Source organism: Podarcis gaigeae, assembly GCF_964106915.1.
Source record: "Podarcis gaigeae genome assembly, chromosome: 2".
Classification (NCBI taxonomy): Eukaryota; Metazoa; Chordata; class Lepidosauria; order Squamata; family Lacertidae; genus Podarcis; species Podarcis gaigeae.
This window is the reverse complement of record NC_139679.1, coordinates 108,647,049-108,866,410: the sequence shown is the minus strand read 5'-3', so window position 1 is coordinate 108,866,410 and position 219,362 is coordinate 108,647,049. Positions and strand designations below refer to the sequence as shown.

At 44.1% G+C, this 219,362-nt stretch overlaps 16 protein-coding genes and 2 long non-coding RNA genes across 22 annotated transcripts in view; 6 read left to right on the top strand and 12 right to left on the bottom strand.

Moving 5' to 3' along the window:
• The first annotated feature begins 5,672 nt into the window (after positions 1-5,672).
• On the top strand, positions 5,673-17,366 carry LOC310837652 (L-amino-acid oxidase-like). Its single transcript, XM_083724577.1, has 7 exons — positions 5,673-5,687; positions 8,015-8,238; positions 10,134-10,240; positions 11,093-11,294; positions 12,391-12,444; positions 13,475-13,611; positions 15,666-17,366. Exons 1-7 carry the CDS (start codon positions 5,675-5,677, stop codon positions 16,429-16,431), a joined length of 1,503 nt encoding a protein of 500 aa, XP_083580703.1. The 5' UTR covers positions 5,673-5,674; the 3' UTR covers positions 16,432-17,366.
• A 5,512-nt stretch (positions 17,367-22,878) lies between these two features.
• Positions 22,879-23,823, bottom strand: LOC310835728 (olfactory receptor 2T2-like; the record flags this gene model as incomplete). The annotated part of the gene is made up of 1 exon (XM_083720669.1): positions 22,879-23,823. The coding sequence occupies one exon, from the start codon at positions 23,821-23,823 to the stop codon at positions 22,879-22,881; it is 945 nt and encodes a 314-aa protein (XP_083576795.1).
• Positions 23,824-35,187: 11,364 nt separating this feature from the next.
• LOC310835720 (olfactory receptor 2V1-like) lies at positions 35,188-134,581 on the bottom strand (the record flags this gene model as incomplete). Its single annotated transcript, XM_083720658.1, has 3 exons — positions 134,309-134,581; positions 132,810-133,201; positions 35,188-35,776 (listed from the first exon to the last, which is right to left on the bottom strand). Exons 1-3 carry the CDS (start codon positions 134,477-134,479, stop codon positions 35,188-35,190), a joined length of 1,152 nt encoding a protein of 383 aa, XP_083576784.1. The 5' UTR covers positions 134,480-134,581.
• Positions 40,030-41,513, bottom strand: LOC310837907 (olfactory receptor 2D3-like; the record flags this gene model as incomplete). The annotated part of the gene is made up of 1 exon (XM_083725134.1): positions 40,030-41,513. The coding sequence occupies one exon, from the start codon at positions 41,511-41,513 to the stop codon at positions 40,575-40,577; it is 939 nt and encodes a 312-aa protein (XP_083581260.1). The 3' UTR covers positions 40,030-40,574.
• On the top strand, positions 60,438-61,370 carry LOC310839491 (olfactory receptor 2Z1-like; the record flags this gene model as incomplete). Its single annotated transcript, XM_083728131.1, has 1 exon — positions 60,438-61,370. One exon carries the CDS (start codon positions 60,438-60,440, stop codon positions 61,368-61,370), a length of 933 nt encoding a protein of 310 aa, XP_083584257.1.
• Positions 69,150-70,085, top strand: LOC310839490 (olfactory receptor 2AK2-like; the record flags this gene model as incomplete). The annotated part of the gene is made up of 1 exon (XM_083728130.1): positions 69,150-70,085. The coding sequence occupies one exon, from the start codon at positions 69,150-69,152 to the stop codon at positions 70,083-70,085; it is 936 nt and encodes a 311-aa protein (XP_083584256.1).
• LOC310839489 (olfactory receptor 2AK2-like) lies at positions 75,642-76,397 on the top strand (the record flags this gene model as incomplete). Its single annotated transcript, XM_083728129.1, has 1 exon — positions 75,642-76,397. One exon carries the CDS (start codon positions 75,642-75,644, stop codon positions 76,395-76,397), a length of 756 nt encoding a protein of 251 aa, XP_083584255.1.
• Positions 79,326-80,052, bottom strand: LOC310838011 (olfactory receptor 2T11-like; the record flags this gene model as incomplete). Its single annotated transcript, XM_083725332.1, has 1 exon — positions 79,326-80,052. One exon carries the CDS (start codon positions 80,050-80,052, stop codon positions 79,426-79,428), a length of 627 nt encoding a protein of 208 aa, XP_083581458.1. The 3' UTR covers positions 79,326-79,425.
• Positions 85,119-86,090, bottom strand: LOC310837930 (olfactory receptor 2AK2-like). The gene has a single exon (XM_083725175.1). It carries the CDS (start codon positions 86,057-86,059, stop codon positions 85,193-85,195), a length of 867 nt encoding a protein of 288 aa, XP_083581301.1. The 5' UTR covers positions 86,060-86,090; the 3' UTR covers positions 85,119-85,192.
• On the bottom strand, positions 95,240-95,914 carry LOC310838010 (olfactory receptor 2T27-like). Its single transcript, XM_083725331.1, has one exon. The coding sequence runs from the start codon at positions 95,882-95,884 to the stop codon at positions 95,258-95,260; it is 627 nt and encodes a 208-aa protein (XP_083581457.1). The 5' UTR covers positions 95,885-95,914; the 3' UTR covers positions 95,240-95,257.
• LOC310839488 (olfactory receptor 2AK2-like) lies at positions 102,254-103,237 on the bottom strand (the record flags this gene model as incomplete). Its single annotated transcript, XM_083728128.1, has 1 exon — positions 102,254-103,237. The coding sequence occupies one exon, from the start codon at positions 103,235-103,237 to the stop codon at positions 102,371-102,373; it is 867 nt and encodes a 288-aa protein (XP_083584254.1). The 3' UTR covers positions 102,254-102,370.
• LOC310839487 (olfactory receptor 2V1-like) lies at positions 109,543-110,458 on the bottom strand (the record flags this gene model as incomplete). The annotated part of the gene is made up of 1 exon (XM_083728127.1): positions 109,543-110,458. The coding sequence occupies exon 1, from the start codon at positions 110,398-110,400 to the stop codon at positions 109,543-109,545; it is 858 nt and encodes a 285-aa protein (XP_083584253.1). The 5' UTR covers positions 110,401-110,458.
• LOC310837844 (olfactory receptor 2AG2-like) lies at positions 124,474-132,179 on the bottom strand. Of its 5 annotated transcripts, none has more exons than XM_083725019.1 (3): positions 131,490-132,179; positions 128,966-129,111; positions 124,474-126,080 (listed from the first exon to the last, which is right to left on the bottom strand). In XM_083725019.1, the coding sequence occupies exons 2-3, from the start codon at positions 128,969-128,971 to the stop codon at positions 125,133-125,135; spliced, it is 954 nt and encodes a 317-aa protein (XP_083581145.1). In that variant the 5' UTR covers positions 128,972-129,111; positions 131,490-132,179; the 3' UTR covers positions 124,474-125,132. The 5 variants fall into 5 exon arrangements, with proteins under 5 accessions (XP_083581145.1, XP_083581144.1, XP_083581146.1 ...); XM_083725018.1 differs by lacking the exon at positions 131,490-132,179 and adding an exon at positions 131,063-131,483; XM_083725020.1 differs by lacking the exon at positions 131,490-132,179 and adding an exon at positions 130,005-130,240.
• Positions 134,582-145,000: 10,419 nt separating the features above from the next.
• On the top strand, positions 145,001-173,445 carry LOC310837560 (L-amino-acid oxidase-like). The gene is made up of 7 exons (XM_083724348.1): positions 145,001-145,139; positions 164,465-164,682; positions 165,779-165,891; positions 167,187-167,388; positions 168,620-168,688; positions 169,857-169,993; positions 172,522-173,445. Exons 1-7 carry the CDS (start codon positions 145,082-145,084, stop codon positions 173,420-173,422), a joined length of 1,698 nt encoding a protein of 565 aa, XP_083580474.1. The 5' UTR covers positions 145,001-145,081; the 3' UTR covers positions 173,423-173,445.
• A 2,341-nt stretch (positions 173,446-175,786) lies between these two features.
• On the top strand, positions 175,787-176,683 carry LOC310838282. The gene is made up of 2 exons (XR_014560887.1): positions 175,787-175,912; positions 176,271-176,683. It is a non-coding gene; the product is annotated as an uncharacterized lncRNA (long non-coding RNA).
• A 5,387-nt stretch (positions 176,684-182,070) lies between these two features.
• LOC310837562 (L-amino-acid oxidase-like) lies at positions 182,071-199,166 on the bottom strand. Its single transcript, XM_083724350.1, has 7 exons — positions 198,905-199,166; positions 191,673-191,890; positions 190,010-190,122; positions 187,851-188,052; positions 186,940-187,008; positions 184,966-185,102; positions 182,071-183,340 (listed from the first exon to the last, which is right to left on the bottom strand). Exons 1-7 carry the CDS (start codon positions 199,053-199,055, stop codon positions 182,533-182,535), a joined length of 1,698 nt encoding a protein of 565 aa, XP_083580476.1. The 5' UTR covers positions 199,056-199,166; the 3' UTR covers positions 182,071-182,532.
• A 4,688-nt stretch (positions 199,167-203,854) lies between these two features.
• On the bottom strand, positions 203,855-213,070 carry LOC310838048 (uncharacterized protein). Its single transcript, XM_083725430.1, has 2 exons — positions 212,493-213,070; positions 203,855-204,084 (listed from the first exon to the last, which is right to left on the bottom strand). The coding sequence occupies exon 1, from the start codon at positions 213,012-213,014 to the stop codon at positions 212,544-212,546; it is 471 nt and encodes a 156-aa protein (XP_083581556.1). The 5' UTR covers positions 213,015-213,070; the 3' UTR covers positions 203,855-204,084; positions 212,493-212,543.
• LOC310838105 overlaps positions 203,855-219,362 on the bottom strand; it is a 17,869-nt gene continuing 2,361 nt past the window's right edge. The window contains exon 2 of the long non-coding RNA XR_014560671.1: positions 203,855-204,973. This is a non-coding gene — a long non-coding RNA (uncharacterized lncRNA). The remainder of the gene's footprint in view (positions 204,974-219,362) is intronic.

Sequence of the window (219,362 nt, the reverse complement as noted above, 5' to 3'; positions counted from 1 at the left end):
TCCCCCAGACATCAACTCAAGGAGGCTTACAGGTAAAAGAGAAACAGCTAAAAACATAGAAAAAACAATGATTAAAGAGCAATCCAACAGTAATAGAATTAAAACAATCTCACAGCACCAGCCTTTCCCTTACAATTTGGAGACATATGGTGTAAACAAAATCTGCCCTTTTCCCCTTATGGGGTATCCAAGAGCCAGTATAGAGTCCTTACATAGGTTCCCTATTGGTAGGAGAAAATAACAGAGGCCAACCAGAGAATATTGAGAAGCAAAGCAGCTAGTAAGCCTGATCTTTATTGATCTGTTGCAACAGGGTGCTCCCGTCACATGTAGGAAAGAAGGAGGACACCGAACAAAGGTGTGCCTGCCCTTATATAGACATTTTAAATTCCCTGCCCTGGAGCTCTATACATCATATACCTCTATACATCATATATACATCACAGAAGGGGGCGTAACCCAAGAGCACCCCCTACAAACATCATACCTACATCACAGAAAAGGCAGTCTACAACAGAAATTTGATTGTTGTTGTTTTTCCTGGCTGGCAGGTTTTCTGATAATGCCTTATCTGATTGCCTTTCCCGGTAGTCTGCCCACTCCTTTGAAATGGTGATTACAATTACCCACTTCCTGAGACAATGGGAAAGTTCCCTCACCTCCTCCCTCCTTGCAGAAAAAACATTTGGTCAGTTTGGGAGTCAAAATGGTTTCAGGGAGTCAAAATCAAATCAAATTTTATTAAACGGTCACAGACCAGATTGACTCGTACAGCTAGTCAGCGAAACATAACACCGGAAAAAACAAAGGACAATTTCAATACAAATTAGGCCATAACAACAATTTAAAATTGGACAACATGAATAAAATTAAGTATTTGTCTTCACCTGCATGTTGACATTGGAAAGCTCTTGTTTTCTGCGCCTGATAGCGGCTGCACAGAATTTAGCAACATTGATCGTGATTACAGGAACCTTATCTTCTACCAAGGCTCTCATACATTGAAGTTCTGATTCATTTTTAAACTTTCGTAGAACTGGGGCAATAAAGGTCAGGCGTAGATCCTCGTAATAACTACAGTGCAGCAATACATGCAAACTTGTTTCCACTTCCGATGAGTCACATGGGCAAACACGTGACTCATATGGTTTGCCCTCATATCTGCCTAGCAGCAGGGCAGAGGGCAGAACGTTGAATCTGGCCAGGGTAAAGGAATGTCTGTACTTAGGTATTTGTAAATCAGCCAGATAGTTTGCGGGTGAGAACCCTCTCCCAGAGTCTCTAATTGTGGCGTGTTTATCCATTTTGCCCATATGACATTGCAGCTCTATGTCCCTAATGCGCTGGAGCACTTGACTTCTGGCTCTCTCATATCCTGCCGCTATCAAGATCTGCGGGGAGAAACCCAAGCTTCTTATCTTTTCAAACAGGGAAGCTTTCCAGGTAGAATGAAAGGTGTCTAAGAGTGTTAAGGGAGCCAAACCGGCCGGGAAAAAAATAAGTTTTAACCAGTAGTGTATCTTTAGAATCCACAAACGCGCGTTAACAGGTAGTTGTCCAACTTCTAAGCGGACAGCTATATTAGGGAGTCAAAATGGTTTCAGGAAACTGAGGCACAGAAAACAAACTTTGCTATATATCAGGATGGGACTGTTTGGGAAAGAACGGAAAGCTTACAGGGAGAAGGATTTGGAGGGTCCTGTGAAGGAAGTAGAAGGCAGCCTGAACAAATATTGCAAAACTCAATCTACGTCTAAGAGACAGAACTTACAAAAGAGTGAAGGCAGTATGAACTTGTTGACATTTTGTCACTTCAATACTTAATCACCCCACCCCCAAAACACTGTTTCTTTTTTTTTCTTTTTGAAATATATTTTTATTAAAGATTTATTGGTTTACAAAAGCATGTGCAATGTCTCTTTTTTTTCAAGTTACATTTTCTACAGATCAGTTTCATTTGTTGAGACATTAGTGTTACATTAGGAAGAAAAGGGGGAAAGAGGTGGAGGGGGGAATGGTGAGTGGGGCTGGTCAGGTGGCAATGCTCTTCTGCTTGGTGTATGTGTGGGGTTTTGTGTCAGCGTCACTTGTGTGAGTTCTCCTTAATATTCACTTGTTTTCCTTTGGTTTTGAGGGAGGTTGGGGTTGGCCTTGGGTGTGGTTGGTTGTCTTTGCTGGGCTGTGGTGAGCTTTGTTTTTGTGTGTGAGTGGGGTGCACGTGTGTTTTTGGATCAGGTTAGCCAGATTGATTCAAATGCTGTTGGTGGGTTCTTCTTGTTGTCTTGTTGGGTTGTGCACGTGATAAAGGGTAACCATATCGGGGTGAAGCTGTCTTCTTCAATTTGTTCCCGTTTCAGTTTGTTGGTTAGTTTTTTGAATAAGGCTGTTTACCACTCTCCCCTGCCCACGAGCCAGATCACTGATTGGACCCGGATACCTTGTGGCTGCAATGGCACACACCACAAAAGGTGAGTGGTCTTCTCATACTGCCTAGATCTCTTACGCTGAAAGTGAGTATGGAGATGTCTATCACCTTGCCAACAAAGGTCCGTATAGTTAAAGCTATGGTTTTCCCGGTAGTGATGTATGGAAGTGAGAGCTGGACCATAAAGAAGGCTGATCGCTGAAGAATGGATGCTTTTGAATTATGGTGCTGGAGGAGACTCTTGAGAGTCCCATGGACTGCAAGAAGATCAAACCTCTCCATTCTTAGGGAAATCAGCCCTGAGTGCTCACTGGAAGGACAGATCCTGAAGCTGAGGCTCCAATACTTTGGCCACCTCATGAGAAGACTCCCAGGAAAAGACCCTGATGTTGGGAAAGATGGAGGGCACAAGGAGAAGAGGACAACAGAGGACGAGATGGTTGGACAGTGTTCTCGAAGCCAACAGCATGAGTTTGAGCAAACTGCGGGAGGCAGTGGAAGACAGGAGTGCCTGGCGTGCTCTGGTCCATGGGGTCACAAAGAGTCGGACACGACTAAACGACTAAACAACAACAACACTTTCATTACTGAGCTCCTGGGCTCACATTTTCTAAGAACTTTGCAACTCCCATGGCAACCCACATTGCTAACGTTCAGGTGTTTCACCTGCATTATTTCCACTCAACAGAGTGTGCCTAAGCCATAACAGACAACTCCCCAACTTTCCCCAAACGCAAGCGGGCTGAGGGACTGAAACAATTTTCTGCTGCTGCCAGGCGATTGGTTGTCTTCTTGCAGCCCGGTGTGGGTTAGATGCTACCAAGGACATGCTTTGCTCTCACCTCAAATGTCCTCTTATGTGCAGTCGTTGCTGTTTTGAATTTCGTCATGTTATTGAAAAGTTTGGGAACTGCTGTATTAGCTGGACACCACTCGTTTTGTAAAACACACTTGTAAGGACATGGAAGAGCCTTTTCCCATCTTCAGGGTGCCATGCGGAAACAGACCCCGTCATCCTAAAGGCACAGCAAATCACCCGAGTGGTGCAATTCGTGATGCGTAGAGGCTGAATGAGTGTCAGAGCGAAATTCCTAGCGATTTTCCAATGGCCTAGCGGAGTCAAGAATTTCAGCTAAGAGGAACTAGCAAATTCAGTGTTGGCTTCTTTCCCTGGAAAGGCAGGTTGTTCCTTATAGGAACGGGCCTGGGTTCTAGGAACTGGCCTCCTTCAACTTCCCTCAGTCCATTTGTCATCTTTCTTGCCCACTCATTCCAGTAAGTTTACTTAATGTTGCCAGTAGTTGTGACACCTGTTCACAATTTGGTGTCCTATTCTTTCCTTTAGTCACTATGTAGGTCACAGCAGCAGCTGATAAACTTTGGGGTGTGTGTGTGTGAGAGAGAGAGAATCGCGTTTATCTATCCATCTCTCTTGTTTCTGCCCTTCCTCCTTCTATCTGACTGCTGTTCCATGCCCCCAGGACGCGCACCAGCTCTGCCCCCACCTGCTCTCCGCCCCCCCCCCCCGGTGCCGGAGCATGAAGCTCTGACACTGTGCAGTGTGCATAGGAATTCATATGTTTTTCAAACTATAGTCCGGCCCCCAACAGTGTCTGAGGGACAGTGAACTGGCCCCCTGTTTAAAAAGTATGAGGACCCCTGCTCTAGTGCCTGAACTACTTTAGCCCACCCTTCTGTTGATGCTCTTTTTGTTGTTCTTGGGTTTTGCAAGCGCTGAGTCCTGCTTCTTAAAATGCTGCCTTTGCCCCTACTTTCTTTACCGTCAGCAGCCTTTTATGTGGATACCATGGTATCGCTTTCTTTTTTTCTTTTGCCTCGAGGCACTAGGCCTCAAGTCCCAACGGTGCAGTCCCAATGGCACAATCGCCTTGAAATATGCTTGCTTCTTCTTCCTGATTGGGAGCCTTGCGACACCACTGGCACTTTTCTTGCATCGGGCTTGGCCAAAGAATTTGCTTAGGGCTAGCCATATTTGGGATGTGGGTGGCGCTGGGGGTTAAACCACAGAGCCTAGGACTTGCCGATCAGAAGGTCGGCGGTTCGAATCCCCACGATGGGGTGAGCTCCCGTTGCTCGGTCCCTGCTATACGCCGGCTCCCTCGGCCAATAAACCGAGATGAGTGCCGCAACCCCAGAGTCGTCTGTGACTGGACCTAATGGTCAGGGGTCCCTTTACCTTTACCTTTTTAGCCATATTTGACCTTAGAGGCAAGGAGCTCTTGGATTAGGTGGTTATTTACTTAATTAACGTATTTATATCTCAACTTCTTCTCCAAAGAGCTCAAGGCGGCCTACATGGTTCTCCCCCTCCTCATTTAACCCCCACAACAACCCTGCGAGGTAAGCTAGGCTGAGAGGCAGTGTCTGACCCAAAGACAGATATTAAGCTTCATAGCCAAGTGGAGATTTGAACCCTGGTCTCCCAGGTCCTAGTCCAACACTATCTTGGTTTATTACCATCCTTGGTTTATTACACTGCTCCTTGTCTTCACTGTAAGATATTTTAATTTAATATATTTTATTGTGTGTGTGTTTGTTAAGGCTACCAGATTTTTTTCAATGAATCCGGGGACACTTTTCAACTTCCTCCTAAATAGATGGATTTTGTCAGGGGACTGATTTGTAAATCTGGGGGCTGTCCCCGGGAAATGGGGACATCTGGTAACCTTAGTGTGTGTGTGTGTAAAATATTTTATAACCTGACCTGAGTCCAGTCTAATCTGACCTAATGTCTTCTAATCAGTCATTAAATATCGGGGTTGCTAGATAGCTGCTAGGGAGCAAATTATGCTGTAATCTCTGACATTTTCCTTCCTGTATTTGTAGAAATATTGACTATATCGAACTTTGCTTGCTTTCCACGCATTCAAGTTTTATTAGACCCTTAAAAATCTTACAGGATATCCTATAAAACCCATTGGGCAAAAGGTGAGATCTTCTTGGCCTCACTTTTAAGTATTCCAGATCAAGCTTTGTGTGTCTTTCCCGCACCCCTAAGGTGTTTTTTAAAGGTACTTTCTTAGAAGATATGCAACTATATTGTGCCATCCGTCTCGGTTGCGTGTACTGTGCTTCAGGTGACCTTTACCAGATAGGTGTGTTTGGGAATTGCCCTTTGAGAGGTTGGTCACCAAAGAGGTTTCTGAATCACTATTGGCTCATAGCCTGCCACATTCTGGCTATAAAATAAGAGCATTCACTTGCCATCCTTACACTACCTATCAGAACATGGACCAATTCTGTAAGTCTTTCATTTTCTCATAGAAATTTTAGGATGCAAGTGTCCTCTGGGAAATCAAGTTATGGCTATGCTCTAATTCTGATTTGTTTTAAACTTTATAATGTCTTCTTCTTCATCATCATCTTCTCCTCCTCCTCCTCCTCCTCTTCTCTTGCTGATATATATATAATGTCCAGTAGCACCTTAGAGACCAACTAAGTTTGTTCTGGGTACGAGGTTTCATATACATGAAAGCTTATACCAAGAACAAACTTTTTAAAAAATATATTTTTATTAGTGTTTTTTTAAACGTATCATTTCCAACAATCGTTTAACATAACTTCTTATCTTATACAATATTTTAGACTTCCGTCGACAACCTCTGAAGATTTTCCGTTCTTTATCACTTGTTCGGCATTTCTTAATTTCTCTATTACTTTTAATTATCTTTAACTAGTAATTCTCTTCATAGTCTTTCTTGCAATATTTCAAGTAGTCCTCCTTACAGAACTTCTTGCAGTCCTACTAGCGTAATCTGTTCATTACAATTGCTTTTCATATGCCAAGAACAAACTTAGTTGGTCTCTAAGGTGCTACTGGACATTTTATTTATTTTTTATATATTTCGACTGCGTCAGACCAACACAGCTACCTACTTTCTGTTGCTGTTACTGTAGTAACTTCATAGCAACAGAGTCAGCTGGCTACAGCCATATGTTGACTATCCCTTATCGAAACCTTGGACAAACCTCTGTTGGGGAAGATTAAGGTATATGACATTCTTTTCCAATCTGGTGCCCTCTAGATATTGTTGGACTACAACTGAGCATTGGCCATGCTGGTGGGGGATGATGGGTGTTGGAGTCCAATAGCGTTGAGTGGGCACCAAGGCTGGTATCTGATGCCCGATGTGAGAAGGACAAGGAGATGGATCCACCATCTCTTCCTTGACCCCTTGCTTAATAATAATAATAATTTATTATTTATACCCTGCCCATCTGGCTGGGCTTCCCCAGCCACTCTGGCCGGCTTCCAAAAAAATAATAAAATACTGTAATACATCAAACATTAAAAGCTTCCCTAAACAGGGCTACCTTCAGATGTCCTCTAAAAGTCTGGTAGTTCTTGTTCTCTTTGACATCTGGTGGGAGGGCGTTCCACAGGGCGGGCGCCACTACCGAGAAGGCCCTCTGCCCAGTTCCCTGTAACTTGGCTTCTCGCAGTGAGGGAACCGCCAGAAGGCCCTCGGTGCTGGACCTCAGTGTCCGGGTAGAACGATGGGGGTGGAGACGCTCCTTCAGGTATACTGCTTACAAAGTTCTTCTTTGAATTCATTTTCTTTGGTAACTGTTGTCTTAATTGTAACGATGCCTTTGTCTTCATCTTTTTAATACCTTTCTTCATCATCTTTGTGAAAAGGAATGCTTTCTGACATGGGAGGGCTATAAGTCAAAGCAGGCAGGGAAACAGGGAAGTTCGGAGGAGACTTGGAGCTTTCGCACATGGTAGCAGCTGCGGTAAAGCGAAGAAGAACTATTGGGAGGCAATATCTAGTTCTGTGTCTTCATTTTGGCCAAGGACAGCTATACAGTTAATCAGTACTGTTTTTCTAGAAAAAGAGGTGCTGGAACTCACACTGAACACCTCCCTTGTTCTCTTATAATGGCAATGGCACCCACCTGAGAGGTGCCGGAACTGAGTTCCGGATGAAAAAAAGTCCTGTAGTTACTACATCTGATTCTGTTGTGAGAAGAGACTACAGTAATATTTCTCTGGCCCTATTTGTAACATAGACAATTTAAAAGAAAATAGGGACCAGGTTTCCACCCAGTTGGGGGGTCAAGCACTAAGTGGTTATTTCAGGGATTTCTAGAGAATTCAAAATTGGAAGGTGCCAAAATGCATGACTCAAACAAATCAACCAAAATTTGCATTTTTCATACATTATTATTATTATTATTATTTATTATTATCATCTGTATACTGCCCTATACTCACAGACAGTGCTTTTTTTTCTAAAAAAATGTTTAGGGGTACTCTTATTTTTGACTCAACCCCCTCCACCATTTTATAGTTCAAATCGGGAAAAATAAATACAGTTAATGGACAAAAGTACAAAGATTCACAAAATGTTTAGGGGTATGCGTACCCCCAGAAAAAAAAGCACTGCTCACAGGTCTCAGGGTGGTTCACAACATAAATTCACAATATAAAAACACAAAATACATAATAAAAACAAAAGCAACCCAATTAAAAGAACACATTTTAAAAGGGCGTTAGATGTCATTTCTGAATTCACTCTCCTTTTTATATATATAGTTCCTGTTCAATCATTTCTTGTTTTCTAGCACTTTTCCCGTTCCTGCTGCTCGTGATAGCCTTGGTTTCCCCAAATCATGCTGAGGACCACGAGGAATGGATGAAGTGTTTTGAGGATCCCGACTATGAGGAGCTGTTAAATGTTGCCAGAAATGGGCTGGGAAAGGCTTCAAATCCAAAGACCATTGTGATTGTTGGGGCAGGAATAAGCGGGCTCACTGCTGCCAAATTGCTGAAAGATGCAGGACATCAGGTAATTGTACTAACAAAGGCTGGAATCCTGTGTACACTTTCCTTGGAGTCAAGTGGATTTACTTATTAGTAGCCATGCATAGGGGCGCGGGTGGCGCTGTGGGTTAAACCACAGAGCCTAGGACTTGCTGATCAGAAGGTCGGCGGTTTGAATCCCCGCGACAAGGTGAGCTCCCGTTGCTCGGTCCCTGCTCCTGCCAACCTAGCAGTTTGAAAGCACGTCAAAGTGCAAGTAGATAAATAGGTGCCACTCCAGCGGGAAGGTAAATGGCATTTCCGTGCGCTGCTCTGGTTCGCCAGAAGCGGTTTAGTCATGCTGGCCACATGACCCGGAAGCTGTACGCCAGCTCCCTCGGCCAATAAAGCGAGATGAGCGCTGCAACCCCAGAGTTGGCCACAACTGGACCTAATGGTCAGGGGTCCCTTTACCTTTACCTTTAGCCATGCATAGGTCTGCAATCTGAGAAACACAGGTCTTTAATCTTGACAAAAAGGAGGAAGAAGGGGGGTGGGTCTAAAATGAGTGGTTCTGCAGAACATGGGCTCTTTCACCTGCCATTTGAGACCCTTAATTGTGCCAAGGTTTGAACTGCGCATCTTGCCCCATATAATGAAGCTATTGCCCCTCCTATGTGCATAGTTATGTTTCTCGCATCCATGCTTGCAGGGGCCGATCTACTATGAATCTAATGAAGGTTAAGCTTTGGGGCTCTTAATCTCAGAGGGGTCCCAGATGTGACTTTAGCCCACTATGGATATTTTTTTGGGGTCATCTAGGTAAAAAGGTAAAGAACCCCTGGACGGTTAGGTCCAGTCAAAAATGACTATGGGGTGCAGGGCTCATCTTGCTTTCAGGCCGAGGGAGCCGGCATTTGTCCACAGACATCTTTCCAGGTCACATGGCCAGCATGACTAAACCACTTCTGGCGCAACGGGACACCGTGATGGAAACCAGAGCACACAGAAACACCGTTTACCTTCCCGCCGCAGCAGTACCTGTTTATCTACTTGCACTGGTGTGCTTTTGAACTGCTAAGTTGGCCTTTCAGAATATTTAGAATTAGCCAAATAGACAGATATAATAAGACAAAAACCAAAAAGTGAAGTGAAAAAGGAATGGGAGTGTCTAAATGAATACCTTAAAAGCCAAGGTTCGAGGACAGAAATCTGGCTGAGTCGGGAATAACCTTGTGAAGTGAAAGGGTAAGAAAGAGGGATTTATATCTAGATGCTAGGATAGAGATGATAAGGAAACAGGAAAACACAATGAGAGGTAAAAGAGGTGCTGTGGGATTGATGGAAGCCAATGTTTGTTTTTCTTTTTAGTGTTTATATTATTAACTTGTAAGATATGGATTTGTGGGGTTTTTTTGAATGTCGGTTTTTGTGTTTTGTGTATTGTTATTTTTCGATATTTTTCGTGTTGTGTGAAAAATACTAATAAAATTTATAATTAAAAAAAATGAACTGCTAGGTTGGCAGGAGCTGGGACAAAGCAACGGGAGCTCACTCTGTTGTGCGGATTCAAACTGCCAACCTTCTGATCGGAAAGCCCAAGAAGTTCAGTGGTTTAGACGACAGCGCTACCTGCATCCCTTTTGGGTCTACTAGACCCCATTTGAGTTGGACAACTCAAATTCATTATTTTTGTTGTATGTATTTCAACAATCCCAAAGTTTGGGAGTCCGTAGCACAAATCTTTATAAGGTGTGGTGATCTGTCATGGAACAACCCAACTGAAGAAAGTGGTTGCCCCAACCTTGTTTCTGGTTGTGAAGGGGCCCCCATGACAGTCCAAGCTTCAGGATCCCCAAAATGTAGGTGTGCTTGTTTGTTTCTGGAGCAGCAATCGGTAAGGAAGTGAAGCATAAACAGCGACAATGCATTTGTTCCTAGGTTCAGATTCTGGAAGCCAGTGACCGCATTGGGGGTCGGATAAAGACCTATCGTGAGAAAGACTGGTACATGGATATGGGACCGATGCGTCTGCCCAAGGCACAGAAGTAAGGCAAAAAGCTTGTTGCCAATCATGCACAAAACTCATTCTGTTTTAGAAACATCTGCGGATGAAGTACTTCATTTTACCTGGTACCCTCCTTCCCATTTCCTGGAATTAGCAGTTGGTGTGATTTTTTTTTAGTTTTGAGTAGGCATCTGCCTAGAGAGCAGACTTGGGAAGGGGAAGTGTTAAGTCTATCAGGTGGTTGCTCGAGAGCAATCGGGCAAGATGCCTCACTAGTCTGTTCTAAAGCTTTATTATTGGTGCTAAAAACCTTTACAATGCAGAGCGCCTCTATTCCATGTCTTGCTCATTCACTGGCAGAATCTGAGAGTGGGCGGTCCTTAAATCTTCCCCAGCAGTCTCTTGACCCCCAGTCAACGCCTCCCCTCTCTGCGCGAAAGCCTACTGCGCAAGGAAGGCTTGGGTAACGGGGGACCTCCCTCCTCCCTGCTTTGCTCAGGCAAGGTGTCCTGGCACCGCCTTGCCTCCTCCGAGCCCTGCATCTCCCCCCCACTAGAGGCGTGGCTTCCTTCCTCCGCTGAGGAAGTGCTGCCTCCCACAATCTTTGGGGGCTCTCTGTAATCCATCCGCCCTTTCCCCTCTCGCCCCTGAGCCGATGGCAGTTCCCTGACAGGAAGTGACCCTACAAGACCTGCTGCATTCTTGGCCATAACAAAATATGTTCAGCCTTTCGTTCCTATCGGGCATTATCCTCCCTTCTGAACTGTGGGTGTGTAATGAATGCTTCGCAGCCTTGCTAACATCCCTGAATATGAAAGCACCATGTCCTGTTATATTATTTTACACATATACTTTATTTAAAAAAGGCCTTTCTTACTCCTTTCCCCTGCAGAATTGTTCGTGAATATATTAAGAAATTCAACCTCACGTTAAACCCGTTTGTTCAGACGGATAAGAATGCCTGGTACTTCATTAGAAATAGAAAGGAAAAAGTGTCTGCGGTGGAGGAAAACGCCAAGCTGTTCGGATATGAAGTGGCTCCCAATGAGAGAGGAAAATCTGCCTCTAAACTCTTCCATGAGTCACTGGATCGGGTAGGTGTTTTGTAAAGAGGCTGTGTGTTCATGAACCAGCTTGCCTGCATCTTAAGGTCTTCTGGTAAGGCCTGGCTCCAAGTACCCTCTTCCGATCACATAGGACTATAAAGGCCCGCCCAGTCTAGCATCCTGTTTCTAGCCAACCAGATGCCTAGGCAAATCCAGCAGCAGGGCCTGCGTTCAGCAGCCATTTTCCCAAGTAGTGGTCAGCAAACTGGCTTCGCTCGCCCGGCTTCCCAATGCCGAGCACTGCTGCTGGTTACAAAGAGGGAGAAGGACAAGATTGGTGGGGTCCAGGACAGAGCCAATGCACTCCACTGCACCCACATTACAAGGAGTTAGTTCCACAACACTTTGGCCCTCCCAACATTGGGAAGCCAGGTAACCACTGCCACGCTGCCCTGCTGACTGACGCTGCCTCTCCCTGCTTGTGGTTACCTGCAGCAGGTATTCAGTTCGGCAGTGGAACTGGTTACACCCTTTAGCAGATACACACTATGCTTCTACAAAGGCCTTCCCATAGTGGTGCTACAATTTTTTATTGGGGGGAGGGAATGCCCTTCACAAGGGAGGCTGGCTGGCCTGGCTGTGACCATACAACCTTGGGGGGGGGGGGAATGAAGGCCTTCCTATTAGCAAAGGCATGTCAAACTATGAATGATTTCTGGAGTTGCTTTCTAGTCTGCTCTTCCCATCTTTTCTTTCTTTTCTCTTCACGTTTTTCGCAAAGCTTCTTTTTCGTTTCGCACTGTGTTCCTCTGTTGCGTGGATTCATTTTGCTCACCCGTTGTTGCACAAGCCTTGCGTCTTTTGACGAGGGTGGTGACTTTTAATTGTCAAGGCTTTATGATGAAGGGCTTAAAACAAACAAACAAATAAAGCAACACATGCCCTCCACATCGCACATAAGACAACTCCCACAATATAATATCGTCAGAGCATATCAGTTAACATAAGAATCACTTAATAAATCTTCAAATGTGACCAGAGTGTATTTTCTTAACCGAATACTGAATGAATGTTTTAAGGCTGGTGAGGAAGGTTTCAAATGGGCATTTCTGATCCAGTAACAATATTTATGTTTACCATGCAGGTAACAAAAAACTGCACGATTTTGAAGGAAAAATATGACTCATATTCCGTCAAGGTAGGCAAAGTGGGCCTTTGCTTGTCTGCAGTATTTTTACTTTGATCTGAATTGTCGCCCTTGTATAAAACTTTTGTATGAATTACCAGTGCGGACAGTTGATGGCTGAACTTCGCCTGCTTGTTCTCTGTCTTAATGGTTCATTAACGTTAAACAGAACTTGAACTATACAGCCTTTTGAATCAAAGACTGTCCTCTGTAAAGTGGGCCACCTGGCAGCACATTCAGGTACATGCACGCCACACTAAATCCATGGAGCTATCCTCTTAGCACGTTAGTGGACATGGGCGGGCTCTGGCAGCCTGTGCATTTGCACTAACAGTGAAAATACAGTGGTACCTCGGGTTAAGTACTTAATTCGTTCCGGAGGTCCGTACTTAACCTGAAACTGTTCTTAACCTGAAGCACCACTACTGCTGCCACGCCGCCGGATTACAATTTCTGTTCTCATCCTGAAGCAAAGTTCTTAACCTGAAGCACTATTTCTGGGTTAGCGGAGTCTGTAACCTGAAGCATATGTAACCTGAAGTGTATGTAACCCGAGGTACCACTGTACAGCCGTTCTGTTTGCTAAAATTATCATTAGGCCCATAGAATCTTTGGCTGGTTGGGAAATTGGATGCAGAAGACAAAACAGGAATGGGGAATCTGTGACCATGCTGTTGGACTATGTTTGCGGATAAATTAGCTACAGTGGACGCTCAGGTTGCGAACGTGATCCGTGCGGGATGCACGTTCGCAACCCGCAGCGTTCGCAACCTGCCTTTGCGTGTCTGCGCACGTGCGGATTGCGCTTCGGTGCTTCTGCGCATGCGCAAAGCGTGATTTAGTGCTTCTGCACATGCATGACTGCTGAAACCCGGAAGTAACCCGTTCCGGTACTTCCGGATTTCGGTAGTCCGCAACCCGAAAAAACACAACCTGAAGTGGCTGTAACCCGAGGTATGACTGTCTAGCTCAAATAAGGAAGCATGTGTACTTTTAACTAGCCTTTCTCTAGCTAATCCCCACCCCCATTTCCTCCAAACAGGAATATTTAATTAAAGAAGGAAATCTGAGCAAAGGAGCAGTAGATATGATTGGTGACCTCTTGAACGAAGAAGGTGGATTCTACACTTCATTTATTGATTCTGCTATGGACTATGTGACCTTCTATGACGATGACAGGTAAAAGGGAGGGGATATTGTATCAGCTTCATTAATACTGTAACTGAGGTGGATGGTGTTTTGGTTTCTCGTTATTCCAACCTGAAGGAGCGTCTCCACCCCCATCGTTCAGCCCGGACACTGAGGTCCAGCTCCGAGGGCCTTCTGGTGGTTCCCTCACTGTGAGAAGTGAGGTTACAGGGAATCAGGCAGAGGGCCTTCTCGGTAGTGGCACCCACCCTGTGGAATTCCCTCCCCTCAGAGGTTAAGGAGATGAGTACTTATATAGCATCCGAAGGCAGCTCTGTAAAAGGAAGATTTTAAAGGCTTAATGTTCTATTATGTTTTCATATATGCCGAAAGCCGCCCAGAGGGGCCTGGGGCAACCCAGTTGGATGGGTGGGGTACAAAGAATAAATTATTATTATATTATAAATTTGGTTGTCCACATCTCCACTTCAGTTTGCAGATTTATTTATTTATTAAGTCCTTGTGAAAATTTAACTGCGCTTTTCTCCTAATATATGCATTTGGAAGAAGATCTGTAGATTATTATTATCATTTACTTATTTATTTATTTATACCCTGCCCATCTGGCTGGGTTTCCCCATCCACTCTGGGCGGCTCCCAACAGAATATTAATAATAATAATAAAGTCAAAAAATAAACAAATCAAACATTAAAAACTTCCCTAAGCAGGGCTGCCTTCAGATGTCTTCTAAAAGTCAGATAGTTGTTTATTTCCTTGACATCTGATGGGAGGGTGTTCTACAGGGCAGGTGCCACTACAGTGGTAACTTGGTTTTCGAACATAATCCATTCCGGAAGACCATTCAAGTTCTGAAACTTTTGAAAACTGAAAACTCAATACGAAAGCCTCAATACGGAAAACTCAATACGGAAGCCCTGTGGCATGTTCTCCATCTGAAAAGTGTTCAAAAACAGAAGCATTTACTTCCGGGTTCACAGCCTTCGAAAACTGAAATGTTGATCAATGGAGATGTTCGAAAACCGAGGTACCACTGTACCACCGGCCCTATTGCTAGGCAAAGTGAGGTGGCTGCCTTAGGTGGCAGATGCAAGCTGTTGGAGGACAGAGTTGTGCATCTCACACAGCCTGCACTATGGCTTCTAAGCCAGTTTGCTTCCTTCAGGTGTAGGGGTTTGTCCACTGCCAGTTCAGTCAGCTTCCAAGCACAGAATGGTAGTAGACACGATCTTGGAATAGCATTGGAGGGGCAACGTCTTGCCCTTTGCCTCAGGTGGCAAAATGTCTTGGTCCTGTTGGAAGTTTGGTAAATATATACAGTGGTACCTTGGGTTACATACGATTCAGGTTACAGACTCCGCTAACCCTTAAATAGTACCTTGGGTTAAGAACTTTATCTCAGGATGAGAACAGAAATTGTGTGGCAGGAGAATCCGTTAGCTAAAGTGGTGCTTCAGGTTAAGAACAGTTTCAAGTTAAGAACGGACCTCTGGAACGAATTAAGTTCTTAACCCGAGGTACCACTGTACTGCAGGGGTGTGCAGAAAGAAGTAGCCGGAAAGTATAACGAAAACTTAAGGTTATTACTCATGGCGCACAAAGTCATTCTTAGGCTTTACATGGAGCCAAGATGGAGCCAAGAAGTTAACTCTAGGACATGCTAACTCAACTTGGAAAAGAAGCAGGAAGGAAGTAAAACCTGAGATGAAATAAGCTGCTAAATGAGAAGGAATCAGGGAGGAAGGGAAGAATAGGTTGCCTTTTGGTCTACCGTGTACCTCTTACTGGGTCAACCATTGCAACTTGAAGTAAAAAGGCTGGAGGTGTCACAAAGGAGGGCCAGAGAAACACATAAAAATAAGAAGCGGCACAGCGAGGGGAAAATCAGCAGTGAAATGTGATGGCTGTGATGCTCTGGATACCATCATGATATGCCTGTAGGAACCAGAGAATAATAATATGCCATTTGCTCTTGGGAAATATAAATGTTGCAGGGAGCATATTTTGCTTGGGTTGCTCACCCTGTTCAATGACTTTTCCTTTCCTTTCTTTTTCTGCTCCTGTTTCCTCCTTCTACCTCCCCAAGTTTTGAGGAAATCACAGGAGGATTTGACCAGCTCCCCAACGGCTTCTCCCGGGAAATGCCCGGGACAATCCGTCTAAGCTGCAGCGTCGAGAAAATACTTAGCACCGGCAAGAAAGTGAGGGTGTTTTACCGCAAGCGGGGCAAAGGAACCTTGTCGAGTCTGACCGCCGACTACGTCATCGTCACGGCGACGGCGAAAGCTGCTCGGCTCATCAAATACCAGCCTCTTCTTTCCCACCCCAAGGCTCGCGCTCTGCGTTCTTTTCATTACGCAAGCTCTACCAAAATCGCCTTGGCCTGCACAGACAGGTTTTGGGAGAAAGACGGGATCCGAGGTGGGAAGTCGATCACGGACCGCCCATCCCGAATGATCTATTACCCGAACCATGTCTTCCCTAGTGGCCTCGGGGTACTCCTGGCCTCTTACACGTTCAATGATGACGCCGACTTCTTCGTTCCCCTCAGCGAGGAAAAGTGCATTGACGTGGTGATGGATGACCTGTCGGAAATCCACAACGTCTCCAAGTCTTATCTCAGATCTGTCTGCAACCGGCACGTTGTACAGAAGTGGGCCCTAGACAAGTTTTCCATGGGGGCCTTTGCTCAACCCACTCCATACCAGTTCACCCAGCTTTTCGAGGCTTTGAAACAGAATGAAGGGAGAGTGTACTTCGCCGGAGAGTACACAGCCCACCCGCATGCTTGGATCGACTCAGCCATGAAGACTGCTATAAGGGCAGCAAGTGGGATTCATCTCAGTGCCTGATCTGTCTTGTAGGAGCTGCAAAACAGACATTGGTTATGTTTATCCTTCGTGAAAAGGAAAGACCAGTTACTTGATCCTAGCTGATGATTATTTGCGTACTGCCAGTTTTCTTTGACAGGCACTGTAACCTTTCAACTGTTTGAATTCATCTGCAAAGGCGTGTTCTGCCATTGTCTCCCAAGGCAGATGGATGCCAACCAGCTAATGTTTTCTATTATTCCTTTTTGGAGGGTGTTTTGATTTTGTCTTCCCAATATGTTGTATGGCATATTGATGTGTTATCTGATTCCCTCCCCCTTTCTATGGCATAATGTATATACAGTGGTACCTCGGGTTAAGTACTTAATTCGTTCCGGAGGTCCGTTCTTAACCTGAAACTGTTCTTAACCTGAAGCACCGCTTTAGCTAATGGGGCCTCCTGCTGCCGCCGTGCCACCGGAACCTGATTTCTGTTCTCATCCTGGAGCAAAGTTCTTAACCTGAAGCACTATTTCTGGGTTAGCGGAGTCTGTAACCTGAAGCGTATGTAACCCGAGGTACCACTGTATGCATATTTTCTTTTCAATGGAAGTCGTTTGGAGACCCTTTGGATGACAAACAACTAATCAGATAAGCAAACAAACAAACAAAGGGATTTTCTCTCAACCTGCTGTGTGTTTGTGGCAGTGGATGATGTGATGGAGCAAAAATAATTTCCTTATTTGATTCCTGCATTGCAGGGGGTTGGACTAGATGACCCTCAGGGTCCCTTCCAACTCTATGATTATTCATCTACTCCCCCTTCTCAATCAGTTTATGGTATTGTTGTTTTTTAAGTGATGCACAATATTAAAGAAGATCCATATTGAATAGGACAAATCATATTTTTTAACTGCATTGCAAGGCACAATCTGTTTGCCTTTTCTGGCTGCCAGGCTAATGGTCTTAAATGAAATAAACGCAATTTTGCATTGCAGTTCTCCAGCTATGTATGTGTACAAATATTCTGAGATACAGTGGAACCTCGGTTTTTGACCATAATCCATTCCTGAAGAAGACCGTCCGACTTCCGAAACATTTGAAAACTGAAAACTGAAAGCGGAAGCCTTAATACAATAGGGAAACTCAAAATGGAAGCTGCGTGGCATGTTCGGCTCTGAAAAGTGTTCGAAAACCGAAGCAGTTACTTCTGGGTTTTCAGCATTTGAAAGCTGAAATGTTCAATTTCTGAGATGCTCAAAAACTGAGGTTCCACTGTATTAACGAAAATAGAATGCTAATGTGCATCTATTAGGGGAAACTGCTTGGCAGAATGTGGAGGCAAAGCAAAATTGCTTGTAAACATGTGCAGAGAATCACACTAAAATTACTGTTGAAGTTTCACGAGGACTTTAAACAAAATGATTGCAAAATAGAGAGAAGCCGAAAGCCGGAAATTTCCCCATCTGTAGCCTCGATGATCTGTTGCATAACTGGCTGAGATACTGGTGCATAGGCACACTGCATTTCCCCCTTTTAAAAATACTTTGACTATGGTTTAAACAATGTGACATGTGAACCAGGACTCATGTTCTGGTTGTGGTCCACCCTTTGCTTGAGTCCCAGCGCAGTTCACACCTATTGTATAACATGTAATAAACCAGTTTTCTTGGAATTCTGAGCCTTTGGCTCTCGGGGCCAGTTGCTCTCTATAAAACGAGAGAGCTCTGTAGACAAATAAAACTAGATGAACCCATAATCTGAGGAAAAAATGAGTGAACAAACTGGATTTGGTGTAATTTACATTACTTTCAATTATATATGGGTAAAGAAGTGTGTTTTTCAGAAGAAAGCTAAAGATCAGGGAAGGGAGATTTGGTTTAAAAAACCCCAGAATTAACATAAATAAATGGATATTTGCAGGGCCTTTGAAGCGGCTGAAGGAAGAATCACTCTGCTGAGAGACATGGTTTTTGCAAATGAAGAAGGAGACTTGTAAAATCTCTGAGTTTAAAAAAGGAGACAAATTTGGTTTTAAAGGCTTTCTTATTTTATTTTATTGTTCTACTCTTTTCTTTTGTAGCCTGGGAAGCTTTGCAAATAAGTTGTAGTGAAAGAGGGAAAACAGGAAAACAAATATCAAAATATTAGATTAAAGTACACCATGGAGTTTTCTATTTAATGATCAAGAAATATTAGAAAGGGGGGTATATTAAAAGATTATTTTGAAATTAATTTGAATCAGGAGACAAATTTGAAAGTGGTATGGGATGCGAGCAAGGCAGCGATGCGGGCATTTTTTACTCAGCAAAGTGCATACCAAAAAAAGAAAAGAGTTGAAAAAGCAATAAATTTTATAAGAAAGCAATAAATTTTATAAGAAAGAAAGAAAGAGGAAAGAAAAAGAATTGATCAATTCCCCTCAAAAAGAGATAGTTAAACAGGATATTAAAATACCGTATTTTTTGCTCTATAAGACTCACTTTTTCCCTCCTAAAAGTAAGGGGAAATGTGTGTGCATCTTATGGAGCGGATGCAGGCTGCGCTGCTATCCCAGAAGCCAGGACAGCAAGAGGGATTGCTGCTTTCACTGCGCAGTGATCCCTCTTGCTGTTCTGGCTTCTGAGATTCAGAATATTTTTTTTCTTGTTTTCCTCCTCCAAAAACTAGGTGCGTCTTGTGGTCTGGTGCATCTTATAGAGTGAAAAATACGGTATTGCAAAAACAGTTTTCAATGATAATAAGTCAAGAAATAGAGTGGAAAATTAAATATTTAAAACAGAAACAATTTGCACAGGCTAATAAACCAAGGAAATTATTAGCATGGCAAATAAAAAAAAGGCAAGAGAAAGCTTGTATAAACAAAATTAATATAGGAGGTAGAGTTGTGGAAAGTCCTAAAGAAATAAGAGCTCAATTTGTGAATTTTTATAAAGAATTATATTGAGGGATATGGGATAATTTGGATGAAATGCAAAAATATCTAGAGGACAGTGGAATATCTAAAATACCAACAGATAAAATGCCAATTTTGAATGCACAGGTGACAACGATGGAATTACAACAAGCAATTTCACAGGCAAAACTTTTGAAAGCACCAGGACCTGATGGTCTTTCAGCAATATATTATAAGAACTTGCAGGATTATCTAATAGAACCATTATTATTATTATTTTTTAAAAAATATTTTTATTGCTTTTAAGAAATACAGAAAAAAGAATAAAGAATAGTTATAAGAAAATAGAATAGAAGAATAACAAATTTCCATGTTCTTTTTCCATCCAATCTAAAGGACTTCCCCACATCCTCCTGACCCTACGTTCCCTGTCTTATAAAGCATCAGCAATTTGTTAACTTATTTCAAAACTTATTGTATCTTCCATTTTATCATGTTCCCTAATTTCAATTTTACTGTAACCCAATTCTTATATGCTTTGTATTAAACACAATAAAGTTGTTTCATTATTTTACCTCTAAATTCTTGTGTCTTAATTTTCATTTCATTAACTTACATTTGCTGAAGCTAGAATTTCCTGAAAGGTGCATTTTTTTAACATTCATACAGCTTATAGTGTTTTTTCAAATAGTCCTTAAACTTTTCCCAGTCCTCCTCAATTGTTTCTTCTCCCACGTCTCGGATTCTGCCAGTCATTTCAGCCAATTCCATATAGTCCATCAACTGCGATTGCCATTCCTCCAGCGTGGGTAAATCTTGTGTCTTCCAATATTTTGCAATCAGGATCCTTGCTGCTGTGGTAGCATACATGAAAAAGGTTCTGTCCTTCTTAAGCACTCTCTGGTCCACCATGCCCAGAAGGAAGGCCTCTGGTTTCTTAGGTAAGGTAAATCTCAGTACCTTTTTTAGTTCATTATGGATCATTTCCCAGAAGGCCTTCACTTTCGGGCAAGTCCACCAGAGATGAAAAAATGTCCCTTCCGCCTCTCCACATTTCCAACATTTATTGTCAGACAGATGGTATATCTTAGCTAGCTTGAGTGGAAATAAAAAAAATTAAAAAAGTATCTAATAGAACCATTAAAGGACATTATGAATATGATTTTAAATACGGGTGAGTTGCCAGAATCCTGGAAGAATGCTTATATGAGTTTGATTTCTTAACAAGACAGTGATCCTGAGCAGCTAAAAAATTATCGACCTATATCTTTGTTAAACAATGATTATAAACTTTTTGCAAACATGTTAGCAAATAGGTTGAAACTGGTATTAAAAGAGGTAATCCACCATGGCCAGGCTGGATTTTTGCCAAGAAGACAAATGAAAGGTAATATTAGAAATGTATTTGCTATATTAGAACACTTACAAGTGAGAAATGAAAAACAAGCAGCTTTAATGTTTTTAGACACCAAGAAAGCATTTGATAATGTCTCCTGGGATTTTTTGTTTAAAGTTTTAGAATATATGAGTTGTGGAGACATTTTTATAAAAGGAGTCAAGGCAATATATACTAAGTTGATAGTAAATAATCTCCTGACTGAGAATTGTATAATAACTAAAGGAACAAGACAAGGCTGCCCTTAGTTGTTTATAATAGTTTTAGAAGTACTGGCACAAAGAATAAGATGTAATCAAGATATTAAAGGCATAAGAGTGGGACAGAGACAATATAAATTAAAAGCATTTGCAGACAACATGGTGATGTCCATAGAAGAACCAATAGAGTCAATCCCCAAAGTATTACAAGAGATAAAAAATAAGGTAGCAGGTCTTAAGATTAATAAAGATAAAACCAAACTCTTGGTTAAAAATATGAAGGAGGAGAGTAAGAATAAATTACAAGATGTAACTGGTTTGAAGATTGAAAGAAAGGTTAAATATTTAGGTGTATGGGTAACAGCAAATAATATATATTTATATAAAGATAATTATTTAAAAACCCGGGAAGATATTAAAAGAAATTTGCAAATTTGGAACAGAATGAATCTTTCATTATTAGGCAGAGTGTCAACCATAAAGATGAATGTGTTGCCAGTGATATTATTTCTGTTTCAATCAATTCCGGTGATTGGCAAGACAGATTGTTTCAAGGAAAGGTAAAAAGTTATTTCTAAATATATCTGGCACGGGAAAATACCAAGAATAAAATATAAAATATTTATAGATGGAAAAGAAAGAGGAGGTTTTCCTATTCCAGATATGAAATTATATTATGAGGCATCCTATTTATGTTGGTTGAAGGAATGGATGACATTAGCGAATTCACATATATTAGACTTAGAATGTCATGATCATATTTTTGGTTGGCACACTTATTTATGGTATGCAAAGCTGAAAGTTCAGAAAGGATTCACAAACCATATAATTAGGAAAAACTTATATGGAGTATGGGATAAATATAATAATTTATTAGAGGTAAGAACACCATTATGGCTCTCACTGCTGGAAGCTATAGCGGCAAAGTAAAAGAATATGATAGAAGCTTGAACAACATAGAAATTTATTAAAACAAGAGGGAGGAGAATATCAATTGAAAAAAATTAAGGAATTATCAGGAAAATTATGACATATTTAAGAAAGATGGGATACGAGGGTTTGGGGAACAAATCTCACAACTGGAGAGAGACCTGTTGGAATGTAATGTAAAAGTGTTGTCTAAAATGTATAAAATATTATTGGAATAGGAGACAAAGGATGAGCAAGTGAAATCCTCAATGATACACTGGGCATATCGGTCATAACATAGATATGAAAGCATGGGAACTATTTGAATGGTCCACCCCCACTACTTAATGGATCCAAATGGCTTCCGGAGAGTTGTAGTGGCACACATAATACCATGTTGATGGCCTCTCAGCTGATTCCCTGGTGGCCTACTGGAATGCAGAGTTAACCAGGGCCATCGACTATCTGGCTCCAAAGGGCTGGCTCCGATTGCATGGAGCTCGCAAGAAGACACAGTCAGCCTAAGAGAAAAAAATATCCACTGCAGGGTCCTAAAAGTGTCACATACACACAAACACACACGCTCCTCCTCTTCCACGGCCCTTCTGTTAAATCTCCCTCAGTCATTTTACCACATATGTGATCTCCACCAGAACCTCCCTCTCTCCCACCTACATCCCCTTCTCTCTTCCTAATCCATGCTCATCCATAGCACGTCCCCATTTTACACCAACCACTTCCAAGCACTTCTCTGAGATATCCCTGTTCCCTGCATCAAAGTTGCATGGCTTTGAATCTTACACAATACTCCTGTTATCTTTGACGTCTGTTACAATTGCAAGGACATTGACCTTCTCCAATACAAAGTGGTCAAAAGGCCAGACTATGCTTGTTAGATACATAGCATGGAGTTATATAGTATTGCTCTTAATTAAAGGGGGTGGTGGGTGGGAGTCCTTATCAGGAGGGCAGCATAGGGTGTCTGAAGGATTGCCTCTGTCAACATGCAACTTTGGTCTCTCCTCAGCCACCCCCTGCCCCATACAGATTACACCCAGAGATTGCCTCTGGGGTGGCCGTGGCCAGCCTCAGAATTTACTCAACGGTATATTCAGAGTACATTTTTCAATCTGTTTCCTCAGTGCAGCCAGCACATCTCGGTTCCTCAGGCTGTATATCAAGGGATTCAGCATCGGGGTCATAATGTCACAAAACACAGAGATAACTTTATCCTGTTGTGCCGTTCTGTAGGACCTGGGTCTCATATACTTAAAACTGGCTGCTCCAAAGAAGATGCTAACGACGCAGAGGTGGGACAGGCAGGTGCCAAAAGCCTTGCGCATCTCTTCCAGCGACTGCATTTGTAGGACGGTCATGAGAATGGCCATATAAGAGGCCAGGATGATGGAAAGGGGACCGAGAAAAAATATTATGACGGAAAGGTATTTCCCAAGTTCATAAATGGATGTATCAGAACAGGACAATTTCAGCAGAGCTCGGACTGCGCAGAGGAACTGATCGATCCTATTTGACTCACAGAAGGTCTGTTGGAACACAACAATGGCGTATATCAAGGCATGAAGAGAAGCACTGACCCAGACGCCGGCCGACATGGCCAGGCAGATCCTTTTGCTCATGAGAATGGGATACTGCAGAGGCTTGCAGATTGCCACATACCTGTCATATGACATGACACTCAGTAGGAGGCATTCTGCTCCTGCCATGGTCAGCGTGAAAAATATCTGAGTCACACACCCAGCCAACTCAATTGTGTTGTCCTTCCCTAAGTAATCCACGGTCATTTTGGGGACAACAGTAGAAATTAGACAGATGTCCATGACGGACAACTGGCTGAGGAAGAAGTACATGGGGGTCTGAAGATCAGGACCAGTTTGGATCACAAATAGGAAGAGGCAGTTTCCAGACAAGGCAATGAGGTAGGCAAGTGGGATGGCAGCAAAGAAAACAGTGTGCATCACGGTGTGGTTGAGAAGACCGAGAAGAATGAACTCAGTCCAGGACGTCCCATTCATCCTTCGTGTCAGAGGGGCACCTAAAAAGATGGAGGCATGAGAACTGGAGCAGAGCAAAGGTGTGATGAGAAGAGATGAAAGAAGCAGAATTTCAAAAAATCAGCAAAATGTCTGGGTTTTTGTAAAAAGCTCAACAACTTTTTGTGTCTGGGTTTTTCCTTCTTTGCATATGTCAACCCTAGAATTTGAATGCAAAAGTTTAGTGTCTTTCAGAAATCCATAGGGGTGCAGCTGTGTCATCCCAGACCTGGGACTTTATTGTCCCACAGTCTTTGGGTGCTTCAGTTGTGAGGCACACAGTTCTATTTGTGAAGCACACAGTTATTAGGAATCTAAAAATTGATTTATAAATATTCCTCTTCTCTCCTCCTCTCACAATCCCCTGCTTTCTATCTCTTTCTACATTCCTGATAGGCAAGCTGGAGCAAGAGGAACAAACAACAGTCTGCCAAGTCTTATTAAAATAACAGAACCTTTGAACATTTTAAACCCAAGTAAACCAGAGCACCATCATGCTGAGGAATAAAATGCTCTTTGCTTTTGCTGCCCTGACACTAAGCACATTCCCTTGGGAATAGAGTGTTGGGGAGACATTAATTTTGCATTAAAAGACTAATCTGTCAAATCCACACTTTCCAAAACAAGGTGAGAACTAAAACGGAGCCCTCCTTTGCAAGCCACACCTACCTGAATTTTCCAGCCAACCAGTGTTAACAAACATGTATAGAAAAGTGCACATAAACAAAACAGATAACTGAAAATGGGAAAGGAAAATGAGCAGCTGGCCAGTCCCCCTAGACTATAACATCTTTCAAAAAAGAGAGAGCAGAAAGGACTTGGTGGGGGCCGTCGTCAGATCTGTTCATAGCCTCAGCACACCCAACAATTCTGGGGGCTGATAGTGGTCATTTGCCGGGGAGAACTGGGCTGAGTCATGGCATCTTGAACTTCAACCCCCAACCCCCGCCCTGGCTGCCCCACTGGAAATCCAAATGCCCTTTAAATGCCCTGCCCCCATCTTCTTCTTACCTGCAATCTACACCCCACAAAAGGTTGCTATGCTTTCCTCTGATGTTTCACTGTCCATCTGCATTCCTCCGTGAAATGCTTCTTATAGCCCAAGGAATCCTTACCAGTGGGATATGGTGCTGGAACAACCTATTTTATTTTGCAACTATGGCTATTCCTTTGCATCATTCAGGCAACTTAAAATGGTCTCCCTGGGAGAGAAAAGCCTCCTAAATCCCACAGCTTTAATTAAAGTTGGGCTGGATAAGCTTCAGCAATTGCCTATGGGATGTGGAGGAACCCAGAGACATTGAGCGAAACAGAGGCATAATAACTTTATCGAATGGAGCAGAGAATAGCCACATTCAGTATACCAGTATTTTCCAAACAGTCACACTCGCAACTGAATTCTGCATATCAGGTGCAAAGATACAGAAATGCAACCAACTGGAGCTTAAAAGAGGCTGTGCAGTTACTGATTTGAAAAGGAACCATATATTGCTTTGAACCAATGGAGCAATTAAAGACCACCTCTTATGTCAGAGATGGGGAAACATGTAGCCCTCTGAAACCTGTCAAGCCATGTCAAGGAGCGGTGCTCCTGCTATAGTATGCTCCCTGGAGTCAAGCCATCATGCATTGCCTTAACAATAAATCCAAACCCAGGCTGGTGATCACCTCTCACTCTCAACAAACCACAAGAGGTCAACCAAGAACAACCCTTGGGTACAGCTCCTGGTTTGTTTTGAGAGAAGCAGAAAAAACTAAGAGCCTATGTTTGGATAGTGGATGAAATCAATTAAGTTCACATTTGAAAATGAGCTCTCATAATCCACACTTTCCAAAAGAATATGGGGGCTGAAATTTCCTTTGAAATTTGGACTTCTCCAAATTTTGCAATGCAGTTCTTCAGATATGTATGTGTACAAATATTCTGAGGTACAGTGGCACCTTGGTTTTCGAACGTAATCCATTCCTGAAGACTGTTTGACTTCCAAAACGTTTGAAAATCAAAAACTGAAAGCAGAAGCCTCAATACAATAGGGAAACTCAAAACGGAAGCCACGTGGTACGTTCGGCTTCTGAAAATTGTTTGAAAACCGAAGCAGTTACTTCCGGGTTTTCAGTATTCGAAAGCCGAAACATTCGACTTCTGAGACGCTCAAAAACCGAGGTTCCACTGTATTAACAAAAATAACATGGTAACATGCATTCTGTTAGGGGAAACTGCTTGGCAAAAATGTATAGACGAAGCAGAATGGCCTGCAAACATGTGCAGAGAGTCACACTAAAATTACTGTTGAATTTTCACGAGGACTTTAAACAAAACGATTGCAAAAAAGAGAGAAGCCGAAAGCAGGAAATTTCCCCATCTGTAGCCTCAATGATCTGTTGCATAACTGGCTGAGATACTGGCGCATACGCACACTGCATACTTTAGCTATGGTTTAAACAATGTGACATGTGAACCAGGACTCATGTTCTGGTTGTGGTCCACCCTTCGCTTGAGTCCCAGCGCAGTTCACACCTATTGTATAACATGCATCATGTCACTTCCGAGGAACGCCTGTGGGAACGGAAATGCATTTGACCAAATGTCAGTCAGAAGTTTGGAGGGAACTGTAATGGTTATATGGGGTTGCTCGTGCGTAAGTTGCCGCCACTCCTGGCTAGGTAGCCTGGTTAAACCTTTCCAGGCTGGACAGCCCCTTCACTTCATGGTTGTTCAGTTGCTAGCAGAATCCGTCAGTGGGCGTTTCTTGAACTTCTTCCAGCAAAGAAGTTCTTTGACACCAAGTCTACGCCTACTTTCCCTGCACGGAAGTCTTCTGTGCAGGGTGGGTGTGGGTAGCGGAGGACCTGTGCTCTCCCCGCTGGTCTCCGGCGAAGAGTCCTGGAGCCCCCTCTCCGATTCCCCCATCCGCCCCCCTTTATCCCTGGTGTTACGCTGATTTTCTTCCCCAGCCGATGAGTTCCCTCTCTCCCTGCTTGGCCCTTCTCTGGCATCGCTTGGGAGCCCTGCCTCCACTTCTGGCTCCGATGTCAGTTCCCTGACAGGAACAAACCAGTTTTCTTGGAATTCTGAGCCTTTGACTCTTGTTGTCAGTTGCTCTCTATAAAACAAGAGAGCTCTGTAGACAAATTAAATCAGATGAACCCATAATCTGAGGGGGAAACGAGTGAACAAACTGGAGTTGTAATTTACATTGCTTTCATTTATATATGGGTTAAGAGGTGGGCTTTTTGGAAGAAAGCTGAAGAACAGGGAAGAGAGATTTGGTTTTTAAAAAAATCCATTTATTTATTTTTTTGCATGGAGCTCAGAAGAAGACACAGTCAGCTTAAGTGAAAAATCTCCACTGCAGGGTCCTAAAAGTGCCACGTACACACACACACACACACACACACACACACACACACACACCTTCTCTTCCACAGCCCTTCTGTTAAATCTCCCTCAGCAATTTACCACAAATCTGATCTACACCAGAACCTCCCTCTCTCCCACCCATATCCCCTTCTCTCTTCCCAATCCATGCTCATCCACAGCACTGTTAGGATATTCCGTTCCAGCACAGCTTGCTGGGAACTTCCGTTTGTGTATAGCTTTTGCTTATGCTGCTTGCTTGGACACGAAGGAGAGAAGACATGTTTTCCTCTTGTCCTGATGTATGCTGAATAGACTGCTTATAAATAGGCTCATCACAGCCTCTCCCTGCCACTTCTGTTTTGCAGCGTTTTTTACTCTGCTGAGTGTGCATGCCCAGCTTCTGAAGGTTTCTGAAGCTAGGGTTGCAGTTTCATGCTGATCCAAGGACTTGAGATCGCCCAGCACACCAGGCTGGGGCCTGATGGGGGGCTGCCAATTGCCCCCAATTCCTTGGCTGCATCCCAACAAGCACTGCACATGGCCCCATTTTACCCCAACCACTTCCAAGCACTTCTCTGAGATATCCCTGTACCCTGCATCAAAGTTGCATGGCTTTGAATCTTACACAAACATTTTACACAAGATTACCAGCCTCTTTGCCTTCTGTTATCTTTGACGTCTGTTACAATTGCAAGGACATTGAGCTTCTCCAATACAAAGTGGTCAAAAGGCCAGACTATGCTTGTTAGATACATAGCATGGAGTCATATACCATATTTTTCGCTCTATAAGACACACTTTTTCCCTTTCAAAAATTAAGGGGAAATGTGTGAGCGTCTTATGGAGCGAAGTTCCCGCTGCGCTCTGGAGGCTCCAGGCAGCTATCCACAAGCCTTCAGAGCGCAGCGGGAATTCCGAAGGCTTGCGGATAGCTGCCTGAAGCCTGGAAAGTGAGAGGGGTCAGTGCACTGTGGGAGTCATAAAGCCAAGGCAGGTAGACTTCCGGAGGCGGCGCAAAACAGCAATGGCGGTCCTCTTTACTTTGTGAAGAGGGGCTCCGCGAAAAAGGGTCGTCCGCTGCGGCAAAGCGGAGACCTATTAAGAAAAACCGCAGGCAGGGCGAGCCTGCGGCCGTGGGACTCGGCGGGCGCCTTGAGCCCCCCCAGAAACGGAGAAGGAACCCCGTAAGAGGCTCCGGAACGTGAAAGGGGGAGCGGCGCTGTGAGTTCATCGCTCTTTTCGTGGAAGCAAAGCCACGCTGCTGCTGCTGCTGAGCGCTGACCTTTCTTCTTGAAAATATCGGAATTGGAGCAACATACCCGTGAGTAAGGGGCTTAAATTTTTAACTAAATTGGAGAAATTCGGCTGAAAACGGGAGGCGAGTAACAGGAAGTCCGCCTCCCGACCCTGCTAATCAGATCAAAGCAAGGGCTCTGAAGCGAGCTGAAGTGCTTAAAAGGGATTGTAAAAGTGGAAGAAAGAGTGCATTGATAGACTTTGCATTTTGAGGATAAAAAGGGAAAGAATTGTGAAATTTATGGACTTTTGCCCTCTGGAACTTTCCCCCTATTTTTGAGCTAAACGGAGTTAGAAGGGGTAACCCTGTCGTCGGGCTGCCAGCGTATAAAAGAGAACTGTCAAACTGCTGTCAAATTGACGACATTGTAGCAGAGACTTAAACTGTTGCACAGACTGAGATACTAACGTTTAACATTGTTGCTGGCACCTCTCTTGACACCTTGTGGCTTGATTATAAGAAACTGGAAGCTTTGGAAACCTTCCTTTTGTGTTCTGGAACTACAAAAATCTAAACATGGGGAATATAGGAACTTCAATGGCGGAAAATAGTTCTTTCCTTCTTTGAAACTTTGAAATACCCCCCTAGAGGATTGTGGAAATATAGTGGCCTGGGAATTGAACTTTATTGAAACTTTTTGTGGTTTAATTGTTTATACTCTGGACTTGTCTTTCTCATGGGACAAAAGATCATTTGACCTTGAATAGAGGCAGGTGTGGAATGAGCGGCTCAGGGAGAACAAGAGCAGCTAAAGCCAAAGATAAAGAAAAAGAGAAAAAATCTGGGCAACTTTTGCAAACAACTTTAACTCATCAACGCAGATCATCTGTCCCAACTGTGCTGACAGCACAGGAGGTGGAAATTGTACAGCCTGCTGCAGAAGATATGGCAACTGGAGGATCTGAAACAGTCTTGAAACAAATTTTGGAACAACTGGCAGTTTTAAATCAAAAAGTGGATAATCAAACATCAAAAATCGACCAAGCTACATCCTCTATTGGCAAATTAACTGAACAGGTTTCGCAGCACACCCAGGCAATCGAGAAACTGCAGGGAGCTACGGCTGAAAATTACAAATTAGCTGTGGAAGCCAATCAAAAAGCAGAACAGGCGAACATAAAGGTTGATGAGATTAAAGGGGAAGTAAGGCCTCTGAAAAGACAGGTAGGGGAACAACAAGCCTACCTGTCACTGGTTGAATTGAAAAGTAAAGAAAATAATCTCAGGATAAGGGCCATCCCGGAACTGGAGAAAGACAACCTAGAGGGGTTTCTGACACTTTTGTTCTCCAAATTCTGGGGAATTGAGGAAGATAAGGACTTTAAAATTGTGACAGCCTTTAGACTGGGAAGATCTGTAAAGAAAGACAAGTCCAGAGACTGTTTAGTTATTCTGAGATCAAGAGAAGAGAGGGATAAGATATTAGGCCTACATTTCAAGAAATCTTTGGAGATAGAAGGTAAAAAGGCTGAAATTTACAGAGATATACCCAAATATCTCTTGGATCTCAGGACTACCTATATAGACTTGACCAAATTGTTGAGACACAACGGAATTCCTAATAGGTGGGAGTTTCCACAAGGACTATCATTCACTTACAAAGGAAGGAAAATAAAAATTAAATCACCTGAAGACCAGCAGAAGTTCCTATACGACCACGAGGAGGACCAGCAAAAAGGAGCCGCAGCTTCTTGGCCACCACCACCACCGGGACCACCTTCAAAAGCTACACCGTCTGGATCTGGACCAGCACTACCACCTCCGGGATCGGAGGGAAACCTAGATACCCCATTGTAGGACCCGCTAATTGAACCAGGATGTCTCTGCAGCTTCTCAGCTGGAACATAAATGGCGGAAATTCCCCGGAAAAAAGAAGAAAGGTTTTCCACATTTTGAAAAAAGAACAATTGGACGTTATTTGCCTACAAGAAACACATGTGACAAGGCTCCACAGAAAAGTGCTAATTAATAAAAGACTAGGCCAAGAATTTATTTCTTCGGATAAAGTAAAGAAAAGAGGAGTGGTGATATATGCAAAGGAGAGCCTGTCACCGAAATTTTTATTCAAAGATGAACATGGCCGAATTTTGGCGATTGAAATACAGACACAAGGAGAAAAATTTTTGATATTAGGAATATATGCTCCAAATGAGGGAAAATCGGAATTTTTCAGGAAGCTGCATGAGACTATGCTGGATTACTTGGACTACAATAACATCATTATGTTGGGTGATATGAATGGGGTTGTGTCTGTAAACATGGATAAGTCACAAAGTGTCAACATATCGAAAGATGGCAGACTACCTAAAACTTTTTTTGAAATGACTGACAATATGGACTTAATTGACATATGGAGGGTTAAGAACCCTCTAGGGAAAGAAGGAACTTTCTTTTCTGAAGCTCATCTGACATGGACACGAATCGACCAAATATGGACAACTAGAGGACTGGTACCTAAGACTAGAAAAGTGGAAATCTGCCCAAAAACTTGCTCCGACCATAATGCTTTGAAAGTGGAACTGAGACTAAATACAACCGGATCCTTTAGATGGAAAATGAATGACACCATATTAAGAGATCAGGAGATTGTCAAGAAGGCCCAAAAAACCTTAAAGGACTATTTTGAGATAAACTTGAATACCACTGTGGAAAAAAGAATAATCTGGGACGCAAGTAAAGCAGTCATGAGAGGGTTTCTAATACAACAAAACACGATTAAGAAAAGGCTCTGGAATGAAAAGAAGGAGAAGATATTGGAGAAAATAAGAGAAGGAGAGAAAAAATTAAGATCTAGGCCTAAGTCGAAGGATGTGCTAAGAGAAGTGAAATTTTTCCAGGCGCAATATTCGAAATTGATAAATCAAGAGGTGGAATGGAAAATTAAACAAATGAAACAAAGATCCTTTGAATCAGCGAATAAGTGTGGGAAACTGCTAGCATGGCAGTTGAAAAAGAGACAAAAACTTAATACAGTTACAAATCTAGAGATTGAAGGGAGAATGGTTCAGAAACCTGAGGAAATTAGAAAGTGTTTCCAGAGATATTTCAAAGAACTCTACTCACAAGGGCCGCAAAAAGCTTCCGAGGTGGATCAATTTCTTAAAACTAATGGATTACAAAAAATACCCCAGGAAATGAGAACAACCCTGAATTGTAACATCACACAGCAAGAAATTGAAAGTGCCATTCAGAATCTCCAATTGGGCAAGTCTCCAGGCCCTGATGGACTAACCTCCAAATACTACAAGGTTTTAAAGGATTATTTGATACAACCTTTGATGGAGGTTTGTAACCAGATCATGGAGGGGAGGAAGGCACCGGAAACGTGGAAAGAAGCTTTCATCACATTGATACCTAAACTAGAAACTGAAAAGACTCAGCTTAAGAACTACCGCCCCATCTCACTCCTAAATGTGGATTACAAAATTTTTGCGGATATCCTGGCAAGTAGATTTAAAAAAGTATTAAATGAAGTGATCCATAAGGACCAGGCTGGCTTTCTCCCTGGTAGGCATTTGTTTGACAATACAAGAAACATTATTGATATTTTGGAACTTCTACAAACAAATCTTAACACTAGAGCGGTCTTAATCTTTATTGAGGCAGAGAAGGCCTTTGATAATATTTCTTGGATGTTTATGAGGAAAAATTTGGAAGGGATGGGAGTGGGGCGGGGGTTTGAAAATGGTATAGAAGCAATCTATTCAGAACAAAAAGCTAAATTGATAGTAAACAATGTGGTGACAGAGGAGTTTAAAATTGAAAAAGGGACACGGCAGGGGTGCCCCCTATCCCCCCTATTGTTCATCTCAGTTCTGGAGGTGTTGCTAAACATGATTAGAAAGGACCGGCTGGTCCAAGGAATTCAGGTCGGAGTGAAACAATATAAATTGAAAGCATTTGCAGATGACCTGGTATTAACATTACAGGAACCAGTCTCTAGCACTAAAAGAGTGTTAGAATTAATTTCTGACTTTGGTCGGGTGGCGGGGTTCAAGTTAAATAAGCAAAAAACCAAATTTTTGGCAAAAAATTTGACAGTTACAGAAACAGATGAGTTCTTTAAAGAAACAGAACTAAATGTGGTTAAAAAAGTAAAATACCTAGGGGTGCATCTGACCTCCAAAAATTTGAATTTGTTTAAAGATAACTACGAGAAATGTTGGTCAGAAATCAAAAGAGATTTGGAAACATGGTCAAGATTGAAACTTTCCTTGTTAGGCCGAATAGCTGCCGTAAAGATGAATGTATTGCCGAAAATGTTATTCTTGTTTCAGGCCCTACAGATCGTGGACAAGGTGGAATGTTTTGGAAAGTGGCAGAAGGATATTTCCAAGTTTGTTTGGCAGGGCAAAAAGCCCCGAATAAAGTTTAAAATATTAACTGATGCGAAAGAAAGAGGGGGATTTGCCCTGCCAGACTTGAGGTTATATTATGAATCTGCAGCCTTCTGCTGGTTGAAAGATTGGATCTTATTGGAGAACACTGATGTCCTAGATCTGGAAGGGTTTGACAATGCTTTTGGGTGGCATGCATATTTGTGGTATGACAAGGTTAAAGTGCACAAATTGTTTAAAAACCATATTGTCAGAAGAGCAATTTTGATGGTCTGGACAAAATATAAAGACTTATTGGAGAGTAAGACTCTGAGGTGGCTCTCACCGGTGGAGGCCAAGGCACGTAAGAGACTTAACATGGAGGCCCATTGGCCTAAATATTGGGAAATAATTGAAAAAATTGGAGACAATTGGAGGTTGCTGAGCTTGGAAAAACTGAAAAACAAGGTGCGAGATTGGTTGCACTATGCTCAAATTCAGGAGGTCTTTAAAATAGATAAAAAGGTTGGATTCCAGGTGGAAAAATCGAAACTAGAGACAGAACTGTTAGAGCCAAAAAATAAACTACTTTCGAGAATGTATAACTTGCTGCTTAAGTGGAACACACAGGATGAGACAGTCAAATCTGCCATGATAAAATGGGCGCAGGATGTGGGGCACAACATCATGTTTGTAGACTGGGAAAGGTTATGGAACACCGGTTTGAAATTCACGGCATGTACTGCCTTGAAGGAAAATGTTATGAAAATGGTATACCGGTGGTACATGACCCCAGTCAAGCTAGCTAAGATATACCACCTGTCTGACAATAAATGTTGGAAATGCAGAGAGGCAGAAGGGACATTCTTTCATCTCTGGTGGACTTGCCCGAAAGTGAAGGCCTTTTGGGAGATGATTCATAATGAACTAAAAAAGGTACTTAGATTTACCTTACCTAAGAAACCGGAGGCCTTTCTTTTGGGCATCGTGGACCAGAGAGTACTTAAGAAAGATAGAATTTTTTTTATGTATGCTACCACAGCAGCTAGGATCTTGATTGCAAGGCATTGGAAGACACAAGACCTACCCACGCTGGAGGAATGGCAATCGCAGTTGATGGACTACATGGAACTGGCCGAAATGACTGGCAGAATCCGAGACTTGGGAGAAGAAACAATCGAGGAGGACTGGAAAAAGTTTAAGGACTATTTGAAAAAACACTATAAGCTGTATGAATGTTAAAAAAATGCACCTTTTAGGAAATTCTAGCTTCAGCAAATGTAAGTTAATGAAATGGAAATTAAGACACAAGAATTTAGAGGTAAAATAATGAAACAACTTTATTGTGTTTAATATAAAACGTACAAGAATTGAGTTACAGTATATTTGAAATTAGGTAACATGATAAAATGGAAGATAAGCTTCGAAATAAGTTAACAAATTGCTGATGCTTTATATTACAGAGAATGCAGGGTTTGGAGGATGCGGGGAAGTCCTTTAGATTTGATGGAAAAAAGAATATGGAAATTTGTTATTCTTCTATTCTATTTTCTTATATCTATCCTTTATTCTTTTTTTCTGTATTTCATAAACTCAATAAAAAATATTATAAAAAAAAAAATAAAGCCAAGGCAGAGGCTTGTAAATACTGCAGGGTGCCCCCTGACCTCGGCTGACCAGCACTCTGAGCTTTACAACCATATTGACTTAAATGGAGTTGTGTTTCCTCTGGGCAATGATTACCTTATATGGTAAGGGGAGTGTCAAACCTTGACCAGGCATGTAACGTGAGATTTTGCCAAATGGCCATGCGGCTGGGAGGACAAAAGAAGAATAAAAGTTACCGGGGAAGGGAGAGGTTCGAAGGAGCTGCCCTCCATTATTATGAAAATACTCGCTGCCTCATTGTGTCTTTTTTCTATGCTATGCTAAGCACCAATTTAATGACGGCTGGCTTCCGTCAGTGCACACCGATTCCTCTTGCTCTCCAGGCTTCGCTTCGCTGGAGAGGCGCTGCACAGTTTTCCCTCTCTGCGCAGAGCCCCTTCAGCGAAGTGGGAGGAGAAAAGGAAGGGGCTCCGTTTCTCCTGCCGCTTCGCTGAAGGGGCGCTGCGCAGAGAGGGGGAGAATTTTTTCCCCTGTTCTTCCCCTGTAAAACAAGGTGCGTCCTATGGTCGGGTGCGTCCTATAGAGTGAAAAATACAGTAGTTTTGCTCTTAATTAAAGGGGGTGGTAGATGGGAATCCTTATCAGAAGGGCAGCATAGGGTGTCTGAAGGGTTGCCTCTGTCCACATGCAACTTTGGTCTCTCCTTACCAACCCCCCTGCCCCATACAGATTACACCCATAGATTGCCTCTGCGGTGGCCAGCCTCAGAATTTACTCAATGGTATATTCAGAGTACATTTTTCAATCCGTTTCCTCAGTGCAGCCAGCACATCTCGGTTCCTCAGGCTGTATATCAAGGGATTCAGCATTGGGGTCATAATGTCACAAAACACAGAGATAACCTTATCCTGTTGTGCCGTTCTGTAGGACCTGGGTCTCATATACTTAAAACTGGCTGCTCCGTAGAAGATGCCAACCACACAGAGGTGGGACAGGCAGGTGCCAAAAGCCTTGCGCATCCCTTCCAATGAGTGCATTTGTAGGACGGTCATGAGAATGGCCATGTAAGAAGCCAGGATGATGGAAAGGGGACCGAGAAGCAATATTATGCCGGTAAGGTATATCCCATGTTCATAAGTGGATGTATCAGAACAGGACAATTTCAGCAGAGCTTGGACTGTGCAGAAGAACTGATCTATCCTATTTGATTCACAGAAGGGCTGTTGGAACACAGAAATGGTGTGTATCAAGGCATGAAGAGAAGCACCGACCCAGACGCCGGCCGACATGGCCAAGCAGATCCTCTTGCTCATGAGAATGGGATACTGCAGAGGCTTGCAGATTGCCACATACCTGTCATATGACATGACACTCAGTAGGAGGCATTCTGCTCCTGCCATGGTCAGTGTGAAAAACATCTGTGTCGCACACCCAGCCAACTCAATTGTGTTCTCCTTCCCTGAGTAATCCACAGTCATCCTGGGGACAATAGTAGAGATTAGACAGATGTCCATGACGGACAACTGGCTGAGGAAGAAGTACATGGGGGTCTGAAGATCAGGACCAGTTTGGATCACAAATAGGAAGAGGCAGTTTCCAGACAAGGCAATGAGGTAGGCAAGTTGGATGGCAGCAAAGAAAACAGTGTGCATCACGGTGTGGTTGAGAAGACCGAGAAGAATGAACTCAGTCCAGGACGTCCCATTCATCCTTCGTGTCAGAGGGGCACCTGAAAAGATGGAGGCATGAGAACTGGAGCAGAGCAAGGGCGAGATGAGAAGTGATGAAAGAAGCAGTCCAGGGGAAGGAGACAGATAGGAGCAAAGGAACACCTTAGCTGCCAGAACTTCATTTTAAAACATTCTCTACAGTAGCTCCATCTTATGTATTCAGTGGTCAGTGAGATTACATATGTCATGCTGAAATGAGGATGGTTGGGGGAAAAGCTCAGGCTTGTATGCTTTAATTAGAGCTGCCACATGTCTGTTTCCCCCTGGAAATGTCCGGGATACCAATGTTGAAATTACAATCTAGGGGGATTGTCAGCAAAATGTCTGGGTTTTTGCAAAAAGCTCAACAACTTTTTGTCTCTGGGTTTTTCCTTCTTTGCATATGTCAACCCTAGAACTTGAATGCAAACGTTTAGTGGCTTTCAGAAATCCATAGGGGTGCAGCTGGGTCATCCCAGACCTGGGACTTTATTGTCCCACAGTCTTTGGGTGCTTCAGTTGTGACGCACACAGTTCTATTTGTGAAGCACAGTTATTAGGGATCTAAAAATCAATTTAGAAATATTCCCCTCCTCTCCTCTCGAATCCCCTGCTTTCTATCTCTCTCTGCTTTCCTGATAGGCAAGCTGGAGCAAGAGGAACAAACAACAGTCTGCCAAGTCTTATTAAAATAACAGAACCTTTGGACATTTTAAACCCAAGTAAACCAGAGCACCATCATGCTGAGGAATAAAATGCTCTTTGCTTTTGCTGCCCTGACACTAAACACATTCCCTTGGGAATAGAGTGTTGGGGAGACATTAATTTTGCATTAAAAGACTAATCTGTCAAATCCACACTTTCCAAAACAAGGTGAGAACTAAAACGGAGCCCTCCTTTGCAAGCCACACCTACCTGAATTTTCCAGCCAACCAGTGTTAACAAACATGTATAGAAAAGTGCACATAAACAAAACAGATAACTGAAAATGGGAAAGGAAAATGAGCAGCTGGCCAACACCCAGTCCCCCTAGACTATAACATCTTTCAAAAAAGAGAGAGCAGAAAGGACTTGGTGGGGGCCGTCGTCAGATCTGTTCATAGCCTCAGCACACCCAACAATTCTGGGGGCTGATAGTGGTCATTTGCTGGGGAGAACTGGGCTGAGTCATGGCATCTTGAACTTCAACCCCCAACCCCAGCCCTGGCTGCCCCACTGGAAATCCAAATGCCCTGCCCCCATCTTCTTCTTACCTGCAATCTACACCCCACAAAAGGTTGCTATGCTTTCCTCTAATGTTTCACTGTCCATCTGCATTCCTCAGTGAAATGCTTCTTATAGCCCAAGGAATCCTTACCAGTGGGATATGGTGCTGGAACAATCTATTTTATTTTGCAACTATGGCTGTTCCTTTGCATCATTCAGGCAAATTAAAATGGTCTCCCTGGGAGAGAAAAGCCTTTCTGGGTTTACACGCCACCTAAATCCCACAGCTTTAATTAAAGTTTGGGCTGGAGAAGCTGCAGCAATTGCCTATGGGATGTGGAGGGACCCAGAGACATTGAGCGAAACAGAGGCATAATAACTTTATCGAATGGAGCAGAGAATAGCCACATTCAGTATACCAGTATTTTCCAAACTGTCACACTCGAAACTGAATTCTGCATATCAGGTGCAAAGGCACAGAAATGCAACCAATTGGAGCTTAAAAGAGGCTGTGCAGTTATTGATTTGAAAAGGAACCATATATTGATTTGAACCAATGGAACAATTAAAGACCACCTCTTATGTCAGAGATGGGGAAACATGTAGCCCTCTGAAACCTGTGGTGGAAAGCCATGGCCAGGGGCAGTGTGTCCCATTTTGCTGCCTGAGGAGAAACAGGAAGATGCCGCCATGCCACGCCACAGTGTTTCTTACGTGGGTTCTCTAGTAGCACCCATGAAGCAGACAGCAGGTTCCCATTCATAGCTCCACGGCAGAGCGTCTGTTTGGCATGCACAAAATCCCCAGTCCCTGGCATCTCAAGGGACAACTGGGAATGTCCCTTACATTAAACCCTACGAAGCCAACCGTGAGCTGGTTTCCCTTTTACAATCAGCCTTATCTTTAGCAGCTCGTAAATCAATGAGGCCTACTTGCTCTCCTCCAGCCTAATTAGTTGGCTCGCACATCAAAAACTCTGCTGCGGCACAGAAAAGTCTTGCTTTTCTCCACATACCTCTCGCAGTCTTCCGCAGTCTTACTCTCCTGTAAGTGCCTTGAATCTGGGCCCATAACCTGTTGTTGGGATACTGCCAGGGAGACGAAGCCATCAGGCAGGCCTCCAGGTCGTCTCCGGACAATCTCCCGGTCTCCCGTTGGAACAGTATCAGTCAATTAGCAACATGAGCCTCAGGCACATTTCAAGACTCGTGCACACCCTTTCAGCAGAGTTTCCACAATGGAAGATTCAGCCAGGAGAGTGTATTTACAGCTTTATTCAGCATAGATCAGAACAAAGGAAAAACATGACTGCTTGCATCCGTGTTCAGGAAAACAGCCAGAACAAAAGCTATATACAAAACGAAAACTCCCAGTGAGCAGGAAGTAAACAGGCATGTGACACACAACAATCATGCCTGACCATTTAAGGTGGAACGGAACTATATCCTAACACTCCCAGTGTCATCTCTACTGAGTTGGGTGGACTCAATCTAAGGCAGTTTCCCATGCTTCTAGATGTAGCTGGGTGCCATCACCTACCAGTGTCAACCATTTGCTCTGATGTCTGGGGCAGGTGGTAGAAGGAGTTGAACATCTGAAGAGCCATAGGCGCTGCCCACAGCTCCTGTAGATAACAGCGCATCCATCATAGAGTCAGAGACGCAACTACAATACTATTTTATTGTCATTATCCAGTCGAATGTCACCATGATTCATCTTCTGTGGTCTGAGCATGGAAGCGTTCTTCTGTGCTCTGACACAGTTTCCAGCTTCCCTCTCTTGGTCATCCTGGACCTTGCTGTAGAGTCACCAACTCTCCCCTCTTCTTTCTATCTTGTCTGCTTTCAAATAGCACAATGGTGTTTTGAGACCCCACTTTAACTGTCCTGAATTCTGCTGCTTTATTGTCCCTCAGATCAGAAATGTGAGTGTTAACCATGGCATCTCCAGTCTTTCCCTTTTCACTATTAACAACAAGAGAGAACAAGCCTGCTGGATAGGCTTTACCTCCATGTATTTGTCTTTCAAAGCCCTCCAAATTGGTGAACACCACAGCCTCTGGTGGGAGTGACTTCCATAGTTTTAACTCTGCACCGTATGGAGAAGCACATTTTCTTATCTGTCCCGAATCTTCCAATGTCCAGTTTCATTGGATGTGCATGAATTCTAGTGAGAGGGAGAAATATTTCTCTCCCCACAGTGTTTGAAGTGGCAAAAGAGTGCTTTAGATGTACTGTGTGAATATGACCTCTAATCCAACCATAGAGAAGTCAATAGGCTGCATTACACACACACACACACACACACACACACACACACACACACACACACCTCTCTTTATACAAGAGGGATTGCCAAAGACATATTCCAGCCAGGCAAAAGAAGGGTGTGGAGCTGGATCAGTGAGGGGCAAGACCTGGGAAGATTCCTGAGGGCTGGACACGGAGACCTGAGCTTCCCCACCCCTGTAGCACCCTCAGAGATTCTATCTGGGTGGGTGTCAGAAGCAGACCAGTAATAACTCACAGGGCATCAGTGAAGTTAACGCTCTTTATTCAAAGAAACAAAACAGCTCAGGCCTAGAGAGCACAGCAATTATTCCCAGTAGATCTTGCCCCAGTGAGGCAGTTGCGAGGACTGAAGGTCCCCATCTTTGCTCAGCTGCCTAAGTCTCCTCTTCCCCCAGGACTTCTCAAGTAATTAGAGACTCTGGCACCTTATCTGCCTCTGCTTCGCTCTCTTCATACCTCAGTGGGTTCTGAGAGACCAAGGAGGAGGGGAACAGGTCACAGCAGGCATAGGAGACCCGTGGCTTCTTCATCTGTTTGCCTCATCTCTGCCTTTTGCCCCCCTCCTCTCCAGCCTCTGCTTCTGCCTCTGAGTCTGGGCTGCTCTCTGCCACAGACGCTTCCTGCTCACTAAACCTTGTTGCCCCTTCAGCTTCCAACACCTCCTCCCGGTCTGCTCCCTCTTCTCCCTCTGGCCACTCATCGTAGTCCCACCACCAATTCCCTGGCTTTCAGCTTTCTTCTCTAGGAGGTTTCTACTGCCCTTTGACATCCAGCCAGTCCCTGGCAGATGCCTGATGTATCTTAGCAAGATGCAGAAACCTTCTTGCCTCACCACCACTCTTGAACAGTGTATGAGTCATGCAGTGACAATAGGATGGGCTACTATGGTTTTTCCTTGTTTTCGTTTTTACTTTGCTTCTGCCTGTGAACATTAGGCACTACAGCTTACTGTTTGAAAACCAGTTTGACCAGGGCTCCTTTGACATCATTGTTCCTTAGGCTATAGATAAATGGATTCAAAAGAGCAGTCACCACATTGTAAAACAGAGAGAACTTCTTGTCCCTCTCTGGCTCATAGCTGGATGCTGGGCGCATGTATATGAACATGGCAGCCCCGTAGAAAAGCGTCACCACAGTGATGTGCGAGGTGCAGGTGGAAAAGGCTTTGAACTTTCCTTCAGCTGAACGGATGCTCAAGATGGCTGCTAAGACAAAAGCATATGATACCATTATGAAAGAAAGTGGGATCATGAGGACAATCACCCCCACCACAAAGTCCACCAGCTCATTGACCCGGGTGTCTGCACAGGCCAATTCCAAGATGGCTGGCACCTCACAGAAAAAGTGGTTGATCTCATTAGGGCCACAATAAGGCAGCTGCATGGTGAAGCCAGTATGCATCATGGCAAAGAAGAAGCCACAGGCCCACGACCCGGCAGCCATCTTGAGGCAGAGAGGCCTGCTCATGATGAGGGTGTAGCGCAGCGGGTGGCAGATGGCGGCATACCTATCGTAAGCCATCACAGCGTAGAGGACACACTCAGTTATCCCCAGGGACAGGAAGACGTACATCTGGGTAGCGCAGCCAGCAAAGGAGATGGTTTTCCTCTGGGAGAGGAGGTGTATCAGCATCTGGGGTCCTATAGTGGTACTATAGCCGATGTCCAAGAAGGAGAGGTTGGCCAAGAAGAAGTACATGGGTGTGTGGAGACGGGAGTCTGTCCTGATCAGGATGATAATAAGGCTGTTCCCTAGCAGGGTCATCAGGTACATGGTCAGGAAGATCGCAAACAGCAGCTTCTGCATTTGGGGCTGGCTTGAGAACCCGAGAAGAATGAATTCAGTCACAGAACTTTGATTTGCCCCTGTAAGTTCCTTTGCCATCCTTAGCCTAAGACAAATGACAGGGAAGTTTAAAAACTGGCAATTTCACATTAAAATGCATGCCTGACAAAATCCCTTCCCCACATCCCTATGTGAAGGTGACGGGAACTGGACCTTCCCCACTCCCCTCGTATAAAAGTCTCATAGTTCATCACCCAAACTCCCTTCCCAATAGCATCTATAGCAGAAATGCACTGGGCATGGGGGGCGGCATGGGGGCAGGTAACGTTGAGGACAGGGAGGGGCAGCACCTACCTGGCCTCCCATTGCCGCCTGGTCTCCACAGCTTACTGGCAGACAGAGGGGAAGGGTCAAGGAGAGGTGGTGCAAATGCACTAGCAAGAAGGGCTGGGTTGGCTCTGCCAGTGAGTTTGCACTACACTGACCACGTCGCTGTCTTGTCTCTCCCAGTAAAAGCTGTGGTGATGCCAGTGGCAGGAGGTCTGGAAAGCACTGCCACCCTTTACCATGGTCAGGTTCTCCTTCCCTCACTCCTGTGCCCCTCTTTAAGGTCAAAACCAGATATAGAAAAGGTGATCATATTATTTGTCCAGCTAGTCCAATATACATAGTCTATTGCTCCAAACAGAAGCTCTAGAGTCAAGAGGTAAAATTTCAGGGAAGCATATTTTGGCTACAGGTCAGGAGGGACTTTCTTGCAGTAAAAACTGATTGACAATAGAAGAGACAACCTCATTCACTACGGTCATTTCAATAGACTCTGGATAAGGACGTTGCATTTGTACTGCGGATTGCAGACTTCATGATCTCCCAGGTCCCTTATGACTCTATGACTGTGTGCACTCTGCTGCAGCTGCAACCCCCGCCTGCCCCCCAACTTCATGCATGAATAGGCAGACACATTATTAAGCCACTGCCACCCCTAGTTTGACCCTAGTCTGAAAACTGAAAATGGTCTGCTGGGGTAAGAAGCCCCTCAGAAAATGGGTTTTGTTTTCAGGAACCAGATGGTCACAATATTTAGGGACAGTGAGAATTTCCTTTACCAGGGTGATGATTCTGTTTCTTTGCTCCATCAGACTTCTCCTTCATCCATATGGGCTTCTCTTTAACAAGCCTTTAGTAGTCTGGTGTCCTTCAGAGGGACTGGACTACAACTCTCGACAGCCCTGATCATTGGCTGAGATTAGAAGTCCATCACATTTGGAGAGTCTCAGCATGGGGAAGGCTGCTTTACGGGGTCTTCAGGTCTCTCCCATCCTGATGATTCCCACCACTGTCCTGTTGCAGCCAGTCAAAGATTTTACCGCTCAGCCAAAGGTCATTTCATTCCCTCTGGCAGCAGAAGCACACATAAAGCAGGAAAACTTGTTTTTCAAGAGCCAACTGTATACATAGCCACCAAAGCAAGGAAAAGCTAACTTCCTCATTGTCTTAGGTCTCAGATTCTCAGCTAACGGATCTTTCCTATACTCACACACTCATTTAGAACAGCAAGAACACCAATGACCCTTTTAAATATTTTGGAATTTTTTGGATGAAAATCTGGAAGGTTCCATTTCTTGGTGTCCATTATGTCTATGCAGATAGAATGACAGTTTTGACTATTGAAGCATTTGCTTACCCTTCATCCTTTATGGCCACAACTGGAAATAGATTCTTCTTCATGCATGAACCACTCTCTCCCAAAATTGTGCCCATACATTATTAACCTGAAAACCTGTTCAACTAGTTCTATCTCTGAAGCAGCTGTCAAGCTTCATTCTGACAGTAGAATTTGCACTTGAACCAACTGCATTTGCCATTGTTCCTCCTAGATCTACACAGAATATATATTTTGGCAATTAGGTGTCCATGTGCTACAAGGATCAGAGCTGGTCTCTGATAAAGTATGATGGATAAGTCAACAAGCCAAGGAGAAGCAAATTCAATCAAAGAAGGAAAGCAGATCATTCTGGAGAGTAACTGTTCTGCTGCTCATTCAGTGACGGATGAGAAATTAGGAGGAAACAAACAATGGTCTTATATTCTTCCAGGATGACTGTCAGTCCCAGAAGAATCCAGTTCTTGAAGAAATTCACTGAGGACTCAATAGCTTGTTATTTCTGGAGCACATAAGTTGCATTGACTGGTTTCCTTCGTGTTATCTGGAAAATCTTTGAGTCTCAAACATCTCTTTTCCTGCTTCCAGCAGCAAGCAATAAAACAGTAAAAACACATTTTTAAAAATATATATATTGAAAACAATTCCCATACAGATGCAAATGGGGACCAAATATCCTGACTTAAAAGGCTTGTTGAAAGAGGACGGTATTCAGGACTTCCGGAGGCGGCGCAAAACAGCAATGGCGGTCCTCTTTACTCAGTGAAGAGGGGCTCCGCGAAAAAGGGTCGTCCGCTACGGCAAAGCGGAGACCCATTAAGAAAAACCGCAGGCAGAGTGAGCCTGCGGCCGTGGGACTCGGCGGGCGCCCAAAGCCCCCCCGGAAACGAAGAAGGAGCTCCGTAAGGGGCTCCGGAACGCGAAAGGGGGAACGGCGCTGTGAGTTCATCGCTCTTTTCGTGGACGCAAAGCCGCGCTGCTGCTGCTGATGAGCGTCGACCTTTCTTCTTGAAAACATCAAAATTGGCTGCTACATACCCGTGAGTAAGGGGAGTTAAACATCGGAAAAACTTGGGAATTTGGTTGAAATTCGGCTGAAAACGGGAGGCGAGTAACAGGAAGTCCGTCTCCCGATCCTGCTAACCAGATTAAAGCAACTGCTCAGAAGAGCGCTGAAGCACTTAAAAGAGACTGTAAAAGTAAAACGAGGGTGTATTTGACAGACTTTGTAGTGAAAAGACAAGCAGGAAATCTTTGCAAAATTTGTGGATCTTACTTTTGGGACCTTCTTCCTAATTTTGAGCTATGTGGAGTTAAAAGGGACAACCCAGCTATCGGGCTGTCAGTGTGCAAAAGAGAACTGTCAAACTGCTGATACTGTTATTGGAGCTTAAACTGATACATAGACTGAGACACTAACGTTTAAACACTGTTGCTGGGACCTCTCTTGACACCTTGTGGCCTTTCTCCAAGAAAAAGAAAGCCTGGGGAAACTTCCTTTTGTGCTCTGGAACTACTAAAGACTTAACATAGGGAATATAAGAACTTCAATGGCGGACAAGAGCTCTCTCCTTCCTTGAAACTTTGAAATACCCCCACCTAGAGGATTGTGGAGACATAGAGGCCTGGGAACTGTATTTTATTGTGACTCTCTGTGGTTAAATTGTTTACACTCTGGACTTGTCTAACTTATGAAACAAAAGAAAATTTGACCTTGAACAGAGGCAGGTGTGGAATGAGTGGCACAGGGAGAACAAGAGCAGCTAAAGCTAAAGAAAAAGAAAAGAAACCAGGGCAACTTGTTCAAACAACTCTATCTCATCAACGAAGATCATCCGTCCCAACTGTGCTGACAGCACAGGAGGTGGAAATTGAAGAGCCTGTTGCAGAGCCTGCTGCAGAAGATATGGCAACTGGAGGATCTGAAATAGTCCTGAAACAAATTTTGGAACAACTGGCAATTTTAAATCAAAAAGTGGACAATCAATCATCAAAAATTGACCAAGCTACATCCTCTATTAGTAAATTATCCGAGCAAGTTTCTCATCATACTCAGGCAATTGAAAAATTGCAAGGGGCAACGACTGAAAATTATAAACTTGCTGTGGAAGCTAGTCAAAAAGCAGAACAGGCGAACAAAAAGGTTGATGAGATTAGGGGGGAAGTAAGGCCTCTGAATAGACAGGTAGGGGAACAACAAGCCTACCTGTCATTGGTTGAATTGAAAAGTAAGGAAAATAATCTCAGATTAAGGGCTATCCCAGAACTGGAGGAAGGAAATCTACAGGGATTTTTAACACTTTTGTTCTCCAAATTCTGGGGGATTGAGGAAGATAAGGACTTTAAAATTGTGACTGCCTTTAGACTGGGAAAACTGATAAAGAAGGACAAGTCCAGAGACTGTTTGGTTATTCTGAGATCGAGAGAGGAAAGAGACAAGATACTAGGCCTACATTTCAAAAAATCTTTGGAGATAGAAGGTAAAAAGGCTGAAATTTACAGAGATATACCTAAACACCTTTTGGATCTTAGGACCACTTATACAGATTTGACCAAACTGTTGAGATACAACACAATCCCTTATAGGTGGGAGTTTCCGCAAGGACTATCATTTACCTACAAAGGAAGGAAAGTAAGAATTAAAACACCGGAGGACCAACAGAAGTTCCTACACGACCACGAGGAGGACCTCCAGAAAGGAGCTGCAGCTTCTTGGCCTCCACCACCACCGGGACCATCTCCAAAGCCTACACCGTCTGGATCTGGACCAGCATTACCACCTCCGGGATCGGAGGGAAACCTAGACACCCCACTGTAGACCCACCAATTAGACCAGGATGTCGCTGCAGCTTCTTAGTTGGAATATAAATGGCGGAAACTCTCCGGAAAAAAGAAGAAAAGTATTTCATATTTTGAAAAAAGAACAATTGGACATTATTTGCCTGCAAGAAACGCATGTGACAAGGCTTCACAGAAAAGTGCTAATTAATAAAAGACTAGGCCAAGAATTTATCTCTTCGGACAAAGTGAAGAAAAGAGGAGTGGTGATATACGCAAAGGAGAGCCTGTCACCGAAATTCTTATTCAAAGATGAACACGGCAGAATTTTGGCGATTGAAATTCAGACACAAGGAGAAAAATTTCTTATATTAGGAATATACGCCCCAAATGAAGGAAAATCGGAATTTTTCAGGAAGCTGCATGAGACTATGCTGGATTACCTAGATTACAACAACATCATCATGATGGGTGACATGAATGGGGTTGTGTCTGTAAATATGGATAAGTCGCAAAGTGCTAACATAACGAAAGATGGCAGACTACCTAAAACTTTTTTTGAAATGACTGACAATGTGGACTTAATTGACATATGGAGGGTTAAGAACCCCCTAGGAAAAGAAGGGACTTTCTTTTCTGAAGCTCATCTGACATGGACACGAATCGACCAAATATGGATAACTAGAGGACTGGCACCCAAGACTAGAAAGGTGGAAATCTGCCCAAAAACCTGCTCCGACCATAATGCTTTGAAAATGGAATTGAGACTAAATACAACCGGATCCTTCAGATGGAAAATGAATGACACCTTATTAAGGGACGAGAAGATTGTTAAGAAGGCCCAAAAAACTTTAAAGGATTATTTTGAGATAAATTTAAATACTACTGTGGAAAAAAGAATAATCTGGGACGCAAGTAAAGCAGTTATGAGAGGGTTTCTAATACAACAAAACACGATCAAGAAAAAGCTCTGGAGTGAAAAGAAGGAGAAGATATTGGAAAAAATAAGAGATGGAGGAAAAAAACTAAGATCTAGGCCCAAGTCGAAGGAAGTGCTGAGAGAAGTGAAATTTTTCCAGGCACAATATTTGAAACTGATAAATCAAGAGGTGGAATGGAGAATTAAACAAATGAAACAAAGATCTTTTGAATCAGCAAATAAGTGTGGGAAACTGCTAGCATGGCAGTTGAAAAAGAGACAAAAACTTAATACAGTTACAAATCTAGAGATTGAAGGGAGAATGGTACAGAAACCCGAGGAAATTAGAAAGTGCTTCCAGAGATATTTCAAAGAACTTTATTCACAAGGGCCACAGAAAGATTCGGAGGTGGACCAATTTCTTAAAACCAATGGATTACAGAAAATACCTCAGGAAATGAGAACAATCCTGAATAGTAATATCACACAGCAAGAAATTGAAAGTGCCATTCAGAACCTCCAATTAGGCAAATCTCCAGGCCCTGATGGACTTACCTCCAAATATTATAAGGTTCTGAAGGACTATTTGATACAACCTTTGTTGGAGGTTTGTAACCAGATTATGGAGGGGAGGAAGGCACCGGAAACGTGGAAAGAAGCCTTCATCACATTGATACCCAAACTAGAAACTGAAAAGACCCAGCTTAAGAACTACCGCCCCATCTCACTCCTAAATGTGGATTACAAAATTTTTGCAGACATTTTGGCAAGTAGGTTTAAAAAAGTGCTTAATGAAGTGATCCATAAGGACCAGGCTGGCTTTCTCCCTGGTAGGCATTTGTTTGGCAACACAAGAAACATTATTGATATTTTGGAACTTTTACAAACAAAGCTCAACACTAGAGCGGTGCTAATCTTTATTGATGCGGAGAAAGCCTTTGACAACATTTCCTGGATGTTTATGAAGAAAAATTTGGAAGGGATGGGAGTGGGGCGGGGGTTTGAAAATGGAATAGAAGCAATATATTCAGAACAAAAAGCGAAATTGATAGTAAACAATGTGGTGACAGAGGAGTTTAAAATTGAAAAAGGGACACGGCAGGGGTGCCCCCTATCCCCCCTATTGTTTATTTCAGTTCTGGAGGTGCTATTGAACATGATTAGAAAGGACCGGTTGGTACAGGGAATTGAGGTCGGAGTGAAACAATATAAATTGAAAGCATTTGCAGATGACCTGGCATTAACATTGCAGGAGCCTGTCTTTAGTACTAAAAGAGTGTTAGAATTAATTTCGGATTTTGGTCGGGTGGCGGGATTTAAGTTGAACAAGCAAAAAACTAAGGTTCTAGCAAAAAATTTGACAACTACAGAAACAGATGAGTTCGTGAAAGAAACAGAATTAAATGTGGTTAAAAAAGTAAAATACCTAGGGGTGTATCTGACCTCCAAAAATTTGAATCTGTTTAAAGACAACTACGAGAAATGTTGGTCAGAAATCAAAAGAGATTTGGAAACGTGGTCAAGATTGAAACTTTCCTTGTTGGGCCGAATAGCAGTTATAAAGATGAACGTATTGCCAAAAATGTTATTTGTGTTTCAGACCCTACAGATCGTGGACAAGGTGGAATGTTTTGGAAGGTGGCAGAAGGATATCTCTAAGTTTGTTTGGCAGGGCAAAAAGCCCCGAATAAAGTTTAAGATATTAACTGATGCGAAAGAAAGAGGGGGATTTGCCCTGCCAGACTTGAGGTTATATTATGAATCCGCAGCCTTCTGCTGGTTGAAAGATTGGATCTTACTGGAAAACACTGATGTCCTAGATCTGGAAGGGTTCGACAATGCTTTTGGGTGGCATGCATATTTGTGGTATGACAAGGTTAAAGTGCACAAACTGTTTAAAAACCACATTGTCAGGAGAGCAATTTTAATGGTCTGGACAAAATATAAAGACTTATTGGAGAGTAAGACTCCGAGGTGGCTCTCACCGGTGGAGGCCAAGGCACGTAAGAGACCTAATATGGAAGCCAATTGGCCTAAATATGGGGAAATTATTGAAAAGATTGGAGACAATTGGAGGTTGCAGAGCTTGGAAAAACTAAAAAACAAGGTGCGAGATTGGTTGCATTATGCACAAATTCAAGAGGTCTTTAAAGTAGATAAGTAGGTTGGATTCCAGGTGGAAAAATCGAAACTAGAGACAGAATTGTTAGAACCAAGAAGTAAACTACTTTCGAGAATGTATAACCTGCTGCTTAAATGGAATACTCAGGATGAGACAGTCAAATCCGCAATGATAAAGTGGGCGCAGGACTTGGGGCATAACATTGTGTTTGAAGACTGGGAAAGGTTATGGAACACCGGAATGAAATTCACGGCATGTAGTGCCTTGAAGGAAAACATTATGAAAATGATATACCGGTGGTACATGACCCCAGTCAAGCTTGCTAAGATATATCACCTGTCTGATAATAAATGTTGGAAATGTAAGGAGGCGGAAGGGACATTCTTTCACCTCTGGTGGACCTGCCCGAGGGTGAAGGCCTTTTGGGAAATGATTCATAATGAACTAAAAAAGGTACTTAGATTTACCTTACCTAAGAAACCAGAGGCCTTCCTCTTGGGCATGGTGGACCAGAGGGTGTTTAAGAAGGATAGAACTTTTTTTATGTACGCCACCACAGCAGCAAGGATTTTGATTGCAAAATATTGGAAGTCACAAGATTTACCCACACTGGAGGAATGGCAAACACAGTTGATGGACTACATGGAATTGGCCGAAATGACTGGCAGAATCCGAGACTTGGGAGAAGAAACAATTGAGGAGGACTGGAAAAAATTTAAAGACTATTTGGAAAAACATTATAAGTTGTATGAATGTTAAAAAACGCACCTTTTAGGAAATTCTAGCTTCAGTAATGTTAAACTAAAGAAATGGAAATTAAGGTACAAGAAGTTAGAGATAGAATAATGAAACAACTTTATTGTGTTAAAATGAAAACGTACATGATTTGGGTTATAATATATTTGAAATTGGGCAACATGATAAAATGAAAGATACAACAAGTATTGAAACAAGTTAACAAATTGCTGATGTAATGTATCACAGAGAATGCAGGGTTGGGAGGACGCGGGGAAGTCCAGTAGATTTGGAAAAAAGAACAAGAAAATTTGTAACTTTCTTTCTCTACTTTTATAATATGCTCTTTATTCTTTTTTCTGTATTTCATAAAACTAATAAAAAATATTATAAAAAAAAAGAAAGAGGACGGTATTCAGTAGGCGCCAAAAAGACAACAGAGATGGTGCCTGCCTAATATTTACTGGGGGAGGGGGAATCCCAGCGGGCAGGTGCCACAACACTAAAGCCTCAATTCTTATATTGTACAGAATGGAACTCCTGATCAGGTGGCACCTTCAAGAGGCCTTGACCTCTTGAGTACCATGATCAATTGGGTGTATAAGGGGTTAGACAATTTTTCAGGTATCCTATAGTTTTATTCCTGCTTCTCCTTCCCTTAGGTGAAGTGGCTTCCCAGCAACAATTTCATGAGAGCTCCATGAGATCTCGCTGGAAGCTTCTTCTTCTTTCCCCTTCTCCAGTGGTGACAACAGGGTGGGGAGGGCACCCACAGGGTCACCACCCCACAGGATTCTGCCACCCGAAGTGCGCCACATGGGTGGGCTGGCTCTGCCCCCTCTCCTTTAGTTCACCTTTCCTGCTTCCGTCTCCTTTTGTAGTCATTTGAACATCAAGTCCATCTAAGAGAGATGAATGCACGTAGTAATGAGACAGAGCAAGGTCTTCATCAATGTCTATTTTTATGAAAATCCTCTCTCACGGAAACAAGTCGCCTCTACTATTCATAACAGTTGGAATAGAAGTGACCTAATCCTGTTGTCATCAGTAACTAACAGTTTGTAGCAGATGGAGCATCCAGATGAGACATGAACTTTCCAATAAATGGCATATTATAGCCAATAGCGGATAAGTAATTTAGTCCATTTCCAAGTTATGGGTTTCAAGTCAAGCAGCCTTTGTAGGTTCTGCCATTTAGCTGTGCACATGCAGAGATTAGCCATGTGAACCCAAAGAGAGAGGCAGAGAAGCTGGCTATTAGAAGATTCCTGTTTGATCAGTAATTAGAAACTGATAAGTGGAGATATTCATGTATATGTTAAAGGGCACTCACTGGGACAAATAGGAATGTGCACCTGATTTAGTGTCTGAATGATACATCTTATGATCTGGGATAATTTTCCTGTGGGGAAAAAATCAATACAGAATCTAATCAAAACAAATAAATTTAAATCTCTTGAGAATCCATCACGGTCTATTTCAAATAGAAACTTTTGAAGAGTTCCATATATCTCAGAGGTAGTTAGTTGTTGCAAAGAAGTGCTTCTTTGCAACAACTAACTACCTCCCAGAAGCAACTGAAACCTTTCCCCTTGAGGTTATTTTTTACAAAACAGTTTTAGTTTGTTAAAACAACAGCTCTTTAATGAACCCAATTAACATGTACCAATGGGTCTTGTTGAAGACTAAGACTATTTTCGCCCTGAGTAATGTAATTAAAGAAGTTTTAATGAGAGACTGAGTAGCACTTAGCAAATTAAAACTTGTTCAAAAGCAGAAAGACAGTTTGAACATGGAAGTTTGTTTATCTAAATTATCTTTTTTCATCTAAATTCAAATAAATTATTTTTTTTACAACGGTAATGTCAATGGTGGTGATATAGCCAGAATACAGAGCCGGAAATCACTGAAACGTCCGGAAAAATCTGAACATATGGCAACCCTACAAGAAACAAATAATAGTACTAGTTTTGATTCAGCTCCAGTTAAATGCTTCCATTGTACTTAGACTGTGGATCTGGTTTGCTTTGAACCCACCACCATTGACATTACATGCTGGAAGATTTTGGCGAATATCCTTAAAAAAATAGCTCAAAAATGTCATTCATATATATACGAAAGCATATATATATATATATATATATATATATATATATATATATATATTGCAAAAATGCTCAATCAATTTGGACAAAGCTAAGAAAACCTCAGCAACTTTGGCCAAAAGACAACAACTTCAGTGTCCGGATTTTCACCTTCTGAAATATAGCAACCCTGGTTTATTACATTTACCGTGTTGGTCTGGATATAGGCTATACTTTCAGCCCCAGACCTGGCTTCTATGAAACCTGAATGTGGCCTATAATTGCACTCTTGTGAGGCAGCAGTAAAAGGAATGGAAAGTACAATGCAACATTATGGACTGAATTTACTCTTGAGAGTTTTTTAAAGCCAAACTTGGTTGCCCACTCTCTTCTTTGCTCTGCTGGTCTTTATGTTCATCACGGTCCTCTCTGAAAACAGCGTCTTTCTCTATCTGATCCAGGCGGATTCTGCTCTTCACCCCCCAATGTATTTTTTCCTTAGCCCGTTGGCCTTCATGGACATCTGTCAAACACTTGCCACTGGCCCTAAAATGGTTGTGGATTTTGTAAGCAAGATGAATGTCATTTTTCTGGCTAGATGTTCAGCTCAGATATTTTTCACTCTGATGACAGGTACGGCAGAATGCCTCATCCTTGCAGCAATGTCCTATGGCAGGTATGGGGCCATATGCAAGCTTTTGCAACATCCGGTCCTTACTAGGAGGAATATCTGCCTTGCTCTGATAGCGGCGGTTTGGTTGGAGACCTCTCTGCAAGTCTTGGTGCCCGCTGCTTAGGAAAGAGTCAGAAAGTACTGGGCATTGCCTCTCCCACTTGGTGGTGGTGGGACTCTTCTATGGGGCAGCTAGGCTCAAGTACCTGAGACCCAAGGCATATCAGACACCATTCCAGGACAAAATAGTTTCAGTGTTTTGTACCATCATCATGTCAGTTTGCATTTCTTAGTGCAGAAAGGATTGATCTAATGTGTAGATAGCTTTCCTATTCTAATTCATTCAAGAGGGTTCTGGAAGCTACTGGAAGCTTCTCTGTGTGAGATAAGCAGAGGCAGAAAGGTTAACGATTGTTTAAACTAGGGGTAGGCAACCTAAAGTGCGGGGGCTGGATGTGGCCCAATCGCCTTCTCAGTCCAGCCTGCAGACTGTCCGGGAATCAGTGTGTGTGGTTTAGTGGTTAAGAGCGGTAGTCTCGTAATCTGGTGAACCGGGTTTGCATCTCCGCTCCTCCACATGCAGCTGCTGGGTGACCTTGGGCCAGTCTCACTTCTCTGAAGTCTCTCAGCCTCACTCACCTCACAGAGTGTTTGTTGTGGGGGAGGAAGGGAAAGGAGAAGGTTAGCCGCTTTGAAACTCCTTCGGGTAGTGATAAAGCGGGATATCAAATCCAAACTCTTCTTCTTCTTTACATGAGTAGAATGTGTCTTACCCATGCCTACCCATGGTTTAATGCTTGATGGTTTCACAGGTAAGGCACAAAGTTTAGTTCAAAACAAAACTCTTTACAGATAAACTTTTGAAGAGCACTCTCTTACAAACCAAGTCTTATGTAGGCTTTCCCCACCTAGAATAGCTATCAGAGCTCTAGCCAGAAACACCCACTCAGCGCCTTCAAGCATTTAGCTAACCTTACTCACAAAGTGAAACCTTGTGCGCCTGTATCATCCTTATATGATTGTTATGCTGTCAGCATGTAACTTAAATTCTAGTCTTTCTCTCCTGACTGGTTGATTGTCTTGCCAGCTTTCATTGGTTGCTGGGTCACCAAGAGGCAGCCCCAAGGCCTGTCTGTCACACTCCCAACTACATTCTGATCACCTGCAGAGGTCTCCTTCAATTAACTAGGAGAAACTTTGGGTTTGCTTATGTGTACATTGCGCCATGTCTCTTAGGTTATGTATAACCACTCAAAGGTTGGTTCCACACTTAGTCATACACAGAGTAGGCTCACTGAAATCAACCATTCATTTCAGAAATGAACATTTATTTCAGAAACCAATGTTTATTTCAGAGGGCGGTATTCAACTCCTCGCATGTGCCGAATGACTTCTGCTTGCATCGCAGTGTGCCAGTATTGCTTTGTTCAGAGAACAAATCTAAGCCTGATTTGTATGTAGCAGAAATGGTCTCACATTTAAGCTTTTAACTTTAGTTCCCTCTGTAACAACGGCCATGTTGGGCGCAATTCCCCTTCCTATCAGCGCACAGAAAATCTAGTGTTGAAGGTTCGTTCTTTAGGCCCATAGCAAATAAGTTTCCTTTAATTGGGAGTTAAATTCTTGGTTGAGCTTTACAGAGGAGAAATAAATTATAATAACATTGCAAAGTGAAAATGTTGATCTTTGATACAGAGCTGAGAAACCTTAATAAAATCACCTTTATATAAATCAATGGTGGGTAGATGGATAGAGAGAAAAAATATTCCTCGTTCTGGATGCTCAGAACTTTTGGGCTTCCAATGAAGCCAAATGTTGGAAGAATCAGGGCGGATTAAGAAAGTACGTCTTCACCCAGTGCGTAGCTAAACTGTGGAACTTGCTCCAACAGTGATGATCACCACCGTGGATGGCTTTAGACAAGTGTTGAACCAATTCATGGAGGAAGTTTTTGATGGTTGCCAGCCATGCTGGCTATATGCTGCCTCCACAGTTGGATTTTGAAGAAGAGGAAGAAGAAGAGTTTGGATTTGATATCCCACTTTATCACTACCCTAAGGAGTCTCAAAGAGGCTAATAATCTCCTTTCCCTTCCTCCCCCTCAACAAACACTCAGTGAGACCCTAAGGAGTCTCAAAGAGGCTAATAATCTCCTTTCCCTTCCTCCCCCACAACAAACACTGTGAGGTGAGTGAGGCTGAGAGACTTCAAAGAAGTGTGACTAGCCCACAGCAGCTGCATGTGGAGGAGCAGGGAAGTGAACCCGGTTTACCAGATTACGAGTCCATCACTCTTAACCACTACACCACACTGGCTCTCACAGTTTGAGTTTGGTGGAATAGTTGAGAAACGGCCCTTGTCAATTCAGTACAGTCCTACTCTAGAATATCGTGTGAAGAGACCCGAAAGAAAGAAAAATGGCGTTGGGAATACTGAAAATTAAGGGAATCCCAGACTGATTTAGCAAATGGACAGATTCCATGTCACTTAGAGAAGTCCCTTCATATTTCTTAACAGGTGAATGCAGAAGCATCTCAATGAACACCCATGTGCTATGCTATGGCAAGGTGCCTTAAAGTGCTAAATCCTTTCGAGATGCTTGCCACTACGGTCAACACCTCATTAATTGAAGACTGGGGATCAAATTCCCGAAAGCCAGCAATCAACCACAATGTCCTACTGGAACCTACATTGTAAACCTTGCGTGGCTTTAGTGATGCAAACGCCAGTCTCAAGGGATTTCACCCTGGTCACAATAGAACTAGAAACTATAAGTAATAAGCACCAGTTTCTACCCCAAGGACTCATGTCATCGGCAAGGGAACTCAGCTCTGTTTCGTGCAGTATTTAGATGGAATTGTGTCTAAGACCTTTCAGCCCCCCAGAGTCGCTGATGTCAGATCTCTGGCAGAAACCTTCCTACCTTTCGTTCAATAGGTTGGTGTGATGAAACAGGCAGAAGGTACATTACGAGGAGAGAGCGCCTGTCCACAGGTTAGCTCTCTGATGCTTTATGCAGGGTCTCTATAGAAGCCTGGATCTGCTTGGTCCATAGTAATCCATCTAAGCTGTGTCCTTTAAGGAGCTAATTGTGTTTGAATACTGGAAATCTAGCTCTTCAAGGATCTAAACGGTTCTCTTTCTGCTAATATAGGTACACATGAAGGTATGTGCTTTTTTTTGTTATTGCTGTTGTGAAGGGTGGATCTGAACCAACCAAGTCCTATGATGAATGGTTGAAAGCCTTGGGGCTGTTTTGCCTGGAAAGGAGAAAGTTATGGGGACAAATCATAGCTGTCTTCAGAGATGGAAGGGACCCAATGGTCATCTAGTCCAACCCCCTTTACTCCTCACAGAGTTACAGCTCTTTCCCACCCTTAACAAAGTACAGTTTCCAGGAATCGGTGGAGGAATTCATCTGCTTTAAATGTATGGTGAGCACGCAGCTTTAAGCAAGTGGCTAGCTCTTCTAGAGAAATTAATGGAACATGTGGTTTGTGTGATAGCTCAGGCAGTAGAGCATGAGAATTTAAATCCCAGAATTGCCCACATTGGGCAAAAGATTCCTGCAGAAGCCATCCTAGTTTCTGATTTGATCCTAGACTGTCCCACTTTTCCTTAGGTAAAGGTAAAGGGACCCCTGACCATTAGGACCCCTGACCATTAGGTCCAGTCCTGGCCGACTCTAGGGTTGCGGCGCTCATCTCGCTTTATTGGCCGAGGGAGCCAGCGTACAGCTTCCGGGTCATGTGGCCAGCATGACTAAGCCGCTTCTGGTGAACCAGAGCAGCGCACGGAAACACTGTTTACCTTCCTGCCGGAGTGGTGCCTATTTATCTACTTGCATTTTGATGTGCTTTCGAACTGCTAGGTTGGCAGGAGCAGGGACCGAGCAACGGAAGCTCACCTCATCGTGGGGATTCAAACCACCGAACTTCTGATCGGCAAGTCCTAGGCTCTGTGGTTTAACCCACAGAGCCACCCGCATCCCTCCCACTTTTCCTTAGGATGTCACTATTTTCATTGCAGAAATGCTGGAGGCCATGGATTTATCTGACCTCCGAGCTGTCTTTAGGCAATCCTGTATAGGGAAGGTTTTTTATGTTTATTCTGATTTTTTACATCTTGGAAGCTGCCCAGAGTGGCTGGGCAACCCAGTAAGATGTATGGAGTATAAATAGAAAAATTATCGTTACAGTGGTACCTCGGGTTACAGACGCTTCAGGTTACAGACGCTTCAGGTTACAGACGCTTCAGGTTACAGACTCTGCTAACCCAGAAATAGTAAGGTAAAGGTAAAGGTAAAGGTACCCCTGCCCGTACGGGCCAGTCTTGCCAGACTCTGGGGTTGTGCGCCCATCTCACTCAAGAGGCCAGGGGCCAGCGCTGTCCGGAGACACTTCCGGGTCACGTGGCCAGCGTGACATCGCTGCTCTGGCGAGCCAGAGCCGCACACGGAAACGGCGTTTACCTTCCCGCTGGTAAGCGGTCCCTATTTATCTACTTGCACCTGGAGGTGCTTTCGAACTGCTAGGTTGGCAGGCGCTGGGACCGAGCAGCGGGAGCGCACCCCGCCGCAGGGATTCGAACCGCCGACCTTTCGATCGGCAAGTCCTAGGCGCTGAGGCTTTAACCCACAGCGCCACCTGCGTCCCATCCCAGAAATAGTACCTCGGGTTAAGAACTTTGCTTCAGGATGAGAACAGAAATCGTGCTCCGGTGGCATGGCAGCAGCGGGAGGCCCCATTAGCTAAAGTGGTACCTCAGGTTAAGAACAGTTTCAGGTTAAGAACGGACCTCCAGAACAAATTAAGTTCTTAACCCGAGGTACCACTGCATGGAATGGGACGTCCCTATTTTCACTGGAGAAATGTTGGAGGGTATGGACTAGATTGCCCTTGTGGGTCCTTCTATGATTCTATGATAAAAATACCCAATGGCTTGATAGCACCCGTTATGATTTCTCTCCCGAAATGACAAGAAGCTTCTTAGCCCAGATCTAGAAATCCTTCACAGGCATGGTCATCTCTCCTTCCCATTCATTCCATTGACACTAAGGTTGCCATTTGACCAGGGAAAAAGCAGACGTGCCTGCTCCTGTGTCTTTCTCAGCAGTTTGATATGAAAAACTCAGCAATAATGTTGCTAATATCAGCATCTCGGTGGCCGTTAAATACCCTGGCTTTGTGAAAATGCATAATAAATATAAAAAGTATTTTTAAAACTCTCGTTGAAACCCTCCTCCATTGGATTGAATGAGGATGGGAAGGTCATGCATACAAAGCAAGGGCTGTGGACTGTGGGTTGTAACACTTCATCGGTAATATTGGGAGACTAGTTTCACACCAGTGTGGTGTAGTGGTTAAGAGCGGTAGTCTCGTAATCTGGTGAACCGTGTTCGCGTCTCCGCTCCTCCACATGCAGCTGCTGGGTGACCTTGGGCCAGTCACACTTCTCTGAAGTCTCTCAGCCCCACTCACCTCACAGAGTGTTTGTTGTAGGGGAGGAAGGGAAGGGAGAATGTTAGCCGCTTTGAGACTCCTGAAGGGGAGTGAAAGGCGGAATATCAAATCCAAACTCCTCCTCCTCCTCTCTTCTTCTTCTTCTTCTTCTTCTTCTTCTTCTTCTTCTTCTTCTTCTTCTTCTTCTTCTTCTTCATACATTTGCACTTTCTAAAAAGCGCTATACCATCACCACTGTGGAAATTCTGTATATATCTTAGAAGATAAAGGTAAAGGGACCCCTGACCATTAGGTCCAGTCGTGACCGACTCTGGGGTTACAGCGCTCATCTCACTTTATTGGCTGAGGGTGCTGGCATACAGCTGGGTCATGTGGCCAGCATGACTAAGCCACTTCTAGCGAACCAGAGCAGCGCACGGCCGGAGCAGTACCTATTTATCTACTTGCACTTTGACGTGCTTTCGAACTGCTGGGTTGGCAGGAGCAGGGACCGAGCAACAGGAGCTCACCCCATCACAGGGATTCAAACCGCCGACCTTCTGATCGGCAAGTCCTAGGCTCTGTGGTTTAACCCACAGCACCACCTGCATCCCTCATCTTAGAAGATAGGAAGCTACTTTATACCCAGTCAGACTATTGGTCCATTAAGCTCACCATTGTCCACATTGGCTGACTGTTGGAATCGGGGGATGAAAAGCCAGCTGGCTTGGCCCCAGCTGGAGCGTCTCCCCTCTCAGCCTTGCCGCTGCAGAGATCCATCAATCTCTGCTCCTCCGACGTGCGTCTGTGACTCAAGCTGCCATGCAGGCTTAAGCACACACTACTCAGCAGGGTAAACAGCACAACAGATCAGGCTTGAGGCATGGATACGATACTAAACTACGCATTTATTCTACATAAATCAGGACAAATAAAACATGGCTTCTCTCCCTGCCGTTCTTCTCAGAGAGAGAAAACAAAAGCAATACAGAGCAGAAGTTCTGCTCACGCCAGCAATCTGTGCTGGAATGTAAACAGACATGTGAAATGTAACAATCCACATATCTGCATCAAAGGGTGGAATGGAATTCCCAAAACTGACAGCAGGGCTTCAGACAGGGCAGTCTCTCCCAGCCCTACTGGAAGATGCCTGGGATTGACCCCGGAGATGCTCCACCACTGAGCTGCAGCCCTGGCCCAGCACACTTAGGAAATTTCTAAATGGAGATCTATGAACTTGCTGGAAACTACCATCAGCACCGTTCCATTGATATCCAAATACAGTAGCACCTTGGGTTAAGAACTTAATTTGTTCTGGAGGTCTGTTCTAAACCTGAAACTGTTCTTAACCTGAAGCACCGCTTTAGCTAATGGGGCCTCCTGCTGCTGCTGCTGCTGCTGCCGCTGCGCCGCCACTGCACGATTTCTGTTCTCATCCTGAAGCAAAGTTCTTAACCCGAGGTAATATTTCTGGGCTAGTGGAGTCTGTGACCTGAAGCATATGTAACCTGAAGCGTATGTAACCCGAGGTACCACTGTATCTTTAAGTTACAAGTGCTACAAGGCTGTGTTAGCATGGTTGTGTCTGACATTGGTGGGGGAGTTTTTTGGGGGGGGTCAGAGGAAGACCTTGTGCCTTTTAAAATGTTGTTGTTGTTTGAAATGTCCACATAAAAAACATTTAACCTGGGCCCCTCCAGAATTCTGATGCTTTGCTTTGCTTTGCTTTGCTTTGCTTTGCTTTGCTTTGCTTTGCTTTGCTTTGCTTTGCTTTGCTTTGCTTTGCTTTGCTTTGCTTTGTGGGTGCATTCCACAATATGCCATTGATGTGCTCATTGTGCATTTGCTCTGGTGGGTTCATTGTTCTGTCATGCTCCCCCAATGCTATTGCAATATTGCGTCTGATGGAGCGTCTCCACCCCCATCGTTGAAGCCGGACACTGAGGTCCAGCGCCAAGGGCCTTCTGGAGGTTCCCTCACTGTGAGAAGCGAGGTTACAGGGAACCAGGCAGAGGGCCTTCTTGGTAGCGGCGCCCGCCCTGTGGAACGCGCTCCCGTCAGATGTCAAGGAAATAAACAACTATCTGACATTTAGAAGACATCTGAAGGTAGCCCTGTTAAGGGAAGGTTTGAATGACCTTTGTTGGAGTCCGCCCAGAGTGGCTGGGAAAACCCAGCCAGATGGGCAGAGTATAAATAAATTATTCTTATTCTTATTCTTATTCTTATTCTTATTCTTATTCTTATTCTTATTCTTATTCTTATTCTTATTATTGCTGCCTGGAGGAGCACCCTTGCACCACTGAGCAATAAAAGTGGAACAATACCCCCCCCCCCCAAAAGCAAACCTTTGTGGTAGGCAAAATTTCAGCAGGAAGTTATTGGACGTGCACCAATTGCAAAGGATGTAGTATGGCCACCCAAAACCTTTTGCACCAACAAAGAGTATTGAAAGTGAGATAATGTCTAACTTCCCCATCACGAGCCCCCAAATCATCATTAATACACAGCCAAAAAAAAGCAAAAAGCAAAAAAACCTGGCATTCTGTGAGTTCCATCTCCTTAAATCTTATCCTTTTGTCCTCAGCTCCACCCCAAGGAAGAGGCAATGGGTCATGAAAATGCAACATCCTGGACAGAGTTTCATCTTGTGGGGCTTCTGCATCTAAAGGCCCCCACCTTATTTTTTAGCATCGTTCTGTTTATGGCTTTCGTTGCTCTGCTGGGAAACTGTCTCCTGCTCCTCCTAATCCAAATGGACTCCTCGCTTCATACTCCAATGTACTTTTTCCTTAGTCAACTGTCCTGCATGGATATGGGCCAGATCCTCATTGTGGTCCCAAAAATGTCTGTGAACTTTTTAACGCAGAGGAGCACTATTTCGCTCGGCGGTTGTGTGGCCCAGATCTTCCTCACTCTGACCATGGGGAGCTCAGAGAGCCTGGTCCTGGCCGTCATGTCTTACGACAGGTACGTGGCCATCTGCAGGCCCTTGCAGTACCCAATCCTTATGCGGAGAACCATCTGCTTCATCATGACTGTTGGGATCTGGTCTACAGCAATGCTGACCATCATGGTCATTGCGATTTACGTCCACTCTCTGCCGTACTGTGGCTCGAACGTGATCGACCATTTTGTGTGTGAGTTCCCGGCTTTGCTGAAGCTGTCCTGCGCTGACACCTCTGCCTTTGAGATCGTGGTATACCTTGACAATGTGGTCGTAATCCTCTTCCCCATCTTAGTCATTGTTTCCTCTTACGTCGCCATTCTGGTGCAAGTCTTGAGGATGCGCTCGACTGAGGGAAGGCACAAGGCTTTAGGGACTTGCCTGTCCCACTTCTGTGTCGTGGGCATATTCATTGGGGCATCTATGCTGACCTACACCGCCCCTATGAACTCTTACTCAGCGCAAAGGGCCATGATCTACTCAGTCTGCATTACTGTCGTCCCCCCAATGCTCAACCCTTTTATTTACAGCTTGCGCAACAGGGATGTCTTAGCAGCTCTGCGGAAGCTCTTTGTGAAATGCGCAGCGTATTAACGGCGCCTAGAGAGGCAACAAAATTTCACACTCGTTCAGTTTTTGAAATAAATATTCAAGGTTTTAAGGTAGAACCACGACACCATGTCAAATGCCTTTGCAACAGTGGGTGGGGAAGAACAATCAAGAATACATGTCCATACTGATATGGTACATTTGCTTACAAAATTATAGGAATCACTCAGTTTCCAAGGCAAATCTTCTTTACCTTGTTATCTCTTAGACAAAGGTGGACCTTCAGATCTTGTCAGACTAGACTGCAGCTTCCATCATCCCTGCCACTTGGCCATGGGGGGCCAGTGTGGTGTCATGGTTAGTGTGTTGGACTTTGAGGGTTGGAATCCCCACTCAGCCATGAAGCTCACTGGGTGATCTATGGTCAGCCACTGTCTCTCAGCTTAACTTACTTCATAGTGTTGCTGTGAGGATAAAATTGGTGGAGGGAGAGAATCATGTCCACTATCTTGAACTCCCTGGATAAAAGTTGGGGTATAAATGCAATAAATAAACGAAACAAACAAAATGAATGCATGTGGGCAGAAAGACAGCAAAATCTGGAAGATGGAAACATAGAAAGAGAAGGGCTGAAGCAGTAAGGTAACTCACAGGGTCTAATTTAGGTTGATTAAGGGTGTTGACTTGTATTAGAATGATGCAGCAGTTCTAGGGATCAATACAGCTATTTCACTGCAGGTAAAGTCCCTTTCTACAGCAGCCAGTCCTTCAGAAACACAAGTCTAACAGAACTCTTTTTAAATCTATAGCGTTCTCTGACTATCTGCGATGCACATCCTGCTTCTTGCTCAGAGTAAAACCAAAGCACACACAGAGATCTGGGGCATGTGCAAAGTTCCAGTTGCACTGAGCTCCAGCTCACCATTTTATCTTCTGTAACCATTTTGGCAGATTTTATCCTCTGCATAGCTGTTTTGGCATTTTGTAACACTAAACAGATTTCTACTTTGTCCAAACAGGGACTCAGCAATCATGTGCTAATTCCCCCTAGGAATTAAGGAACAATGCAACAACCCCATGTCATAGCATGACTCGGGGCACATAATCTTGAAATAACATGCCTACTTGGGGTGTGGGTGGTGCTGTGGTGTAAACCACTAAGCCTCTTGGGCTTGCTGATCGGAAGGTTGAGGGTTCGAAGCCCCATGACAGGGCGAGCTCCCATTGCTCTGTCCCAGCTTCTGCCAACCTAGCAGTTTGAAAGCACACCAGTGTGAGTAGATGATTAGGTACCACTGTGATGGGAAGGTAAACAGCATTTCCATGCACTCTGGTTTCTGTCACGGTGTTCCGTTCTGCCAGAAGCAGTCATGCTGGCCAAATGACCTGGAAAGCTGTCTGTGGACAAACGCCAGCTGCCTTGGCCTGAAAGAGAGATGAGCACTGCACCTCATAGTCACCTTTGCCTGGACTTAACCATCCAGTGGTCCTTTACCTTACCTTCTACCTTTACTTGTTAATCCAGATTTATACACATGTGGGTTAATGTGTCACTAGGGCATGTCACATTAATATGCCTAAATGCTTGTCATTTCAATTTCAATGCCTCCATGCCACCAAATGCTAGAGCTTTTGAGATCTGTGGTACAATCTCCAGTTTTCTCATCACTTCCTTACCCAAGGCATTGGTATCACCCACTAAAACTCAGCAAAAGTCTTAATTATCTAGTATCCAAGCCAGAAATGGGAAAATAATATCCAGGACATTTTTCTTCCTATTAGCAAGCGTTAGGCATAAGTGAAATAATATAGCCCTGGACTCAAGCCAGTGAAGTCCTTACAAATTGCATCAGCTGATGAGTTTGTTCTGACTTTAATCCCTAAGGTGTGAACTTTTCCAACTTCAGTAATCCCTAAGGCTGAAAGCTGAATAAAATTTACAGTTAAAGTTAACCCTTACAGTGTTATTCCCTTACAGTGCGATTCTAACTATGTAACTCAGAGAAGTTAAGTCCTATTGAATTCAGTTGAGGTATTTCTCCCAGGTAAGAAGGCTTAGGATTGCAGCCTACTGTCTGATATATTTTAGGCCTGCCTGAATATTTTGACTTGCAATGTGACGCTCAGTGACCCCGAGCATCAGCAATTGGGAGGGAAAAGCAGGACATTCCAGGGATCAAATCAGAAACAGGGATGGCTTCTGTAAATTCGGGACTGTCCCTGGAAAATAGTGAGACCTGGAGGGTCTGGGGTTTCTGGCATTGTCAGCCACTGTGAGAATAGGATGTTGGACTAGATGGGCCAGGTTCTTCTTTGATCACTGGGTCCCCTACTGGGATGTGTGCCTTTGGCATGGTGACCTTGGCCTTTTGAGTGGAGCTGACTGCATTCATAGTACGCAGGAAATTCACTCAGTTGGTTCCACCCACATAGTTCTGATATTCACTTACCTGTATTTTTCGCTCTGTAAGACGCACCCGACCACAAGACGCACCTAGTTTTTGGAGGAGGAAAGCAAGAAAAAAAAAATTCTGAATCTCAGAAGCCAGAACAGCAAGAGGGATCACTGTGCAGTGAAAGCAGCAATCCCTCTTGCTGTTCTGGCTTCTGGGATAGCTGCGCAGCCTGCATTCGCTCCATAAGACGCACACACATTTCCCCTTACTTTTTAGGAGGGAAAAAGTGAGTCTTATAGAGCAAAAAATACGGTATCTTCTCCAACAGTCCTCAATCACTCTCTGTGTGTATGTGATGTGAAGGCAATCACAGAGCATTTTAGATGCATGCAGCTAGAGATAGTGGATTATTCCCTTAAACAACAATAAATGGTCGTTGTCTTTAAAGCATCCTGACTTTTTATTTGCGACCTCCTAGTTTGTAAGATTAATACTAATAGCTTGCTGAATATTGACGCAAAATGTTCTCATTCCTTTGATGATTTTCAAATACAATTTCTTTCCTCATTAATTGCTGGCTACTACTCAGAGACGGGGAAATGGGATAAAGTTTTGGTGCAGCACTAGTCATAAAGTCTTCCCATCACTTTGTGTGGACTCAGCTATATAGCTGCAAATAAAACGTTTTGAATGGGTTGTAATATACAAATGTGATATATGTAATATACAGAGAAGTATGACTAGCCCAGGGACGCGGGTGGCGCTGTGGGTAAAACCTCAGTGCCTAGAACTTGCCGATCGTATGGTCGGCAGTTCGAATCCCCGTGGTGGGGTGAGCTCCCGCCCTTCGGTCCCAGCTCCTGCCCACCTAGCAGTTCGAAAGCACCCCTAAGTGCAAGTAGATAAATAGGTACTGCTTTATAGCGGGAAGGTAAACGGTGTTTCCGTGTGCTGCGCTGGCTCGCCAGAGCAGCTTCGTCACGCTGGCCACGTGACCCGGAAGTGTCTGCGGACAGCGCTGGCTCCCGGCCTCTTAAGTGAGATGAGTGCACAACCCTAGAGTCGGACACGACTGGCCCGTACGGGCAGGGGTCATAGCTGTCAACTTACAGATTTGAAAATAAGGGACCAGCAGCCTTGAAAATAAGGGACCATCAGCCAAAATAAGGGACCTGCAGCCTCACCTGTTCCAGGCACTCCAGTCTTCCTGTCCTCCTGCAGTCTGGTCAAACTCATGCTGGTAGCTTCGAGAACACTGTCCAACCAACTTTGTAACTAGAGGTTCAACTGAACAGAATCTGAATCACATGCACCACAAGGCCTATGCAGCCTCTACTTAAGATGGCTCCCCGGCCTGGCTTTGCACTGCAAGGTTTGCAGCAGCACATGCAACAAAATGGCGTCCAGAATTCAAAACCCCCCTCAGCTTGCATTAACTAGCCACACACAAGGCATGCAAGCTCCACCGCCCAGTCATTCTTAGACTTCTTACTGGGTGAGCAACACAGCCAAGCAACACAGTTGGAGCCTCCCTCCTCCCTGGCCGGCAGGGAGGGAGGGATAGGAGCTGCTTCCTTGGAAATTTAAGGGACATCATTTAAGGGACATTTAAGGGACATCCATCAATAAGGGACAGCAGCGGGACATGGTGCTAGAATAAGGGACTGTCCCTTCAAATAAGGGATACTTGACAGCTATGGCAGGGGTACCTTTACCCATGACTAGCCCAAGGTCACCCAGCAGTTGCATGTGGAGGAGCAGGGAAGCGAACCCGGTTCACCAGATTACATGTCCACCGCTGTTAACCACTACACCACCCTGGCTCTCATCAGTTCCCATAAAGTAAATTATGATGGAAAGGCAAACTCCCAGCTACATTCAAATATCCACAGAGGAGCATTTTCTCCACCCTCTTGAGAAATTCCTTCTAGTCCAGAGAGCTTCTGGGTTGGAATGTTGGCTACAGGTGAGAGAGTCAGCCACTCCTTCAGACTGCTCTTGCTCCCCCATGGAAAGTTTGACAGATATTTGGACAGGTAGGAGGAGACCTAGAAAGGGACAGTTACAGAGACCTAAGGTATAAAGGGAATCAAGCAGAAGAACGCCAACCTCATCAAAGAACAGGGAGAATGAGAACTGAATGGAGGCCTGTACTTCTCCCCAGAATCTTCTGCTCCCTCATTCATGTTATTTCGTGGACATTGGCTTGGAGGAACCCACGTCTGCAGAAGTAGCATATGTTGCTATCTTTAGATTCTCATTATCTAGTGGGGCGGGCAATGTACTGTTTGAAGTCTGACTTGTAGCTTCCACTTCTGAAAGTATTACTTAATAAGTTGGGGAGCCAAAATTCCCAAATATTCAGCAGTGTGATCGTTTCTCCTTGGAGCTTTTAAATACTGATTGTGAAAATGCTGGTTATAATATAGATCCAAAAAAGGCACATTTTTCTCTTACTGCTAGACCCTGTGGGACTAAGTAAAGATTTTGCAGAGATAAAGCAGGAGACGTAGATTTTAAAATGTTATTTTACAAGAAAGAGCATTATTTATAGTTCACAAGGTCTGGATTGTTTTCCTAGCTGACCTCAAATCAAGCAATTTAGGGTTTGTGATTCTGAATATTTTAAGATGTGAAAAGCAATCAAGAAAATTAAATATTGATTGTGATTTTCTCTCTCTTTTTCTTTTGGAGTTATAAAAATATTTATGGTTTTCAAAATGTAAGAAGAAAAGAAGAAGAAAAGATGCCATTCTCTCAGAGTAACAACTCTGTTCTAAAGAATGTCCTGTAAATCATTTTTTGCTTGCAACAAGAAAAAGGCTGTAACACTTTTAAACTGAATTATGGTGAATAGTTTAGGGTGGAGGACATGAGCAAGATTTAATTAAATCAATGGCTGGAGCACTGAAAGTTCACAGCAGAACATCTAAAGGCCAACAGCTTCTAAAAAATCACATCGGTTTTCTACTTACTGGCAGAAAGACAAGCGTTAGACACAGGTATGTGATGTTTAATATTTATATAGGTTGCATTTTCAACACAACTTTCTGTGGTTGGCATATCTGACGATGATAACATCAATTTCCATACACAAAATTCTTTGCAAGTGAATGTGGGACAGGCAAACACAATCCAAAGGGGGGAGACACAAGTGTGTGTGTGTGTGTGTGTGTGTGTGTGTGTGTGTGTGTAACCAGCACACCTGAAATTGTGAACCTAATTCTGGTGCCGAGAAGAGCAAATCTGTTTGGGTTGTTGTTAGAGGTGAAGGATCTTTCTTGCTTCAGTATCAGTTATATGGTTGCATCCCTATGTTTACAAAACACAAAATTCAAAGTGAGAAAAAGATCCCAGAAACAGAAATGTGTATCAACAGAGAACAGAAATCTACACGAACACAGAATTCTATGGCATATTCTACACTGACTTTGGGCAGAATATATAGTTCCCTCTGTGTGCTTATCAGAGCCTTTGAAGTAATGTGAATGTTACTTAAAAAAAAAAAAGTTTACCATTTCTCCAAAGAACTCAGGGCACTATGGGTGGTACCCAGGGCTTTTTTCTTTTCAGCCGGAACTCACCGGAAATCAGTTCCAGCACCAATAAGGTGGGTGCCATTGTCATTTATAAGAAAACAAGGGAGGTGTTCGTTGTGAGTTCCAGCACCCCTTTTTCTAGAAAAATAGCACCACTGATACCCGCTTTAGTGTCCGGTGTAAAAGTGGCAAATGATAATACAAACGTCCACTCAATCCCATGTCTTGTTCACAACAACCCTGGACATTAGGCAATGCTGAGAGGTAGCAAGTAGTCTTTTGTTGGTTGCCGTTTGGTAACCCTCCATCTTCCAGAAGATTTCCATGAGAGCTGGACCATCAAAAGGCTAATCGCAGAAAAATTGATGCTTTTGAATTATGGTGCTGGAGGAGACTCTTGAGAGTCCCATGGACTGCAAGAAGATCAAACCTATCCATTCTGAAGGAAATCAGCCCTGAGTGCTCACTGGAAGGACAGATCCTGAAGCTGAGGCTCCAATACTTTGGCCACCTCATGAGAAGAGAAGACTCCTTGGAAAAGACCCTGATGTTGGGAAAGACAAGGAGAATGGGAAGACAGAGGATGAGATGGTTGGATAGTGTTCGCGAAGATACCAGCATGAGTCTGACCAAACTGCGGGAGGCAGTGGAAGACAGGAGTGCCTGGCGTGCTCTGGTCCAGGGGGTCACGAGGAGTCGGACACGACTAAACAACAACAACAACATAGATCAATCTGGCAACTCACGCCATGGGCATCTATGCAAATTGGCCATTTCAAACTTTGGCACCATTGTAAATTGCTCACCGAAAGCGTTAGTTAGCTGGGGAGTTACCTTTGAGACACAAAGACACCCAGGGAGCCGTTCTCTTACTCACTTCTTTCCTGTGTCTCCCCTCTGGCCATGTTGTCAAGTGAAGACGAGCAACCTACTTTTAGGAAGAGCTAAGGGGAAGGGGAAAGTTGCAGTGCACAAATGATTGGGAAGAGACAGCTATCAGGCTAAAGAAATCTGTCAAATTAAAAAAAATGGCAGGATCTGTTCTTGGTCATCATTCCTCCTGATCCATGAGCCACCACGGACAATGGCTGTATTTTGGGAATGGTGAATAGGTCAGACCATCAAAACCCAAATGACCAATTTTCTCCAGCTCCCAGCTGCTAATAAGTGCTGTGAAGAGCTCCACAAGAAGCCCATCACAAAACCAAATGGCTACTTCTGGGTGGTTACAAAGCTGCTGAGACTACCCAGTACTCACTGCTGTGCCACAATACTGGACTTCCTCACTCTCTCCCTTTTAATTATTGTTAATATGACATGTTTTTATGTTGGCTAAGCCATTGTGGGAGGTCACAATATGGTAAGATAAAACAGATAAACTATTCCCCTCCCCCTTTGACTTTTAATATTCATTTTTGGGGGGCTTGTGGAGATTTGAGAACGATGTGTTTTGCACCCTTTTTTCTTCTATTTATTTATCTCTTTCCTCATCAAGATGTTCTGTGTGGTTTGTTCATACTGTACTGTTCCATTGTTCTATTTGTGTTATAAATTTTTAACAGCAAAAAATTATCGAAACAAAAACTGATAACTAATAAAATAAAAAAATTAGCATGTAACATTATGGTGGAAAACTCTTTGAAAGGGGTAGTCTGGGCTGGATCTATTTCCTCTCTTTCCAGGTTTCCTCCATTTCTCCAACAGGATTTTACCCTCAAAAACCACTTGCAACTGAAGATGGCATGTTTTATTTTTAAATGTTTCCACTCCACAGTTGTAATATTAAGGGTGCTTTACCTATGTTTTTTCACAGGGAAGCGTGACTTCCATTCCCCACATATTCTCTTCTTCTATCTTACTCAGCTGAAATCCAGACAAATGAAGATGGAATGGGGGATGAGAATAAAACATCGTGGACAGAGTTTGTTCTTGTTGGACTTCAGCATCAAAAGTCACCCACCCTTTTCCTTGGTGTCATCCTCTTCATGTCGCTTATCGCTCTCCTTGGAAACAGCCTCCTCTTGTTCTTAATTAAAATGAGCTCTGGCCTTCGGACCCCAATGTACTTTTTCCTCAGCCAACTGGCCTTCATGGACCTCTGCCAGGTTCTCTCCATCGTTCCCAAAATGACCGTGGATTTCGCAACCCACAGCTACACCATTTCACTCTACGGATGTGCCGTCCAGATTTTTGTCACGCTGGTCATGGGAGGAGCAGAGTGCCTCATCCTGGCAACCATGTCCTATGACAGGTACGTGGCTATCTGCAGGCCGCTCCAATATCCGGTCCTCATGAGGAGCAAAATCTGCAACATCATGTCAGTCGCTTCCTGGTTCTGGTCTTCTGTGCAGGCCCTGAACTGTTCCCTCTACGTGCTGCCTCTTCCCTACTGCAAGTCCAACGTGATTAGACACATCGGTTGTGATTATACAGCGCTTTTAAAGCTTTCTTGCTCCGACAATTCTGCATTTGAAAAATCAATATACCTCGGAACATTCCTAGTATTCCTCATCCCCATCTCAATCATCCTGGCTTCCTACACAGCCATCCTCCTTCAGGTTGTGAGGTCCCGCTCCTCCGGAAGTAGCCACAAGGCCCTGGGGACTTGCTTGTCCCACTTGTGTGTGGTGGGGGTCTTCTATGGTTCGGCCATTTTAACATACATGACACCCGTATCTTCCTATTCAGCAGAAAAGGCTATGATCAACTCCGTGTTCATTACCATTGTCCCAGCCATGCTGAACCCATTCATATACAGCCTGAGGAACCGAGACGTTTTAGCAGCTCTGAGGAGACTTTTGGAAAAATGCATATTGTGTAAATAGTTGAACAAGAAAAAAATATATTGGGAACTTACATACAATGCTACTACTACTGTGATTTGCTTTCTATAAGGGATCTCAGTGCTATTTTACAATACAATAAAAGCATTCATATACCCATTTCATATGTACAAACCGCTAAATAATTCCACATATAAAAATCTCTTTAAAAAACCCATTACATAACTAAAAACAATTTCAGATTCAACACCAATGCCAAGTGGGATGACTTTGAAGATTTGCTGGAAGAAAATAATGACAAAAGCAAGTTTGTCCAAACATATTTTAATCCTTTGATTGGAAATAAAAAGTATCCAAATGCTTTCATGGGAAACACACTGAGGCTGCTTTCCTTCCCTTCCTCCCCAATTCCCTGCTCCCTGAGTGTGCCGGATTGCTCCAGACAGCCCAACCCAGAGCTGTTTCTGCTTGACTCTGCCAAAGTCCAGGTCTCCCTTATTTGGTTTCGGCTTTGGCTGGGCCCAGTGCTCAGACCTAATGTACATTATCCCATCAAATGTCTGAGTCACAATCCAGAGAAAGGCTTCTTACACAAAGAGCAGCATTGCTGCAAGACATGCACGGTTGGTGGTGAGAGGTAGTTCTGCAAGCCTGGTGTCCCAGCAGCAGCACCCCTGCTATTTATGAGGAAAGTGATGGGGTGGTGAATGGCAGTGCTGAGAGCAGGGCAGTTTGAGTGAAGTGGAAGAGCCAAGCTGGTGTGCCCAAGCTGTCACAATCTTCCCACCACCATGTCCCACCCTACTAACCATCCTGGTACATGGCAGTGACGCTGGTGCTGGGAGGCTGAGTCTACAGTGCCTTCCCTCACTGCTGGCTATTCCTGCTCCAAGCACTTGTCCCTGTTTGAACTCACACAAGAGAATTTGAGCTTTGGCATAGCTCTGCTCTCAGTCATGGCCTGGCATTCAAGGAATGAGGTCTATTCCCACGGCAGAGTCCAAACTCTAAATATACCATACTTTCCCATGTATAAGACTGTTTTTTTCCCTTTTAAAATCATGCTCAAAAGTAGGGGTCGTCTTATACATGGGTGGCATAGCTGTCAACGTTTCCCTTTTTTAAAGGGAAATTCCCTTATTCTGAATAGGATTCCTCGCAAGAAAAGGGAAAAGTTGACAGCTATGATGGGTGGTCCATAGGGTGGACGTTTGATTGGTTGCTGCTGCAGCTGTCAGAAGCTATATTGCGTGTTATTGGTTGCTTTGTCAATGGGTAGTGTTGATTGGCTGATGCTCCAGCAGTTGGGTGGGCAATTTGCAGCTTCTGACAGTGATGGGACAGACGGAATGTGGATTTTGTGACACGTGCAAAAGCTCGACAACTCTGTGGCATCTCTCCCCATTTTCTTAAATCTGAGTCCCCCAAAATAGGGGTAGTCTTATACAAAGGGTGTCTTCGAGACGGAAAAGTACAGTACTTTTTGAAGTGAGGCAATGAGAACTGTATACAGTGTTCCAAATGTGATCGCACCATAAATTTCTATTGGTATCTTCAATTTTATTTTCAGTTCCTTTCCTAATGATCCCTGGCATGGAATTAACCTTTTTTCATAGCTACCACACGCTGGATACCTTACGACCCCAAGGCCTCATTCCTGGTCTGTCTTTGCCGCCTGACATAGTTCAGACCCTGTGTCAGGAGCTAGAGTCAAGCGTAGGTCAACAATAAAAATATGGCGTCAGTGACGTTAACGTTTTATTCAAAAAACTAAACAGTGCAGGTTTAGTAATCCCAGTAACTCTTCCCAATAGGTCTTGCCTCAATGAGACAGTAGCGAGGTGCGTTCGAAAACGGAAGCATTTACTTTCGGGTTCTTAGCGTTCAGGTTCGAGACGTTCTAGAACAGAGATACCACTGTACTTTTGAGATACACTCATACTCTCCAACAGTGTTAGATCGCTCTCTATGTATATGTGATGTGAAGGCAATCACAGAGCATTTTGAATGCTTGCTGGTAGAGATGGTGTGTGTGTGTGTGTGTGTGTGTGTGTGTTTGTGTGTGTGTGTGTGTGTCTTCCCTTAGGCAATAATAAATGTCAATTATCTTTCAAAATAGCCTGACATTTCTTTTTCTTGAGACCTTAGAAGACATTTATAAGATTAATACCAGAAACTTAGTGAATGCTGACACAGCAACAATTACCAAGTTACTGGCATTCATAAGATGTTTGTAGGCCACTGGTCAGGAACTACATGAGTAGATCTCTCAAGACCTGTTTTGGACATGTTGCATATTTACTGCTAAAACATGGACATAATATTGAAATTTGACCATCTCTCAAAGGTATCTAGCTGGTCAAATGTCAGAATTTGTTGACATTTCCTGCTGGCCCCTAAAATGTAAAGAATTAGCAGAAGTAATGTAGAAGTCACAATAATCACTATCACATGTTAGAAGAAGTTCTACCAATCACTATCATGACTGAGATGTGGAGAAAGACCATAATGAATGTTACTTCAAAGTTCTCTTCCCCTGTGAAAGGGGCTTCCTTTTTTCTTTTCTTTTTTTTGCCTCATTCTCTGTGCACTTTAAGGGACGTGGGTGGCGCTGTGGGTTAAACCACAGAGCCTAGGACTTGCCGATCAGAAGGTCGGCAATTCAAATCCCCGTGACGGGGTGAGCTCCCGTTGTTCGGTCCCTGCTCCTGCCAACCTAGCACTTTGAAAGCACATCAAAGTGCAAGTAGATAAATAAGTACTGCTCTGGCGGGAAGGTAAACGGCGTTTCCATGCGCTGCTCTGGTTCGCCAGAAGTGGCTTAGTCATGCTGGCAACATGACCGGTACCACATGCCGGCTCCCTCAGCCAATAAAGCGAGATGAGCGCTGCAACCCCAGAGTCGGCCACGACTGGACCTAATGGTCAGGGGTCCTTAACCTTTTACTGTGCACTTTAGAACTTCTTTAGAGTTTTGGTGGGTTTGTGGTTTACATTCCTTTCATCTAGCAAAGTGGGGGGGGGGGGGGTTGGGGGGGGAATGGACAAGAATTTCCATAAGGAAAATGTGCTTTGAAAGTATGTTTGAAGCTTGAGTTGTAGCTTCCAGTGTGCCTTAATTGAAGTCAGGGGGCCAAAATTCCCAAACGGATAGGAGAGTGATCATTTCTTCATGAAGATTTTAAATACTGTTGGTGAAAATGCTGGTTGTGATGCAGCAGATGTAGATTTTAAAAATGTCTCTATGTAAGAGAGACTATTCTTTTAATAGTTCAGAGAGTCTGAATTGTTTTCGCAACTGACAGCAAAACAAGGAATTCAGTCTTTATGATTCTGAATATTTTAATATGTGGAAAGCAATCAAGAAAACACTTAACTACCCTAAGGCACTAAATATTGATTGTGATTTCTCCCCTTCCTTTTGAAATTATAAAAATATTTCCACTTTTCAAAATGTAGGCAAAGTAAGTCAATAATTCAGATTAACAACTCTTTCAAAGAATGTACTGCAAATCATTTTTTGCCTATAACAGGAAAAACGTTGAATCCCTTTAAAGTGAATTGTGGTCAATTAGCTTAGGGGAATACTATGGAAGAGATGGGCAAGATTTAATTAAATCAGTGGATGGAGCACTGATAATTTACAGCAGAGGCCTTATATACCAGCTTCTTTTAAAACATAAGTTGTCTTTCTGCTTGCTGTTGCAAACACATGCATCAGACACAGGTATGTGACTCTTTTCTCATTGTCATTGCAATCTAATTCTTCTTTCATTTTCTGTTTCATATTGTTCTTTGGTGACAACATGAATTTTCATAAAGAAAATCCTTTGCAAGAGAATCTTAAACAGGCAAAGAAAGCAAAGGAAAAACTATATATATACATATATATCACTAAAAAGTATATATACTGATAGTGTGTGTGTGTGTCTATCTGTCTGTCTGTCTGTCTGTCTGTCTGTCTGTCTGTGAGTGACACCATAAGACACTAGAACTCAGGACGCAAGGGAGAAATCAGTCATAGCTGAGGAAAGTTGTCTTCCATGAACACGGTTTTAACAGTGAGTCCGTAAGTGACTGTGGAGGCCAATTCTGGATCCACACGTCCTTCCACAGTGGGGACATTGGTTTCCGGGCAGGAGTTGATCATGGTGAGGGTTTGCCAAGCGTTCCTTCCTCTTAGCACGTTTCTCCCTTTCGTCCTGAGTTTGAGTGTCTTCAAAGCCCATGACACCTTTGGTAAAGGCTGCTCTCCAATTGGAGCGCTTGCAGGCCAGTGTTTCCCAGTTGTTGGTGTGACAGCTACACATATACTCCATTTGGGAGTCATGTTTATGTCAGGGGCATTAGTCATTCATTTTCATAAAACTGTCTTCAAGAGTTTCTGCATGTAAGATGAAACTCTGGCTGTGTAGCTGCATTGTTTGCACTGGTGCAAATATAAGACAGTGACATCATGGACATGCACGGTGCGTTATGTGAGAGTGACTGAGATAGAGTTTCGGTTTTAATCTACTGAAAAGATGCAAGCAGATCTGCTGCTGTGGGGATCCAGAGCAGTCTCTGTAAATAGCAATCGCTAAGCTTAATGACATGCAATAAAAGTAATCTTCCTAGAACAATCGTGTGTTGCTCATCAATCAAGACTCAGGCCCGATTTCCTCACGCTTCACTAACAGACTGTATTTCAACTCTGCTAAACACGTGGTCGGAAGTGTGCTGGGCGAATCTTTCACAGCAGCTTTCACGCCATAAACAGCCACAGTTTACTCAGAAGTTAATTGGAAATCCATTCTTTATTTGAAAAAACAAAACATTCCTGTATCCCATCTAGGCACTGTGATGTGGCTCTCCTCTCTGATCTAGCAACTGGTGTTGCATGCAAAGCCCTTTTATTTTAAATTATTTTATCTGTGAGAATTAGCATCTTTTAATCTCATATATCATTCATGGCTTTCCCTCCCTCTTCTATCTACTTTTCATTTGATTTATCATTCATAAGGTATGTTTTATATTGGTTAAGGCAGAAATCTATTGCACAGGGTCTCCATTCAGCAAGATAAAATGATAACTAATAAAATAAAAAAGTAGAGGGTAATATATTAATGACATGCTTTTTGAAAGAGGGAGCCAGAGCTGGATTAATTGGCTACAAACAGGAGGATTTCAGCTCTTTTAAAAGACCTCTTTGCTTGTATATCATGAATCTCGCACACATCCAATTGGCTCATATAGCCTACCTACAAAAAACACACTTGATAGCAGAAGATGGCATAATTTATTTAGAAATCCTGGGTTCCCACCCACCACAGTTACAATATTAATGGTTGTTTACCTAAAATTCTCTCAAAGTACTATGTGACTTCTATCCCCAGCTATTCTCTTCTTCTATCTTATTCAGCTAAAATCCAGACAAATGAAAAAGGAATGGGGGGTGAGAATAAAACATCATGGACGGAGTTTGTTCTTGTTGGACTTCAGCATCAAAAGTCACCCACCCTTTTCCTTGGTGCCATCCTCTTCATGTCCCTTATCGCCCTCCTTGGAAACAGCCTCCTCCTGTTCTTAATTAAAATGAGCTCTGGTCTGCAGACCCCAATGTACTTTTTCCTCAGCCAACTGGCCTTCATGGACCTCTGCCAAGTTCTCTCCATCGTTCCCAAAATGACGGTGGATTTTGTAACCCACAGCTACACCATTTCGCTCTCTGGATGCATCACCCAGATTTCTGTCACACTGCTCTTGGGAGGGGCAGAGTGCCTCATCCTGGCAACCATGTCCTATGACAGGTATGTGGCTATCTGCAGGCCGCTGCAATATCCAGTCCTCATGAGGAGCAAAATCTGCAACATCATGTCAGTCGCTGCCTGGTTTTGGTCTGCGTTCCAGGCTCTGAGCTGTTCCCTCTATGTGCTGCCTCTTCCCTACTGCAAGTCCAATGTGATTAACCATTACCTGTGTGATTATCCAGCGCTTATACAATTGTCCTGCTCTGACAATTCTGCATTTGTGAGATCAACATACTTTGGTAATTCCATGGTCCTTCTCATCCCCATCTCAGTCATCCTGGCTTCCTACATAGCCATCCTACTTCAAGTCCTCAGAGCACGCTCCTCAGGAAGTAGCCACAAGGCTCTGGGGACCTGTTTGTCCCATTTGTGTGTGGTGGGAATCTTCTATTCAATGGCCATGTTTACGTACATGACCCCCTATACAGCGGAAAAGTCCATGATTAACTCAGTGTTTACCACCATTGTCCCTGCTATGTTGAACCCTTTCATATACAGCCTGAGGAACCGCGATGTTCTAGCAGCTTTGAGGAGACTTTGTGCAAAATGCATATTGTGTAAATAATTGGACAGGAAAAAGAAACTATCCATGATGTTATCCTCAGAACCAGCAGAACTGGAACTGGAAATAACTAACCAGGCATAGGTGAATTTGTTCATTTCAGTTTAACTCAGTTTAACTCAGTTTCTCATTTTTTCAATTTTAAGTTCAGCTCTCCACATTTCCACATCAGTTTACAACTGGGTGGCTTTTTAAAAGGCCTTGTTAAAATTCATTAGCATTCGAATCTGAATTTCTCCTAATTCTCCTGTTGTTGTATGCATTTTCCCCATACCAGTTTGCAGAGCAATTTCCCCTATTGTGATGCGTTTCTACGTGCTACTTTCTACAATATAAGCATGTTCGTGCACACCTTACCTTATCAAATGCATTTTTAAACACTTTTTGGGCTGGAGAACTGTATTGTAAAGTCTGAACAACTGCAAAATTTGAAAGCTGGATGTATATTTGTTTGTGTGCTGCTTAGGAAAGTATGAATTTGGGAGAACTGAATCAGAGTTATCTTCCACCAATAGGAAGGAGATAGGCAGAAGTGACAGAAAGCTGCTGAAACTGCTAAGTGGTTTAAAACTAACTTTATTTGTTGACAAGAAAGTATTAAAACGTAAAACTGCAAAAAAATAGAAAAAGGTAATGCAGTACTGCAACAAGACAGAAACAACAGAAACATTTAGTATATTTATTTTTCCAAAAAAACACACACATTGTAAATAATTATTGAGAAACTGAACAATAAAAAGGTCCTCCTATTAACTAGCAGTCCCTGTAATATATCAATCATAACAGTATATCATAGAATAATAGAACTGTAAAGTTGGAAGGGATCCTGAGGGTCATCTAATCAACTCCCTGCATTGCATATATTGAGAATAAAGCTCTTAAAATTCTATGCCTTGGTCTGGGAGGCTACAAAATTGGGTTGGGGGATTTCAGTGATTCCAGTGATTTTTTTGGGGGGGGCACACAGGTCATGATTTCTCCCTCACCCCAATTCCCTATTCCAAGGTGCATTTGGCAGTGGGGTGGGGAAATTATTGAGCAAGGTCTCAATATGGGGGTGGCACCGTTCCACTACCACTATTCCACAGAATTTCACTTGGAAGAATGCATTGGGGGTAGGAAGAAGGTGCCCACTGGCCAACTAGAGTCAAGAGGAAACTCCAGTGAGTGTCTTGTCCTCAGATTACAGCACCTTTCAAAAACCTGTGCGGTACAGCACTCTCCCCCTTTGCATAGGCATGCACAGCATGTTTCATTAGGGTGTGCGCCCAGGGATGTTGTAAAAAACGATTTCAGCAAAGGAAGAAGGGGCGGGGAATGACAAGACAAACAAATAGGGACAAGAGAGAGGTAAAGAGGAAAAACCACAAGAGCAGTCAAGAAGCCAAAATAGGATTTTTTTCAGCAAAGAAAAAGACTCATGCCAAGCTGACCAGATGCAGGGCACTTATGGAGGGCCAAGGGTGGAATGGCTTCTCCACTTCCTTGCTTAAAAGGTAAAGGGACCCCTGGCCGTTAGGTCCAGTCATGACGGACTCTGGGGTTCGGCGCTCATCTCGCTTTACTGGCCAAGTACAGCTTCCGGGTCATGTGGCCAGCATGACTAAGCCGCTTCTGGCGAACCAGAGCAGCGCACAGAAACGCCATTTACTTTCCCGCCAGAGCGGTACCTATTTATCTACTTGCACTTTAATGTGCTTTTGAACTGCTAGGTTGGCAGGAGCAGGGACTGAGCAATGGGAGCTCACCCCGTCGCGGGGATTCGAACCACCAACCTTCTGATTGGCAAGTCCTAGGCTCTGTGGTTTAACCCACAGCACCACCCGCATCCCTATTTCCTTGCTTACGGACCTCCAGCAGTGGGGGTACAACTTTGTGGCTGGAAGCCACTGATAGTCTAATCCTCCATGAATTTGTTGATGTTGGGATGAAAGCAGAAGAGCTAGCAGGCAAGTACTCGCAGATGTGATTATAAAGGATGGCATACAAATAATAATCATCATGGGTGGTTATTGTACATGTTGCAACCTGTTTGGTTCAAGACAGGAACCAGAGGTGACTGGTCAGAACAGAATGACAATATGATCATGTGAGCCTGTGCACTGTCAATCCATAGCAATCTGTCCCTCAATAAGCAGGAGAAACGTCACGGTGGGGGAAATCAATGTGGTTTGACCACGACTCTCTCTGCACGGTGCCCTATAAAATCATTTATACCATGTGATATTTTACAAAGAATTTTCTCAGTCCTGCTAGCACATCTCAGTTCCTCTAGACATATATGAAAGTATTTGTCATTGCAGGTGCTATAGTAATCAACACCATATATCTCCAAATAGATGCTCCATAGCAGAATACCACTACACACAAATTGGGCAAGCAGGTTCCCTAAAGCCTGGTGGATTCTCAAAATACAGCACAGCACCTAAGCTCTAAGGGATCCAGGAACAATGAAGACTTTCCTATCGCTGGAGCTGGCAGCCCAGAATATGTCTGGCCCCTTCACTGAAGTTTATTGCAAAAAAATATTTTTGTGAGACCGGGGAATGATAATACTTAGAATTCATACAACATTTTAGGGCATTCAAAACACTTCAGATTACATGTTATCCCTGTACATTATGTTATTATCATCTCCATTTAGGAGCTCAGCCCCAGCAGGGACACACTGTCTTGCTTGAAGCTGTAGTATATATTATTAAACCAAAGGAAGTAACATTCATTCAGAGACAAAGCTACAGTATGAATATTGGGGTACATTTTTTGCTGTGGTCACCAATCATACAGCAATAATGAAAGTTAGGGTGCTTCCAGATGGGGGAATTAATAAAGCAAACAGGACATTAAGGTATTGCAAATAGGTTTTGGTTTGCAGACTCTGTTCACACTTGAGTAGCATGAAAACCACAATAATCTGAAGCGCCATTAGACAAAATTTACATCTCTCACCATAAGTTCCTTCCAGCTAAATTTCAGCCCTTGCATAAATTCCAAAGAGAGAGAGTATCTGCCATTTTATATCCTGCTGAAATCATTGACACATTGTGCATCTTGCAAAGAGCTTTCTCAAGGCTGCCAAGACATCCCGGTTCCTCAGGCTGTATATGAAAGGATTCATCATGGCAGGCACAATGGTACAAAACACAGCGTTTATCATGGCCCTTTGTGCTGAATAGGAAGCGGCAGGTGTCATGTACGTCAAAATGGCCGTAACATAGAAGATCCCCACCACACACAGATGGGACAAGCAGGTCCCCAAGGCCTTGTGGCTTCTTCCAGAGGATCGTGCTCTGAAGACTTGAAGTAGGATGGCTATGTAGGAAGCCAGGATGACTGAGATGGGGATGAAAAAGATCACGAAACTACAAAAGTAGGCTGTTATATCAAATGCAAAATTGTCAGAGCAGGACAACTGAACTAGGGCTGGGTAATCGCACATGTAGTGTCTGATCACATTGGACTTGCAGTAGGGAAGTGGCAGTACATAAAGGGAACAGATCAAAGCCTGCACAGAAGACCCAAACCAGGCAGCAACTGACATGATGATGCAGTTTTTGCTACTCATGAGAACCGGATATTGCAGCGGCCTGCAGATAGCCACATACCTGTCAAATGACATGGTCACCAGAATGAAGCACTCTGCCCCTCCCATGAGCATTGTGACAGAAATCTGCACGACACAACCGTAGAGTGAAATGCTGTAGCTCTGGGTTACAAAATCCACCGTCATTTTGGGAACAATGGTGAGAACTTGGCAGAGGTCCATGAAGGCTAGTTGGCTGAGGAAAAAATACATTGGGGTCTGCAGACCAGAGTCTGTCTTCATCAGAAAAAGAAGGAGGCTGTTCCCTATCAGAGCTACTATGAACATGAAGAGGATCACACCAAGGAAAACCATAGGTGACCTTTGATGCTGAAGTCCAACCAGAAGGAACACAGTCCATGACATATTCCCTTCTCCCATTCCTCCTTCACTTGCCTGAAGACTTAAGCAGAAGACTTGTGAGAAGTGGTGTGCCACATTGTAGGGTTGAATCCACTGTACACATAATGTAAACAACCAAAAGAGAGCAGTTTTTAATAGAATGGATTGTGTCTATTGCTCCACACACTTAGTTCTGCCTGTGCAACAAGACTTCTCTTCTCTCCTCCAAGAGTCCCCAAAATATGTTTGGGGGTTCCCAACTCTCCAGCTGAGATTTTGAGGATTCAATGGGGCAGCTGGAGGGAAGAGGAAGTTCTACTGAATGCATGGAAGTCCACTTTGCAGGCAGAGCTTCAATGTTCTGCCCAATATGTTAGAAGTCTCTCTGGGTGCATCCAGACTGTCACTACAGTGGTACCTTGGTTTACAACCTTAATCTGTGCTGGAAGTCTGTTCTTAAACCAAAGCAGACTTAAACCAAGGCGTGCTTTCCCATAGAAAGTAATGGAAAACAGATTAATCCATTCCAGATGATGAGAAGCAACCTCTAAAACAGCACTATAGGAGGGAAATCTCTCAAGGCCACCTCTAACATGCAACCACCGGAAGGACCATGTTCCTGTCCCTCCAGATCCATAGCTCTACCCCTTTCTCAGCTTATCTGGAGCAGGTTTAGAGATTCTGGCCCGTTCTCAGGGATGATGCGTTCTATAGCTTCAACATCTGGATGGCGTCAGATTGGCGGCCCCTGCCTTACTCTAACCTATCCAGCAGGCTGTTATGGGTATAAAGGAAAGGGCAAACTCAATATTTAAAAAATGAATGCACAATAATGGGTCATATTTCAAAGCTTTATCATGCTTTAGAGATACACAAAACTCCGCATCCTGCCTAAACTCAGCCTAAGCATGAGAATGGAATACTCTGTTTGTAAATACTCCTGTTTAAATAAAGGACATGGATGGAAGGTGTCTATGATATATCTAAAGAATACTAGTGTTGTAGCTCAGTTGCTTTAGAGCTACAAAACCATGAGTAGTGTAGTAAATCGTTTCCAGCAGAATGGTTTATCTAACGTACATTTTGAAGTACATAGGCAGCATGTGGGAATAAATCGTATGTGTAGTGCCAAGTCTCACTTTCAAATGAAATCTGGTTTATAAAAATATCTGTTTCTCATTTTTGAATCCCTTGACCTTTCCTGGAGGGTATGGCAGGACAGAAATTATCTAAAAGGAATATTCATACACTACATAAATACATACATTTTCCGGTTCCAAATTATATTTTTATTTACCATACGCTGGCAAGGTTTTTAAGTACAAATAACTTGGTGTTATCATGAATCAGCATGAAGGACCATCATGTGGCAAAAGATTGCATCCCATTTTAGTTCTACTCAGAGTAGATCTGTTGAAATGAATGGCCAGGACTAACTGAGGTCCGTTGATTTCCAAGGGGCTACAGAGTTGGATGCAATACAGAATAACTATGATTTCTAAAAATGTTCAGAATTACGTACCTGTGTCAACCGCTTCTGTTTACAACAGAAAGAAGGGGGGGGAGTCTAGTTTCTTAAAATGAAAAATAATTCCCAAGGCTCCGTTGAAAAACTGTGATGCCTCTGTTGTGTTAATTAAGTTTTTACAATAATTACGATTGTTATAGCTCCCCAGTTTCAAAGGGGTGGCAATTCATCCTCCACCACAAAATGATTTCCCTTCCATTCTTTAAGAAAAAGAGAGATGCCTTCTTAATTAATGAGAAACGTTCAGAATCTTTTTATAATCAAAAATAGGAGTTAGGAATGCCATGCCCTATGTTCAGGGCTGCAGAATTACATGAGCCTTTGCTTCCTTTTGACATGCATGTTTTTTATAATTCCAAAACCTAAACAGACCAATTCATGCTCCCTGACAAAGCAACGTGCATATCTCTGAAAATTTCCCAACGTACATTTACAGCGAAATGTTTGCTTAGCTCCACTGACTCCCTGTTTCTAGAAGCAGGAAATATATCTCTGCCTTTTGATTCTGAAACATTCAGACCAGAACCAGGATTTATCACCTGGCACATCTCCAATCCAGCATTTCTACTCTCCATGGAGAAATGCTCCGCCAGCTCCACCCTGAGGGAATCTGGCTCCCAAACCATTATTTTAATTGTTACCAAACTTCGTTGCAGTTCAAAAGTGAAAACTTCCTACCACTCACCATCTGAAGATGCTGAAGATGCTTTCTTGGACAGTATGGATGGATGGATGGATGTATTTTTGATTTCTATACCTCTTTATATTTTAATTAAAAACTGAGAGGGGTGTTCCACATATTATCATATTTTCTGCACCGTAACACTCACTTTTTTCCTCCTAGTAAGTAAGGGGAAATGTTGGTGCGTGTTATGGAGCGAATGCCTGTGGGTGGCGGGGGGATCTGCTGCAGTCGTGAGCAGAGGATCCATGGTTCCCCTTCCTCCCCTCCTCCGTGTTTACAAAGCATGGATCCACAAGGATCCTCAGGATTTTTGCATTGGGCTACTCCAAACTCACTGTCAGATCACATGTCTGTGGCCACAGCATGAACCACAAAAATCATATATCCACTATTTCGTTTAGAATATTTCTTTTCTTGTTTTCCTCCTCTAAAAACTACACGCGTGTTATGGTCTGGTGCGTGTTATAGAGCAAAAAATATGGTAAAGTAATAAAGCAATAAAGCAAAACCGGCGATGTTCTTCTGACCTCATGAGGAGCCTCTTCGTAGGTCTGGGTGAGTGTGGGCCCCGCACCCTAAGCCAGTTGGAAAGGGCCTTGCCGGGAGCAGCATTCACGCCTCACATTCAGACATATATGATAATATTGAGGATACTGAAGATGATGACTGTTCCTACGCATCTACTGGACAACAAAGCAGCAGAAGATTCACCTGTTCTGTGCTCAGGTTCTGCTTATGGGTTCCTCACAGACATGTGGTGGTGGGCATTGTGAGAACAGGATGCTCAGCTAAAAGGGTCTTTGGGCTGATCCAGAAGGACTCTCCTTGTGGTTTTATGGTAGGGGGCGGATTAGGGAGACTTCACACACACACACACACACACACACACACACACACACACACATACAAACACCCCTCACTTGCATAGGCATGTACAGCATATTTCATTTGGGTGTGCCCCCAGGGATTTTGTAAAAATTATTTCAGCAAAGGAAAAAGGGATAGGGAATGTCAAGACAAACCAACAAGGCCATGGAAAGGGTAAAAAGACAAAAACAATAACAACAGACAAAACAGCCACAAAGGTGCTCAAGAAGCCAAAATAGGAGATATTTCTTGCAGAGAAAAAGACTCAAGCCCATCTGACCAGAGGAAGGGCACTTCAGGAGGTCCAAGGGTGGAATGGCTTCTCCTCCTTGCCTGCAGACCACAAAAAAACAGTTCCTGCCCCCCTCAGATCTCTCTCCTCAAATGGTGGCCAGCAGAATGTGGATGGAGACGAAGCTGGGAGACAAAAACTGACAGAGGCAGGAGGAAAAGGCTGGAATGGATCTGCAGGGGCCACTGCTGGAGTCAATCAGCACACTGCTGCTTCCAGAGACAAACACAGGCAGAAGCTGCAGAGCCAATCCAGATCCATTCCGGCCTTTTTCTTCTGCCTGCATCTCTCGCTGTCTGCTTTCCTTGGTCCCTGGGTTAGTGTTGGTGTATTTCATTTTAGGGACAATATGGGACAAATGTACAGTTCTGGACTTAAGCAGGAAGAACCAGATGCACAAATAAAGGATGGGGGACACCTGGCTTACAAGCAGTGCATGTGAAAAGGGTCTACAGGTCTTGGTGGACCACAGGCTTCACAAATGTCAACAGTGTGATGCAACAACAACAAAAAAGGCTAATGCTATTCTCGGCTGCATCAACAGAAGTCTAGTGTCCAGATCAAGTGAAGTAATAGAACCACTCTATTCTACCTTGGTCAGTCCACACCTGGAATACTGTGTCCAATGGTGGGCAACACAGTTTAAGAAGGATGTTGACAAGGTGGAACGTGTTTACAGGAGAGCAAACAAGATGATTAAGGCTGTGACTCAAGGCAATGACTTGACTAAACATTCAGAAAAACGTTCTGACAGTAATAGCTGTTGGTCAGTGGAACAGTCTCTCAGGAGAGGTGGTGGAGCTGGCAGCCCAGAATATGCCCAGCCCCTGCACTCAAGGTTATATATTAGACAGGAGAAAGATCCTTAGAATTTATACAATGTTTTAGGGCATTCCAAAAATTTCCTATAATACATTACTCCAATAAAAGTTACAGCAGTCATGAAATTAGGTTATTGTAATCTGTAAGAAAGCTACAGTATGAATGTTGAGATACATTTTTTGCTACCGTCACAAATCATATAGTGGCAATGATGCAGACTGGACATTCAGGTATTGCAAAGGGGTTGTTTGAAATATTACGCACACATTAACACCCCCCCCACACACACACATACATATGATTTTCCACATAGAAAATTAATGGGGAGAGTTGGCACATTTCAATGCCAAAAACACCAAATGGGCACTGTTGAAAACCTGTGTTATTCATTTACTTAGTAGTTGATTTGATTTACGAATGATGCCCCATAAAATATTTCCAAGTGGTTTTACAGTAAAACAACATGAACAATGACAACAACTAAAAACAATTTAATTAAAGCAGACTCTGGTTTCAAGACTCTGTTCACACGTGAGTAGCAAGAATCCCACAATAATACGCCCATCTGAAGCATCGTTTGACAAATTTTGTATCTCTCACTTAAGTTCCTTCCAGCTAAATTTCAGCCCTTGCATAAATTCCAAAGGGATGGTACCTGCCATTCTGTTTCCTGCTGAAATCATTGACACATTGTGCATCTTGCAAAGAGCTTTCTCAGTGCTGCTAAGACGTCCCGGTTCCTCAGGCTGTATATGAAAGGGTTCATCATGGCAGGCGCAATGGTAAAAAACAAAGTGTTTATCATGGCCCTTTGTGCTGAATAGGAAGCGGCAGGTGTCATGTACGTCAAAATGGCCGTAACGTAGAAGATCCCAACCACACACAGATGGGACAAGCAGGTCCCCAAGGCCTTGTGGCTTCTTCCAGAGGATCGTGCTCTGAAGACTTGAAGTAGGATGGCTATGTAGGAAGCCAGGATGATTGATATGGGGATGAAAAAGATCATGAAATTAGCAACGTATCCTGTTATATCATATGCCAAGTTATCAGAGCAGGACAGCTGAACAAGGGCTGGGTAATCGCACATGTAGTGTCTGATCACATTGGACTTGCAGTAGGGAAGTGGCAGTACATAAAGGGAACAGGCCAAGGCCTGCACAGAAGACCCAAACCAGGCAGCAACAGACATGATGCTGCAAATTTTACTCCTCATGAGAACTGTATATTGCAGTGGCCTGCAGATAGCCACATACCTGTCATATGACATGGTTGCCAGGATGAAGCACTCTGCCCCTCCCATGAGCATTGTGACAAAAATCTGCACAAAACAACCGTAGAGGGAAATGGTGTAGCTCTGGGTTACAAAATCCACCGTCATTTTGGGAACAATGGAGAGAACTTGGCAGAGGTCCATGAAGGCTAGTTGGCTGAGGAAAAAATACATTGGGGTCTGCAGACCAGAGTCTGTCTTGATCAGAAAAAGAAGGAGGCTGTTCCCTATCAGAGCTACTATGAACATGAAGAAGATTACACCAAGGAAAGCCATAGGTGACCTTTGATGCTGAAGTCCAACAAGAAGGAACACGGTCCATGACGTTGAATTCCCCTCTCCCATCCCTCCTTCACTTGCCCAATTTTTCCTGAAGATTCAAGGAGAGGACTTGTGAGAAGTGGTGTCCCTAATTGTAGGGTTGAATCCACTGTACACATAACATAAACAACAAAAAGAGAGCAGTTTTTAATATAATGGATTGTGTCTAATGCTCCTCACACTTAGTTCTGTCTGTGCAACAAGACCTCTCCTCTTCTCCCCTCCAAGAATCCCCCAAATATCTTTGGGTGTTCCCAACCCTCCAGTTAGGGACGCAGGTGTCGCTGTGGGTTAAGCCACAGAGCCTAGGACTTGCCGATCAAAAGGTCGGCGGTTCGAATCCCTGTGACGGGGTGAGCTCCCGTTGCTCGTTCCCTGCTCCTGCCAAGCTAGCAGTTTGAAAGCAAGTCAAAGTGCAAGTAAATAAATAGGTACCACTCCGGCGGGAAGGTAAACAGCATTTCTGTGTGCTGCTCTGGTTCACCAGAAGCGACTTAGTCATGCTGGCCACATGTCCAGGAAGCTGTACGCCAGCTCCCTCAGTCAATAAAGCGATATGACCGCCGCAACCCCAGAGTCGTCTGCGACTGGACTTAATAGTCTGGGGTCCCTTTACCTTTACCTTTAACCCTCCAGTTGATATTTTGAGGGTTCAAAGAGACAGCTGGAAAGAAGAGGAAGTTCTACTGAATGCATGGAAGTCAATTTTGCAGGCAGATCTTCAATGTTGGATACTACCCAATATGTTAGATGTCTCCCTAGGTGCATCCAGATTCTCACTACAGTGGTACCTTGGTTTACAACCTTAATCTGTTCCAGAAGTCTGATCTTAAACCAAAGTGAACTTAAACCAAGGTGTGCTTTCCAATAGAAAGTAATGGAAATCTGTTCCAGACGATGAAAAGCAACCCCTAAAACAGCATTTTGACATGAATTTTACTACTGTATTTTGCTTGTGGGATTCAATGGCATAACAGCAGCTTAGGTTTGCTCAGTTAATGTGGCTTGGGTGCTTTTGTGCTACCCCTGTCCCCCTCCCCCCACCACAAAAGGTGCAGAAAGGCTTGGGAAATGGTGGGATAATTCCTGAAAACCCAGCCAACCTTGTGTTTTAGAAGGGAAAGGGGAATAGGGTGTTTGAGGTTGATCCAGCCCCAACTTCTCCTTTCATATCACTAATTGCTGGGACTTTTCCTTCGTTCTTTTGGTGAAGCCCATTGCAGTTCTTTTTCAGTGGAAATGGTCACTTGGGATCCAGATTCACCGCTATAGGAGGGAAATCTCAAACATGCAACCACCGGAAGGACCATGTTCCTGTCCCTCCCGATCCATAGCACTACCCCTTTCTCAGCTTCTCTGGAGCAGGTTTAGAGATTCTGGCCCGTTCTCAGGGATGATGGATTCTATAGCTCCAACATCTGGATGGCGTCATGTTGGCGGCCCCTGCCGTATCCAGCAGGCTGTTAAAGGAAAGGACAAACTCAATATATAATAAATGAATGCACAATAATAGGTCATATTTCAAAGCTTTATCATGCTTTAGAGAGACACAAAACTCCCCGTCCTACCCAAACTCAGCCTAAGCATGAGAATGGAATAGTCTGTTCGTAAATATTCCTGTTTGAAATGAAAGGACATGGATGGCAGGTGTTAAGCCTGGTGTCAATGATACAGCTAAAGAATACCAATGCCAGGCTGTTGTAGTTCAGTTGCTTTACAGCTGCAAAACCATGAGTACTGTAGTAAATTGTTTCCAGCAGAATGGTTTATCTCATGTACATTTTCAAGTGCCACATAGGGAGAATGTGGGAATAAATAGTATGTGTAGTACTAAGTCTCACTTTCAAATGAAATCTGGTTTACAAAAATATCTGTTTCTCTTCTTTGAATCCCTTGATCTTTCCTGGAGGGTATGGCAGGATGCAATGATCTAAAATAAATATTCATACGCTACATAAATACATACATTTTCCTGTTTGAATATATTTTTCTATTTACTATATGCTTTCAAGTTTTTTAAGTACAAGTAAATTGGTGTTTGGTGTTCCCCTTCATGGATCACTGCCTTGCCGTGACGAAGGGGCTTGAATAACTCAGAGAAGCTATGAACTATGCCGAGCAGGGCACCCAAGGTGGACAGGTCATAGTGGAGAGTTTTGACCAAACGTGATCCACCTGGAGGAGGAACCGGCAAGCCACTCCAGTATCCCTGCCAAGAAAACTCCATGGACAAAGACAACAGGCATATAAAAGTTATGACGCTGGAAGATGAGCCCCTCAGGTCGGAAAGCGTCCAACTTGCTACTGAGGAAGAGCAGAGGACAAGTAAAAGTAGATTTAGAGCTGATGAAGCAGCTGGGCCAAAGCCGAAAGGACGCTCAGTTGCGGATATGCCTGGAAGCGAAAGGAAAGTCCAATGCTGTAAAGAAAAATATTGCATAGGAACCTGGAATGTAAGAACCATGAACCTTGGTAAGTTGGATGTGGTCAAAAATGAGATGGCAAGAATAAATATTGACATCCTGGGCATCAGTGAACTAAAATGGACGGGAATGGGCGAATTCAGTTCAGATGACCATCATATCTACTACTGTGGGCAAGAATCCCGTAAAAGAAATGGAGTGGCCCTCATAGTCAACGAAAGAGTGGCGAAAGCTGTAGTGGGATACAATCTCAAAAATGATAGAATGATCTCAATATGAATCCAAGGCAGACCTTTTAACATCACAGTAATCCAAATTTATGCACCAACTACTGGTGCTGAAGAAACTGAAACTGACCAAAACTATGAAGACTTACAACACCTTCTAGAAATGACACCAAAGAAGGATTTTCTTCTCATTATAGGGGATTGGAATGCTAAAGTAGGGAATCAAGAGATAAAAGGAACAACTGGCAAGTTTGGCCTTGGAAATCAAAACGAAGCAGGGCAAAGGCTAATAGAGTTCTGTCAAGAGAACAAGCTGGTCATCACAAACACGTTTTTTCAACTACACAAGAGACGACTCTACACATGGACATCACCAGATGGGCAGCATCGAAATCAGATTGATTATATTCTCTGCAGCCAAAGATGGAGAAGCTCTATACAGTCAGCAAAAACAAGACCTGGAGCTGACTGTGGCTCAGCTCATCAGCTTCTTATAGCAAAATTCAAGCTTAAACTGAAGAAAGTAGGAAAAACCACTGGGCCAGTAAGATAACAATCTAAATCAAATCCCTTATGAATACACAGTGGAAGTGAGGAACAGGTTTAAGGATCTAGATTTGGTGGACAGAGTGCCTGAAGAACTATGGATGGAGGCTCGCAACATTATACAGGAGGCAGCAACGAAAACCATCCCAATGAAAAGGAAATGCAAGAAAGCAAAGTGTCTGTCCAATGAGGCCTTACAAATAGTGGGGGAGAGAAGGCAATAAATGCGAGGGAGATAGTGAAAGATACAGGAAATTGAATGCAGATTTCCAAAAAATCGCAAGGAGAGACAAGAAGGCCTTCTTAAATGAGTAATGCAAAGAAATAGAGGAAAACAACAGAACGGGAAGAACCAGAGATCTGTTCAAGAAAATTGGAGATATGAAAGGAACATTTCGTACAAAGATTACCATAATAAAGGACAAAAGTGGAAAGGACCTAACAGAAGCAGAAGACATCAAGAAGAGGTGGCAAGAATACACAGAGGAATTATTCCAGAAATGTATGTACACCCCAGGTAGTGTGGTTGCTGACCTTGAGCCAGACATCCTGGAGAGTGAAGTCAAATGGGCCTTAGAAAGCACTGTTAATAACAAGGCCAGTGGAAGTGATGGTAGTCCAGCTGAACTATTTAGAAATTTAAAAGATGATGCTGTCAAGGTGCTACACTTAATATGCCAGCAAGTTTGGAAAACTCAGCAGTGGCCAGAGGATTGGAGAAGATCAGTCTACATGCCAATCCCAAAGAAGGGCAGTGCCAAAGAATGTTCCAACTACCGCACAATTGCACTCATTTCACACGCTAGCAAGGTTATGCTTAAAATTATACAAGGAAGGCTCGAGGAGTATGTGGACTGAGAACTCCTAGAAGTGCAAGCTGGATTTTGAAGGGGCAGAGGAACCAGAGACCAAATTGCAAACATGCGCTGGATTATGGAGAAAGCTAGAGAGTTCCAGAAAGACATCTACTTCTGCTTCATTGACTATGCAAAAGCCTTTGACTGTGTCGACCACAGCAAACTATGGCAATTTCTTAAAGAAATGGGAGCGCCTGATCACTTCATCTGTCTCCTGAGAAATCTCTATGTGGGACAAGAAACTACAGTTAGACCTGGATATGGAACAACTGGTTGGTTCAAAATTGGGAAAGGAGTACAACAAGGCTGTATATTGTCTCCCTGCTTATTTAACTTATATGCAGAATTCATCATACGAAAGGCTGGGCTGGACGAATCCCTAGTTGGAATTAAGATTGCCAGAAGAAATATCAACAACCTCAGATATGCAGATGACACAACCTTGATGGCAGAAAGTGAGGAGGAATTAAAGAACCTTTTAATGAGGGTGAAAGAGGAGAGTGCAAAATATGGTCTGAAGCTCAACACCTTTGCCAACAAAGGTCCGTATAGTTAAAGCTATGGTTTTCCCAGTAGTGATGTATGGAAGTGAGAGCTGGACCATAAAGAAGGACCATAAAGAAGGCCGAAGAATTGATGCTTTTGAATTATGGTGCTGGAGGAGACTCTTGAGAGTCCCATGGACTGCAAGAAAATCAAACCTCTCCATTCTTAGGGAAATCAGCCCTGAGTGCTCACTGGAAGGACAGATCATGAAGCTGAGGCTCCAATACCTTGGCCTCCGCATGAGAAGAGAAGATTCCCTGGAAAAGACCCTGATGTTGGGAAAGATGGAGGGCACAAGGAGAAGGGGACAGAGGACAAGATGGTTGGATAGTGCTCTCGAAGCTACCAGCATGAGTTTGACCAAACTGTGGGAGGCAGTGGAATATAGGAGAGCCTGGTGTGCTCTGGTCCATGGGGTCACAAGAGTCGGACACAACTAAACGACAACAACAAATTGGTGTTATCATGGATCAGCATAATGGACCATCATGTGGCAAAAGATTGCATCTCATTTTAATTCTACTCAGAGTCGATCTGCTGAATGGCCATGACTAACTGAGGTCCATTGATTTCCACGGGGCTACAGAGTTGGATGAAATACAGAATAACTATGACTTCTACAAATGTTCAGAATTACATACCTGTGTCAACTGCTTCTGTTTACAACAGCAAGAAGGGAGCAAAGTTTAGTTTCTTAAAATGAAAATTAGTTCCCAAGGCCCGGATGAAAAACTGTGATGCCTCTGTTGTGTTAATTAATTTTTTACAATAATTGCTGCTGTTATAGCTCCCCAGTTTCAAAGGGGTGGCAATTCATCCTCCACCACAAAATGATTTCCCTTCCATTCTTTAAGAAAAAGAGAAATGCCTTATTAATTAATGAGAAATGTTCACAATCCTTTTATATTCAAAAGGAGAGGGGAGGAATGCCCTGAGCTATATTCAGGGCTGCAGAATTACATGTGCCTTTGCTTCCTTTAGATATGCTTGATTTTTAAAATTCCAAAACCTAAACAAACCAGTTCATCCTCCCTGATAAAGCATATCTCTGAAAATTTCCCAACGTACATTTACAGCGAAATGTTTGCTTAGTTCCACTGACTCCCTGTTTCTAGAAGCAGGAAATATATATCTGCCTTTTGATCCTGAAACATTCAGACCAGAACCAGGATGTCTCACCTGGCACATTTCCAGTCCAGCATTTCTGCTCTCCATGGAGAAATGCTCCGCCAGCTCCACCCTGAGGGAATCTGGCTCCCAAACCATTATTTTAATTGTTACCAAACTTTATTGCAGTTCCAAAGTGAAAACTTCCTACCACTCACCATCTGAAGATGCTGAAGATGCATTCTTGGAAATTATGGATGGATGGATGTTTAATTTCTCTACCTCTTTATATTTTTAATAAAATCCTCAAAGGGGTTTAAGGTAAAGGTAAAGGTACCCCTGCCCGTACGGGCCAGTCTTGACAGACTCTGGGGTTGTGCGCCCATCTCACTCAAAAGGCCAGGGGCCAGCGCTGTCCGGAGACACTTCCGGGTCACGTGGCCAGCATGACATCGCTGCTCTGGCGAGCCAGAGCCACACACGGAAACGCCGTTTACCTTCCCGCTGGTAAGCGGTCCCTATTTATCTACTTGCACCCAGAGGTGCTTTCGAACTGCTAGGTTGGCAGGCGCTGGGACCGAGCAGCGGGAGCGCACCCCGCCGCAGGGATTCGAACCACCGACCTTTCGATCGGCAAGTCCTAGGCGCTGAGGCTTTAACCCACAGCGCCACCTGCGTCCCTGTGGTAAAGGGGTTTACCACATATTAAATCAATAAAGCAATAAAACAATAGCCGGCGATGTACCACAGGGCTCTTGAGGAGCCTCTTAGTAGGTCTGGGTGAGTGTGGGCCCCGCCCCCTAGGCCAGGTGGAAAGGGCCTTGCCGGAAGCAACCTTCACGCCTCACAGCTAGGCAAATTTAATATTAATAAAAATAAAATTTTATCTGTGCGCTGCCCTCCCTGGCCGGAGCAGGGCTCAGGGCTGCTAACAGGAAACTAAGACAGTATACAAAGAACATAAAAACATAAAAACAGGGGATAAATTAGTTAAAATACATCTTAAAATTAGTTCAGAGCAAATATTGAGGATGGTGATGATGATGAATGTTCCTATGCATCTTAGTAGGAAACAGCAGAAGATGCATCTGTTCTGTGCTCAGGTTCTGCTTATGGGCTCCTCACAGACATGTGGTGGTGGGCATTGTGAGAACAGGATGCTCAGCTAAAAGGGCCTTTGGGCTGATCCAGGAGGACTCTCCTTGTGGTTTTATGGTAGGGGGCGGACTAGGGAGACTTCTCTCTCTCTCTCTCTCACACACACACACACAAAAACACAAACACACACACACACACACACCCCTCACTTGCATAGACATGGACAGCATATTTTATTTGGGTGTGCCCCCAGGGGTTTTGTAAAAATTATTTCAACAAAGGAAGAAGGGATAGGGAATGTCAAGACAAACAAACAGGGACACAGAAAGGGTAAAGAGACAAACAACAACAAGAAGAAGAACTGACAAAACAGCCACAAAGGTGCTCAAGAAGCCAAAATAGGAGATATTTCTTGCAGAGAAAAAGACTCAAGCCCATCTGACCAGAGGAAGGGCACTTCAGGAGGTCCAAGGGTGGAATGGCTTCTCCTCCTTGTCTGCAGACCACAGCTCCTGCCTCCCTCAGATCTCTCTCCTCAAATGGTGGCCAGCAGAACATGGATGGAGACGAAGCTGGGAGACAAAAGCTGACAGAGGCAGAAGGAAAAGGCTGGAATGGATCTGCAGGAGCCACTGCTGGAGTCAATCAGCACACTGCTGCTTCCAGAGACAAACACAGGCAGAAGCTGCAGAGCCAATCCAGATCCATTCCGGCCTTTTTCTTCTGCCTGCATCTCTCGCTGTCTGCTATCCTTGGTCCCTAGGTTAGTGTTGGTGTATTTCAGTTTAGGGACAATATGGGTCAAATGAACAGTTCTGGATTAAGCAGGAAGAACCAGATGCATAATAATAATAATAATAATAATAATAATAATAATAATAATATATTTATATCCCGCCCTCCCCAGCCGAAGCCGGGCTCAGAGCAGCTAACAATAGTAAAATGAAGGATGGGGGACACCTAGCTTACTAGCAGTACATGTGAAAAGAATCTACAGGTCTTGGTGGACCACAGGCTTAACATGCATCAACAGTGTGATGCAACAGCAAAAAAAGGATAATGCTATTCTCAGCTACATTATTATTTTGAATCCCCGCAGCGGGGTGAGCGCCCGTCTTTCGGTCCCTGCTCCTGCCCACATAGCAGTTTGAAAGCACCTCTAAGTGCAAGTAGATAAATAGGTACCGCCTTATAGCGGGAAGGTAAACGGCGTTTCTGTGTGCTGCGCTTTGCTGGCTCACCAGAGCAGCTTCGTCACGCTGGCCACGTGACCCAGAAGTGTCTCCGGACAGCGCTGGCCCCCGGCCTCTTAAGTGAGATGGGCGCACAACCCTAGAGTCGGACACGACTGGCCCGTACGGGCAGGGGTACCTTTACCTTTACCTTTATTCTCAGCTGCATCAAGTCTAGTGTCCAGTGGGAAACACAATTTAAGAAGGATGTTGACAAGCTGGAATGTGTTTACAGGAGAGCAACCAAGATGATTAAGGGTCTGGAAAGCATTCCTTACGAGGAATGCTTGAAGGAGCTGCGTATGTTTAGCCTGGAAAAGAGGAGACTGTGAGGAGATATGATAGCCATCTTCAAATATATAAAGGACTGTCACATGGAAGAGGGAGCATGTTTGTTTTCTCCTGCTCTTGAGCGTAGGACTCAAGGCAATGACTTCAAGTTGCCGAAAAGCAGATTCTGATTAAACATTCAGAAAAACCTTCTGACAGTAACAGCTGTTGGTCAGTGGAACAGTCTCTCCGGAGAGGTGGTGGAGCTGGAAGCCCAGAATATGCCCAGCTCCTTCACTGAAGGTTATTGCATATATATATGTATATGTATATGTATATGTATACGTATATATACAGTATGAATGTTGGGATTAATTTTTTGCTACCATCACAAATCATATAGCGGTAATGATGCAAATAGGACATTCAGGTATTGCAAAGTAGTTGTTCGAAACATTACGCATGCGTACCACCCCCCCATACATATGACTTTCCCCAGAGAAAATAAATCTGAATTAAATGGGGAGGGTTGGGGAATACAGCCACACATTTCAATGAACAGAACACCAAATGGGCACTGTTGAAAACCTGTGTTATTCATTTACTTAATTGATTCCATTTACGAATGATGCCCCATAACATATTTCCAAGTGGTTTTACAGAAAACAATGTGAACAATGACAACAAATAAGAACAATTTAAGTAAAGCAGACTCTGTTTCCAGATTCTGTTGTCACGTGAGCACCCATCCCACAATAATACGCCCATCTGAAGCACCCTTAGATAAATTTCAGCCCTTGGATAAATTCCAAAGGGATGGTACCTGCCATTTTGTATCCTGCTGAAATCATTGACACATTGTGCATCTTGCAAAGAGCTTTCTCAGTGCTGCTAAGACGTCCCGGTTCCTCAGGCTGTATATGAAAGGGTTCATCATGGCAGGCACAATGGTAAAAAACACAGCGTTTATCATGGCCCTTTGTGCTGAATAGGAAGCGGCAGGTGTCATGTACGTCAAAATGGCCGTAACGTAGAAGATCCCCACCACACACAGATGGGACAAGCAGGTCCCCAAGGCCTTGTGGCTTCTTCCAGAGGATCGTGCTCTGAAGACTTGAAGTAGGATGGCTATGTAGGAAGCCAGGATGACTGAGATGGGGATGACAAGGAACATGGAATTACCAAAGTATGCTGTTATATTATATGCCAAGTTGTCAGAACAGGACAGCTGAACAAGGGCTGGGTAATCGCACATGTAGTGTCTGATCACATTGGACTTGCAGTAGGGAAGTGGGAGTACATAAAGGGAACTAGTGAAGGCCTGCACAGAAGACCCAAACCAAGCAGCTACTGACATGATGATGCAAATTTTCCTCCTCATGAGAACCGGATATTGCAGTGGTCTGCAGATAGCCACATACCTATCATATGACATGGTCGCCAGGATGAAGCACTCTGCTCCTGCCATGAGCATTGTGACAGAAATCTGCACAAAACAACCGTAGAGTGAAATGCTGTAGCTGTGGGTTACAAAATCAACTGTCATTTTGGGAACAATGGAGAGAACTTGGCAGAGGTCCATGAAGGCTAGTTGGCTGAGGAAAAAATACATTGGGGTCTGCAGACCAGAGTCTGTCCTCATCAGAAAAAGAAGGAGGCTGTTCCCTATCAGAGCTACTATGAACATGAAGAGGATCACACCAAGGAAAACCATAGGTGACCTTTGATGCTGAAGTCCAACCAGAAGGAACACGGTCCATGACATATTCCCTTCTCCCATTCCTCCTTCACTTGCCTGAAGACTTAAGCAGAAGACTTGTGAGAAGTGGTGTGCCACATTGTAGTCTTGAATCCACTGTACACATAACATAAACAACAAAAAGAGAGCAGTTTTTAATATAATGGATTGTGTCTGATGCTCCTCACACTTAGTTCTGCCTGTGCAACAAGACCTCTTCTCCTCTTCTCCCCTCCAAGAGTCCCCAAAATATGTTTGGGGGGTTCCCAACCCTCCAGTTGAGGTTTTGAGGGTTCAATGGGGCAGCTGGAGGGAAGAGGAAGTTGTACTGAATGCATGGAAGTCCATTTTGCAGGCAGAGCTTCAATGTTGGATACTGCCCAATATGTTAGAAATCTCTCTGGGTGCATCCAGATTCTCACTACATTTGTACCTTGGTTTACAACCTTAATCTGTTCTGGAAGTCCGGTCTTAAACCAAAGGAGACTTTAACCAAGGCGTGCTTTCTGATGGAAAGTAAAGGAAAACGGATTAATCTATTCCGGACGATGAAAGCAACCCCTAAAACAGCAATTTGACGTGAATTTTACCATTGTATTTTGCTTGTGGGATTCAATGGCATAGCCACAGCTTAGGTTTGCTCAGTTAATGTGGCTTGGGTGCTTTTGTGCTACCCCTGTCCCCCTCCCCCCCACCACAAAAGGTGCAGAAATGCTTGGGAAATGGTGGGATAATTCCTGAAAACCCAGCCAACCTTGTGTTTTAGAAGGGAAAGGGGAATAGGATGTTTGAGGTTGATCCAGCCCCAACTTCTCCTTTCATATCATTAATTCCTGGGACTTTTGCTTGGGACTTTACCATTGTTCTTTTGGTGAAGCCCATTGCAGTTCCTTTTCAATGGAAATGGGTCACCTGGTGATCCAGCCCCAACTTCTCCTTTCATATCGCTAATTGTGTGACTTTTCCATTGTTGTTTCGGTGAAGCCCATTGCAGTTCTTTTTCAGTGGAAATGGGTCACCTGGGATGCAGATTCCCCACTATAGGAGGGAAATCTCTCAAGGCCACCTCTAACATGCAACCACCGGAAGGACCATGTTCCTGTCCCTCCAGATCCATAGCACTACCCCTTTCTCATCTTATTCGGAGCAGAGTTATAGATTCTGGCCCATTCTCTGGGGTGATGGGTTCTAAACCTCCAACATCTGAACCAACCTATCCAGCAGGTTGTTATGGGTATAAAGGAAAGGGCAAACTCAATATTTAATAAATGAATGCACAATAATGGGTCATATTTCAAAGCTTTATCATACTTTAGAGAGACACAAAACTCCCCATCCTGCACAAACTCAGCTTAAGCATGAGAATGGAATACTCTGTTTGTAAATACCCCTGTTTAAATAAAGGACATGGATGGCAGGTGTCTATGATATATCTAAAGAATACTAGTGTTGTAGCTCAGTTGCTTTAGAGCTGCAAAACCATGAGTACTGTCATAAATTGTTTCCAACAGAATGGTTTGTCACATGTACATTTTGAAGCGCCACATAGGCAGCATGTGGGAATAAATAGTATGTGTAATACGAAGTCGCACTTTCAAATGAAATCTGGTTTTTAAAAATATCTGTTTCTCATTTTTTAATCCCTTGACCTTTCCTGGAGGGTATGGCAGGATAGAAATTATCTAAAAGGAATATGCATAAGGTACATATATACATACATTTTCCTGTTTGAATATATATTTTTATTTACCATACGCTTGGAAGGTTTTTAAGTACAAATAAATTGGTGTTATCATGAATCAGCATGAAGGACCATCATGTGGCAAAAGATTGCATTCCATTTTAGTTCTACTCAGAGTAGATCTGCTGAAATGAATGGCCAGGACTAACTGAGGTCCATTGATTTCCAAGGGGCTACAGAGTTGGATGCAATACAGAATAACTATGACTTCTACAAACGTTCAGAATTACATACCTGTGCCAACCGCTTCTGTTTACAACAGCAAGAAGGGAGAAAATTTTAGGTTCTTAAAATGAAAATTAATTCCCAAGACTCCGTTGAAAAATTGTGATGTCTCTGTTGTGTTAATTAATTTTTTTACAATAATTACTACTGTTATAGCTCCCCAGTTTCAAAGGGGTGGCAATTCATCCTCTACCGCAAAAATGATTTCCCTTCCATTCTTTAAGAAGAAGAGAAATGCCTTCTTTATTAATGAGGAATTTCACATTCAGGAATGCCATGCCCTATATTCAGGGCTGCAGAATTACATGTGCCTTTGCTTCCTTTAGACATGCTTGATTTTTAAAATCCCAAAACCTAAACAGACCAGTTCATGCTCCCTGACAAAGCAACGTGCATATCTCTGAAAATTTCCCAACATACATTTACAGCGAAATGTTTGCTTAGCTCCACTGACTCCCTGTTTCTAGAAGCAGGAAATATATATCTGCCTTTTGATTCTGAAACATTCAGACCAGAACCAGGATTTCTCACCTGGCACATTTCCAGTCCTGCATTTCTACTCTCCATGGAGAAATGCTCCGCCAGCTCCACCCTGAGGGAATGTGGCTCCCAAACCATTATTTTAATTGTTACCAAACTTCGTTGTAGTTCAAAAGTGAAAACTTCCTCTTTTTTAAAATAATTTTTATTAAGGTTTTTACATTACAAAAAATGAAAAAAAGGAAAAGAAAAAAGGAAAAATATCATATAAAAATTGTTAAAAACAATCAATCTTTCCATCACATTATTTTTCATTTACTTGTTTTTCGGACCTCCTCATACCACCCTTTTTTGTATTCCAAGTTAAATTATTAATTCAACAATTTCTTTCCCTCTTTTTGCTACCCAAATCTTATTCTTAAATTACTACAATCTTGAATTTTTACTTATATAAACCCATTTTTTCATATTCTTTTAACCCATTACAGCTAGAAACCACATAGTTCCAATCCAACATTATTCTAAAATTCATTAATTTTACAATATCTCTGTAAATAATCTTTAAATTTCTTCCAATCTTCTTCCACTGACTCTTCTCCCTGGTCTCGGATCCTGCCGGTCATTTCTGCCAATTCCATATAGTCCATCACCTTCATCTGCCATTCTTCCAAAGTGGGTAGATCTTGTGTCTTCCAGTATTTTGCGATAAGTATTCTTGCTGCTGTTGTGGTATACATAAAGAAAGTTCTATCCTTCTTTAACACCGATTGGTCAACTATGCCCAGGAGAAAGGCCTCTGGTTTCTTCAAAAGGGTATATTTAAATACCTTCTTCAGTTCTTTATATATCATCTCCCAGAAAGCCTTAATCCTTGGGCACGTCCACCAAAGGTGAAAGAATGTGCCTTCATTTTCTCTACATTTCCAACATTTATTGTCGGGCAAATGATATATTTTTGCAAGCTTGACTGGGGTCATGTACCACCTGTAAATCATTTTCATAATATTCTCTCTTAGGGCATTACATGCCGTGAATTTCATACCGGTGTTCCACAACTGTTCCCAGTCAGCGAACATGATATTATGTCCAACATCTTGTGCCCATTTTATCCTAGCAGATTTAACCGTTTCATCCTGAGTGTTCCATTTCAACAGCAAGTTATACATCCTTGACAAATTCTTTGTTTTAGGTTCTAACAATTCTGTTTCTAATTTAGATTTTTCCACCTGGAAGTCAATTTTCTTTTCCAAATTATATGCCTCCATTATCTGATAATAATGGAGCCAATCTCGCACTTTATTCTTTAATTTCTCAAAACTCTGCAGTTTTAGTCTATCTCCATCTTGTTCCAAAATTTCCCAATATTTCGGCCATTTAGCCTCCATATTGAGCTTTTTCTGAGCTTTCGCTTCCATCGGTGACAGCCACCTTGGGGTTTTATTTTCCAGTAAATCCTTGTGAAAACTTCCTACCACTCACCATCTGAAGATGCTGAAGATGCATTTTTGGACAGTATATATGTATTTTTAATTTCAATTTCTCTTTATATTTTAAATAAAAAGCTCAAAGAGATGTACCACATATTAAATCAATAAAACAATAAAACAATAACCGAGTGATGTTCTTCTGAACTCATGAGGAGCCTCTTAGTAGGTCTGGGTGAGTGTGAGCCCTGCCCCCTCAGCCAGTTGGAAAGGGCCTTGCCGGGAGCAGCCTTCACGCCTCACAGCTGGGCATATTTGATAATATTGAGGATCGTGAAGATGATGAATGTTCCTACGCATCTACTGGACAACAAAACAGCAGAAGATTAATCTGTTCTGTGCTTCGGTTCTGCTTATGGGCTCCTCACAGACATGTGGTGGTGGGCACTGTGAGAACAGGATGCTCAGCTAAACGGGCCTGTGGGTTGATCCAGAAGGACTCTCCTTGTGGTTTTATGGTAGGGGGCAGACTAGGGAGACTTCTCACACACACACACACACTCCCCACTTGTGTAGGCACGCACAGCATATTTCATTTGGGTGTGCCCCCAGAGATTTTGTAAAAATTATTTCAGCAAAGGAAGAAGGGATAGGGAATGTCAAGTCAAACAAACATGGACACAGAAAGGGTAAAGAGACAAATGGTGGCCAGCAGAACATGGATGGAGGCGAAGCTGGGAGACAAAAGCTGACAGAGGCAGAAGGAAAAGGCTGGAATGGATCCGCAGGAGCCACTGCTGGAGTTAATCAGCACGCTGCTGCTTCCAGAGACAAACACAGGCAGAAGCTGCAGAGCCAATCCAGATCCATTCCAGCCTTTTTCTTCTGCCTGCATCTCTCGCTGTCTGCTTTCCTTGGTCCCTGTGTTAGTGTTGGTGTTTTTCATTTTAGGGACAATATGGGACAAATGGACAGTTCTGGACTTTAGCAGGAAGAACCAGATGCACAAATAAAGGATGGGGGACACCTGGCTTACAAGCAGTGCATGTGAAAAGGTTTTACAGGTCTTAGTGGACCACAGGCTTCACAAATGTCAACAGTGTGATGCAACAACAACAAAAAAGGCTAATGCTATTCTCGGCTGCATCAACAGAAGTCTAGTGTCCAGGTCAAGTGAAGTAATAGAACCACTCTATTCTACCTTGGTCAGTCCACACCTGGAATACTGTGTCCAATTCTGGGCAACACAGTTTAAGATGGATGTTGACAAGGTGGAACGTGTTTACAGGAGAGCAACCAAAATGATTAAGGGTGTGGAAAGCATTCCTTATGAGGAATGCTTGAAGGAGCTGCGTATGTTTAGCCTGGAAAAGGGGAGACTGAGAGGCGATATGATAGCCATCTTCAAATATATAAAGGACTGTCACATGGAAGAGGGAGCATGTTTGTTTTCTCCTGCTCTTGAGCGTAGGACTCAAGGCAATGACTTCAAGTTGCAGAAAAGCAGATTCTGACTAAACATTCAGAAAAACCTTCTGACAGTAGATAGATAGATAATACTTTATTCGGCTATAAGCCCACAAGGTAAAACAAATCAATAGATAAAAATAGCATTTTACAATCTAAAATATCAACTAAAATATTTCAACGCATAATCTCCATCACACTATTCAGATGACAGTAACAGCTGTTGGTCAGTGGAACAGTCTCTCAGGAGAGTTGGTGGAGCTGGGAGCCCAGAATATGCCCAGCTCTTTCACTGTAGGTTATATATTAGAGAGGGGAAATGACCCTTAGAATTTATACAATTTTTTAGGGCATTGCAAAAATTTCCAATTATGCATAATTCCAATAAAAGTTTCAGCAGTCATGAAATCAGGTTATTAAGGGTTTGTTCGAAACATTATGCACGCATTCACACACACCCCAATCACAGACATACATATGATTTTCCCCAGAGAAATTAAATCTGAATTAAATGGGGAGGGTTGGGGAATACAGCCACACATTTCAGTGCCAAGAACACCAAATGGGCACTGTTGAAAACCTGTGTTATTCACCTGTGTTGGCTCCATTTACGAATGAAGCCCCCTAACATATTTCCAAGTGGTTTTACATTAAAACAACTTGAACAATGACAACAACTAAAAACAATGACAACAACTAACAACAAGAAGTCTCTGGTTTCCACACTCTGTTCACTCGTGAGTAGCAAGAATCCCACAATAATACGCCCATCTGAAGCATCCTTAGACAAATTTGGTATCTCTCACTTAAGTTTCCTCCAGCTAAATTTCAGCCCCTGGATAAATTCCAAAGGGATGGTACCTGCCATTCTGTTTCCTGCTGAAATCATTGACACATTGTGCATCTTGCAAAGAGCTTTCTCAGTGCTGCTAAGACGTCCCGGTTCCTCAGGCTGTATATGAAAGGATTCATCATGGCAGGCGCAATGGTAAAAAACACAGCGTTTATCATGGCCCTTTGTGCTGAATAGGAAGCGGCAGGTGTCATGTACGTCAAAATGGCCGTAACGTAGAAGATCCCAACCACACACAGATGGGACAAACAGGTCCCCAAGGCCTTGTGGCTTCTTCCAGAGGATCGTGCTCTGAAGACTTGAAGTAGGATGGCTATGTAGGAAGCCAGGATGACTGAGATGGGGATGAGAAAAACTAGGAAATCCCCAAAATATGTGACTTTATTGAAGGCAGAATTGTCAGAGCAGGACAACTGAACAAGGGCTGGATAATCACACATGTAGTGTCTGATCACATTGGACTTGCAGTAGGGAAGTGGCAGTACATAAAGGGAACAGGTCAAGGCCTGCACAGAAGACCAAAACCAGGCAGCAACTGACATGATGTTGCAGATTTTGCTCCTCATGAGAACCGGATATTGTAACGGCCTGCAGATAGCCACATACCTGTCATATGACATGGTTGCCAGGATGAGGCATTCTGCCCCACCCAAGAGCAGTATGACAGAGATCTGCACAAAACAACCGTAGAGTGAAATGCTGTAGCTCTGGGTTAAAAAATTCACTGCCATTTTGGGAACAATGGTGAGAACTTGGCAGAGGTCCATGAAGGCTAGTTGGCTGAGGAAAAAATACATTGGGGTCTGCAGGCCAGAGTCTGTCCTGATCAGAAAAAGAAGGAGGCTGTTCCCCACCAGAGCTACTATGAACATGAAGAAGATCACACCAAGGAAAACCATAGGTGACCTTTGATGCTGAAGTCCAACAAGAAGGAACACGGTCCATGACGTTGAATTCCCCTCTCCCATCCCTCCTGCATTTGCCCAAATTTCACCTGTAGACTCAAGGAGAAGACATGTGAGAAGTGATGTGCCAAATTGTAAGGTTGAATTCACTGTACACATAACATAAACAACAAAAAAGAGAGCAGTTTTTAACATAATGGATTGTGTCCAATGCTCTGCACAATTAGTTCTGCTGGTGCAACAAGACCTCCGCTTCTCTACTCCCCCCATGAGTCCCCCCAAAATGTTTAGGGGTTCCCAACCCTCCAGCTGAGATTTTGAGGGTTCAATGGGACAGCTGGAGGGAAGAGGAAGTTCTACTAAATGCATTAAAGTCCATATACTGCCCAATATGTTAGAGGTCTCTCTGGGTGCATCCAGATTTTCACTACTTTGCTTGTGGGATTCAATGGCATAGCAGCAAATTCGGGTTTCTCAGTTAATGTGGATTGGATTCTTTTGTGCAACAAACCTATTCCTCCTCCCCCCCCCCGCTGTCGCCCCCCCTCTGGGTGTGGTGTTTTTGTTTTGTTTTTGTATTGTATTGTATTGTATAATTCTTTTTCTTTTCTTTTTTAATCTTTAAACTGCTAATAAATATTATTTTTAAAGAAAGGAATGCAAATATTTCTGTTTCTACTCTTTTATTATTTATCCGGTCTGCTCCATACTTACACACTACCTGATTTCTGGTTCAACCAGGTGAATTTCTAAACTGGAGAATTTATTACTTGTCTCAACAATCATCTCCTTCAGTTTGGGTCTATCTTTTCATCCTGTCTGCATTATGAAGGTGCATGACATTGGAAACAAAACAAAAGGCACCTCATTGCAGCAAAACACTGCAAGAAACTAAAGACAAATCACCATCTTGATGCAATCATGTGTATGACTGCAAAATAGTGACAACTATCAGAGCCTTTCAGTATTTGAAGAAGACAATAATCTTCACCATTCACAGAGCCTTAAAGTGCTCAAAGAGCTGACCATGTCAGAAGTAAGTCCTATTAAATTCAATAAGGCTTACTCCCAGGGAAGTGGGGTTAGGATTGTAGCCTAACTCTGTCACCTTGGAATAGTGAGCCAGAATTAAAGATAGCACATGTACAGGAAGAATGCAATGATAATAAATGTTGCTTAATTTAATGGCTAGTAGGATGTAAGGCAAAGATGCCAAAATCTTTAGCAAAACATTCAAATGGATTTTATTACCCTGACATTAAAATGTACATTTCCAAACTTCCTAGAAAACACAGATTCTTACACATTCTAAATCTATACATTTTACATTTTATCTGATGCAAAATTCTGAAAATAGGTGTGTGGAGCTGTCACTGATATGGTCCAATCGAATCCAAATTGCTTTTTACTGATATGGTAAACAGTTATGTTTTCTCATTTTTCCAGTCTTAAATTCAGTTCTCGACATTCCCACAGCTATTTGCAATTAATAATAATTTTAAAAATACTCAGGAAATTCAGGTGCCATTTAGTGCTAATTTCTCCTAATAATACACATTTTTGCAAGCAATTGTCCTTACACATTGGTTGGGAAAAGATGAAGGACAGCGGTGTTTCAACTGGCATAGTGGTTTTGGAATTGTGAATTCATTTTAATGCAAATGAAATAAAATGAAATGAAATAAACCCATCCCTAATATGTATTTATCTTGCTCTCTTTTTAATCCCTTGGCCATTCATGGAGGGTAAGGCAGGATAGAAATTAACTAAAATACACTAAATAAATAAATAAATAAATACATTTTCTTGTTTGATTATATTCTTGCATTAACCATATGCTTGCGAGGTTTCTGAGTAAAAATAAGTGAGTGTTATCATGAATTAACATGATGGACCATCACACTTCAAAAGATTGCATCCAGAGTAGCCCCATTGAAATTAATGGCCAGGACTAACTTAGGTCCATTAAATTCCAGGGGGCTACAGACCTGGATGCAATCCAAAGTAACTATGACTTCTACAAAAGTTAAGAATTACATACCTGTGCCGACCGCTTCTGTTTACAACATCCAGAAGGGAGAAAAAGTAGTTTCTTAAAATGAAATATCCGTTGAAAAACATTCATGCTTCTGTTGTGTTAATTAAATCTTTTTCAATCATTACTACTGCCATAGCTCCCCAAATTTAAAGGGGTGACAACTCTTCTTCTACTGCAAAAATAATTTATCCTACATTCTATGTGAAAAAGAGATATGTCTTCTTCATTGATGAGAAAGGTTCACATTCATTTTATATTCAAAAGTAGCAGGGAGGAATGCCCTGACCTATATTCATGGCTGCAGAGCTATATGTGCCTTTGCTTCCCTTTAACATGCTTGATTTTAAAAATTCCAAACAATAATCAAAACCAATTCATACTCTCTTATAAAGCAACATGCATACGTCAGAAAATATCCTAAGCTATGTTTACAGCAAAATGTTTGCTTAGCCCAACTGGCTCCCTGTTTCTAGTGACAGGAAAAAAGATAAGATGCCTTTTGATTTTGAAACATTCAAACCAGAACCAGTATTTCTCACCCGCCACATATCCAATCCAGTATTTCTCATCCCAATGGAGAAATGTTCAGCCAACTCCATCTTTAGGGACTTTGGCTCCGAGTCCAAGATTTTAATTGTTACCGAACTTTAATGCAGTTCAAAAGTGAAAACTTCACATCCCAAAGTTGCTGTAACTTTCTTGCACAGTATTTTATAAGGTTGTTGTGGATGAGGATTAATGCTCCCACCCATCTACTGAACAATAAAAAAAGAAGAAGATTCAAATGTTCAGTGGTGAGGTCCTACGTATGGGCTCCTCACAGACATGGGATGCTGGGCACTGTGAAAACAGGATGCCCAACTAAAAGGGCTGAGCCAGCAGGGTACTCCTTATGGTTTTGGGATGTCGATAGCGCTGTGGTCTAAACCATGGAGCCTCTTGGGCTTGCCGATTGGAAGGTTGGTGGTTTGAATCCCCACAACAGAGTGAGCTCCCATTGCTCTGTCCCCGCTCCTGCCAACCTAGCAGTTTGAAAGCACACCAGTACAAGGAGATAAATAGGTACCACTGTGGTGGGAAGGTAAACGGCATTTCTGTGCGGTCTGGTTTCCGTCATGGTGTCCTCTTGCGCCAGAAGCGGTTGAGTCATGCTGGCCACATGACCTGCAAAGCTGTCTGTGGACAAACTCCGGCTCCCTCAGCCTGAAAGCAAGATGAGCGCCACAACTCCATAGTCATCTTTGACTGGACTTAACTGTCCAGGGGTCCTTTACCTTTTTACCTTTTACCTTTTTAGTTTTGTGGCATTGGGCAGACTTGGAAGACTTGCAACCTACCTTTTATGGGTTGCATGCCAGTGGTGGGTTGGGCCAAAACAACAGTTTGAATCATATCATTTTGAAGATGGAAGGGACCTCAAGGGTCTTCTAGTCCAACGCCCTGCAATGCGGGAATCTCAGCTAAAGCATCCATGACAGATGACCATCCAAACTCTGCTTGAAAACCTACAAGGAAGGAGAGTCCATCACCTGTTGTGGGAGCCTGTTCCACTGCCAAACAGCTCTTATTGTCAGAAAGTTCTTTCTGATGTTTAGTTGGAGTCTCCTTTTTGTTGCTTCGGATCCTACTCTCTGGAGCAAGAGGAAACAATCTGGTTCCTTCTTCCATGTGGCATCGTTTGACATATTTGAAGATGACTACCATATCTCCTCTCAGTCTCTGCTTTTCCAGACTAAACATACCCAGCTCCCCTCAACTGTTCCTCTTAAGGCTTTATTATATTGTGGGTCTACTAAGACCCCTGGATCCCTTTGGCATATACTCCTGGCAAGCTAGGTGCCAACCATCTTATATTGGTACAGCTGACTCTTCCTGCCTAAGTGCAGAACCTTGCATTTGTCTATTATGAAATTCAGTTGGGCCCGGTTCTCCAACCTATTAAGGTCATCTTGTATCCTGATTGCCACCCCTCCAAGTTTGGGGTCATCTACAAATTTGATGTGCATCCCCTCAATTCCTTCATCCAAGTCATTTACAAATATGTTGAACAACAACGGGCACAGGGAAAGCAGTGCAGCAAAGACAAAACTGCCCGGCCCCATGCCTAGAAAGCACAGGGCAAGCAGAAAACTGCTCAGACCCATGCTTTCTAGCAGTGGTGTAGCGTGGGTTGCCAGCCCTCAGGGTCTCACAGAGGGGTGGGGATGGAGACCCAGGGGGTCACAGCCACAGAGATAAGAAAAGAAGATTTGTTCTGTTGTCAGGAGAGGTCACTTCCTGGTTTGCATGGAGAAGCTGTTTTCAAAGGAGCCCAGCAATGGAAACATGCTTCCATATGGAGGCAACCCGGGGTGTTGAAATTTTGCGCCCCTAACAATTTTGCGACTGGGGCAACAGACTCTGTGTCCCCACCACAATGTTACACCACTGCTTTCTAGGGATGGGACAAGCAGATATTTGGACAAGCCCTCAAATCCTCTGTGAATTTCTGAAGTTGTCCAAGTTGATGGTCGTCACTACATGTTGTGGTAGCGATTTCCACTGTGAAGAAGGACTTTCCCCCGTCTGTCATGAATCATCCCACATTCAGTTTGGGTGGATGACCCACAGAGAGGGTTTTGCTATCCTTTCTCCCTTTGCTAATGCTAATGAATCCCCTGCTAATTGTGAATGTAGAATGACCATCCTACCCATCCAAATAAATAAGAATTACACTTACGAGGACAAGTTTTTGTGTCTCCATGTAAGCATCAATATTTACTGTTCCTACAGCATAGATGAAAAGAGAAATCTTGTCATTTCTTAGTGCTAGTTGCAGCAGACATTATGGAGAGTATGAAATTTGAGTCAAAAGTGGCTTCTGCGAAGAAGAACATGGCGCTAGAATTACACAGGCACATGCTCGCAAAAAATCTCTGAAAACTCTGGGCATTGGTAGGTGCACCTGTGTAAGGAATAAAAATGCCGCCTTTTCATAAAATCACAAGAGGTCATAAGGCCTCAAACAGTTACAGCTTCTGAGTAGATGGCTGCAACAGCTAAGAAACTGCAGACTCACTTAGAGGCTTATCTTTACTGGCTTGTGGTTAGAATGCCCCCAAAAAGGGCAGATTGCTGTTAGGCTGTGGTTTATCGGGACACCTCAGCAAGCTTGGGCAGGGCATATCTCATGCATGCCTAAGGGGTGGTTGGGATGTGGCTTTATCACTTGAGTAGATGTGTGAAAGCATAGGAACACCCTGCCTTATTTGAGTAAAAGTAATTAGGAGTAATTCCTCCATTCTTAGGGAAATCAGCCCTGAGTGCTCACTGGAAGGACAGATCCTGAAGCTGAGGCTCCAATACTTTGGCCACCTCATGAGAAGAGAAGACTCCCTGGAAAAAACCCTAATGCTGGGAAAGATGGAGGGCACAAGGAGAAGGGGACGAGAGAGGACGAGATGGTTGGACAGTGTTCTCGAAGCTACCAGCATGAGTTTGACCAAACTGTGGGAAGCAGTGGAAGACAGGAGTGCCTGGTGTCCTCTGGTCCATGGGGTCATGAAGAGTCGGACACGACTAAATGACTAAACAACAACAACAATTAGGAGTGATGGTCCCTGGATTTAGAGGGATAGGAAACATCAACAGGGGTGAGCCTCCAGCCAATGGAGGACAGGGGAGGAACTTGTGATAAACATTTGCGTTTTACTAAATGGTGGGTGTGCCTGTTTTTGGACACCCATCCTTGCCAATATGTATCTAGAAACATTTTGCTGCTTCACCAATTTTGTTCAGGTTTTATTTTAAGGGTCCCAGGACCCCAGTCTTCGGACCAGTGTTTCATTTCCAACAACATGGTAAGCAGCAAATTAGATATCATTAAATGACTGACTTCCCAACCAAGCTGAAAAAGGCTCAGAATGGTGCCTGCAAAGGCACTTCCTCACCCAAAGGTGAACCGAAAGGTCACCCAAAGTGTTCAAGTGTCAAGTGTGACCCTTATCTAGACTTCAAACACTAGCACAGCAAAGACACGGGAAACAAGGAAGGCACTGCAAATAAGGTGGGGGTGGAATAAAGAGGTGGAAACTGATCACATTGGTTTGGCTATTGCATGAAGTGGATTCTTCAGAGTAGCCAAGGAGGCAGGATGGGGGCTGAGGGGGACTAGTATGGACAATCTATAAACAGACATTGCTTCTGTCCTTCTTCATAACCTTCCATTGTATTTCCGGAAGGGGATTTCGCTGGCTCCTCCAGAACCTGCCAATATGTTTATCTAACAAATAATTTTAAGCACTGCACATTTTGCACAGAGTTTTCTCAATGCCGCCAACACGTCCCGGTTCCTCAGGCTGTATATAAAAGGGTTCGTTATGGCAGGGACCATGGTGCAAAAGGCTATGATAACCATGGACTTCTCTGGTGTGTAGGAGGACGCAGGGGTCATGTACGTCAAAATGGCCGATCCGTAGAAGATCCCCACCACACACAAATGGGACAAGCAGGTCCCCAGGGCTTTATGGCCACTTCCAGTGGTGTGTGCTCTGAGGACTTGAAGGAAAATGGCTATGTAGGAAGCCAGGATGACTGAGATGGGGATGAGAAAAACTAGGAAATCCCCAAAATATGTGACTTTATTGAAGGCAGAATTGTCAGAGCAGGACAACTGAACAAGGGCTGGATAATCACACATGTAATGCTTGATCACATTGGATTTGCAGTAGGGAAGAGGCAGAACATAAAGGGAACAGGTTAGGGCCTGCACAGAAGACCAACACCAGGCCGCTACTGACAGCAGATAGCAGATTTCCCCTCTCATGAGGATTGGATATTGCAAGGGCCTGCAAATAGCCACATACCTATCATAGGACATGATAGCCAGGATCAGGCATTCTGCTCCGCCCAGTGTCAGCGTGACAGCAATCTGGATGACACACCCACAGAGTGAAGTGTCATATCTCTGGGTTACAAAATTCACTGTCATGGAAGGAACAATCGAGAGAACCTGGCAGAGGTCCATAAAGGCTAACTGGCTGAGGAAGAAGTACATTGGCGTCTGCAGGCCAGAGTCCGTTCTCATTAGGAAAAGAAGGAGTCCGTTTCCCACCAGAGCTATTACAAACATGAAAAGCATCAGACCAAGAAAAACCCTGGGTGACCTCTGGTGCTGAAGCCCAACAAGAAGGAAAACCGTCCAGGATGTAATATTTCTTTCTCCCATTCCTCCTTCATTTTTCTCCCATTCCTCCTTCATTTGCCAGGATTTCACTTGAAAACACAAAGAAAAAGCATGTGGGAAACGCTGTTCATAATTGTAGAGTTACTGCTCATCCATTCTTTGCACAACATAAACAACAATGATAGAGCAGTTTAAAATATAGTGTGTTAGAAGAATCTCTGAGAGCTTCCAGGTGGGATTTAGTCAGCTAGTTCAGGTTGTGGAATTAAAGAGGACCAACATAGCACTGTTATGAAACAAACCCACTCTTCCCTTCACCCTAACGATGGGGAAATGCTCTTGAAAGTGCCACTTAACATTGCTCGAGGCAATGTTGTATAACCTCCCTGCAAAACAAATCAGAATGAATGCTGAGACCTGACCTGCCCATGGACTGTCTTGCCAGAGTGGTACATGCTCTGGTTATCTCCCATTTGGACTACTGCAATGCGCTCTACGTTTGGCTACATTTGAAGTGACCCTCCCATCACATGTCAAGGAGATAAACAACTATCTGACTTTTAGAAGACATCTGAAGCCAACCCTGTTTAGGGAAGTTTTTAAAGTTTGCTGTTTTGTTATGTTTTTAATATTCTGGCTGTGGAAACCCAACCAGAGGGGTGGGGTATAAATAATAAATTATTATTATTATTACTCAACAAGTAATAGATTTTGTAAAATCTCCTTGTGATCATTGTGCAAAGAAATCAGGAGAAATGCTCAATAGGCAGGACTTGGAAACTCTATTGTGCTCTTTTTGGTGCTTGCTAAAAACATTTTTGTTTTTGTTTAGACAAGCCTATCTGGAATGCTGCTGTGTCTTTAGTTTATTGCTGGGTTTAAGTTCCTCAGTGTTTTAATTGTTTTTACTAACTATTTCACTGGTTTATTCTTTTTGTAAACCTTGTTGATTTTGGGGGGGGATTTTTCTTTGCAATTAAGTAGTATATAAATTTTATGAAATAAAGTTTGGTAACTATACGATGCTACCAGTAATATTTTAATAACCGTGAGTCACTTAGAAGTCTAGTTTGGAATTAAGGGTTATAAAAGCATCACTAATAATAATATATGGGCAGGCATGTCAGTCTTATAGCTTGTTTCTGTGACTGCAGCTATATTCTTAGGCATAAGAAGATTTCTCTAATAATAATAATAATAATAATAATAATAATAATAATAATAATAATTTATTTAAACCCCACCCTTCTGGCTGGGTTTCCCCAGCTACTCTGGGCGGCTCCCAACAAATATTAAAAACAAGATAAAACATCAAACATGCTACTCCATGATTATTTTACCTGATGTGCTCCATGCTTCCTCTCCGTCTGATTTCTGGTTTAACTAGGACAATATATTAAATTAACTTCCAAACAGAAGAATACAGTACAGGTATGCATGGTAGATAAAACACACAAGCACAATTTTGATGAGATCCTCTGTATAGTTGGTTGAATATTTTTTTAATGTAGTGGTTTATTATTATACAGATCCTTACATGTGTTATACCGCTAGGAATGGGGAAATCTCTCTTCCCCACCAACCCCTACACTCTGGCCAGCTTTAAATTCACTTCTCCGCATTTCCACTAGACTTTGTAGTTTGTTTATTTTTAAAGGCCCAGTGAAATTTCAGCAGCATTCTAATGCGAATTTCTCCCAATACCCATCTTTGTGTATACAATTTTGCCTAATGCAAACATTTCTACAAGGCAATTTCTGGTAATATAATACATTCTCACTAATATATGCATTAACTCTAGTTTATGCATGTATGCAAACAGTATTTAACCAGAGAAGTGAATTGCAAAATTCAGGTGTAGTGTGAAGTCAAAGGATGGCTGTGCTTTTGGTTTCTGAAGAGTGCGGAATAGGTAGATTTGCCGTTATGTGCAAACAGAATGTAAATTCTCCCCATCCCTGCATCCTACGAGACAAAAATGGTAATGATGCAAATGAATATACAATGCCAGGACACGAACGCACACACTTTTTTTGTTTTGGCAGTGTTTTATTAATGAATACACGTGAATAGGAAAGTTGGCTGGAGTGGCAGGCAAATCTAATTCCCATTTATTCTGTTTTGGAAAGAAGACTGGGTCATTTGGAACTCCCAAATCCAGGAGGAATTTTGGAAGAGTTCCTCAAAGCCCTATCAACCCTCTGTTTTAGGGGGAGAAAGAGAGTGAAGTACATGAGATTAATCCAGCCCTAATGCCCTCTTCTGAAACAGCCAATAGTTGGGATGTAAAGGTAAAGGTAAAGGGACCCCTGACCATTAGGTCCAGTCATGGACAACTCTGGAGTTGCGGTGCTCATCTCGCTTTATTGGCCGAGGGAGCAAGCGTACAGCTTCCGGGTCATGTGACCAGCATGACTAAGCCGCTTCTGGCGAACCAGAGCAGCTCACAGAAACGCCGTTTACCTTCTAGCCAGAGCGGTACCTATTTATCTACTTGCACTTTGACGTGCTTTCAAACTGTTAGGTTGGCAGGAGCTGGGACCGAACAACGGGAGCTCACCCCGTCGCAGTGATTCAATCCGCCGACCTTCTCATCGGCAAGTCCTAGGCTCTGCGGTTTAGACCACAGCGCCACCTGCGTCCCTAGTTGAGATGTAGCCTTTCGTAAAACGGCAGTGCTCTCTCTTCCAGAGGTTGTTGTAATAATAATAAATAATAATAAAATTTTATTTATATCCTGTGCTCCCCAGCTGAAGCCGGGCTCAGAGGAGCTAACAACATTAAAATGATACAACATTCTAAAATCATTTTATTATAAAATCAATTCAAATCAGATTAATGGCAACCATTGGGCTAGAGTTCTGTGAGGATTGCCAAAGGATCAGGCTGTGCCCTGGCCAAAGGCCTGGTGGAAATGCTCTGTCTTGCAGGCCCTGCGGAAAGATGTCAAGTCCCGCAGGGCCCTAGTCTCTTGTGACAGAGCATTCCACCACATTGGAGCCACAGCCCAAAAAGCCCTGGCTCTGGTTGAGGGCAGCCTAACCTCTCTGTGGCCTGGGACCTCCAAGATGTTTTTGTTTGAAAACTGTAAGGTCCTCTGTGGGATATACCAGGAGAGGCGGTACCGTAGGTATGAGGGTCCTAGGCCGTGAAGGGCTTTAAAGGTTAAAACCAGCACCTTAAACCTGATCCTGTATTCCACCGGGAGCCAGTGCAGCTGGTATAGCACTGGGTGAATGTGATCCCGGGAACTGTACTCCAATTCCCATCATCTCTAGACAGCATGGCCAATGTTCACGGACAATGGAAGTTTGAGCCCCTACAACTTCTGGAAGCCATCATATTGGTTAACCTTAACCCTGCCTAACTCTGACCTACCTAGCAGCCTGTAGAGATAAAGGTAAAGGTAAAGGGACCCCTGACCATTAGGTCCAGTTGTGGACGACTCTGGGGTTGCGGCGCTCATCTCGCTTTATTGGCCCCCTCGGCTCACCCCGTCGCAGGGATTCGAACCGCTGACCTTCTGATCGGCAAGTCCTAGGCTCTGTGGTTTAACCCACAGCGCCACCTGCATCCCATCTAGCAGCCTGTACAGGAGTATAAATGAAAGGTTGGACGAAAGAAGTAATGAATGAATGCCCCAAATGGATCATATTTCAAAGCTTTATAATGCTTTTACAGATACACAAAGCTCTGCATTCTGCCCAAACTCAGCCCAAGCATGAGAATGGAATACACTGTTCATAAGCATTCCTGTACGTACATACATTTTCTGATTCAATTTGCCCTTCTATGATAGACTTTTTGTGTATAAGAAAGTGGATGTTATCATGAATGAACATTATGGAACATCACATTGCAAAAAATTGCATCCGATGGTAGTCCTCCTCCAAGTTGACCCATTGTAATTACTGGACATGATTAATTTAGGTGCGTTAATTTCCGTGGGCTTTCTCTGAGTAGGACTAAGTTGGATACCACCCAAATAAAGTATGGCCTCTGCAAAAGTTAAGAATTACATACCTGCGTTGGCTGGTGCTGTTGAGTAGGAGAGGAAAGTGTAGGCTTTAAAAAAGGAATTTAGTTGCAAATGCTCCTTTGAAACATTTTGTTGCTCCTGCTGAATTAATTAAATATTGTTCCTCATTTCTCTTTGGCTGATCAAACTATGCGCTGTGATCCAATTAAAATGGTTTACGAGTCAACTCTTCTTCTACTTCAAAAATGCTTTGCACTACATTCTTCGGGGGGGGGGAGAGACCTGTCATTTTAAATTAATGAGATACACTGAAAATATTTTTATATTCATCGCTATAGAGGTACTTATGCCTTTGCTTCCTTTTGACACACTTAAGTTTTTGAATTCTAAACCCTAAACAAAACCAATTCATACTCCCTGAAAAAGCAACATTTCTTAACTTACATTTACAGCGAAATGTTTGCTTAGCCCCACTGGCTCCCTGTTTCTAGAGGCAGGAAAAATATAGATGCCTTAAAATTTTGAAACATTCAAACCTGGACCTGCATTTCTTACCCGCCACATATACAATTTCTAATCTCTATGGAGAAATGTTCAGCCAACTCCATCTTTAGGGAATTTGGTTCCAAATCCAAGATTTTAATTGTTACCGAACTTTAATGCAGTTCAAAAGTGAAAACTTCTTACAACTCACATTCCAAAGTTTCTGTAACTTTACCACTCACAGTCTGAAAATGCTGTCATTTTCCTGGACTCTATTTGATAATATTTTGTTTTATTTAGTTAGTTAGTTAGTTAGTTATTGAATTTATATACTGCCCCACACCCGGGGGTCTCAGGGCGGTTCACAGAATAAAATCCAGATATAAAACCACAAAATACCGAATAAAAATAAAAACTACACTCCCCCCCAAACACACACACACACACACAAACAAATTTTAAAAGGACATAGGATGTAAATCAGATCAACCAAATGCCTGGTTAAAAAGGAACATTTTTGCCTGGTCCCTAAAGGTGTGTAGTGAAGGCGCCAGGCGAACTTCCCTGGGGAGAGCATTCCACAGATGGGGAGCCACTGCAGAGAAGGCCCTGTCTCATGTTGCCACCCTCCAGACCTCTCAAGGAGGCGGCACACAAAGAAGGGCCTCAGAAGATGATATCAGGGTCTGGGTAGGTTCATATGGAAAGAGGCAGTCCCTGAGGTATTGCGGTCCTGAGCCATTTAAGGCTTTATGGGTCAAAACCAGCACTTTGAATTGGGCCCAGAAACTAATTGGTAGCCAGTGCAGTCAGACCAGGATCAGTGTAATATGCTCAAACCGTCTTGCTCCAGTGAGCAACCTGACTACTGAATTCTGCATTAGCTCAAGTTTCTGATCCGTCTTCAGAGGCAGCCCTGCATATGACACATTGCAGTAATCTAACCTTGAGTGTAGCAGCGGCAAGACGCGTACATGTACAGTCAATTAAAAGTTGGTTTTATTCCAGAAAAAACATGCCACTTGTCCGGAGCGCTCTGCCCCCGTGACTTATGGCTATCCCAATGATGACTCAACTAAATCCTCAGCGTTGTTCCTCTTCCTCCGGAAACAACGCGTGAAAACGAATCTCTTCCGCCATTTCTGTGATGTCAATTTTCCCTTTTCTTGTACCCCTCCTCTTCTGCGTTCTTGCACGCTGAGAGGTTTGCAAACTGGTTCGGACAAGCTATGGTCTGCTAAGTCCTGTGTTTCTCTGGGCTGTGAACTCCCCCCTGTCCTTTCCTCTGATCTTCCCATGGCAAACCTCCCTTCGTCCCCTGGGCTGCCGTCCAAGTCTGGCAGCTGCTGCTGTTCGCTTGATGGCTCCAGCCTGACATTGAGGTTACCAGAGCATAGACAACAGTAGTTAGGCTATTCCTGTCCAGATAGGGGCATAATATTGAGGATGGCAGTGATAATTAATGTCCCTACCCATCTACTGAACAACAAAACAATGGAAGAGTCATATGTTCCGTGCTCAGGTGTTGGGCAGTGTGAGAATAGGTGTCACAGTCCGGTTCACGGGTGATCAAAGTCCCAGCAGGGGACGTCAGGACCAGAGGCAAGATGGCGGGGTGGGAACAGGAACAGGGGTCCAGAAGCCAGGAGTCAGGAAGCCAAGAGTCCAAGGGTCAGAGAGCCAGGAGTCAAGAAGCCAAGGGTCCGAAGATCAAGAAGCAAGGAGTCCAGAAGTCAAGGGTTTGGGGATCAAGAAGCAGGGAGTCAAGAAGCCAAGGGTTCGAGGGTCAGGAAGCAAGAAGCCAAACACAGCAAGGCAGGAAGCATGTTGCTGTGGCAAAGAGCTGAAGGGAAATGCTGACCTTATCTCCCTTCCCAGCTCTTGCCACCAGGTGCTGTGTGAGTTACCAATCGGCCTCACCTGTGCAGCCTCACCTTGCCTCTTCAGAACAAACTTAGGAAGGCCCCAGTCCTGCAAAGTCCTATTGGTCACAGGGCCTGGCTCCTTCACGCAGACCTGACAATAGGACTCCCCACCACCCCAAGGACTCCATTCAACTGGGCATGCTCAAAGTGGGGGTGGCCATAGCTGGCATTCCACAAACACACCACACACCCTACAAACTCACAGCACACTTGCAATCCATGCATGCATACATACATTTATGGACATATCCAACACACACCACACTGACTGACTCCCACCAGTAACTAGGCTTTTCTTTTCTAAGACATTTCAACTTTTTTCAAGCCTAGTTGCCTGAGTCTATGCTAACACCACTTGACAAAGTTGGAGGTCTTATCCCCCTCTTCTTCCAGGTTTGCTTTTTCCTTCTGGTGATCACCTGGCATGAAATGATTTATTACCAAACAAGGACGGGGAGCTACTTAACGAAGCTATGGATAAGTTTCCACTCCATGATCCATGGACCCTAAAGATCCCAAGAACCCTGATGGATCACACCAAAGCCCCATCTCGTCCACCATCCTGTTTTCAGTGGCCACCCCAATGCATCTTGGAATCCCACAAGCAGGATGTAAGGAGTTCTGTGAGCCATAGGCATGTTTCTCAGATGCTGTTTATTTATCACATTTTTACTGCTTTACGTAATAAAATATCTGCACGGTTTCCATAAAAGCAACAAAAATACAACAGTAAAATTTCCTAAAAACAAACTAAGAATATGATAAAGATGCCACGCCACTGTGCATCTCAGCTAAAACAAAGCAATTACAGTGGTACCTCTGGTTGTGAACAGGATCTGTTCCAGAGGCCCGTTAGCAACATGAAAAGAGCGCAACCTGAACCCCATATCTGCGCAGGTACGCGGCACGATTTGGCGCTTCTGTACATGCGTGAAGCACGATTTAGTGCTTCTGCTCATGCTTGAGTGGCGAAACCCAGAAGTAACCCTTTCTGGTACTTCCTGGTTGCAGCAGGACATAACCTGAAAGAACATAACATGGAGCAAACATAACATGAGGTATGACTGTACACAGAAAGTGAATTCTAAAAATGTACAAGTAGCTGCAACAAAAAAGCAAGCTCCGCCCCCACCCTCCTTTTTAGAAACTGACCTGCAAGTTGTTAGAAGGGCTGATGTGTAGAACTGCTGGGCACCTGCCAGTGTAAAACTTATTCAGAGCCATTTTGCTTCTCCTATCAGCCATTTAATTGAAGTCTTGGGACTGTTTTCCCTACAGAATGAGAGACTTTCCCTTGGATGATGAAAGCAGAGCCTGCTTTTTTTAACCAACAAAAGCTGTCTAGAATTGAGCAATATCTCCAAAACAGAGATTAAGCACCAAAGTGCCATCAAATAACAAAGAGCATCTCCGTTTTCAGGAGATATTGAGATGTGGGATCCTCCCATTGCCACCTTAAGGATTCACAATGATACAGGTACACCTTTTACACCTGTAATCCAGCAATAAAAATAAAACAGATGACTTGATATGGTTGTCTTATGTTCTGTGCTAATAAAATGAGTTGCGCAAATATTTTCTCATTTGTTTATCGAGGAATGTATAGCCTACGTTTCTTTTATATAAACTAGGATTGTCCCTCCAGATACTGACAGATTGTACTCCTCCTCATCCCTGGCCATTCGCTAGGAAACTGGAGGGCCACAGGTCCTTCTCCCCTGAGGTAAGTCAAGGTAGGACGGCATTTAATAGTCCTTTTCACACTTAAAATTTGTGTGTAATAGAGAATGGGGGAGGGAAGCAGGATCCTATATTTTTATTATTATTTTGTGCTTTTTACATTGTAATTTCATGTTGTGAACTGTCCTCAGATTGACGGGTATAGGGCGGTATACAAATTTAATAAATAATCATCATAATAATGTGCAAATAACTTTCACGCCTGCATTTGCAGGGCTCGCCTCTCACAGTTGGGAACCTCGCTACATTCTGTAAGATGTGAAAAGGGCTCTTGCTATTATGGCTGTAATAAATGCACCTGTCAGGGGGGCCTACATGATTCACTGGCTGTTAACTGGGATAATAGATTGCATTTCTTCTAAATCATGTTGCTTGAACACCACACGCTGGGCTCCTTTGTTTAGAATGGAATGACCAGTACCAGTTTTCTAGAAAAAGAGGTGCCAGAACTCACCACAAACGCCTCCCTCATTCTCTTAGAATGGCGATGGCAGGTGCCAGAATGGAGTTCCAGTGAGTTCCAGCTGGAAAAAAGGGCCCTGAGAATGACAGGCATTTACTTAATTCATAATTCCACTCAATGAGCTAATGCATGTGCAACGCTAAGCCAAACCATGGGTCAGCGAAAGCACTAGGGTTCCCAGAGATGAGAGTGCAACCACTTTGCTCCTTCCCCACTCCTCCTCCTGCCATGCTGCTGTGAACTAAGTCACGGTTTGGTTTAGCATGCCACTCAGACCAAAGAGAGCACAGTCTGTAGCCAAGGTTTGTTAACTGGGTTTACAGCATGAGTCTGGGTTGGGATGCTAAGCCAAACCATGGCTTAGTTCAAAGCAGCACTGCAGCAGTAGGACTGGAGGAGGAGTAAGGCGGCTGCAATCTCCTCTCTGGAACTCCCATTGAAGACTTTACTACCCCATTTCTTCTCTTAGAAAAAAGAAGGAATGACATTCAGTGAAAATAGTAAGAATAAAATGGCAGCACTCAAGGACTACCTTCCCTATCGTTGTCTCTCCTTGTCTCTTCAGATTCAAGCAAGCCAACTCAAGAGGTCCTGGAAAAGAACAATGCAACATCTTGGTCAGAATTCATTCTTATGGGTTTTTTGAGCCAATCGAAATCACCCAGTGTTATCATGACTCTGTTTGTCATGATGTTCATCATGGTCCTCTCTGAAAACAGCCTCCTCCTCTACCTGATCCACGTGGACTCTGGCCTCCATTCCCCTATGTATTTTTTCCTTGGTCAGTTGTCTGTCATGGATATTTCTCAAACTCTCGCCATCGGCCCTAAAATGCTTGTGGACTTTTTAAGGGAGAAGAACACCATTTCACTGACTGGGTGCTCAGCCCAGATATTTTTCGTACTGCTCATGGGCAACGCAGAATGCCTAATCCTTGCAGTAATGTCCTATGACAGGTACGTGGCAATCTGCAAGCCCCTCCAATATCCGGTCCTCATGAGAAGAACTGTCTGTCTCATCCTGACCACGGTGGTTTGGTTTTGTGCCTTTGGTGCCTTGGGACCCAGCATGTACATGCGGCTACTGCACTACTGTGGCTCCAATGTGGCTTTCTTCTGCTGATCCTCCCTTCAGCCATCATTCTGGCCTCCTATGTGTGCATTCTTGCTACGGTCTTGAGGGTTCACTCTTCTGAAAGGAGCCACAAGGCTCTCAGCACTTGCCTGTCTCACTTGACTGTGGTGGGGCTCTTTTATGGGGCAGCCATGTTCAAATACTTGAGACCCAGGTCCTACCAAATGCCATACCACGACGATATGGTTTCTGTGTTTTGCCTCATCGTCACTCCCATGATGAACCCTCTCATCTACAGCCTGAGGAATCGGGATGTGCTGGCGGCACTGAGGAAAACGTTCCGGAAAAACACATCTTGAATAACCTCCCAGGAAATGTCATCAGGAAGTCTTGCTGCCCCATTAAGATTAACAGATTCATTATGTTCCGAATCTTCATGGACGTATGCCTACTTTATCAGATGCTTCTTTGTCACTGTTTCTCGTTAATAGTTCCCTGCCCCAGTGCAGGTGTTAATACAATCATCTCAGCGATTATCCCTACTGTAAAAGGTGTGCCCATTTTAGCAAACTTTGAAAGTGTGATAATCACTGATGGTCATTTTTGCATTTCATTTTCATTCAAATCCCACTTTCCAGTTTTCTTCTACATACAGTGGTACCTCAGGTTAAGTACTTAATTTGTTCCGGAGGTCCATTCTTAACCTGAAACTGTTCTTAACCTGAAGCACCACTTTAGCTAATGGGGCCTCCCGCTGCTGCCGCATCGCCAGAGCACGATTTCTGTTCTCATCCTGAAGCAAAGTTCTTAACCTGAAGCACTATTTCTGGGTTAGCGGAGTCTGTAACCTGAAGCGTATGTAACCTGAGGTACCACTGTATTACGTACCGTTTCACTTCATGCATCTGACAAAGCGAGTCCAAGGAAGCTTTGTCAATCGTTATGGCACCACAGCACCCTTTGACTGTTTTTGCAGTGAGAAGCTAACACAGAGACTCCTCTGGAATTTTTTTCAATGCACTTCAGTGTATACTGTGCTTGTTGCACTAACTGAAAAATGAATAATAGTCACAATGCACAAGTTCTCAGCAGTTGCCGCACACAAATATAGAACACTCTTCACCTGTACTATGTCCTTATGCTTCTGAAGAAGAGCCTTTGATTTATTTCATATATGTCCATTACTAACAGTGCAATCCTAGACACATCTACTCAAAAAGCAATTTTGAATCTATTTGGGAGGAAGTAGAGGAAGGAAAGCTGTGGTGTGCTATGTCCTTTCTCTGGCTTCCACTGGTGAGACCAGTTAGTTCAACGTATGCACTGGCCACAAGATTCAATTTGTTATCTTAATCTGCAGCTTTGGAAAGCAGACTGACTTGGTTTGGAGCCTTTCTGTGTCGGTCAAATTTGACTCATTATTTGGGACTGGAATTAGAGTTGTTAAAAAACAAAGTTGTGTCCCCGTCTTCCCCATTCACTAAAATTATGACTTTACAAACAGCTACAACTTGTTTCTAAATTTGCAGAAATGGATGAAATTTGCAGGCAAAGGAGCAAATCCAGAGTGGATTAATGCTGAACAATTTTAGGCAGATCAAAGGGTTTTAGTGCTGGGGACCCTTAAAGTTTTTTCTTCTTAAACAGAAAAGGTATCCTTTATTTTATGCCAGAATTTTCTGCCTGCTACAGTGGCTTTCCCCCCAAGAGAGATTTACCATTTTGGGGTAGGTACAATAGGAATAATAGTGGCAGGGGCAATGAAAGGGCAGGGGGAATAGCATAGATCCCCAGTAATGTCTGGGCTGGGGAAAAGGTCAAACACACACACACACACACACACACACACACACACACACACGTATGGCTTCTCATGCTGTTGTGGTACAACTTTAGTCTGATCAAATATACAGTATTGTGTTTTACTGAGCATTATATTATTCTTGAAAGCTGTACCCTTAGTTCCTTTTTTGTGACAAGAACTCAAAATTGTCAAGAGCTGCATAAATAACAATAAAATATTTTTTAAATGTATTGATTTTATTTAAGACCGTTGTAAATGTACTCTGCGTTTTTAGAGAGGTATGAGGTTAATTGTGAAGAACAAAACTGAATAATGATGGAAATAAGTGCAATGGAAACTCACCCAATCTAATTCCTGATCACAGACCATAAAACCATAACAAAAAACTTAAGAGCCTGTTGGATCAAGCCAATGGCCCATCTAGTCTAGCATATGCCATTTGAGATATGATTCAGGTGGGGGGAAATGCACTGCAAAATTCAAAGACATGTGAATTTTGACAGATAGGTGTGCTTTGGTTTACATATTGTTTCAGAAAGTCTGAATTAGATAGTTTAAAATGCAAACAAAATCAAATTCCTCCTCTATCCGTACTCCCAGGTAAATGTGCATGGGATTACAGCTCAAATGCTGTGTTTATACCTTTCTTTGATGAACATTCACATTTATTAGGCAATTAAAGATAATATTTCCCTTCTGCCATTGTGCAAGAGAAGAAAGTATGTGATGCCAAGGGAATAAAAGACTACTGTTTGCAGAAGTTCTTAAGTCTTGATCTCTCTCTCTCAAAATGGCAGCTAGTTACTAACATGTCTACCCAGAAGTAAATTTGATTGAATTTAAAGGTGTTAGGATAGCAAGCCTAGCTTTATATCTTCTACAAAAGAAGAATGTATCAATGAGTTTCCTTTTTTAAAAAATGCCAATTAATTTTTATTGATTTTCAAAAAAATTAACAACAAATTACTTCAAATTTAAAACAAATTTAAAAGTTGGCTTCCCATCCCACTTCCAGATGTTTCTTTTCTCTCCTTCCTTTGCTGCTCACAATAACATACTTTTTCCTAATTTCTATTCATTCCCCATCTTTCTGAATTTTCACCAGCTGTGCATGTTTCAATTCCAGCTTAGACTTTTGCTTAACTACAGCATGTCCCCACTTATTCAAGTAGAGTTATTCTTCCTTTATCTATCCATATAAATTGTGAACGAGCTTTTCCTTTGAGTTTTGTAAAACTGAGCTGACTGTGAAATGTGGAACAAGCAAGCAGCCTCCTGATGGTTTGGTCAAGGCAAGGCTGGTGTTGAGGGTTGACTGGGTTGGGCCAAGGCCCCTCATCCCAGCAGAAAGGGGGTATTGATGCCTCCTGTTCATATCTGCAAACTGCTTGCTCACCTTAGAATCCTAGAATCATAGAGTTGGAAGAGACCACAAGGGCCATCGAGTCCAACCCCCTGCCAAGCAGGAAACACCATCAGAGCACTCCTGACATATGGTTGTCAAGCCTCTGCTTAAAGACCTCCAAAGAAGGAGACTCCACCACACTCCTTGGCAGCAAATTCCACTGTTAAACAGCTCTCACTGTCAGGAAGTTCTTCCTAATGTTTAGGTGGAATCTTCTTTCTTGTAGTTTGGAACCATTCTTCTTGCTCTGCCACTCCAGAAGGGATGACCACCCAAACTACAACAGAGGTGAGGAGGAGGAGAAGCTGTCACTGCCCGCTTGCTCATTGGCAACACACACAATTGTTGTTGTTTAGTCATTTAGTCGTGTCCGACTCTTTGTGACCCCATGGACCAGAGCACGCCAGGCCCCCCTGTCCTCCACTGCCTCCTGCAGTTTGGTCAAACTCATGCTGGTAGCCTTGAGAACACACACTCACACCTTAAAGAAAACATTGAAGGTGACGCGCAGCATAAATTAATAATGCAGAGTTTTTAAGTGAAAGAATAAGAGCTTTACTGAGTTAAAATAAACTTCTTCATAAACAACATGGTTCCAAACAGTTTGACTGAGATTTCATACTGACTCTGCTCACAACTGAGGCAAACTGACTCTGACTGAAATCTTACTGAGAACACAGAGAGAAAATGGCTGCTACTTATAAGGAGAATGAGTCACATGTCAGAGTGACTCAACAGTTAGCAGTTAGGCCTGAATAACATTAGTAGGCCCAGATGATTGTGCAGTCCCAACACTTCCCAGCCTGCTTTGCTGCTTCTGCTCTCATGTGTCTTTGTCACATGACAGAAGGTACTTGCAGACATTTAAAGCAATTTTAGGATGCTTTTCCTAAATGAAGCCATACTTTCCCCGCATCATGTAGAAAAAATATATTTTATTTATTTATACAGTGGTACCTCGGGTACTGTGGGTTAAAGCCTCAGCGCCTAGGACTTGCCGATCGAAAGGTCGGCAGTTCGAATCCCTGTGGCGGGGTGCGCTCCCGCTGCTCGGTCCCAGCGCCTGCCAACCTAGCAGTTCGAAAGCACCTCCGGGTGCAAGTAGATAAATAGGGGCCGCTTACCAGCGGGAAGGTAAACGGCGTTTCCGTGTGCGGCTCTGGCTCGCCAGATGCAGCTTTGTCACGCTGGCCACGTGACCTGGAAGTGTCTCCGGACAGCGCTGGCCCCTGGCCTCTTGAGTGAGATGGGCACACAACCCCAGAGTCTGTCAAGACTGGCCCGTACGGGCAGGGGTACCTTTACCTTTACCTTTACCTCGGGTTAAGAACTTAATTCGTTCTGGAGGTCTGTTCTTAACCTGAAACTGTTCTTAACCTGAGACACCACTTTAGCTAATGGGGCCTCCCACTGCCGCCATGCCACCGCCGTGCGATTTCTGTTCTCCTCCTGAAGCAAAGTTCTTAACCTAAGGTACTATTTCTGGGTTAGCGGAGTTTGTAACCTGAAGCGTTTGTAACCTGAAGCATCTGTAACCCAAGGTACCACTGTACACAAAGACTGCATGAACCTTTTTGTAATGAAACCAAATTATTTTCCTTTTAAATCATTTGGAACCTTTTCTTCTTCTTTACTTTTACTGCCAGTGCATGGAAACTCATTTACTAAACCAGCCTCACATTCCGGGAGACAGAGCGTCTAAGAGGCAGCTCTGAATACAGCTCTTTTTATTAAACTGTTCCTCATTCTCAGTGGCTGCTGTTTGACCCAGGAACATTACAAACTTATGCGAAATGGTGTTTCGGCTCTAGAAATTACTTATGAGGGGCATGCTTCAGAAAGAGTTTCCTTAGGGCTGCTAGAACATCCCTGTTGCGCAGGCTGTATATAAAAGGATTCAGCATTGGGGGGATGATGGTAGTGCACATTGAGTAGATCATGGCCCTTTGTGCAGAGTAGGAGGATACTGGGACGGTGTATGTCAGTGCAGCTGCCCCATAGAAGAGTCCCACCACACACAGGTGGGACATGCAAGTCCCTAAGGCCTTCTGTCTTCCTTTGACTGAGGGAATGCCCAGCACCTGCACAAGGATGGTGATGTAAGAGGCAACGATGACTGAGATAGGGAGGAGAAGTATGACCACGTCATCAAAATACACCAGTTTTTCAAAGGCAGAGGTGTCGGCACAGGACAACTTCAGTAAAGCTGGGAAATCACAAACATAATGCTCAATCACATTTGACCCACAGTAAGGCAGAGACTGGACAAAGATCGCAATGGGCATGATGGAAAGCGTTGACAAAGACCAGATCCCAGCCGTCATGGTGAGGCAGGTTGTTCTCCGCATGAGGATTGGGTACTGCAAGGGCCTGCAGATGGCCACGTACCTGTCGTAAGACATGGCGGCCAGGACCAAGCATTCTGCACCTCCCCCGGTCAACGTGAGGAAAATCTGTGCCACACAACCGCCGAGCGAGATGGTGTTTCTGTGGGCTAAAAAGTCCGCAGACATTTTAGGGACAATAACAAGGATTTGGCCCAGATCTATGCAGGCCAGTTGGCTGAGGAAAAAATACATTGGGGCGTGAAGGGAGGAGTCTCTTTGGATTAGGATCAGAAGGAGACCATTTCCCAGCAAAGCAACAAAAACCATGAAAAGAATTGCACCAAAGAAGACGTTGGGTGTTCTCAGATGCACGAGGCCCACAAGAAGAAACTCTGTCCATGATGTTGCATTCTCATTTCCCATGATCCCTTTGACCTGAAGACAAAAGGGCAACGTTTGTGAAGGAGGAAATAGCCGCATCCAACAAATAAAACAGAAAACTTTAAACTTTGGCCAATGCTTTAGCTACATGGCTATTAAAAGAAAATCTCAAGTAAGTCCATACAATGCTAATTTGATTATTAATGTTCTGTAACAACAAAAAAGAGCATTGGTGCTGTTGGAATTCCACAGGTACCAAGACAGAAGATGTGATTCAGGCAGTGTCTATTGACCCAGAGTCCTCCTATGGGTGCAGCTCTGAGGCATATGGCCAAGAAGCTCTGGTCTTTTCAGATTTGGCTTTTAAGCTACGTCACCTTAATCTACTCTGCTCAGTTAAGGAAAACTATATCATTGGATTGAATGTGAGGCATCGCTTTCATCTGGACTCAAAGCTAGTGGCGTGATTGGTAGAGTGGAAAGTAGGGAGACGGAGGGTAGCAGAACCAGAGTCAATGATAGGCAGAGCCAACTTGTTCTCATTTTGTCCCCATCGCTCTCCTCTCTGGCAAATTTCACAAGGACAACACAGAGCCTAAGGAGCAGGAAATTGCCGCTGGCCTGGAAGAAGTAGCAAAACTGGCAGGTTGGGTCTGACTGAGGACTGACTGAGGTTGGTGGGGCAGCCCTCACGAACCAGCCTCCACTGCCAGCCTACACACAACATATGAATGAAGCTATTGTGCGTACAAGTTCTGTGTGGTACCTTTTAGGCTCCACTCCCATCTGGGGACCATCCCCAAGAAATTTAGTGGGACTTACCTCTGAGTAATGTGTGGCTATTGTGACATTACCTGTCACACTACAAACTGTGACAGGAGGGACTGCTTCTAAACCAAGATTAGACAAGTTTCGGTTTAGTTAGCACTAAGTACTTATACAACAGCAGTGTTTTTGTGACCACGCCTTTGACCACACCCATGTGACCTCCTCAGTTCCACCTTCCTAACTTCCAGTAACAATAGTTCCCTGGGAGACATTCAAAATGTAGTTTTTAAATAAATAAAATATTATATTTTTCCTACATGGTGGGAGGGAATGATTTCTTCATTTAGGAAGAGCATCCTAAATATGCTTTAAGTATCTGTGAGTGTCTTCAGTGTTTCCTTTAAAGTGCGTGTTTTGTGTGTCTTGAATGCTGCTTGTACTGCTCTCTTTCTCTGGCTACTTCTTCAGTCCTCGTGAAGACTCTACAATTCTATGATTCAAGGGGAAAGAATACATGGAATCTCACCATCCCATTAAGAGTGCCCTTCATTCCAGTTCTTTCATGGGTCAGCCATCCCTCCTCCTCCCAAGCACATGCAAAAGCACTTTCCTTGGCACAATCCATAAAACTAATCCATGCTCACCCAAGGATGTGAAGAAATACATCTCTGCAGATCAGCTAACACAACCACTCTGCATGTGGACCGGCTGTTGTAGCTTATTGAGCAGGTGCAATTTAGGCATGTCAAAGTTCTCCAGTTCTGCTGTGGCACATTTTTAGTGTGGCAAGATGTCAGGAAGCATGTCTGCAAGGACCTTTCCAAAGTTGGAAAGCAGAACAGCCTGGGCTGCACTTGTTTTGACTAGTGTTGACTTTTTCTGCCTTAAGCTGAACTGCCCAGTGCACCTGGTGACTGAACTATCCTCCCTTATTTGCCATGAACACAAGTTTTCTCCACATATGATGTGGGATTTCACAGGTTGTGCACATGGTGGGTGGTTCAGATGACCTGCTCACTGTGTGCAACATGCTACATGGGGTGGGATGAGAAGTGGGAAATGACCAGGCTCAAAACCATCCAACATGTGGCAAGTATCAGTAATAGGACCATTTTCTGGCTGGGAGGTAGATTCCAACTTTAGCCATCCCAGCCCCTCTTTACTGCACCTGCTGTTGTGCCTGCGACTAGAAAACTGCTACCTGTTGAGGTGCCAGAAGGTGAAGCCAGCCAGCCTCTTCCCTGGAAACCAGTTGTTTATGGACACCCTTGTGTTTGTGGTGGGAGCACATATTCAAGTCATGAATGTGTAATGTGTTGTTTGTGGTGCACCTTTGCTGTTGCTGTTTTGTATTCTTATAACTGCAAGGTTTAAAGACTGTCTCAAGGCAAATCTAAAAAAATTAGTATAAACACTGACAACTGGGAAACACTGGCCTGCAAGCGCTCCAATTGGAGAGCAGCCTTTACCAAAGGTGTCATGGGCTTTGAAGACACTCAAACTCAGGACGAAAGGGAGAAATGTACTAGGAGGAAGGCACTCTTGGCAAACCCTCACCATGATCAACTCCTGCCCGGAAACCAATGTCCCCACTGTGGAAGGACGTGTGGATCCAGAATTGGCCTCCACAGTCACTTATGGACTCATTGTTAAAACCGTGTTTATGGAAGACAATCTTACTCGGCTACAAGAGATCGCCAAAGAAGAAGGTTCTTATTGATTGATTGTATTGCACGTTGGTTTAGCATTTCCCCCCGTTTTGTATTCATCTGTTCACTGCCTCGGGGGCCTTGGTCAAAGAGTGGTATAGATATAAATTGATGATGTTGTTTGTGATGACGACACTGCATGTTGGCTGCACTAAGGTACCTGCATCTCTGAAACATTAAGTACCCATCAGGTCCATTTCTTATGAATTGGAGAACGGCTGTGGGTTTTTCCAGTCTGTGGCTAGATCTCATGCTTCAAGGCTGAATCTTGTTGAGCATCACTTAGTTTGGATCTGCCTCCTATTAGGCATGGTGTTGATTCTACTTTCTTTCTCTTTCACTGCCACCCCAGGACCTAGGCAGCCATTTTTTTTCTAGTGTTGGGAAATGCTTATAAAATCTGTACTATCAAGAGCCATCGCTCAATAAAAGCCTCACCAAAGCAAAAACAAAACCACTTACCTTCATGTGCACATTTCTGGATATATAGAAGAGACAGCAGTTCACCCCATGACACGGATTTGAATCGCCGACCTTCTGATCGGCAAGCACAAGAGGCTCAGCGGTTTAGACCACAGCACCATCACTTTATCCCGTCTTCTGCCAACCTAGCAGCTCGAAAGCACACCAGTGCAAGTAGATAAATAGGTACCGCTGTGGCAGAAAGGTAAACAGCATTTCCATGCTCTCTGGCACTTATCATGGTGTTCTGTTGCACCAGAAGCAGTTTAGTCGTGCTGGCCTCATGATCTGGAAATCTGTCTGTGGACAAACACTGGCTTACTCAGCCTGAAAGCGAGATGAGTGGACTTAACCATCCAGAGGTCCTTTACCTTTTTACTTTTTACCTTACCATATAGGAAAGACTTTGGAGGACATTTTGGATGGAGGAGGCAACAACAGCTCTAATAAAAACGATGAAAAAACTATACCAATTAATAGAAATACCTCGTAACATCAGGTATCCTGGTTTAGTGAAATGAGGATGCTCTTCAAAATAGCAGCATCTCAGTCCTGGAAGCCCTAAGTTGTGTCATCTTAGTTTGTTTTGTTTTGTTTTCACCCATGATGATTTCAGCCTCTGTCTCAGGGGCTAGGGCTGGAGAGTTCTTCAGAACGCACCAGTTTTACTTCTCCTGGCAGCATGGTGAAAATCACCTGAGGAAGAACTAAAGAGTAATATTTGCATTCCTCAGGGACTTCAAAGTTGAAATATCTAGTAAAGTATTCTTGGTGACTTTTGACCTTAGGGAAATTGGTCCCAAGACCTTAATTAAGAAGTTGTTGATGGAAACATTGCTCTAAGGAATTCTGTAAGCTATGTGATTGCAGCTCTACCCGTTGATGTTTATGTAGAATCCTCTACATTTACCTTTTCGTTTCCAGATCATGAACCTGAAGTGGTATTTGTGCATTTGCTGTGTTACCCAGGGGTACCCTCCATTTCCGGCCATCCTCAAACTGACCTGTGCTTTTGAACCTATTGATTTGGTTGCCTCACCTCAAGAAGGATATTGTAGAGTTGGACAAGTTTCAGAAAGGGCAACCGAAGTGATCAACTCCCTGGTGAGGAAAAGTTGCAGAATTTGAGACTTTTTAGTTTAGAGGAAAGTCAAGTAGGAGATGACATGGTGGAAATTTATAAAATTATTAGGCATAACGTTAAAGATATGCACATATTTTTTACATACGTCCTGATTCCACACAAAAGATTCCATTCCTCTAAAGAGTGTACGTTGGTCTAGCCAGGTTTGTCGGACTAAACTGATGGGAGTTGGAGTCTAACAATATTTGGAAGGCTATGGGTTTCCCACATCCCATTTGGAAAAGAGTTAATGTTCTTACCAATCTACTCATATTTGAAAAACCATGAAAATTGCCAAAAGAATTGGGGGGGGGGATTATAGGGACAGAACTACCCAAACTGTATAGAAATTTATTCATGTATACAACTATAGTGGCAAGAATGTTATTTGCCCAAAAATGGAAGAAGAAGTCCCAGTGAAAGAATAATGGATACAAAAACTTATGGAATACACAGAAATAGCGAAATTTACCAGAAAAATAAGAAATCAAAATAACAAACTTTTTATAAAAGAATGGAAATGGTTTATTGAATATTTTCAAACAAACTGTAAACAGATAAGAACATTGGCAGGACTATTGTAATAACCTGCAGTTTTATACATTTAAAGTAGATGAGTAAATGATTACGTTAATTTGGAATATGCAGAAAATAAATAAAAATAAATTTAAGGAACCACAGAAAGAGAGGGAAGGAAGTTAAGTTTTGAAATGTTTAAATGATTATAAAATTATTGAAATGTATAAAATTGAATATCATAAATAATGTTTTTATTTTAAAAAACCAAATATGCAAATTGCATTTTGAGGCTCTTGTCTTAACTTGTCTGCAGGAAAGCTGGTGTATATTCCCACTTATTGTGCTCAATTAAATTTAGTCTTCATTTATCTTAGATAAACCTAAGAACAAGATCTTTACATGGCCCTTAGTGTCCAGTTCATAGAACATAACACAATACCCATATTTAAGATTACCCCTGCTCCACAACTCTTCAAGGTTGGCTGCTGCTTCTGGAAACTGCCTTTCTGCTCTTCTGCTTGGGTCCTCCTCATGGGATTTCCATAGATATCAGGTTGGCCACTGTGAGAACATGACATTAGACTATATGAGCCATTGGCCTGACCCAACAGGCTTTTCTTAGGGTCTTTGTTGTGGTTTTATGCTCTCTATTGACTGCTGAATCAGAGCAAGCATCCATTGGGCTTTATCCGCATTGACTTTTGCTCTGATGTAGCACTAAAGAGTGAGATTCTGAGGGCAAAGGAGAAACCTCTTCAAACCATGCCTAGAAAGGATGGTGTTTCCATGTGGGGCGTTTGCCCGTTCTTTTGGAAATGTCTCTACAGGGGGAGAGAAAGAGTTAATAGGTAGACCAATAGAAAAGCCAGAGGCGGAGCCTACCTATTTTTAAAAGGGCTTAGCCAGAGGTTTAGACAGTTGGGAAGGAGCGGTTGGGAAAGCAGTTGGCAGACAGTTGGAAATAGAGAGACAGTTAGTGCAGTTGGTTCTTGTGTGAGGGGAGGTAGAAGAGTTAGAGACAGGATAAAATAAGACTAGGAGGGTAAAAGGGTTAAGAGTGTTTCGAATGCAATTAAAGTTTATTTTGTGCTTGCAATAAACTACAATCTTCGTGGTTAACTTGAGAACTGACCGAGACTAAGTGATTTACCGGGGAGGACCTGGTTGGTGGCAGCGGATTAGTGGTGTACGGGTCAATAGTCCATGAGCCGACCGGGGGCTCCATACGAACGCCACACCGTGAAATATGGTCTCAGCTTCCTAAACACTTTTCAGGCAGTGTGTGAAAAGTTCCACTGTAGATAGGACAATGACACAATATAGAACATATCTGGAGTACTGCCATTAAAACTTGAAAGGGTAATGATAATACTACAACTTTCTTTCTAGATAGCTGGGGTGTGGGGTTGCACCAGGAACAATCATCATGGAAATATATACCCATAAATGCTAATAAAGTTTTAGTCCCTGTATTTACAGCAAGTCATCTACGATTATGATTGCTGTGTTTTTCATTGTGTTTACTGATAGAAAACCTAGGTGCATAGCTCATTATTATTACTGTTTTGCAATTTCCAAAACTCCAAATATCAAAAAGATCCAGAAGGGCGCTTCCAATGTTTTTACGGAAGTACCTTCAGTTTCCTGAACAGTTTCCCTAATGCTGCTAGTACATCCCGATTTCTCAGGCTGTATATAAAAGGATTCACAGTTGAGGTGACAATTGTGCACAATGCAGCAAAAATCTGGTTCCTCTCTGCTGAGTAGGAGGAGGCTGACCTTAGGTGCCGCAAGATGGCCGACCCATAGAAGATGGCTACCACACACAAGTGTGACGAACAGGTGCCCAGTGCTTTGTGGCTTCTTTCCGCTGAACGCTTAGCCCTCAGAATCTGCAGAAGGATGGATACGTAGGAGGCCACAATGATGGAGAAGGGGAACAGAAGCAATAAATGGCTACCAATTAATAACGACACTGTTTCAAAGATGGATGTATCTGAACAGGACAACTTTATCAGGACGTGGAACTCACAGAAAAAATGGTTTATCACGTTTGATCCACAGTATGAAAGAGTTAGTAAATAAATCGCTTTCATCAATGCATAATGGAAAGATGAAATCCACACACTGGCTGACATGACCAAGCATAATTTTCTTCTCATGAGAACTGCATATTGCAGAGGGCGGCAAATGGCCACATACCTGTCATATGACATGACAGCCAACAGGAGGGACTCTGCTCCTCCTATGTTCAGAACAAGGAAAATCTGGGCCACACATCCAACAAGAGAAATTGTTTTGGACTCTGTTACAAAAGCCATTGCTGTTCTGGGAACAATGACAAGGACTTGGCACATATCCATGAAGGACAACTGACTGAGGAAAAAATACATTGGAGTCTGAAGACTTGAGTCCACCTGGATCACAGCCAGGAGGAGACTATTTCCTAGCAAAGCAACCATGGACATCGATAGGAAGACAGCAAATGAAATAGTTGATAGCTTTGTTTGGCTTAGAATGCCCAGGAGAACAAACTCTGTCTGTGATGTTCCATTTCCGTGTCCCATTTCTCGTTTCATCTGACCTCCTGAGATCTGAAAATGCAAGGAGACAATTGGAAGAGAAACAAAGCCACAAAATGCTAAACGTTTCTACACATTCTTTTCTTTTATCGAATGGCTAATTCACCGAGCATCAACAAATGGACAGCTTCTCCACACACACACACACAATGAAACCCCAACTGAATTATTATTTTTTAAACATAATTGAATGAAATTTATGTACGAAATATCTTTGCTAATTGCGGTCACTTTTATAGAAAATATATATATACTCAGAGAAGGCCCACAAGGTCCATTGATTTCAGAGAATTGTAGCCAATGAGGTTGTACCTGAAAGAGCGTCTCCACCCCCATCATTCTGCCCGGACACTGAGGTCCAGCGCCGAGGGCCTTCTGGTGGTTCCCTCATTGCGAGAAGCAAAGCTACAGGGAACCAGGCAGAGGGCCTTCTTGGTAGTGGCGCCTGCCCTGTGGAACGCCTCCCATCAGATGTCAAAGAAATAAACAACTACCTGACATTCAGAAGACATCTGAAGGCAGCCCTGTTCAGGGAAGTTTTTAATGTATGACATATTAGTGCATTTTTGGTCTTTGTGGAAGCTGCCCAGAGTGGCTGGGGAAACCCAGCCAGATGGGCGGAGTACAAATAATAAATTATTATTATTATTATTATTATTATTATTATTATTATTATTATTATTATTACTATTATTATTATTACCATCCTGATTGTGCAAGGAGTTCCACCTGTGCAACAGGATTTCTTCTCCCTCTCCCCTCATTGTGTTCTGTTCTGGGTTCCCTACCCGACCTTCTGGAATAGACTTGGGAGGACATGCAAAGAGGAAGTCTGGAATAAGAATGCCATTTCAAGGAGATATTACCCAAGTCAGATTTCGTTGAACCAATATGCAAACTGAGTTACCTTTCAAAATGCAAACTTCTCCAAATTTGGGGCTATTGTTCCTCAGCCAACCAAGACGCACACAAAAATGTGTATATTGTGGGAAGCTGACCCACTCGCCACAATTATTGGCAGGTGGTGTTGCTCCTTTGCCTTGCAACTGGCACCCCCTGCTCACTTGTCAGAAGCAGCCAATGAGCAAGCAGGCAGTGACAGCTTCTCCTCCTCCTCACCTCTGTTGTAGTTTGGGTAGTCATTCCTTCTGGGGTGGCAAAGCAAGAGGAAAGCGAGCAAGCAGTTTGCAGATATGAACAGCAGGGGTCAATAGCCCCTTCTGCTGGGATGAGGGGCCTTGGCCCAGCCCAGTCAACCTTCAACACCAGCTTTGCCTTGACCAAAACCATCAGGAAGCTGCTTGCTTGTTCCACATTTCACAGTCAGCTGTTTTATCTCCTTGTACAAAACTCAAAGGAAAAGCTCCTTCATGATTTATATGGGTAGATAAAGGAAGAATACTTGACAAAAGTAAACAAAAGTCTAAGCTGGAATTAAAACAGGCACAGATAGTGAAAATTCAGAAAGATGGGGAATGAATAGAAATTAGGGGAAAGTATGTTATTATGGGATGCAGGTGGCGCTGTGGGTTAAACCATAGAGCCTAGGGCTTGCCGATCAGAAGATCAGCAGTTTGAATCCCTGCGACGGGGTGAGCTCCTGTTGCTCGGTCCCTGCTCCTGCCAACCTAGCAGTTCGAAAGCACGTCAAAGTGCAAATAGATAAATAGGTACCGCTCCAGCGGGAAGGTAAACAGCGTTTCCGTGCACTGCTCTGGTTCACCAGAAGCAGCTTAGTCATGCTGGCCACATGACCAGGAAGCTGTATGCCGGCTCCCTCGGCCAATAAAGCGAGATGAGCGCCGCAACCCCAGAGTCAGCCACGACTGGACCTAATGGTCAGGGGTCCCTTTACCTTTACCTTTACCTTTACCTATGTTATTGTGAGCAGCTAAGGAAGGAGAGAAAAGAAACACCAGGAATGGGAGGGGGAACCAACATTTGAATTTGTTTTAAATTTGAATTAATTTGCTGTTAATTTGTTGTTTTTATAAAAATCAACAAAAATTAATTGACAAATTTTAAAAAAGGAAAAGCTCATTCATACATTCTTCTTTTGAAGAAGATATAAAGCTAGGCTTGCTATCCTAACACTTAACTTTAAATTCCATCAAACTTACTTCTGGGTAGACATGTTAGTAACTAGCTGCTATTTTTAGAGAGGAAAAGATCTTGAACTTCTGCAAACAGTAGTCTTGTATTCCCTTGGCATCACATAATTTCTTCTCCTGCACAAGGTGAATGGCAGAAGGAAAACATCTTTAATTGCCTAATAAATGTGAATGTTCGCAAAACAAAGGTATAAACGCAGCATTTGAGCTATAATCCCATGTACATTTACCTAGGAGTAGGGATAGAGGAGGAATTAGATTTTGTTTGCATTTTAAACTACCTAATGCAGACTTTCTGAAACAATATGTGAACCAAAGCACACCTATCTGTCAAAATTCACGTCTTTGAATTTTGCAGAGCATCCTTCCCCCCCCCCAACACCTGAATCATATCTCAAATGGCATATTTTAAAGGGAAATTGCCTTAAAATGCATATTGGTTTAAATAGTATAGAAAAAGCATTATATTAGGGGAAACTGTTTGCATAAATGTGTGTATTAGTCAAAACCAGTGCTTTTTTCTGGGGGTACGCATACCCCTAAACATTTTGTGAATTTAAGTTTGGCCTCATTGAGGGGCAGTATTTCAATAGGAGTAGGAAAATGAGAGTACCCCTAAACCTTTTTTTTGGGGGGTGCAAAAATCTGGAGAAATTTGTGCTAAAATGCTGATGAATTTTCAGGAGGAGGTATTGTAACAAATTGCTACATAAATGTGGAGAACTGAATTTTAAACTGGGAAAACGAGAAACCTTGAGATACAAAAGCAACAGATTTGCCCTTTCCTACCTGGGAGTAAGCTCCATTGAAGCTAGTGGGGCCACCTCTGAGTAAACATGTCTAGGACTTCACTGTCACCACTGCCCAACTCATTCTTGCTTCCAGGTTCTCAAAACGCTGGTGCATGAATGAAATGATTTACATCAAGTAAATAAGAAGAAGAAGAAGAAGAGTTTGGATTTGATATCCCGCCTTTCACTCCCTTTAAGGAGTCTCAAAGCGGCTAACATTCTCCTTTCCCTTCCTCCCCCACAACAAACACTCTGTGAGGTGAGTGGGGCTGAGAGACTTCAAAGAAGTGTGACTGGCCCAAGGTCACCCAGCAGCTGCATGTGGAGGAGCGGAGACGCGAACCCGGTTCCCCAGATTACGAGTCTACCGCTCTTAACCACTACACCATACTGGCTCTCAATAAGATTCTGGTATGCATTGGAATGTCCCAATAATTGTCAATGAATTGAAATAATACACTGAATGTTGCATTTGTAACATCACAAAAGGTTTATTATCCCAATAATGTTGACAAAATAAATGCAAGATGAAAATAATTCCAAGGAAGGTTTAGGGAGGAAACACATTTAGAGGAAACAGAAGTAAAACACTTGTCTAAGTCAGAGGTCAGCAAACTTTTTCAGCAGGGGGCCAGTCCACTGTCCCTCAGACCTTGTGGGGGGCCAGACTATATTTTGAAGAGAAAAAAATGAATAAATTCCTATGCCCCACAAAGAACCCAGAGATGCATTTTAAATAAAAGCACACATTCTACTCATGTGAAAACACCAGGCAGGCCCCACAAATAACCCAGAGATGCATTTTAAATCAAAGGACACATTCTACTCATGTAAAAACACGCTGATTCCCGGACTGTCCGCAGGCTGGATTTAGAAGGCGATTGGGACAGATATGGCCCCCGGGCCTTAGTTTGCCTACCTGTGGTCTAAGTGATCTTTTTTGCTGCTGTGTTCTGGAGTGTTGGATCAAATATTTACCCGTATCACTGTGAATCCTGAGTATTGCACTAAGATGACCCAGTATCACCACAACTCCTCAAAAAGTGGTCTCTGATCATTGCATTGGTGTAACTTCAAAACGATCTACAGCCCTGCTCTGGTAAGATGGTCGAACTCTTCTATTCATTGCTTTGCTGTGAGGGGCACTTTAAGCTGGTTTACAAAGTGAAACTCTGCCTGCATCACCCAAGGGAAGACTGTCCCAAGACTTTAATTAATGTGCATTACAGCACAAGCAAAATGTACTTGAATAATTTTTCATTATTAGGTGCTTGGCAACTTCGTGCTTCTCTGCTTTTGCATATGGATATCACTTGCTGCGGGTGGCACTGTGGTGTAAACCACTGAGCCTCTTGGGCTTGCTGGTCAGAAGGTCGGCGGTTCGAATCCCCACGATGGGGCGAGCTCCATTTGCTCCCAGCTCCTGCCAACCTAGCAGTTCGAAAGCATGCCAGTGCAAGTAGATAAATAGGTACCACTGTGATGGGAAGATAAATGGTGTTTCTGTGCACTCTGGTTTCCGTCACGGTGTTCCAATGCACCAAAAGTGGTTTAGTGCTGCTGGCCACATGACCTGGAAAGCTGCCTGTGGACAAACGCCGGCTTCCTCAGCCTGAAAGCGAGATGAAAACTCGAAACCCGTAGTTGCCTTTGACTGGACTTAATCATCCAGGGGTCCTTTAAGGTAAAGGTAAAGGGACCCCAACCATTATTTTTTTAAAAAAAATATTTATTAAGATTTTCAAATACAAATGCATAAATAATAAACAACATTATTTATATCATAGCATAATTTCATCACTTCTTTGGACTCCCTCGCGTCACCCGCTCTCACTTACATCGTTAAAAAAGGTTTTTCTAAGCAAATTACCATCTTGTTTACAATCTTATATCCGCTCATTTAAATAGAATCTAGCAGTTCTCCAAAAAAAATATATTTTCCTTAATCTCACTTATCGTCAAATTCGGATCTAATTCAGTGGTAGGCAGTTATTTATGATCTAGCATCCTTCTTAACATTCAACCAAATTACAATATTTTTGTAGATAAATCTTAAATTTCTTCCAGTCTTCTTCAACCCTCTCTTCTCCCAGGTCTCGGATTCTGCCAGTCATCTCGGCCAGTTGCATATAGTCCATCAGCTGCATCTGCCACTCTTCCAGCGTGGGTAGATCTTGAGTTTTCCAACTCTTAGCGATGAGTATCCTTGCTGCCGTTGTTGCATACAGGGACCCCTGACCATTAGGTCCAGTCATGACCGACTCTGGGGTTGCGGCGCTCATCTCGCTTTATTGGCCAAGGGAGCCGGCGTACAGCTTCCGGGTCATGTGGCCAACATGACTAAGCCACTTCTGGTGAACCAGAGCAGCGCACGGAAACACCGTTTACCTTCCCGCCGGAGCGGTACCTATTTATCTACTTGCACTTTGACGTGCTTTCAAACTGCTAGGTTGGCAGGAGCAGGGACTGAGCAACAGGAGCTCACCCCGTTGTGGGGATTCAAACTGCCAACCTTCTGATCAGCAAGCCCTAGGCTCTGTGGTTTAACCCACAGCGCCACCCGCGTCCCTCAGGGGTCCTTTACCTTTTACCTAAAGGACACAGGACGCAGGCCTAAGAGACAAAATTGTGTAAAGGTATAGAATACTTCCAGGCATATTAAGATGTTGGAGGCTGAGCTTTCCCTGGAACTGATGGTAGGAAAAAATCCAAAGTCTATTTGCTACTAAATTCCAATGGAGGCCCCACTGTTTCCAGGATCTCCATCACAAAATTCAGTTTTCGTCAATAACAACTTTGTATTGATTCTATCACTTCTGTATCCAGGGCATTGCTATTACTAAGAGAAACGTTTCTGAGGTCTTAATTACAAATATCTCTCGCTAGGCAGAAATGGATAAATAATACTCAGGATACTTTACGTCCAATTAGTAAGACTTACACATCTGTGAAAGAACATGGCCAAACTCAAGTCAGTAAACAAATCTAATTGCATCACTTGTTGAGTTTGTTCCGACTTTAATTCTCTGTGGTGTGAACTTAAGTAATTCTCCAAGGCTGTAAGTTGAAAAAGTAAATAAAAAGTTAACCCTTAATTGCTGAACCTTTCAATAATGATATATCCATGATATGCTTTAGACATAACGTAGAAATTTGTAACTAAGCGTAGAAGTTTTGGATTTACTCAGTCCTCCCTACATTAGAAAATGAGTTTTACGTATGAATACAGGAAACTGCCATAAAGTGAACCCCAAACAAAGAGCTCTCCCCTCACACTTGCCCATTTGTATATTATTATAATAATTTAATATTTGTACCCTGCCCATCTGACTGAGTTGCCCCAGCCACTCTGGGTGGCATTTCTGAACTTCTGTCATTAACATATGCACTTATTTTTCTTTCTCACCCACCTAGAATCACAGAATTGTAGTACCCCTAGGATCATTGAGTCCAACCCCTGCAATGCAGAAGTCACAATTAAGAATTCCTGGCAGATGGCCATCCAACCTCTGCTTAAAAACCTCCAGTGAAGGAGGCTCCACTACCTTCTAATGTAGTCCATTCCACTGTTAAACAGCTCTTGCTGTCAGAAAGTTCTCCTTTCTTGTAGTTCAAATCCATTGGTTTGGGTCCTGCCCTCTGGAGCAGCAGAAAACAAGCTTGCTCCATCTTCCATGTGACAGATACCACCTCTCAATCTCTCTGCTCCAGGCTAAACATACCCAACTCCCTCAACCATTCATCATAAGGCTTAGTTTCCAGACCCTTTGATCATCTTGGTCGGAATCCTCTGAACACTTTCCACATTGTTGAAATCCTTCTTAAACTGTGGTGGTCAGAAAAGGACACAGGACTCCAGGTGTGGTCTGACCAAGGCAGAATAGAGTGGGACTTTTACTTCCCTCAATCTGGACACTATACTTCTTTTTCCCCAGACATCTTTATTGAAAAGTACATAATTATATGTGCACTAAACGTGGTGAGTTGTAAATAAAAGAGAGAGGAAGAAAAAGAGAAACAGCACCCATGTAGAAGGGAAAGTAAAGAGGGGGAGAACCCCAAAACTGTATACAGTGGTACCTCGAGTTAAGTACTTAATTCGTTCCGGAGGTCCGTACTTAACCTGAAACTGTTCTTAACCTGAAGCACCACTTTAGCTAATGTGGCCTCCTGCTGCTGCCGCACCGCCGGAGCACAATTTCTGTTCTTATCCTGAAGCAAAGTTCTTAACCTGAAGTACTATTTCTGGGTTAGCGGAGTCTGTAACCTGAAGCGTATGTAACCTGAGGTAGCACTGTACTTTACAAAGTTGTTATTGTATTTCACCAGATCTTAACCTATTAATGTATTTGTAAGAATGGATTCCAAATATCATTGAATTTGTCCCTGGCAAGTCTGCATTTATATGCAAGTTGCTCATATGTTGCGAGTTTGTATAAGTCTTCAATCCAATCGAAGATGATTTGTTTTTTCCAAATCATCAGTATGTCTTTGTGCCATAGTAAGGGCATGGAGAGTCCACTCGTATTTCCTTTTCGAAGGTTCCATGTGCTGGGCATATGTCAAAAGGATATTTTGCTCTGTAAATGTAAGGTTGTTCTGTACAGTTCTATTGATAGTTTCGGTTACCTTCTGCCAAAAATCTTTCAATATAGGACAATGAAAAAACGTGTTTTAGAGAAGCATTGTATCTTCAACAGTTAGATACCTTAGACAGTCCTTTTTTAAACAAACGTAATGGGGTTCAGTATATTCTAAATGTTATTTTTTGTTGTATGAGCCTCAATTTAAGGTCCAGAGATGCCCCTGTTATAGTATTTAAAACAGTTTCCCACTGTGTGGTTGAAATTCAGATCAACCCCAGAGTCATCCGCGACTGGACTTAATGGTCAGGGGTCCCGTTACCTTTATGCAAATATGAAATTGGTATTGTTTAAATGGTTAAACCAACAAGTTATTTCCTATTAAAATCAACTCCAATTTGGACGAGCGCGGGTGGCACTGTGGGTTAAACCACAGAGCCTAGGACTTGCCAATCAGCCTAGGACTTGCCGATCAGAAAACACAGAGTTACTTAGAGGCTTATCTTTACTGGCTTGTGGTAAGAATGCCCAAAAACAAGGCAGATTGCTGTTAGGCTATGGTTTATCGGGACACCTCAGCAAGCTTGGGCAGGGCATATCTCATGCATGCCTAAGGGGTAGTTAGAGGGTGGCTTTATCGCTTGAGTAGATGTGTGAAAACACCCTGCCTTATTTGAGTAAAAGTAATTAGGAGTGATAAGGGACGCACTGTGGTCTAAACCACAGAGCCTAGGACCTGCCGATCAGAAGGTCGGTGGTTCGAATCCCCGTGACGGGGTGAGCTCCCGTTGCTCGGTCCCTGCTCCTGCCCACCTAGCAGTTTGAAAGGAATTCAAAGTGCAAGAGGATAAATAGGTACCGCTCCGGCGGGAAGGTAAATGGCATTTCTGTACGCTGCTCTGGTTCGCCAGAAGCGGCTTAGTCATGCTGGCCACATGACCCGGAGGCTGTACGCCGGCTCCCTCGGCCAATAAAGCGAGATGAGCACCGCAACCCCAGAGTCGGCCACGACTGGACCTAAAGGTCAGGGGTCCCTTTACCTTTACCTTTATAGTATATACAGTGATACTGCCAAAAACATGTGTATATTGCATTAACATTGGAACAGTACTGTGAGGTTTTGCAATAAACAGAAGAATATCATCTGGAAACATTACCAATTTGTAGTCAAGTGAGTTATGAATTACCCCAAAGATTTCCTTATGCTGTCTAATAGTGTGGGGTCTCAGAAACGTTTCTTTATTCTGTTTGTATATGGCATAACTAACGCCATCTTGCTTCTGTACAAATTGCTTGCTGAATTAATCCTGTGTGCTTTAAAAAGAATGCTGGTAAAGGAATTTAGTGTGAAGTCTTAGACCTCCTTTGAAGTTTCTCTATGTTTTTGTATCAACCATAGTACACACCAGGCTTTTCAAACAGATATTAAAAAGCTGAAAGTGGGCATTATACTTATGATGATGGAACCTAGAATTACAATAGCATTTTTTGCTCCTGTACCACACTGTTTACTTGTGTTAAGCGGAGACCCATAGATCCTTTTCAGATGTCCCCCATCCTATATTTGTGCATCTGATTATTCCTGCCTAAGTGCAGAACCATACATTTGTCGCTGGTGAAATTCATTTTGTTAGTTTTGGTCCAGTTCTCTAGCCTGTTAAAGTCATCTTGAATTCTATCTTCTGCCACATTAGCTACACCTCACCACCAGGTGATATGGAGAGGAATGGACAGAAATTAGGATTCAGCTAGGGAGAGCATAAGTGTCAACTGTCAGGATGGCCGAGTGGTCTAAGGCGCCAGACTCAAGGTTGATTCCTTCCCATCGCTTGGGTGTTATGTACTGAGTTTCCATTCCTCGCACTATGAGCTGAATAAAGAGCATGAAATCCACACTCGACTCCGAGTATATTTCAGCAAAATGGCTCAAAATTTAAAAAAATATAGAAAGGTAGATTATTTCTCATTACAAGTCTTCACACAACCTTGCTAGTGAGGTTAATTGCTTACAATAAACTTTCAGATATCGTATAAATTTACTCCAGTCCTTTTGGAATACTTGATCATGCTGATTTCAGATTTTTCCAGTCAGCTTCATCAGTTCTGCAAAGTCCATCATCTTCATCTGCCACTCTTCTTTCATTGGTACTTCTTGTTTCCATTTTTGGGCTAAAAGAATTCTTGCCGCAGTTGTTGCATACATAAACAGTACTTTATCTCCCGTTGGTGTCTCTTCACCAACTATCCCCAATAGAAAGGCTTCTGGTTTTTTAACAAAAGTATTTTTAAACATTTTCTTTAACTCATTATATACCATTTCCCAGAAAGCCTTTACCTCTTTAAAAGTCCACCACATGTAAAAGATACCTCCCTTCACAATTTTCTTTCTTCGCTGCCATCCACCAACAGGGCATGGCAGCAGTTCTAAGATTCTCCAAGCTTGCGGGATCTGTTGCTCTTTTTATTACTTATCTGTGAGCCACCAGCTGGAGCCAGGTGCATGAGAAAGAAGCTTATAGTTGAATATTTTTGAGCCCAGGTATTTGTTCTGAGTGCCAGAATTGAAGCAAGCTCCCAATCCTTCTATGCAAAATCCACACCCACACCCTCCTTTCTTTATGTCAGCAGTATAGTGGGAGCCAGGACTCTGGGAGAACCACGTTGTTGTTGTTATAATCCTTGCCAATCTACTAAAATTACCCAGAGATCTGTCATGAGATCCTGATTTACCTTTTGCCCATCCCATCTAGTAGATGTAGCTGTGACTCAGGTTCAGCTCCTGAATATGCCTATTTTTCCCCCTCTCTTTTTTAAGGCATAAAATGAGGAGGTGAGTGTGAGGAATCTCAGTGTATGCTACATATGTGAGAGTGATGGCTGTAGCTCTGCTCAAAAGCAACTCCACCCTTCAGAAATTATTCTGGGGGGCTCTGGACACCCTGGACGCCTCCAGACTGTCAGTGTTTTATGAGAGGGATTCAAGTGAAAACAGAATAATTTTGGCCTTATGTGCTTAAAATGGGTTAAAGTGTCAATCACATCTCCTATCTGGGCAATTATATATCCACAAGGGCCAACATTTGATGCCGAAATCCAGCATCGCCTGAGCTCTGGGAGTGCAGCTTTCTCCCAATTGAAGTACAGAGTGTTTGAGGACTGGGACATTTGCAGGGAAACCAAAATGCTTGTTAACAAAGCTATTGTACTACCAACTTTACTGTATTACAGACCACTTATAAACGCCATCTCCAACTCCTCGAAAGATTCCATCAATGGTGTCTCCCAAAATTTTTACACATCACTTGGGAAGACGGGAACTAATGGCAGTGTACTGGAAGAAGCAAAGATCACCAGTGTCGAAGCAATGATTCTTCAACATCAACTTCACTGGACTGGTCATGTTGTGCAGATGCCTGATTATCATCTTCCAAAGCAACTACTCTAATCCGAACTTAAAATTGGAAGGCCTAATGCTGGTGGTCAACAAAAGAGATTTAAAGACTCTCTCAAGGGAAATCTAAAAAAAAGTAGTATAAACACTGACAACTGGGAAACACTGGCTTTTGAGAGCTCCAGTTGGAGGACAGCCTTTACCAAAGATGTCATGGACTTTGAAGATGCTCAATCTCAGGACAAAAGGGAGAAATGTGCTAAGAGGAAGGCACGCTTGGCAAACCCTCACTGTGATCAACTCACACCCGGAAACCTATGTCCCCACAGTGAAAGGACATGTGGATCCAGAATTGGCCTTCACAGTCACCCACTGTTAAGACCGTGTTCATGGAAGACAATCTTATTCGGCTACGAGTGATCACTGAAGACGAAGATTGTTAGGTTTTGTGGTTGTATTTGGTTCACGTTTCAAAGCTCCCTGTCCAAGTGTTCTTTGTCTTGCTCCGGAGCTTTCTCCACGAAAACTTACTCTTTAAAGCTCAGTTGGAGCAAATGGCAATCTGCAGAAAACCCATTTAATCTGAAAGTTAGGTATGGATAAGCCCTTAGTCTCCATGTTGCCCATGTTGGACCCACCAGGGCAGAGGAGGAGGACAAAAGGAGAACGAGTTGATTTTGTGTGCCCTTGCCTCTGGCTCCCCCTACTGTTGGCCTCCCAGTTTTCTCCCTACCAACGCCTATGGCATCAGTCATCACTGGGGAGACAGGGGCTGTTACCTTCATGTTTTGCTTGTGGGGCTTCCTAGAGACATAAATGCAAACCACAGAACCAGATATTGAGAGAATTCCAGTTCTTTGATAATGGCTTGATGCATAATTAGAGTGGGAGGAGAAGGAGAAAGTAGGGGAGGAGCCTGCCAAATGCTTATATAATTCTTCACTCGCTTTCCTTTTCTGTTCGCGTATGAGTGTTTATTTGAAAAAGTATTTGGAGCGCCTCACTTAGCAAAAGAAATGGCCCCAACAAGTTTTGCCCTCCAAGTTCCCAAGGCAAAAGCTATGAGCATCTTCTGTAAGTATAATCCTGGGTAAGATCACATCGCTGAGGTAAATGTCTGGTTTTAATCTTATTAATGACATTTCTGATGTCAATTTCACTATACTCAACTTTCAGAATTTGATGCTATTTAGAAAATACATGGGAGGTTTTATTATTATTATTATTAGAGGAGCAGGGAGCATAGACTAACAAGCAACAGAGAAAATACTGTTTGATATTATACATTTCCAACGAGAGAAACATATGTTAGATAAAAATGTCTTTTTATCTAACAGATGACTGATCAACTATTTGGTGGATTTGACTAATTCAGTATTTGTTCACCAGCATATCTAGTTGTTGATGTTACTGGATTTAGAGAAGGGGAGATGTAAAAATCTTCTGCAAGTTGCCATTAAACAAAAATGCTTTAAATTTATTATCATTGTTCTAATTTGTAAAAGTACATAAAGTAGACTGGGTACTGTACAAAAGCCCAGCCCATAAGCAAACAGTCTAAAAAAACAAAACCTCTCTGCATATTTTTTTTAAAAAATATGTTATTAGTTGAATATAAAAACAACATATAATCAAATACAAGCAATCAAATACAGTTTTCCCCTACACCCCCCCCCCCAAAAAAACCAGCCCCAACTACGTCCAGGCAATTACATTAGTAATATAATCAAATAAAAAATTATTTCTACAGTTGCTGTTTAAAAAATATCATTCCACATGCTCCCATGTGTCTTAGGTGGTTTAAATGCATGTTCTTTCTTTGATGCATATGCAATAAAGGAGGACCACATTATGTAAAAGTTATGTAGTTTCTCCTGTTGTTTTCTTTCACATACCCTTTCTGTTAACTTTTCCATCAAAATTAATTCCCAGACATAAGCATACCAAACTTCATATAGGTTCACATTTAATGTCCTCCAGTGTCTAACAATAGAAAGACGTGCTGCAGTTATAAGATGCACAATTAAGTCTTTGTCTCTAAGATTTTGTGCTTCATCTGCAAATATAGAAAGCAATGCTATTTTGGGATCTAAATTGATTGAGATGTAATTTGTTCCGTTTCCTGAAATATTTTTAACCAGAAGTTTTTCATCAATGGGCATTTCCACCACATGTGTATAAATGTTCCTTCATTGCCACAATTTCTTCAACATTGTGGAGAAATATTTTTGTCTATTTTGCTTAGCAATGTGGGATGCAAGTACCTTCTGTGGGTTAGCTTTAAGATGTTTTCTCTTATTTGGGCAGAAATAGCTCGAAAGGGGGCTTTTTGCCACATTCCTTCCCACAAACCATCATCAGTCCCTTCTCCCAAGTCTCTTTCCCATCTAGTCTTCAACATACACGGCTTTGAGGTTGAGAAATTTACAATCGCTTTATAAATTAAAGCAATTAGACCTTTAACTCTAGGGTCTGTGGTGTATAAAATATTTTCAAATGCAGTTAGTGACTTCGTCCGTTGTTTGCAGATTTCTGTGCTACTTATAAAATGGATGACTTGATGGATTACCATCCAATTGTGGGAAAAGTTTTGAACCATTTCTTGTAGTATTAATCCAGACAAAGGGGTGTTTTCTTTATAAAAGTCTTTAAGCCAAAACAGGCCCACATATTCCCATTTTTCAAAGGGGAATGTTCTGTCTCTATTATAGAAAGTAGGGTGAAATGCCAATGGTATTACAGGAAAAGGCTGAGAGACCATCTGCGGGAACCATTTCTTCCAAACTTTTAAATTACCATATTTTTCACTCTATAAGACCCACTTTCCCCCTTCTATAAAGTAAGGGAAACTGTGTGTGTGTCTTATGGAGCAAATGCAGGCTGAGCCCAAAGCAGAACAGGGAGACAGAGCACTGCGCAGTGCTCCATCTCGCTGTTATAGCTTGGGGATGGCTGCGCAAAGCCTCTGCAGGGCAGGGGGGTGAAGGCACCCCGCTGCCATGCGGAGGCTTCAGAGGCTGTCCCCGAAGCCAGAACAGCAAGAGGCTATCCCAGAAGCCAGATCCCTCTTGCTGTTCTGGCTTCCGGGGTTCAGAATTTTTTTCTTCTTGTTTCCTCCCCCTCAAACTAGGTGCGTCTTATCGTCCAGTGCATCCTATAGAGCGAAAAATACGGTAGATAATAAAAAGGGGTTTTCTATCTCAATAAATGTTTTTTTATTAATTTGGGACCCCAAATGGGACCCCTCTTCCCCTCTTATTGAATTCTGTTCATTTGGGTTTTCCATATTTAGCCAAGCTATTTCTTGAGATCCTTGAATTACCAGAAAAATGCTATGTAGATGGGCTGCTGCATAGTACCACATGATATTAGGTACTGCCAAGCCACCTCCTGTGGCTGGTTGATATATTGCTTTATATGGTAACCTTGGCCTTTTATTCTGGAGTATAAATTTTAGAAACATGTTTTGCCAATTTTGTGATTTTTTTTTTTTTTTTTGTCTTCTATGGCAATTGGTAAGACTCTAAAGAGATAGAGGAGGCACGGCAGCACCATCATTTTTACAGTGGCAAACCGGCCCAACCATGACAGCGAACCCTTCCTCCAAGTTTTCAAATTTTGTCTAATCTCTCAGATGATTGGACCAAAATTAAGCTTCTCTAAAGTTTGGAGGTTCCTCCAAAATATTTAAAATATTTCTGACAAAGTTTTATTCCAGTGGAGCACTGAAGTTGTAGTTCTACTTCAGGTGGCATATGAACGTATAGCAGGTCTGATTTGCTATAGTTAACACAAAAATGAGAGACCTTTCTGTAAGCATCAAGAATTTTCATTACTGCAGGGAAACTTGTTTCAGCGCGAGACAGCATCAAGGCTACATCATCTGCGAACATGTTCACCATATGTGTCAGGGAACTGCCATCGGAAGAACAAGCGGTGGAAAGGCTCCAGGAGAATAGGAGAGACTCTGCAGCAGAAGAGGGAACCAGTAGGGGGGGAGCAGGAGCTCCAAGGGAAAGGGAGTCGGAGGGGAGGCTCTGGGATACTTCCAGTGAGAACAGTGAGGAGGTATCAAGGCCCCCTTTAGGGACCCCCACCCCTCGCCGGAAACTGTCACGCAGAGAATCCAGGAGACGCGTTTCCGTTAAGCAGCTTTTATGTTGGAAACGCTTCCGCAGACGCCCACTGTCGGATTCTACCAGCGACTGACAGAGCCATGCCAAAGGGCTCCGCTCAAGGCAGAGCTTTGCTACGCTGAGCAAACTCTGAGGGACCAATCTTTAAAGCACAAGCAGCTCATTATCCCATCATAGCAATCCGACAGTCCCTGAAAGCAGCTTGTGCTAGGAGAGGCATCATGAGCAACCCAGCCGGAGCCGGAGAAGGGGGAGCAGCTGCAGCCGGTCCAAGCCTGGAAGAAAGGTACAGGATGTTGGAGGTCCAGTTAGCTCTGCAAACGGCTAGGCTTGAGGAGAGGAGGGCTCACGATGCAGAAAAGGGAAAAGCCACCCAACTCTCAAGGAAGGTGCCAGGACTGGTGCAGAAGTTTGGGGGTGATCCCAGGAACTATCAAGCCTTTAGGACAGAGATGCAATATGCACTCAATCTGCAGTTTGATGATTTTCCTGATGAGGAATCGAGGGTAGCGTTTGTGATTGCCCATCTCGAAGGGGGGGCGAAAGACTGGGTGAGACCCCTAATGGCAGCCAATAATGAGGTCCTAAAGGACACAAGAGGGACGCAGGTGGCGCTGTGGGTTAAAGCCTCAGCGCCTAGGATTTGCCGATCGAAAGGTTGGCGGTTCGAATCCCTGCGGCGGGGTGCGCTCCCGCTGCTCGGTCCCAGCGCCTGCCAACCTAGCAGTTCGAAAGCACCTCCGGGTGCAAGTAGATAAATAGGGACCGCTTACCAGCGGGAAGGTAAACGGCGTTTCCGAGTGCGGCTCTGGCTCGCCAGAGCAGCGATGTCACGCTGGCCACGTGACCCGGAAGTGTCTCCGGACAGCGCTGGCCCCTGGCCTCTTAAGTGAGATGGGCGCACAACCCCAGAGTCTGTCAAGACTGGCCCGTACGGGCAGGGGTACCTTTACCTTTACCTTTAAAGGACACAAGGAAGTTTCTTCGCGCCATGGATCTGATATTCTCCAGCGAAATTGAGCAGGGAGTGGCGCGCAGACAGTTAATGGCGTGTAAATAAGGGAGCCGATCTGTCCGTGAGTACTGGACTGAGTTCACCATGTTGATCCATAAATTAAGTTGGGATTTGTCAGCGGAACCAATACAAATGCTGTTCGAAGAAGGATTATCTTCGGCAGTGAAAGACGATCTTTCCCGGGCGCCCAGGGCAGAGTCTATGGACCAGCTGACTAAATCCGCGCTGGCCATAGGAGCGCGCCAGGAGGCCAGAGCCTTGGAGAAGCGGGAAGGGAAAAGGGAGCGTTGGAGGGATTTCCGCATTCCAGAGATTCCAGGGCAGCCTTCCCCGCCAGCAGAGCCGATGGAAATTGGAACAGCGCGCACGCGCGCAGTTTCAAACCCCAGTGAAGGGCGGAAGAAGGAGGGAAAAGGCGCCAAGAAATGTTTTCTCTGCCAACAGCCAGGTCACTTTGCCAGAGTTTGTCCGCAAAGAAAGGAATGGCAAGGGATGGCGGGAGCTGTTGGGGAGGAGGTGGAGGGAGCTAAGGAGCAAGTAAAAGCCAACGCCTGGCTGCCACCATCGGGGCACAGCAGCCAGGCCAAGGAACAGTGAGTGTGCCCACGCCGGAACCACCAAGACCAGCTCTTGTAATAGAGGTGTTGCTAGAGCTGGCAAACGGACACCCACTAAAGGTTAAAGCGCTATTGGACTCAGGCAGCTCCTGCAACTTTATGAGTAAGGAGTTTGCAGCCGAACACCAGATACAGACTATCCCCTTAAATAACCCTCTGCAGGTGACCACGATTGATGGGAGGGCGCTGTTGGGAGGAGAAGTTAACCAGCAGACTGTCCCCATGGTAATGAGGGTGGCAGGGCACACAGAACTGATAGCGTTTAATATAGCCACCTTGGGGGGAGCGCCCATTATTTTGGGGATGAGCTGGCTAGCGCTGCATGATCCGCTAGTGGGATGGCACCAGAGAGTGGTTTCCTTTGGGTCAGCGCATTGCATGGCACATTGCACGGAGAGGGAGAGCCAAGTAGGCACCCAGGCCACGCTAGCAAGGATGGAAGTAACAGACCAAGGGAGGGTACCAAGACAGTACGCCGACTTGGCTAACGTCTTCAGCGAAAGGGAAGCAGATAAACTACCCCCGCACAGACCCTTTGACTGTCAAATCAATTTACTCCCAGGAGCACAATTGCCAGTGGGCAAGCTGTATGCGATGTCAGACAGTGAGATGCAGGAGTTAAGGGAGTTTATAGACAAGAACCTCAAGCGTGGGTTCATCAGAGAGTCACGAGCGGTGGGGGGTAGCCCAGTGTTCTTTGTGGACAAAAAAAATACAGATAAACCGAGATTGGTCGTAGACTTCAGGGCCCTAAATGCCGTGTCCGAACCAGTGGCTTTCCCCATGCCCAGAATCGATGACATTCTGACCCGGGTGAGGAAAGGGAAAATTTTTACCAAGCTGGACCTAAGGGGGGCGTACAATCTGATACGTATGAGAAAGGGAGATGAGTGGAAAACCACTATGTTCACCCCTTTAGGAGCCTTTGAATACCTCGTTATGCCCTTCGGCCTCCAGGGGGGGTCGGCCGTTTTTCAATCGTTCATGAATCACGTCCTAGGACCATTGCTTTACAAGAACTGCGCAGCGTTCTTAGATGACGTACTTGTGTACTCAGAGAATGAGGAGCAGCATGTGCGAGATGTACGAGAGGTAATGAGCAAACTGCAAGAAAACCAGCTGTGGGTGAAACTGGAGAAGTGTCAGTTTCACACCAGAGAGGTAGAATTCCTGGGGTACCGGTTGTCAGACAAGGGGTTGGCCATGGATCCTAGCAAGGTTCAAGCGGTACTGGAATGGAAACCACCGAAAACTAAGAAAGACGTGCAAAGGTTCTTGGGTTTCGGAAACTTCTATCGGAAGTTCATCAAGAACTTTGCCCACTTAACAGCCCCCATCACAGATTGTCTCAGCAGCAAGAAGAAATTTGTCTGGACAGAAGAAGCGCAGCGAGCGTTTGAAAGGTTAAAGAAGGCGTTTGCTTCGGAAGAACAACTCTTACACGTGGATCTGCAGCAGCCGATGAGAGTGGAGACCGATGCGTCAGACAGAGCGGTGGGTGCGGTGCTCCTACAGCCGGGAGAGGATACGTCAGAATGGAGACCGTGTGCCTTCTTCTCGCGGAAGTTGAACAAATCCGAGAGGAACTATACCGTGTACGACAGAGAATTACTCGCCATCCATGAAGCGTTCCGGAGATGGCGACACCTGTTGATTGGGGCGCAACACAAGGTCCAAGTGCGGACAGACCACAAAAATCTAGAATACTGGAGAACGGCCCGAGTACTGAACCAGAGACAAGTAAGATGGGCGCAAGAGTTCTCCAAGTTCAATTTTGAAATTCGCTACGTGCCAGGGCCAGAGAACGTCAGGGCGGACGCTCTCTCCCGAAAACCTGAGTACTTGGAGGGGGAGGGAGCGGCGGAGGAAAGACATATCATCCCCGAGGACCACTGGGTTTGTGGGGCGGCTTTGGTGGGGCAAAGAGAACTGGTGGAGGGTACCGAGAACGATGAATACGCCCAAGAAAAGCTCAGGGAACTCAGGGGAACAGGGGAGAACACAGGGGGTTTTGAGGAAAAGAACGGAAAGTTGTATTACAAAGGGGCACTCTACATACCAGATGGGGAACTAAGAGGCCGAGTGCTCAAACAGTTACACGACAGCCCCACGGCGGGGCACTTCGGGCAGCACAAAACCATGTGGTTGGTTACCAGGGAGTTTTGGTGGCCCAAGGTGAGGGAAGACGTGCGGGAGTATGTCAGGGGATGTGACAGGTGCCAGAGAGCAAAAGGAGAGAGGCTGGCACCAGCGGGGCTATCAGAACCCTTACCCACACCAGAAAGACCATGGGAGATTGTATCCATAGATTTTATGACAGATCTGCCAAAATCCAAAGGAAAAACAGCTGTCATGGTGGTGGTAGATCTATTAACTAAGATGTGCCATTTTATAGCCTGTTCACATGCAGTCACAGCGGAAGAAACCGCAAAGTTGTTTATAAAGCATATTTTCAGGTTGCATAGCGCCCCCTTGAGGGTGGTCAGCGACAGAGGGAAACAATTTACTTCCAGGTTCTGGAGGAAGCTAATGAGCTTGCTGCACGTGGAGGTAAATTTTTCCACCGCCAGACACCCAGAAACAAATGGGCAGGCAGAAAGGGCAAACGGGGTTTTGCAACAATACCTGAGGTGTTATGTAAAGGACAGAGAAAATGATTGGGTAGATAAGTTACCTCTGGCAGAATTTGCCTACAACAACGCGGAGAACGTGTCCACAGGGATGAGTCCCTTTCTGGCAAATTATGGGTGTCATCCCCGGGCATTTCCAGGAGAAGGAGGGGAGAGGTGGAGTGTACCGGCGGCGGAACATTTTGTTGAAGAGATGGAAGCGATCCACCGTCAGCTCCAACTCAACTTAGAGAAAGCCAAAGAAGAATATAAGAAGCAAGCAGACAGAAATAGGAGGGAGGGTGAAACCATAAGGGTGGGAGACCGGGTGTGGCTATCCACCCAAGGACTGCCGTTCAAGGGAGGGTGTAAGAAATTGAGATCCAAACGGTTGGGACCCTTTGAGGTCATACAACAGGTCAACCCAGTAGCATTCAAACTCAGATTGCCCAGTCACATGAAATTGCACCCAGTATTTCACAGGTCTTTACTGTCGCCGTACCGAGAGGAACGTGAGAGGAGGGAACGTGAGAGGGAGGTCACCCAGACACCCGTCATAGAAGAGAGAGAACGCAACATGGACGTGGCAGGAATCATTGATTCCAGGTGGAAGGGGAATCAGGTGGAATACTTGGTAGAATGGGAGGGGGAGGAAGAGTCAGAAAATACATGGGTACCGGCAGAGGAAGTCAATGACGAGGTTTTAATAGAGACGTTTCATCGGCGTTTCCCAAGAAAACCGCAGCCCGTGGCACGATTTAGGAGGGAACACTTCAGGACCACCGATGAGGAAGGGGAGTTTGAAGGGTTCCCAGAGTCAGGGGTGGAGGAGGAAGCAGACTCCGACGAAGAAGAGGAAGACGGGGAAAGAGACGGAAAGCCGTGGCTAGAAGTGTTTGAATCCTCTGATGACGAGGAGAGTTCCTTCCGGGGCTTTCCATCCTCACCGCCAGTAGGAGAGGAGGCGGGAGGGGGTGAAGGGGGCCCTGGGGGGGAGGTGGATGTCAGGGAACTGCCATCGGAAGAACAAGTGGTGGAAAGGCTCCAGGAGAATAGGAGAGACTCTGCAGCAGAAGAGGGAACCAGTAGGGGGGGAGCAGGAGCTCCAAGGGAAAGGGAGTCGGAGGGGAGGCTCTGGGATACTTCCAGTGAGAACAGTGAGGAAGTATCAAGGCCCCCTTTAGGGACCCCCACCCCTCGCTGGAAACTGTCACGCAGAGAATCCAGGAGACGCGTTTCCGTTAAGCAGCTTTTATGTTGGAAACGCTTCCGCAGACACCCAGTGTCGGATTCTACCAGCGACTGACGGAGCCATGCCAAAGGGCTCCGCTCAAGGCAGAGCTTTGCTACGCTGAGCAAACTCTGAGGGACCAATCTTTAAAGCACAAGCAGCTCATTATCCCATCATAGCAATCCGACAGTCCCTGAAAGCAGCTTGTGCTAGGAGAGGCATCATGAGCAACCCAGCCGGAGCCGGAGAAGGGGGAGCAGCTGCAGCCGGTCCAAGCCTGGAAGAAAGGTACAGGATGTTGGAGGTCCAGTTAGCTCTGCAAACGGCTAGGCTTGAGGAGAGGAGGGCTCACGATGCAGAAAAGGGAAAAGCCACCCAACTCTCAAGGAAGGTGCCAGGACTGGTGCAGAAGTTTGGGGGTGATCCCAGGAACTATCAAGCCTTTAGGACAGAGATGCAATATGCACTCAATCTGCAGTTTGATGATTTTCCTGATGAGGAATCGAGGGTAGCGTTTGTGATTGCCCATCTCGAAGGGGGGGCGAAAGACTGGGTGAGACCCCTAATGGCAGCCAATAATGAGGTCCTAAAGGACACAAGAGGGACGCAGGTGGCGCTGTGGGTTAAAGCCTCAGCGCCTAGGATTTGCCGATCGAAAGGTTGGCGGTTCGAATCCCTGCGGCGGGGTGCGCTCCCGCTGCTCGGTCCCAGCGCCTGCCAACCTAGCAGTTCGAAAGCACCTCCGGGTGCAAGTAGATAAATAGGGACCGCTTACCAGCGGGAAGGTAAACGGCGTTTCCGAGTGCGGCTCTGGCTCGCCAGAGCAGCGATGTCACGCTGGCCACGTGACCCGGAAGTGTCTCCGGACAGCGCTGGCCCCTGGCCTCTTAAGTGAGATGGGCGCACAACCCCAGAGTCTGTCAAGACTGGCCCGTACGGGCAGGGGTACCTTTACCTTTACCTTTAAAGGACACAAGGAAGTTTCTTCGCGCCATGGATCTGATATTCTCCAGCGAAATTGAGCAGGGAGTGGCGCGCAGACAGTTAATGGCGTGTAAATAAGGGAGCCGATCTGTCCGTGAGTACTGGACTGAGTTCACCATGTTGATCCATAAATTAAGTTGGGATTTGTCAGCGGAACCAATACAAATGCTGTTCGAAGAAGGATTATCTTCGGCAGTGAAAGACGATCTTTCCCGGGCGCCCAGGGCAGAGTCTATGGACCAGCTGACTAAATCCGCGCTGGCCATAGGAGCGCGCCAGGAGGCCAGAGCCTTGGAGAAGCGGGAAGGGAAAAGGGAGCGTTGGAGGGATTTCCGCATTCCAGAGATTCCAGGGCAGCCTTCCCCGCCAGCAGAGCCGATGGAAATTGGAACAGCGCGCACGCGCGCAGTTTCAAACCCCAGTGAAGGGCGGAAGAAGGAGGGAAAAGGCGCCAAGAAATGTTTTCTCTGCCAACAGCCAGGTCACTTTGCCAGAGTTTGTCCGCAAAGAAAGGAATGGCAAGGGATGGCGGGAGCTGTTGGGGAGGAGGTGGAGGGAGCTAAGGAGCAAGTAAAAGCCAACGCCTGGCTGCCACCATCGGGGCACAGCAGCCAGGCCAAGGAACAGTGAGTGTGCCCACGCCGGAACCACCAAGACCAGCTCTTGTAATAGAGGTGTTGCTAGAGCTGGCAAACGGACACCCACTAAAGGTTAAAGCGCTATTGGACTCAGGCAGCTCCTGCAACTTTATGAGTAAGGAGTTTGCAGCCGAACACCAGATACAGACTATCCCCTTAAATAACCCTCTGCAGGTGACCACGATTGATGGGAGGGCGCTGTTGGGAGGAGAAGTTAACCAGCAGACTGTCCCCATGGTAATGAGGGTGGCAGGGCACACAGAACTGATAGCGTTTAATATAGCCACCTTGGGGGGAGCGCCCATTATTTTGGGGATGAGCTGGCTAGCGCTGCATGATCCGCTAGTGGGATGGCACCAGAGAGTGGTTTCCTTTGGGTCAGCGCATTGCATGGCACATTGCACGGAGAGGGAGAGCCAAGTAGGCACCCAGGCCACGCTAGCAAGGATGGAAGTAACAGACCAAGGGAGGGTACCAAGACAGTACGCCGACTTGGCTAACGTCTTCAGCGAAAGGGAAGCAGATAAACTACCCCCGCACAGACCCTTTGACTGTCAAATCAATTTACTCCCAGGAGCACAATTGCCAGTGGGCAAGCTGTATGCGATGTCAGACAGTGAGATGCAGGAGTTAAGGGAGTTTATAGACAAGAACCTCAAGCGTGGGTTCATCAGAGAGTCACGAGCGGTGGGGGGTAGCCCAGTGTTCTTTGTGGACAAAAAAAATACAGATAAACCGAGATTGGTCGTAGACTTCAGGGCCCTAAATGCCGTGTCCGAACCAGTGGCTTTCCCCATGCCCAGAATCGATGACATTCTGACCCGGGTGAGGAAAGGGAAAATTTTTACCAAGCTGGACCTAAGGGGGGCGTACAATCTGATACGTATGAGAAAGGGAGATGAGTGGAAAACCACTATGTTCACCCCTTTAGGAGCCTTTGAATACCTCGTTATGCCCTTCGGCCTCCAGGGGGGGTCGGCCGTTTTTCAATCGTTCATGAATCACGTCCTAGGACCATTGCTTTACAAGAACTGCGCAGCGTTCTTAGATGACGTACTTGTGTACTCAGAGAATGAGGAGCAGCATGTGCGAGATGTACGAGAGGTAATGAGCAAACTGCAAGAAAACCAGCTGTGGGTGAAACTGGAGAAGTGTCAGTTTCACACCAGAGAGGTAGAATTCCTGGGGTACCGGTTGTCAGACAAGGGGTTGGCCATGGATCCTAGCAAGGTTCAAGCGGTACTGGAATGGAAACCACCGAAAACTAAGAAAGACGTGCAAAGGTTCTTGGGTTTCGGAAACTTCTATCGGAAGTTCATCAAGAACTTTGCCCACTTAACAGCCCCCATCACAGATTGTCTCAGCAGCAAGAAGAAATTTGTCTGGACAGAAGAAGCGCAGCGAGCGTTTGAAAGGTTAAAGAAGGCGTTTGCTTCGGAAGAACAACTCTTACACGTGGATCTGCAGCAGCCGATGAGAGTGGAGACCGATGCGTCAGACAGAGCGGTGGGTGCGGTGCTCCTACAGCCGGGAGAGGATACGTCAGAATGGAGACCGTGTGCCTTCTTCTCGCGGAAGTTGAACAAATCCGAGAGGAACTATACCGTGTACGACAGAGAATTACTCGCCATCCATGAAGCGTTCCGGAGATGGCGACACCTGTTGATTGGGGCGCAACACAAGGTCCAAGTGCGGACAGACCACAAAAATCTAGAATACTGGAGAACGGCCCGAGTACTGAACCAGAGACAAGTAAGATGGGCGCAAGAGTTCTCCAAGTTCAATTTTGAAATTCGCTACGTGCCAGGGCCAGAGAACGTCAGGGCGGACGCTCTCTCCCGAAAACCTGAGTACTTGGAGGGGGAGGGAGCGGCGGAGGAAAGACATATCATCCCCGAGGACCACTGGGTTTGTGGGGCGGCTTTGGTGGGGCAAAGAGAACTGGTGGAGGGTACCGAGAACGATGAATACGCCCAAGAAAAGCTCAGGGAACTCAGGGGAACAGGGGAGAACACAGGGGGTTTTGAGGAAAAGAACGGAAAGTTGTATTACAAAGGGGCACTCTACATACCAGATGGGGAACTAAGAGGCCGAGTGCTCAAACAGTTACACGACAGCCCCACGGCGGGGCACTTCGGGCAGCACAAAACCATGTGGTTGGTTACCAGGGAGTTTTGGTGGCCCAAGGTGAGGGAAGACGTGCGGGAGTATGTCAGGGGATGTGACAGGTGCCAGAGAGCAAAAGGAGAGAGGCTGGCACCAGCGGGGCTATCAGAACCCTTACCCACACCAGAAAGACCATGGGAGATTGTATCCATAGATTTTATGACAGATCTGCCAAAATCCAAAGGAAAAACAGCTGTCATGGTGGTGGTAGATCTATTAACTAAGATGTGCCATTTTATAGCCTGTTCACATGCAGTCACAGCGGAAGAAACCGCAAAGTTGTTTATAAAGCATATTTTCAGGTTGCATAGCGCCCCCTTGAGGGTGGTCAGCGACAGAGGGAAACAATTTACTTCCAGGTTCTGGAGGAAGCTAATGAGCTTGCTGCACGTGGAGGTAAATTTTTCCACCGCCAGACACCCAGAAACAAATGGGCAGGCAGAAAGGGCAAACGGGGTTTTGCAACAATACCTGAGGTGTTATGTAAAGGACAGAGAAAATGATTGGGTAGATAAGTTACCTCTGGCAGAATTTGCCTACAACAACGCGGAGAACGTGTCCACAGGGATGAGTCCCTTTCTGGCAAATTATGGGTGTCATCCCCGGGCATTTCCAGGAGAAGGAGGGGAGAGGTGGAGTGTACCGGCGGCGGAACATTTTGTTGAAGAGATGGAAGCGATCCACCGTCAGCTCCAACTCAACTTAGAGAAAGCCAAAGAAGAATATAAGAAGCAAGCAGACAGAAATAGGAGGGAGGGTGAAACCATAAGGGTGGGAGACCGGGTGTGGCTATCCACCCAAGGACTGCCGTTCAAGGGAGGGTGTAAGAAATTGAGATCCAAACGGTTGGGACCCTTTGAGGTCATACAACAGGTCAACCCAGTAGCATTCAAACTCAGATTGCCCAGTCACATGAAATTGCACCCAGTATTTCACAGGTCTTTACTGTCGCCGTACCGAGAGGAACGTGAGAGGAGGGAACGTGAGAGGGAGGTCACCCAGACACCCGTCATAGAAGAGAGAGAACGCAACATGGACGTGGCAGGAATCATTGATTCCAGGTGGAAGGGGAATCAGGTGGAATACTTGGTAGAATGGGAGGGGGAGGAAGAGTCAGAAAATACATGGGTACCGGCAGAGGAAGTCAATGACGAGGTTTTAATAGAGACGTTTCATCGGCGTTTCCCAAGAAAACCGCAGCCCGTGGCACGATTTAGGAGGGAACACTTCAGGACCACCGATGAGGAAGGGGAGTTTGAAGGGTTCCCAGAGTCAGGGGTGGAGGAGGAAGCAGACTCCGACGAAGAAGAGGAAGACGGGGAAAGAGACGGAAAGCCGTGGCTAGAAGTGTTTGAATCCTCTGATGACGAGGAGAGTTCCTTCCGGGGCTTTCCATCCTCACCGCCAGTAGGAGAGGAGGCGGGAGGGGGTGAAGGGGGCCCTGGGGGGGAGGTGGATGTCAGGGAACTGCCATCGGAAGAACAAGTGGTGGAAAGGCTCCAGGAGAATAGGAGAGACTCTGCAGCAGAAGAGGGAACCAGTAGGGGGGGAGCAGGAGCTCCAAGGGAAAGGGAGTCGGAGGGGAGGCTCTGGGATACTTCCAGTGAGAACAGTGAGGAAGTATCAAGGCCCCCTTTAGGGACCCCCACCCCTCGCTGGAAACTGTCACGCAGAGAATCCAGGAGACGCGTTTCCGTTAAGCAGCTTTTATGTTGGAAACGCTTCCGCAGACACCCAGTGTCGGATTCTACCAGCGACTGACGGAGCCATGCCAAAGGGCTCCGCTCAAGGCAGAGCTTTGCTACGCTGAGCAAACTCTGAGGGACCAATCTTTAAAGCACAAGCAGCTCATTATCCCATCATAATATGACTCTGGCTATTAATTTGTATTCCAGACACCTCAGGGTCTCCCCTAAGTGCTAGAGCCAAGGGTTCCATGGCCAGGGCAAAAAGCAGGGGCGACAAAGGGCAGCCCTGCTTCACGCCACGGCCCATTGATATAGGCTCTGAGTGTATACCATTTATCAAATTATTTGCGGTGCAATCCTGATAATAAGGGAGTCAGTAGTGCAGTGAATGGGGTTCCCATGCCAAAACCTCACAAGGTTTCAAAAAGAAAATTCCATTCAAGACAGTCAAATGCCTTCATTGCATCCAATGTAAGGATGGCCATTGGTGTCGGTTGGTTTGATCCCCAGTGCATTGAGGATCCTCCTAATTGGGGTAGTTATTGACCTTTGCCTAATAAGGTAAGGAATTTCCTGACCGATAGGCCGCAGACAGTGAGAATGGGACCTTACTATTCTTCTACTCTAGTATTAAGCACAGGAGCCCCTCAGGGGTGTGTGTTAAGCCCCTTTCTCTATTCCCTGTACACATTTGATTGCACCCCACTGTATAAGTCCAACACAATCATCAAATTTGCGGATGATACAACAGTGGTGGGGCTCATTAGTGAGAATGATGAGGCTGCTTATAGGAAAGAAGTACAGGGGTTAATTCAATGGTGTAAAGAAAATAATCTTATGCTTAACACCAAAAAAACCAAAGAACTCATAATTGATTTTAGGAGAAAGAAAAGTGTATTTTTACCATTGCACATAAATGGTGAGGAGGTGGAGAGGGTTGGTAGTTTTAAATACCTGGGCATTTACATCTCTGAGGACCTCTCATGGACTGCAAATATTAATATGGTTGTGAGGAAGGTGCAGGGGAGGTTGTATTTCCTGAGAATGCTCAGGGGATTGAATCTATCTCAGCACCTACTTCTGTCCTATTATCACAGTACCATTGAGAGTGTCTTAACCTATAGTATATTATCGTGGTATGGGAGCAGCTCTGAAATGGATAAAAAAGCTTTACAGAGAATAATTAAAATTGCCCAGAATGTTATTGGGCTCCAACTACCAACCCTGGATGAGATCTTCACGTCTCGCAGCTTGAAGAAGTCACACAATATCCTGAGAGATCCCACCCATCCTGCTCACAACCTCTTTGAACTGTTGCCTTCGGGCAGAAGATACAGGACAATGAAAACACGAACCACACGCCTTCTGAATAGTTTCTATCCAAGAGCTCTGATTGCACTAAATAATGATCTCAGGGCCAGTTGTAAGAAATAGCAAGCAGTGAGTAGTAAGGAATGAGATAGGTTTTAGGTTATGCTATGCTTCTAATAGGTTATGTTATATTCTGGATTATGTTATGTTCTAATAGATTATGTCTGAATAGGATGAGAGTGTTGGAGATACGTGCGAATGTGTATGTGAATCCGGTCTTGGGTGCTTGATTTTCGTTGTTGTGTATACTGTGTATATACGGACAATGACAATAAATTTATCTAAATCTAAATAAAACCTGTCTGATCCGAATGTATATAATTTGGTAGAATCGTCGCTAACCTGTGTGTAATAATGTTTGTAAGTAATTTTAAATCAACATTTATTAATGAAATAGGCCGATAGGACTCAACCGACTCCAAGTCTTTATTTGGTTTTGGTAGCACTACAATGTGTGCGCTCTTCCAAGTTCCAAGTACCAGACCATGATCCTTTATATCTGTAAATAATTTCAGCAAGAATGGGGCCACAAGTTCAGAAAAGGTTTTATAAAAAGAGCCAGTAAACCCATCTGGTCCAGGTGCCTTAAATGGTTTTGTCTTTTTTATACAAGCTAATATTTCCTTGAGTGAGAAGGGGTGATTTAAGTACCGTATCTTTCGCTCTGTGGGACGCACCAGATGATAGGACGCACCTAGTTTTGGGGGAGAAGAAATATGGGGGGGTGATTTCTGAATCCCAGAAGCCAGAACAGCAAGAGGGATCTGGCTTCTGGGATAGCCTCTTGCTGTTCTGGCTTCTGGGATAGCCGCTGGGATAGCTGGTCTAGCTTTGCGCGAAGCCTCTGCAGGGCACGGGGAGCCTTCATCCCTGTGCCCTGCAGAGGCTTCTGGGACAGCCCGTGAAGCCTCCGGAGGACAATGGGATGAAGGCACCCCGCTGCCCTGCAGAGGCTTTGCGCCGCTAACCCCGAAGCTGCGCAGCGCTCCGTCTCGCTGTTCTGGCTTCAGGGTTAGCCGCGCAGCCTGCATTCGCTCCATAAGACACACACACACTTTCCCTTACTTTTTAGAAGGGAAAAAGTGTGTCTTATAGAGCGAAAAATACGGTAAGTTGCATGTTAATTTTGGAATGTTAACTGTGGCCAGAAATTCCTGAATAGCATTTAGCAATGGTGCTTCAGAAGTGTATAAGGTCTTATAGAATGCATGAAAGGCTTGGTTAATTTTAAGTTTATCATGTGTTATTTCGCCTTTGCCTGTTTTTATTGAGTGGGTTGTTCTGTTTAATTTACGTTTCTTTAGTTGGTTTGCCAAGATTGTTGAGTTTTTATTATTAAATTCATAGTATTGTTGATTTAAATATTGAAGGGATGTTATTATTTTTGGTATTTCTAACATGTCTATTTCTTTCCTTTTTCAAATTAATTTGCAATACACTCTGTTACTACAGGTTATGTTTTTATTCTAATTTTTTAATTTCTTTTTCTAATTGGAGATGAATATTTTATTTCCTTTTTTGATTCTACTCTTCTCACTGATTAATGTTCCTCTAATTACTGCCTTGAAGGTATCTCAAATTAAAGCGGGGTTATATAATCCTGTATCACTGAACTTAAAAAATTGTGTTATCTCTTTTAAAACAAAACCTCAAAAGTATTTCCAGTGCAAGATTTTAAAATAATATTCTGCCAAGTTGAATTTCAGAAAGCAAAAGGTGTGGGAGGACAGGGAGGGGGAGCTTGAACTTGTTGCAGAAAGCTCTATTTTGACTCTTAAGTGTTACCTGTGGGATTTTGCTCTTTTGCAAATTCCCACTCATTTCAGTGGAACCGATGCAGAAAAGCCTCGCACCCAACTAATAGTGCATGTCTACAATGTGAATAGGTGTGTGTCAATCTGAACTTTTGCTATGGTTTCTACTGTACTACTGTAAGAATAAGAATAATAAATTTTTATTTATACCCCGCCCTTCCCGGTTCAGAAAACCGGGCTCAGGGCGGCTAACAACCAATTTAAAACACTTAATTGATGCAACAAAAAACAGCATAAAATACAGTATGAAACATGAACAACAATAAATTCAGAATTCAAAAATCAATTTAGGGGGGAAATCCATCCAATAAACATTAGATGATCACCAGGGCTAGCTGGCTAAATTAGTCCCATTTGGGCCAGCGAGGAGACCAGGGGAGAATTAGCTGTGGGATCCCAGAGCGGGTAATCTTCATAAAAAGGGGAGGGGGAGGGAGGATGGATGGATGTTAATGGATTGAAGTTGAATCCTGACAAAACAGAAGTACTGTTTCTGGATGGCAGGGGAGACAGTGTGGAGGACTCCCTGGTCCTGAATGGGGTAACTGTGCCCCTGAAGGACCAGGCGTGCAGCCTGGGGGCCATTTTGGACTCACAGCAGTCCATGGAGGCACAGGTCAATTCTGTGTCCAGGGCGGTTGTCTACCAGCTCCATCTGGTATGACAGCTGAGACCCTACCTGCCTGTGCACTGTCTCACCAGAATGGTACATGCCCTGGTTATCTTCCACATGGACTACTGCAATACGCTCTACATGGGGCTATGTTTGAAGGCAACTCAGAAACTACAACTAATCCCAAATGTAGCAGCTACACAGGTGACTGGGAGCAGCCACCTGGACCATATAACACCGGTCCTAAAGGATCTACATTGGCTCCCAGTGTTGTTCAAGCACAATTCTGTGCGGACCTTTAAAGCCCTAAATGGCCTCGGCCCAGTATACCTGAAAGAGCGTCTCCACCCCCATCACTCAGCCCAGATACAGAGTCCAGCTTCAAGGGCCTTCTGGTGGTTCCCTCACTGCAGGGAACCAGGCAGAGGGCCTTCTTGGTGGTGGCGCCCACCCTGTGGAACACTCTCCCATCAGATGTCAAGGTGATAAAGAACTAAACAACTTTGAGAAGACATCTGAAGGCAGCCCTGTATGGAGAATTTTTTAATGTTTGTGTTTTGTTATGTTGTTTTATCTGTTGGAAGCCACTCAGATATTTTATTATTATTATTATTATTATTATTATTATTATTATTATTATTATTATTATCACCACCACCACCACCACAGTTTGGCTTTTGTTTTAACAAACATCAGGTGTGAGCTAAATAGGTAGTGCTAAATATGTCATGTCATTTAAAGCAGAATCTTAACTGGGGAGAAACAACTACTTGGGGAAAAGCAATCAGGATTCAAGCACTGCCCCTGTCAGAATTTTGAGGACACTCCAATTTTGTTTTGAAACCTCTTCCCATGCCATTGCTAAATCTTATCTGACAGCACCAATTCATTTCTCCTGTTGTAATATATAACTGGTAGGCAGTTTGCAGCTAACGCGCCCAAGGTTCAACCACTTGACCGTTGAATGTGTTTCTTCTGCTACGTACACTTCCCACTTGGCCAGTCTTGGGAGAGGCTTGAAAACAGCTAAGAACATCAGAAGAGCTTGCTGGATCAAGCCAATGCCCCATCTAGCCCAGCCGGTGTGGTGTAGTGGTTAACAGCAGTAGTCTCATAATCTGGGGAACTGGGTTCGTGTCTCCGCTCCTCCGCATGCAGCTGCTGGGTGACCTTGGGCCAGTCACACTTCTCTGAAGTCTCTCAGCCCCACTCACCTCACAGAGTGTTTGTTGTGGGGGAGGAAGGGAAAGGAGAATGTTAGCCGCTTGGAGACTCCTTCAGGTAGTGATAAAGCGGGATATCAAATCCAAACTTCTTCTTCTTCTTCCCCCCAGCAGCCACCCAGGTGCAAGCATAAGAGCACTCTTCCCTCCTGCCATTTCTACAAACTGCTTTCCAAGAGCACTTGTGCCTCTAACCAAAGGGACATAGATTGAGCGTGGATGGCAGAATGTGGACAAACAGGAACATGCAGACAAATATATTTATTCTATCCATTTGTGTATTTTGCATTCCAGTTCTTTCGGCATTGCTATTCTTTTCCGCCCTGCGAAGCTGCTACACAGATGATTCTAGTCTGCTGAAAAGGTGCTTCCAGGAGGCTGAGTATGAGAATTATCTAGACATAGCCAAGAACGGACTGGGCAAAGCATTGCACCCAAGACATGTGCTGATCGTGGGAGCAGGCATGGCAGGCCTCAGCGCTGCCTACACTCTCACAGAAGCTGGACACCAGGTAAGGGGTCCTTTAGTCCTCACTGGTTCTCTGCTTCTGAGGTTGCCCCCTAGGGACCTGTGTATTGATTTGTTTGCACAAATTCTGCAGGGAGTTTAAACCACTGTGGCTCTTTGCTGAGTATTCATTATTTTACTTTGCAGGTAGGTTAGGTGTTGCATCAAAGGAAGTGTTATTCCACACTCCACACAGCATTCCCCTTTTCTTCTCACAAAGAGTCCGATTGGGGAAGTAGGGGTTAAGGTTTGGTATTTTGGCCGCAGCAGATCTCACAAGGGCAGCCATTTAACATGGCACAGACCTCATCTGGTAGTTGGGGAAATAGGTGGGGAGGCGTAAGGAGCTGTTGTAGTTGTGTGCTGCCAACCACAGCAGAGCTCAGTAGAAGGAGAAGCCAGCCAACCAGTCTCAGGGGGGTACTTGCCTGGAGGCAGAGGCTGTATGCAAGGTTCAGTCCAGTCAGGAGTATCTCAGTTCACGTAGTCAGATGATCCGGTGATCAAGAAAGCAGAAGGTCCAAGGTCACGAGAAGCAAGAAGCAGCAAGGTCTGACCAGGAATGACAAGTGTTGTTTCTAGCAACTGACTGAGGCTAGAAATCTGCTTAAGAAAGCTGGAGCCATCTGGTTTTCCTCAGGAGCAAGAAGGCTACTCAGCAGCAAGTGGAGTCATTCTGCCTTCTGCTCCTTCACGCTGCTGCTCAGCAGGTGAAGCCGACTCCTGGCCCATGACAGGAGCAACAGGTGAAATCAGAATCATAGAATCGTAGAGTTGGAAGGGACACTGTGGGTCTTCAAGTCCAGTCCCCCTCAATGCAAGAGTCTCAGCCAAAACATCCATGACAGAGAGCCATCCAATCTCTGCTTAAAAACCTCCAAGGAAGGCGAATCCACAAACACCGGAGGGTTGAAATTGAACATCAGTCCCTTGTAAATTAGCCCTGAGAAATGGAGAAACCCCTGTGGCCATGCTGATTTATCAGATGGATGCTGGGTAAGTCACTCAACTGCCCTCAAGAATTGGAAATCGAGGCAGGCTATTGTAGCATGAAGCAGTAGCTGGATTGATACAGCAGTAGCTGTCCTGTTTGCCTTCAGGTGACAGTTCTTGAAGCCAGCGACCGCGTGGGGGGACGAGTGGAGACGTTTCGAAATGAGCAAGAAGGCTGGTATGCAGATCTGGGGCCCATGCGTTTGCCTCAGGTACACAGGTGAGACGGGAGGTTACCACATGCCTATCACTTCATCTGCTGAGCACGCATAAATCCCGCCTTGCTCATCCGTGATGGCTCTTTCCACGGACACGTGTCCTATTGCGCTTGGCTGTGTGGGAGACAAAAGAGCTGTTGGCCTGTTGCCACGAGGAAAAAAGTGTATGCGGAGTTGAAGACAATGTATGACTTCTTGGATGTGGCCCTCTAGTTGGAGAAAATCTTGGCTGTGAGGCCTACGCAGTTTGTTTTATGTGAACGGGACAGAGCTGATGGGAGGAGGAGGAGGAGGAGGAGGAGGAGGAGGAGGCAGGACCTCTTCTGGGAAAACCCATTATTCCTCCCTTCCCCAGGGTGGCAAACATAGCTCACCTCCCTTTTGCCCCACGATGCACCTGTGAAGAAGATAAAGTCGAGAGATACTGACTATTTGTAAGCGCTGGGCAATAGGAAGCTGCTGGGGCAACCCAGTCAGATGGGTGTGGTAATATAATAATAATAATAATTACTACTACTACTACAACTAGGTGTTTAGGAAATGCTGTGCACAGGGCTTACCAAACCTTTTTTGCTATCTCTCCCACCCCCAGTCTGTTTATATATTCATTATATACAGTGCTTTTTTCTGGGGGTGTGCAGGGGGACACATAGCCCTAAACATTTTGTGAATCAAAGTTTGGCCTCACTGAGAGGCAGTATTTCAATACGAGTAGGAAAATGAGAGTAACCCTAAACATTTTTTTATATGTGATCATATATATATATATATATATATATGGTGGCGGGTGGGTGATTAATATTCTGCAGCCTTTGAAATCTGCTTGTGTGCGCCTGTTTTGACTAATTATATGTGCTTTTATCTTGTGAACCGCTCTAAGATGAAGAGCGGGACAGTCGAAACCCGGAAGTGAGTGTTCTAGTTTTCGAACGATTTTCGGAAGCCTACCATTTGGCACGGCTTCTGGTTGGCTGCAGGGCCTTCCTGCAGCCAATCAGAAGCCGCACTTTGGTTTCCGAACATTTTGGAAGTCAAACAGACATCAGGAATGGATTCCATTCGACTTCCAAGGTACGGCTGTATATTAACCTAGTAAATAATAATAACATAATAATCATCTCTGCTTCTGACTGTGAAAGCACAGCATATCCATCATGGCCAGTAGCAATTGCTAGCCTTGTCCTCCATATGTTGATCTAACACTCTTTTAAAGACATCCAAGTGGGTGGGCAAAACTGCCTCTTGGAAGAGCAAATTCCACTCTTTTGACTCTGCACTGTCCCCTTCTCATGCCCAGGATCGTCCGCGAATATGTCAGAAAGTTTGGCCTGAGTCTGACGGAATTCTTTCCAGAGGATGAGAATGCCTGGTATTTGATTGACAACATCAGGAAGCGAGTCGGGGAGGTCAAGAGGAACCCCAGCCTCTTGAATTACACTGTGGATCCCTCGGAAGAAGGCAAAACCGCTGGTCAGCTGTATGCGGAGTCCCTCCGTCAGGTTGGGATGCTTTTTCTGCTTCTTTTAATTGGCAAAACCTTCTGTGTCCTGTTCCAAATATTAACACCGCAAGGTGGAAAGAACCAAAAGCCCGTCTAGCCAAACCACCCTCCTAAAATATATTGTAGAGTTGGGAAAGGTAAAACAACCAAGCGACTGGAGCAACTCCTCTATGAGGGAAGGTTACTATATTGGGGGATACATATTTTTACAAAGTGGAGGCAAAGGATATTTAAGATTAAAAGATAAAGGGACCCCTGACCATTAGGTCCAGTCGTGGCTGACTCATCTCGCTTTATTGGCCGAGGGAGCCGGCGTACAGCTTCCGGGTCATGTGGCCAGGATGACTAAGCCGCTTCTGGCGAACCAGAGCAGCGCACAGAAATGCCATTTACCTTCTCGCTGGAAGGTATTTATCTACTATTTATCTACTTGCACTTGGACGTGCTTTCGAACTGCTAGGTTGGCAGGAGCAGGACCGAGCAATGGGAGCTCACCCCGTCGTGGGGATTCGAACCGCTGACCTTCTGATCGGCAAGTCCTAGGATCTGTGGTTTAACCCACAGCGCCACCCGCGTCCCATTTAAGATTATGTGATGCTAAATATTATGCATGGTATACAGAAAGTGGATGGGTTTTTTTCTCCCTTTTTCATAACACTAGAACTTGGGGGCATCCATTTAAGCTGAAGGTTAGAGAATTTGGGACGGATAAAAGAAAGCACCTCCTCAGGCAGCATATCACATTGTAGTAATCATCGTCGTCATCATCTGTTACTTATATCCTGCCCATCTGGCCAGGCCTCCCCAGACACTCTGGGCGGCTCCCAACAGAATATTAAAAACATGATAAAACATCAGATATTAAAAACTTCCCTGAACGGGGCTGCCTTCAGATGTCTTCTAAAAGTCAGATAGAGAGTGTATTTCCTTGACATCTGGTGGGAGGGCATTCGACAGGGCGGGCGTCACTACTGAGAAGGCCCTCTGCCTGGTTACCTGTAACTTCACTTCTCGCAGTGAGGGAATCGCCAGAAGGCCCTCGGCGCTGGACCTCAGTGTCCGGGCAGAACGATGGGGGTGGAGGCGCTCCTTCAGGTATACTGGGCTGAGGCCATTTAGGGGCTTTAAAGGTCAGCACCAACACTTCAAATTGTGAGCAGAAACGTACTGAGAACCAATGTAGGTAAACTATGAAATGCATTCTGACTTTTTCTTTATGGTCATCCCAGGTTGAAGAAGAGCTGAAGAGGACAAACTGTAGCTACGTGCTAGATAAATATGACACCTTCTCAACCAAGGTAAAAAAGAATGATCCCCCCCTTTTCTTTTCTTTTCTTTTCTTTTCTTTTCTTTTCTTTTCTTTTCTTTCTTTGGATGTTACCATGGCCTTTGGCTAGCACAATAAAACCCAATCAGTTAACAAAACTAGCTAAAGCAATACCCCAAACTTGCGATGTGCAAAGTTTCAGTAAAAACTTAATTGGCGCACTTCTGTTATATTATTAGAATATTACACAAGCCTATAGTAGTTACCCAGCTTCCTAGGTATCCCACCTAGATATCCTGCGGAGCGGGGGCACATGAAGAAGGGCCTCAGGTGATCATTGCAGGGTCCAGGTTGGTTCATATGGGGAGAGGCAGCCCTTGACCCTTTGCAGTCCTGAGCCGTTTAAGGTTTTATAGGTCAGAGCCAGCACTTTGAACTGGACCCAGAAACTCATGGGCAGCCAGTGCAGTCAGGCCAGGATAAAGTACACTATGCTCAAACTGTCTCGCCCTGGTGAGCAACCTGGTTGCCAAATTTTGCACCAGCAAAATTTTCCCAACTGTCTTCAGAGGCAGCCCCATGCACAACGTGTTGCAGTAATCTAACCTTGAGGTTACCAGAGTATAGACAGCAGAAGTTAGTCTATCCCTGTCCTGGATGGAGGCCAGTGTTGCCCGTGGTACACTGGCTGAAAACCACTGTGCTAAAGAATAGGTTTCCCCTGGGGAAAGAAGCAGACCTCTGAGAACTGTGCCTAGGAATTTCAGGACAAACAGAATGGTGGATGAGCCCTAAGGCAGGCATAGGCAAACTCGCCCCTCCAGATGTTTTGAGACTACAATTCCCATCATTCCTGAACACTGGTCCTGTTAGCTAGGGATGATGGGAGTTGTAGTCCCAAAACATCTGGAGGGGCGAGTTTGCCTATGCCTGCCCTAAGGCTATGTTTACTTACCTGGGACTGAAAGTAAGCCTCATTGAACTCAGTGAGATAGATATATAGAGGAGTGCACTGCTACTTTTTGCAGAATCCAATTCCTTGCTTTCCAGAAGAGTCAAATCCCAAAGCCTGAGAACCTCAGGATGTCTCGTGTACTAGATTCCAAATTCAGTTGTTGCTTGGTGGTGTGTTTGCTTAAGTGTCTTTGTTGAGTGCCGTCCTTAAAGGTGGTTATTCCCCCCTCCCCTTCCCATAACAGGAATATTTAACTGAAATAGCAAATCTGAGTCATGGAGCTGTCGAAATGATTGGGGACTTGCTCAGTGAAGATGCTGGCTATTTCGAGTCATTCATTGAAAGTATGAGAGGTGAAATGATCTTCTCTTTTGGAAGGAGGTAAGCGGAAATACACATTGCAAGGAAATAGGGAGGATTTATTCTTGCTGAAAGGGACATGGGTGGTGCTGTGGGTTAAACCACAGAGCCTAGGACTTGCCGATCAGAAGGTCGGCGGTTCGAATCCCTGCGACGGGGTGAGCTCCAGTTGCTCACTCCCTGCTCCTGCCAACCTAGCAGTTCGAAAGAATGCAGTGCAAGTAGATAAATAGGTACCACTCTGGCAGGAAGGTAAATGGCGTTTCCGTGCGCTGCTCTGGTTCGCCAGAAGCGGTTTAGTCATGTTAGCCACATGACCCGGAAGCTGGACGCCGGCTCCCTCAGCCAATAAAGCGAGATGAGCGCTACAACGCCAGAGTCAGTCACGACTGGACCTAATGGTCAGGGGTCCCTTTGCCCTTTACCTATTCTTGCTGAAGTAAATACAGTGGTACCTCGGGTTAAGTACTTAATTCGTTCTGGAGGTCTGTTCCTAACCTGAAACTGTTCTTAACCTGAAGACCACTTTAGCTAATGGAGCCTCCTGCTGCCACCGCGCCGCCGGAGCATGATTTCTGTTCTCATCCTGAAGCAAAGTTCTTAACCTGAAGCACTATTTCTGGGTTAGCGGAGTCTGTAACCTGAAGCGTATGTAACCCAAGGTACCACTGTAATCTGCTCTTCTTCAGACTAGGTAGCCTTTTGGTTCATTTCTAAAACTAGGACTGTAGGAACGTCTCGGGACCGCAATACCTTAGGAATGCCTCTCCCCATACGAACTGACCCAGGACCCTGAGCTTGTAATCCGAGACCTTTCTCTACGTCCCCCGAAGAGGTTCGGAGGATGGCAACACAAGAACAGGCTCCCCGTCTGTGGAATGCTCTCCTGGTGCCATTATCATGGGTGTAGCTAAGGGGGGCAGGGGGCAGCACCCCCACATAAATAAAAATCTATAAAAATGTATAGCAAGCTGAGGTTCTGCCTCCCCACGCCAACAAAAGCCCTGCCCCACCCCCAACAAAACTCCTGGCTATGCCTGTGGCCATTATTACATATCTTTAGGCACCAAACATTCCTCTTTATTCAGGCCTTCAGCCATTAAATTGATGACCTGTTAAAGGGGTGGGCAGACTATTATTATGATTATTTTATCATGCAGTCCCGTATTATGCTCTGCATTTTATTATTTTGTTCTTAATGTTGTACACCACCCTGGGATCTTTGAATAATGGTTGCTTTATAAATCAAATTGATGATAGATGATAGATGATAGATGATGATGATAGATAGATAGATAGATAGATAGATAGATGATAGATAGATAGATGATAGATAGATAGATGATAGATAAAATATGCTCCCCCTCCCTACAACAAAGTCAACATAAAGATGTAAGAGTCCAGCTGGCTCTTGCGAAAGTTCCATCTAGACCAGAGGCCTATGGGAAGCCTGCAAGCCAGACCTAAGCTCAATAGCCACTCTCCCCACTTGTGATCCCCAGCATGCATAGAATCATAGATTGCAGAGTTGGCAGAGACCCTGCAGATCATCTAGTCCAACCCCCTGCAATGCAGGAATGCGCAGCCATCCCTTAAGGGGATTGAACCTGCAACCTTAGAATTATCAGCACCACACACTAACCAGCTGAGCTATCCTCTTCGATAATATGCAGCGGTACCTTGGTTCTCAAACGCCTTAGTACTCAAACAACTTGGAACCAAAACACTGCAAACCTGGAAGTAAGTGTTCCCGTTTGCGAACTTTTTTCAGAAACCAAATGTGCTCCGTTTTGAGTGTTACGCTTCCGTTTTGAGTGTTATGCTGAGGTCTGTCTGTTTTTACTAATTATTTTGAGTTTTTGTTGCTCTTTTTTGTTTTTGTGACTGTGTGGAACCCAGTTCAATGCTGATTCATTAATTGATTGTGTAACGGCAGTACATTGATTATTGTTTCATTTTATGGATCAGTGGTCTCGTTAGATAGTAAAATTCATGTCAAATTGCTCTTTTAGGGGTTGTTTTTAAAAGTCTGGAATGGATTAATCCATTTTTCATTACTTTCCCTGGCAAAGTGTGCCCTGGTTTTGGAACGTTTTGGTTTTGGAACGGACTTCCAGAATGGATTAAGTCTGAGAACTAAGGTACCATTGTTTCCACAATTAATAAAAGCCATTGAATACCTCCCATAAACTTATCTAATCCTCTTTCAAAGTCATCTGACTTGGTGGCCATCTCCACATTAACTCTGTGCTGTGTTCAGAAATGCTTTCTTTTGCTTGTGTTGAACTGAGCAACAACTGAGCAATGCACAACAGCAGTTCCCAGTGCAGCTGAAGAGGGCTCTTCCATCTCCTATCCCAGGCTTCCTCAAACTCGGCCCTCCAGAAGTTTTGAGACTATAATTCCCATCATCCCTGACCACTGGGTCCTGCTAGCTAGGGATCATGGGAGTTGTAGGCCTAAAACACCTGGAGGGCCGAGTTTGAGGAAGCTTGTCCTATCCATTCATCTGCATTCGGTTTTGTTTTGTTTTGTTTTGTTTTTTGCAGGTTTGATCAAATCATAGGAGGCTTTGATCAGCTGCCAACAGCCATTTACAGAAGCATTTCAGAAAGGGTGCATTTCGGGACCAGGGTGATCAGGATGGAGCAGGCAGATGAGAGCGTCACCGCTTTTTATCAAACCGCCAACAAAGCACTGCGCAGCGTGACAGCCGATTACGCCGTGGTCACCTCCACCGCCAAGGCCACGAGGCGTATCCATTTTGAGCCGCCCCTGTCGCGTGACAAAAGCCACGCCTTGCGGTCCATCCACTACAGGAGCGCCACCAAAGTCTTCCTCGTTTGCACCGAGAAGTTCTGGGAAGCTGACGGGATCCGCGGTGGGAAGTCCACAACTGATCGCCCGGCCCGATTCATCTACTACGTCAGTCAAAACTTTTCTGGCGACGTTGGGGTTGTCTTGGCTAGCTATGTCTACAGTGACGACTCCAGTTTCTTTCAGGCCCTCAGCCATGATGACATCATTAGCATCATCCTGGATGACCTGTCCGCTATCCACCGGCTGCCCAAGGATTACATCCAGGCTGCATGCCAGTCATCCGTAATAAAGAAGTGGAGCTTGGATAAGTATTCCATGGCTGGCTTTGCTGCCTTCACCCCTTACCAATTTGTCGATTACAGCAAACCTCTCAAGGAGCCAGAAGGCAGGATCCATTTTGCTGGGGAACACACTACCCAAGTCCACGGCTGGCTGGACTCCGCAATCATGTCAGGACTGAGAGCAGCAAGAAAAATCAACCTCGCATTTGGGAAGCGGCTGCCCAGGATCAAGCCAAATAACAAAGAGGAACTTTATGTAGGTTGTAAAACACAGGAGCAGTCAATTACAACATTCCGAGAGTGTACATGTTTAAACATGGGAAGGGATGTCTGTCCAGCCAGCAGGTAAAACGTCCTGGGACAGACTTCCTCCGCATGTGACCAGAGGTGGGTGTGGTCTCACCTGTGCAGGTAATGATAAAAGCACAGGGCAGGCAGCCATCTCTCTCTCTGCCATCTTCCTTCAAAGAAGCTACTAAGATGCCCTCTTGGCTCCCAGCCAAGAGAGCAGAAAAGGGCTACCTTCCTACAAGATAGATTCTAAATGTATTTTACCTTTTTAAGCCTTTCTGCCTTCTGGGATCCTATTGTGAACAGAATGTGAGTAAACTCTTTTATACTTTTATAAAGACTGTGTCGTGTCTTGTATTTTAAGAGGGAATAAAGGGGAAATTACCAGAGTAATTATTATAGAGGTTCTAGCGAACCTGAGCACACGTTACCGTTGCAAACTTAAAAGGGGAATGTCTATCAACTCTGCTGATATTTTGGGAACTTGTTAGCACAAGTTGGATAAGGATAATAATCTCACAATATATCCTCTCCTGCATCCCTGAACATTCCCACACTTTAAATAGGCAATCTGCAAAAGGAAAAAAGATCATTTGAAGGATTATCTTGACATACAGGAGTTTTGAATCGGGACAAGTCAAAATATTGCTGTGAGTTTGGGGAGAAGGAAGTAGGCTGGATGCGAGATCCTTCTAACCGCTGGATCCAGGAAGTGTTAAAATATAAGCCAGGGTAATGGGTCATTAGGAGAACAAGGGGGGCTCTGAGCAAGACAGAAAATGTGTAGAACAACAACAACCACCACCACCAAAGCCAGAATTTTTCAAGTAATGTGACCTAGAAGTACGCTGGAGAGAGTCGGAGCAAGGCTTGAAAGCAAGGTTTGATTTCTGTTTGAATTCAAGGCTACGGCTATGAAAGAAACAAGACCCTATTTGGTTCTCAATGTAGTATAGATCTGCAAATAAACCATAGATTATGAAGACACCACCGTCTCTGCTGTGCCTCATTCTGAAAGGAAACACAAACCCTGGGTAAGCGCCTCAAACTCCTGGAATCTCTGGGTTCTTGGGGTGGTGTGCAACAAAATCTAACAGCATTTCTAGATGCCAAAAATGCAAAAGAAAATTAAAAATCATGACCCAGTGCCAGTAGTACCATGTTGTTGTTTTTCCATTCTGTACCCTATATATTTTCCTTCTTTTCCTGGTTATACTGCGAAGGGGAAACCTGATGGACAGCAAGGCTGGAATTTATAATACAGGGATGCAGAGTGGGGAAATTTACATTGCTCCACATAGAAGGAACTGAAATGGGAAGAATATAGAAATTTGAAAAGATTTCTTCATTTATTTTGCCAGCACCATCTTCACTCATTTTTCTTGTGTAGTTACAGTACAATTGGAAGTAATTAATCTTTCAATAAAATAAAAAATAAAAAGCTTTTTTTTCAGACCATAAGCAATTAATGTTATTTCTGGGATATTTCCCCCCATTTCATTTTTATGTTATTTCCTTATTTTTGAAGGAAGATATTTTGATGTCTTAAAAAAAAATCTGGGGAAAAAAGTGAGAGATTTCCAGGGGTCTGGGTAAAAGGTGGATCTACACGGATCCTCATGGATCCTCCACTTTTTTATAAATAACTCCAATAAATGCAGTGTCAAATCACACCTGGAAGGCACGCCTACAAACTGGACTATAAAAAATGTGGATCCAACACTTTGCTGCACTGCAGCACCACTAAAACATGGATCCGAGGCACGGATCCTCATGAATTCATATGATTTTTATATTGAAGCAAAATAAAAACACCATGATACTGTAGACCACATCTTAGTCTGTAGGCAGAACCAAAAAAATCACGCATCCACTGTTTCATGGTGCCGCAATGGCGTAAAAACATGGTTAAAAAACATGGATCCTCATGGATCCTCATGATTTTTGCACTAGATCAGCCCATACTCACAGTCAAATTACACATCGTGTCCAGGGGCACAGCATCCACCACAAAAATCACGGATCCACTCCTGCCTGGCCATACCGTGGCCCAAAAACGTGGTTCCAAAGTCACCGTCAAATCACACATCATACCCAGGGGCACAGCCTGCACCACAAAAATCATGAATTGCACTACAAAAATCACAAAAATGCCCCTACCTGCACTGTTAATGTCACCACTGGAACATTATTATTAGAGCCGATAGAATATATGACTATATATTGTACCAAGATATGGTTCATCTTCAAGAACAGATGAAAGAGGAGAAAAAAATATGAAACTGCTTACATACTGTCAACTAATATCCAGATTCAAGAAACACTGTATGACAAACATTTAAATTGGTGAAAAGACAGAATCTGAGTCCATCATAACAGAGTCCTACCTTCTGGGTAAAATTTATAAACTATTACTCAAATATGACACCGAGCCCGAACAAGCATGACAAAATGTATGACAAAATGGATGCAAAAAAATTAAGAGCAGTTCACAGTGGAACAATGAGAACAATTATGAATAAAGAAATAAAATTTACTGCAAGTTAAGGTGGCGCTGTGGGTTAAAGCCTCAGCGCCTAGGACTTGCCGATCGAAAGGTCGGCGGTTCGAATCCCTGCGGCAGGGTGCGCTCCCGCTGCTCGGTCCCAGCGCCTGCCAACCTAGCAGTTCGAAAGCACCTCCGGGTGCAAGTAGATAAATAGGGACCGCTTACCAGCGGGAAGGTAAACGGCGTTTCCGTGTGCGGCTCTGGCTCGCCAGAGCAGCGATGTCACGCTGGCCACGTGACCCGGAAGTGTCTCCGGACAGCGCTGGCCCCTGGCCTCTTAAGTGAGATGGGCACACAACCCCAGAGTCTGTCAAGACTGGCCCGTAAGGGCAGGGGTACCTTTACCTTTACCTTTAAGCCCTAAAAGAAAATTGGTACAGTGTAACCTCGGGTTGCAGACATAACCCGTGACTGAGGCACATCCGCAACCCACAGCGTTCACATCCTTAAGCACTACGTCTGCACAGGCGCCAGCACAATTTGGCACTTCTGCGCATGGGCGAGTGGCGAAACCCAGAAGTCACCCGTTCCGGTACTTCCAGGTTTCCCGCGGTCCGCAACCCAAAAACACGTAACCTGAAGCGGCCGTAACATGAGGTATGACTACAAAAATGTTCTTTCAATGGTATATAGCTTTGAAAAATATACAGAAGATGAATAATGCAATGAATGGACATTGCTGGAAATGTGATAGACCTTAAGGAATCTTCTTCCATTTATGGTGGACCTGTGAAAAGACCAAAAAGTTTGGGAGGAAAGTTCATTTCGAAATGAAAAAATGTAAAAAAAACACCCTAAATTTGCATTGGACCCCAAAACTATGCTGTTGGGAATGACTCCTTCAGCTACTGTATTGTGAAATCATCAGTGGAACTATTTAGTTATATGACCACAGCAGTCAGAGTGGTGTTGGCCAACATATGGAAATCTGACAAATGTCCTGAAATAGATGCATGGAAAGAGAAACTATCAGAATATGCAGTAATGGCAAAACTTGCCAATTTAGTAAATAATTGACTCATCTTTATAATTTGTATACAACTTAACAGAACTGTAACAAAATGAACATCTGTATGGATTTGTATAATAGACCTTAGTTACAAAAATATTTCCTGTTTAAAAATAGAAGCTTTGTGTGTATATGATAAAGAAAAAAATATATAGAAGAAGAAATCTTGTCTGTCTGATCTAGAAATGAAATCATATTTTAAAATAATTATTGCTTTAGATTTTTATAATCATATATGGTATTTCTCCAATAGCAAACTACCTAGAATTGGAAATAATATTTAGTACACTAACCTTTGTTTAGCTCTTGATAAATGTCAGCTTGCTGAGTTATTTTGTACCATTGTGATTCAATGTTATATTTGCACTCAACAAGGGAAACCCACATGACCTGAAGGTGTTGCTTTGAAGGTGTTGCAATGCTAGGTGAATGATTCATAAGACCACTGCCATCCATGACTTGATCGTGGATGGAGGACTTGACCTGGCATGTGTAACAGAGACTTGGTTGGATGAAGCAGATGGTCCTGTCCTAGCTGCTGCTTGTCCACCAGGTTTCTCTTACACACAGGTCATGTGGGCGGGGGGGTTGCAGTGATTTTTAGAAAGTCGCTAGATTGCATCAGGTGTCCTACTGGGAAGACCCAGTTCTCTGAGTGCATGTTCTGGAAGTTGGGCAATAGGGGCAGTACAGGATTCCTTTTGGTGTACTGACCTCCCCACTGCACCAAGGATTCCCTGCCCGAGCTGCTTCAGGTCATGGCAGATGTTCTCCTTGAGATACCTACTTTGGTCGTCCTTGAAGAGATTTCACCCCTCCCATATCCAAGAATCTGCTGATGTTCTCTGCTGATTCTCCAGAGAGGAGGGGGTGGTTTCTGCTCTCTACTTATTCCGCTCCAGCCTCACATCAGAGAGAGAGAGAGAGAGAGAGAGAGAGAGAGAGAGAGAGACTGAGTGTTAGAGAGAGATTGTGTGTATAGATAAGGTTGCTGCTAATAGCAGCTGCAGACACTCAGTGCAGTTCAGCATTTTCGTTTAGACCTCATTTAGCTCTGTACATAGTTGTGTATTGTAGTTGTAGATAGAATTAAAGAAGATATTCTACAGAGCTGATCTCCGAGTTGTTTATGCTCTGCTATACTCTGCTGTACAATGACTGTCTTCTTGTTGGAGTGAATCCGGTGCTCACAACTCTAAGCTGTGAGTCCACAGCACTTTGACCTGTTCCTGTGTAGAAGGTGGTCTCTGGAAGTGCTACCCCAGCTCGCCTAGCCCAGTCGGGGCTGAAGTGGATGAGTCCAGTCGGTGGCACAGGCTCAAGGGCGATGCTGACATATACACACACACACCCCGAAAAAGCACTGAATGGACACATCAGCTGATATTTAGGTCTGAAGAGACAATAGGAATGAAACAATTTCCTGGGGTATATTCCTGGTTTCCTGAAATGCACTGGGTTAGCATGTTCAAGAGCAATGATAACATACAGATAGCTAATGTATCAAAATCCAGAAAATACTTTCTCCATCATGGACCCCATTTTCAATACAGGAGAGATCATACTAACCTTCTTAGGCAGCTGAATTTGTTATTGAGATCATCTATATTAATTGTTCTGAGCCATAGAAAGTGCTATATAAAACCTAGCTGTTGTCTAATAAAATATAATTCTAGAACAATATTTTGGGAGACAGTTATTGAAATGTATTTTACAATCTCCAGGGTTGGGTTGGCAAATTCTATTTTTTGTGGAAATGGGGGGCAGGGTTTGGATTTTTATTTATTTTTCATATATGTATGAAATAAAATAGCGAGTCTTAATCTGTTTTCAGCCTATTGTTTTCAAATGTCTTACATTTTTGCTAAGTTTTCCTAAGGATAATATTATTATTTTTATCCTTTTTTGTGAAAGGCTTTGAGGTGTTTTTGGGTTGCTGTTTTTTAAACTATCAAGGGGTGCATAACTTTTATGAAATAATAAAATAAAATACTTGTTTCTAGACTGCCCTCCCTCCATAGCTGTCAACTTTCCCCTTTTTTTAAGGGAAATTCCCTTATTCCAAATAGGATTCCTCGCAAGAAAAGGGAAAAGTTGACAGCTATGCCTACCTCCCGTGGTAGCCTGGGGTACTTTACATTGTTGTTGTTGTTTAGTCGTGTCTGACTCTGACTCTTCGTGACCCCCTGGACCAGAGCACGCCAGGCACTCCTGTCTTCCACTGCCTCCCGCAGTTTGGTCAAACTCATGCTGGTAGCTTCGAGAACACTGTCCCACCATCTTGTCCTCTGTCGTCCCTTCTCCTTGTGCCCTCCATCTTTCCCAACATCAGGGTCTTTTCCAGGGAGTCTTCTCTTCTCATGAGGTGGCCAAAGTATTGGAGTCTCAGCTTCAGGATCTGTCCTTCCAGTGAGCACTCAGGGCTGAGTTCCTTCAGAATGGAGAGGTTTGATCTTCTTGCAGTCCAGGGGACTCTCAAGAGTCTCCTCCAGCACCATAATTCAAAAGCATCAATTCTTCGGCGATCAGCCTTCTTTATGGTCCAGCTCTTACTTCCATACATCACTACTGGGAAAACCATAGCTTTAACTATACGGAACTTTGTTGGCAAGGTCATGTCTCTACTTTTTAAGATGCTGTCTAGGTTTGTCATTGCTTTTCTCCCAAGAAGCAGCCGTCACCATCTGCAGTGATCATGGAGCCCAAGAAAGTAAAATCTCTCACTGCCTCAGTCACAGAAATGACAACCACAGTGGGACCTTGAGTTACAAACGCCTCAGGTTACAGACTACTCTGAGTAGGGCTGCGATCTCCTTACACACCAAGATTTTCGAACGCCACCCTGACCGCGGGATGCTCCCTATGAGGCTTCTTCCGCGATTGGCTGAATGCGGGACCAATCGGAAGCTTCCTTTACATTCCAGAGGCGCTACCTGGGTCCGCTCCTTCGCTGGGGCAAGTCCTACGGCGCCTGCGCATTTGGTCCTCGTGGGGCTGATGGCGAGAAGCAAGTGACCACTTGCAAGATGCATCTGCAGGCAGCGCTGGGCAAGACCTGAAGACTCTGGAGATCCTCTGATCGTGGGATCGCGCTGATTTTTAGCAGTATTATCGTGGGCACGTGTCTGCTTAGAAGATCTGCTAAACCCCTCGGGGTGCAGTAGGACTTGACTCCCGCCTAGGTGTGCCAGGATTGCAGCCTAAGCTCTGTCGGGGAATCAAAATTAGGAAAATTAGCTGGTGGAGGATTTCCCCGAGGATGGTGGGAAAAAAACTTTCCCTCTCCACCCAACCCTATGTAAAAGAAATAAAGTTCCGGGTTCTTCGCATCCGTCCACAAAGGAGGTATCCCGCAGTGCAGGCGTAAAATTAGATGCTTGCAGAACTTGCACGAGAAGCGCCGACGCTTCGTTATCTTTATTCGAAAGAGTTTTAAAAAACTGCTCAGGGTTTCTGCAGAAGACAGTTTCTCTAGGTAGAAGGGAAACTTCAGTGGAGAACCATCTGCAGAGCTGTGCGCGCGCGATGCTTGCGGTTTTTGACATGCAGATGAATTTATTTGAGAAGGAGGCACGCTGTGCACAGAACTGAAGACTTCCTTTTATTACGAACTACAGAAGGAAATAGTAGTGATAATAGCTAGCTTTCTGACAACTCTATCACAGCTTCCCTGGTGGTCTAGTGGTTAGGATTCGGCGCTCTCACCGCCGCGGCCCGGGTTCGATTCCCGGTCAGGGAACGCTTCTTTTGAAAAGATTTGCCTTCAAATTCAACTGGATAAACCTTTCGCAAGGTGGGCAATATGCTAGGAAACAGGTTACTTTTGCTTTCAAAAGCTTTGCGTTGGAATGCTCCATTGTAAGTCGTTTAATGAAATAATCCATATTAAATGTGGGGGGGGGATATATGCAGAAACTTCTTGTGTGATTTGACATAATTTTGATATTAGTTCAGTGCTGGAAATCTGTCTCACTTTTTTCCAGATTTTTTTTTAATATCTTTCTTCAAAAGTAAGGAAATACTGTAACATAAAAACGAAATGGGGAGGGGGGATATCCCAGAAATAACATTAATTGCTTATGGTCTGCAAAAGAGGCTTTTTATTTTTTTATTTATTGAAAGATTAATTTCTTCCCATTGTACTGTAACTACACAAGAAGAAATGAGTGAAGATGGTGCTGGCAAAATAAATGAACAAATCTTTTCAAAATTCCATATTCCTCCCATCTCAGTTCCTTCTATGTGGAGAAATGTAAATTTCCCCACTCTGCATCCCTGTACTGTATTATAAATTCCAGCCTTGCTGTCCATCAGGTTTCCCCTTCACAGTATAATCGGGAAAGGAAGGAAAAGATATAGGGTACAGAATGGAAAAACAACAACATGGTACTACTGGCATTGGGTCATGATTTTTAATTTCCTTTTGCATTTTTGTCTGCCATCTAGAAATGCTGTTAGATTTTGTTGCACACCACCCCAAGAACCCAGAGATTCCAGGAGTTTGAGGCGCTTACCCAGGGTTTGTGTTTCCTTTTGGAATGAAGCATAGCAGAGACGGTGGTGTCTTCATAATCTATGGTTTATTTGCAGATCTATACTACAGAGGGGCTCACAACATTGACACCCTAAAACGGTCTTGTTTCTTTCATAGCCGTAGCCTTGGATTCAAACAGAAATCAAACTTTGCTTTCAAGCCTTGCTCCGACTCTCCAGCTTACTTCTAGGTCACATCACTTGAAAAACTCTGGCTTTGGTTGTTGTTGTTCTTCTACACTGAAATATACTCAGAGTCGCAAAGTGATTTCATGCTCTTTATTCAGCTCATAGTGGTGAGGAGGAATGAATGAATGTCCCCTCAAAGTATCTGCTTATATACATTATTTACACAATGGGCTGCACATGATTGGCTAATTCTGGAATTCTACTGTAAGCCAATCAGGTTGTGGATTCACTTATATCTGGAGCATGATTGGGTGGTTCCTGCCAACCAATCATATTGCTGCATTGTTCTAGGACCAATCAGACTGCTGCATTCTGAATCCTATTGTTCTAGGACCAATCAGACTGCTGCAATTTGGATCCTATTGTTCTAGGACCAATCAGACTGCTGCAGTTTGGATCCTATTCAACTCAGTACATAACATACACATTTTCTGTATTGCTCAGAGCCCCCCTTGTTCTCCTAATGACCCATTACCCTGGCTTATATTTTAACACTTCCTGGATCCGGCAGTTAGAAGGATCTCGCATACAACCTACTTCCTTCTCCCCAAACTCATAGCAACATTTTGACTTGTCCCGATTCAAAACTCCTGTATGTCAAGATACAGTGGTACCTCGGGTTAAGTACTGAATTCGTTCCGGAGGCCCATTCTTAACCTGAAACTGTTCTTAACCTGAAGCACCACTTTAGCTAATGGGGCCTCCTGCTGCTGCCGCACCGCCAGAGCCCGATTTCTGTTCTTATCCTGAAGCAAAGTTCTTAACCTGAAGCACTATTTCTGGGTTAGCGGAGTGTGTAACCTGAAGCGCATGTAACCTGAAGCGTATGTAACCCGAGGTACCACTGTATTCCTTCAAATTATCTTTTCTCCTTTTGCAGAGTGCTTCTTTAAAGTTCCTCTTTGTTATTTGGCTTGATCCTGGGCAACCGCTTCCCAGGTGCGAGGTTGATTTCTCTTGCTGCCCTCAGCCCTGACATGATTGCGGAGTCCAGCCAGCCATGGAGTTTGGTAGTGTGTTCCCCAGCAAAATGGATCCTGCCTTCTGGCTCCTCGAGAGGTTCGCTATAATCAACAAACTGGTAGGGGGTGAAGGTAGCAAAGCCAGCCATGGAATATTTATCCAAGCTCCATCTCTTTATTACGGATGACTGGCACACAGACTGGATGTAGCCCTTGGGCAGCTGGTGGATGGCAGACAGATCATTCAGGGTGATGCTAATGATGTCATCATGGCTGAGGGCCTGAAAGAAACGGGAGTCGTCACTGTGGACATAGCAAGCCAAGACAACCCCAATGCTGCTGGAAAAGTTTTGAGTGAGGTAGTAGACGAATCGGGCTGGGCGATCAGTTGTGGACTTCCCGCCGCGGATCCCGTCAGCTTCCCAGAACTTTTCGGCGCAAGCGAGGAAGACTTTGGTGGCGCTCCTGTAGTGGATAGACCGCAAGGCGTGGCTTTTCTTACACGACAGGGGCGGCTCAAAATGGATGCGCCTTGTGGCCTTGGCGGTGGAGGTGACCACGGCGTAATCGGCCGTCACGCTGAACAGTGCTTTGTTGGCGGTTTGATAAACCACGGTGACGCTCTCGCCTGCCTGCTCCATCCTGACCACCCTAGTACCGAAATGCACCCTTTCTGAAATGCTTCTGTAAGTGGCTATTGGCAGCTGATCAAAGCCTCCTGTGATTTGATCAAACCTGCAAAAAAAAAAAAAAAACCCACACAAACAAATGCAGATGAATGGATAGAAGATGGAAGAGCCTACTGTTGTGTGTTGCTCAGTTGCTGCTCAGTTCAGCACACACAAAAGGAAGCATATCTGAACCCAGAACATAGATGTATCATAGTATTTTAATATTCTTTTGGAAGCCGCCCAGAGTGGCTGGGGAGGCCCAGCCAGATGGGCGGGGTATAAATATATTATTATTATTATTATTATTATTATTATTATTATTATTATTATTATTATTATAGTTAACACTCTGGAATTCGCGCCAACAAGGTGTGGAGATGGCCACCAACTCAGATGACTTTGAAAGAGGATTAGACAAGTTCACGGAAGATAATCAACGGCTTTTAGTTATTGTGGATATATTTTCCAAGGGGATAGCTCACTTGGTTAGAATGTGGTGCTGAAATTCCAAGGTTACAGGTTTGATCCCCGCATGAGACAGCGGCATGTTTCTGCATTGGACTAGATGTTCCTCAGGGTCCCTTCCAACCCTGCAATCTATGATTCTATGCATGCTGGGTATCACAAGTGGGGAGAGTGGCTACTGAGCTTAGGTCTGGCTTGCAGGCTTCCCATAGGCATCTAGTCTAGATGGAACTTTCGCAAGAGCCAGCTGGACTCTTACATCTTTATGTTGACTTTGTTGTAGGGAGAGGGAGCGTATGTTATTTGTTTATTTATCTATCATCAATTTGATTTACAGTGGTACCTTGGGATACATACGCTTCAGGTTACAGACTCCGTTAACCCAGAAATAGTACCTCGGGTTAAGAACTTTGCTTCAGGTTGAGAACAGAAATCGTGCTCTGGCAGCAGGAGGCCCCATTAGCTAAAGTGGTGCTTCAGGTTAAGAACAGTTTCAGGTTAAGAACGGACCTCCAGAACGAATTAAGTACTTAACCCGAGGTACCACTGTATATACCAACCATTATTCAAAGATCCCAGGGCGGTGTACAACATTAAGAACAACATTTACAACATTAAGAACAAAATAATAAAATGCAGAGCATAATACTGGACTGCATAATAAAATAATCATAATAACAGTCCACCCACCCACCCCTTTAACAAATCATCGATTTTTTAATGGCTAAAGGCCTGAATAAAGAGGAATGTTTTTGCTTGGTGCCTAAAGATATGTAATAATGGCCACAGGCATAGCCAGGATTTTTGTTGGGGGTGGGGCAGGGCTTTTGTTGGCGTGGGGAGGCAGAACCCCAGCTTGCTATCCATTTTTATAGATTTTTATTTATTGGTGGGGTGCTGCCCCCCCCTTAGCTACACCCATGATAATGGCACCAGGCAAGTCTCTCTGGGGAGAGCATTCCACAGACGGGGAGCCACCACACAAAAGGCCTGCTCTTGTGTAACCATCCTCCAAACCTCTTGGGGTTGTCAGATTACAAGCTCAGGGTCCTGGGTCAGTTCGTATAGGGAGAGGCATTCCTAAGGTATTGCGGTCCCAAGATGTTCCTACAGTCCTAGTTTTGGAAATGAACCAAAATGCAATCTCATCTGAAGAAGAGCAGATTATTTACTTCAGCAAGAATAAATCCTCCCTATTTCCTTGCAATGCATATTTCCGCTTACCTCTTTCTAGAAGAGAAGACCATTTCACCTCTCATACTTTCAATGAACGACTGGTAATAGCCAGCATCTTCGTTGAGCAAGTCCCCAATCATTTCGACAGCTCCACGACTCAGCTTTGCTACTTTGATTAAATATTGCTGTTATGGGAGGGGTGGGGAATAACCACCTTTAAGGATAGCACTCAACAAAGATGCTTAAGCAAACACACCACCAAGCAACAACTGAATTTGGAATCTAGTACACGAGACATCCTGAGGTTCTCAGGCTTCAGGATTTGCTTATTCTGGAAAGCAAGGAATTGGATTCTGCAAAAAGTTACAGTGCAGTCCTCTGTATATCTATCTCACTGAGTTTGGTGAGGCTTGCTCTCAGTCCCAGGTGAGTAAACATATCTGCATAGTCTTAGGTCAGGCATAGGCAAACTCGCCCCTCCAGATGTTTTGGGACTACAACTCCCATCATCCCCAGCTAACAGGCCCAGTGGTCAGGGATGATGGGAATTGTAGTCTCAAAACATCTGGAGGGGCGAGTTTGCCTATGCCTATCCACCCTTCTGTTTGGGCTCATCTACCCTTCTGCTTCTCCTTTACATCTGTAGGTGAGGCAGTGGATATGCTGGACTGTTGTCTTGCCTCTGTCGTGGAACTGGATGAGAGCCAATACACTGAAGCTCAGTCCAGATAGGACTAAGGCACTAGTAGTGGGTGATTCCCGGGACTGGATGGATGGGAGGGGGTAGCCTGCTCTTGATGAGATTATACTTCTTTGGAAGGAGCGGATATGTAGCTTGGGAGTTCTTCTGGATCCTTTGCTGTCGCTTGAGGCCAGTGCCGGATTTACGTATAAGCTAAACAAGCTATAGCTTAGGGCCCCACTCTCTTGGGGGCCCCAAAAAATTAAAGGGGGGGAAAAACCTGGATGTACATTTCTATGTGCAAACAACCATTTTCCCACACATTTCCAAACTACAAGATAAAAAACAAATAAAATAAAACGTTTGTTATTGCCAAATGCCCATGTGCTTGCATTATTAAGTTTGTTATGAATAAAAAATCACTTTAAGTTAGAGCTTAATAATTATTTCACTATTAATATACTGTACTTCTTCTTAATTGTATTTCACTATTAATATACTTCTCAACTGTATTTCAGTTCAACAGTTACTTTGATAAAATACATATTTTGTTATGTGCAAATGGCTTTAGATACCTATTAGGTCCATAAATTACCATATAGTATATATTCAACACAAATTTGTTGTTGACAAAGGTCAGCTGGACATATAAAGGGCCCCATTACCTTCAGTAGCTTAGGGCCTCATCAAACGTAAATCCGGCCCTGCTTGAGACTCCATCATTTCTGGCTGGTGGCCCCGCTGCTCCTCTAATCAGGACAGGGATAGACTAACTTCTGCTATCTATCCTCTGGTAACCTCAAGGTTAGATTACTGCAACAAGTTGTGCATGGGGCTGCCTCTGAAGACAGTTTGGAAAATTTTGCTGGTGCAAAATTTGACAGCCAGGTTGCTCACCAGGGCGAGACAGTTTGAACATAGTGTACTTTATCCTGACCTGACTGCACTGTCTGCCCATGAGTTTCTGGGTCCAGTTCAAAGTGCTGGCTCTGACCTATAAAACCTTAAATGGCTCAGGACTGCAAAGGGTCAAGGGCTGCCTCTCCCCATATGAACCAACCTGGACCCTGCAATGATCACCTGAGGCCCTTCTTCATGTGCCCCCGCTCCGCAGGATATCTAGGTGGGATACCTAGGAAGCTGGGTAACTACTATAGGCTTGTGTAATATTCTAATAATATAACAGAAGTGCGCCAATTAAGTTTTTACTGAAACTTTGCACTTCGCAAGTTTGGGGCATTGCTTTAGCTAGTTTTGTTAACTTATTGGGTTTTATTGCGCCATGGTAACATCCAAAGAACGAAAAGAAAAGAAAAGGGGGGGGGATCATTCTTTTTTACCTTGGTTGAGAAGGTGTCATATTTACCCAGCACGTAGCTACAGTTTGTCCTCTTCACCTCTTCTTCAACCTGGTATGACCATAAAGAAAAAGTCAAAATGCATTTCATAGTTTACCTACATTGGCTCCCAGTACGTTTCCGAGCACAATTCTAAGTGTTGGTGCTGACCTTTAAAGCCCTAAATGGCCTCGGTCCAGTATACCTGAAGGAGCATCTCCACCCCCATCGTTCAGCCCAGACACTGAGGTCCAGCTCCGAGGGCCTTCTGGTGGTTCCCTCACTTCGAGAAGCCAAGTTACAGGGAACCAGGCAGAGGGCCTTCTCAGTAGTGGCACCCATCCTGTGGAACGCCCTCCCACCAGATGTCAAGGAAATCAACAACTATCTGACTTTTAGAAGACATCTGAAGGCAGCCCCGTTCAGGGAAGTTTTTAATAGCTGATGTTTTATCATGTTTTTAATATTCTGTTGCGAGCCGCCCAGAGTGGCTGGGGAGGCCCGACCAAATGGGCAGGGTATAAGTAATAGATGATGATGATGATTACTACAATGTGATATGCTGCCTGAGGAGGTGCTTTCTTTTGTCCGTCCCAAATCCTCTAAGCTTCAGCTTAACTGGATGTCCCCAACTTCTAGTGTTATGAAAAAGGGAGGAAAAACCCCACCCACTTTCTGTATACCATGCATAATATTTAGCATCACATAATCTTAAATATTCTCATGCATCCACTTAGTAAAAATAAATAAATCCCCCAATATAGTAACCTTCTCTCATAGAGGATCTACAATTTATTTTAGGAGGGTGTGTCGGCTAGACTGGCTTTTGGTTCTTTCCACCTCTACGGTCTTAATATTTGGAACAGGACACAGAAGGTTTTCCCAATTAAAAGAAGCACCAAAAGTATCCCAACCCGACGGAGGGACTCCTCATACAGCTGACCAGCGGTTTTGCCTTCTTCTGAGGGATCCACAGTGTAATTCAAGAGGCTGGGGTTCCTCTTGACCTCCCCGACTCGCTTCCTGATGTTGTCAATCAAATACCAGGCATTCTCGTCCTCTGGAAAGAATTCCGTCAGACTCAGGCCAAACTTTCTGACATATTCACGGACGATCCTGGGGCATGAGAAGGGGACAGTGCATAGTCAAAAGAGTGGAATTGGCTCTTCCAAGAGGCAGCGTTGCCCACCAACTTGGAGGCCTTTAAAAGAGGGTTAGATCAACACATGGAGGACAAGGCTAGCAATTGCTACTGGCTATGATGGATCGCCGAAGAATTGATGCTTTTGAATTATGGTGCTGGAGGAGACTCTTGAGAGTCCCACGGACTACAAGAAGATCAAACCTCTCCATTCTGAAGGAAATCAGCCCTGAGTGCTCACTGGAAGGACAGATCCTGAAGCTGAGGCTCCAATACTTTGACCACCTCATGAGAAGAGAAGACTCCCTGGAAAAAACCCTCATGTTGGGAAAGATGGAGGGCACAAGGAGAAGGGGACGACAGAGGACGAGATGGTTGGACAGTGTTCTCGAAGCTACCAGCATGAGTTTGACCAAACTGCGGGAGGCAGTGGAAGACAGGAGTGCCTGGCGTGCTCTGGTCCAGGGGGTCACGAAGAGTCAGACACGACTAAACAACAACATGATGGATATGCTGTGCTTCCACGGTCAGACGCAGCGATGATTATTATGTTGTTATTATTTACTAGGTTAATATACAGTCGTACCTTGGAAGTCAAACAGAATCCATTCCGGAAGTCCGTTTGACTTCAAAACGTTGAGAAACCAAAGTGTGGCTTCTGATTGGCTGCAAGAAGCTCCTGCAGCCAATCGGAATCCGAGCCAGACGTTAGGTTTCCGAAAATCGTTTGAAAACTGGAACACTCACTTCCAGATTTCAATCTTTTGGGAGCCGATTTGTTTTGACTGTACCACTCTTCATCTCAGGGCAGTTCACAAGATAAAAGCACATACTGCATAATTAGTCAAAACAGGAGCACACAAGCACATTTCAAAGGCTGCAGAATATTAATCATCCACCTGCCACCATATATATATATATATATATATATAATCAGTGCTTTTTTTTCTTAAAAAAGTGTTTAGGGGTACTCTCATTTTCCTACTTGTATTGAAATACTGCCCCTCAATGAGGCCAAACGTAGATTCACAAAATGTTTAGGGCTAAAGCACTGGATACAGTGATACCTCGGTTTAAGTACTTAATTCATTCCAGAGGTCTGTTCTTAACCTGAAACTGTTTTTAACCTGAAGCACCACTTTAGCTAATGGGGTCTCCTGCTGCCGCCACACCACCAGAGCATGATTTTTGTTCTCATCCTGAAGCAAAGTTCTTAACCTGAAGCACTATTTCTGGGTTAGCGGAGTCTGTAACCTGAAGCGTATGTGAACCTGAAGCGTATGTAACCCGAGGTACCACGGTATAATGAATATATAAACAGAGTGGGGGTGGGGAGAGATAGCAAAAAAGGTTTGGTAAGCCCTGTGCAGAGCACTTCCTAAACACCTAGTTGTAGTAGTAGTAATTATTATTACTATTATTATTATTATTATTATTATTATTATTATTATTATTATACCACACCCATCTGACTGGGTTGCCCCAGCCACTCTGGGCAGCTTCCTATTGCCCAGCGCTTACAAATAGTCACTATCTCTCAACTTTATCTTCTTCACAGGTGCATCGTGGGGCAAAAGGGAGGTGAGCTATGTTTGCCACCCAGGGGAAGGGAGGAATAATGAGTGTTGCCAGAAAAGGTCCTGCCTCCTCCTCCTCCGATCAGCTCTGTCCCGTTCACATAAAACAAACTGCGTAGGCCTCACAGCCAAGATTTTATCCAACTAGAGGGCCACATCCAAGAAGTCATACATTGTCTTCAACTCCGCATACACTTCCTTCCTCGTGGCAACAGGCCAACAGCTCTTTTGTCTCCCACACAGCCAAGCGCACCAGGACACATGTCCGTGGAAAGAGCCATCACGGATGAGCAAGGCGGGATTTATGCGTGCTCAGCAGATGAAGTGATAGGCATGTGGTAACCTCCCGTCTCACCTGTGTACCTGAGGCAAACGCATGGGCCCCAGATCTGCATACCAGCCTTCTTGCTCATTTCGATACGTCTCCACTCGTCCCCCCATGCGGTCGCTGGCTTCAAGAACTGTCACCTGAAGGCAAACAGGACAGCTACTGCTGTATCAATCCAGCTACTGCTTCATGCTACACTAGGTAAAGGGACCCCTGACCATTGGGTCCAGTCATGGCCGACTCTGGGGTTACGACGCTCATCTCGCTTTATTGGCCGAGGGAGCCGGCGTACAGCTTCCGGGTCATGTGGCCAGCATGACTAAGCTGCTTCTGGCGAACCAGAGCAGCACATGGAAATGCCATTTACCTTCCTGCCGGAGCGGTACCTATTTATCTACTTGAACTTTGACATGCTTTTGAACTGCTAGGTTGGCAGGAGCAGGGACCGAGCAACGGGAGCTCACCCCATCACGGGGATTCGAACCGCCGACCTTCTGATCGGCAAGTCCTAGGCTCTGTGGTTTAACCCAAAGCGCCACCCACGCTACAATAGCCTGCCTCAATTTCCATGGTCCACATCACAATTCTTGAGGGCAGTTGAGAGACTTACCCAGCATCCAGCTGATAAATCAGCATGGCCACATGGGTTTCTCAATTTCTCAGGGCTAATTTACAAGGGACTGATGTTCAATTTCAACCCTCCGGTGTTTGTGGATTCGCCTTCCTTGGAGGTTTTTAAGCAGAGATTGGATGGCTCTCTGTCATGGATGTTTTGGCTGAGATTCTTGCATTGAGGGGGACTGGACTTGAAGACCCACAGTGTCCCTTACAACTCTACGATTCTATGATTCTGATTTCACCTGTTGCTCCTGTCATGGGCCAGGAGTCGGCTTCACCTGCTGAGCAGCAGCTTGAAGGAGCAGAAAGCAGAGTGACTCCACCTGCTGCTTATCAGCCTTCTTGCTCCTGAGGAGAACCAGATGGCTCCAGCTTTTTTAAGCAGATTTCCAGCCTCAGTCAGTTGCTAGAAACAACACTTGTCATTCCTGACCAGACCTTGCTGCTTCTTGCTTCTCATGACCTTGGACCTTCTGCTTTCTTGACCCCCAGATCAATTGACTACATGAACTGAGATACTCCTGACTGGCCTGAACCTTGCATACAGCCTCTGCCTCCAGGCAAGTATCCCCCTGAGACTCGACTGGTTGGCTGGCTTCTCCTTCTACACAACTACAACAGCTCCTTATGCCTCCCCACCTATTTCGGCCTAGTTTCCCCAACTACCAGATGAGGTCTGTGCCATGTTAAATGGCTGCCCTTGTGAGATCTGCTGCAGCCAAAAAGATTCATGGTATTTTTGGGTGGGACTCCATCACATACCACCAAACTCAGATTGCGACATCAAGTTGCATGATTAAAATTGATATGGTGCCCTCAAATGCCAAACCTTAACTCCCCACCTCCCCGACTGGACTCTGTGTGAGAAGAAAAGGTGAGGTGTGGAATAACACTTCCTTTGATGCAACACCTAACCTCCCCGCAAAGTAAAAAATGAATACTCAGCAAAGAGCCACAGTGGTTTAACCTCCCTGCAGACTTTGTGCAAACAAATCAATACATAGGTCCCTAGGGGGCAACCTCAGAAGCAGAGAACCAGTTGCACATCTGTGACGACTAAAGGACCCCTTACCTGGTGTCCAGCTTCTGTGAGAGTGTAGGCTGCGCTGAGGCCTGCTATGCCTGCTCCTACGATCAGCACATGTCTTGGGTGCGATGCATTGCCCAGCCCATTCTTGGCTATCTCTAAATAATTCTCATACTCAGCATCTTGGAAGCACTGTTCCAGCGGACTAGGATCTTCTGTGTAGCAGCTTCGCAGGGCAGAAAAGAATAGCAATGCCAAAAGAACTGGAATGCAAAATACACAAATGGATAGAATAAATATATTTGCATGTTCCTGTTTGTCCACATTCTGCCATCCACGCTCAATCTATGTCCCTTTGGTTAGAGGCACAAGTGCTCTTGGAAAGCAGTTTGTAGAAATGGCAGGAGGGAAGAGTGCTCTTATGCTTGCACCTGGGTGGCTGCTGGGGGGAAGAAGAAGAAGAGGAGGAGGAGTTTGGATTTGATATCCTGCTTTATCACTTACCTGAAGGAGTCTCCAAGCGGCTAACAATCTCCTTTCCCTTCCTCCCTCACAACAAACACTCTGTGAGGTGAGTGGGGCTGAGAGACTTCAGAGAAGTGTGACTGGCCCAAGGTCACCCAGCAGCTGCATGTGGAGGAGCGGAGACGCGACCCGGTTCACCAGATTACGAGTCTGCCGCTCTTAACCACTACACCACACTGGCTGGGCTAGATGGGGCATTGGCCTGATCCAGCAAGCTCTCCTGATGTTCTTAGCTGTTTACAAGCCTCTTCCAAGACTGGCCAAGTGTGAAGTGTACATAGCAGAAAAAACACATTCAACGGTCAAGTGGTTGAACCTTGGGCGCGTTAGCTGCAAACTGCCTACCAGTTATATATTACAACAGGAGAAATGAATTGGTGCTGTCAGATAAGATTTAGCAACGGCATGGGAGGGGTGTTTAATGACACCATCATTAAAGGTTTCAAAACAAAATTGGAGTGTCCTCAAAATTCTGACGGTGCATTTCTTGAATCCTAAGTATAGTCGTGATTGCTTTTCCCCAACTAGTTGTTTCTCCCCAGTGAAGATTCTGCTTGTAAATGACATGACATATTTACCAATTTAGCTCACACCTGATGTTTGTTAAAACAAAAGCCAAACTGTGGTGATGGTGATGATAATATCTGGGTGGCTTCCAACAGATAAAACAACATAACAAAACATCGAACATTTAAAAATTATCCATACAGGGCTGCCTTCAGATGTCTTCTCAAAGTTGTTTAGTTCTTTATCACCTTGACATCTGATGAGAGAGTGTTCCACAGGGCAGGTGCCACTACCTGGAAGGCCCTCTGTCTGGTTCCCTGTAACTTCTCATAGTGAGGGAACTGCCAGAAGGCCCTTGGAGCTGGACCTCAGTATCTGGGCTGAGTGATGCGGGTGGAGACATTCCCTCAGGTATACTGAGCCGAGGCCATTTAGGGCTTTAAAGGTCAGCACAGAATTGTGTTTCGACAATACTGGGAGCCAATGTAGATCCTTTAGGACAGGTGTTATATGGTCTAGGTGGCTGCTCCCAGTCACCTGTGTAGCTGCTACATTTGGGATTAGTTGTAGTTTCTGAGTTACCTTCCAGCGTAGCCCCATGTAGAGCGCATTGCAGTAGTCCACGTGGAGGATAACCAGGGCACGTACCATTCTGGTGAGACAGTGCACAGGCAGGTAGGGTCTCAGCTAGCGTACTAGATGGAGCTGGTAGACAACCGCCCTGGACACAGAATTGACCTGTGCCTCCATGGACTGCTGTGAGTCCAAAATGGCCCCTAGGCTGTGCACCTGGTCCTTCAGGGGCACAGTTACCCCATTCAGGACCAGGGAGTCCTCCACACTGTCCCCCCTGCCATCCAGAAACAGTACTTCTGTTTTGTCGGGATTCAACCTCAATCCATCCTCCAACTGTCCCCTTTCAACAGACTTTGTGGTTGGGAGATTCCTGTCATTGTCTAAAGACGTTGTTCTGGAGGGAGGGGGTCAGAAGCCGAGTTTGACCACAAACCCCGTTAGAACCTGCTTTTTAAGGAACTAAAGTTCTAACTGAAGAGTGATTACAAAACTTTCCCCTTTGCTACCCATGACTGAGCTTGATGCTATTAAGCAATAAGGTGTTGCACAATGGAAGCACCAGATTGGTTCTGTTAGTGGTCCTGCAACATTGCGTCCTCACTGCCATCCTCACCCCCATCTCATGCCACACCTGTCAGGGTGTTTATATGTGCTGGAAGCTGCTCAGAGTGGCTGGGGCAACCCGGCCAGATGGGTGGGGTGGTATTATTATTAATTACTACTACATGCAAATCAGCCAATCATTTCAGTATTTCTATGATCATGTGTGTATGTAAAAAAAAAAAAAGGTCCAGTCGTGGCTGACTCTGGGGTTGCGGCACTCATCTCGCTTTATCGGCCAAGGGAGCCGACATACAGCTTCCGAGACATGTGGCCAGCATGACTAAGCCGCTTCTGGCAAACCAGAGCAGTGCACGGAAACGCCGTTTACCTTCCCGCTGGAGCGGTACCTATTTATCTACTTGCACTTTGACGTGCTTTTGAACTGCTAGGTTGGCAGGAGCAGGGACCGAGCAACGGGAGCTCACCCCTTCGCAGGGATTCGAACTGCCGACCTTCTGATCAGCAAGTCCTAGGCTCTGTGGTTTAACCCACAGCGCCTCAAATCAGCCAATCATTTCAGTATTTCTATGATTATGTGTGTATGTAGCCAACAGTTAATGTGATCATGCGTTTGTCACATGTAATGATGTTTTGGGGCCTTATAAGTATTGACCCCATCCAAGGAGTTGCACAAATGTTTTGGGTGTTATCCTATTCTGTGCCTCTTGCTATAGCTGAATAAATTGTCTGGACTTTCCACCCTGGTGTGAAACTCATTAGCTACCTTCACCCCAGCCTAGCCGGAGTGCTGCTGAATCAGATGAAAGCCCCATCTAGTCCAGCATTCTATTCTCACAGCGACTAACCAGAGGCCTGTGGGAAACCAACAATTAGGACCTGAATGCAACAGTGCTCTCTGCACTTGTGATTTCCAGGACATGGTATTCAGAAAGCATACTTACTGCCTCCAACATTTCTATCATGGCTAATATCCACTGAGAGCCTTGTCCTCCATGCATTTGTCTAATCCTCTTTTAAAGCCACCACTCTGTCCTGTGGAAGTGAATTCCCATCATTGCTTATTTCAGGTCGCTTGTGGAAACAACTCAGTGGCCATGAAAGACGGAAGGTTAACAACAGGAAGATTTAAAGGAACTATTGGAAAGACTATTCAAGGCAGCAGAGATATGAGATGATCAGAGCCCCCCCGAACTTGGAGCATGGGAAGTCCCAACAAAAAAATTCTAATTTAGGCAGAATATTTGGACTATTTGATATGTATTTGTATACAGTGGTACCTCGGGTTAAGTACTTAATTTGTTCTGGAGGTCCGTTCTTAACCTGAAACTGTTCTTAACCTGAAGCACCATTTTAGCTAATGGGGCCTCTTGCTGCTGCCGTGCCGCCAGAGCACGATTTCTGTTCTCATCCTGAAGCAAAGTTCTTAACCTGAAGCACTATTTCTGGGTTAGCGGAGTCTGTAACCTGAAGTGTATGTAACCTGAAGCGTATGTAACCTGAGGTACCACTGTAATTTGGAACATTCAATGTGGTTTGATTGGGTTGTTAAAATGGGAAACTTAATAAAAATGATTTTTTTAAAGAAGCGAATTCCACAGTTTAACTACGTTCTATGCAAAGAAGTGTTTTTATTTCTCTTTCCTGAAACTTCCAATATTCAGTACATTGGATTGTCCCAAGTTCTGCTGTTATGAGAGAGGGAGGAAAAACCTCCTCAAGCTCTTTTAACTCTAAGCATATACAAACGGGGTGCAGGTGGCAAAAGAAATGCCTTGAGGGATTTCAGAATGTCACTTGGTCATGGGCAAAATCTGTGGGAAGTAGCAGTGGTGTACCATGGGTTGCCAGAGCCCAGAGCTGGGGGGGGGGGGGGTTGTGTCACGTATTCAGTGGTCCGTGTTTGTCTGAGCAAACTGGATTAAGGTCTGGACTAAGGATTCTGAGCTCCTGTGTTCTGATTCGATATCTGATATCCAATCACGTAGCATTATCAGAGTTTAGACTACTGGCATTGGCTCTAAAGCTCCGGGTTACGATTCACAGCTTCAGGGTTTAGACAGCCGATCATGTTGAGGGTGGCCCAGGCCTTCAGAAATGCACATATGCAGTTATCTGTTGTTCTTGATGATTCAATAAAGCCTTTAAGCTGAATCACTGCCTTGAGTCTTGCTTGAACCCACATATACTTCAGGTGGGAGGTGAACAGGTGGAGTATACATGCACATTCAATTGCCTAACGGCATCCATGTCACCCAAGAGATTGCAGCTGCAGAGATAAGAGTTGTTCTGTTGTCTGGTGGCGAGGTCACTTCCTGGTTTGCATGGAAAAGCCATTTTCAATGGAGCCCAGCAATGGAAGTATGCAGCCGTATGGAGGCAGAACCAGGTGTTGAAATTTTGCGCCCCTAACAATTTTACGCACAGGGCTACTGCCCACACTACATCACTGGGAAGTAGTGCCAAGTGGGCAAGGTCAGGTGGGGCTACGAAGCCAAAAACCAACAAATAATTAAACAAAATAAAATCTACACTACTGATATGCAACTAGCCACACACAGTAGATCCGTTTTCCTCAATCTGATGGTCTCCAAATGTGGCTGGCTTACAACTCCCATCATCCCTGACCATTGACTGTACAGTGGTACCTTGGGTTAAGTACTTAATTTGTTCTGGAGGTCCATTCTTAACCTGAAACTGTTCTTAACCTGAAGCACCACTTTAGCTAATGGGGCCTCCTGCTGCCGCCGCGCCGCCGAAGCACAATTTCTGTTCTCATCCTGAAGCAAAGTTCTTAACCTGAAGTACTATTTCTGGGTTAGCGGAGTCTGTAACCTGAAGCGTATGTAACCCGAGGTACCACTGTACTGGCCTGGGTTGAGGGAAGTTGTAGTGTAAAACATTGAGAGGGTGCCGGGTTAGGAAAAGCGGGTATGGAATGTACAGCTTGGTAGAACACTAGCACACACCCGGTGTAATCCTGACCTATGGATTTGAGTTTTTGTCCTTGTGAGCTTCAACATGGTTAATATACCCTGACACAACGTGAACCAGGCGAGTGTCCAGCACTCACGTGTATTCATACACACACCACTGAGAGGTTTAGGATCTTCTGCTAGAGTTAGGAGTGTGTCTGCTACGAATATGTGTTTTACCCATAACCTTACGCCTATAAGAAGTTCTTACACAAAAGAAATAAGCAAAGCTTGACCTAATGCAGAGGCGCCACCTCGGGCAAAGACTGGGTGGCCCAGCGGCATGGTACATGCACAATGTTGCGCACGCGCCTGTGATGTCATGCGCGTGTCGTTGGGAGGAGGCACATTGTTGAGAGAAGGCCTTGCTCAGTGCTGCACAGCTTCAATGGCCACAACTCTTCCTCTCTCACTCTCAGAAGGAGCCTGCCTTTGATGCTGTCTTCAATATTTGGGGTGGGTGGGGCTGAGTCCCCTGCTAAGGAATATTGATGGGACTGGTGACACCTCAGCCCCCTAGAGTTGGCACACCCAGTTTATTGTGTGAAAAGAAAGGGACAGAATATATAAATGCTGCTTTGGACAGCAAAATTACAATTTAAGCAGGCAGCAAATCCTACACATTGGTCTAAAGAGTGAAGTAATCCATTACTATTCTCAAACGCCTATGGAAAGTGAATGTGACAATTTTGCCCCAGAACCCAAACTTATGACAAGGCAAGCGATGGAAGGGGAAGGGGATACGTGTCCTTAAGGAGAGGCTGAGTAAGTTCCTTGTTGGAGCTTGGAGAGAGCTAAGTAACATAGGGTTTCTGTACTAATTTTAGCCAATGCATTCTAATGGAGAAGGGACTTTGAGATGAGCAGTTCCTGTAATTCCAACAGCATAGCTGTCAACTTTCAGATTTGAAAATAAGGGATCAGCAACCTCAGCTGTTCCGGGGACAGTCTACGGGATATCTAACAATCCAGGATAGCAGCAGGAAGCAGTGGGAAACGGCGCTGGAATAAGGGAATTCCCCGCAAAAAAAGGGAAGGTTGACAGCTATGTCCAACAGCTCTATTGTTGTGTTGTTCCCTTCTGGAATTCCCTGCCTATTTCCCATTTTGCTTAGTCTGCTTAAGTAAAAGTTGAAAGAATATTAGCCTAGTGAGCAAAGACTAAACTGGTTCTCCTTGTCTGCTTTGTTTCTTAAAGTTATCTTACCATTTTGTCTGTGCAGCAGGTGTCGATTAGCTTTTACTGACATGTGCGAATCTTTATTCAATGTATTAGGACGCATTTGAGATAAGATCTCGTGCCACATTAAGTTTTACTCATGCAAGGATCTTTTACTCATACAAGGACTACAGTAGTACAGTAGTAAACCATAGAAAAAGTTCAGATTAAGACACACCTATTCACATTGCAGACATGCACTATTAGTTGGGTACGAGGCTTTTCTGCATTGGTTCCACTGAAATGAGTGGGAGTTTGCAAAACAGCAAAATCCCACAGGTAACACTTAAGAGTCAAAATAGAGCTTTCTGCAACAAGTTCAAGCTCCCCCTCCCTGTCCTCCCACACCTTTTGCTTTCTGAAATTCAACTTGGCAGAATATTATTTTAAAATCTTGCGCTGGAAATACTTTTGGGGTTTTGTTTTTTTTAGACTGTTTGCTTGTGGGCTGGGCTTTTGCACAGTACCAGGTCTCCTTTATATACTTTTACAAGTTAGAATAATAATAAATTTAAAGCATTTTTGTTTAATGGCAACTTGCAAGATATTTTTACATCTCCCCTTCTCTAAATCCAATAACATCAACAACTAGGTATGCTGGTGAACAAATCCTGAATTAGTCAAATCCACCAAATAGCTGATCAGTCATCTGTTAGATAAAACGACATTTTTTATCTAAAATGTGTTTCTTTTGTTGGAAATGTATAAAATCAAACAGTATTTTCACTGTCGCTTGTTATTCTGTGCTCTCCGCTCCTCTAATAAGAAGAAGAAGAAAACCTCCCACATATTTTCTAAATAGCAACAGTTTCTGAAAGTTGAGCATAGGAAAATCTGGCATCAGAAATGTCATTAATAAGATTAAAATCAGACATTTACCTCAGTGATGTGATCTTACCCAGGATTATACTTACAGAAGATGCTCATAGCTTTTGCCTTGGGAACTTGAATGGCAAAACTTGTTGGGGCCATTTCTTTTGCTAAGTGAGGCGCTCCTAATACTGTTTCAAATAAACACTCATACATGAACAAAACAGGAAAGTGAGTGAAGAATGATTTAAGCATTTGGCAGGCTCCTCCCCTACTTTCTCTTCCTCCTCCCACTCTAATTATGCATCAAGCCATTATCAAAGAACTGGAATTCTCTTAATATCCGGTTCTGTGGTTTGCACTTATGTCTCTAGGAAGCCCCACAAGCAATTCTTGAAGGTAACAACCCCTGTCTCCCCAGTGATGACTGATGCCATAGGGGTTGGTAGGGAGAAAACTGGGAGGCCAACAGTAGGGGGAGCCAGAAGCAATGGCACACAAAATCAACTCATTCTCCTTTTGTCCTCCTCCTCTACCCTGGTGGGTCCAACATGGGCAACATGGAGACTAAGGGCTTATCCATACCAGATTAAACGGGTTTTCTGCAGACTGCCGTTTTGCTCCGACTATGCTTTAAAGAGTGGGTTTTTGTGGAGAAAGCTCCAGAGCAAGACAAAGAACACTTGGACAAGGAGCTTTGAAACGCGAACCAAATACAACCACAAAACCTAACAATCTTCTTCAGCGATCACTCGTAGCCGATTGCCTTCCATGAACACGGTCTTAACAGTGAGTGACTGTGGAGGCCAATTCTGGATCCACATATCCTTCCACAGTGGGGACATTGGTTTCCGGGTGGGAATTGATCACGGTGTGGATTTGCCAAGCGTGCCTTCCTCTTAGCACGTTTCTCCCTTTCGTCCTGAGTCTGAGCATCTTCAAAGTCCATGACACCTTTGGTAAAGGCTGTCCTCCAACTGGAGCTCTTGCAAGCCATCCGGTACTGAGTGTTTCCCAGTTCTGAAACCAGCATGATCAAGCATTCCAAAAGGACTGGAGTAAATTTATACAATATTTGAAATATTATTGTAAGCAATTAACCTCACTAGCAGGGTTGTCTGAAGACTTGTAATGAGAGATATTCTACCTTTCTATATTTTTTTTAGATTTTGAGCCATTTTGTAATTAGAACTGGAAAACGTACAAAATGCAGTGATATAAGGGTGAGAAAACTGTGATGGAGACTTTTCTGCAAGCTCAGAAAGGTACAAGAAAACTCATTTCTTAACATCGATCGTCTGTCTGTCTGTCTTTTTGCAAAGCAACGCAGTTCTTTGCTGCAGGCAGTACCCAGGAAAAAGCTTGCATGGCTTTTTCCCCCGGGGACCTCCGTGTCCGCTTAAAAAAAATGCAACGCATGGACGCGATCGGACCCTCTTCCGCGGGCGAAAGAAAGCGCTGCCGATCTGCCGGCAGTCCCCTCTCTCCCCCACCCCCACCCCACCTTTGCCCCTAAGGCGCCTCGCCAAAGCGCGAACCAGCAGCTGACACGAGGACGGAAATGACTCGCAGGCACGCGCGTGTGAACTCGGAAGTAAGTTCAGAGTCTGCTCAGTGGGATCGCTGTTAAGATCCTGTGCGGAAAAGGACAGGGATTAATGTTTCAGGCTTCACAGAGGATTTTTCCACCATTACGGAGAGAGAGAGGAATGAGGGGAAACAAAAAAAAAATTATTTTTTTTTTTTAAAAAAGGATGTGTCAGAAGTGGGATTTGAACCCACGCCTCCTATTGGAGACCAGAACACCCAGAGCCTGGGAAGGATTGTGAGCCTTGAGTCTGGCGCCTTAGACCACTCGGCCATCCTGACACTGACGCTTGTGGTCTCCCTAGCTGAATCCTAATTAGCAGTATGCTAATGCACGGGTCTACGTGCCTCCATCCGCATTTCCTTTGCGTTTTATGCCGATCTTTGGCAGAGGCAGAGAAGCGTCAGCAAGCCTTCCTTCGTTAAAGCGGCAAGGCGCTCGCACCACGCATCGACCTCGCTGTGCGTCGGGGTTGCGCCGCAGCAGCGCCCTGTTCCCCAGATTCAGTGCAGAGCTCCGAGAGGAGGGAGATATTCTAAAATCGTTTATTCTTTTAAAGGCAATCTGCTCTTGAAGATGCTCCGTGCGAGCTGTTGAGTTGCCGCATGATGCTTGATCAGGTTGGGAAAACCTGCATCTGCAGATTTTAAGTTTCATATTGAGCTGTGCATGTCTACTCGGAAGTAAGCACTCACTCCCCGGGAAAGTTCGCACGGGATTTCACTGTCAGTTCTGTTAGAGTTCTGTAAAGTGCAGGGGGGGGAATTTCAATTTGCAGAGGCATTTGCTGGGAGGAACAAGGAAACAATGGAAGAGTTCCTTTGAAAATAAACTGGAGAAGTACTCTTTTGATTTCTCTGCCCCCCCCAACCCCAAATCTATCTTGATTGTCCTGCCTGAGGAAAAGCTTGCACATGGCCCTGGGAATACTTGTTGGTTCCTGTGCCAGAATTATTATTGTGGACCAACACAGTTGGCTGTAATATTTCTTAATATTATGGTTTAGCTTTTGAATGTCCAGAGTCCAGATCAGGGGTCAGCAACCTTTTTCAGCCGTGGGCCGGTCCACTGTCCCTCAGTCCTTGTGGGGGGCCGGACTATATTTTTTTGGGGGGGGGGGTGAACGAATTCCTATGCCCGATAACCCGGAGATGCATTTTAAATAAAAGGGCACATTCTACTCATGTAAAAACACGCTGATTCCTGGACCATCCGCAGGCCGCATTTAGAAGGCGATTGGGCCAGATCCAGCCCCCGGGCCTTAGGTTGCCTACCCCTGGTCCAGATGTTCATGATGATTTGCACTAATGACGATGTTGTGGATTATCATACGTGACCCACTTTCAATATTTTGTTCCTGCAAAAGTTTTCAGGTGCTTACATTTCTTAAGTTCCAATCAGTGCCTATTCTAACTTTCCATACACTGCAAAAAGGTCCGTCCAGACCTGGCATTTTATTGTGGGTGTATCCTGCAACATGTGTTTGTCCCGGTAACGGTACATTAGTGGTGCATGATTTATTCTGCTTTACTTGTTGGGCAATGCTTCTGCAATGCTGCCACACTATTGCTGTCCGGAGGGGCTAGAGCTCAACAAAAGTAGAATCAAAATAAGCTAGAGTGTTTGTAGTAAAAAAAAATGTTACAGGATTTCACCAGGAAGCTACAGGACATGCACTGGCTGGCCGGAGACATTTGGAACCTGAGGTGAATAACAAAATGGTGCACACACCCTGCCAGGGAAGAAGGGGTGCGTGAAGATCTCCATCAAGAACAAGGAGGGGGAAAATAAAGATTTACATTGGGAACAAGGGTGGGAGGACGCCAGCAGCACTTCCTATTTGCTAAGAGGCCGCTGTAAGGTAAAGGTAAAGGACCCCTGGATGGTTAAGTCCAGTCAAAGGCGACTATGGGATTGCGGCACTCATCTCGCTTTTCAGGTCTGCAGATAGCCACGTACCTGTCATATGACATGGTAGCCAGGGTGAGGCATTCTGATCCCCCCACAGCCAGTGTGACAAAAATCTGGACGACGCATCCGTAGAGTGAAATGGTGTACCTCTGGGTTACGAAATTCACTGTCATTTTGGGAACGATGGAGAGAACCTGGCAGAGGTCCATGACAGACAACTGGCTGAGGAAGAAGTACATTGGGGTCTGGAGACCAGAGTCCGTCCTGATCAGGAAAAGCAGGAGACTGTTTCCAATCAGGGATCAATGACAAACATGAAGAGAACCAGACCGAGGAAAACCATGGGTGGTTTTTGATGCAGAAGCCCAACGAGAACAAACTCCGTCCATGATGTTGTGTTCTCCTCTCCCATTGCTTTTCCTTTTGCCTGGATTTTATCTAAGACACAGGGAGAGAAGTTGTGGAAGTCATGCAGTCCAGTGCCATATTACAGATCATCACCATTTTAGCAGTGGAGAAGCAAAACAAAACAAAACAAAACCCAGCATTTTAAAACTATTGATGCCCCATGCAATGTGGTGCAACAGCTCGCACATCATGTCAGCAGCAGGGATCCACTGGTGGATATCAGCTTCCCTGTATCTGATCTGCCATAATGGGGAAGGGTACAGAATAATATGGAGTTGGGAGCAGGAATATGAACTAAAAGCTTGACTGCAGACTTGGCACAGATAGTGGGCTGTTAGCTCTGAAATACATAATCGCATGCAATACAGTATATCACAAAAGGCACAACCACCATTATTTCTTGCTGCTTATTTGCAGCCTCATGTAATGGTGGAAGTGGTTCAGTCATATAAAGACTGAAAATAGTTTTCAAGAACCTGTAGTTACAAGTCACAGATCTCTCTCCCCCCTCCCCAAAAAAGCCAGTGCCTCCTTCTTCTAAGGTTGGTATTTGACAATGTTTGGAATATTTCTGTGATATCCAAACTGACCTATTTTGAATATTAAGTTTCAAAATTCAATACAGTGGTACTTCGGTTGTTGAACATCTCCATTGACGAACATTTTGGAACTCGAGCGCCGTAAACCTGGAAGTAAATGCTTCCGTTTTCGAACACGCCTCGAAAGTCAAACAGCTTCCGCTGAGGTACTACTGTATTTTTCTCAATTTTCTCAGTAAATTTGCAGACCGCCCTTTGTGCCTCAGTTTTTGAACATTCCAGTCTTCCAGAACATTCCGGTCTTCCAGAACGGATTACGTTCAAAAACCAAGGCACCGCTGTATATTGTGGTATTTATTTTATTTTCAGTATTGTGAGTTGCATTGTTTTATGTCTTAAATTTAGAATCCAATTTAATTTCTGTAAATCTTACCTTCCCCACATTTTTACAATATCACTTGGATATTTTTTTTAATAAGTCATCTGATTGTTATTAAGTATCACACAGTGGATACATTTGTTAATCAGCATTTTATATAACTACATTTGTAGCCATCACCCGAACCAAAGCTCAGTTCCGGAGAATAGAAGACACAATTACACTTGAAAACCGCTAAAATTCTGATTTATTGGAAGAAGTGAATAAACCTACTAAAATCCTGCTTTACTGGAATTGTGGTTCTTTTCTTTTCTTTCGTGTCTTTTCCATAGCAATTCTCTTCATTTGGTGTCCGATGAGATGTCTAAAGTGGTAAATGACAGGATTTCTTGGACTTATGAAGGCAGCAATATATTTTTTAAAGTCTCTTGGGTATTATATGGATCTTCTCAGGGCAACCTTTGCTCCTCTCTTTTCTTGCCGCCGCTGGAGAAGAAAAGGGATTCTTCTCTAAGTGGTGGTGATGGCGGTGGGCTGTTCAGCCATGTGCTTGGTCAACTCCTTCTCCATGGCCTCCTTCAAGGCAGTTTGGACATTGTTGCAGCTGACGAGGGCCTGGGCCTGCTCCGCTTTCTGCCTCAAGGCCTCTACTTGGGTCGCCACGTGACTGTATAAGTCTGCCAACAAGGTCTTCATCAGATTCCTGGCCTTGGCCTCCATGCGCACCTTGGGCATCTGTCGCAGAATTTTGGCGGCAAAGAGCTTTGAGGAACAGATCTTTCTTGGCTGCCCACTGCTCCCTGACTTAGCGGCTGAGGTCCTCTTGGCTTGACGCTTCAAATGAGGCTGCTGCTTCTTATATTTTCGAGCCTGGAGCTTCTTCCAATTCCATCTTGCTTGTTGGTGCTTCTTGTTGACGTTCTTTCTCTTTGGAACCCTGGCTTTCTTTTTGCCTTGCTGTTTGGCTGCCATTGTTCTGTTCTCCTTAAGCTCCGGCCTTCAAATGTCACCATATTTTTGTCAGCATGGGCATTTATAGGCAGTAGCATGGCAATGAAGGTGCCCCTGGCTTCACTGTAGCTGAGGAACCATTGTTACCCTGAACAGGACTATGACCTACCCTTACTATGATCTAGTTGTGAGTTTTGACAGTGGCTTCTGGCAGATATTAACTACACCTCACACTTCTAATTATACCACAGAAATCAGTTTTCAACTAAAAAAAAAAAATCAGCCAGGTTTCATCATCCCATGCATGTTTTGTGGGAATAAACATATATGCCATTAGCCCCAAAACTGATTTATCATCACAAGCTGAGTTTCTGCACCAAAACAGTGTGTGTGTAATCTGAATAAAGACTACGATCCTGAGATAGTCCTTCTGCTCATCGCTGTCAACTTTTCCCTTTTCTTGCGAGGAATCCTATTCGGAATAAGGGAATTTCTCTTTTAAAAAAGGGAAAAGTTGACAGCTGTGCTTCTGCTCCCTACTTTGCCACTGTTGGTGGTAGAATACAGAACAGGCAGATCTCTGGACAGAAGCCAACTTTCCCAACAGCCTGTATTGCAGTGCCTTTAAAAGATTCTTTGTGTGCATCAATTTGCAAGTGCTTCCTGGTTGCTGAAGGCCAACTTTCACCAACTCTCTCCAGGTAGCCCCAGGTTGGCAAAGTTTGCTGGGCGCAAATCCTCTTAAAGCTGCAGCAGAACCATTTGAAAAGTAGACATTAAGCAACTCTTAATGTTTTCAAAGGAGCTCAAACTGAACTACCACCAACATGCTGGAAGGAAAGTGTTATGTACTGAAGTTCTCAGCCTGGCCACCAGGAGTATCGTGTACATAGTTTTCACTCAGGTCCACGTCAGTTACTTTAGGCGGGAAACCCTGAGTTGTTGTTGCTACAATGTTGACAGCCGGCTGCCTATAAAAGCAGGCCGGCTGAGCTGTTTGCTGTTCAGTTCTGTTCCAGCTTACAAATCAAGAGCTGCTTTGGAGAAATCGCTGTGTCGTCTGCTAGTCTACCCACTATTTAACAGAAAGCTCTTTTGGACAGATCTTCTAGAAATGTCACCCCTTCCATATTCCATTCCTTTAAAAAAAAAAAGCAAACCAACTACGGTATATTATTTCTGTTTGCCAAAGTCAGAGCAGCCCTAAACCTTGAGAAACATTTCCAGGAACCAGCATTAGTTTTGAAAAGGTAAAGCATTGTGGATTTTGGTTGCTCTGGGTTTTATCTGGCAGTCACCCACACTGGCAGCTGATAAAGGCACTTAAGTATGATAAATGTGATTATTATGTATGGTTTTAAGTGCAATTAAGCTACACAGGTTATTAATGACAGAGCTCATTCTGGAACAGGTGCGTAGTCTTTCAAGACACTTCTACACAGGACTGATTATCTTAAAAGTTGCAAATTCATCAGGGCTTTGGGCTGTGCTTTCCAGTCAAACAAGATGAGCAGGAGCATTTTAATAATTTGTGTGGGAAAATGAGTATTCAGTCGGGTCCTTGTGCTGATTGCTTCTAAAACTACGTGTTTATATTCCAGCATCATCTAGGCTGTAACAGGGGTCTTCTCAGATCTGCAGGTGGCCACTGACTAGAACAAAGGCCCAAATGACATCATAAAGATTTGATTATTACACATTCTTCAAAATTCCAAAGATGAGCTTGAGTGACGCAAAGCAGTTAGAAAGTTAAATCTTAACTCCTGAATGTGGCCAGCTTTATAGCCATTTAAAAAAGAAATTAAACCTTCATTTTTTGTGTATTCTCTGAATAGCCACTTAGCCATTTTTTTTGTTTTGTATAGCACCTCCTACATGACTAGCAGCGATCTGAAAGGCCAGCAGCAGCTAATAGTGGGTGGCATTTAATTAAGTTTTACTCTGACCCACTGCAATTAATGAATCTTAGTCATGGTTCAAGTGGGTCTACTGAGTAAAAATTAGTTGAATGCTACCCATTGGCTTTCTCCGAATTCTCCTTTTGTGAGGGGACAGGATTGTTAAGGTTTTCACACATCAGATCTGCACAATTTTCAAGGCATTTCTTGAACTTCCATTTATTCCTGCTTCGTATGACGACCCTGACACCTTTGTACATTTCAGTATTTTGTATAACTAGGTTTGCAGTCAGTAACCAGCAAGACGCAATGTCCTAGATTAAAAACCACACACACACACTTCAGTGAATAAGGCTGCTAAAAATCCTGATTTATTGGAAGAACAATATATGGTGTTTCTTTTCTTTCAGAAACCAGCTCACAAACAATTCTCTCATATATTTTGATTTATGTTCTTCCTCAATGAACTCTGCTGATGGCGATGGAAAAATCTCTTGGGCATGTGTAGTCTGTAGTCCAAATTTAGCTTCCTTTCCCATGGTCTTTCACGACATCCCCATAAATGGAACAATTGTTTCAAGCAATGAAGATTGTTGAGGTGAAGCTGGTATCTTAGATTACAGGATTTCTTAAGACACATTCAGGCAGCAAAGTCTTTTAAAGTTTCTCAAGTTTTAAGGATCTTTTTTCAGGGCAGTGTTTGGTCCTCTCCCTTCTTGGCCCTGTTGGAGAAGGGGAGGGGTGTTTCTCTAAGCACATTCGTTCCTGAGGGGCTCGGACGTGTGGTTCACCAACTCCCTTACTACAGCCTCCTTCAAGGCCGTTTGGACATCAGTGCAGCTGATGGTAGCAGATGGGCTCTTCTGGCTCAAGCGATCTATTTCTGTTGCCACATGGTTGTACACATCTGTTAGCAGGTTTTTAACCATGCCCTTGGCTTTGACCTCAATGTATGTCTTTAGCACCTCTCGCACCATCTTGGAGGTAAACAGCTTAGGGGAACAGATTCTCACCACCTTACTGCTCACAGTATTTCTGGCAAGTGGCTCCTTGACCCCATACTCAAGGCAAGATGGGAACTTTCTCTGTTTACGGTCCTGGAGTTTGTTTTTCCTGATGTGCTGATATTTCTTCTGAAGCTTCTTTCTCTTCAAAGCCCCAGCCTTCCTTTTCGCTTGTTGTTTTGCAGCCATTTTTCTGCTCTGTTCTGTTGACTTCTGTTCTGAAGCTTTGAGCCCCTGCCTTCAAATGTCACCGCACCTTTGCCAACGTGGTCAGTTATAGACAACAGTATGCAAATGAAGGAGCTACATAGAGGGTGCTGATTGGCTCTCTCTGCCTGCACAGTAGCCAGGTAACCATTGTTATGCTGAATATGACTATGACCTACTACTGAATATGACTATGACCTGCTGCTATCCAGTTATGAGGTCAGACACTGCCACTGTTTGTTGACTTTCTGAAGAGCATGATGGCATCTGGCCCTTCAGGTGTTGCTGTCGCAATCAATCCTGGCTAATTTTGAGAAAATAAATATGTGTACTTTCCATCTACCTTAAACCAGGCTTCTTGTTGTTGTTGTTTAGTCGTTTAGTCGTGTCCGACTCTTCGTGACCCCATGGACCAGAGCACGCCAGGCACTCCTGTCTTCCACTGCCTCCCGCAGTTTGGTCAGACTCATGCTGGTAGCTTCGAGAACACTATTCAACCATCTAAACCAGGCTACCATGCCCAAAATGTGATTTCTTCTCTACATCAAAACTGGCTTTGAAACCAGGCTTTCTCCCTGTTGAGAAAATTTCATAAATTCCTAGCTGATTCTGTCAGCTAGGAATTCCCTACCAGTCCGGACTACTGTGCCTCTAACCACTGCTTTAATTTTGGCAGAGGATCACCTTTATCCCATGAAAGGTTTTCCCTGCCGACTACTGTGAGAAGAGTGCTTGTAGGCTCATGAACAAGATTCTGGTTGAAAAGTGGGCAACCCTTATTATTAATCTGAGACATTGGAGCACTTATAACGTAAAGTTCTGAGATGTGGGATCCCATGTGAAATTTGTAAAGTCCCCTGGAAACAGTGGTACAGAAATTCAACAATAAATAGGTCAACAATAATAAAGTATTTTTTTTAATTAGTAGTAGCAGTAATTTAGACTGCCCTTCACCCCGCAGGGCAGTGTACAAATGACAAAAAAACTAAATACAGTGGTACCTCAATTTTCGAACGTAATCCGTTCCAGAAGACTGTTCGAGTTCCAAAACGTTCGAAAACCGAGACTCAGCAGCCAACAGCTAGGTCTCCAGATCTTGCACTCAGCAGAAGACGTGTAGCATGTTCGACTTCCGAGGCTTATTCGAAAACCAAAGCATTTACTTCCAGGTTTTCAGTGTTTGAAAACTGAAACATTCGACTTCCTAGATGTTCAAAAACCAAGGTACCACTGTATAAATGTTAATTAAAATTAAACATTCAAACAGTTTAGCAGCAGCACAGCACAGAAATAAGCACGCCAGACTTCACACTCTTCCCCAAATGCCTGTGTGAAAAGATAATCTGTCACTGAAAGGCCCGGATCTGGGAGGCGGTGGGGACACACGTACACTGGGCAGCAGGATAGGAGGGCAACAAACAAAAAAACTCAGGGAGTGGTGTGAAAACTTCAAGTGGATGTGGAGCAAGAGAGCCCAGTATGGCGGGGTTCTGCAGCCAGCATGGCTCCACCACTGGGCTATGGAGCTGAGTTTGGCCTGGTTCAATGGCAGCTGCAGAAAACAAGCCAGTGGTTGCTCACCTGTTGCATTCAGCACCTGTGCAGGCACACCTTGGTACAATTAACTGATGCATTGATTCAGTCCAGATTTTCTGAATACAGTGGTACCTCGGGTTACAGACGCTTCAGATTACAGACACTTCAGGTTACAGACTCCGCTTACCCAGAAATATTACCTTGGGTTAAGAGCTTTGTTTCAGGATGAGAACAGAAATCGCGCGGTGGTGGCGCAGCATTAGCGGGAGGCCCCATTAGCTAAAGTGGTACCTCAGGTTAAGAACGGACCTCCAGAACGAATTACCGTATTTTTCGCTCTATAACACGCACCAGACCATAACACGCACGTAGTTTTTAGAGGAGGAAAACAAGAAAAAAAATATTCTAAACAAAATAGTGGATATATGATTTTTGTGGTTCATGCTGTGGCCACAGACATGTGATCTGACAGTGAGTTTGGAGTAGCCCAATGCAAAAATCCTGAGGATCCATGTGGATCCATGCTTTGTAACCACGGAGGAGGGAAGGAAGGGGAACCATGGATCCTCTGCTCACAACTGCAGCAGATCCCCCCCGCCACACGCAGGCATTCGCTCCATAACACGCACAGACATTTCCCCTTACTTTCTAGGAGGAAAAAAGTGAGTGTTATGGTGCAAAAAATACGGTAAGCTCTTAACCCGAGGTACCACTGTATGTGTGAAAGTGTTGGCATGGTGCTATAGATCCTCTTGCAAACCAGTCATACTTCTAACACCAAGACCTTAATGATGTTTCTTCAAAAGTTAAGTCCCGCTCAACTTGAAAGGCACCTCATTTTCCCTTGGATTAATAAAAATTAAAAATCCTTCCAGTAGCACCTCAGAGAGCAACTAAGTTTGTTATTGGAATGAGCTTTCGTGTGCATGCACACTTCTTCAGATATTGCAACTGTTGGAAATTCTCTGTGAGAGAGAGAGAGAGAGAAAAGAATCATTTGTTCCAGAAACAGAGAAGAGCAGAGAAGTTTCAAGAAGCAGCAGAAGGCTGAGACTGTTTTGTCTATGCAAGGATGTTTTCTGTGGGAACTGTTCTTTGGACATGTGCAGTGTGACAGGAAGTACTGATAACAGTGGTTCTGTGTAACTTGTTGTAACTTGTCGTGAGTCTCTTGCTTGTGTCTTGTGGTGAGAGAAGCAGAGCGAGTGTCTTGGACTCTTGTTAGACTCTAAGCATGCCTTGACCACGGCAGTGGTGAATGTCTGTATAAATTTGCTACCAATATGCTCTTATGATATAGGGACACGGGTGGTGCTGTGGGTTAAACCACAGAGCCTAGGACTTGCCAATCAGAAGATCGGTGGTTCGAATCCCCATGACGGGGTGAGCTCCCGTTGCTCGGTCCCTGCTCCTGCCAACCTAGCAGTTCGAAAGCACGTCCAAGTGCAAGTAGATAAATAGGTACCACTCCGGCGGGAAGGTAAACGGCGTTTCCGTCCGCTGCTCTGGTTCACCAGAAGTGGCTTAATCATGCTGGCCACATGACCTGGAAGCTGTACGCCGGCTCCCTCGGCCAGTAAAGCGAGATGAGCGCCACAACCCCAGAGTCGGCCACGACTGGACCCACGTCAGGGGTCCCTTTACGCTTTACCTTTATGCTTTCATGCCTGTCAAGTAAACCTCTACACTTGATTGAATCTTTATGGCATCCATGAGTGTTTATTGCCTGCTGTGTGTACCTTCAACCCCAAAGACGCTTCCAAGGAAGGATCTGCGTTGAGATGTAACTCTGTTGACTATGGATACTGGCACACAGTATCTTCTAAGTAGTGTTACTAGCTTCCCTGCAAAATAGAAAAAAAAAAATCACCTTAATATGGGTCTAAGTTAAAAAAGAGAGAAAAAGGTGGGTCTAAGTCATTATTGCACAAGCTATTCCTGATATGTAGAAGTCCCTTTTTGCCTTTAAAAAAGATGGAGTCCAATGTTTATTTTTAGAACTCATTCTTTTGGAAGCTATTCAAGATCACCCTCTGGAGGACAGTAGTAGCTGTGCTCAGAAATTGTTATCTATAGCACTGCCATTCTTTCAGCACAAACCCATGTTCAAAGCCAAGTCTAGAACACTATAAATGCACTTGGGTTAGTGAACCGTCTGACATAAGGTGAATGTTTGTTATTGTTGTTGTTGCTTAATTTCACTGAATTTGTATCCCAACCTTCAGGATTCAACGCTTCAGGCTTTTGGGGGACGACTACTTTCAACATCTTTTTCAATTCATTGTGAATCATTTCCAAAAAGCCTACTGCATTTTTACAAGTCCACCACATATGAAAATATGACCCTTTGGATTGTTGCATTTCCAACATTTACTTGGTGGCTTTTAAAACAAATAATATTAAGTGATAAGTGAATATCCAACACTAAAATATGGCAAAAAAACAATTCAAGTTCTAACAGGTGCTTCCCCGCAACACAGTACATTAAACTGTAAATATTCAGTAATGTTTTTACTTATTAAACTGCAACAATGAACAGCTGCTCAAAGCAAAGAAAAAGTATACAGTGGTACCTCGAGTTACATATGCTTCAGGTTACATACGCTTCAGGTTACAGACTCCTCTAACCCAGAAATATTACCGCGGGTTAAGAACTTTGCTTCAGCATGAAAACAGAAATCATGCTCCGGGAGTGCAGCAGCAGCAGGAGGCCCCATTAGCTAAAGTGGTGCTTCAGGTTAAGAACAGTTTCAGGTTAAGAACGGACCTCCGGAACAAATTAAGTACTTAACCCGAGGTACCACTGTATTAAGATAGTTTCATTTCTGAAAATTTTACCTTCCCCCCCCCCATTTTTTCAATATCACTTGGATATTTTATTAAAATCTTTCATCTGATTGCTGTTTAGTATGACACAGTGGATATTTTTCCTAAACAGCATTTTATATAACTGGATTTGTACTCATCACCCAAACCCAAGCTCAGTTCCAGAGAAGCAGAAGAAGACACAATTAGACTGGAATAAAGCTGCAAAAATCCTGATTTATTGGAAGAAGTGAAATAAGCTGCTAAAATCCTGCTTTACTGGAATTGTGTTTCTTTTCTTTTTGAAAGCCGCTTCTTTCACGGTTTTTCCCCATAATAGCAATACTCTCCATCCGGTGTCCGATGAGATGTCTAAAGTGGTAAACGACAGGATTTCTTGGACTTATGAAGGCAGCAATATATTTTTTAAGTCTCTTGGGTATTATATGGATCTTCTTAGGGCAACCTTTGGTCCTGTCCCTTCTTGCCACCTCTGGAGAAGGGGAGGGATGGTTCTCTAAGTGCACTCGGTGGGGATGGCAGTGGGCTGTTCAGCCGTGTGCTTGGCCAACTCCCTTTCCATGGCCTCCTTCAAGGCGGCTTGGACTTCGTCGCCACTGATGGGGTTCTGCTCCTCTTGCTGGCTCATGGCCTGTACCTGGGTCGCCACGTGGTTGTACAAGTCCGCCAGCAAGGTCTTCATCAGATTCCTGGCCTTGGCCTCCATGCGCACCTTGGGCAACTGGCGCAAAATTTTGGAGGCAAAGAGCTTTGAGGAACAGATCTTTCGCGGCTGCCCACTGCTCCCTGACTTCGTGCCTGAGGTCCTCTTGACTTGACGCTTCAAATGAGGCTGCTTCTTCTTTTGTTTTCGAGCCTGGAGCCTCTTCTGATTCTTCTGATTCCGTCTAGGTTGTGGGTGCTTCTTGCGCACGTTGTTCTTCTTTGAAACCCTAGCTTTCTTTTTGACTTGCTGTTTAGCTGCCATTGTTTCTTTGTTTCCTCCTTAAGCTCCTGCCTTCAATTTTTTTGTCAGCATGGGCATTTATAGACCATGACATGCAAATGAAGGTGTTATGTGGAGAGTGCTGATTGGGCACCTCTGGCTTCAGTGTAGCCAAGGAACCATTGTTACCCTGAATGTGATTATGACCTATTTCTTGCTATCACACATCTAGGCATAGCTTTTTGTCATCATTTTTTTCACCTCTCAGCGGGTGGGCGCCATGCCTTCCTCACACTGTACTGCTCCTTCTGCCACTGCCAGTTGCCAAGGCGGGAAAGTTTACTTTCTACACCAGGCACCCCCAAACTTGGCCCCCCAGATGTTTTGGGACTACAATTCCCATCATCCCTGACCACTGGTCCTGTTAGCTAGGGATGATGGAAGTTGTGGTCCCAAAACATCTGGAGGGCTGAGTTCGGGGGTGCCTGTTCTACGCCAAGGATCCTCAACCTTTTTCTTGGGAACCACACTTTCAGAATAAAAACTTGTGCCACTGAAGTTTTATCAATTAGAAATACAGTCATATCTCAGGTTGAAGTAGCTTCGAATTGAGCATTTTCGGGTTGCGCTCCGTGGCAACCCGGAAGTAACGGAGTATGTTACTTCTGGGTTTCACCACTCGTGCATACGCAGAAGCTGCGAATCGTGACCCGCGCATGTGGAGATGCACAGACGCAGGTTGCATTCACTTCAGGATACGAACGGGGCTCCGGAACGGATCCCGTTTGCATCCAGAGGTACCACTGTACATAGGGAACGAAAACAAACAACTCCTAGCAATGCTCTACCTCTCTTTCAAATCAGAGCCAGTGAAGACATTGAAGGTCCTGTGTGAGCATCTGGAGGTGGTTGGAGGATGGATGGCAGCTAACAGATTGAGGTTGAATCCTGACAAGACAGAAGTACTGTTTTGGGGGGACAGGAGGCGGGCAGGTGTGGAGGACTCCCTGGTCCTGGATGGGGTAACTGTGCCCCTGAAGAACCAGGTGCACGGCCTGGGAGTCATTTTGGACTCGCAGCTGTCCATGGAGGCGCAGGTCAATTCTGTGTCCAGGGCAGCTGTTTACCAGCTCCATCTGGTACGCAGGCTGAGACCCTATCTGCCCACACAGATTGCCTCACCAGAGTGGTGCATGCTCTAGCTATCTCCCGCTTGGACTGCTGCAATGCGCTCTGAATGGGGCTACCTTTGAAGGTGACCCAGAAACTACAACTAATCCAGAATGCGACAGCTAGACTGGTGACTGGGGGCGGCCGCCGAGACCATATAACACTAGTCTTGGAAGACCTACATTGGCTCCCAGTACTTCTCCAAGCACAATTTGAGTGTTGGTGCTGACCTTTAAAGCCCTAAACGGCCTCGGTCCAATATATCTGAAGGAGCACGTCCACCCCCATCGTTCTCCCCAGACACTGAGGTCCAGTGCTGAGGGCCTTCTGGCAGTTCCCTCACTGCAGGAAGCCACGTTACAGGGAACCAGGCAGAGGGCCTTCTCGGTAGTGGCACCCACCTTGTGGAACACCCTCCCGCCAGATGTCAAAGAGAACAACAACTACCAGAATTTTAGAAGACATCTGAAAGCAGCCCTGTTTAGGGAAGCTTTTAATATTTGATGCATTACTGTATTTTAATATTTTGTTGGACGCCGCCTAAAGTGGCTGGAGAAGCCCAGCCAGATGGGCGGGGTATAAATAATATGTAGTTGTTGTTGTTGTTGTTGTTGTTGTTGTGACATGGAACACAAGTACTTTATAATAGCCACAGGAAATCCAGAAAGTATAAAGCAATGCAACTGCATTGTTCCCAAACTATACATGAATCCTTCCCAAAATATAATTACAAACAAGCCTCTTACGTATGTATACAAACTCAAAGAAAGGTGTGAGCTTGCTTTTGCCGGGTAATCTCATTTATAAATATAATCTGAGACAAACTGTCATTTCCTTATCAACACAAAGAAGCCTTTCTCTTTTCTGATCTTTCGTATTTGTCAGAGTTGAAAATCCCTGTATCACCAGACAAAGGAATTTCCAAAATATGTCACTCAGCATCAGCATCAAACGAATTGTTCACAGTCAAGCCGCTGGTGGGCTTAATCAATATTTCAGCTATTGTATGTGGGGAGTTTTCTGCTGAGCAATCAATTCAGCCACTTGGTAAGATATAAACTGCATCTTTTCTGAGAATTTTACTTGTGTGGGGTTGTTTTTTAAAAGAAGTATGATTCTTGTCATTTCTGCTGCTCCGAAAGCTTTTCAAAATATTGAACAGTCCTGTTTGCCAGATTTCCATGTTTTGACAACAGATGTATTTTCTTCCCATCTGGGGCCACATTGGAATTGGAAAGCATCTCACTACACATCAAACACAGAGGTCGAAGGACATTTCAATCTCCAGTCCATGTGAAACCAAGATTCAGAGCTATCCACACACTGTCGACAAACTTTCTTTTGCTTGGGCCTGCTACTGGTGTCAAATTAAATGGGTCTTCTCTACTCCACTGAAATGTCTGAATGTTTCTTTGATTGTCCTTGAATCTTCCCACCACATTTGCCACACCCTTTGAGAACCATTGTTCTGCACCAGGGGTCCTCAAACTTTTTAAACAGGGGGCCAGTTCACTGACACAGGCATTGAAATGTGAATTTTCAAAGTTATGGTGAAAAATTGAGTATCATGCGTGTGCAATATTTTCTTTCAACGCTGGTTCAGAATATATTTCAGGAATCTGTCCATAAGGGAAGAAATACAGATTTTAGTACAGAGATGGAGAACGTATGCACCTCCAGATGTTGTTGAACTTCCTCTCTTCCTCATCATGCAGGCTGTTTTCAATTATTTTATGCACAAATCACCTTGAGATAGTTCTTTAGAAATGTTCTCCTCTCTTGCCCCTTCTTGACTCCAATTAATATTATTATTTGTTTGCTTTTGAATTATGGTGCTGGAGGAGACTCTTGAGAGTCCCATGGACTACAAGAAGATCAAACCTCTCCATTCTGAAGGAAATCAGCCCTGAGTGCTCACTGGAAGGACAGATCCTGAAGATGAGGCTCCAATACTTTGGCCACCTCATGAGAAGAGAAGACTCCCTGGAAAAGACCCTGATGCTGGGAAAGATGGAGGGCACAAGGAGAAGGGGGCGACAGAGGACGAGATGGTGGGACAGTGTTCTCGAAACTACCAGCATGAGTTTGACCAAAGTGTGGGAGGCAGTGGAAGACAGGGGTGCCTGGCATGCTCTGGTCCATGGGGTCATGAAGAGTCGGACACGACTAAACAACTAAACAACAACAACATGTCAATGAATCCACCTAGTCCTGTAGCTTTGCAGATTATCAAAGATATGAGATTTGCACGTTTTATCTGGTCAGGTACTCCATGTGACCTCATCACTGAAGTGCAGCTGAGGTGCACACCCCCCCCCCCCCGTAAAGCACGATTTTCTCCATCAGTTCACCCCGTGTCTGCCAATGGAACCTCCATGTCAAGCTGCAGTGTAGCTGTTGTGCAGTTTTTTCCTTCCTCCTTTTGGGAATGAAGCAGAACGACAAACACACATACCTGCTCTTTCTCTGGATGTCCAGCAGTACCTGGTTCCAAAGATGGCATATGCTAGGCTGCCACCAAGTTAGAGTATAAATCTTTATGAAAATGCACGAAGGAATTGGCAAGTGTAGTATTACTGTAATACAGTAATAATACTGCGGAAGTCTGGGCTGGAGGAATCCCAAGATGGAATTAAGATTGCTGGAAGAAATATCAACAACCTCAGATATGCAGATGACACAACCTTGATGGCAGAAAGTGAGGAGGAATTAAAGAACCTTTTAATGAGGGTGAAAGAGGAGAGCGCAAAATATGGTCTGAAGCTCAACATCAAAAAAACGAAGATCATGGCCACTGGGCCCATCACCTCCTGGCAAATAGAAGGGGGGGAAATGGACGCAGTGAGAAATTTTACTTTCTTGTGCTCCATGATCACTGCAGATGGTGACAGCAGCCACGAAATTAAAAGATGCCTGCTTCTTGAGAGAAAAGCAATGACAAACCTAGACAGCATCTTAAAAAGCAGAGACATCACCTTGCCAACAAAGGTCCGTATAATTAAAGCTATGGTTTTCCCAGTAGTGATGTATGGAAGTAAGAGCTGGACCATAAAGAAGGTTGATCACTGAAGAATTGATGCTTTTGAATTATGGTGTTGGAGGAGACTCTTGAGAGTCCCATGGACTGCAAGAAGATCAAACCTATCCATTCTGAAGGAAATCAGCCCTGAGTGGTCACTGGAAGGACAGATCGTGAAGCTGAGGCTCCAATACTTTGGCCACCTCATGAGAAGACTCCCTGGAAAAGACCCTGATGCTGGGAAAGATGGAGGGCACAAGGAGAAGGGGACGACAGAGGACGAGATGGCTGGACAGTGTTCTCGAAGCTACCAGCATGAGTTTGACCAAACTACGGGAGGCAGTGGAAGACAGGAGTGCCTGGCGTGCTCTGGTCCACGGGGTCACAAAGAGTCGGACACCACTAAGCGACTAAACAACAATAATACAGTGCTATCTTGGTTTACAGACACTTCAGGTTACAGACGCTTCAGGTTGCGGACTCCGCTAACCCAGAAATAGTACCTCGGATTAAGAACTTTGCTTCAGGATGAGAACAGAAATCGCACGGCGGCGGTGGGAGGCACCATTAACTAAAGCGATGCTTCAGGTTAAGAAAAGTTTCAGGTTAAGACCGGACCTCCAGAACAAATTAAGTTCTTAACCCGAGGTACCACTGTACAGTGGACCAGCCGGATATGAACTAATTTGTTCTGGGGGTCCTTACATACCCCAAAAAGTCTGCAACATGAGGCGCCATTTCTGCGCACGCGGCAAAACCCATAAGTATACACTTCCTGGTTTGTGGCATTCGCAACCCAAAAGTTACGCTACCCAAAGGTAACGTAACCCAAGGGTCCACTGTAATAATAATAATAATAATAATAATAATAATAACAACAACAACAATAATAACAATAATAATAATAATTTATTTCCTTGACATCTGATGGGAAGGCATTCCACAGGGTAGGTGCCACTACCGAGAAGGCCCTCTGCCTGGTTCCCTGTAACCTCACTTCTTGCAGTGAGGGAACTGCCAGAAGGCCCTCGGCGCTGGACCTCAGTGTCCGGGCTGAACGATGGGGGTGGAGACGCTCCTTCATGCAATGTAATGTAATGCAATAGAATGATTAAGTGCAGGACTCACCATGAACACCTCCCTTGTTCTCTTATAATGGCACTGGCGTCCATCTGAGAGGGGCCGGAACTGAGTTCCAGTGAGTTTCAGCTGGGGGGAAGTCTTGGTCATCGGTATGCTGATGACACCCAGTTTTATTTCCTTATCTTTCAATTTTTGCAGGCGGTAGAAAGGGCCGGTGAGCTCTGTTGGCTCACCTGGAGCATCTGTCAGCCAGCTTTGGAGGGCGGGCTCAAAATTCTAGGCACCTAGAAAACTAAGCTATGCAAGGCAAGCACTTTAGGGTGGGCGTGCAAAGGAGGAACCTTTCTTTTCTTTTTAAATCAGTTTTTATTAGTTTTCATACATATATCATACATTATTCAACTTAACCAAACAATTGTTTTGTAAATTCCCCTCTCCCCCTTGGCTTCCCTCCATTTCCATCTCTGGTTTGTTTCTGGTTTCACTTATTGCATTCTGCTGCTTATATATAGTAGTATACAGTGGACGCTCGGGTTGCAAATATGATCTGTGCGGGATGCACGTTCGCAACCTGCAGTGCCGCATCTGCGCACGCGCAGGTTGCAATTCAGTGCTTCTGCGCGTGTGCAAAGCGTGATTTAGTGTTTCTGCGCATGCGCGAGCAGCAAAACCCAGAAGTAACGCATTCCGGTACTTCCGGATTTTGGCGCGTCCGTAACCCGAAAAAACGCAACCTGAAGCGGCTGTAACCCGAGGTATGACTGTATTATCACATTGTTATCTTTCTTGTTCTCTCTAATTACCTTCTAATTGAACTTTAATTAACCTTTTTATTTTTCATAGTTCATGTCTTCAGAAGTAGCAGGGGAAAGGACTCCTGTTGAAAGTTGAAACGAGGCAAGGAATATGTTATGTCTTGAAGTTCTGACCCAGGCCAAAAGGAGTGCCGTGTACGTAGTTTTCACTCAGGTCCACGTCAGTTACTTTAGGCGGGAAACCCTGGGTTGTTGTTGCTACAATGTTGACAGCCGGCTGCCTATAAAAGCAGGCCGGCTGAGCTGTTTGCTGTTCAGTTCTGTTCCAGCTTACAAATAAAGAGCTGCTTTGGAGAAATCACT

Bases quoted from the DNA above. Each gene is read 5' to 3' on its own strand.
- LOC310837652 (XM_083724577.1), top strand. The intron at 8,239-10,133 runs GTAATTGTACTA...ATTTGTTCCTAG, and splicing joins TGAAAGATGCAGGACATCAG to GTTCAGATTCTGGAAGCCAG. The intron at 13,612-15,665 runs GTAAAAGGGAGG...TACCTCCCCAAG, and splicing joins ACCTTCTATGACGATGACAG to TTTTGAGGAAATCACAGGAG.
- LOC310837560 (XM_083724348.1), top strand. From the start codon at position 145,082: ATGGCCCCAACAAGTTTTGCCCTCCAAGTTCCCAAGGCAAAAGCTATG. The intron at 164,683-165,778 runs GTAAGGGGTCCT...GTTTGCCTTCAG, and splicing joins TCACAGAAGCTGGACACCAG to GTGACAGTTCTTGAAGCCAG. The intron at 168,689-169,856 runs GTAAAAAAGAAT...TTCCCATAACAG, and splicing joins ATGACACCTTCTCAACCAAG to GAATATTTAACTGAAATAGC.
- LOC310838048 (XM_083725430.1), bottom strand. From the start codon at position 213,014: ATGGCAGCTAAACAGCAAGTCAAAAAGAAAGCTAGGGTTTCAAAGAAG.
- LOC310837930 (XM_083725175.1), bottom strand. From the start codon at position 86,059: ATGGCTTTCCTTGGTGTAATCTTCTTCATGTTCATAGTAGCTCTGATA.
- LOC310837562 (XM_083724350.1), bottom strand. From the start codon at position 199,055: ATGCTTAAATCATTCTTCACTCACTTTCCTGTTTTGTTCATGTATGAG. The intron at 190,123-191,672 runs GTAAGGGGTCCT...GTTTGCCTTCAG, and splicing joins TCACAGAAGCTGGACACCAG to GTGACAGTTCTTGAAGCCAG. The intron at 187,009-187,850 runs GTTGGGATACTT...TGGTCATACCAG, and splicing joins ATGAGGAGTCCCTCCGTCGG to GTTGAAGAAGAGGTGAAGAG.
- LOC310837844 (XM_083725016.1), bottom strand. From the start codon at position 131,185: ATGTCATGTTCTCACAGTGGCCAACCTGATATCTATGGAAATCCCATG. The intron at 126,081-131,062 runs GTAATCTTAAAT...TTTTGTCTTCAG, and splicing joins TGAAGAGTTGTGGAGCAGGG to GTCAAAGGGATCATGGGAAA.
- LOC310838010 (XM_083725331.1), bottom strand. From the start codon at position 95,884: ATGCTCATGGCAGGAGCAGAGTGCTTCATCCTGGCGACCATGTCATAT.